The sequence below is a fragment of the Takifugu flavidus genome, chromosome 20 (genome assembly GCF_003711565.1).
Source record: "Takifugu flavidus isolate HTHZ2018 chromosome 20, ASM371156v2, whole genome shotgun sequence".
NCBI classification, from domain to species: domain Eukaryota; kingdom Metazoa; phylum Chordata; class Actinopteri; order Tetraodontiformes; family Tetraodontidae; genus Takifugu; species Takifugu flavidus.
Window position 1 is genome coordinate 517,507 of NC_079539.1, and position 264,165 is coordinate 781,671.

A 264,165-nucleotide genomic window follows, 5' to 3' on the forward strand; every position below is an offset into this window, starting at 1 on the left:
GTCAAGCTCGCTTTTGTTTTGTTTACAAAGGAAATACCAAGAGAGTGATGTGGAGTCCAGAAAAAAGAAACCATTATTCAGAAGAGATTAATCAGAGGAGCTGCAATGAAAGATATAAAAGGAGATGGTCGCAGTGCGTTCTATTGAGTACAGAAGTGCCTCCAGGGCATGTTTTCAACAAATGCCGATTTTTCCTCATCAAATCCTCCCTTTCTGAAAACAAAGTTGTTTTGGGGAAGATCGTGACAGATGGCTGCTGTTCAGACCAGCCTGGAGCAGAGCTCCTGCGTTGCCCTGTAGGATATCACTGATTAAAAGTCTTATTTACTCCTCGCCTCTTTTGTTCTGCACCCTTTTTCTTGAAGATGTGAAGATAGATTCGGTCATTTGTTCTGTCCTAGCTTGTGATTCTTGCAGCTTTAGCTGGTATAAAGTTCAATCAACAAGAAGATGGTGTGAATGTGCATTTATTGCCAGAGGTTCGGGGTGGACATAAGGACAAACATAAAATCCTCTCTTTACAGTATGATCCATGTCCACCGTCATCTCAGCTCAACCCCAGGTATGAAATGAAACAGCGTGTTGGAAGTGGTTCACATCACAAGCCTCGAAGATGCTGGGCGCTCATGCTTTATAGACTAAGGTGTGTTTTTGTAAACAAAGCAACAGTTGGAATAAGTAAGACCTGAAATGTTCTGCATGGACTTCCGTCACCAGATTAATTTGAAATGTGTCAAATTGTTTGCGTTACATGACCCCAATTCTCTCCCCCCACCCAAGGCTGATTGAAGTTATTTTTAAGCCCAGAACGTTCCAGACGAAGCAGCATCACAGACCCCCGTGGACTCTAGATGACGTGCTCAAAGAGCTGCATGGAAGACATTATATTTTCATCCTGTGCGGAGCATAAAATAGACACCAGGTCAGGTCTTGGCGAAGCCTGGCGGGTCGGGGCTGCTTTGTCGTGACTTTACCTTTTGGCAGGTTTCTATGAATTCCTCAACCGTCACCATTCCGTCCCGGTTCCGATCCATCTTCTGCAGAAAAACAAGCTAAATGATCTTCCATAGCAAGACAAAGGATCACGCAGAGGTTTCCGGGCTGCAGTAGACGTGATACCTGAAAGAATTTCTCCACGTGTTCAAAAGGGGAATCATCTCGAATGGTGGGTAAGGTGTACCTGCCCATCATGTCATAAATGGACGTCATTATTGCCATCATTTCCTGCAGGGAAACAGAGACATGCAGCAATCGCGTGTGTCCGGGTAGCATTTATCCTAGTGTGATGTAATATACCTCTTTGGTGATGTAACCGTCTTTATTGATGTCATACAGGTTAAAAGCCCATCGCAGTTTCTCTGGCACAGAACCTCTGAGCAAGACAGACAATCCAATCACGAAGTCCTGTGAGAGAAAAGAAGCCCGTCTCATTTAAAAGGATGAAGTCTGTGTGTTACACGAATAGTTTGGTGCCTTAAAATTTGTCAAAAGGAATGGGCCCACCTTACCTCAAACCGTATGGAACCACTTCTGTCCATGTCAAAAGCATTAAACAGGAAGTGAGCGTACATGGTTGCATCTGAGAACATATAAACAAAACAGGTCGTATAAACATCCCCACGACCTTTTTCATTTATTATCTATCTATCTATCTATCTATCTATCTATCTATCTATCTATCTATCTATGATGGAATCAGAAAATAAAATGCTTATATTTTGTATAACGGAAACTTGTGTCCGTTGAGCTGCACCTCCTTGTGGGAAGAACTGGGAGTAAATGTTCTTGAATGTCTCCTCATCCACGAGACCACTGGGACATTCCTGAGAAACAAACACAGAAATAATGACTCAATTAAAACCAGACAACAGTAAACCCGTTGTCCCATTTTCAGTTCATCTCCAACGGCAGTGAATAATTATAACCACTAGATGGCGCCATTTACACAGTATCGTAGGGTTGTTGTTTTTTAAATGAACCACAACAAAAATTGAAGCAACTCGTCAATAAGTTTTGAAATATTCCAATTACAAACTGACATGAGTTAAATCTTACTTTATGTTGAGGAAGAATTTGTAAGCACTTGAAAACACTCATACAAAAAATATCAAAAATTTCAACCTTGACATTGACATTTATGAAGGCGCAGGATTCTCTGCTCAGTCAGAACTATCTTCTGAGGATCAATAATAAATCAGTAGGCGTGTGTTGTAATTCCTTCTTGCATTCCAAATACCACTGTAACATTCTTGCAAAACTCTCACCCATCTGAGGAAATTATTCAATCACATTTAACCAAACCTGATTATCAATGAGCGACAGTGTTTCCAGCCGTTTTCGTACATTTTTGAAACCTCTGTAAAGCGACTGAAGCTCCTTCCTGGTGAACTGGGTCTGGGCCTGCAGCTGGTCGAGGCCCTCTGGTTGGTGCCGCACCATGGAGAGCTCCAGGTCGCCTTCACAAGTGTCTGTCCCGGAGAGACGGTGAAACGGGAGAGAGAGGAGAGGAAGACAGGAGGAAGCAGAGGTAAGACGGAAAAGGGCGAGAACAGGAGCGGGGAAAACTAAAAAAAGGCTGAAAAGCATGATTGTGGTAGCTAACTCAAAAGGCTCACCATCTTAACGAAAATGAATGGGAAATGGGGGGAGAATAAGAGGAGTGCAAGTTTTTGAAGAGACAAGCAGGAAAATTGTGAGTAAAGAGCAACTTGTTGCTGGAGGAATTTGCTGGGGGGAAAAGTTGAAAAATCATTTTACAGCTGTCATTTTTATCGTCTAGCAGCAAAATTTTAGATGTTTGACAAGAAAATTCATGGCTCATTACTGTAGGGTTAATTTTATTGTAGTTCTTATTTACACATGAAATATAAAAAAGTCTGAATTATGAGAAACTGCTTAAAAAAATTGCATTAATACCGAATTTTGCAACAATTCTGATGAACATTTCAATAACATTTGGTTAAAAAATGAGATCATGAACTTCTTTTCATGCTGAAGGGATGTTTAAATATTTAACTGCAGTTTTGACATATAAACAAGTTTGAGTGAATAACACATGCAAAAATATGCACTTTTTTACTGAAAAAGTATAAAGAATGATGGAATTTGGAAGTGTCTGAACTATAGAATACTGCACCAGGGGGTTTACTCACCATCTTTGCAAAACACAGGTGGACAGTTGGAAAAGAGAAACGAGAAGAAATTCACGTAATTGTAATAACATTATTTCCTGAATCTGGTTTCAAACATGCAGAGAGTAAAAGAGACTCTTTAAATATCACAAAAGCCAAATATAAGCACACAAACTTCTTCAGATGGGCTCTGGGCTCTTACCTTCCAGCGATAAGGGCTCCCAGATCCCAAACTGCTTCAGCACAACAATGAACAGTCCGATCACAACAATGATGGCGATTATTTCCATGCCTTCCATGTTTGCTTTGCATCAGATACAAGAGCGAAAACAAGGGCTCCCCAAATAAACCCTCCTTTAATGTGACCAGATTATGTTGTTAATAATATCGTCAGCTCTCCTCAGCCACATCCTTTTATTTATGTAGGAATCCACGTACGTTGCCGCTTATAATCGGGATTCAAAGCTTTTAGAAAGAGGAAGACAGCGAGGAATCAGCTTCAAAGTCCGTCACGTGCACTTGCCACCAAAGTCCCTGATTCTAAAGTTATCCAAAGTCACCGCCGCCTGCAGAAGATCCATTCCTGCTACTTCGCAGCAACATTTTTCATCCTGAGCTCGTTTGTTTGAAGTTCTCCCTCACAACAGCCTCCACTCAGGGGCTCCACCCCCTCTGCATCTCCTGCAGTCGGTGTGTGGGTGTGTGTGTGTGTGTGTGTGTGTGTGTTCTTGCTACATACTGAGCACCAAAATCTATATTCTACTAGCAAAGTGAGGACATTCTGTCTGGTTCTCACAACGTCATAGGTCTGTTTTGTGGTCAAGACTTGGTTTTGAGATTGACATTAGAGACGGGTTTAGGTCAGGGTCAGGGGTCAGTCGTGATGGTTGGGGCTAGTCAGGAGCTGGGGAATGCATTATGTCTATGAAAGTCCTCACAAAGACAGAAGTACAAGTACAAGTGTGTGTGTGTGTGTGTGTGTGTGTGTGTGTGTGTGTGTGTGTGTGTGTGTGAAGGAATTTGTCCCCGATTGTCCTCTTTCGTTGTTGCAGAGACGTGGAACCACTGAGCATTGATGCACTCGGGCCGGGTGGGGGGGGCACCAGCAGCACTTATGGACGCAGGAGCCGGCCCGGCCCGGCCCTGCCTCTATCTTCTGGGTCGATGGGCTATAAACAAGGTCAATAACTCAGGAGGATCTGATAAACACTACGGCTGTAAAGTCGTAGTAAAGAATAACAAAGTGCAGACGTGCACACGTTAACCCCGAACGCTCGGCAGGTTCCGACGGACCACATCGCCGGTTCTTCGCCATGAGGATGTTTGCAGATGGTTTCTCGCACGGTGGAAAATAACCAAGAATGTGGGTTCGGTTCACAAGTGATGACTCCGCAAAACATAATGGACTTAGTTTAAGAGGGGGGGCGGGAAAGGAAATCAATGGTTGAGAGCTTAAATACTGGTTTCAGGACGGGAGATAAAGTGGAGGAGAAAAGCTTCTGGATGCCCGAGGAGGGATCGTGTGAGTGGACTCATCTATAATGTCTGAGTTAAACCACTGCAGCAGCAAACTGGCGACAACACACACTTTTTCAAGCTGCAACTCTTTTTAGGCTGCTCATCTGTCTGAATGATGCATGTCGACGGGCGTTCTGGGCCTTCTGACGGCAATAAAGTAACGGCGGCGTGAAATGTTGTCCTCTGCTGCTATTTGAAGGTAAAAGTGATACAAATGAAGCGAGAATGACTCAGAAACGCAAGCAAACAAGTTCTTACATCCCCCTATTGACGCTTTTCTCACATTAACAGACTTCCATCACCTGACCTTTGACCCACGGGCGTCACCCACCTACCGACGGTGTAAAAAATGTGCCTCTACCCATCTAGAGGAGCACAATGAGGATTTTTGTGGATGGGTGAACAAATCCTGGCAGGGAGAAACACTCAGCTATTATCCAGACATGCAAGATGTATGAGCTGAGGAGCCTCACCTGCCATAAACACAACGTAGCCTCGTGCCGTTTAATGTGCCATAAGTGCTGAGCCATTGCAGTTATTCTATTAAATACAGACAGCAGAGGGGACCTAAGCCACAAACAAAGCTGCCCTCCGATTCAGCTCTTAATGAGCCCAGTAAGCAACATTACAGCCCGGGGGGGAGAGGGGGTCATCCATCAAATATGTCTCAAGAAAAGTTTGCGTCCCTTCATAACAACTCAACTTTGCTTTCAGTGATCAGGTGGTGGAGAGGCTCCATCGCCACAGACTGCATCGTCAGACCTTTGCTTTATTAATGGTTGTCGTTCTTTTTTTATTAGCGAGCTATATGGCAGGAACGCGTTTTCACTTCTAGTTTCCACCTGTACTTTGTAATGTGGTGGGGCGGCTCTGTTCCTGTGGGTCTGCTGCAAACTAACGCATCAAATTAGCCTTTAGATGCCTTCGGATAATAAATAAAATGTAAAAAAAAATGTCAGAAGTGAGAAATTTAGTCTTGAAATCTTGGGGGAATCTTTGTCGCGATGGCATCAATAAAGACGTCCACAGCAAAGACTACACACCTGGAGAAGGACATGCTTCATCAAGAGCCTGCATCTGAAAATTATTGATCCATTGTGTTCTGTACTGAACACACACACACACACACACACACACACACACACACACACACACACACACACACACACACACACACACACACACACACACACACCAGAAAACGATGATCTCCTACGGTGCTATGACCTCTACCAGCCGCTAGATGGCAGCATCTCCCACAAGATCCACTTCGGAGTGGAGGACCAGAGCAGCTGATTGGGAACCAGTCTGATGAACTCATAACCGAGAATTAAACCATCCAAGAGTTCAGAAACACCATTTTGCATGGCACATTTAAAGGAGGAAACCAATGTGTCATTACTGGCAGTCTGCTCAGTCTGCACACACAGAAGGGCAGCGTCAATAATTTAATAAAACCAGGCAGGATGGGGGCATGGTGGGGCATTCAGGGGAGACTCTTACTTAAACAACATATTTGACATCTGATTCCAAAATAACATGTTGAAGAGAATAAGAAGCCTTGTGAGCTACTTGGAAACATCATCATGAGACCCGGATGACGAGCTGCAGAAAGGAAAAGCTGTCGGTATGGCGTGCACGTCTACCTGGCCCTTGTTGCGTGGTGCTGGCAATGATCCACTTCACCAGGCAGCATTTCATCAGAGATTTGCGCGTGAGCCGAGGCCTCTGCCACTTGGAACCGTCCGTCTGTTCACCCTGATTTGGATCTTTTCCTTTGGCGTCGGGCACCATGCCGCCATCCACCGCCTTCTCATCCTCCTGAAGAAAATCAGAAACACACACCAAAAATGGCAGCATTAAACAAGTGTGAGGCTGATTTCCTGTCTTCCGACTGGCCTTTCCCAACATTTAGGTCCCTTGTTTGTGTAAATAATGTGCGGCTACATTTTATACCCGTCCTGGAATATTTTCAAGCACTTTTTAGGACACTGGAGCGTGGCTGATGTGTTCAGACAGTTGTGAGTCCTCTGCCAGTGAGGGACTGAGCTTCAGGGGGCTTAAAAACCAAAGTATACAAAGATCAATATTTGGAAAGACCGTCTTGAACTTGGCACTTAGCTGGACTTTCCTGGGACCTTGAGGCAGGAGCGCCCCTTTTGCTCCTTTTCAACCCTAACAACTCTTGACAAAGATCTCCCAGAGCCTCAAAGCTTCCGTTTGTCCCAAATTTATTCTCTCCCCGTTTCTCTTTTCTTCTGTTCTGAGATCGCAGCAGCACGACTCTAGCTTATCAGATCAACTCCAATTGTTCGCAGAGTGCCTTGGCAACCCCTGACATCCTCTTATTGAACAACCTGTAATTGTGTTGACTGTCTGTAGCTGAAGGGTTATTATTTCCATCCTGAACACGGCACCACACGAAGCTACAGCTTAACACATGCCGACATCTTCAAACACAGTTAATGCTTCCATCAATAACAAATTTAGTGTTGTGGTTGAGTTCATTCATGTATTATTGAGATTTTTATGAATAATTACTGAGAGGCGCTGGTTTAATTTAAAGTCGTCTCTCAGGGGGTCATGTTTGAACACATTAAAGATACCGACAGATACAATCCATCAAACTTGTTTCGTAAAGACAGACAAACCAATTGTGCCTTCACATGACCTCTCATCCGGCAGCATTTGGATGAATAATTCAGTGCTAAAGCTTTACGCACCCGAGCTGACGTAATGTTCCGCCTTAAGAGCGGCATTAAGGATTACTGGACGCATCTGTTGTGATAATTGTGTTTTCCCTCTGCTCGATGTGGCTCATCTGAGGTTTTCTTAATGCTGGTTTCCAGTCGTTTTGTCCCAGCTGAGTGTATTCCAGGGTTCGCTTAATGAATAAAACAGTTCTTCTTTAAGAGGTTGTTGCGTTTGCAATGTAAAGAGTTTGCAGAGGGAATATGCTGATGTCCTGACAGGGGACGACCCACCCTCCCGGAGCATCAAGCATGTCGCTCAATAATTTACACCTGGAAGTTGAATTAATAAAAGATCACATCTGGATGCAGCTGCACAGACGAGTCTGTGACGCCTGTTTGGAAGACACGAGTGACACGTGATGGCTCATCCGGAGGACTCAAACAAACACATGCAGTTAAGAGTCAAACATCTCGACCTTCTTATACAGTCACGAGCAACAATGTGGAGAAACGGGAAGATCTGACATTCAGAGTTCTGCATTATTGAAGGACATGAAGCCGCGTTTGCTGGGGAGGCACTCCCACCACTGTCATCACATCACGCATGTTACCTTTACACACACACACACACACACACACACACACACACACACACACACACACACCACACACACACCACACACACACACACACACACCACACACACACACACACACACACACACACACACACACACACACACACACACACACACACACCTGCAAGGCAGAAATACTGCTGAAGTGGAAAATAAAAAGAGCTGATGGAGACATTCTGCCTCAGGTTGTTTCAAACCTTCCAGCCCAACGTGACTCTTCATCATTCTCGACACTCCAAATCTTCTGTTTACGCTTCCCAAATTTGGAATAATCCACCAAACCCATCAGCTGCAGTCAGAAACAGTTCAGCACTTTCTCCCTCAGTTGATCAAGGGTTTCATAAATTAAATGGGAAAAAATTGTCTCCACACTACAAACATCATCTGATTGTGTTGCGTAAAGAAAAGCTTAAATAAAAAAAAGTTAAAAACTAAAAATTTGGATTCTGCACGCAACAATCGCAGCTTTTTGTGCAGCCTTCACTTTGCTCCATCAAGTCTAAAGACACGTTAATTAGAAAGTTGCAGCCTTCAGGACTCCAGACAGGCTGTGGAAACACTAAACTACATCCTGTCAAAACAGAAAAAATAAAAATCTTCATCCTACCTGCATCGCGTCTGGACTCTAGTTGCTGTTTTGCAGGGTGGAAAAAACGTTGCGATCCTCCTCAGCTGGGTCCTTCAGTGAAGTGTCGCAGCCAGAGCGGAGAGAGGAGAGATGTTCGAAGGAGGAGCTCTGAGCTCACCAGGAGAAACGCTGTCGCCGTCACATCTGCAACATCAGCCCTGAGGAGCCAGAGAGCAGGATCAAGATGAGCCGCTCCCCTCCATCACTGCCCTCCGTGGTGCCACCAGGATGCTCCTCTCAACAAGTGACAGAGGGGGAGAAGCATTTATAGAGCTGGGGGGGTGGTGAGGGGGGGGCGCGGGGCTCGCATCGTGACAAGTGGAAGCAGACGACACATTACAAGTTGCAGACAGGCACTAACTGTCGGAGCCTCGGGGGAAATAAAAGAGGATTCCTGTGTTTCATAGACAGCTCCGCTATGACCCTGCTAGGATGTAATAATGTTATTATTAATAACAGTACAGCGCAGGGTTATTAGTTTCACAGCCTGACTGACAACGCTTGAAAGTTATGCATCGTTTTTGTGCCCAATCTGCAGAACCAACACCGAGAAGATGCTTTTAAAGACCTCTCAGGTTCAAATATTGCACGATGAGTTCAGGTACGGGGTCAAACGTCCCCGTGCCAAAACCAAATGAAAGCCTGAGCAAACAGAGGCAGCAGAGATGAGCGTCCATGTCAGGGGGAGGAGGGCCCGTTTTTCCCTCCACGAACGCACCAAACACGATCCCTTCAAGGTAATCGCCTCTTCCTGAACGGGACATGAATGGGAGACATCGTCGCCACATCACCAAAACAGGAAATTGAATATTTTTATACCTTCTGTCCTTGTGCTTCTTATCTCCCTACAGGTCTGTCTCACTGCTGCAGACGCCAGGGCTATTTTTAGCCGCATGAGTTCCAGAGAACCTCCAGTTTCCCTGATGCTTCACATCAGCCCAGTTTAAATGAGGGTGTGTGTTTGGTGCCAGTGTGCCCGTTGAGTGTGTGTGCGGCTGCATGTGTGAAAAGGAGGGAGGGGGGGTCTTTTACTTCTCCCGTTCCTCATGAATGTTGCATTTTTATCTTTCAGAAGTTGCCACAGATGCATGCACGGCTGCACACACCTGGAGTTCATCTGCAATAAACATATTTTCATTTATGATGCTAAAATAACCTTTGTAATGCACATTTTCTTTAAGACAATACAATTTTTGAGGTGAGGCTGCCAGAACGTGTTTAACATGCTCTCTATTTATGTGTTGGATAAAATAAAAACATTAGCAATAGCAACTAAACCGCTATTAAAACAACATAATCCCTGTCTGCTGCTGTAATAGCTCACTATAGTTTCCACATCAAGGCGACACAGCTTTGCACAACATTGATGACCCCAAACAGCCAGAGGAATGTGAAGTTGTTCATGGTGGAGCAGCAGAATTAAGCACTTTTCACTCATTATCTGTGGCTCCAGATCTTTCCAAACATGTAGCTGCTGGTAAATTAGGAAATTCCCAGAGAGGAAGTGAAGAGCAGGAAATGTTGGAACATCTACAAGCAAACTCTTGCACCCCAGCAGAGATCCTCAGCCATTTCTGCCATTTCTCTGCTCTTGAAGTTTGAGTTATTTGACAAGTTCACCAATATTTGCAGTTTTCCAGATCACGGACACATTTGGCTCCTAAATGACAACCTTTCCTTGTGGAACCTAAACTTTAACACCGATTATAAACCGTAGAAACACACTTAAAAGTGGATTTACGTGCCACATTTAGTTCGTGCTGAGATTTTACATACAAACACTGAAAATTAGTTAAGTATTCATTTTATGAGTTTCCAAGTGAGAATTTGCAGTAGAGAACACAGAAGTTCTTCTAGAGCTCCCCTTTGTTTGATGGTGCAGAGCATGAGGAGCTGAATACCACCACTTCATTTACCCTCTGCTGCACCTCACTAATTTCTCCCAACCCAGGAGACATTCAGGAATCACAAAGCTGGGAAATGTCAACAGTTTAATTAACTCAACAAACTTAATCTGTCCTCCGTGTTAATTATGATTGTGCCGCTCTGAAGATGCAGACACGCTCTTTTAATCATGGACGCCCCAAAGGTTACAAGTTAATTACGCCATCTTCCACAGCCTAAATTAAATCCTCAACACACCTGGAATGTAACAGGAAAAAAAAGTTTCGTGTTATTTCCTTTCTCTGACATATTTTCCAGTACCTACATGTCATAACTGGTCACAGTGAGTGAGTGTGCATGAGCTCATGCCTTTAGCAGCTCAGGCTGCCTGAATTCACAGCATGGTCGCTGTTGTACACTGGGCCAATTAATCTCAAAATATCCCATGTAGCAAATACAGTCTGGCCAGCAGGTGTCACTGATGCTTTCACAGGACAGAGAGCCAAAACACAGAGGCAAGACTTCTGCCAGAAAGGCTAATAAATAAAATTCTCATCCAGAGCGATGGGAGAAACCCAACAAGCTTCCTGGACAGATGTTTGGGGCTATTAAGGAACAAGCTGTGATCTATTTTAGTAACTGGAGAAGCAGTGTGCAGGATGTTGGCTGTGTTTGTCTGCGAGGGTCGAGCTATTCCCTGCAGGGACCTTTTCCTTCTTTGTGAAACGCTCCAATGATCTTGTTTATGCTTCCTCAACAGTGATTACTTTAGCTGAAGGTGCTGCCAGGAAATGAGGTGCATGCACACAAATCCTCACACACGGACACTCAACATCCCATTGAGTGGATTTTACATTTTTCAGGAGTTAGTGCTGCAGCAGATTAAGAGTTTAGAGGATTGGGGGCTTTTCTCAGTCACAGGCCGGACTTCACAGCACACACATTCACACACTCTCTGAGCAGAGCACATCCAGGGCCCGCCCCCATTTCCTGATGTTTACATCAGTCTGGAGAGAAAAGTAGGCCCATCGAGATCCAAACTATCTGCTGAGGACGTGAGAGGCGGTGGCTGCCTCTTCTGCTCCACCCCCGCAGTTCCCCCACACACACACTGTATCAAACAGGGAGGCTGGAGGCGAACAGAGCGGCAACATTCTACAGGAAAGGAAGCACGCGCAGGTCCAGCTGTACCCCTCAGAGCAGACGGGAAGAACCAAGGCAAAGGAATGAGCAAGAGTCAGAAAGAGGTGAAGAAAATCCAGTCGGTTTATCTGCAGAACCTGGAAAAGCTCAATCAGGGGATAAAGCCAGACAGGAAGAGCTGGAACGCAAAAGAGGGAGACTTCACCAGGCAGGGTCCGATGGAGAAGCTGCGGCACCCTCCTGTACCTGGGAAAATGGCCAACAGCTCAGCGCACGCGCACAGGATCAGCAGAGACCTCACCTGCTCCATCTGCTTGGATCTGTTCAAGCAGCCCGTGTCTCTGCCCTGTGATCACACCTTCTGCAAGGGCTGCATCGAGGGCTACTGGACAGGACCCAGGGGTCCCAGCCAGGGAAGCATGGGCTCCTGCCCCCAGTGTCGGAAGGTCTACTCAGGACAAAGCTACAGACCCAACCGCATTGTGGCCAACATAGTGGAGAGCTACTGTAAGGGTCTGGGGGAGAGCAGCCCGGCAGCGCGCCCGCTTGAGGCCGAGGTGGCCGAGAAGGTTCCTGCTCAGGTTCCTCGCTGCAGCAGACACATAGAGGAGCTGAAGCTCTACTGTGAGGAGGACCAGGAGCTGGTCTGCCTGGTGTGCGGTCTCTCCCAGGATCACCGCACTCACACCATGATGTGCGTCCAGGAGGCCGAGAAGAAATACAGAGTGAGTTCTTCTGTGACACCTTCATCGCGGATCTGTCGCGATGAACGCTTTTGTTCTAAATATGTGGGTGCGGAAGCGGGAAGTTTGCAGCGTGTTATTTGTGCTCCTACAGGGTTCTCTGAACAGCACCATGGACTCCTTAAAAGTCGAGCTCAACACGGCGCTGCAGTGTGACAGGGAAGCAGAGGAGGAGGTGAAAAAGCTCAAGGTAGACGTCCTTCATTCACCTGCACACGTGGAGAACGTCGAGCAGTGGGAACACCTTCACCTTTCATTGGAGCTCCAATAATTCAGCCTGTATCTTCTTAGGAGCACACCGCTGACCTGAAGCAGCGCATCGAGGCCCAGTTCAGCGACCTGCACCAGTTCCTGTACCAGGAGGAGAAGCTGCTGCAGGTGAAGCTGAAGACCGAGGAGCGCAGAGAGCTGATCCGCCTGGACGAGCACAAGGCTCTGCTGTGCGTGGAGATATCCCGTCTGCAGAGGGCTGTCCAGGAGATAGAGGAGAAGCTGAGAGAGCAGGACTCCTTCACTCTGCTCCGGGTGAGTTCAGCAACTATGGATCTCCTGCACAGTAAACAAAACCCATCTGGAAGGCATTGAGAGCAAAGTGAGTCAGCTGGGGGTGACTAAGCCCAAAAAAGCTGAGCTTTCAAATACAAATCGGATTTATTTCCAGGATGTGTCATGAATTTCAAGGGAAAATGGACAGTTAGACGTGTTCCAAACGTGCCTCCAGAAGAAAATTGAGCACCAGCACTTAGAAGTTCTGACTAGGCAGGTTCTGCTGCCATTTTGTGTTTATAGTTAAAGTCAGCTTACTGATAAGAGTGTTAAATTATCCAAGTAGTATGTTTGGGGACAGGATATAGGCCAGTGAGCTCACCCGTTGATCTGGAGGATAAAGAGTTGAGTTCAGGCACGAGGCTGCGCTCAGGCCTCAGCTGTGGGACTTTCCCCAGCCACAGGGTGGGAGAGCGTGGTCTCAGACATTGATGTAACACCCGGGGAAATAATCCTCTGCTTCCAGACACAACTAACCATCAGTCTCTTTTCCTGTGTTTATCCTGGTGTCTGATTCCAGAGCATCAAAGGTCTCCTCCAGAGGTGAGCCTCAGCCCATTTCTATGGGATCATCTGGTCTCCGTTTTTCCCCTTTTCCCAAATTCCCGACTTTGCTTCTGTTGGCAGACCCTCTCCGAAGTTCGAGAAGCCTGTGTTGACACCACCGAGGCTGTGTGAGGGACGGTTCGCAGGGCCGCTGCAATACAGAGTGTGGAAATCCATGAAAGGGAGCCTCTATCCAGGTCATTGGATTTTGTGTTACTCCAAAAAGCCAAGATAAAATCACAAATGCTAATTTTCTTCCTAATTAAAAAAAAAAAAGATCTGATCATTTTCTGAACATTGGATAAGCTTAGCAAATTTACACCCCTCAGAAGGAATAAAATACTGAGAGCAGGAAACAATGAGGTACAGGTGTAACGGAAAGAAGGAGACACAGGTGAGACACATCAGGGCAATCAGGCAGGTGAGGAGACACATGGAGGGACGAGAGAAGAAGAAACCTGAATCAAATTAATTAACAAAATATTTCAGGTCAAGTTCACCAGACACCAAACAAGGAGCTTTATTCATGGTTCATTGGATAATTTGTTTGTTCTCCTCCCTAAAGTTCCTGCAGCCATCACCTTTAACTCCAGCACAGCCAACCCGTGGCTCAGCCTGACCTCCTCCCTTACCTGCGTTCGCTACCAGACTTTCAACCACACGGTGCAGGACAACCCCTACAGGTTCAACGCCGCCCTGTCCCTGCTGGGAAGCCAGGGCTTCACCCACGGGCGCCACTACTGGGAGATCGAAGTCTACAGCAGCACCGTCTGGACTGTTGGGGTGGCCCGGGAGACCGTGCCCCGAAAAGGGGTCATCAAAGCCCTCCCAGCCAACGGCTTCTGGACCCTCTCCCTCTCCTACGGCATACAGTACATGGCCGGCACTTCGCCACCAAAGGTCCTGTCTCTAGAAGAGCCCCTGGCCCGGATCGGAGTGTATCTGGACTACAAGAGGGGGCTGGTGTCCTTTTACAACGCAGAGAGCATGACCCACCTGTACACCTTCAGGGACACCTTCAGTGAAACTCTTTATCCTTACTTCAATTTAGGCTTTCTGGATAAAGTGCATGAAAACGAGCCCCTCAAGGTTTTCCTACCCAAGATTTAAACGTCTGCGGTCATGTTGCCTTAGGATTCGACACAGCAGCGGATTTTAACTGCCAAGTGGGGAAAAAACATATCTTTTTAACGCGACCTGCTGGGAGTGGATGGGGGAAAGCTGGAGTCCTGTTGGTCGCAGCTCTTCTGCTCACTGCCAAAGAAATCAGGGGACCAAAAACTGATCAAAACTGAACATTTGTTTATTATATAAATGCGTCTACAGGCTTATTTTCATCTAACGTGAAAGGTGCTTTTATTTTGATAACTCAATAAACCCTGTGCTGAATTCTTTGGCTTTCTCATTTACTACTGAGGAGAACTTAATGTGAGTGCACAATGGAAACACATCTGCAACAAAAGCAGGAAATTGTTTCGTTATACCTGGATGTCCTGGCAACAGTGGAAATATCGGATTGGCCGCTGGATACGGGACCCTGCTGATGGAGATAAAGAGGGCAGACAGGGAGGGAGGCTGTAATGAAGTCATTCTGATAAAACGAGCAACAAATTAAAGGAAATACAGAGGTTGTTAGACAGGGGAAAAAACGTCTGGGGTTTAGCTGCACTAAATTACAGAGCGCTCTGGTATCTTGCATCTTTACAGTCTGCTGAAATCATCATTTGCTTACACAACAGCCTAAAAATGAAACTAGAGCTGCTGAAATGAGGAATAGAAAAAAAGAAAACAGGTCATTTAATCACACAGAGACCATTTCAATGACACGAGCACTCCACGTCAGGTGTAATCGCACGTCTTTAATATAAGAAACACCAATAAATCTCCTTTGGCCAGGAACCACACACACTGGTAATATCACAAGTGCGGTAGCACCCTCGCACACACAGTTTTTTAGATATTGAGGTGATCGGTTATTGTAAAAAATGTGAAAAGGTCAGCAGAGGGATGAGAATATCCAATATTACGCTACGCTACTGCGCAACAACAGAACACTCATAGTAAGAGACAAAGGCAGAAAAATGTGGGAGTACTGAAAAAATCCCAAAAACTAAGTTATGGTATACTGTAAATGTAAAAATGTAAAGAATCGTTAAAATCCAACACATTTGAGTTCTTTTCAGTCAACAATAAAGTGCATCAGATTCATACAAGTGAACTTCTTCCAGTAAACAACAAAAACATGCAAAACACACAGCAATATTTGCAATTCACAGCTGCTCTAGACTAACAAGCCCCACATAGAAGATGCCGTTTGCGTTACATCCTATGGATCTACCCTACTGACGTCTCCGCCCGGCTCTTTCTAACCCAAGTGAATGCGAAGAATGTGCGTGTTTGTGGCGTGGGTCCAGTCACAGCGCTAGCAGCGATGGGGTGTGTCCCACCACATGTTTGGGGTGAAGTCTGCTTTTAGGTTTGGGTTGAACTTCTGAAGAGTCACTTGCTCGCGTGCAAAGTGTCCTGGAACTTGGTGCCGGTGTAGCGTACGTGGAAGCCTTTCCTGTTGATGCTGTCGTCCGAGTGGAACTTCAGAAGCAGGGCGTCCCCCGCTGAGTGGATCTCCTCGGGGGTCTGAGACAAAACCAAGCGACACACATATAAGAGCACGTTCATCCGGTTCAGCCCGACCTCGCTGCGTCGAGGCTCACCCCCGATCCACAGTAGCGGCCCAGCCTGGGCGACTTGGCGTCGGCGCCGTCGTACAGTTCCACGTAATCGTAGCTGCAGTCGGCTTCCTCCTCGATCTCAAACACTTGGAAGATGATCTCCACGCCGTAACCTTTCTCAGCAGAGACCACCCACAGACAGTCCGAGCCGCTGGGGTAGTTGTTATCTCCAAACTGGGCGTGAGAGTACAGATCCTTTGTCTTGACCTCGGCCTTAAGGCTTCCTCCGCATTCTGGGGAAAACGCAACCACAAAATTAAAGAGGTCAAAACGGAGAACTCGTAAAGAATGCCTGGCGGCTAAACACGGCGGGAGTGGACCAGCGGTTCAGACCCACTGATCTATTTTAACCCTGGAGTGCAATTTTATCAGTATTCAAAAGCCCTTCTTTGAGTGTGTGTGTGTGTGTGTGTGGTGTGTGTGTGTGTGTGTGTGTGTGTGTTGGCGTGGGGGGGAAGTCGTGGCTCGCCTGCATCATACGACGCCTCGAAGCCTCTCTTCTGCACAGAGTTGTCGGAGAAAAAGCGCAGGAACATTTTGTTGCCGCTGGAGACGACGGGAGGAGCCTTCTTGGTGCCACAGAAGCGGCCCAGGCTGGGGGAGCGCGTGTCCCGCCCGTCGTAGATTTCCACGTGATCATAGGCGCACTCCAGATGAGCTTCCATGTCGACCTCGTTGAACACCTGGAAGGCATTTGAAAATGTCGGAAAACCTGGAAAACGGTTGCTTTCACTGATGTGGAACGAGAGTTGGCAGACCAGTCTGACGCGGTGGCCCGGGGTGGTGGACAGAACCCAGGTGCAGGCCTTCTTACTGGGGTATCTATCCGGCCAGTTGGGGCTGCTTATTGTGCCTGACACACTGTTGACGACATGGTCACAACCCGCTGGGACACACAACAAACAACAATGTCAGAGGAAAACAATGATGGCTGCGTCACTGAGGAGGTCACATCATTTCCCCTGGTTCAACACAGGTGCCAAGGAGGGGGGGGGGGGGGGGGGGGGGCAGGTATAATGTGATCTACAGTTGGACCAGCAGCGCCAGGGACCGAGGCCACGCTCACCTTCCTTGCAGTCGTGCTTGTTGTCGTGCAGCATGAAGCCGCTGCGACACTGACAGCTGTAGCTGCCGAAGGTGTTGACGCACTCGTGCTGGCAGCCGCCGTTTTCTTTGGAACACTCGTCGATATCTGTCGCAACGCAGAGCAAACTTTGAATTTTTAAACAAATAACGATAAAAACCTCTGATAAAGACACTTTAATGGGCCCGAAGCCAGTGAGAAGGGATCTGGAACGTTGCCCTGATGCTGGTGTGAAAGGCTGCTGTGGGCATTATTCTTAGCCTGGGTTGTACATCCTGAACATTTCCTTCCTGGACTTCCCGCCGTCCCTGGACTTACCACAGAAGAAGTGAGCCTTGAACCCCTTCTTGGAGACAGTGTTGTCAGACTTGAACTCAATCCTCAAGTTGTTGTGCTGCGATGTGATGACCTCGGGTTTCTCTGCTCCACAGAACTTCCCGTGAAGCTTTGAGTCTGAAGACAAGCCGCTGCGCACCTCCACGTAATCATATTTACACACCTGACGGAAAGAACCATTCAGAACGGAAGGAAGGAACCTAACAAAGAAAAGTCTCTTTTAATGAACCCACGTCGTTTCCTTCCGTCTCAAACGCATCGAACACCAGAGTGATGCGGTACTGAATGGGCGCCAACAGCTGCCACACACAGTTCTTGTTTGGGGGGTAATCTTTTGGCCACCCTGGTGTAGTGAGGGAGCCATTGAGCTTGGTGACAAACCCCCCACAGGCAGCTGCTGATGGAAGAGAAGACTCATTTTAGTAGTGGACCTGCGAGACCTAAATGACATCATCCAGTCTGGGTTTCTGCAGAAACCGATGACCTTTCGAGCTCCAGTGCGTCTACAGCAGCAGTGGGGCGGTGCTGCCCTCTTGTGGTGGGAGATATATCGGTAGGTAAAATGATGGACATAGATAATCAACATTTATCTGAGGAGACAGTTTACGCATTTGGAGAAATATTGGAAAGGCTGGAAAGGGAAAGATCTACAAAAGAAGAATTTGAGTCGGCAGAAGCATAAATCCTACACACAGGATCGACTGGATCTCCCCTATTTCAGTGTAGTAGCGCTCTAATGATAGTGTTTGCGCCCCACTCACTCTCACAGCTGCGCCTGTCCGCTGCCAGCTCATAACCCGGGTCGCAGGCGCATCTGTAGCTGCCCAGCGTGTTCAGGCAGCGCTGCTGGCAGTGGCCGTTGTCTGGTCGGGAGCACTCGTCCGTCTCTAGGAAAGAACAAACCGCAGTTTACTGCGCTGCCATCGTTTAAACGGAGGATTTTTCCCACCTTTAAAGAAGTTGGCCGCGAAGCCTGCTTTGTTGACCGACCCATCGGACACGAACTTGAGCCACAGATGGTTCGAGCTGCTGTTGACATCACCCGGCTTCTCGTAACCGCAGTAACGGCCGAGCAGCGGGCCGCTCTCCGTGCCGCCATCCCTCACCTCCACGTAATCGTAGGCACAGCTGTCGTGGAGCTCGATCTGGGGTCAGAACGCCAACCAAAGTTATTTATTTGAGGTTTCTCTTCCGCACGTGAGCATCTCTGTTTAAAGAAACGTGTTTTTGCTGGGTAAAGATATTTAAAGTGCATTAAAAGGAGACAGTAAATGTTACCTCGAAGGACTGGAAGGACAGGCCAACGCTGAATCCCTCCTCCACTGCGATTTTCCACACGCAGACTTTGTTAGACTGGTAATCATCGGGATAGTTGGGCGACTGGATCTGGCCGGCGTCGCGCTTCACCTCGCCGCCACAGATGGCTACAGGAGAGAGACGCCAGATCGAATCAGCGTCATCAGCAAAAGCGCGCAGTCGGCAGTTCCCCATCGGCGTCGTACCCTCGTAAACGGCCGAAAAACCTTTTCCCACCCAGCTGCTGCTGCTCCGGAATTCGATCCACAGCTGACTGTCAATGGAGACGACTGGACCGGGCAGCGCGTCTCCGCAAAAACGTCCTGCGGGCGCAGACAGAAGCAGGAGGGGACAACGTGCAAGTGCTCAGCAGCCAGTTTATCACAGAGAGACGTTAAAGAGGAAAGAAACCTTTCAGGGGAGCTTTTCTCCAGAAGCCGTCTCGGACCTCCACGTGGTCGTACCAGCACAGGTGACTCCTGAAGACGTCCAAGGAGGTGAAATTCAGGACAATCTGAGAGCCAGAAGGTCCAGTTTAGAGGGGCTGAAATGGGCTGCCTGAATTCCCCGTTTTATTCATTTGATGTTGTGTGTATTTAACAAATAAAATCAACAGGGCGGCGTCTGAAATTCATTGTTTCGCAGCAGGAAATTGGCCGAAATGAACGACATTTACATGAATGTGTCCAGTTTTCCCACTGCAGGGGATAAAAACACAGAGAGTACTGGTCATACTGGTCAGCCACCTTCTCTCCAGGAGTGACAGAGATCCTCCAGACGCAGTGAGCGTACGCCGAGTAGCCGTTTGGGAATCCGGGAGAGGAGAAGTTTCCAGTGCTGTCCTGCAGGTTTTCCCCACACTCTGCAACAAGCCAGAACATTGATTATTAACATTGATTTAAGGAAGAAAAATGAACGCGCGTGTGTGTGGCTGCGTGTGGACAGACGTCTCCACCCGGCTGGTGGATGTTTCCTGTGGGAATATTATATTTTCCAATATATTTTCTCTTTGGTTTTGGCAACAGTGGCTCTTACTCGCACATTTGTAGAGCTTGCGGGCCTGTGCAATGTCCCCTCGGCTGAGTTTGGTCCTCTGTCCGATAGGTGGTCTTTCCCCGTTGACGTCATAACGGGGCAGGATGGTGTCCAAGAGGACGCCTCTGAAACAGGACGAATATGACGGTCAGCGTGTCCTGCTGTGACGGACACGTGTTGGTTATTTTATTTAAGCGCCCACCGTCACACACACGTGACACTTTATTGATAAGAGCTTTGGAGGTCTGCGGCTTGGTTCCTATGGCGATGCCCCCATGAATGACAGGCATGTGCAAACAAAATGCTCTGAATGGAGCCTTTGGCCGGTGCCAGGCGGCTCACTGGAGCCCGCTCTTGAATACCAGAGGGGGGGGGGGGGGCCACTACGGCCCAAATTGTCCAACAAATCCCCAACTGCCAGGCCTTTATTTAGCTTGGCCTGCCGCCATGACCCACACGGGCAAACTGATGATGGAGGTAAAACACCAAAACACGGAGAAAAGCAAAGGGCAGCGTGCACGGGGAAGGGGGGGGCAGGTTGTGTGACAATAAAGGTTTAACCCCCCCCCACCCCCCAAGGTTGCCAAGTCTGTTTAGAACAGAAGAAAAGCAGCAACAAGTTGCCGGACACATATTTGTTTTTCAGGCCCACCTGGAAAAGGTGTTCCTTGCGTAATGCATGATGCTCCCGAAGTCGTACCCCTCCCCGAGCGAGTCCACCTCGTCCGGCTCCATCTTCAGGAAGTTGTACTCCTGCCCTGCTCAGACAGCGGCCGTGAGCGCACGGCCTCCCACTCGAGACGGCCGGCACCGGCGACGTGGACGCTACCTTGCTGGATGTTGTCCCTGACGATGCTGACGTGCTCGTCGCGGTCGGGCCTGGTGTGCTCGTGCCAGAAGCCGATCACGTGACCCAGTTCATGCACCACAATCCCAAACTTATCGCAGTTCTTCCCAATGGAGATGGCCTGAGGGCCTCCCCCCCTCCTCCCTACGTAGGAGCAGCACCTGTGGACACACACACACAAACACACACGCACACACACTGTTTTCGGGGCCCCAGAGAGGTTTTCTTTTATTGATGTGGTGAGTAGAAGCCCCTCCTCCCCTCCCCCGGGGCAACACTCACCCACAAGGCCGGTAGGTGAACACGATGTAGCTCTCTTCGTCCGTCCTCTCCGTGAACGCCACGCAAGTGTGTTTCTCCCAGTGACGCATCGCCTGACGGAAAATGGCGCGCTGGCTCCCTGGGAGCCGTTCAAACGCGACAGCTTTTTTTTAAGAAGCGAAACTTCAGCTGAAAGCTCTGCTGAAAGCTCAAACCTCACCACTGAAGTTGCCACTGATCACGTAAGGGATGACGCCATCGGGCCACATTCGCTCGGGCCTGGAGGTGGCGGCTCTCCTCCGGCGAAGGAGCTTGGGCGCCCCGGCTGCTCGCCGCCTCCTGGCGCCTCCATTGGAGGAGGAACCGTTGACTGGAGGAGGAAGAATCTGGTCACATTCATCCCAGCCCACGGGGGCACATTTACGGGGTGGGTACCTGAGGCGGTGCGGTTGGCGTGGACGGAGTTCTGTCTATCGCCCCGGAACACTTTGAACATGCGGAGGTCTTCCTCATCCAGGGCGATGTCTCCCCAAAAGGCAGCTTGGGGGAGGGGGAGACAAACACGCTTGTGATCTGAATACGCATGTTTCTGTATTGAACTCTCTACTTCCTGAAGCGGAGGAGTTACGCAAGTTTAAAACCAAGGAGGACGAAGCCGAAGCTAACAGCCGTCCCGCTGTAGGTGGGCCCGTGTGGGGGCTCCGTGTGGGGGCCCCGTGTGGGGGCCCCGTGAGGGGGCTCCGTGTGTCTGTGTGATCAGCAAACATACCTCGGGAACACAGCGCGACGCGTCGCACGCTGCCAGAGCGCCGCCCCGTCACACCGTCATTTTCATAAACACGTGTTAACTTTACAGCAGCCTCCAGGAATGTGAGAATACAGGAACGGGGCCGTCTCAGGACGGGGGCCGCGAAAAGATTTACGTTTGTGTCCTTTTTAACACCTTTGCTGCTCCAACATCCAGGCTTAAGTCGAGATAAGAGCGTTATTACTGTTAAGGACTGTAGAAAGGTGATTTAATGAAGCCATTTGCAGTGAAATATGTCCATTATGTTCCTGCTCTGTAAGCTAACGTGCACGTCCCTCTAGATATCTGACAGCTCGGAGGTTAATCAAAGCGCCCTCATTAAAACTTAGACGTGATCTTACACACATCACATTCAGCCCGTGCTTCCGCTGCTGTTGCTCTGCGCGGGATTAATGTCATACTTCTACTCCTATGACTCCACTTCCTGCATAAATCAGCCAACCAGGCAGAAAGCCCCCCCCCCCCCCTTGATAGCTCATTTAGCCGCGTGATGTAACGACCTTTGAAAGTGCGAATGAAAAGAAGCGGACGGCCCTGCATCGCACTTTGAAGCAAATTCACTCATGCAGAGGGTGACTGTAAATGACTGTCACCCCTGCGGCGTGCACCCGCTCCCCTGCAGCCGGGGGGGGGGGGGGAGGGATTCCACCGGCATCCAGCCTGAAAACGGCGCTGGCACGGCCTCGGTGACCTCTAGTCGCCAGGCAACTGCCTCAGAGGAAAGGAGTGGTGTGTTTTGGAAGTTTTCAGAAGTCACAAATGAAACAGGGATCCCAACCAGCCCCCCAGGCACCCGAGTGATGAAGGGAGACTGGATCACTCATATCAGCCAATTAAACCGTATTTAATAATTAACCTGCCAAATATGGCAACAGCGGAAATGGAACTTCCAGGGAGGAGAGAGGATTTTAACCCAAAAGCGTCGCGTCACTCTGGATCTACATTACTGAACAAGCAACAAGTGATTCTCGGAAGATTTTTGAATTAAAAACAAAACAAAACATGCGACTTTGTTGTATTCTGATAGTGAACATTCTGAAGTTAACCCAAACAGGGTCTAATTTATGTCAAATAATCCAATGATGTCATACAGGCAAGGATTAATGACATTTAAAGTGCGCTGGTGAGATGTGCAGCAGTATTTGCACAGCACGTTATCAGGCTACAGTCTTCTGATTTTCCACGTTCCGTCACGAGATTTTAACAAGTAAAAGAAGCAGTTGAAGTTTCCCACCTAAACAATGAGATGAAAACAGGGCAAAGATTTAGATTTAGAGAATTCTAAATTGCTCGTAGCGTCACGGAGGCCTACATTTAAACCAACAGCCTGCGGATGCCTGCACATATTATATAAACAGCGGACGCTGCTGCTGGTCATCAGTAATTGCAACACACCCTACCTGCTTTACACGGATCTTTGTAGTCGATGGCGTCATCGAGGTGGGTAAAATTAGTGTCCACAAAGTCCCAATTAGCCGCCAGAGAAAGGCGCAGGGAGACGCACAGCAGGAGCGACGCCGCGGGGGCGACTTCCATGGCTTCTGATCAGATGAGCGACAGGATCCACTTCAGGCGGCAGAGGAGCGCAACAAAGTTCCTCCGCAGCGGCGGCCGCGCTGCTTCCTCACGTCTCCATTGTGCTGCGGCGATTCGCTGACAGCGAGAGCAGGGCTCACGCACACACGCGCGCACGCATGTTTCACCTGCAGCTGCACAGCCTGCGCACCACCAGGGTCAGCGGCAAGTGTCAAAACTCACTTTCATATTTAAATGCGCGCCTGACGACGTCGTTTTCCGCATGCGGAGCCGACAGCGGAATTCCGGCAAATGTGTTTTTCCATCACTTTTTTATGTGGTCACAGAGACGTTGCACGAGCTGGCAGGCTGGTTGCCATAGAGTCCGTGAGGTGAGACATATGGGTCCATATGATTGGCTGATAGGTCCGAGAGGAGCTGTCACCTTCATTGATTGATGTGTTCAACCCGATTCTGTAACTTTTAAATGAAATTCATTACTTTACACCAAGACATTTGCTCGGCTACCCCTGAAATGAGACACATAAATACATAATTAAACAAGAATGTTAAATATTTGATTGTGAAGTTGGCATGATTAAGCTATTAGATCTTTAACCCTTCTACCATTTTCAGAGGAAATAATTAACACGACGTGAAATCTTAACTTCAGTTGGAGTTATTCTGTCAGTCCAACTGCACAGTTACAAAACTAAGATGAGACACATTAGGCCTCTTGAGCTATTTTACACTGACACTGAGGACAAAGGTCAAGCCTGTCTCATTTGTGGGTGAAAGGTCCAACTGACACTTTGTTTGTTGTTCTTTTAAATGAAACAGAAGATCACAGGGGGCTGACAGGGCATGAAGCCAATGAGATGTGAGGAAAAAAGAGGCCAATCCATTGAAACCTTCGGTCGGTGAAGCGCCGGATGAAGGCGTTACTTACCGGATGGTGGGTATATGTCTCCCCCTGCCGGCCATAAAAGAAATTACACGGTGTCGCCACGCTTGTGAAGCCACATGTGCAAACATCTGTATCCCCCCCGCCCCGCCCCAATTTCAGGACCACTGAAAACTGAAAACACCAGGATTGCCTTCCATTTCGTCAGCATGTAGGAAAGAGACTCGCCAGCCCTGAATGGCCAGAATTAAACTGATTTTAACTGAGTCTCTGAGTCACTGAACAGAATAGGTTACAGTAGAAAATGAACAATGAAATATGAGTGCTCGCCGTGCACATTTGTTTAAATGCGTGGCACTGGAACTCAGGTATCTGGTGCATCTGAAAGATTTGTCTGACACAATCACCTTAATTAACACCAGTACAAACGCTTCATATTCTCTTGAAACCACGCTTATGGTGGGATTAATGAACTTTAACATCGTTAACACTGTGAAATAAAGTGGTGAATAATGCAAATGTCTTCTAATGCATGCAAGGGGAAAGCGCTTATTTATAGTGATGGAATTGATAAAAGAATCAAAAGGATCCTCTAACGTTCCAGCCAGTAATTTTATATAGTTACCACTGGGTGGCGCTAGCAGGCAAGAATATAAAACTGAAGATGACCCTCCAAGAAATTCGAGAAGAGGTAAAAAGTTTTTCAAAGAAAATTTTTTTTCTAAAACGTCATGAAGAAAAAGTCGATCTATACACACACACACACACACACACACACACACACACACACACACACACACACACACACACAAAGGCTTTTCTGTCCAGTTCTGCAGATTTGACACGGGGAACCAAGTGTGCTGGAGACTGAGGAAGACCCACCAGCTTCACTCCTCCTCAGTCCTCATGCATCTTCTGCTCTGAGATGTCTCACAAAGACCTTGGAGACCGCTCTGCACAGCATGGCTGACTCCAGCAGTCAGCTGTGAGAGGGGGGACGGGGACAAGCACCTCCGCCTGGAGACCATTTGACCTGACCCTTCGCTGTCGTTGAGCTGATGCTTCCACCTAAACCGGGAGTGATGTCCCGGTGCTGCTGCAGGCAGGTCCTGCTCGGCGTGGAAGTGAGCATTGTGGTGATGGCCCTGGTGGCCGGCGGTGCGGGACAGAACCAGGACAGCAGGGGCGCAGGCTCGTCCTGCTATGGAGGATTTGACCTGTACTTTGTTCTGGACAAGTAAGTGCTCAGATTTTTACTGGACTACAGTCAGTCAGTGCATGACTCTTCTTATTTGGGCTGTTTTTGAGCTCAGATAAACACGTGCACGCAGAGAAGAAAGCTTATTGTGCTGCATCTGCATGGGAAAAAATGAGCTGGACCTTTATAGGGACCAGATTTTTTTTTTTTTTGAGGTTTTTGCATGTTAAATATGTGCACGAGCACCAACATGAGTGTCTGAAAACCTGAACCTTTCACTCATTTACTTGTTTATTTTTTCACAACCACTGAATCAAACTGCTGACTCACAATAAAGGTTTATAATCATTCCTTGTAAGTGTGTCTGTAGCTCCTCCATAATTCAGTATTTTAGGACGAGAAGGTTAAAAGTATAAATGGCTGAATAACACAAGTTATGTAAAATGAGAGGCAAATAGTCTGTTCTGTTTTATTTATTTATTTTTATGTGTTTAGGCAGGGTGAATCCTCCAGTTCTGCCTATAAAGGAGCAGATTTACAGACGGTTAAATATCCCATGAGCGCAGCTGACCATGAACCTGTCATGGAGCGCAGATAAAAGCCCTGAGAAGACCACATGTTTATTTTATTGGGGGGGGGGGGGGGTAAGCCTGGTGCAGAACAGCCAGCCTGAGGTCAACGACAACGACGGCTGCCGTCAAATTGCGGCGGCGTTGACCTGACCCACATCCACAGTAGAGCGCTCGCGACTGCAGCCCCAGCAGAACCATTTCTCCATTAGAGCCAGATGTTCCAGATATCCAGAGGTTCTGGCAGCCTGCGCGGTGGGAGTCACATCACAGGATGAACGAAAACATAAGGGAGGAGAAGAAGAGAAGAGCGGAGGAGGCTGTTGTATATTTTACTGTCGATATCTTCACTTCCCGACACTTAACGGCGCTGAAATATCTGATGATCTTGTTATTATTGTTTTGTCGCGGCAGCAGTGGTTCTTCTAGAATAAGGACCTGATGTGGAGGGAACCCGGAAAAATAACGTGGCGGATCTGCGCGCAAGTGTGATCTGTGAAACCGCAGAAGAATGAGTGGAAAACTGAAGCTCTGAAGAGGAAGAGGAAGAAAAAAACTGGCTAAACTTCAGGCTGATTCATTAGAAACAGAGAATCTGTTTGATAACTGTTTACTACAAAACTGACTCATTTCTAAAGGTTCTAGAAATAAATCTTTTAGATTATGAATTGGATGTCTTCAAGAAAAGGTATTTCAGTGATAAGTTGATATTCACGGATGATTTCCCCAACTGGAGCAGGTTGCAGAGTCCTAAATCACCCGTTCACCCTCCCTGGTAACGCCAGGCTCCCATATGTCTGCCGTCAAGCCTTAAAGGGGAGGTTAAAATCAGATCCAAGAGCGTCTGGACTCCGCCCAAGTCCAGAGAAGCAGCCAAACGGGTGGATGCATCTCTAACAACTGGACCTGAGCCGGCAAAAGAGGCAGAAAATGGTGGTCGTGGAAAATCTGAGTCAGGATGAGCCCGGCCTGACAGCACAGAACCAAGAGGGAGGCCATCAAAAAAGATCAACTGGGAGGAATTATGGGAATTGGAGGGAAGAGAATTAACCTCTGGGGGGGATCATCGATCATTGTCAACAAGATATGCAAGGCTGCATAAAACTGCAGCTCCGGTCATGGTGCAAATATGTGGTTATGAAACAAAAGTATCCAGTCGTCACTGGGATGGTCACGCTGGACCGGGCCCAGAGCGCCTCGGAAGGTTCTGGCCCGGAGACTTTCCTTTAATTAAAAACGCGTCTCCTGTGAATCTGCTCCTCAGGTCTGGCAGCGTCCAACATTACTGGAATGAGATATTTTACTTTGTTCACCACCTGGCTCACAAGTTCATCAGGTAATTCCAAGTGGAAACATCTCATCTGAAGGTGAAAAGGTGTTTTTTTTTTTAACGCCTTCACCCTTTTGTGTCTCGTCTTCCATCTAGTCCTCAAATGCGGATGTCGTTTATCGTCTTCTCATCAGAGGGACGGACTCTGATGGCGCTGACAGAGGACAGGTACCGCCTCGCTCACCCGAGTCCTTCGCTGTTGTGTTTTGTCTGGTTGTGACGTTGGTTTGCACGCGCAGAGACAAGATCCGGGCGGGGCTGGAGGAGCTGCGGATGGTGCAGCCGGGAGGAGACACCAACATGGACCGAGGATTTCAGAGGGTAAGGAATCCGTCCGGGAACCCGCTCTCCTGGTCACTGTTAAAGATGCGGATCGTTGGGGTTTGACAGCCACTGATGTCTCTGAAACTCCCCCCCCCAGGCCAGTGAGCAGATCTACTACGCCACCGGAGACAGTGAGTGAACCCGTCACCTTGTGAAGCCGTAACACGGCGACGCCGGTGGCCAACGCCGCGTTCAACACGTGTGACTGTTCTGACCGGCAGGTTACCGGGCAGCGAGCGTCATCATCGCCCTGACCGACGGGGAGCTGAGGGAGAACCAGTTCGATATGGCCCAACGAGAGGTGACCAGAACCAGCGCCCGTAAAGATTCCCATGACCGTCCCTGAATACTAACCCAGGGTTCTTTGATTCCGCAGGCTGGCCGCGCTCGCCAGTTGGGCGCCACCGTTTACTGCGTGGGGTTGAAGGACTTCGACGAAACACAGGTGACCCGGTCGAAGGTTCATCGGGGATCCGAACGATTGAAGGTCCAAACCGTGACATCACTGTGTCTCTCTGCAGCTCTCGACCATAGCGGACAGCAAGGAGCACGTCTTTCCGGTCCACGACGGTTTCGAGGCCCTGCAGGGCGTCATCGACTCGGTACGGAACGCGTGCGGATGGATTTTCCCACTGACTCCTCAGGTTGCCATCTAACGTAGGTGGATATTTTCATCTGTTCGTGCTCAGATCCTGAAGAGATCCTGTATCGAGATCCTGGCGGTGGAGCCCTCCAGCATCTGTGAAGGAGGTAACAGACGTGACATGCAGAGCCGGTTCCCACCGTGCTTTACTCTGACAACCGACACGTGCTTCAGAATCCTTCCAGGTGGTGGTCAAAGGGAACGGGTTCCTCCATGCCAGAGATGTCCAGAAGGTTCTCTGCAGCTTTCGCGTTAACGACACGGTCACGTCGAGTAAGTACACGCTCAGCCGGGACGTCGTTTCCTCCGTTTTTATTCAGTTTATGCTGCACTTTCATGTAAATAATACTGTAAAATCACCCCGACGCAGGTCTTTAGCATCTCTCCGCTCACCAGAGTCTGAAAATACACAAAAGTCCGCTGTAAAAAATGGAACATGTGCAACTAAAGAAACCCAAACCGGCCGAGGTCGGAGCCGGATGAAGGATTAATGGTCTTTTATGGTCGGCTGGAGGTCGAAATGTTGAAACCAGTTCCCAACACTGACATAACTGAAGACGGATGATGCACGGCTTTTTCCACCCATCATACAAACTTTTTTAAAAAGGAGGGGGGGTATTCTGGGTAATGTAGTCTGGTGTTGTTGACTCAAGCATGAACAGATTAGCAGAATATGCAGAAAGGTTGTAAATTAAGGTGAAAGGAACAGGTCAGCATGATGGGGTGAAATTTATGTTCATACCAAAACTCAGACAGGAAGCCGAGTCGCTCGGGTCTTGAGGTTAAATATGATCCCGCCTGCTGTGACCTTCTCAAAAAAAGCACAGCTGTGTGAAGAAAACAAACCCCCAGACGCCCGAGAAGAGCTTAACGTCACATCACCTAAAATAAAGATCTATCCTCAGATGTGCACGTGTCGCAGGTATGCAGATCCCACAAAACACCCCGCCAGGCTAATCCAACTGGACAGGAATGAAGAATAGCAACTTTTTCGATTCCAGACCGTTTCAGAGCTCCGGCCAAGTTTGTTTTGGCGACTTGCAGATGTGGTTCTCGCTGACTTAGGTCCACGTCCTCCTCCGACAGCCATCGACGGCGTCTCTGCGTGCCTCCGATCAGCTGGTTTAACGCTCAGCGCTTCTCAGATGTCTGGAGAGGAATGTGGACCTCATCAGTGGCGTCTTTGCACGCAGAGTCCTTCTCACATTTGCTTCAATCCCACAGCAACAAAAAAACGAGCCCTGGAGCTCGGATAGTTCCAGGATGACGTCGATGTGAACGTTGTTTCAGGGCCGTTTCTGTTTGATTGGACTCGGTTCTGTCTCCACAGTGAAACGCCCCCTGGTGGTGAGAGACACGTACCTCCTGTGTCCAGCTCCGGTCCTGGAGAAGGAAGGAACGTGAGTATTTGGCTCCTCCCACACACGGGAGACGCTACCTGTCGTCTGACCCTTTCTCCTCGCAGGTCGGCCACACTGCACGTCAGCATGAATAACGGCCTGAGCTTCATATCGAGCTCCGTCACCATCAAAGCCGTCGCATGTGTGAGTATGGAAGTTCACACCGAGAGGCATCACGTGAGATACGGAGGTCTGCTCACGATGGCGCCGGAGGGCAGAGGAGAGGCGGGGCCTAAACACACCACCTGGTCAATGCTGTCTCTCTGTCCTTGTAGTCCGACGGGACGTTTGTGGCCATTGCTCTGCTCATCCTGATGCTCCTGCTCACGCTTGTCCTGCTGTGGTGGTTCTGGCCTCTCTGCTGCACCGTGGTACGGCAGCCATCTTGGATCAGAACCTGCTGTGGAGGTGGACTCGTCCCGCCTAACTGCTTGTTTACCCTCTTCTGTCTGCAGGTCATCCACGAGCCACCCCCTCCAGTGGTGGAGGACATCTCTGTAAGTGGCTTCCCTCTAAAACGTGACCTCATAAACCTCATTTCGCAGCTGTCCACACGTCTGCGGCCTCATTCCGGCTTCTTCTCCTCCTCCTCAGGACGACGAAGAGGGTCTCCCCAAGAAGAAGTGGCCCACGGTGGACGCCTCGTACTACGGGGGACGTGGAGTTGGAGGCATCAAGAGGATGGAGGTAGAGAGCACCTTCCTTTCCTCCCCCACCCCACCCACTCTTATCTCACCATGAACCGCTGAGCGTTGCAGATCAGACCGCCGCACGACAGACGATAACTCACATTCGGGGAAAATATCTCCAACGTGACTCACGGCAAGTTTTGGCGATCATCTCAAGATGATTGATGATCGGGGAAAAGCAACATATTGATAACGATAATCGTTTCTCTTATTAGTATTAATGGCAAACAAATGCATCAGCACTAAATCCCATGATAAGTGAGCAAAGCCAGACCTCTAAGGACCGGCAGCGCGTGCCAAATAGCAGGGAAACGTGCACAGTGCACGTGGAAGACCTCTTTCTTTAGAATGTTCATATTTCGAAGTTGAAGGATGGCAGTGGAAACAGGCCAGTGGCTGTCAGAGGGTCGAAGAAGAAGTATAACAGGATGTGAGCTGCTCTTTAAAAAAAAAAAAAAATGCTGAGCGGGCACTTCTCACACTGGAACACACATTTTGTGGTTGAGACTAGTTTTGGGGAGACTTTTGAAGGCTTTTTAGGTTGCATCCAGATGTTCGGCGAGAGCAAATCATTGAGAGCAACTGGAGATGACGTGCACGCTTTGCCCGGGCTTGAATGGGCCCTCTGGGGGACGTCTTTGGTTAATGTGTGAAAGGGGGAAAAAAAGGAGTCAGTGGACTCCTGTGAGGGTTTTCAAGTTCAGAGGCTGAAGTGAGGAAGAAAGGAGAGAATCCTTAATGAGATAAAGGTCAGCGACACCCGAGATCCAGGTCAGGACTTTAAAAAAAGCCCGCGTCACCTCTGACAGCGGGAAATCACACATGATCAGACGTCAAAGACGCCGACGTCAACACGTTTTTTTGATTTTCCAAAACATCTGCACCAGCGGCGTGTAACAGCAGATTGAGCCATCAAACCCAGATGTGGATGTGCTGTACATGTTGTGTCACAGATGTTGCAACATTGCAGCGATTAGCCACCCAAGGCTAACGGCTCCAGCGTAAATCATCACCTGTCCAGAGGGTTCCAGAGAGAGCCGGACGCTCCCCAGGCACCTCCGGGAGGCTGGACTGCTGAAACCTGCTTATAAACACAGACCGCTTCGGCCTGTTTACATCCTTTATTCTATTTCAGCCTCAACTGAGCGTATCTGTCTGTCCTGGATGCGTCCCTCTCTGTCCAGGTCCGGTGGGGAGATAAAGGCTCGACCGAAGAAGGAGCCAAACTAGAGAAAGCTAAAAACGCTCGAGTTGTGATGCCCACGGAGGAGGACGATCCGCCAAGGCTTTACCACACCATGCACAAATCTGCGCGCTCCCAGAAGTGGTACTCCCCCATCAAGGTGGGTCCATCGGCGTCTCCAAAAAAATAAATCATTTTTCCTGTCCGTGTGTCCAGGAAATGGTTAATAAAATTAGTTTAATGGTTTAGTCAGCAGAATGCGGCGTAATAAAAACCAGACATGAACTCGGCTGACCCACAGATGAGGAATTTGTTTGAGCGACTGCTTTTTCCTGACTAGTTGTGTTCTTTGTTTATCATCTGAAGCTTGGTATAAGGGATGCAAGCCCGACATCTGGAGCATAAAAAGCTGGGCTACTTCGTTAACTCCGTCGGTTTGAAGGAATGCTTTTGCTCTCCAGAGTGAGTTTCCAGAGATAACACACGTTTGTTTTTTTTTATTTGTCCCTCCCTCTCCGACCGTCTCCGTGCAGGGGAAGCTGGACGCTTTGTGCGTCTTCCTGAGAAAAGGGTACGACAGAGTGTCCGTCATGCGCCCCCTACCTGGAGATAAGGTGAGAAAGCATCAAAATCCACCCGGCGATTATTCAGGGATGCCTGGTCTAGGGTGCTTTAAGGAGGTTTGAGTTAGGACCTTTGGGAATTGAAGCCGCCCGGCTGCCGGTGAGCGGGAGGCTGTGAAACCTGCAGCCGAGCTGTCTGCAGAAGTCGTTAGGAGTAGATGCTGCCTGCGTCTTCCAGCTCCGCTCGGGCTGGCAGGAATGCTGTTTTTCTTCCATGACGCCACCAGAGGAATTTCCTCTTTCCATCCGTAAGGGGGGGGGGGGGGTCGTACGTCTCTCTCTCCTCCAGGGTGGAGGAGCAACTTTAGGGTTTGCTGAGCTATCGCTGACATTTTCTGCTTCTCGCTTCTCTTGATTGACGTTTCGTGCAGAAGCAGGAAGGCAACCGCCATCTCCAGCGTTCCGAAGGGGAAGAGTGGCGTTTATTTTCCCGTGACGCCGCTGCTTTGTTTAAAAATCAGCTTCCACTGTAATTATGTCACAACTACTGAGCGGACCTGAAAAAACAAACACTGGGCTTTAATCAACTTTCATTTTTCTGTGAAATTCAGGGGAAATCATTCTTTTCCTGCATTTCAGGGAAAGTGCATAAACTTCACCCGCAGCAGGTCCCACCCCGTCACCCACTACCCGGTCTACAGGCATCCCTCCACGCCCATCTACACCTTGCCCCACAGCTACCAGCGCCGCCCCTCAGACGACAACAACCTCTTCCAGTTGCCCCCTTCCCCGACTTCCAGGCTCCCTCCTCTTCCATCCCTGTCCCCCTCGTCCTCCTCCACCCTCCCGGCCTACACCCAGCATCCCGACGCCGACCCGTTTTTGGCGCCCCCATCTCCGAGCGGCTCTCTGCCCCCTCCACCTCAGGCCCCGCCCCCGTGCAGAGCGCCTCCTCCGTCCCGTCCACCTCCGCGCCCCAACAACTAGACCCCCTGATGACGACCGGCCAGTTGAGGGGCAGGATGGAAACGATTAAGGTACCTTCTTGGAAACGATTAAGGGACCTTCTTGGAAATGATGAAGGGACAAGCGGCCAAACACAATCTGCCCGCACCTCCGACCACAGAATCCAGCTTTGGCTATGAAATATTAATGGAGCTTTTTTTTTTTTATTATTATTTTAGCCTTTTGCCTGATATAAATAAATCAATGCAATCAAATTAAAACAGGAGTCGGGCAGAACAAATGCGTCCCTGTTTTAAATGTGTAAGTTGTAGATATTGTGAATAAACATTCAATCACCGAGCAAAATGTGTCAATGTGGAGTTTGGTCAGTTTTGACGGCATAGTGAGTGAAAAAGAGGCCAAAATTAGGCCATCAATGAGTGAACTAGTGAAGAAAGCCTCCAGCTCATGGATGGGTGACGGAAACAGAGGGAGGGTTGATGCTGGAGGCGTCCAACCAGCATATATGTCATTTATTTTCCACGCGTGTTTCCTGGAAACTGGCAGGCTGCTGCAGCCGTGCGTGGGCTCACAGGGGCGTGTCAGAGAAAGCCAACAATAAAGCCCAGACGCGCGCGATGCCACGCAGCCGCCGCGGGAGCATTTTTACAATCGAACACTCGGTGGGCAGCAGAGGCCGACGAAGCCAATGAAAGATTTTAACAAACCAACAACACAGATGTGAGGGATTCAGAGCTCATTTGGACTTCAGTCGTTTCACGGTCTGTCATAAATAAACGCTGGTGCGAGGGATTTTTGCAGCTCTGCCGTAATTTGGCCCCCAAATACTTGATTTTATTCCACGTGCATGTTAAAAAAAAAAAATCCAGCTTGTATATGATCACATATCACAGAAGGAAAAGACAGAGTGACTTTTCCTGGAGTTTAAAGTTGTAAAGTATGTTGAGCTGGATTACAGCCCGGGCCAAATTGTGCTTTTATTGCCTCCCCACCACCATTTTCTCCCGTAAGCTCCTAAATCTGCACAACCTTCAGTAAGTAAAACCAGTGCAATCGGAATCTTAGTGGAAAGTTGCTGCTGTAAATGTCTTCGCCTCCTCTGAACTGCTTTTTTTATTGGGATGAGACCGAGATCATCAAGCATAGCGGAAACACTCCAAAGAAAGGACCAAAATGTCACAATGTCTAGGTTCCTTTATTAAAAGTTTACATTTTTAATGCTTTACACGCCGTTAGCTGGATAATACAACATAACACCGATAGGAAAGGCAGCCAGGTTTACAAAATTCCAGTCTGTGCCAGAGTACGAAGCAAAATGAGATAAATACACTTTGAAATACTAAAAAGCTGCTTTTTCCCCTCTCCTCAGCACTGCTTTTGTGATAAGCATCATTTAAATTCAAGAAAACATAAAGCGATTTACAAATAAGAGTCAGCAACATTTGAATGAATGGAATTATCTGTAGTGGAGTTTGACGTGGAAAACAAACGATGCATGACTCTTTTCTGAAAGCATTTTTTCTGAAAGTATTTTGTAAAATACGTCACATTTTGCAATAATTTCTCAGAATCAAATGTGGGCGATGATGCAACAGATATTAAAGGCACGACCTGTGTGCGATTGGTACATTTAAAACAATACAGACATATTTAACTCAAACCATAATTTGCTTTTAAATAGGATGAATGGAATGCTTTCTATAATGCCTCTTTTTTAAAAAGCTGTCCCTTTTTTTGGATAAAATCCACAAAATAAAACCGTTATCGAACTTTATCGCCCCCTGTCGGTGGTTTACGCTATAGCTCAAAAGGAAAAATTGCTCTTCCAATAGAACACAAGCAGGACACAATCCTAAAAGTGTCCTTTTCAGTATTATCATACTAATGGTGGTCAGGTACACTCAACTTTAAGCAGTTTTTTTTGAGGAGAACAGAGTTGTTGCGTTCTCATAACTGAGGTAGAACTTTAAAGCTAAATAACGGTCATTTAACCATCTTAGTCCTGCAAGCATTCCCACCACAGAGGTGCAGTCAGGTCCCTTGTGACCTCAACAACATAGGATCTCTTTAAATTGAAGCTTAAAGTTTACATTTCAGTCAAATCTTGTTTGCTTTTCAAGCCCGTTGGTGGTTTTTTTGGAAGCAACGTATTAGAAAATGACCACGCCAGACTATTACTAAGCACCTGGCTAACACTGCACTTCATCATACTTTGGCTCTGGGCATAAAAACAAGTATTTTGTCAGACTGCATCAAGGTTTCTGGTGTGAGGACCTGGGCTGAAACGGCGCAGCAGTAAACGGGTCTTCCAGGGCTCTTCCCCCGACGGTCCAGGCATGCAGAGGCCCCACAGCCACGGAGCTAACCGCAGCCTGCTGACCGATCCTGGACACCACCCGGTGGACGGTCACGGCCTGCTGGGGCAGTGGCGTCTCTACCTGCCCCAAAGGGGGCCGGAGGTCACGAGACCGAGCCGTGGCAGGGGAGGGCGCCGGGACCAGTTGACAGGGTTCGATGGACTGGGTCTCCTTGAACATGTGAGTGATACCGGAGACAGTTTTGGTGGTTTCCTGCTTCTTTCCAAATGGTGCCTGCAGAAAAATATCAAACGTCTCGCTCGGTTTATGGGACGCAGAGAAGGCGGCGCCGCTGGACGCGTTGCCTTTTGTTGGCGTTTTAAAAGGGGCCAGCTGGAAGACATCAGAGGTGACTGGGCTGTCTGGAGCTTTGACAGGCAGAAAATCCAGACCGGTGGAAGCAGCTGGTTTTGTGTTAAGCTGTGTGCTGCGCTCCTCTGTTGGCAACATGTGTTTGTTACGTGCAGCGTTGCTCTGCGGACTGTCGCCAGTGAAATGCACCGAGGCCCCTGCAGCCCGCAGCACATTAGCGTTGAGCGCCCCCTGCAGGTCTGCATGTGGGAGAGACGGTGGAATGTCACACAAACATGAAATAACAGCATTCCAGTTTGAAAAAATACAACAAATTAGTTCAATTAAATGTAATGAACCCACAGCACACATTTGATATCCTGCCCATGTACTGATTTCAGTTAAATTATGAGGTGCACATCATCACATTATATCTCCAGTGTTCATCCTGAGTTATAGAGGTTGTATTGAGATATATTAAATAATATTTCTAAAGTGTAATCTATACTGAGTATAGGTTGTCTCAGAAATAGCCCAGGCTTTTATTCAAGCATAATAACTCTAATACAGAAAAGAGAGCGACGGTGCCCTCTGGCGGCGAGGGAAGGTAAAACAAGTCGAATGTATATGCAAGTAAGGTATGGAATCAACAGGCAGTTCAACAACCGTCTGTTGTTGATAAAAGATACAAAATCATGAAATCAATACTCAACACATTGACTTCACTTTTTGTTTTATTTCAGTAACGCTTTTAATTCTTGAATTATATCACAAAAATAGAAGGAGCACACAACAACACAGCGGACGCACGTTTGGGCCATGAAAACACCTAAACAGGATCAGGTAATCCACAACTTCCCTCCATGGTGAAAAGAAACGGGGGAAACTAATGAGGGGCTTCTCTGTCACGTTGAAGAATGCCTGCTCTGTTTTTCCAATTGCAACAGCACTCTGGAGGCCACAGGCAGGAGAAGCTCTGCAGTTGCATAGGTTCGAAGCATAAAAGACCCTAAACTTGTTCACATGCAGTACCTACTGTCATATCCAAACCGAAATCAGGAGCCTGAACTACCCTCCATTACAATTGCAGGACTTGGAATCAGCGACTCACATTTGATCCCAATGAGTTGTGATTTATAGTCTTCTGGTGCACTTCAACTACTGTGCAGCTGCTTTTCTATTGTTGGATCCTTAATTTATTGCTGTTGGTAGCGGCTGTCTTGAACCCTAAAGTCAAGAAGGCATTGTCACGCCCGTCCTGAGGGGCTGTCAACCTCTTCAGAATGATAGAACTCAAGGAGCCGTCGCTAACTTGTGCATCTGCTTAGGGAAAGAAAGATTTCCTTCTCAACGCTGATGCCGATTGCTGCAGTAGGATAAAAGTGCGACGCCTCTCACCCCCGCGCAGCACCAGTCTAGACCTCTATGGGCGTCAGCATTTGATGCTCGTGACAATAAAGACCGCCTTCATTTTCTGCTCATTTTCACATTTTAATCATTGACCCTGTCTTTGGGAGTGGATCTGTAGGCTAAAAGTGTTGAACAATGCCTCGCTTTATTTTGGTCCCTGGCAGCACTGCCTTGTATTTAGTCCACCAAAATTACACCCAAACTCCAACAATTCAAGCGTTCCCTTAATTTTCCTCCCATGTCGGTGGCTCTCGGGGCGTACTGGCCCTTTAAACGTCATCTAATCACAATTGTTCCGGCAGACAAACAGAGCCCCGACGCGCTGGCCACACTCGTGTCCCACGCTCACGTCGCCGCGACTTCCTGAGAGGATTCAAGAGAGGGGAGAAGGAGCGACTGTGCTTTCAGGAGAGATTTTAATGACAACGCTGCCCACGTCGCCATATTTGCAGCAAACAACAACACAAGTAGGCTACTGGAGGGGAAAGAAAAGTCCAACAATTCCAACTCCGCACGCACGCACGCACACGCACACTCATTTATCGATAACACTGTTCACCAACGCACAGAAACATGACATTCAACAACACTGCCATGCTTTTTTTTTTTAAAGATATGAACTGTGAGCACTACAACTGGCAGAACAGAGGAGGGAAAAGGTTCTAGTCAGGGATGAAACGCAACAGAAATGAGGGGAAACTGCTCGGAATGAAAACAGAATCCATCATCAGTCCATGTTAACATACACAACACAGGCTTTTTTTTAGTTTTCTTTCACAGACAGTGGATCCAGCCTAATCTCCAAGATGAACAAATACTGGGATTATCATCTATACATTGCAATGTACGACAATGACCGAGTAGATAGAACCAAGAAAAAAAAAAAACTCTCCACATACAGTTCCACGTACAGGAATGAAATATTGATATATTCTTCAATATTACTCAGCGATAATGGTGTTAGGAATCATATATATTTTTTATTATAGACTAATATTCATTTCTTACATTCATTCTCTATCACTCTATTAATATTAACATTTATTAACAGGAGAACAATGTCATTTTCCATTCATATATTTATCTATATTTATATATACATGTTGTATATAGATATATATATGAGACTTCACATATTAAGCAATAAGGTTTCCACAAGTAAAGCTTCATGGCAATGACTAGATATATACATGGGAAAAGAGGCCTCAGGGGTGTCGTATATTTATATAAAATAAGAGTAAACGCATGTCAGGAATGTAGGAAGGACTGCACGAATTAAAACAGCGGTGTGGATACATACTCGGATTTAAAATGGCGTGTTTGATCGTTTAAGTGCTAAAATGGTAAAACGAGTGGTGAAGAGCCTTTCGCCTGCTTTTGTGGTTCCAATACGTTGGTTTTTCCAAAGTATTTCCATGGTTTTATGCATTTTCTACAGATGTGACACGCTGCTATAAACGCTGCTCAACCACTGACGGTCATTTAATTCCAAAATATTCTACGTCTTTGCCTTAAAGTGTAGTTTATTTTAAAAAATAAGCTCAGAAATCAAAGGTCCTCATTTGACACCAAGTCAAGTTGCCTGTAAACGACCTGACATTTTATTTTGCCGTTAATCTGAGCGCTCAGGACGCTTCGCGGGTTATTGGACGGTGCTTTGCTCTTTTTCTTTGTCACAATAACCCACCTAAGTCACTCGGTCACAGCTGTTTGGCTCTCGGGCCGTTTCCCTTCTGATCACTTTGAAATAGTTCAGGACGTTCCGACTGAAAATAGGCAACGCTTCATGCTGCTGTGCAAATCAGGCTACGGGATGATGTTTCCCTTTATAGAAGGAACATGACCTCATTTGTAGGAATGCTTGTTTAAATTTCCAGTGTTTTTTTTTGTTTTTTTTAAATGTGCAAATAAATCTAGGGAGGACAATTTAAAATGCTAAAACGACAACAAATCCACTTGTGCACCATAATAACATAACTACAACCACTGATAACTATGCCTATTATACATTACAACAATGATATTCTATTGTTTGCTAGTAGACGAAATGCAATATGTTCTAACAAACAGGATATTAATATTATTTCCTGATTGACAGGCGACGTGGTTCTTCATGATATTAGTACACTGGTCACTCCTAACCAGGAAGTGACACGAGATGGACGGACGAGAAGGACAACAAGTGATGGACGGAGATGAGAGAGGTGAAGACAGGCCAGAGAATATGATATGTACGGAGGAGAAGGTGGCGATGATAGAGGACAGAAAGCTGAGAATGAGAGTGGGGGGGTGCGGGAAGCGAGCGGTGACAACAGAGCTTGATTGCCGTTTATGCTACGCCAGTCTATGATCCATGTTACTGCGTCTACTGAGGGGGTGAGGGGAGCCTACAAGTCGATGAGCTGGTCCACCAGCAGCAGGGAGCGCGCCAAGCTGGGCAGGCTGGATTCAGAGCCGCCACTGTTACTACGAGAGTGGCCTCCTGAAACTGGCCGGGAGAGACAAGGGGGGGCGAGACGAGACGAGGAGGCAAACAGAAGGGGAGAGGGGAGCAGAAGAGCAGGGGGGGTCACAACAAGCAAAGACAGCAGTAAGGAAAGGGGAGGGTGAGGCAGAGAGAGAAACAGGGAGAAGAATTTACCCATTTAATCGCTGAAACATATCTTTGAATGTTCACAGAAAAACTCAATTCAGTTATTAATGTCTCGTTTGCAGGCCAATGGGGGGGGGATGGGTGAAATCTTCAGCCCTCAAAATATTTGCGAGGCAGCAAAGCTTAGCGAAACTACTGGATGGAGAACATTATGGCTCAGTCCATTTGACTGGGGTGGACTTAGCCTTTAATTTTAGGCTTTCAAATGGAGCAGGGAGCCAATCCTGTCATTAGCCTGACCCTTCTGTCAACCATAGACAAGTTAGAGACTCACCTTGGGAGTTCTTCCGGCCCGTGACGGGGATGGGGTCGAACTCATCCTCTGTGCCCACCTCTGCACCGGCCTGCTGGGGCTCAAAGTCGGAGATCAGGAAAGATGAATCTGCAGGGGCAGAAAAAATGTGGGTAGAACCCAAACACCACAGCTCAAATACTGCAGATGGAAAAACTCCCTGTACAGGTGAACAGTTGGAGCCATCTTGGAAGGAGATGAGGGTTCACTTCCAGCTGAACAGGTGCTGCGGCACCTGTTTCTTTTAAAGCTGATCAGTTTTATCCTGCTCACCTGCTTTCTGCTGAGTGGAGTCTCCAGACAACAGGCTGAACTCATCCAGAACGGAGGCGGCTGAGGTGGGAGCGGAGGAGAGGGAGCAGGTGGCGCTGTTCTCAGCCAGCGGGCCGGACGGAGCAGAGACCAGGGAGCAGCCCAGCAGAGAGTCCTCTGCGGTGAGAGGGTCTGAGGCGGGTAGAAGGGAACCAGAACAGACACATGGATCTCAGATCGATCGCCATTCAACAATCCAACCTCCTCCCCTAAACATTTTCCATGTTACAGCGTCTCAATTACAGCATCTGTGTGCAGCCAAAGAAGACGCAGTTAATGTGTTTAAAGGCTCACACCTTGTACGGACTCTTCCACAGAACCGCTGAAGGGATCAGACAAAGACAAAAGGTCCGGAAGCATGAGAGAAGACGTGTCTGGGGACTTGAGCCCTTCGATCAGCTTCTCTAAAAAGGCATCGAGCAACAAGCGGTGAAGGAAAACCACTCGGAGGAACTGCAAATGAAAGCATTGAGAGTGTAAAGAATGAAACTTACCGTGTGCATCCGGCATGTCAAGAGTACCAAAAGGATCAGGCACGACTAACAAGGAGTTTCCAGAATCAACATCGACAATAGTGGATGGTCTTTCAACTAGAACACGGGAAACACCTTCGTTATATTTCAAACAAAATATATCATTTACGCATAAAACCAGCACAGATTTGTTGAAGCGGACTTGAATCTTTAAAGAGATAAATGTGGAGAGGAAAAAGTAAAAGAGTGTTCAGGATGAGGAGGAAGCACTTTACCATCTTCTTGAGGTGTACTGTCCACGCTCGAGGTCTGCAGGCCAGGTATCAACTCCTCGCAGGGAGTGTGCTGTAGTTCTGAGGGACGGTCTAGAAGGACAGTACAGACAGTACAGACAGTATGTTAACTCATCTGTACTCTGGAAGAAAGAGATGAGCACAAACAATCCTGACCAGCAGGTTTTCTGTCCTCTGCTGTGAATTCTTCTGCAGGGAGGTTTGCAAAGTCGTCGTCGTCGAACGGGTTCCACGCGGGCTGCGTGGCGGCACCGCCAGATGCTAGTAGAGCGGCTCCAGCTTTGCTTTGGTCCTGTCCAACATCACCGACATCAAGAAGAACAGGCTGGGAGGGGCGCGGTTCAGAGGGAAGAGATCTACATGTAGAAAAATCAAGAGGTCACGGGGCTGGATCTATATTTGAAGCATTTCTCGTGTGGACGGCTCTTACTGCTCGAGGGCGGCGTTTCCATTAGCTTCTTGTGGCTGCCTTGAACCATCGCTCACTACATTTCCAGCAACAGCGCTCGCCGCAGCATCACTCAGTTGGTGTTGATGGCCTTTGGTTGTCTTGGGAGACGCAGGAGGAGTCTGTTTAAAGGGGATGTTAAAGCTCCGACCTGCGGGGATGTTTGCAGATGGCTGCTGACCAAAGGGAAACTCACCATCTCAGCCTCTTTTTGACTGGCGTCAGCTAAGGTGGGCTGAGCGCTCTGCTGCTGCAGAGGTGCAGGAGGCTGCCCAGAGGGCGCCTTGCTGGGCGAAGGCTGAGCGGCGGGCTGCTGAGCTGGCCCCGGCTGCTTGCGTCGCGCAGGGCGCTGAGGCGGGGCGGGGCTCGATGGAGTCTGGGCCGCCTGCTGTGATGTGGTGCCGACCACAGACGGAGGTGTGGTCTGTTGCTGAGCTACTGACTGGGCCTGTGGTTGGACCTCAGCCTTGGTCGGAGGCGACGCGACTGTGGGTGCTGTCGGAGTCTCTGCCGGCTCCACTGGCTGTCAAACAGACATTAGGACTTGACCTTAAATAGCCTGTAATGCGGACAATAATTTAATGAGTGTGTTTTGGTCCGTACCTGTTTCTGTGGAGCTGCAGCAGCCTGAGTAGAGTTGTTCTGTGGCAGGAGCGGCACAGCTGCAGGTTGGACCTTCTGAGACTGCAAGGCTGCAGCCGGCTGAGAGAGGTCCAAGCTGGCGCCTGCGGGAATTAGATTAGGTATATATGATACATCAATTTTTATTTTTTTAAAAAGGCATAGAACAATTTGAATATCAGGGCAGAAATAAAGACATATCAGTTTTAAAACACTTTAATTTAATTTAGAAAAGAGGGTCGCAGAATCTGTTGGGTGCTGATAAGTGATATTAAAGTAATTAGTCAGAGGTCTGCAGGTCTGCGGTTCGCTGGCTTTAATTTGTCCCAGGCTTCACCTACGTACTTGATCTGCTCCTGTTGAGATTTGCAAGACTCAACGTGCAGATAAAGGTTCCCGTCTTTATTTGCATCTTCATTCAAAAGCCCGGTCTCATTATCCTGCAACATAAAGGGGAAGTGTGCACGTACCCACAGGCTGAGCTCCACCACCGGGGAGATTAGCTCGCTTGCGAGGGGTGAGAGCAGCAGGCTGGATGGGTAGGATGCCAGCAGCAGGCGGGGTATGGACCGCTTTGGGCCTCTGGCGAGGGGTGATGGAAGTTTCAGTAGTTGGAATTGGATCTGTCAATCTACTAAACAAAAAAAGAACATTTTGGTCTTTGTGTTAATGATGGCAAACACTACAAGAGTGTGAGTGAGCCCTTAAAATGCTTGCCTGGGCTTCGTCTGGCTCTTCTTTGCTGCTGCGGCTTCACTCGCTTTGACAGGCTCGGGAAGTTTCAGAGGAAGAGCAGAATTCTACATTATAGAGAAAAGGCAAAGAAGTGTAATTTTTACAACCCCCACAATGTCACAAATGCACGTCGCAGCACATTCATGATCAGACGCTTCTTGCTTCAACCAGCTGGTTGGTCGGTCAGAGAATGTGCGAATTCCTGACGAGAGAAAACCAAGCAAATGCACTTGTTTCAGCTGACTTGGGTGCTGAGAGTGACTGACCTTCACATTCTGAACCGGGCATGTCCGCTGAGCTAGTTTAAAAGCAAAATAGGACACCTGGTAGATGTCTGGCCTTTTGTCTGGATCTGGTTCCAACATGTATCCTAAAAAAAAAAGCATTAACAGGAACACATTAAGACTACAATCTAAAAAGTTTTTTTTTAAAAAAACAAAAACAAAACAAAAACACAAAGTGAAGTAGTTCAAACTCACGCATAAGGCAGTGCAGATCATAGGAGTAGCGGGAGTTGTCTGGTATGGTGAAACTGCCGTCACAGATGGCCACCTGGCTTTCACCAAACGGCAGCGTGAAGAAGCACAACTTGTACAGCAAACATCCCAGAGCCTGGGAGAGCAAAGCAGGCGTGAACCCGTCACACAGACAAACGTAAAGGACGGTAGAACAAACACCAGAGCACACCGAGTCACAGCAGATCCAGGTACTGCTGTATTTTCAACAGGAGGGTCTCACTCACCCAGATATCTGCTTTTGTGGTGATGATCTTGTTGTTGTAGAGATTCACCATCTCGGGGGCTCGATATGACAGAGTGGTGTACCTGCAGGAGACATTTGGAAGGACAGAACTAAATAAATTAGTTCAATTTAAACTAATATTTTCAACAGAATGGAACATCTATTCCGGAACATAAGGGAGCCGGGCGATGCGTTTATGGGCCGTGGTTTATTTCTGACACCGTCACCTCCTGCAGTTACAGTGCTGGTGAGCAGGAAGGCGAAAGGGGGGAAAAAAGGCAGCACCCACTTTTTGATCTCTTCCTCCACAGCCGTCACCCCCTCAGTCTGCGGGTTCTGAAACCTGTTGGTGGCGCTGCCGAAGTCGCACAGCACATAATGACCCTTGTCGTGCAGGAGGATGTTCTCCACCTGTGGATATGCCAGACATCAGTGCTTCAGCGCGGACCTCCATCCGCGAGGCGGTCAGACGCGTCACCTTAAGGTCTCTGTGCACGATGGGCGTCTTGCGCTGGTGAAGCTTGGAAACGGCCTCGCAGGTGTCACAGAAGATCTGCAGCACTTCGGCCTCCGTGAAGCCCGTCTGCAGCCTCTGATTCATCAAATTGACCACCTGACCTCCTGGAAAAGCAAGGTTATACAAAACGATGTTTAACTAGGCCATAATGAGATGCGGCCTTTCTTACTCACCTTTGCAGAAGTCCATAAGTATAAAAACCTCCCACACATCTCTTGATCCCATAGCCGTGATGCTGGAATCCAGGTAGCCCACGATGTTCTTGTGACCAACGAGGTCTTTCTGCAGGGGCACACAGATGTGAGCGTTAGCATGTGGCTGTGCGTTGAAAGGTGGGACACAAAGTCAAAGGTTTTCCTCGGAGGGAGCAAAGCAAAATTGCTGTGGGAGATCTGAGGTTATTACAGTATTCTGAGCCGATGATGCCATCTCAAAGCCAGTCGCTCCCTGAAAAGCATTTCAGATGGTAAACAGGACCAAACAGTGATCTTTTAAGCAAAGTAGAGCTCTCCAAGTGTTGCATTCAAAGAAGGAGCAGAGCTGTTTGTCTGCTCAATGTTTATATTCAGCTACTTTTCTGTAATTGGACCACCGCTTCCTTCCTTCCTGAATGTTTCCTAGGCATAAAAGAGCAAAATGTTTTAAAATAACCTAGGGTTCCTTCATGGTTTTGACAGATGAAAGGGTGGTTTTGATCAAGGAGATGTTAAAAACAAGAAGAACTCAGCGGTCCAGGTTTGGCAGCCCTCTATCAGCTTCTTCTAATACTAAGAATTCATTTAAAAGTCCTCCTCCACAACCATAACCATACTGCAGCTACATTGCTAGCTCGTTTGTCCGCTATTTGCCATTAGGAATGCTGGAATCAGCGGCTCCTGATTTATTGGATGTTCTCAGCAAAAGCTAAAAGAAAATCTGGGACAACTTTAGTCAGTTACATCCCAAAGCAACAGAACAGACCGTCCACTAAAATAGTTTTAAAAGATGGAAAAGGGGATTTCATTTATGGTGTTTATTGAACAAACAGCTTCCCATTTCACATTAGTGAATGTATTTTTTTTCATTTTTATTATAGTTATTCTGTAGTTTTTATTTGAACCAGATGCTATTTGCTTCTATTTGATGATGATGATGATAATATCAGAATGGCGGACAAAGACAACTTTCCAATGACAACAAAGTGCCCCTTTTAAGTACTGATGTTCATACAACATTCCACAAGATCTCTCAGGAGGAGAGCAGAACCTGTAAAACAATACTATCAAAACAGCCCCCCCCCCCCAGAACCAGATGAGTAAATAAAGTAGAACCCTCCCTGCACAACCAACGGCTTGTTTTGTCACAGCTCTTCACATGTGGTTTATAATAACAATAATCATCATCATCTTTATCATCACATTAGCTCATTTAGGGTAAAAAACTCACCATTATTTGAATCTCGTGTTTGCACACCTGCAGGTCGTGTTCGTTGTTGACATACATCCTCTTCAGGGCACAACGCACCCCTTGGTTTGTTCGGACAAGAAACACAATTGCAAAGCCACCTGCGGGATCGTAAAAGAGACCGAAACAATATTTACGGCGTCACCAGCGGGATTCCTTTTTTTTAAATTAACATGTATGAAGCCGGACGCAGCACGCCGCGTCGCTTTCAAACCATGGACAGTAAGTGCAGCCTTGCATCAACACGGACGTTCGCGACGGCCAAATGGCGCAGCCTTATAGCGTCATGTATTAGTCATGCCATTGCTGCAGGGTTTACATAGAGGCCAACATTGAGGACCAACCATCTGGTACGGCTCAGACCAAAGAGACGCACGGCTCTGGGATGAAATGGGATGAGGTCAAGTCATGGTGACAGGTGGTCATATTGCAGTCTTGGCAAGTATGACAAAGATATTACAGGAAATGAAATCTATATGAGCTGCTGGGGGATTGGTGGGTGTTTGGAAGCTGATGTACAGTAAGTGCAGCCTTAAAGCATCATCTCTCTTTTTCAAATTCATGGTTATTCAATTATAATACTGTACTTGCATTACTGAGATGACAATTACAAGGCGTCGAGGTTGCCGTGATGTTGAAATGGCTTTACTTTACTTAAGAATGTTCTGACAGTGTCTACAGAGAGGAAATATCCGTGCAGTGACAAAGAAAACAATCAAATGTGTTTTTACCACAGCCAAAGCCCAGAATGACCCGTTTTAAATCAAATAACCGCTTTCTCTTTGGTGGGTCCCCATTTCCATCAACGACCTCTGAATTTTCGAACATTCACAATTTAACTTTTGAAGTGAAGGGCAGAGAAAGAAGAGGCACTGCAGTTTGCGCCACACAAAGAAACGAAGCTCCATCCTTTTTAAACCAAGAGCTATTTCCACACTCTTTCACGTGACTAATGCATATGGATTAATGCATTAAGCGTGCAGGATGCATCACGAATGTATGGCGACCACAGCATGCGTGGAACTAATCAAAATGCCTCATCTGGCCTCTGCAGACCCTCCTCACCTTCAGCGATGATCTCCTCAACGGTGACCTGGTGCCGCCCGACGGTGAAGCCCCTGCCGACGAAATTGGCGCCTGCATGACTGGACCCGGAGCTGCTGCCGCCTCCTCCGCCAGAACCAGGCCCACTGCTCACCAACTCCCGACGAGAATCGAAGAACTTCCTCATGGTATCGGGGCGACGGCAGAGGACTGTTCGTGGCGTTAATGTGAGATGAACAGCTTGTTCCCTGTGCACGGAATTATTGCACTGACAATGATGCGGGACAGATTGGAATCCTAAACGACCCGTGCACCAACCATTTGGAGCACAGTACCATGCAGTAATGTCTTTCCCTGTTATGGGGAGGAGGAGGATAATGATGATGATGATGATGATGTTGAGACAACCCAAATTTTTAGGCAAATTCCCATTTACTTGCCAAGGCAAGCCAGTTGGTGAGAGCGGTCGCGGCTAGTTATGTAAGTGAATTACACCCCACGGGGGGCTAAAGCATCTCCGGAGAAAGTATTTCTTTAGCTATCCATCCAGCTGTTCATGATTAGCTGTTGCTGCTGATAACGGTGGACACTTCTGCATCTCGTCCAGCCATTGCCAAGCTAGCTAAATGCTAGCTACTTACGCGCTATGACATTTCGTGTAAGGTTATCCAGGTTATCCTCTGAAGATAATGCCTCCGAGTACGATGTGTCCGACGGGTAACTTCAGTGTCAGCGTTGGCAGAATGAATCTTCCCATCCTCGGTCAACTGAAGCGAGTCGTTCGATGACACATAGCTCCCAGTCAAGCTATTTAATTGCTCCCATTTGCGTTGAAGCTATTATTTTAGTAAGCTAACGCTTTAGCGCGATGCTGCCTTGATTCAGCACAAACAAGCGCAGACGCGACGGGGAAATTACAGCCTTCGTGTGTCGAGACTGTCGCCAGAATCGCTAAATTTCACATCTAGCATAACGCAAGGCAGCGGTTTCAACCCTGCCACCTAATCTCTGCAGCCACAGCGATCTTTGGCTGCCAGCGATATCGCAACATCCGAGCTGTTGCTGTTGATGCGCGGAATTGTGGGTAATGTAGTTCTCTTGGTCACGTCCCTTCCCCCCGAATATGAGGTCATTTGTGGCGTTCAAAGCATTTACTGTATACGCAGTGTTAATTGTCAGTCCATTCCGAGCAGTTTGGCATCATTATCTGCAAATAAGAGTTGAAAGAAACGTCACCCTACAACCAGGAGAAGATTGTTGGACTTTCTAGTTAGGAAATTTGTTAAATTTAAGTGAATCGTCATTCATTCTTGACAAAATAATCACAGTGTTCTGTACCTTGCGTAACTGTCAACTGTCATTTAACATTCAATCTGCAAAATGCGTTGGTATTTTCTTAAATACTATTGTCATTTTTGTTGTTACGATTATTAGTAATAATAGTGGGGCATACTACAGCAGCACGTCCTCTGGATGTCCACTAGGTGGGGCTGTTAAACCGAAGAGAAAGAGAACCTAACTTTCAGTAGTTTACGTTTTGTCAACTTTCGAAAATTTGCTTCGTAAGCTGTAAAACAAAAATAAAAAAAATGCATAAATATAACATACGTTTCAACGTTATATCAATTTCTTTTTCGTAATTTGTGCAGCAGTACGTCATGGGAGGACCCCGTCAACGTTTACATCCCGGTGGGAGGGACGAGAGCGCAGCTGTGAGTTATTAAGCTTCAGTTTCCTGGCAGAACGACGCTTTTTCTCGGTCGCCGGGCCTCAACTATACTAAATCCTATTTTCAGCACAGGTAAGGTTAAAGTCACACATCTCCTGCTGAGTTTCCGGCGGCTTTGCAACATTTAAGCGATTCGAGTTCAAATGGAGGCGGTGGGTCGTCTGTCTGCAGGGTGTGTCTGAAGGATTATCCATTTTTCTTCTTGAGTCGTATGAATTTCGATCGTTTTTTTGATAGATTTTAACTATATTATAGCGACGTCCATAGAAATCGTACATTTGCTTTCGTATCCACAACTTTAAAACCTGCTTATTAAGGCAAAACCGCTCTTGCTCAATGTCCTCAAACCGTTCACTTTTATTACATAATCGGTGACTCTCGTGCGTAAAGAAGCACAAAGTGTATGCAGCATGTGTATACACTCAATACAGATGACTTTTGGCCCCTCTAAGAGGCAAACTGTTTTTGCCTGGGGCTCTAAACAGCCAGGCTGCTGCAGTGTTGGTTTAGCAGATCTACATTTAGATCCACTGAGGCAACAGGATCTAGATTGTCTTTATTCACGCTCTTTGCTGCCTATTGTTGTGCTCATGTGTGCAGCCTGCTCAGTATTTGCATATCAACACGCAGACTGTTTCCCAAAAACATTGCTCATTTGACTTGGAAATGTCCCCTCTCACCTTGCCTGGCAGTGGTCGGCGGTGCGGGTGTCGTCCAGGGCTGCTCCAGGGCTTCCTCTGCTCTGACTAATCACCATTCGTTATTTACAGGGGTGGGTTTTGTCAGATCTGTGGTGTTGCCACCAGCACCTCTGTCTGTGGGGTATTTACAGGTGTGCTCAGACAAATCCACAGTAATGAGATGAACCCCAGGGACAATAGAGAGCCCGTCAACATTTGTGTGTGAGGCTGAACTGCGTGCACGATTGATGTCATCAAAGGTCACGCTCCAAACTGTGACTGGATACTGCATCTAATTGCTGTTATGGTTTATTTAATTCTCTTTTTTACCTCCTCTTTTTAGCTTTTCCTTCCACCTGTTTGGGAATCTCCACTTTTCCTACAATGGCAGCAGTAAGTTTATTCACTGTTGTCGATCATTATTATGCTTTGTCTTTGTTATATATTGTGTTTAGTATTATAGCTCTCTATTAAAGGGGTGTTCAAACCCAGTCCTTAAGGGTCGTACTCCACACGGGTTTTCTGTCCTACCGGCTAAAACAGAAAACCAGGCTGGACTACGGCTCTTTTGAGGAAATAAAATCATTTTATAAACCAAACCAACATTTTTTATCATTCTGCACATTATAGCTCAAATATTCAGGTAAGAAAAGTGGAAAAACTAAGCAAAACCCGTATTTGATGATTGGTTTATGTCCAGATTGGAACGCGAGGTACAGTGACCGAGGCGGCTGGTTTTAATCCCGAGGCCGACGTCCAGAAGCTCAGAGACGCCATGAAGGGAGCTGGTGAGTGTCACCACATCTGCACTTGGAAAGAAAATATAACTGGAATATCATTTTTAGCCATTTCCATCCTCAGTTGGAAAGTTTGAAAGTCAGTTTTGCTGCCTGTGTTGCCATGGCAGCTGACGTTGGCTCTGCTGACTGCGTCCTCTGTGCTCTGCTGTAAAATTTCCTCCTGCTGCTGAGGGAAATTTGTTCGTGCTTTCGTTGCTGATCAAACAAAAAGTGACCGCTGCCAATGTTGATTTGCATCACACGCAAACCATAACAGGAACCTCCTGACCACCTGAGTTCTGGCCATTCAGCACATTCATGGGGTGGAATGTCAATGTCGTTAAGTTGTAATAGAATAATCATCTTCCCCTGACTCAAGATTGTTTTCCTGTTTTGAATCATTTCTGTTTTTGGGGGCCTTGTGGTTCTTGTTGCTAATGACAAAAACCAGCACAAGTTCTAGACATGTTTCTTATATATCTGCAGAAAGGAAATAAGAGGCCCTATCACTCAAACCACATTTTAAAAATTACTCGGGGTTTTTTTTTGGCTACATGACTCCGGCAGGGGTGTCATCAGTTGCATGGAGGCATCGGTGATGCCGGGTCGACTTTAATTGGAAGAGATTGACTGAGTTTCTGTGGTGTTGCATCTCGCAGGCACCGACGAGACCTCTATCATGGCCATCGTCGCCCATCGCACCATCGCCCAGAGGCAGCGCATCAAAGAAGCCTACAAACAGTCACTGGGGAAGGTGGGAGCTTCACCCAACACGCCACCTCTTATCCACTCTCCCTTCCGTGCTCTCTGTGTCTTCATGTAAAGCAGGTTTTCCATCTTGTTGAGCATTAACTGACTAACACCCACGGCGACAGAGAGCAGCCTTTAAATCTGCTGTGGGAAGCTTCTGCAGAGATGTACTTCCCTCTTGCAGTTTCTGTTATTATATAGATAAATATTAACTGAGCAGGGAAGTTCAGCATGATGCAGCATGGATATTGATAGTTAGCTGAAGGATCCTGTTAGTAGAAACCTGACAGGCAGAAGGACTGAGTCACGGCAACGCCCTCGAGTTCTCACACGTGTCAGTTTGTGGGGAAACGGTGTCTTTTTCCAGAAGCCACACCCTCCCTGGAAGACGCCGGCTGAGGGAGAGCGGAATGGCTGAAGTCAGCTGCTCGGATAACGCCCCGATTGACCCAGTCCAAAGGCAGATTGTGCTTGTTTGTGTTTGTCTGTGTGTCGGCAGTGACTAAAGCGCCGTCTGTTCTCGTCCTCCCGCAGGACCTGGCTGATGATCTGTCCTCGGAGCTGAGCGGGAACTTCAGAAGTGTGGTTCTGGGTCTGCTCATGCTGCCGCCTGTGTACGATGCCCACGAGCTAAAGAACGCAATTAAGGTTCTCGTGAATTCTTCACACAAAATATCCAGTTTTGTTTTGTCATTTTCCCAATCTTGGACTGCACAACAGCACCACTGAGGTGCACTTTTCTAGTCCTGCGCATGTAAACTCGGAGTTTGTGTTACGTGCCTTTGGGAACCGCTGACTTGGACGGTTACAACCCAACTGTCTTTGCCACAGGGAGCCGGCACCGAGGAAGCCTGTCTCATCGATATTCTCGCCTCAAGGACGAATGATGAAATTAAAGCCATCAATGCGTTCTACAAGAAACGTGAGTGGAGTCCGGCGACGGATAGAATTCCTGACCACGGGTTATAATACGGTCTCCAGTCCGACGGTGCCTCCGGGCTTTGTATGATATCTGATATTGTCTATCTGTGACAAAGCCTCTGGTCACGGTGGGGGAATGCAATAACCTCCGTAATGAGGAAAAAGCAGGTTGGATAAATTATTGATGAAGGCCCGTTGCTGATGTCTGTTCGGCCCTTTACTGCCACTGTATTTATTCATCTTGTTGACACGCTGATAGGTTTCCCACCAACAGCATCTAAATATTAAAATCCTGAGTTTCAGATAAAACTTATCTAAATAATTAAACAGATTACAACTCAGAAGAAATCGGATTTCCTGATCAAGGACAGTTAATTAAGCCCAGAGTCTAAATCAAACACGATGATGCCTCTATTCACACAACTGGAGCCAACTATTGCTCCTTAAATTTGCCTAAAATAATATATCTTCAGTCTGAATACACTTTGAACCATTTCTAGTGTGTTTGTTCCTTGGTTTTTCTCTCGGATGCCCCTTTATCACGTGTACTTTTCCCAAGTTTGAATTTTAAATGGAATTGACTTGAATCTAACTGCACAGATTTTGTCCCGACTACATTTGACTTTGTAATTTGACATTTCTCAGTCAACATTAGAGTTTAAACAACGCTTCAGGTCACCAGAGACGGAGCGCAGATCATTTGATGGTGATAATCTGCTTAAACAATGAATGTTTTATGAATATTTATCACAATTTCTTGTGTGTTTGATTTTTTGTATTTTTTTTTTATGAAAGACTATGAAAAATCCTTGGAAGACGACGTGAGCGGGGACACATCTGGAATGTTCCGCAGAGTTTTGGTCTCTTTACTTACTGTAAGTCCTCACGTTTGTTCGGAACAAACATGCAGAACGTTTTCACTTCCTCATGTTCGATAGTTCATCACCTTTGCAAGTGGAACCACAAGAATTAGGAAATGCATCAAGCTGAAGATACATCAGAGTGAAACTTAAGTTAGCAAAAAATCAACTTCCTTTTTTCAGTTGTGCCAAAAACTTTCTGCCTGCTTCTCTTCAGGCTGGTCGCGATGAAAGCGACACGGTGGATGAGGCCCAGGCTGCTGTGGACGCCAAGGCAAGACTTTCCATACACCTCCCAGCATCTCGCATGGGACTCTCTTTTAGATTTATTGTGTGTGACTTCAGGAAATCTTCGAGGCTGGCGAAGCCAGATGGGGCACGGACGAGGTCAAATTCCTCACGGTTCTTTGTGTGAGGAACCGGAAACACCTTCTTCGAGGTATCTGCTTCATGTTCAAGCGGTTAAAATGGGAACGTTTAAGGGAACCTCATCACTAAGCAGCCCGCCTTCTCCCCTTAGTGTTTGATGAATATCGAAAGATCTCCGGAAGAGAGATTGAGGACAGCATCAAGAGGGAGATGTCCGGCTCTCTGGAGGACGTCTTTCTGGCCGTAGGTGCGTCTCCGCTCCTCCATAGAAACATCGCAAACATTTGTCCATTTGGTGACTCCCTTGTTGCCTTGCAGTGAAATGCATTCGGAACAAGCCGGCGTTCTTTGCAGAACGTTTGTACAAATCAATGAAGGTGAATATTCCATGATTGCTAATGGAACTGGAAGGGAAATCCAGCAGTGTGACCCAGTATGCTGACAGTCTGTGTGTGTGTGTGTGTGTGTGTGTGTGTGTGTGTGTGTGTGTGTGTGTGTGTGTGTGTGTGTGTGTGTGTGTGTGTGTGTTCAGGGGCTGGGCACCACAGATAGTGTTCTTATCAGAACAATGGTTGCCAGGGCAGAGATCGACATGTTGGACATTAAAGCAGAGTTCTTGAAGGCGTATGGAAAGACTCTGTACTCCTTCATCAAGGTGAGGCACTGAAAGATGCATGCTTTTAATATTCTTCAGTAAGGCTTTATCGTGCTGGTGGGTGTTTATTCCCTGCACTTCCTTTTGAAGCCTCATTGATCCCCCTCTCGTTTTATCAGGGAGACACGTCGGGAGACTACCGTAAAATCCTGCTGGAGCTGTGCGGAGGCGAGTGAACGCCGGGCCCAGCTCTGAGCACACCATCAGTCCTTTTACCTCAATGGGGCCGTCACATTTCACTGACCGCAGTGCCTTGTTTTACCATTTATACTAATTAAAACCAAAGCCCGGTGACCTTTTACACGCGTCTGTGTTTTTGTTATTGATCCGGCATTAAGGATTCATTAAGCCCGTCAGCGGGAGACAGCTCTGCACCTCTCGCATCTTGAAGGACGTTAAAGATGAATTTATTGGCTTCGAGCCCCAGCTCTTGTTACGGGGCAACATTTTCATCATTGTCCCTTCGGTGAAGCCCATTTGTTTAATTGGTAGCAATTCCTCAATTGTTGAGTCAGCCCTTCATCATTTCACGTAATTACATTAATAGCCTGCTAGCTTGGTTTCAGGGGCAGTAAAGCGTGCTCTAATCAAGTTAAAGAGGATCCATCTCAGCTCTGACAAAAGGCAATAAACGTTGGAATAAGGTATTGTTGCGCCAATCAGAGTGGCCACTAGGTAGAGCCAAAACAACCGACGCTTGCAGCTCCTGTTTTAATCATCCTCTTTCAAAAAATGCTTTATTTGTTAGCGATGCACAATTACAGAAAAGAACCATGAGTGCTTTTTACCTGAATCTTATATTTATACCTTTAAGGCTCCTCTGTCCTGTCTTTAGTGGGCACATGGCTGCGTCTCCCCCGCCTCCGTCAAGCTGAGATAAATTACATTTCTGGTACAGTCCAAACACAAGATAAGCCATGCAGGCCTTGATAAGAAGCCAGCTGAGCAAACCCTTCTGCACCCTGGCCGGTTGAAGGGCCTGATCAGAGCATCAGGGCAACACAGACCAAACGTCTCCATCCGTTCGTGTCTTCATCCCACAGGCTGCTTAGTTTGGAGGGTAGAACGGTCAAAGTTTTTAGGAGGAAATCAAAAGACTTGCGTGTGTAACCTGGAAAATAAAAATAAAAGGTGCATGTTAAGTAACATGTACTGTATAAAACAAGGATGTTATGTTTATTGTCACAGTTTTCATTCGTAAGCAATATCCAGGTGCCCCCTGGTGTCCAGGGTGTCAGGCTGTTCCTGCAACCTGCATGTTGCTGCGTCTCTGAGAGACAATTATTTATGCTTAAGTAGCTCCCAAAGCCTTGTCTTTGAGCGGTAAATGTGCATTAATGGTTTTTCCCCTCTCTCCTGAGAGAGTCACTGTCTGCACATCTGGAATGTAAAGCAAAACAAACCTATACGCAATTAAATATGACACAAATGCTCGGACAATTCTTGAGCATGTTTTCTGAATCATCGACGTACTCTTTCGTGTTCTTTTCTCCTGTGGCAAATCAGCACCATCGTAATGTCGGCCTGGAGATGCAGTGGGCTATTATCATGCTTTCAGGCAGCAATTTCACATTCGAAGGAGGAGACGTCATCTTAAGGCAGTGTGGCCATACAAGACAACTCGAATCACTGCATTTATCGGAAAGGACCTATGTTGAAGAGCAGAATCCTGCAGATGAGGCTGTTTTACAGCAGCAGGTTACACACATGTAACGATGGCAACTGCTGAGACATATCACACAGAATAGACCACAGACGAAGTTCCCAGGTTAGGAAATAAGTCAAACCCCAGAGAACCACTGAGGTCTTTGCTGTGCACAGAGAACACAGCAGAATAGCTGGAATAAGAAATACTGAAGGCCAAAGTTGTTTGTTGAGGCTGAATATAATAATCCAATTCCTCCAACCAAGGCTGCATTTGAATACAGATGCTACAAGGTCCAATAGTGGAGTGCATGACACACACACACACACACACACACACACAGTGACACCAAGTCAAAACAGCTAAAATGGAGCCTGATGATGCAGTGAAAACACTGCAGGATAATGTTAGCTGTACTAAAGAGACAAACAAATGTGTTTCTGGCAGCAAACTCAGGTGGTTTTTTTGTGTATTTAGTGAGTCAAAAGATTGAAAAGGTTTAATTTCACAGACTCACAGAGTGCTACATCAAAGAAACGATCATCTTATGTAGAAAGGTAATACATCAAATCTTTGCAGATGTTATTATTCCTCAGAGGTGAGGAACCATTGTGTTTATTGGTTAATCCAACAGCGCAAGATTCATTTCACCCAGATGCAATTAAAACCAAGGCTGAGATCGGTGTCAGCAGAGAACAACGACAAACGAGGGCAGGAGCTTTTTAATCACGGGATATTTTGAGACCGAATCAGAATTTGTTCATTAAACTGCACTTTTCTGACGTTTAATTCCCGCCATCTTTGCCGTCTCTGTTTCGTGGCCCCTGCAGCTCCAGCCCTGTTTAATGGAAAAGTGTTGGCAAACATGCCGATGCCTGTCGAGCTTCTCTGAACCTGTGATATTGTTCTGGTTGAAGCCGCATTTCAGGGGCCTCTTGGGCGTCTCGAATGTTCTCGGCTCATTGATTTCCAGCTTCTGTTGCTATGAAGATGTGGGTTCCATTAGTCAGACGCCATCAGCGTCCTTCCGTCCTGTTTAGTTTGCACACTGTCATCATTGTCCTTACAGTGATGGAAATCTGTCTCGAAGTCCTCCTTTGCTGACATTTGATGGGTTTTTTTGATAGAACAGATGCAACATTATGCGTAATTCTTACATATTAAAGGAAATTGAAGGAGGCGCAGTAGCTGTCTGGCACTGACAATTGATGCTCCGGCTAAAAATAAACATAATTCTCAACATGTTTTAGCAAAAAAGAAAAGCTTCAGTCTGACTTTTAGCGACTTTCATGGATTTCTGGTCAGCAACTGGTGCTAAATCTCCCCTCTGTGAGGTTTTTAATCAAACCCTGCAAATTTAGTTCTCTTTCAATTACTTGGATCTGTTCCTCAGCAATAGCAAAAGAAGCCTTAATTTGAATAATGCGGATTTAATGTGACATTTATACACTGAAATCTGGTTATGACTCGTCCCTTCTCTCCTTTATACATGAATTTGTAGCTTTATCTCCTTTGTCATATCAGTTTGCTTCTTTAGTTTGTCAGGGTTGGCTCAAAGAATAATAATTAATCTCAGCCAGCAGTAAGAAACAATTACTTTTATGACCAAATAAAAGAAGGCAAAAGAGATTAAATATGGTCAAATTATATTGTGTCTTATCATTTCTTTAAAAGCAACACATTAATTAAGACTGATGCGCTTCTGTTAGACTACACTTACCCTTCAAAGAAGACCTCGAAATGTCTGTTGCACGCACGCGCACACACACACACACACACACACACACATACACACAGATGCCATTTACATGCTTTTCAGAGGAGAAGATTTGAAGAGGCATGTCCTTGGGTGGAGAACCTCAGAGCCAGTAAATGGAACATTCCGGCCTGAGATTCTGCATGATGGACGGCTGTTTTTGAGAGCTGCGATAGAGGCAGAGCAACACGTGGCCGTACTGATAAGCAGCAGGTCTGGTTGTGGATCCAGGAGGGAAAATATCGATCGGGCAGTTTATAACACACTTCTCCCTGTGTTCAGACTGTGTTTCCAGGGTTTGTCCATTTCACCCAGCTGATGAGGGACAAAAATGTCTCTTTTAGCTCCATCCTCGTTCATTAGCTCCAGCATTACACTTTAAAAAGTTAATCAATAACAATCCCACCACTGTCATCGTCTGCCAGCACTGATCAATCAAGACCAAGTCCAGCATGAATTTTGTTGGGTCTTCAGCATCTTATTGGCTTCCTGTCGCCTCATCAGACATCCCTCTCCCTGCCCATCTTTCCTCTGGGTGCACGCTCTCTTTTTTCTGAAACAGCAGCGGCTTCAGCTCATTCGCTGTGCACAAGCGCACGGGGATCGTTGCTCTCCGCTCCAGACGTCCTCACAGAAAAACACCAACGCCGGTGAGTTGCTGCATGCTTTCTGTCTGCACGTTGGCTCATTTTCACAACATGTTTGTTGATTTACTGTGATTTGCAGACCTCAGCATTTGGCCAGTAATTCAAAAAAAAATGTTACACATACAAAATACACATAATGAGGGGTCAAATGATGCAGCTTTCATACTGTATGTCTCACCTTTTATGGCATAATTGTGTTTTTCTGTATTTTAACACTAATATATTGAGAAAAATGTTAATAACTGTTCAGTTTTTCGTCCTGTAAGACTTTTGAATCCTCAAAATCTATAACAGTTAATTCTTACACTAAAGACTCAAAGCTATAAGCTTAAAGTATGGAAAAAAATCTTTTCAATTAATAGCTCAAGATATTTTTGAAAAGGATTGTTACACTCTGCAATAACTGTATTAGATCTTTCTCCATTTTACAATTATTCTGGCCACAACTAAATTTGCTACGTTCACACCAAATACAGCTTTTCTCTTCTGATAGTCTTTCCACGATAAATAAGAGTCAATTGTGCACGAACGCTCTGCACATTTACACCTTAATCCCTGTAAAAGTCGACCAATGTTTTCACCTTTCAGTAGCAACGGCCGGGTGAGGGTGAGGATTCTAAAACATGATCAACACCTCTAGATTCCCATCACAAACTCAATTTAACCCATAAATGCTGAACTGTTTGCAGCAGCTGTTTTGCACCTCTGTTTTGGGGCCCCTGGGATCATCTGGGCAGCCGACGTGCAGTTTTGTGGGCAGGTGTTGTCAGCGTTCGTGTTTCTTCGACACAAATACAGATCTGAAAAGGTCTGCTGGTGACTGCAGGAGTCAAATTGGGAGTTAGCGGCTGCCTGACCAAGAGCGATCAATAACGAGTCCAAGCAGAAGTCGATCAAGAGGAGACACTTAAGCCAAAATTGGTGGTAAAGATTGTGCAGAGTTTTAAAAAGAAACAATAAAGAGTCAGAACCATATTTCTGAAGTGTTGGAAATGTGCAGCAATGAACAGGCAAAAAAACCTGCTGCTGTTTGACCTTCGATCACGATGATAATCGAATGCAGAAGACAGTTTTATTTCTGCCTGTTACGCTCAATAAATGTCCCAATGACGTGGAAAACTCTCCTGCTCTTTAATGGGATTAATGGAATGGATGGTGCGTTGTGACATTTTCAAGAAACACTTGTGTGGAAGGATGTTGATGTTCTTACCTGCGCTTGCTAATACACCTTTACAGCCAAAACCCATTTAACAATGTCTCTGACTCTTACAGTGAAATGCCTCGACAAAAACACCCACTAATGGCCTTCCATTAAACATTTCCTCTCCCCACTGTTAAAATGTAGCCTTCATTCTTGGACCGAAAACATTCATTTGATTAGCATGCGACCTTCTGGAACATTGATAAGCTCCAGCTGTAAATACATTGTGATTGTGTGTCCAGGTTGTTGCCATGGAAGGAAATCAGAGTAGCCTGGCTGGGAGCAGCCAGACCGACCAGCACATTAACCAGGTTGCCGGGCACAACAGCTCGGCCAACCGCAGCTCCCAGTTTGCAGATGTGGCGCTGCTGCAGACGTTCAAGCCTCTTATTATCCCCTCTTATGTGCTGGTGGTGGTGGTGGGGGTCTTTGGCAACTACCTGCTCCTCTACGTCATCTGCCGTAGCCGCAAGATGCACAACGTCACCAACTTCTTCATCGGGAACCTGGCCTTCTCTGACATGCTCATGTGTGTGACCTGCGTGCCGTTCACCCTCGCCTACGCCTTCAATCCCCGCGGGTGGGTTTTTGGCCGCTCGATGTGCTACGTGGTGTTCCTCATTCAGCCAGTCACAGTCTATGTTTCAGTCTTCACACTCACGGCTATTGCTGTGGACAGGTGGGTGGTAATCAAACAGCAAACACACACACACACACACGCACACACACATCTGCAGCCCGCTCAGATCTGTTGCAACCAGCCCACCTCTGGGTCATGTTCAAGACGAATAGAGAAATTTGTTTTAAAGGTTAAATAAATGGTTAGATGGAGCCTTGTTTGGTTCTGATACTGACGTGTGCGCCGCTGCTCTGTGTTGCAGATATTACGCGACCGTCCACCCGCTGAAGAAGCGCACCTCTGTGGCGACCTGCGCCTCTGTCCTAGTCGGCATTTGGCTGCTCTCCTGCGGCCTCGTGGGCCCCGCAATCCTGCACACCTACCACGTGGAGTTCAAGGGCGAAGGGTTCACCATCTGTGAGGAATTCTGGTTGGGTCAGGAGAAAGAAAGGCGCGCGTACGCGTACAGCACCCTGCTGGTAACATACGTCCTCCCGCTCTCGGCCGTCTTCGTGTCCTACCTCTGTATAACTGTCAAACTGAGGAAGTGTGTGGCACCTGGCCACAGGAGCCAGAAACAAACATGCGCCCAACAGGCTCGGAAGAGGAAGATCTTCCGCCTGGTGGCGCTCTTGGTCTCTGTCTTTGCATTGTGCTGGCTCCCCATTCACGTGTTCAACGTGCTGCGAGACATTGACATTCACCTGATCAACAAGCGCTACTTCTTGCTCATCCAGCTGCTCTGTCACCTGTGCGCCATGAGCTCGTCCTGCTGCAACCCTTTCCTTTACGCGTGGCTCCACGACCGCTTCCGCGCCGAGCTACGCAAAATGTTCAAGTGTCGCCACCGTATAGGAGTGCGCTCGGCCAACCACTGCCGGGGCAGCGTGGTCCTGTGACCACACAGAGGGTTCACAGGCTTGTTTATTGACCACAAACCCGCCAACGTCGATTCACAAATTTCGATCTGTAAAAATCAAAACGAGGCGTAAAACCAGACCTGACTATAGTTCCGATTATGTCAATATTTTGCACCTTCTCTAAGACAAATGTTATAATAAGGTTTTATAATATGCTGCGAAACAGCATCCTTTTAACCCTGAGCAGATGTGAATACACCGCCCAGTGTCACTGACCAGTAATTTCGGTGGAAAACCTGGAAAGAAGCTGTACAGTAGCACGACCCCCCTTTGTTGTTTCAATTGCTTTTCATATGTTCGGCAAACATGCAGGTCTTTGAAAAGCTTCAAGTATAGTGAGCTGAGACGTGGCGTCCTTTCAGCTTGTGCTCGTGCAGGTTTAGATTCGATTCTGCATTAATTGCATGGAACGGCAGCTTTATGTGCATCGTGTACAGTATCGCATTGTGGTAATTGTCTGTTGGATAAAATAATGAAGGGGAACAGTCTGTCATCTTTGCTTCACACCGGTGTAACCACACATTGACAGGAGGTGGAATTTAATCAAGCCCAACAAATTCACTAATTGGAACGGCTGGAGAGCACAAGGGCTCTGAATAACAAGGGCACTTTCGAGTGTTGAAACAATGAGGATTTATGGATAACTTTGGACGCAAAAGCGCACGTGCTGTTGTAAATAAGTGATAAATGTTTGTAAATGTAAATTTGTTCCCTGTTTCTGTTATATTGCTGTGCTCTGGATCTAAAAGTGCAGGCTTGAATCAGTATTAGCATTTTATCTGGAATAAATTATATTTAAAACATCTGGGTGGATCTAAAGAAAGTGATTCTCCAATTACCGGACCATACCAAGAAAAACATATATTCATTTATTTGTATATGGTTTTTTTATATATATATATAACAGCAAATATCTTAGATGTAGCCTTACATCTAAGAGACTTTTTTTTTTTACAGACATTCTATAAATTGAATTTAAAAAAACCAAACTCTGACATCTTATAACGAATCTCCGAGGGAAGCAGGTGTAATCACACGGAACAGCCGTCCTTGGATTCAGAGAGGAGCTCCTGAGCCAGAGCAAACTGTTGGACTTCAGAAGGAGAGCGGATGTACGAGCTGATTTCGCTGTCCGAAATCTCCTCATCGCCGGTCACGTCGGCGGCTACGTGCGCTTGAACTTTGCGTTTCTTGCCGTGGACGACACACGGTGGGGCGAAAAGAACCCTCTTCCCCCAGTTCTCAGCTGGATCTCGCCTGCCCTTGCTGCTGCCGGGCTGTTCAGGCTGTGTGGGCACGCTGTCCTCTCTGTTTCCAGGTCGCCCAAGCAGGTCAGAGTCGAGTTCATGCTGTTCCATGGACGAAGCATTCGGACTCTGTTGCTCAGCCTGAACGATGTGAGGGGGAGTGTTCTCCTCCCTGTCTGCCAGCAGAGCTTCCTCATGTGTCCTCAGAGCCCTTCTTAAGAGGGCAAACCTGTACTTGAGAATGTCCTCCACTTGCTGAAGAACATTATCAGGCTTCACCTTTTGCTGGAGCCAGGGAATCTCATTAGCCAGCTTACACAGCACCTCCTTCATCTCAGCGACTCTTTTCAGAGCAGGCTTCAGAGATTTCACTTTGGCAATCTGACAGAATTTGACAAGAGTTAAACTAAGGCGGTACTTGTTGGGCCTCAGCGACTGCCAGGCCAAATAAGTGGCTGCCATCATGATGGGGACGGGCCTCCTGCCAGTCACAATCCAACTGTCTGCAGCCAGCTCCACCAGCGCGACAGTACGTTTGGTCATGTCCTTGACGTTTTCCGCCAACTCTTCACGGACGTGAGGAGCGCTGATTTTATACCTGGCACAAAGGAAAATACTGCTAGTCAAGACATTTTCAATCCAATAAAAGCCAGAGCCATTAAAACACAGTTGAGCTTATGAAACAACCCTGTATCGCTTTAATTCTCTTTTTTAAATTTAAATTCACATTCTGAAAGCAAGAAGGATCATTTATAACGATGTTATTTACTTACTCCTGACAGTAACCCTCTATTTCATCCAGGAAGCTGACTGATGGGACCTCAATGTTGAGAATCTTGACCATCTCTTGATAAATTGAGCCCAAATGCAACACATCTGTGTCCAGCAAAGACCCAATGGTCCCCATGGTGATGGGCCAGTTGAAAATTCTGCAGCTTGCAATCACGCAGCAGCCAATCAGGATTTCTTTTTTCTGGAGACTCACTCTGATATAGTTCCTGTGTTGATAGGCTTGATTAAATATGTTCTGGGAGAGCTCCTCGATCTCGTTGTTCACCCTGAGAGTCCGACATATGGCCTTTACGCGCTGCAAACCTGTTAAAAAAAAAGCCAAGCCGGTGTTATTGTGACCATTATTAACTATGGTGTTTATTAGGGGATGTTCAACAAACACCAAAAACTTACATTCTTTTAGACTTCTACTGGGTTTTTTGTCCACGGCCGTGGACTGGCTGTAGCTCACCACTGGAAAAAAATAAAAATAAATAGAAAATATGAAGGAAATTATTGAGTGATACAACAAACTCTTTGGTAGTTTTTCGGAAGGAGTCTAAAAGGACCATATATATGTTGATTAATGTAATATTGATCTCATATAGGGGAAAGGAGTGAATTATTACGACCGAGCTGATAATAAATTGATAGTTTTACACAGTCTGTCCACCAGTGGGCACTAAGAGGTGTTTCCTCTGCACCCTATGAAAATGACAATAAACTAATTGGTTTTGTGCTGAAATATTAAGGTTAACCTGGCAAGTCAGTCTTGGTTTGTGCAAAAATTATAGTGAAATTGTGTGACTAGTCTAGCAAAATTGAATTTAAAAATTACTCAGGAAACACGTCAACAAAGACGTTGACGGCCCGTTTTAACCACATTCCCACCTGAACCTCCAAATGGTTCTTTTTCCAGGACTCCTTCGGACACCACAGAGCCACAGTCGACGCACACCAGATGGGTTTGAGCGTATAAATCATCCTCGATGATGTTGGTCGACCCGCAGGAACGACAGCGCAAACTCCCTGCAGACATTCTCAAAACAATCGCGCGGAAAAACGCGGTGCCAAAATAAATGTTACATGGAGCTGGAAAACGCAAATTAAACAAGTTATTTTGTGTTTAGAATCGGTCCTCTGACGTTGTTGCAGCGCAAACTAAGCGCAAGCAGAGGCGAAACTGAAACGTCGCCAAAATATGTCCGTGCGGAAACAAAAGCTCAATTATCAGTTCCGCTCTGCTAATCAATTTAAATGAGCCGTAAATAGCTTGATTTTCCAGGGATCATGGCAAAGACGCTTTGATCATAAAGAATCCACCTGTAATTTGTTACCTTGATTTACTTCCGCCCACTACTGTAGCTTTTACTTCTGGAACTAAGAACCTTAATCTTAACTACAAGACTACTGCACAACCTCGGTTGTGGAAAAAATACCTTAAAATCCATTCAGATTTTTTAATGAATTATTCAGATCCATCACAATCAAAGTCCATAATCTACTACGTTAATCAACAATTCTTTCATTATATGCTTTCTCACAATACTTTATTTTACATATTTTATAATACAGTAGCACAGTGCATCAGTTCAGTGTAAATGCAGTTAGTCGCGTAAGCAAAGGAGTAAAGTGCCTCTACTGAGTGAGCAGAATGATGTAAACGTTAACCTCACAAAGGAAGAGCAGGACTCTACAAAAGTAGTGCAAAATCTTTAACAGTAAAATTGGGATTTTTTTAAATCATGGAGGGGACAAGCAGCTCACAATCAAAAGACATTGTCATTAACATTAAATATGGTTATTTATGTTTATCTACAAGTTTTAACTTCTTAACAATCTTACATATGTAGAAAAATTGACATGATTCACCAAGCAAGAAATGGCAGGTGCTTTTGCACAACTGTGACCAAAATACAGTATTATCACAGCCTTTCAGCTGTCGGGTTTCAAACTGCTCGTCCTTGAAATAAAGCAAGCTCTATTCAGACAGATTTCTTTAAAGTGTTCATCGACATTAGAATACTTGGTTGTTCTTCCATGACACGGACGAGCAAGTTGTCGATGTACTGCTCCAGTTCGGAAACCTTCTTGTCTTTTTCCAAGAGCTGATTGTCCTGTTTGAGAACCAGAGAGATCAGCTCGGCCTTCGTCAGCTGTGAATAAGGTCCTTTCAGCTCCAAGTCACCCTGCAACAAAGGACCCCAACCACTTATTAGAAGAATACAAACATATCGAATTATCAAGGGCAAAAAAAGAAAACATACCTTTGTATTCTTCAGATCATCACTAAGGATTCCAAAGGCCTGGATATCTTTCCCCCCCTGATTAACTGCTTGTCTCAAAGGATTAAGGGGTTTTACAGGTAGCAGCCTGCAAAAAAAGGAAAGAAAATATTTATATGGCGATATTTGCATAATAGTTTCAAATCTCTGAAAAGAAATGTAGATTTACCTGCGTTTTGTTGTAGGAGGCTCCTCCCTCTTCCCTCCCGAGCCCTGTGGTGTCACAGGTTTGGCCTCAGAGATGCTGCCGGGGTCACATGGGAGGACTTGGTGGTTGTCGGGGACGACCACGGCTGGGTCGGGGTCTCCTCCAGGGTTTAGGCCGACTGAGGTGCTGGGTGTGTCGCATAGTTCGGGCAGAGGGGGAGCGCGGGCCTTCTTTGAGGACTTGAATTTTGAGCCGGAAGCAGCTGCTGGAGGCCACCGTGTGGGATCAAAGTTGGCTTCATCTTCGTCTTCATCATCCTCAAACGGGTTTAAACCATAAGAGATAGGCGCTTGTTTCACATCCAAGCTACTTGTGTGAGAAATGTTGCTGGTTGGTGGCGCTCTTGCTCCAGGACACGGTCTCGAAGGGGCGGGGCCTTTACCCTGCTTAGCTCCCGTCAAGGTGACTTTCACGGAGCTGCTGTGCATGGAGGTGTTCTGAGGATCTGACCGGCCGACGGGGCTGGTGGCTCGAAACGATTTCTGGGGAGCAGTTCCGATGTCTGTGCTCCGTCGGTCAGCTCGTGGTGGAGATCCCTGGGGCCCCCTGGGGGCCTGGTGCTTCCCCGGTGGTTGGGGAGCTGGCCTCTTCTCCCGCTGGGAGCCGCCCTGATCCTTGTCATCAGAGGAGGACGTCCTGGGTCTCAGCAGCGACGCAGCAGGCGGGCTGGTCCTGGATCCAGCAGGCGGGCTGGTCCTGGATCCAGCAGGCGGGCTGGTCCTGGATCCAGCAGTGGGCTGGTCCTGGATCCAGCAGGTGGACGGTAGTTTTCATCAAATGGGTTTAAGGAAGCGATCACGTCAGATTTAATCTGCGTTACGTTCTTCATCTGCTCTTCTGATGGGAAATTCTCAGCTTTCTTCTCCACTTCCTCCTTATTTTCTGCCAACGATCTCTCCTCTTCTTCACGTTCCTTTCTAGCCCTGTCCTCTTCTTCTTTCCAAATCCTTTGATCTTCTTTCTCTTTTCTTTGTTCTATGATCATCTGTTCTCTTTCTTCCTCCTCCTGTTTCTTCATTTCCTTCATCGTTCTTGCATATCCTTCCATGTCCCTTCTGGCTTTTTCCTCTTTCTCTTTATCTAAATCTTGTCGTCTCTTTTCCTGTTCATGTCTTTCCATCTCCTCTTTAAATCTCTCTTCAATGTTCCTCTTCTCTTCTTGTTTCCTTTTCTCTTCCTCCATTCTTCTTTCCTCTTTCCTCACCTCTTCCTCCACTCTTTCCATTTCTTTCCTTTTCTCTTCCTCCTTTCTTGCCTTCTGTTCAAGTCTCCTTTCTTCTTCTTCCTCCTCCTCCACTCTTCTCCTCTCCTCCTCCAGTCTTTTCTCCTCCTCCAGTCTCCTCTCCTCCTCCAGTCTTCTCCTCTCCTCCTTCTCCAGTCTTCTCCTCTCCTCCTCCTCTTCCTCCAGTCTTTTCTCATCCTCCTCCTCCAGTCTTCTCCTCTCTTCCTCCAGTCTTTTTTCCTCCTCTTCCTCCTCCAGTCTTCTCCTCTCCTCCAGTCTTCTCCTCTCCTCCTCCTCCAGTCTTCTCCTCTCCTCCTCCAGTCTTTTTTCCTCCTCCTCCTTCTCCAGTCTTCCCCTCTCCTCCAGCATTCTCCTCTCCACCTCCAGTGTTTTTTCCTCCTCCTCCTCCTTCTCCAGTCTTATCCTCTCCTCCTCCAGTCTTCTCCTCTCTTCCTCCAGTCTTTTTCCCTCCTCCTCCTCCAGCATTCTCCTCTCCTCCAGTCTTCTCCTCTCCTCTCCTCCAGTCTTTTCTCATCCTCCTCCTCCAGTCTCCTCTCCTCCTCCAGTCTTCTCCTCTCCTCCTTCTCCAGTCTTCTCCTCTCCTCCTCCTCTTCCTCCAGTCTTTTCTCATCCTCCTCCTCCAGTCTTCTCCTCTCTTCCTCCAGTCTTTTTTCCTCCTCCTCCTCCATTCTTCTCCTCTCCTCCTGTCTTCTCCTCTCCTCCTCCTCCAGTCTTTCTCCTCTCCTCCTCCATTCTTTTTTCCTCCTCCTCCTTCTCCAGTCTTCCCCTCTCCTCCAGCATTCTCCTCTCCACCTCCAGTGTTTTTTCCTCCTCCTCCTCCTTCTCCAGTCTTCTCCTCTCTCCTCCTCCAGTCTTCTCCTCTCTTCCTCCAGTCTTTTTCCCTCCTCCTCCTCCAGCATTCTCCTCTCCTCCAGTCTTCTCCTCTCCTCCTCCAGTCTTTTTTCCTCCTCCTTCTCCATCTTCTCTCTTCCTCCAGTCTTTTTTCCTCCTCCTCCTCCTCTTCCTCCAGTCTTTTCTCCTCCTCCAGTCATTCTCCTCTCCTCCTCCAGTCTTTTTCTTTCCATGTCCTTCCTTCTCTCTTCATTCTCTCTTGTTTTCTCTTCTTCCCATCTTTTCTCTTCCTCCAATCTCTGTTCTTTTTTTCTCTCCTCCTCCATCCTGATCATCTCTTCTTCCTTTCTCACCTTCTCTTCATGCCATCTTTGTTTTTCCTCTAGTCTTCTCTTTTCCTCTTCTTGCCTCATTTCTTCCTCTTTCAGAATCTTCTCTTCCTTCTTCCTGGCATTCTCTTTCTCCACTCCTTCCTCTACATAAACCTTTTCTTCCTCTATCTGAGTTTCTTCCTCTTCTTCACCTTCTTTTAAACTCTCTGAAATCTCTTCCTCTGTCCAAGGCGAGTACTGCCTAGTCGTCCTTAGGGAGTCCACGGATGGTGGGGAGCTGTCTGGGACGTCCTCCATGGAGCCGTGACCTGAACTGGCCAGGCTGAAGTTAGATCCGATGCGCGAGGTTCGATTCTGCGGCTCGTCGTAGTAAACGTGACTCCCGTTAATGCACAGGTTGCTCTGCTCGGCAGCTTTTTGCTGAGCAGAGGAGAAATCTTTGGCCCCTGAGCTGCCTGAACGCTTGTGTATCATGAACTTGAACTTCTTTTTACCTGAAGCAACATCAACACAGCAGACAAAAGCAATTAAGGGAGGAAACATTTGATCTGGTTTTCATCTGAACTGGTAATTCCAGACCTAACAGGGAAAGGAATTAGTAACTTGGGGTTTTGGTGAATTACCTTCAGAAGCGTCCACATTTAGACCGGACGACTGGCTGCCGCTCAGCGAGTTCTTCGCCGGGAGGACAGACATGGACTGAGACATGTTCTTCTGCAGATTAGTCTTGGGAGAAAATAGTGACTTGATCTTTTTCTTCTTCTTCTTCTCTTCTTTCCCTGCCGCCTCCTCACCATCCCCGTTTCCTTCCTCATCCTCGCTGTCCGTCAGAACCTGTGTGAAGGACGGCGCCGCGGTGAACGACGCACCCGAGTCCTTTTTCTTGCCACGGACTTTGTCTTTAAACTTCCCCAGGCGGGATTTGGACCTCCCCGTTGCAGAGAGGTCGAACATGCTGGCGGTCATGTTGTTTCTCAGGAACTGGATGTCCACCAGCACCTCCCCTCTGTCTTTATCAGCCTTGCCCGTCTTGTCCAGCAGCTTGAACCATCTGTTAAAGAGAAACATCCTGTTAAAATTGTGGCTGCTCACTGAAGAACTCTTCACAGGGTAACTGTTCAATGTCTAGTCTCTTCTGGGTTGTCAGGATAATCAAGTTAGGCTTGTTTAATATCAAAAAGGAGGAACGGGACAGTTTATCGCCACTGACTTTTGTTTATCTTTAGATTCTTGTTGGAAATTATGAGCCACCCAGAGGGCGAGTGCCTTAGCAACCACGTCAGTGTTTCTGGGAATAATTTACAACCAAACCAACCACAAAGGAAAGTCATGTTTCTCTCCTCAACATCCCGGCCCTCTGTATAAAACACATGAAGGTTTGTGTTCATCTTCCTTCCCCCTCCATTTTGTGCTCTTTAAGCAAGACTCATTAAGATTTCTTATATCTCAATGGCCTGGAAATGTGCTGAAGTGCACAGAGTTCCTTTATCTGAGACTGCAGACAGGTCAGAGACGATGAGGTTTGAATCTTGTGAGATTACCTCAAAGGAGCGCTCTGCCTTCAACCCCATCCTCACCTTTAAAAACAGGCTGCGGAAGAATCACCGTCAGCAACACTGAGCTGCAATCATTTCCTCATTCAGGCCACAGAGCGTTGTGTGGATGATATTTTTGCACCTGTGTCATGGTCCGGCACTGACAGGAGGATGTCAGCAGAAGCAGAAGTATTTCTCAGAACCACGACGAAAAGGAGGCGTCAGCAGAAAAACATGCCTAGCAGGCAGAAATCTGAGGTCAGCGCCACACTGAGCAAACAATTCCAACCAAAATCTGAATTCCTGGGGAAATGAGGAAGGGGCTCTTTGTGTGTGTGTGTTTTGCAGGCTCAGCTGAATAGCATGCCATCGTCCCATTGGTATCAGTTAGATCTTCTGATGTCCTAATTTCTCAGGAATTCCTCCATAAATCTGCAACAATCAGATTAAAGGAGGAAAAAGCCACTTCCTGCGATTTGCCCTGCTGACACTATTGACACAGCTTTTCTGCATCTCGGATGTTGACACATTTTCAGGGACAAAAAGACTCAGTAAGATCTTGTATCTCATGATAGGACCGAGATATGACAAATATACCAAATCAGGAGGCAGGGATCAGTTACTCCACAGGATCAGTTTCAGTTGCAGGTTAGCCACAGTCCAACAACCTGGTCAGTCAAAGGTTGAACAACACTGGCGTCACAAAGCTGATGCGGAAGTATTTCCATCTTGTGAGTCTTCTAAACACTGTGAGGGGTGTCAATCATTGGGCAAAAATAGAAGCAAAAAGGGCAACATCACTTCCTCCCATTGTACAAACATTAGGCCGGTCGGGCCGAACACAACTCTGACTATAGTGAAAGAACGGAAGGTACCAAAGTTTAGACCCTCCCATGTAAGTATGCTCTGTTACTAATAATGGCGTATTATCAAACACATCACATCACTTCTTTGTGTTGTAACATATATTTTACTGTATCTTACTACGTTACTATGTAGCAAATGATGAAAAAATGTCATAAAGTCAAATTTAATTCCAGATTCCAATCTCTTGCCATTAACACACCCAAATCATTAAAAAGGGAAGTTCCCCACTGTTTCAGTTAAAACAGTGGGGAAGTTGCAAGAGCTATGGTTGTTAGCAACGCCAGTAACAGGAAACACAAATCTACGGCACCAGTGGTGATGATGATGATGATGATGATGTAAGCATTGAAGCTTCAATATCTTAAGAATACAGTGTGCTGCTTAGATGGACGTACAATGAGTGCAAAAGTGTCTAAAGCATCATTTCTGTAGATTCTGTGTCTCACACCCACACACACACACACACACACACACACACTTCTCTGCCTGAACAGCTGATAAGACAATCCTCCGAGTGGCTCTGAAGCCACTCTTATCACGGAACACAGCTGTGCGCTTACAACAACGCATCAGCGACTCTGTTCAACTTTCCAGAACAGAGCGTATGACAGAACGCAGCACAAAGGGCGTCACAAAAGCGGCTAAAGCAAAGAAAAAAAAATGTTAATTCACACATGGAGAAAACACGCTGCTCAGAAGTGCACCACTAAACCGAGATCTGGAAAATGTGAAGTTTATTTTCCTCCATCTGTATTTAACTGCTTTTTATACTTCATTTTTTAAAAGGGTTAACGTGGAATCATGACCACTTTAATCGCACGATAACAATCCCCAGGTTGCTCCCGTGCTGCTGCCTGAAATCTTCTTGACACAGCTCCTTCACTAGAAACAACTGCCACAACATCTGGAGCAGATTTTACTCATTTTCCAAAGCCCACACTCACCATCCGGGGGGGCGTCTGAGGCCATTTTAAAACCTGCAGGCATTTCAAAAACATTCTTTTTGATTCACACACAAGTCCAGCTTTTAAAAGAGGCGTTTCGTTTCTTCCCTGCTGCTCAAACATTTGGGGGAATCGCAACATTCTCAGCTGACGGCTCAGAAAAACTGACCTTGTTGTGTCGTCATGGCTGCAATCTGTTGGTTTTTCACTGATAAACCCTCCAGGAATGCGAAACTACAAGAGCCAAGGTACATTCATCGGGATCAACAGCTTTCAGCTCAGTGCCAGTGCATGAATGATTCCCGATTTTACCTTGTGTAAAGGAAGTATTTGATATTCGGGTAAAAACAGAGGAGAGAAATGTGACTGCGCAGGATTAAACTACAGGGTGAAGTCTGTGTCAGCAGCCAGGGAGCTGAGCACAGGCCAAACCCCAAGAGGTAGAACCAGTATGGACTCAAAATACATTTTAATGACAGCTAAATTAGGCTTGCATGCCACATTAATGTCGTCACGCTGCTAAAGGTTCAGGACAACAGGTTGTTTTACGTAGAGGACAAGACAAACGGTATGAACCACTCCTTTAAATCCAGCCCATGGAAGACAATTCCTGCAGCGAGTCATTAGACTTCAACAAAACATCATCTCTGTGAGGGTGTGGGGGGGTGTGTGTGTGTGTGCATTCATACACTGATCGCGCCAGTCACAGGGCAGGGGCCTAAAATACTTGAATAGCTTAACTAAAGAAAATATGTATTGTTATTAAATCTGAAGCGACGGAGAGTCGAGTTTTTTTCAAACTTTTCTTGTCTTTCATGCAAATAGGAGGAGCAGGATTATTAATTTAAACTTTCAGGGTCGGTACAAAGCCCACAAGCAAATATGGATCAATTACAGAAGGTGTTTTCACCACTTCTGCAATTGTACTTGTTACGATTTGAAAGATATCAGCTCTGTTGTGAGGAAAGTCTGCATGGAGCTTGAGAGGAGGTGGAGGTGGGAATGGTTTTCTTGAGTACTACAGGTGCCATTTCAGAAAGAAACAGGAAAATCAGTCATTATAGCCAAGCTTCAGTTGTGTTTGTCCACATTTTTCTTTCGATGCAAATATTCTGCTGACTCTCTACCTTAAACATCACAGTCTGGGACTCCAAGGCTCCATCCACCAGTGGAGCCACCCCAGGATCCAGCAGATCCAGAAGTTTTTGGGGGGCAGATTTGTTGCCTCTACATCCCTGACCAAGTAGTAGAAACTAAGTTATTAATTGCAAAATTAAAAATATGTATCTAAAAAAAAACCCCACCCACACACAAAAAACAAAACCGCAGAAATATCAGGGATTTTTCATGTTTCAGAAAATAATCTTCATCCTCCCAGAAGGTCAGATTAGTTAGTTAGATGTGGAAGTGCTAACTGGAGTAATCAGGTCACGAATATTAGTCAAAACCAAACGTTTCACGTTACAGTAGCCCAAATCAATAAACTAGCAGTCGACATTGGCACATTTGATCAGAAAAATCGTATTCTGTAGATTAAGAACATCTGTGTTGATGCAGGTGATTCAACCGAGACTCTTGGCCGCCAAATCCCAATAATTGCTCGATTGAGTAGCTCATTTGAAGACTTGTTGGCTATTTGAGTCGCGATCATTTAAATGGTTTCAGCCGTTTCGACGTCTTTCTTGTTCGGTGGATAACTAAATAACCAAGTTAACCCACAGATGTCGGCACCGCCTGCGTGCACTTACTCGGTCTTGCTGCGGGTTTTGTCCTGGCTGAGCTGCAGCAGGTTGATGACAGCCTGTCCCAGCAGCTTGTCCGGACCCACCAGGGCTCGGTGGTGGACGTGGACGTGCAGCGTGGAGCGCTCGGCTCCTCCACCTCCTCCAGGCTGCTGCTGCAGCTGTGGCAGGTCAAAGGTGGCCTCCTCCTTCCAGACCGGCGCCACGCTTTTCTCCGCCACCGTGGTCTGGTACTTCTCCTTCCCCACTTGCATGACGGCGAACGCATCATTGGTGCCCCCTTTCCCTTTGATCTTCAGGCCTCGTGCTTGGAGCACCGTTACCTGGACGCTGGTGGGACACCACAGCTGATCCGCCAGGGACATGCTGACACAACACTGGACCGCTGGATTAACTGAGCATAATCCAAAAACACAAACCGTGGCTCTGTCCCGCTCCGACAGTGGCCAGAAACAGGGAAAACTTTTCCTCTGAGCTTCGGTGAACTTGAGGAAAGAGCAGAGTGGGCGTGGTCATACGCACAGGGGGTGTTCTTTGTTTTTTTAGATTATACAAGACACGCCCTCACGAGGTGACGACGTTTAACGTGTGTCGTCATGACGGTTAATGGAACAATTAATTGATCATGGGTGATCTGTAGAAAACCGTTTGGGTAAATAAAATGCATTGTTTGCTCTCTCTTTCTCATTGACCTTTGTGTAAAGTCCAAAGTTGAAGTTAAATATAGCCACTTGAGCCAATTAACTCATTAACATGCCTGATTCTGTAATGTAACCACTGAGGTGTGTTTCTGTTGTTGTTGTTGTTGATTTTTTAATTGTGCGTCTTTTTTTTCTGTTTTGACATCTGATTTTAAACTCTGGATTCTGGTAAAATGTGTTCTATTTTGCTATATTGTGACATACAGTACACATACCGGATATTCAGGACTTTGTCAACAAACGTAGTTGGTGCATAATGAAAACATAACTTGCAGAATACGACGCAAACATTTACGGTACAGTTCAATCCTAAAATCTGTGATTATTTTATTCCTCGGCCGTATAATCTCAATGTATAGATAATTAGCTCTATCTAGTGGTAGTCCGTAGAAACATCCCAAGGTCTGAATTACCTCATTTCCTCCGACGTGGAAATCTTAAAATGGAAATCCAGTGGTTCAGATGGAAAGTTTTCTATAAATGATTCGTGCCAATGAACAGTCAAACGGGGAAAAAAATGTATTTCTTATATCGAGTGTTTGTAGCCAGTTATTGCCACGAGTTAATTTTCTGTGAGGCTCCAATAATGTTTATCTTCGGGATTGCAAATATAACTGCTGAATTCCATATTTTCATTTTCACTGCTGGACGTTAAAGTTAAAGAGTTAACAAACGAAGAAAACCAGAAACTCGGAGGTGCACCTGCGAACCTTCGCCGGTAGGCGGCAGTAAGGCCCCGGCCCAAACGGCAGTGGATCAAACAGGAAATTCAAAGAAGACGTCCACCTTTTGTGGTATGTGCGTTTACAAGATGTCAGCTTATCTTTTCCAGTACTTTCGCGGAACATCTACATGGTGACGCCATAGACGATATCTGGAAACACCAACAAACACACATTTGTCTGACTCGCCTTCTGAGTTTGTGGTTTATTGGGTTTCGTATTGATCATAGAGCGCTTTGTAGCTAACGCTTAGCTGTTGGCTAACTGGATCCGCAATGGAAGGCAGCGCCAGTGTGAGGAAATCGCTGTCCGGGACTTTGGTTCCGTTGTCGGTCACAACAGTGGCGGTCCTCGAAAAACCCGAGGGACAGGAGAATGAGAAGCAGAAAAAAAAGGTTCTGGACGACGACGAGTATGTTGAGGTAAGTTCGACAGGCGGTCGTGACGTAATGTTGACCACATTTAATTTCGCAATGGCTGCGATTGTTACATTTGAGTTACCGTTTCCCTTTTAAAACGAAGAGCAGAAATGAATATAGCATAATTTTTGGGGTATGTGCTTCGCCATGAATCTAATGAATCTCCTCATTGTAACAGAATTTAGAGAAGATCATCCAGAGGGACTTTTTCCCAGATATTACTAAACTGCAAGCACAGATGGACTATATTGATGCTGAGGAAACTGGTGATCTACAGAAAATGAGGGAGATATCAATCCAATTTGGCTCAACGGCAAAGTCTACACCACGATCTTCTGCACCTTGTGAGTAATATTCAGAGATTAAATGTAACTGTATTTGTATAATACCAATCATAGTGTATTTGCTTGGTATGGGTTAAAATGTGTTCTAATTCTCTTCTGACATATTTGCATATTAGATGTGACTCCGGCCACTTTTGAGACCCCAGTGGGTCGCTCTGGTTCTCCTTCCTCTTCCTTTGGAGGTAAAGATGTAGATGCAGGTAAGTATCCCAGTTTTTAAGCATATGCTTATCCTTTAAAAGCTTCCAAAATTAACCCTTTTAATTTTGTATCCACAGAGACCCAGGGTGACAACAAGGAAGACAAAGAACTGCCCTGTCTGGACAAGTTCCTCGCTAAAAATACAAGTGAAGATAATGCATTATTTGAACATATCATGGATTTGGCAAAACAGAAGGAGAAAGTTAAGCATTCCTGGTTATATGAAGCTGAAGCTGAATTTAAGGAGGTATTGCTCAATGGGTGTCCATTCTCAGTCAGTGAATATTTTAGCAAGGAGGCATTTGCTGTATTTAAAACACTTAAAAACAATTGTTTATCATTTTCAGCGCCATGAACAGAATCTTGCCTTACAACCAATAGAAAAAGCAGCACTGGAATGTGTGAAAGCTGGGCTTGAGACCTGGGAATACAAAGCAAAAAATGCCTTGATGTATTATCCAGAGGGTAAGGCTTACTCACAGTGAACAGGTGTTTGCAAGAGTGGATTTAAATGTGCACAGGTTACAAAATTGCAATGTTTCTTTCTTAGGTGTTAAGGATGATACCCTGTTTAAGAAGCCGCGGGAGATAGTGCACAAAAATACACGTTTTAATGGAGACCCGTTCAGCAAAACTCTCAACAAAAGCCAAATTCAACAGGCTGCAGCCCTCAATGCACAGGTAACCAGTAAAAACATGTTCAATTAGAGATACTCAAATAAAGAATCATATTCAGGGCTGTGTTTTTTAATGCTAATTATCCAATGCTAATTCTATGACTTCTGTCCAGTTCAAGCAGGGAAAAGTTGGCCCGGATGGGAAGGAGCTCATCCCACATGATTCCCCTGCTGTGAACGGATATGGTTACGTAGCCCCACCCTCACCTGCACCCGGTAAGTAGATCTAAAAGAGGATACGCTCAGCTAAGCTCTTAATGGGTTCTGGAAAGATGACAAACAGGCAAACATTGATAATCACACAATGATTGGGAATTTTTGGTTAGGAAAGCAAGAATTGTGTGTCACTGTGAAACCCTCCATCTTGTGTTTGTGCCTGTCTTCTGAACGGAGCTTCTCTCCTCAGGTGTAGCTGAGTCTCCTCTGATGACGTGGGGTGAGATCGAGAGCACCCCATTTCGTCTGGACGGATCCGACACCCCTTATACGGAGAGGAACCTCGGCCCCTCATTCAAGGTAAATACATTTTACTGGTCCCTGCATCTGTATTAGAATTATTTTATCAGAAAAATGCTTCTTCTTTTTTTTTTTTTGCTGCACTAACATCATCGACATTGCTGGTAAAAGATTCCAGAACCGGGGAGACGAGAGAGGCTGGGTTTAAAGATGGCAAACGAAGCCGCTGCCAAGAACCGTGCAAAGAAAAAGGAGGCCTTACGAAAAGTCACGGAGAATCTCGCAAGGTAAAAAGCGTTAACCCCTTAACAATGACCTGGTTTTATAACGGTTGTCACTGTTAACCTGGACATGTTCATGTGATGTTGCAGCCTCACACCTAAAGGTCTCAGCCCGGGCCTCAGCCCCGCTTTACAAAGGCTCGTGAATCGGACGTCGAGCAAGTACACGGACAAAGCGTTGCGCGCAAGTTACACCCCATCGCCTGTGCACGGAGTCGGCAGCTCCAAGTCTCCCTTTGTTGGCCTGTCCACTCCCACGGGAACGCCAACGCCAGACAAGGCCAAAACGCCGAGCTCACAGGATCTCACATCGCTCACGGACAATCTGCTTCAGCTTCCAAACAGAAGGAAAGCAGCAGACTTTTTCTAACGTTGCGACGGTGTTCTCAAGAAATCCGGCTTTATTTCATTCTGAGAACCCAAGGGTGTATGTATAATACGCAGAATCCTACTTGTGATGTTATCTTTATGGTTTTATTTAATACGCCTTTTGTACATATGTGGAAATTACCGAAAGACATTTTGTTACACATTGCAACCAATATTAAAAAAGCGGTTACACTGACCAGCCAGTCCTCGGATGTACAGTATTAAATATTATCTGTGATCAATGTAATCATTTTCAAAGGTTAACTAGAGATTAAAGATAATCAGTTTATTCTGTCGCCGCCGTTGGCCGACAGGGGGCGACGGAGAGGCGCATCATTAATACAAATAGTGATTTTTATGCCAAACGGCTAAAATGTTACTGGGGATACAACAAAAATCCGTGTCACACCTAATAATAAAACTTTAGTTTAATTCTTGAATGACAGTTTAATTTTAAAAGTTACACTGATTGGAAATGAAAGTAAGTATAGAATTCCGAAAAGAACTTGGAAGTCAGTTTTTATTTTGTACTTTACAGAAACCAACAATCCAAAATAGGGTTGTTCGATTTACCATCTATTTAGTGGCGAGGAAATCTGTTTTGATGGTAATTATGTGCGTGTGTGTAAATTTTCCTTCCCCGGGGTCAGAGGAGCTCGTGCTATGCTAAGCTACCTGCTAAACTGCGTCATTCTCGCTGTACAAGTGTCAGAATCTGGGTTTTATGCCGGGCCGCACCGTGTTTTAGGGGGTCCTAATGCGGAGAGCCAAACGCTCGCCGTGGCGTGTCGGGCTGGGGAATCGGCTCAACTCCGCCCCGACAGCTCCTCCAGCTGGGGGCCGGTGTGATCCATGTTTGGGATTGTTGTGATGGGAGGCTGCGGCCATCTTGGATCAGCGCCGCTCCGCTCCCAGCAGCAGGAAAGAGCGGACGACGCGGACAGCGAGAGCCGCTCATTAGCCGACCATTAGCCGCCTGCTTCGAAGCGCCGCTCTCCGCGGGGCGACTGTGCTTCGTTCTTGCTATTTTCTGTCGTCGCCTCTCGCTTTGAGCGCACAAAATGCGTCTGAACGGCGAGTGTTGGGGGCTGTGAGCCGGAGAAGAAGGCGGCGCGGATCCTCGGTGTATGTACTTTAAATTCCTGAATAGCGGAGTTACTATGAATGGAGGATAAATGTTGCCAAAGGCTCGCAGCAGCAGTTTCGTCCTCTTCTCTCTTCTCTTCGTCCTCACCTTAACGGACCCGCCACGCACAGGTAAATAACCCGTCAGCTGTTTTTAACGTTCCCGTCGGGTCGGCGCGGAGGCGGAGGCTCCGGTGGAAGCGGCGGGTCGGGCGGGTAGGCCCGTCGGAGAGACCGGGGACTCCTGCGGCTTTTTTACCCCGCTGCTAAACTCGTTACTGTGGAGCGCCGACAGGAACAGCATTCCCCCAGGAAACTAAAATCCCAGACTCAGATTTGCGTAACTACACTTTCCAAATGTATCTGCGTACGTTGCTGCAGGCATTTTTTTAGCCTCACCTCAAGCTGCTGTTTATTTAGCGACAGCTGTGTCTTGGCCATATAAAATGCGTCTAAAGGCGTTCAAACGAGCGGCCTGGGCGTCTGACATGAAGTTGCGTGAAGTTGCGGGTTGACAGCGATGCAGCCGATGTCGCTTTCTGGCCGGAGTGTCACAGACACGATAAGAATTGAGTTAAGAGCTCCACAATCCTCACAGCTCCACAACCACCAGAGAGGAAATGCGAGATTTGCTGTGTTCTAATGGAGTTCGGCTTCTCTGATGAGCCACACAGGGATTCGTCTTGAAGTAAATGCTCTGAAAGATCTGTTTAATAAAGACAATCGGCCTGGGGACAGTAAGAGGAATGTGTCTTATGACTCTGAGATAGTTCAGGACATGGATAAACACATTTTTGTCCTGTTGTGAAACCCGTTTTGTGGCATTTGCTCCTGTTGGAGAAGGTTCTTTCGCTGTTATGATGTTGCCACCTTCTCCCCTGGCTTTGATTGTCCACTTTTATTAAGATTGTGTACGTTCTTCCCGAGTGGCCGTAAGGAAAACCCTCCCTTTGCTGTTCCTTTGGACATCCATGCCATCCACCAACCATTGTTGCATTTCAGCTTCTCTCAGTTCCTGTTCCACACTATTAATCTCCTACAGAACGCGGCGCGTCTCAGATCGGTTCCCTTTTCAGGTCTTCTGCCCCAGATGTTTCCAAACCTGCGATGCGACCGGTTTCCTGTGGGTGAAACTGAGGCCGTGCTGTTGCAGCACAGTGGTTGGGGCACGCGCCCGACCCGTGGCCCACGTCGGCTTGATTCGCCACAGCGCTCGTCTGGTATGCTAGCATGTGATTTGGGTCATAAACCCAACAGGAAGACGCTTCGTGCTCCGTAGGTTGGAGGCGAGTCGTTGCAGATGAGGCGCGCCCCCTCATTAGGACTGACTCGGGGGGGGGGGGCCCTCGCAGCTGTACTGTATCTTCCCCGATGTTACATAACAGATCCGGAGTTGTGTTTTTCTGAGGATGGCCGTGTCGGTTTGACCCCCGCGGACCTCCAGCCTCACATTTCTCTCACTCGCTGTGCAGCACATGAGGAGACTTCCTTAAAAATAGAAAAGGAAAAAAAAATTGCCGCCCCTGGTTATGAGGAGTGGCTGGAAGTCATTTGGTATTTTCCCAGTTTTGTGGGGACCGAGGTCTGACGTGACGTGCTTGGCGCTGTGCTTGCTGCGTGGTCTCTAACGGTAATCGGTGGGGTCAGGATCCCGGTCTCTGGAGAATCAGACGGACCTGTAATGTGTCTCAGTCCATTTAGCATTAATGAGGAAACACGGCCACGTTCGAGAGCTCTTAAAAGCACCTTTAACAAGTCAAATGTCTCCTAAATGTCCCCATTAATGGCTTTTAGTGCAGCCTAAACGTGGGTGTCAAGATTCTGTTAGCTTAACATGAAGCGGCGGGTGGAAATATTCACATCCTCCTTTTTATATGGGAGATGAGAATCATTCCAAAAATAACCTTTTCCGATGTTGATTCTGAACAGTGAGTGTAGAAGAATATTGATCCTTCCCTGGTGCCTGATTCTCATACGTCAATATTATTTTGTCGCTACCAATTTGAGCAGCGCTGAAGCCGTAGCGCACAGTTAATGACGGTCTTAAGTCCAGCGTAGGCGTGTGCCATCATAAAGGCTCAAAGTCGAGTGTGTGTGGGTTTGTCTCCGCCGGTGGGGGACGGTGGCAGCACGAGCAGTATCCAGATATGGATCATTTCCCCCCCCTCTTAATGACAACGTGATGCTAACGTCACCTAAAACGCACCAGGACAGTCACACTCTTCTCATGTGTTTCAGGTCCACGGCTTGCTATGGCAAGATTATTGTCAGGTAAGCATGAATTCTGCTTCAGCGTAGAACTGTTTCCAACAAATTGACCTTCTCAATCAGGCAGTAGCGAATGTGCTTCCCTCTAAAGGGGGGTGGAGGGTGCTGGTAAACGATGGTGGGTGGCCAGTTTGATTCTTGTTACGACTCCAGTGGCTGTCAGTGACATCGGTTGCTTTCATCTCCATCTGCCTCCACCCCCCCCACAGCATCTAAAATGTTTGCGTCCTTCACAAAAGGCCTTGGGCCCGTTTCCCGTCGTCAGGCAGCTTTGACGGCACCGTGGGGCTTTTTGTTGTGTTCCAGAGCAGCGCTGCAGCCCGGGGCAGTTCGCCTGCCGCAGTGGGAAGATGCAGTGCATCCCCATGTCCTGGCAGTGCGACGGCTGGACGGCGTGCGACGACAAGAGCGACGAGTTGGACTGTCCTCGTAAGTATAGCTGAACCCTTTTACGCCCTCGGCGATGCCCGACGGAAAATAGCAGAACACATCGGATCACGGTCGCGGAGAGAATTCTGAACGAGCTCGCGACGTTTGCATCCTTTCGTAGACGTGCCAGAATCCTTGTGCACCCCCCCCCAAAAAAATCTAAAGCGACTTATCCCCAGATCTCTGACCGCGTAACAGGAATTATTGAGAGGATTGAGAGCAGCATGTGACCTCCATTCAGCTGTATTAGTCCAGCCTTTAAGTTGACCGTCCACCCTCGGCGTGTAAAGGTCTCACAGCCTAAACCGCACGCATGAAACCCGCTTTGATCATTTTTTAAAAGGGTTTGTTTGTGTATTTAAAGGGTTTTTTTTAAGGAAATATTCAGAATATTGTGTTCTGCGGATTAGTATCAAGTGGAGGAAATCTTTTAAGCCGAAGATTATGTTTTCACTTGTTCTGTCGTATCGTGGATCCACGCGGGAGCAACGGAACGATGCTCCGACGTGTCGCTGAGGGCGTCTCGGTGGCTCCGTCAGCATGAACCCCAACGTGCAGGTTTCCCCCCTGGGTGCAGGCCACACTCCACCTCCCAGGAGAACCTTAAAATGACAGTAATTAACGAACATTAACATCCTGTAAGCTCCCGGTTTTGCCTCCGTTTGAGTGTTTTTACCGTCGTGATTGAGGATTAAATTCGAGGGGTCCGGTGAGGGTTTTGGTCGACCTAAAAATATCCCGTGATTAACGCTAAGCCGTTAATGCGTCAACCAAAATAATCAAAAAGTCGACATCGTTGGGTTTATTTCTAGCAGCGACGCCTCACGCTGACCCCTTCCTCCGAGCGCTACAAGGTCGTCGATTCCGCCCTTTATTTGCAACATCGCGGGTTCAAAGCGTGTGGCTAAAGCTCTCCTCCTCCCTCCTCCTCTCCTCCCTCTCTCTCCTCCTCTCCTCTCCTCTCCTCTCCTCTCTCAGCTCTCCGCGCTCCTCTCTCATCTCCTCCTCCTCCTCTCTCCGCCTCCGCTCTCGAAGCGGCGCCGCCTCGCTCCGCTCTCTCAGCTCTCCGCTCGCCGCGGCCTCTCGCCTCTCTCCGCCCTCCTCTCGCCTCTCTCCTCGCCCTGCCGCTCTCCTCTCTCCGCTCTCATCTCTCTCCGCTCTCAGCTCCTCGCTCTCTCCTCGCGCAGGCTCTCCTCTCAGGTCCTCTCGCGAGCTCACGCTCTCTCCTCCTCATCTCTCGGCGCGCCTCCCGCTCCCTCCTCGAGGGGTCCTCCTCCTCCACTCGCTCCTCCTCTCTCATCTCTCCTGCTCTCGTCAGACCTCAGCTCATCGCTCCTCTCTCCTCTCTCATCTCTCCGAGGCTCCTCTCTCATCTCGCCTCCCTCCTCGAAGCAGACCCCTCGCGTCCTCCCGACCTCTCGCTCCGCGCCGCCCTCAGCTCGAAGAGACCCACCGCTCGAGAACTCGCCGCACCCTCGCTCCATCTCCTCTCTCCTCGACAGCTCTCCTCGCGGACTCCCTCAGCGAGCAGAGCTCCGCGAGACTTCCGCTCTCTCCTCTCTCCTCCCTCCTCTCTCCTCTCGACTCAACTCTCCGACCCTCCTCTCAATCGATCAAGAGAGAAGCCGAGCAGAAAAGCCGCTCAGCCGATCGTCCTCCTCCCTCAATGCTCCTCTCTAAGCTCTCTCTAGCGACGGCTTCCTCGAACAGCCCTCCTACTCGAATCTCTCATCTCTCCTATGATCTCTCCTCCTATATCCTCCCTCTCCATCCTCTTCCTCCCTCTCTCTCCTCTCTCCTCTCTCTCTCTCCTCCAGCGATAAAGGAAGAGAGGTTCCGCTTCGGCAACGGCTACGACCAGGTGGAGGATGTCATCGGCGTGGCTCAGCCCGTGCGCTTCAACAGTAAGCAGCAGACTTTTGCTTGATTGTCCTCCCAGCAGAGGAGCACGCTAACGGCCTGTACCCCCCCCCCCCATAGAGAAATGCCCCAGCGGGTGGCACCACTATGAGAAGACCGCCAGCTGCTACAAGGTGTACATGAGGAGCGAGAACTACTGGCAGGCCGTGGAAACGTGTCAGAAGGTCAACGGCTCGCTGGCCACCTTCGTCACCAACGAGGAGCTGCAGTTCATCCTGAAGATCGAGGTGGACTTCGACGACAAAGTCTGCGACCGCAGGGACCAGTGCAAGTTAGTTCTGGGCGCAGTCAGCCGAACAATCCCCCCCCCCCCCCCCTCTGTTTGGTCGCGCTCCCGGTTAATCCTCACGTGTAATTTGCAGGTTTTGGGTGGGCTACCAGTACGTGATCACCAATCAGAACCATTCCCTGGAGGGTCGTTGGGAGGTCGCGTACCAGGGTAATTTAACACGACCCCCTTTTTGACGTTAGCTCCTGCTGTACTTGCTTCAGCGTCATGATATTTTTTTGTTTTGTCACAGGGTCAATGCAGGTTTTTCTGCCGCCTGAGGGCCTGACCAATTTCGGAGAGGCCTCCCCGACCCAGGACAGCGTCTTCTGCGCCCAGCTGCAGCGCTTTCAGATCAAAAGCATGAACGAGCGGGGTCTCCACAGCTGGCACGCCGAGAACTGCTACAAGAAGTTCCCCTTCCTCTGCAAGAGGAGTAGGCGCCCATTTTTTCCCCCACCTTCGCATGTTTTGTCGTTCCCGACCCGGGCGCTGACACCACCTTTCTCCCCCCTCCGACAGGACAAACCTGCGTGGACATAAAGGACAACGTGGTAAATGAGGGCTACTACTTCACGCCCAAGGGGGACGACCCGTGTCTGAGCTGCACCTGTCATGACGGCGAGCCGGAGATGTGCGTGGCGGCGCTGTGCGAGCGTCCGCAGGGGTGTCAGCACTTTCGTAAGGACCCCAAAGAGTGCTGCAAGTTCACCTGCTTGGACCCAGGTGAATGAGATTAGTGTCACGGGGGAACGTTGCAGGGCGGCTTCTTACCTTGTGCTCCGTTTGTCAGATGGAAACAGTCTTTTCGACTCCATGGCCAGCGGGATGAGACTCATCGTCAGCTGCATCTCGTCCTTCCTCATCCTCTCGCTGCTGCTCTTCATGGTGCACAGACTCCGCCAGCGCAGGCGCGAGCGCATCGAAACCCTGATCGGAGGAAACTGTGAGTAATCTCTGGCAGTTTGACGGGACAAGACCAAACTGAGGCGCTTAAGATGAGCCGGCACACGTTTAAATGCCACGAAAGGATAAAGTTCATTTATGATTCAGCCGGAAGAAAAACACATATCAGCATGAGGGGAAATAGCGACCCCCTGTGGTCAAACGTGGGATAGCAGGTATAGAAATTACATCAGACCCGCAGCTCAGCGGGGGTCACATTAAGCAGCTTTGAGATGCAGTTTCACGCTCCTGATAAGAATATCTTAACATTTCTGGGACATTCTGGCTGTTGAATATCCTCCCTCGAAGCAGCAGTGCGTGTGATCACAGCTCCCGTGTGTCTGCTTTGACCCCCGCAGTGCACCACTTTAACCTCGGGAGGCGCGTCCCAGGATTTGACTACGGCCCGGACGTGTTTGGCACCGGCCTCACTCCCTTGCACCTCTCAGACGACGGCGAGGGGGGCGCGTTCCACTTCCAGGAGCCTCCTCCGCCATACGCTGCCTACAAATACCCCGACATCCACCACCCGGACGACCCGCCCCCTCCGTACGAGGCCTCCATCAACCCAGACAGCCTCCTCTACGTAGACCTCGGTGGGTGCTCACATCTGTTTAAAATCCACACTTTTACACCTCCCGGTGTAAACTTGTCGTCTTTCTCCGTCTCCTTTCCTTCAGGACACCGAAGCATCTCCATGGCACCGACCCAGATGGACGGAGAGGACCTGCAGGCTGGTATTCCCACCTCCGGTCCCCTGTCAGAATCGGCACCGCCGCCCCAGGAGAGGGAGGACTCCATAGATAGCAGCACGCTGCTGGTGGGGCCGGACACCCCGGTTGAGGGCCAGGCCCCCGACTGTGCCTCCTCCCTCAGCACCGTGGTATAGGACTGTGACGGGGAGCCGCGTCTGGACGTCTGCGTCAGACTTTCGTTGATGAACTGCAGCGAGGAGAATTCGGGCCTGTGCAGACTTCAGGAGCGGTCTGGTCTTCAGGTTCTCCTGCGGTTCTGAGTGGGGTTTTTTTTTTTTTTTTTAATCCAAAAGAGCAGAAGAACTCTGCGTGTACAAATAAACACTACACGGAGGAGCTTTGAAACATCTCATGGTTGACCTGACTGGTGGAGAAGCTAATGTAAATACCCCCCCCACCACCAGCACAGGTGGACCATCAAACCAGCTGTTGTTTCCTGTCGATGTGGGGATCAGGTGTGGCTCCATCTCATCAGCAGTGTCCACGATCTCGATTTCTATTCCGAAAAGCCCCCCCCCCCTTTCTTATCGGCCCCGAACGAGAAGCTGTCTTCCAGGTTTATAGCACATTTGCAGCCTGCTTGGAGAAGTTTTGTAATTAAAAATGGGTCAAAGACGGTACAGTTAGCTTAGCCTTTGCTGTTTTTTTTTTTTTTGTGTGTATCCCGGAATGTTGTGGTACTGAAGTCTTTGTGGAAGGTGATTCCTGACTGAGGGCTGAGATCCTGATCCGTCTCCAGTAGGGTAGACCCGGTCCGGTCCGAACGGCCGAGCGAGAGCTGTGGGATTCTGGGTGCGTTCAGATCAGATTTCTTTAAAGTTCTGATCGTGCAGACGGTCCTTCTTATCCTCATCCACTGTAGAGAACCATTAGTGACTCTTTTATTTTTTTTTTGCACGTTAATGTTTTTTTGTTTTGGAAAAACTTTATTTGTGGCGTCTGGATGCTGCCCCGACACTCCCGACGGCTTCTGCCCGCGCGGTCCTTCGCACTCCGCGCTCGTTCATTAAGTTACTGACGAAGGCGACGCTATTAACTGGATTTTGAATCTCTTTTCTTGCTCTCCCGATGTTTCGGGTCTGTTTTCTCAACGGAAATGCGGTCAAAGATTATAGTTAAGGACGTTTAGTTTGGGTTCAAGTGACAATCATCCGAGTAACCATGGCGACCAGCATCTGTCCACATGTCGGGCTTCTCCTTTTTGAATGTACTACAGGTGGAAAATGTTAGTTTCTTTCTTTCTTACACCGACAATCCACCGCAGATGATCAAAGTCACAAAAATCCCCCGAGTTGTGGAGGAAGTTTCTATTTTTTTGTGGGAAGTTCTGAGATTTTCGTCGTCCTCAAACGCATCATTAAACTTTTGACTTTGGCGGTGTGAGAAAACGCTCGAGAAAGTGTATAAAATAAATGTTTAATTTCGCCGTCTTTTGTTTTATAGCTGTTAAATTCAGGGGTTAATTTACAGGAAGTTCTTTTTTTTTTTTTTAAGGTAGATGTACATCTAATCAAATGCCAAATAAATTGCACCGTGAAGGACGACTCATGCGTCAGTGGCTTTGACATTTATCCGCGTTTCTTCTCCTCTGGAGGGAATTCCTCAGAATGTTAAAGGGGATTAGGAAGAGGAATCCAGGGAAACTCCCCCGTCCCAGCAGCGAGGTGGAGGTGGATTCCGCCCAGATCCCAAGCGGATATCGCCGTGACTCGGGGATGGTGATACCCAGCTGGGGCACAAGAAGAGGGGCTTTGTTCTCCCGGTGACGCCATCACATGACCAGCGGAGCCGCCCGCTCTTCCGCCCGTCACTCTTTATTTGATTAGGAAAACTTTTGCGGCACTGATCGGTTTTGTCATCGATCACTTTAAACCTCCCTAATTCTGCACGTTCTCCCGCCTCGTGAATGGGTTTGGTTACTGGGAGTATCAGCTCCGGGAGGAGGGGGGGGGGGGGGGGGGGGGGGGGGGGGGGGGTGATGAAGCTGCCTGGCATCAATGAGCTCGTTGATGAGAAAAGACCACCAGACTGGTAATGACCCGGATCACTGGTCAGACCGGGAGAAACTGGACCTCGGTTCCCCTTTAAAGCGGGACGTTGCGCTCCCCGGTGCCGCTGTCGTCTCCAGCCATGATCCGGGCCGCAGCTCTCCTCACCGCCCTCGTGGTTCCGGGCGTGATTTCGGGTCAGTGCGACGATCGTGGATTTTTCAAACGCGTCCCGATAGAACCGCGGACGGTTCCGGTAACGGTCTGCCTCTCTTCCAGGTGACTACTGTTACAACGAGCCGCACTGTGGTGAGTAGATGCCGATTTCCCACGGGAAGGCGACCGCTTGGGATTTCAGAACCGGTTTGAGTCATTCGGAATGCTTGTTCCATCCACGTCCTCAGACCCGTACGCGTGGGGGGACCTGGTCCCCGCCTGTCACCCGTTACTGGAGGTGCGTCACTCGCCCATCAACCTGGGCGGGCAGGTGAGCAGGAACAGGTCTCTGGACTCCCTGCACCTCGAGGGCTTCGAGGACATCCAGGCAGGACACTGGACCCTCCAGAACGACGGACATTCCGGTAAACGCAGATCCGGGCCCCTGAACACCTGTGGATTCTGGGTAAGAAACGGGTCTTTTTGTGTCCCAGTCATCCTGCAGGTCGGGAGCGGCATGTCGGTGAGCGGCGGCGGCCTTCCAGATGTTTACCACACCATCCAGCTGCACTTCCACTGGGGCGGCCCGGCCACCAACGGCTCGGAGCACACGGTGGACCGGCGCAGATACCCGATGGAGGTAGGGTGGCCGTGGGCGGCGGGCGGTCCCGGGCCAGCGCCCTCACTTCCTGCCTCTTCCTGATGTTTCCAGATGCACATCGTCAACATGAAAGGCGTCTACCCCAATGTGACCGCTGCTCTGGGCGACCCCACGGGACTGGCCGTGCTCGGAGTCTTTATAGACGTCAGTGGACGACAACCCACGTTAAATGTTGCTTTAAAAATCGGATTTTTGCTGACGTCCATCTTCCCTGCAGGTCGTTTACGCAGACAATGTCCACTTTGGACACATATCCCGGAAGCTGTCCTCCGTGGCTTACAAAGGTTTGACCTTGACTCGGCGTCCGTTTGTTAGGCGCAGCTTAAATGTGCATTTTCACTCTGATTCCCAAGGCCAAACTACAAAAATCAAGCCGTTCGCCCTGCTGGACCTTCTGCCGAGGCACAACATGAGCCAGTATTACCGTTACTATGGCAGCCTCACCACTCCTCCGTGCTCCCAGGCAGTCGTTTGGACCCTGTATGAGGTCCCCGTCTACATCTCCTGGTCTCAGGTGGGTCTGTTGCGTCGCATCCGAGCGGCAGGAATCCTCGACGTTCCCTGATGGAGTGTCGCTTCCCTCAGCTGGCCCAGTTCACCTCGCAGATCTTCTCCACGGAGGAGGACGCCGAGCAGGTCACGCCTCTGCAGAACAACTTCCGACACGTCCACCCCACCTTCAGCCGCGTCGTGTCCATGTCCAAGGATGCCAGACGGCTCCCGGCGTCGTCCTCTCACCCGCTCAGGTCGGCAGGAGCAAGGCAGCTGCTTCACGTGGTTGTGCTCGGAGGGTTCGTCTCCAGGTTTTAACAGGAAGCATCATTTGTTTCTAATTCCGCTTTTAAAACGTTCACCTTTAGAGATGTACTGTAAAACAATCCTGCGGGATTAACTCTGATTTTTTTTTTTTTTAAGTGCGATTGAAAATGTGATAAAAGCATCAAAGTCGATTCGTGGTTATGAAACTGTCAGCTGCAGAATGAGTTTAAAGCTTTTTAATAGTCCAGCGTGGACGATGTGGCGGCCTCTAGCGGCGTGTGGTGGTATTTCACCTAAAACGATAAATCATTAAAGATGTGTTGGAAGGGGTTGATAGGCACTGAGCTGAGGAACAGAAGGTTGCTGGATCAAGCCCCAGCAAGGCTCCAGCATGGTCCAGGCACCCACAAACAACCCAGAGCCCCCCCCCCCAACCAAAACCAAACCAACTTGAGGGCAGACCAGATTGAAAATCAGCAAGTTTTGACTTTAGACATCATGAAAATGACAGACATGTCCCACCCAGAGGAGGCCTCATGGCCAGCCCAGGACTGGGTGGAGAGATCACATCTCACCCAGCTGGGGAGAAGATGACACAGCCCATCGGCCCCCCCAGGGGGAGAGATGGGCAGATGATCCAGATGAGCAGGAGAAAACTAAACCAAAATGACACCCTGGACCTCTAAGTAGAGTTAATTACCTTATTAAGTAAAAAGGACTGATATGCATTAAGTCACCTAATAAACCCACTGTAAGTCTCATTAGTGTTATTTCCTATTTCATTACAAAACACCTGTTCTGGATTTTATCCAAAACCACTTTATTTCCATTTATCCTTTTAATACATTTGTTGTATAATAAATAGACACAAGGCTAATGCTTCATTCCTCTTCCCAAACTCATCCTGCACCTTTTTTTCTCTTCTCTTTATTCACACTGCAACCAACATTTCATAGAATTTACAACCAAAAATAATAATTAAAAAAAAAAACCCAACAAAACAAAAACAAAGCTTGACACAAGCTGAATTTTCCTGCTACCAGCTCATCCCATAATTTACACATAACTGAGCTGTGGTCACGTAGCAAATCTCAGGGAGCAAAAAATATATATTTATATAATTATTCACAGTTATAGTATTTACATATTCTGGGATTATAAAGCAAAACGGGCAGAAAATGAAGACGTTTCTACAAGAAACAATCTTTCAGAAAGGGGAGGTGGAGACGTTCCCTGTACAGTGGACCTTTGTCTTTAAATAAACAACCTTTAAACCCTCAGATTCCTTTGACAGATCTCTGAAAATATTTTAAATACTCAGTCTTTTGTTAAAAAAAGAGATGCCTTTTAAAAGTGTTCCCCCTGTGGAGATATAGATTTTTTGTTTTTTAAAAAAAAAGGCTTTAGATCTTCTGTACAAGCAATCATACACAATATAAACATCACTGGTGGAAAAAAACCAACAAAGAATCGCAGTGAAACACTTGGTCTTGGCGGGGACGCGGTGAGTCGAGGGCATGAAGCGGACGCGCAGGACTCGAGTGCATTTTCTAAACGACCCCAGAACGAAAAGAACGACCTCGGTTCTCCGTCCGGGGCCGTGGAAACGCCGGTGGAAGAGTAATCGCTGCAGCTGAAGGAGGGACCCCACGCAAACACGAGACGGCCGCTCTGGGAACGCACGAGAGGCCGAGCCGCCCCCCAAAAAAATTAAGGAAAACGAAATCAAGCAGCATGTTTGCACCGCTACGCATGTTCCTGCCCGCTGAGATCATTAAAATTACACATTCATATGGCACTTAACACAAGAAAGATTTTCTTCCGACGCTTCAAAACTCGTCATTTCTGTTGGCTGTGCACCAGTGTCCTGCATTCTGCAGTCCGGCCGACAGGGGGCAGTCTGCTCGCAATATACGATTCATAAAAAAAAAAGACAATCACACACAAACATAGTGTCTTCAAAGAAAAAAAACAAACTACAAAACACTGGAATTTCGTCAATACAAAATTTGCCTTTTTTGCATAAACTAATAGGAAGCAGCAAGATCCATTATCAGCTGGTGAGGGCAGGTGAGTTATCCACGTATTCCAGGATTTGTGGCAGGAATATTATTTCGGTTTGATTTTCATTTAAAATGTTTTACACTGGTGCAGAGGAGGTAGGAGCTAGGATGCAGGGCTTCAGTCCGTCTGCCTGGGTGAGAGGTGTCTTTTCCTGGTGAGCTTGTGCGTCTCAACAGTTTTAGTAAGCAGCTGAACATGTGAGTCTGTGTTTTTCGTGTACCACGTGTGGTGGATGTAGAGCTTATGAGACAAAATGGGGTGGGTGGGGGGGTGGAAAGGTGTAAAACCCAAAACCAGGGCAGGCTGTGGAACTAACCATACTGGGAATACTGTCTGAGGAGGGGACGAAATTCTGCACCAGCAAGAACAGTTCAGTAAATTCTGCTTCACCGACAGGTATAAAAAATTAATTTGAAGAGCACCATAAATCGTAAACAATCTAGAGTTTAATTTGTGCCGTACGCGTCGTCCTGTACGAGCCTCCTCCTTCGGCTCCTCCTCGGCCGTGTGCACGTCTCCGGAAACTTGAACGAGGCCTCGGGCTGCGGAGGACTGACCTCAGACGGACGTTAATTCAGCGTTCCCCTGCAGTTCTCGGCCCCACACAAACAGGGGATCTTAACGTCCTCTATGGGGAACTTGTAGTCGTACGTGATCTCCTCGTTAACGTTGATGGGCTGCCTGGAGTAGATCACGATCTTCTTCTGCGACTCCACCGTGATGACTTTCGCATAACAGTTGGGCTGGAAAGATAAAAAAAACAACCCCGAAAACAGATAAATGGTCACGTTTTGCGCGGTGCTGGAGCACTTGGCAACAAGGCGTGTTCAAAATCTGGTCTCACGTTGCAGCTGTGGTTGATGAAACGGGCGAAGTTGCCACACTTCGTGGCGTCGATGATGGTGTCGTGGTCAACGCGGAACATGTAGCTGCTGCCGATGCCCTCTTCCTCGTAACGTTTCTCCCGCATGTCTGCGATGACCTGAGGATGGACGATTGTTACACCTTAGAGCATGGCTGCCCTCTAACCTTTCACGTTTTATCCCAAACCAAAGGATAAATAAGCTGCCGTTGCCCCTTATGTGGCGCGATTTGCAGTTCCACGCTTTGGCCGCTTGGGGGCAGCAAGTAGCTGTTTATTAAGGTTTCTTATGATGAGACGCAAAAGTATTGACCTGCATTTAATGACCAGTCTTCAGTGGTGGGCTCCAGTTAATAGTGGTGCATGTATGTCATCAATTACACAAAAAAAGAGGCACAAGAGAAATACACTCATATTTTACAAGTGTTGCCATAAAGCTATTCATTACTAGAGTCACACAGGAGTAAATACAGTGCGCTCTGTTTATAATTAACCAAAGCACAAAGGAGGATAGGAAATTTAAAAAGCAGAGGAAGGATCCATTTTAGTTGCCCCTTACCTGTCGGATGTTCTGCCCCACGTATTCAATCACCATTTCATCAGCAGCGATTGGCTCCAAAGCGAATAGACCCCAGTCGTGGATGTGCGACTTGCAGAATCTGATCTTTTTCTTACGGAACTGGACAGAGGGAATTCAAAGGAGCCGTTAGGCGAGGAGAAAGTTTCCGGCAAACAAAACGAGTCCTGCGTTTGCACTTTACCTTCAGCTGATTGAACTTCAGCAGGTCGCTGTCGCACGCGAAGGAGGAGAGCAAACGTCGCTGCTCCGACCGACGCTCGGAGCCAGCTCTGGTGGAGGCATGGACCTGTGCAGGGATGCTCATACCCTGTTGAGGGAAAATGGATATGGTTCCCAAAGGCAAGCTAACATATAGTATTCAGTAAAAAAAACTGTTGTTCTCTGCAGCTCACCTGTGTGTCGATCGGTGGCTCTTCAGACTGTAGCCTCGTGCTCTGTAGGTACTTGATCTTGTCCTTCTTGTCGATCTTGTAATATCCCTCACTTCTCGCACATCCCGTCATGTGGTCTCGCATGCCGTCATCTCTTCTTTTTCTCTTCACCCCAGGGATGTTGGTGGGTGCAACGGAGTCAGGGAAGAAACTGGAAATGCCTCGAATCACAGCTGGTCTATGCTTAAACGTGTAATTACTCACACTTACCACCAGATGGCGCTTCCCCTTGGAACGCAACAAAAACCCAATTCAAAAGCAAAATAACCAGGTTTTAACAACAACCTGTGGCTTGTGGAGTACATTATTAGAATGTACTTATAGCACTGTATTAAAGCCATAGATGTTAAGTAGTAAAGGATATAAGGATGGTTGACCCAGAGAGTGTCATTGAGCCAGTCGTTGCCGTTATCCTGCTGCAACATCTTTTCATAAGTGATCTGCAAGAGCCGCACGTCCTCCTCATCTATGCCTTCATTCCAGATGTCGTACAAAATGGTCATCTCCTCGAACTCCGACCGTGGCTTGAAGTATGACCGTTGCGGCGACGTGACGGAAGAGAGGCTGTCCAGCAGCAGCGCCTCCCAGCCGCGCCGTTGCCTCCGAGTTGGCTTAATGAGCACAGGTGCCTCATCTTCATAGGACAAGAAGCCGTCCTCGTCGGGCAAGACTGTCTGAGGCTCCACCTCTCTGTCCCGGAAGTCCAGGTTTGAACGATCCAGAGACGGGGCAGATATCCTCTGCGTGGGCAAATCAGCGAGACGTGCATCACGAAGCAGAGTGGGCTCTGACAAGAGTTCCAAAGAGTCGTCAGATGTAGAGAGAGCCGGGGCCTTTTTGCCTTTGGGTCGTCCAGTTTTCTTCTTTAATGAGCCAGTATCTGATGGCACAGGGACATCTACGTTAAGACCAGAAGGCAGATCCTCGGGAACCCTTGCTGAAAGCTCTGTTCCAGCTGATAGAGTCTGGTTAGGTAGAGCACTGAGAGTGGGCTCTTTAAACACCGGTCTGTCATCAAGACTTTCAGAGGAGATTTTCCTATTGATGGTTAGTGCTGCGGGGTCAGGGAAGACAGGGGTGAAGGTTAAGTCTCGTCCTGGAGTGCGTGGTACTCCAGCAGAAAGGACAGGGGACTGTGCAGGGTAGGAAAAGGGGCTACTGGGGATGTGAGGGGAGCTAAGCAACAAGCTGCTGCTGCCCGTCAGTGGGGCGTCACCGCCAGGAGTGATGGGCATCGTGTCCGTGCTCTGGGACTTACCCAGACTCCGGGTGCGCTCCATCAAGTCCCTGCCGGGAGTGCGAGGGATATCCTCATCTGTTGGGAGCCGGGTACGTTGGGGAAGGTCGGCCAGGGGGCCAGGGGGAGGATGAAGAAGGGAGCGGCCTTCTATTTCTGGGTGAGGAGGAAGAGGGAGGTGCATTCCAGATTTGGAATCCAGCTGGGATGAGGCTAATCGACCGGGGGCAAAGTGTGCTTCGTCGGGCTCTGTTTTACCTTTGGCTTTCTTCTCCAGGGTGCTGTTGGGCAGGGTGCCTGTTGGAGTGGGTGGCCGAAGGTTCGCTTCGTGCTCTGGAGGCTCAGACTTGACTACAGGAATATTACCCTCCACGCTAACATGTGGCTCTTTGGCTGAAAGACATTTTTAATGGAAAGGATGCTTAAAACACATAGGAAAATAAAAAGAAAGCACAAAATAAGGCTGGGAAGAGCCGGTTAACCCAGACTTCAAAGGTGCTCCTACCTGGACTCGGTTTGGGTGAAGGTGGCCTCCGTTCCTGGGTGAGCTCCTCCTCAGGACTGGGAGGTCTTCCCTTGATCTTGCTGCTCAGTTCCTCCTTACTCCTTTGGTCCTCCTCTTTTAGAACTGGTGCAACAGGAGAGGATGGAGCCTCGATCTTAATTTCCCTGTCCTCTTCATCAGAGGATGAAGATGACGATGAAGAAGACGACGTTGAGGACGACGAAGACGACGAGGACGAGGACGAGGAGCTCTGGAGCTTTTTGCTTCTGGACTCCTTGTCCTGTGTTGCCAAAACCTTAGCGTCTACTTCCTCCTCCTCCTCCTCCGAGCTCATCTCGTACTCCGAGGAGTCCGAACTTGCCGAAGAGGAGTCCGAGCTCGCCTTGGAGTAAGATGAACTTTCCGCTTCTGCGGGAGAAATAAGGCAAAGGAAAAATATAAGTACAGGAAAAGGGCAGAAAAACAACCAGGGACACTGCCTGACGTACCATCATCAGATGAATCGGAGGAGCTGCTCTCACTGGACGAGTCTCCCTCTGCTTCATCATCACCCTCCTCTTCTCCACTTTCCTAAAGAGAAGGTCAGATGTATAAATATCTATTTAAACTGTTCAGACTCTGAAGAAACAAAACAATGGCGGTATGTACTTTTCCAGAACGCAGCCTATCGGGGGCCTCTGTTTCTTCTGGTTCCTCCTCCCTGTCAGACAACAACTCCTCTTCTTTCCCCGAGGTGTCGTTCTCCTCTCCTTCGCTGTCCAGTTCTAGCGGTCGCGAATGCCGCCGCTTTGACGACGCGCTGTCGCCGTCCATTTTGGAGCCGTCTGAGGGGAGCTCGGCTGCGTCTCGATCGCGGTCTGAAAGCGAAAGGACCTCAAGATAAACGACCACGGGACGAAGCGGACGCGCACGTCAACGTTAGCTGAAATTTACCTTCATCCTCCAGCTCGTCGTCCACCGGTGTTGATGGTCGAGCCCGTTTGTTGTCACCTGCGGACGCAGCTTCAGGTGGGCCCTTCCTCTTCACCTGAACACAACATTCAGTCATTTAAACTGCCCAGCAGGGAAAAAAAGGCTTCTTTTTAAAGTCCAACACTACCTTGAAGGAGGGCAAGCGGATGGCTCCCCGTAAACCGATTCCCAGGCCCATTCCCTCGTATCCCAGGCCTTCGCCCTTGTTCCAGTTTTCCAACAGACTTGAGCCCATCGTCTCTTTGGGTTTGGGTCTTTCTTCTTCTTTACCCTCAGTACCTTTGACTGGTGTCAAAGATGCCTGCAGAGGAGATACATTTCAATGCTAGGCAGATCTGGCCTTCATTAATCACAACTGCTCTAGTCGCACACAAAAAACAGCATCAGACCTACAAACACAGTTAGGAAATAGAAATAAACATCGGATTAGGAGCTGCACTGCAAATTCCTGGACTTCAAAGAATTCAGTTAAATGTTTGGACCAAATTTGCAGCAGATTAATGACTTTAGTGACATACTGGGTCGATACACATATGCGATTAATCAGTTGTTATTCCGGCTCATTCAGTCACGCGGCTGATGCCATTAAAAGATGCATCAATAAACAACTCATGAGCTGAATTATTGGTTTTTTGTATGTGATAGTTTACTGATTTCTGTGTTCGTGTTCTTTACGACTGCAACAAATCGCATCTTTGTGTCATCGGGGATAAAATGAAAGGCTTACCTTTGCCGAGCGTTCCTTCTTATCCCACCAATCATCAAAGGCTCTAAAAGCCACCACCTCCACCATTTTTCGGTTGAGGTCCCTCTTCATGATGGCCTTTAGCTCTTTGACAATGACCAGCAGCACGCCGTCAACTGTTGCCTTGTGGGGGTCCTCCTTTTTAGTATCATACCCAGGAGGGGGGACGTTAGGGTTGAATGTTGGTATACTCGGATGCTGCCACTGTTGTCCAGGCATTCCTGCATTGCTTCCTGGTGCAGCACCCATAGACAGAGGCGCGTAAGGTGCCCCGAAAGGCCCCGAAGCACCGCCGTCCATAAAATGCGGGTACGGATATGGCCCTCGAGTCTGTGCCATGCGACTCAGCATCTGCTGCTGCATCTGAAAGGACATGGGGACGGTGCTCCACTGCTCCCACCGCAAGCAGTTCATCAGCTCCATCTGCATGAGAGGCATCATGCTGTGAACGTAAGGGTCCATGTGTGCCAGCATGTGATGGGACACCCCAGGGTGGCTGGCCAGGTGAGCAGGGTGACCCGGGACGGCGGTGTGAGGGGTCAGATGGTGGTGTGGGATCGGGAAGCCGGGCTGATGGGAGAGAGATGGGAAGCCAGGAGGGGGGAGGGACAAAGTCTGCATTGGGGACACTGCAGAATTTACAACAATCCCCTTGGCACAGTCTCCATCGGCGACGGGAGTACCTGGCATTTCATCATCGGAGATTTCCATGTCTTCTCCTGACGACTGTGGACCCTGCGTGGAAAGAGTAAGAGGCTGTCAAGACTGTTTACTTCCCACAGCTCACACCGGAGCACTCCTCTGCCCTCTTCACCTCAAAAGAGAGAGGGCTGAAGAGCTCAGAAATCAACATTTCCCACTGCAGCTCTATATCAAAGCTGATATCAAGAAAGAAGAAGCTTATTTGCGAGACAAGATTTAATGAGTGAACACGTGTGTTTTCTTAATAACAGGTTTGAATGTTCACAACACAACAGGCTGGTGGTGCTACAGAGCTGCAGACGGCACGTCCTTGCAAACAAACTCCATCTGAGTTCAGGGTTAAATGTTTTCCTGACAATAATAGAACCAAACCTATTTATTCAGAGCAAATAAATCAACGGCAAAAAATGTAATTGTTTGAGTCTGTTAAACATATGTAAAATGGTTAATTGAATATTAGTTTCAAACACTATTACAGCATAAAACATGAAGGACTGAGGTCAAAGTTTGGTATTGGCAGCAGCACGGTGACCTGTGTCACTGGACATCACCTTTCAAAACAACTGTTTGCTCAAGCCACCAACACCATGTTCACATGTTAGCGACGGATGCCGTTTATCAGCATAAACGAATTTCTGTGAAGGCTGCAGAAATGAAACCGAGTGTGTACAGCAGGGGAACGGCGTCTAAATGACCCGTTTGCAGTTCTTGCCAATCCTGACTGTCAGCCTCAGCAAAACCAGGAAGTGTAGTGCTGAATGGGGCCAACGGCCAGACCGCGCTTTCCTCTGCATGAGTGCGTGGTGAGGGTTGGAAAGAGGAAACAAGAGTGCTCACTCCCCCCTGTGAAGGAATGACTCCTGTTTCTCTTTAAGAGCAGGGTCCAACAAACGTACAACAAAATGATGCAGAAGGTGCTCAAGAAGAGAGTTCGCCAACACAGAACGGAGTGGAATTTGTAGGCTGCAACTTTTTCCTCCCCTGATATGCATGTAAAAAGATCCACACAACCGAGGCAAATCACAGGTAAAAACCCATTTTTAAAACTCAACGATTGAAATCCCTTCACTGGAACTTCCACATTCAAAGTGTTGTTAAACTATAGTAACGGAGGAAACTCTACTACGATCAAGCTGCACTTCCTGCACCCTACATGCCACAGCTGTTGTTTAAACACACGCGGTCGCACATGCGGCAGCCGCGTAATCACTATAAACATGAGCTCAGCTTTGCAGAATTCGAAAAATGAAGCTACGTTTCCTCCCACTTTAATGTTGTCAACTACAAAACACGTCGTAACTTCAGGACATTTTATGTTTCATTTAATAAAAAAAGATATATTGTTCTTACCGGGTCCGTTTTATCCGTAGGAGTGGTGCCTCTGTCACTGTTGCCCACCTTGTCCTGCACAGGTGAGCTGATCTTCTTGAGCAGTGAGGAAGTCCCAAGAATCGGCTCCTCGTCTTCCGAGTCGGGCAGTGGGGTCGGGCTGATATCCTCCAAGCCCGTACTTGAGGGACGGGAATTTTGCAGGCCACCTTGTGAGCCGCCCGTAAAGGGCGGAATGGGGGACAGCTGAGAGGACGAGGAGGAAATGGGACTTCCCTCCATCCGTACCTCTGTGTCCGAGTCTCGCTCCTCCAGGAATGGTGCAAATTTGGGCCTTTTCTCCTTGAGGAGCATCTCGATGCGGGAATCCAGGCTGTTGCGCTCCGGATCGTGTGTGGGCGAGCCAGGTGAGGGGCAGTGCTCTGGTGTCTGTGGAGGTGGGGTGTTGGGATGGGGCGCAGGCTCTGGCGGGGGTGGTTCTGGGGTCGGAGGGGTTTCTGGTCTCTCCTTGGTGGGCAAGTAGTCGGGGGCAGCTGCTTGGGGCGGCTGTGGTGGTCGGGGATAATCGTCCTCCCTTTGGGCAGGGTGATGGAAAACTGGTTCTGACGGGGGGAATGCAGGGGGCAGAGGAGCCTGATAGGGTGAGAACGTGGACTTGAAATTGGGCGTAGCTGGGGGAGGTGCTGTGTATGTGAAAGAGGGGGTGGACGGTGGGGGTTCAGGTGGGGTGAGCTGGTGTTGCTTAAAGGGGGCTTGTTCTGACGTCGAACTTCGGTACATGTTGCTGCGGTACTGCGGCCTCTCCGGCCTGCGGTTGTACGCGTCCTGGAACTTGCTCTCGTGCCTCCGTGACTTGTAACCTCCGGAGCTCTCGGGTCGGCTGGACTGGTATGCAGGTGTAGACTGACGACTGGAGTAATTGGAGTCCTGGGAGAAGGGCGTCCCTGCCTGACGTGGGGTATGAGGGGTTCCCTGGGACTGTGGTGTTTCCTGCCTCAGGCTGGAGTACCCAGTTTCCAGAGACACCGGCGTGGTGGAGCTACTGGGCGGCAGTCCTCTTTCAACGGCAGTCAGGTTTGACTCCGATAACCTGCGGATGGGCTCGCAGGCCTTAGAGACAAAAAAAAAAATTCGGATGAATTCATAGATCAATTAAATTTACATCTATTTGCCACCACACTTCTCTTCCCGCTCTCCCTTTCAAGAGGCTTGATAGAGAAAATTACAAATTCCCCACAAGGCTCCAATTTAAACGCCGCAAGTTATTTTATCCAATAACTATTAGTGGTTAACAAATCAAGGTGCAACGTCTGGGAGAGCCCAACAACCACATTTCAATGGCTTAGTGATTTCAATCTGCAGGCAATGATTTGGATAGCACTTCCTCTGCTCTACTCCACCACCTGCTGCACCGATGGATTAGTGATAAGGATCTTGGCTTAGAGTGGCAAGTTGGTTTATTTCTGCATAGTAACGCTATGATTCAGTAATCAACGCTGTGGCGTTCAAGGATTTTTCTAGCTGAAACAATCAACGCCAGCAGAGATTGCAGCAACGGCAACTATCGATTTTATGTAAACCCACAAAATCTGCATGCAGTTCAAAGAAGCATTTACCAGTAAGGCTTCTGCCAGACTGCGAGGGGAAACTTCTCTGGCTTCCTCTCCACCAACAGGTAGGGTCCGCGGGGTGTAGCTGCCATTCATCAGGAGCTGATAGTACCTCTGGCGATTCTCACCTGCAAAGAGTGGAACATTTACAAATCAGCCACCATATAACGAACATTTACCTGGTCACTTTGAAAACACAGCCTAATGAACACATTCTTAGATTTTATTTATGCAACTTAACACTGCCAATTTGGAAAATATGTCGCAAAAAACAAAATGAAACATTATGCAGCGGTGGACATAAATACAATAACATTGCAATGCATGTCTTAAAAGAGGTATAAGACCACCAAATATATATTAAAAAGCCCTAAAGAGAACTGAAATGATGCGCAGAGGGAGATAAGGGCACCCTCCTGTGCTCGTGGGAGAGTGATACATTCAGTGTAATTCAATTACACCCCGTTACCGGGCAACGCCTGTACATTGACACACGTGACCGTCGTGCTGCCCTTTATGGTGAATCAAAACAAAGTGCACGTCGCTTGGTTTTTGATTTGAATAAGGGGAAAGTAGCGGACCGGATCGCGCAGAGACGCAGAAATGCGAACATGCCGAACACGGAGGAGCCAGAACGTGTTTACCTTTCGGGTCCAGCTCCACGTGGATGATGTTTCCCATAACAGACGTCTCGTGCAGCGACTGCACCGCCACTTTGGCGGCCTTCACGCTCTCGAAAACAACTTTGGCAACTCCCAGGTGCTTTTTGTTCTTCGGATTATACAAAATCTCCACCTCCTCGATGTCGCCGAATTTCTTGCACATGTCGGTTAGGAACCCTTCCCTGATGTTGTCGTTGAGCCGCGCGAACGTCACCTCCTTCGGGGGGACGGGGCCGATGTAGCACTCGTCGATCTGGAGGAAGAGTGAGTTCGGGTGAGTGTTGCACCACGTGGACTTATTTCTGACAGCTGCGACAGAGACAACAATGCGGTGAACATGCAAATATAGCACCAATGCGAAGGTCCGGGGCTTTAACAGCCCTCCGGTTATCAGTTCTTAAGTCCAGTTGTCAAAGGTGGGGGGGGGGCTACAACTTTTGACAGCATCGACGTGCAACATCTTTATGTTCGACTAGGTACCTTAAACTTGGGCACCGGCAGATCCGTCTCTTTATACTTAGTCCAGAGACGACCGATCCTCGGGTCTCGAACCATCTCCACCGGCGGTATCCCGGGGTTCTGTAAGAGAGGAGGGGGGGGGGGGCAGAGTCAGCCGAACCGCAACTCCACATGGCGAGAACTTGTTGCAAAACAGTTTTACAGGAGAGGGAGGGAAAAAAATATGGCTGGACGGTTTGATTAAACCGTGCAGCTCCGGACACCGGGTCAAGATGCTGAACCACACCGCGGCAGCACGGCCACACTGGAGCCTCTAATGGAGGTCGGCTGCTCGCTCGCCCGCTCGCTACTGCAGCCGCGGCGCACTTACGGGCATGCTGAAAGTGTGTCCATCGTAGCGATACAGTTTGTGGGATCCCTTCTTCAGCGCCGGGTCGATGATCAACTTGTAACTTCTCCAGTGGTGGCTCCGCTTCTCCGCCGAGCCGCAGACGGGATGACTGTCCATGCCGTTCGCCAAACCTGAAACGACAGGCAGCGACAGGGAGAGCTATCGTGAGGCAGCGCCGAACACGGTCCGCTCCCCAAACAGTTTGAATCCGCCGAATTGTTACAGATGCATGACTTCGGTGGTTGGGGGGGTGGTGGTAGCCCCTGTGGAAGGTAACACGGGATCGTAGCGTATATCCCAGCCACGGAGCACAGACGTTAGGAGGGTTGGAGAAAGAGGAAAAAAGAACAAGCTTACTTGAACTCTGCTTTCTGCCATGGTCTTCGTTCAATCTATTCCTCTCGCCCGGCTTGGACATGGTTCGTCCGATCGAGTGTTTTTTTTTCTTTAATTGCCGTAAAAAATCGCTTTCCTTTCGTCGCTCACATTATAGGTTTTAGCTTGAAGAATACTGCCTCCTTTTCGGCGAGAGCCAACACATATTGTGTGTCTCTGGTCTGTAGCTTCTGTCTCTCCCACAATACACCGCTAGGCTTGCCCACCTCCGACACCACTCGCACTTTCGACACGAAGTTATTTCTATTTCAGCTCAACATTTCTCGACAAAATGTCTTCAAATAGCCCTATTTCATTTCGTGTGTGATTACAAGAACGTGAACGTGTTTTTTTCGACGTAGCGGCGGCAGCGCCGTGGCAACAACTTTGTCTCGTTGTACCTATGAGCGATATCTTTTGGTGAGGAATCTGTTGATTGCATTTACCTAGATGGCAAACACAAGATAGATTTAGTACCTTCCGAACTGCTGCTAAAGGTTAGAAATGCGACGGCGTCCGTATTTTGTGCACGGTCCTGAGGTCGTTTACATATTCAAACATTTCGGCCCATATTTGAAAATGGAAACCAACAAATGGGGGTAACTCCGCCGCTGGGAGAGCTAGTTGTTTACAGAAGCTGGTGATTTCAGTTGACAAATCGGTTTATAGGGAGCTGGATTTAACAGGTAAACAAGTTACATTCTCATACAAGCAGTCTAATTTAGACAACAGAAATCCGCTGGGGGAAAAAAATGGTTGGTTTTTTTTTCAACGTTAAAAAACGTAAAACGTTAAAACAACCTTTTAAAATCTCTGCAAACCGCCGTCGCGTTGTATTGCTCGACGGTGTAATTTATCAAATGCATAACGAACAAAATGTTTTTTTGTGTGTGTGTCTTTTTTGTTTGACATTGCCTGGTATTTTGCAGTGCTCGGGCAATTGGCTGGTTAACAGCAGCAGCTCGGCGGGCCAATCAGAGCGCAGCAGCAGAGGAGCCGTCCGCTATTAGAGGCACGGCTCAGGAGCCCTTCAACACAGAGCAGAGAGAGGGGGCCGAGCGCTCTTGGCAGCCATTTTCCTAAAAAAACAGGACTCAGTGGCCTATATGGGTTTCCTTTGTTCCAAAAGGGATCTTACACTTTCCTCACCTCTCACGGACTATGATAAAACTATGATTCCTCCTTTCAAAGGATTGAGAAGAAGGAAGAGAATGTACTGGATGTAACACCCTGTGACATTTTGAGCCTTTTTTCCTTCTGCCTGGAATCCATCTTTGTCCTAACTAGGTCACGGCACACCCATATAATAGTGTTTGATATTTCTTAAGTGAAAGTAACCAAATGTTCTGAATAAACAGCTTATGGTTCTGGAGATGGTGAATTAAAAATACACAGTTGAAGTGAAAGTGTGTGATGGCTGATTGTTGGCATTGCACTTGTGGCCTTGTAGGATAGCAGTAGCAATGAGTAAGTCCAATTCTTTTCATAATTATCAGTATTGGTGTAAAAATTGAGGCATGCAGTTATTGGTATTAGGCACCTTTTGTAATTTTTTTTGTTAAATGTCAGTTATTCATATAATTATGGATAAATAAACAGCCTAGACATTCCAGATTACATAGCAATGGTCCTGAAATGAGAGACGTGTCATGAATAACTGCTCTTTTGTAAGATTTTATTTTTGGCTGTTGATTGATAATCCAGCTGCTCTGGTCAATGACCTAAAACAATTTCCTCTCACAACAGCAACTTAACACCCTGACGGATTCTTATGTAGCCAACCTACAGCTGTGGACACAACTTCAAGCACAAATAAGGTTTGTGTTGCCCATTTGTCCAAAGTGTGAATGCTGGCATGACCTTGCTTCAAGGGCACATTTAAATCTCTAAAGATGATCAGTCATGAAGCCCCAAAGACGAGATTGTCAAACCTAGAAAAAAAAATATATAAACGGTGGGAAAGCTTATGGTTAAAATATTTACCTCAGCATTTTGGTGAAATGCCGTTAACAGGCCTAAATGCAGGGGCAGGAGGAATGTTTTCAGCTCCATCTTCGGATCCTCTAATATTGGTTTTAATAATGGGTGGGAAATGCGCCTCCTGAAAAGGAAGGAATCCATTAGGACGAAGGATAGACCTCTTTTGAAACTTTTGTTTTTGATCAGTGGTAGGCATTGCCTCTCCCAGCCAGCGAATATGCATCTTCTCAAGCATCATCTCTGTGGGCTTTATGCAGAGCAATCTCCCTTCTATCTCTCTCTCTCTGAAGACAGGAATGCAATCAAATAGGCTATAACCTCTTCTACCTCACCATTTCTAATTGTTCTGCTCACAGACCTCAGGTAATGTCCCTTTGTTTTACCTAATTTGCAAGTATAGATAGGGCAATTTTAGTACACAACATATATAAGCAATAATTATTATCAGGTGTATAAGAGCATTAGAGCTATGCACTGGAAATGTAGGATAACTGTAAAAATGTTTTTAATATTGTAAAACTTACATTTGTATTCAAAACATGTAATCCCAGTCATAAACGAAAGTGGATATTAAGAACGTATATTTCACTTCTTTCCTTTATCCATAAAAAAGCTTTGAGTGGTGAGCTACTCTCATGGTTTGTCTGCTGTGCTGATGTCTCAAAATGGCTTCTTTACAGACAAAGGAGGGCACTGTGTTGTAAAATGTTGCTGCGCCATAACTGGGTGAGGCTCGTTCTCTGGGGGAAGAGTGGAGCGTTTCGAGGGACGTTTCTTTCTCGACTCGGCGTCGATACTTTCACATCGAGGGTGGCTTTAATCGGAAAGGTGTTCTTTTAACCGCGAGCGTGTTTAAGAAAACAATCGGACCGAGCGCGAGGGAACATTTATTAGGTGTGTACCCTACAGGTCGCCAGTTGCCGAGTTAGCTCTTCCTGGCAACGACAGTAATCCGCGAGCTCTGGACGGTTGCCAAGCGAGCTCGAGCGCCTCGCTGCACCCTACATTGCCATATAAGGTCATCGGGATTCCTCCGCACACGCTATGTTATTCGGCTCTGTATCTAGGTTAAAACTTCGCTGGGGTGGATTCATGCTTCCGCGAATGCTCTATTTGTCGATGCAGTCGACAGAAACATAGTGTTTCAGGTACGCGTATGTCAGATAAAATGTAAGGGACAATCTATCATTTTTTCGCTCGACCGATGAGGAGGAAATAGAGAAGAGGGCGTCCCGTGACTCCGACTTTTTGTTGGCGTTTTAGCTCGTGCGTAGGAAAGGACCGAACAAACATGGTGGATGACACAGAGGCCCGTTTTTCTTGTTCACCCGGCTGTGTAACACTGCTTTTTAGCCTCTCCCCGACTACAATGGAGGCAGACGTTTGAGAGCAAACGTTAAGGCATGTTTTATGCCGACAAAGGTGAAAACTATGCGTTCTACTTCAACCATAGGTTATTTATAGGCCTTTGCTGGGGAAAGAGAAAACGCTGGGTGGGGGTTGCGCCACTCAGTCTCGCGCTGCTGACAGTCTGGAATATTCCACACTAGAGGATTGGCCCCTCGTCCACGGGACAGCTGTCTCTGCTATTTTTTGACAACTGTTTTTTCCTTCTTTCTTTTTTTTGTGGTAAATTGTTTAATGGGAAAGGGATCCACACCTATGGATATTTTGTAGACCAACAGGACAATTTAATATCCTTTAAACTAGGCTACGACATTCATATTAGACTGCCCGTTGTAAGTCAAATAAGCACTTTTTCTTAGAAAAAATAGGGAACCTGCCAAAAAAATTAGGCTTGTCTTTGTATAGTGTTCTCATTTGATTGAATTAACTGTAAACCAAAAACTGTATCCTCAGGTATTGGTGCATCATTTTAACTAGTTACATTTCTAAATGTTAATTTTCAAGGTGTTTGTGGTAATGCACTTGTTTTTCTAGACCAGGAGGATTTGCATGTGTATCATTAATAGCTCTGTAATACTCTACAGTGTATGTTTCTGTATTTTTGTACTTTTACAGGAATATCTATGTTTATCATACAGTTGAAATAAATAGATCCCATATCTAAAATGTTTTGTCATTGTGAAAACCAGCTGGAGGTTGCAGTGTCTAAGGCATGGCAAATTTTTTAGGATAGTGGCATTTATGTGTTCCTTCTGACACTGTAATCCTGGCAGGAATCAAAATTTTCCAAGCTGTAGGAGCATTTGTTTTTGATTAATGTTACATTGAAGTTATTTCTGAAAATTCCTCTATAAGCAAAATGTTCCACAATAGGCAAATGGCGGCGTGTCTTTTCTTCTTAAAGGCACAGCTTTCTCAGCAAATATTGACTTACATTAACCCATGTGATTGAATCAGCTGCCTTAAAAACAAACACACACACACACACACACATTAGGCTGGATAAATGTGACTAGTTTCAATTGTAATGCTGCAGATTGTGTCTTCTGAAGAGAAATATGTTCTCCGTTTGTCTCCAAATAAATAATTATCATATAAATGTCTGTGAAGCTATAATAAATACTCAATAAGCAACTCCCCACAAATTCCATCACTGGAAAACGCATCCTTAAATTTGATCGTCTTCCTTCACCCACCGTCATGTCCCACCTTAAAACCAGCGCATTTTCACACGCTGTGCCTTTGAATGTTATTCCCAAACCCAATCACGTCACTCAATCTCTCTTCATCACCAGATTGCTGGAGTGGACTCAACCCAGAATGAGAGAGAATGAATTGTTCCGATGCCCGTCGGTGATGTCACTGCTGTGTTCAGCCATACAGTCGGAAAGGGTTTAAAAAAATGTTTAAAAAAAAATCTTGGTTAGACTTCTGGGATTAAAAGTGGAAACTCACTTTTGGGTCTCACTCATTTAAAGGAAAATTCCATGTTTACAATGTCTGAGAATGTGGTAGCATAAGGTCTAATCGACCACACAAAGTATGTTTCAGGTTCACAAAAGGTCTCAATAGAGCTGAACCAGCACCAACGCATGATAAACCGATAAGATCGAGATAAATGTGAGTTCAGGGCTGTGGTGGAGCATTTTTAAGCACCAATTCACATGCAAACTATTGATGGAGGCCGTGCTTCGGATCCAAAACCCACCCAGAATACACTAGAGGAAGTAGGAGCACCCACAGAGCTGGTGATTCAGAAGCAGAGATGCCTACCCACTGAAAGCATCTCTGCTTTCACAGACTGCTTAAAAATGATGTTCGGAGGTGGGGGGGTCAACAGGAGACAACGTCACCGACGGTTACAGGAAGTGGTGAACGCAGCTCAGACTCCTGTTCCTGTCTGAACACCTTCTGTACGGCTCGGCCTTTTCAAATACAGCCTCACCACTTCGCGCAATGTTTTCCACTTGTACCCGGAGGACGTAAACTTGGGCATGTCTCACCGGGGACCTGTTTGACTGGTCCGGAGGAAAGATGGCAGAAAATGGTGGCGGGACTGGTAGTAGTGCCAGGAAAGACGGCGGAGAACTCAAAATTGTGATAGTAGGAGATGGAGGCTGTGGAAAGACATCACTTTTGATGGTTTATGCCAAAGGTGATTTTCCAGAGGTAAGAAGAGCTTCAGTAAAGCAGTTAAGAGGCTTGTCACTCATTAACTTGTTTAAAATATTAACTGGGGCCAATATTTGAAAATATACTCATCAAATAAGTTTCTCATGTGTCTCAAAAACAGAAATACGCCCCGTCAGTGTTTGAAAAATATGTTACCACTGTCTCAGTGGGAGGAAAAGAGATCAAGCTCAACCTGTACGACACAGCTGGTAAGATTCTTCGTCACATGCCACCACCACTCTGGAATGCCCTCAGCACCAGTTTAGAACACCATAGTTCCACCATAGAAACAGAAATGGACAAACAATACAGGCATTCTTTTACCGGGTTGTTTTTTTATGGGTAATTTGGCACTGATGGACACAGAGGAAGTGATAAGGGATGAAGATGTCAGAACACCGTCAGACCTTCACCCTGGAGGTCTCACATGATAATGACAGCAGCAGTTTTGCTACAAAGAATATCGTGAAAATTTGCTAACATGACAGAAGGCTGCGTGAAAACCTCTGCAGACCCTGCGGGGAAGTGTTTTCTGGCCCGTGTCGGCTGCTTATCTCCTGCAGAGTTGCAGCAGGGTGTCTTCCATCAGCAGAAAGGGAAGCTGTTGCCAGGATGTGGTTACATTCAACCACATCAACTCTTGAACATACATCTGGGTGTTGCATTGGTGACACTATAGTCTCTATTTAACTTTATGCTGTTGTGAGAAATGCTCATTTTAGTCTGGAAGTACTTCCACCATAATGCAAAATACTCTTTTTTTGTCATTCAATTTCAGTTCAAGATTCAAAATTCAAGATGTACGTTGTTCATCCCCGTAGGGAAATTGAATTGTAGTAGCAGCCTAACGTGGATTAATATAACTAGTGTAGGTTTTGTATTTACAAAGTATAGAAATAGAATAAATAAATACAAATATAATTAGAACGTTATAAGCATATATACAGCATATAAGAATATATATATATATATAATATATATATATATATATATAATATATACACAAGCATTATAAGCATATATACATAAATATAGAATAAAATCACAACATAAACATTAGACAATTATTGTTATTGACTGGGTTTGGATGAATTATAGAGTCTGATGGCGGACGGCAGGAATGACTTCCTGTCCCGTTCCTTCGAGCAGCGAGGCTGCAGGAGTCTGCTGCTGAAGCTGGGGGGGGCGGGTTCAGTAGCTTTGATCCATTTCCATAGTGATTATTCACATTCAAGACTAAACAAACAAACCTGGACTGATTTTTGATCTACCAAAGACCACCTCTGCAGAGAACTGTTCAAATCTAACGCTTTATATTTTCTGCCTGATCTCAATGAAATAACAAAGGACAAATGGTTGAATTTACATCCTTCCCACTTCCAGGTAACGTAAGCGCTTGTTGTTTCAGGACAAGAGGACTACGACAGGTTACGGCCGCTATCATACCAAGAAGCCAACTTGGTTCTAGTCTGTTTTGACGTAACCAACCCCACCAGCTTCGACAACGTCCTGATAAAGGTAATAAACCAACAGTGGACACAAACACATCAGTCATCATCTGGCCGTGCTTCAGTTAATGACTGACAGTGCGCTGTGTTGGTGTTGGCTGTGCACACTTGGCTCTGATTAACTCACCAAAGCCCGCGTGCGGACGTTGACCTCCTCAGTCATGCAGGCGGACTTCTGCAAATAGTTTAACCAAGAGTTATTTGTGAAACTTTAGCTTTAATATAAAAGAAATGCAATAAAATGGTGTAATCTATTTTTGAAAAGCGAAATACACATATGAATGCAACTTCATGCAAACTATAGTGTGCGTAAAGTTATATCCGATCATCCAGAACACCAAATACTGAGCTCTTTCCTTGCCAGTGGTTCCCAGAAGTGAGACACTTCTGTAGGGACACTCCGGTCATTCTGATTGGTTGCAAGACTGACCTCAGGACGGATAAAGAATGCATAAGGAAGCTCAAGGCTACACACCAGGCCCCCATCACCTACATTCAGGTATGACCTCGTGACCCCATGCAACAGATTCAACATTACAACCGTGCGGTGTCGCTAACGGCGACACGTTTGCAGGGCGAGGACACTCGGCAGCAGATGAACGCAGAGCTCTACCTGGAGTGTTCGGCAAAGTATCAGGAAAATGTGGAGGAAATATTCAGGGAGGCTACCAAAAAAACATTGGCTTTCATCCGTAAACAGAAGAATCACAAAAGGAAGAAGAGGTGTGCCATCTTGTGACAACAGCAGGAGGACTGAGGACCGGAGGGGGCTGGACAAGCTGATAAAAGGTCAAAGACCTTAGGTGCCATCTGAAGAACTATGCAAATCAAGATAAAGCTTGCTAGCTGAGCAAGGTCTAAGTTAAATGTATTTTGTTTTGTTTTTTAAAATGTTATACAAGTTCAGGGTATCTAGTTATTAAAATACATAACGATATTACAGCTTTAACAGGATGAGTTCATATACAGTAAAAAGAAAACTGGAATTTAGAAGCTGCTTATGTTTGCCAACAGCGCCCACTAGCGTCGAAATCTGCGAACATACGTGGCTTGACTTCGGTAACCGCAATAAAATTATATTAACGTGCAAAAAAACAGACACAAAAATGTCAGTAATGAATGAACGGTTTATTATCAATGTCCTTTTTTAATGACAATGTACACAGGTTGAACTGTGAACCGAAATGTACAAACAGCTACAACAAAAGGGGAAAAACAAATCTTGTGCATTTGGGAAGCTCGAGTGAGGTGTTCCGGTCTGTAACTTCCACCCCCCCCTTCAATTAAAAATAATACGATTAAAACAAAAATTTCACTGTTGATGCACCATGGGCAAAGTTTGAAAAAGTTGAATTTCTATCAGTGGCGCAACAGGCTGAAGCGAGGGAAGGTAAGGCATCAGTGGGCCGACAGGATCTGAACCTGTGAGGGCATCAAATGAGGGAACAAAGAGCCTGCCTCATACCTACCAACATAAGCCAGTAAAGGTCCGGGTATCATCAAAGTTATATAGAACTAGTCTAAAAATGTGGAAAGAATCATCTTTGAGTTTAAATTACATCAACGGACCGTCGCATTTGCTGGAAACTTTTGACCGGAAGTTAAATCGTAGCTTATGAAGAAATCGCCACGTGCAAGAACAGTTTCTTAGTGATGATCTTCACCATTTCCCATAAAAACAGTTCAAGTATGTAGTGTTTGTGCGTGCGTGTGTGTAGTCTCGTGACAAAATCCCTATTTTGTAAGCTGTCATTCCCATAGTTTGTAGTGAAACAGCACAAAAGGTGGACGAGAACAGAAATAACTACAATAGAACTGGAGAGGAAATGATGCACGGGAACACAGTAAATTATTTGACCTTTTAGCAACACATGTTAAGTCCTTAAAGGCCAAACTACGCTGCGCAACGCTACCTGCCGTCTTTTTAACTTGCATAATTTTAAACACGGTCCCTCTGCAGATTCATGCACATGTCACACGTCCAAATAAAATTCCCCATTCATTCCACTCTTATTTGCTCTATGTACAGAATAAAGTGACAAGACTGTTGGCTACCATCCTAACACTGCTCTGTGCGTCGGTAGCTCGACACGGCTGCCGTAAAAGCCGGAGAGGGAAACAGGGTTTTGTTGAGTTTGGTCTCTCCTGGCTCCCGTTAGACTGCGCTCAGTCACTCCAGCCAGTGTGTGCGTTCAGAATTACTGGCCTTTTTGCAGCAAGTCACTTTCCCTTCTCCTTCAGTCCTGCTTCTGCACCTTTTCCTGGTTTTTCTGAAACTTCTGGTGGACGACTTTTAAGGTAGTGAGGAAGTTTCCCAGGAACAGAACCAGAAATGTCAGTGCCAGCATGAAAACCTGCAAGGACACATTTATAAAAGGGGGCAACTCCGGCTTTCAAGAGATAAATTTGATTTCTTTATTCAGAAGAAGTCGGAGTATAAACTCACTTCAGGTGAAGGCGGGAGGGTTAAACCCATTTCCTACCTGCCATTCTTTACAGTCTTCGTGTCCTGCCAAACGAAACAGGGTAACCGAGTTGTACAGCTGCCAAAACTGTGGAAAAAAATAGGACATATTCTCTTTGACGTGTACAGTGAAGGTTAATGTGCACCTTTCCCCAAAGATCACATGCTCGTGCTTGTGCAATATCAAGAAAAACAATTTGCAGACTTACGTGACCAAAAAAGAGAAACGGCAGGAGAAATGTTAAACCTCTCCACATCCAGGATTGGAATCCCTCTGAAGAGACCGAAAACACCCACAGTGAGCTCGGGACCCATAGATCAGTGCGGCTTAAGCCACATATTAATGCGGACTACGGATGGCTTTCAATGACTGGATGGAGTTCCAGCAAACACAGCTGAGAGCTCACCCACTGTGAGGTCCAGCTGATTCCTCTCCCCCAGAGCTCGAAGTCTGTACAAGCAGCCGCTCTGGTAGTAATACTGCAGAAACTGGAGGAAGCCTGGCGCAAACGTTGATAACAAAATTGTAGATTACAAGGCCACCATTATGTCTCTTAAGAAAAGCTGCAGAGTTCCTATAAGGAGTCCTGACAATGACAAGATCAAAGAGTTATTACTTACTTTGATATATTGAGAACGCAAGAAACTGGCTTCTAAACATCTGGTACATGGGCCCCTCGGGCCTGTGGAGAAAAAGGAATGCAAGAAGTGACAGAAGCGGTAGTTGGTTGTACTCAAACTCCTACAAATGCCTGCCCAAAAGTGCTGGAACAAATGGCTGAAGCTCACCAGGTCAGCATAACCCCCGACAAAAACGTGGATACATAATGGTGAGACACCCACCAGCCTTTAATCCTGAAAAAACAGAGCACCGAGGAGGGATGAGGCCCGAGTGAGAGCAGACACGCTCTGTAAAAACTCTGTAAAAGTACAGCCAAGTGCCCACCTGGAGCCGTTGCTCATGAGGATACTTTCCCTGATGGTTAACGTGCAGTAGTACCACACCAGCAAAAAGTTGAAGATTTCATCAGTGACTCTAAACACATGCAGAGAAAGAGATTAGCATGGGGCTACAGCCACAGATTAAAAATGTAGATTCGCCTCTGCATCAGTGGTGGTGATAAACCTCACATTATAATTATGATGGTAACAGCGACTCCATGTAGGCAGCAGCATTAAATGGGTTCACATCAGTTCTCTTACCGATAGTTGAGAAAGAAGAGGCAGGTTATTGCTCCAAACATCAGGATTATCGTCATGTAAAGCTTAAACTTTTCATATTCGTCCTTGTAGGCAAATCTAAAGGAACAGAAAAGAGCTCGTCTTCACTCCAACTGCGGCTTCCCCTCAGTTCAAGGTGGAAACCTGGAACATACTTTGCCTGGTTGCTGAGGAGAGTGACGTTCACGTTGCCCAACACCAAATTCAAGTAAAGTCTGAGATGATAAAAGTACAAACACCCAAGTTAAATTTAGCGAGGTTAAACATCGAGGTGTGAAAAATCGCACCGACCCGTTTTTCTTTGGCAAATACGCTTCCATGTCGAAGAAGACGTTTTCTTTTTCTTTGATTTGTGTTTTGAGATCTCCCATTAGGGTCGATGCCACCTCGTCGCAGGTTTGCGCGGACCTGCGGACAGAAGATAAAACGGTAACCTTTATGTGAGAACAGATCTTCTCAAAACAGACCATAATCAGCATTGATGAGAGAAATCTTACTGGGTCAAGCTGTATCGTAGGTCTTTCAGACACTTTCTCTGTTTGCTGATGGCGCTGCTGCATGTCGTCTGAAGGTTGGTGAGCTCTTCAAGTTTTTGTCTGTATATTTTGTGGGTTTCCTGGCAACCAAAGGAACATATGATAGTCTACAAACCAGCCTCACCAGGAAGATATCCACGCATTAACAGAAAGATAAGCACAAACATTTCATGTGTAATATTTATTTAGGTTTGTCTGCTGCAGTGATAGTGAGTTTGTATGGAAAAATTTCAGATTGAGGCAATGAAACTATGGTTTAAAGATATCAGATGTGGTAGCAAATCATAACTTGCGGACACTTTTATATTCTTCTGCGGTCTCAAGTTTGTCGACTACGACCAATATGAACGCACCGTGTTGCCTTCACTGACTCCAATGTGAGTTATTTGGGTTAAAGGTACTGTAACATGTGGAGTTTGGCCACGAAATTTCGTGTAACCCGACAATAACGAGTTTAAAGGTATCGTAGGAAACTTGTCCTTTACGAACTTGGCTAAGTTAGTTACGATAGCTGCTCATTAGCCGCCGTATAACACGCCGAGCATTTAGCGACCTCCTGCTAGCGTTAGCAATCAGTGCTACAGTCAATTGAGAAGTGAAAAAGGTTTAGCAAACTGTTCTCAACCCCCAAATGTTGGCACCCAACGGCACAGTAAGTGCCTCGGTGCTGGGTTTATTCCTGGGGCGAGAATGAATGACGACTCGGAAGGAGCTATCCAAACTAGCCGCCAAGAGTAGCGCCTGTCAGTGGAGACAAGCTCCAGCCAAACACTCTACACATCACCTTGGGCAAATTACTCACCTGCAGCTGTTGATATTCCTGGTCAATTTCCTCCCATTCTGTTTGGAACTTCGGCTTGGACATTGTGCGGCACAATAGCTGATGTAGCAAAGAGGGCGGCTTCACAAGGTTCCTCCCCGCACCGCTCTCCTCACACCGACCGTCCACTCAGGCTCTTCTGGAGCCGGGCTGCACGGAGCATGCGCACAACGCTCAGCACCGTGGGCGGAAAACTTAACAATAATGTCTTTAAAAATCACAATAGTCAAAAAAATAAGGACCTGACGCATCACCTGGGACTCGCTCACACCTGCAGGTATAGTTTTTAAATCGACGGTCCTTTTGTCTCTATTGAACTACAGCATGGGTTTCTGTTGCTAGGATACCTGAAGTACACGGTAGTCACGGAACGCTTACTTTAGTTTACTATGAGTTGTCAAACATTGTCTCGTCTTTACGTGAACTGCAGGCAGACACAGAAGTAAAGTAGAAGTAGTTCTTTTAGGCTGCAGTTAACTCCTGGTATTACATAAATTAGCAACATTTCAGCTAACTTGACCCACTGAACCAGCAGCACATCATAGTATGTATTTATTAGTATTATTACACTATTTATTACTCTCTTTTAAGCACCACTCGTACTTAATTACACTGGAATTTGCTAATCTGCACACCTGGGATAAAACCAAAAAATCTTTGGACAAATTACTAATCTTTTGTAGGAAACTTCGCATGTTGCTATGGTTACATGGCCAGGGACGCCATTTCTGAAGAGTTCTAAAAAGCACCAGGCATCCACCACACGGATGGATATCAACTCACAGCAAAGTCTGCTGCAGCGCACAGTTTTCTTCCCCAGCGGAGACAAATACACTGGAGAGTGGCTGGACAACAAGAAGCACGGTGAGCACCATACACCCCCCCCTCCCCACACACACACACACACACACTGTCACACCTCACCTCCTCCATAAGTATTGTACTTTTTCAAGGGAGGGGGACTCAGGTGTGGAATAAATCTGGAGCCGTTTACAGTGGAGAGTGGAAACATGGGAGACCTGACGGACACGGGACCTACAGCGTGCTGCTCCAAGAAGCAAAGGTGTATGCAAAGAAGTACTGTGGTGAATGGAAAAATGGAAGAAAGCACGTATGTATGTTATCTGATATCGCGTACATGCATCAGAAGACGCATGTGTAACTTTATCTTGTTGTAGGGCTATGGGACGAATGTTTACGGTAACTCAGCTCTTTATGAGGGGGTTTGGAGTGAGGACCAGCGTGCTGGTTGGGGAAAGATGAACTATGAGAATGGAGACGTCTATGAGGGGGAGTGGATGAAGGATAAGCATCATGGACATGGAATTATTCGCTATGGTGAGAAAACATTCTTGTATTATGATCTGACTCTGGAATCGATTAGAATTTAATTTTAAATGTGTCTCTTACGGAAGCAAATGGAAATTGGTACGAAGGCGGCTGGAGAGAAGGGAAGAAGCACGGAAAGGGAAAGGTTTACTACCCGGACAAGGGCCAGCTCTATGAAGGGCTTTGGGTGGACGGAGACGCCAAATGTGGCACTTTTTGTGATTTTGGAAGGGAAAAAGCCGCGACACCGACCAAGTATCCAATTCCACAGGTGAAACATTTTAAACTGTGGTTCAAGAGAGTAATTTGTTCCCTAAAGCATCGCTGTGAATTAGAATATGTCTATTCTTTAAAGCTACAGTTGCTGGATGCTCAGTCGGTTTTACAAGAGGCCTCGTCAGCCATGAGGGTCGGCACTGGACAAGAGGAGCAGCAGCAGCATGTTTCCCCTCCTCATGTGTAGGTTAACTGATAATTTACACCTTTCATTACTCACTACTGCTTTGTTATTGTACACTTTCCCTTATGTCCTCATTCTGAAGATTAGCTCACACCAAGCCAAAAAACAGCATTTACATAATGACGATGATGATGCACAAAAGTGGCACTATGGGCTGAAATATGAGGAAGTCATACTAAAAACATATCTCACATTCAGTTCTCACGATTCAAATTCAACTTAGGGTGACACACTTTAGATGGACAGGACTCCTCCTATGAGCACACATAAAGTCATAATATCATGTGAAAAAGGTCATAGTTGTACAAGAATAAAGTCAAAATATTTTTACCTGTTGTTTTCGAGGAGGAAAGTTGTCCAAACGAGGACCTTGGAGCATTTCCTGAAGTAGTACTTCTATGTATTTGCTCAAATCCGATCCAGCTTTGATCAAGATTAACAATTAATGAAGCAATCATTCAAATCCAGTTTCTGGTGGCCCCCTTTTCAGCCCACCCATCACCGTGTACCTTCAAACCTGCATTGTCACAATTTAAAAAACAAACAAACATTTTACTGGTGTCGCCTGAACTGGTTTTTAGTTGCAAATTAAAGTATTTTATATTTAAGAACTTGGCAAAGTGTGTTTATTTTACAAAAGACATTGCATTACAGAAATGTTTGCAAATAATACTGTAATTTAGCAGCGAGTAGGTCAGTCTATCTGAACAAAGCCAATCACGGAGAAACCAAGTGAACAGGTCCCCAGAAGACAAAGTGGTCACACGGTTTGCAGTTAAACAGCAGGTGGTTCCTTCCAGGTTATTCAAGTATCCTACATAAACAAAAAATGACCATGAATGGTATTAAAAAAAAAATACAAATACTTCAAAAGTATCTTCACAACAGAGGGGAGGCGTCATTCCTGTAAAAACAGAAGTCAAAAAGTCCTGGAGAGTTCCAACATAGACATGCAACCTCTGTTTATGGGAAATGAGAGCTTGGAGAATGCAGAAGGGAGGGTTCTGCCCGGTTGTCCAGCTCGTTCTGCAGCCGAGTCAGGTTGGACAGCTCCTCCAGCTCCTGGAACTGGCGGTCAGTCTTGTGGCTGACCAAGGAGCGATAGAAATGCACCGCGAAGACGATGAAGATGAGACCGAAGGGCACCATGATGGAGGTGGAGGTGATGGCAGCGGCGACGCCAGACGACTGCGTGTTATTGCCGGGTTTGACCGGCAGAAACTTGACCCAGCACAGCAGCACCACCTCGGCTAAGAAGAGCAAAGTTCCGATGACCGTGGAGAAAGCCCAGGCCAGCTCGATGTGCCGGTGCATGCGCTCATGGGGGGACTCCTTCACAGAGTTGAGGTTGTGGACGTTGCTGACCGCCTCGATGTTGGGCAGAATGCAGGTGCTGACCATCAGAGCGAACAGGTGGACCGCCACCAGTACCGTGGTGCAGGCGCTGAAGGCGATCAGCAGAGCTGGTGGGTAAGGATACGTGTTGTCCAGCTGCACCTCCACCATCGCCACCTGGGAGGAACCGGAAATAACTTTACACTGATAACGGGCGTTAGACGAGTGAAACAGAAAGATCACGATACCATGGCAAACCCAGAAAGCAGCGCAGATGTGCGGCTGGAAGCCTTGAGTTTAGCCCGGCTCAGGTACAGCTTCCTCCAGGACAGCGCCTGCAGGGAGTGCTCGTTCAGACTCATGCCGCGCCTCGGAACCTGACCCAGCAGCGCTTCGATGCGTCGAGATTTGCCTCTTCTTTTTTTTTCTTCCTTATTAATTCGGACCAGGACGCAAACAGACCGTCCACATCCCAACAGTGCCCTGAATAAAAGCCCCACCAGCTGACGGAACTGCGGAAGAGCTTTTTCCCTCCCCAATGAGCGACGGCGGGTTGCGCAAGCTGCACCTTACATTACCCAGAAGTCTGCGCGCCGTAAAAGGAATATCCGCTATCTGTCGCGTGCGTTCGCATATTTAATGTTTAGCCAAGTTTTCGCCTGCGTCGCCTTCACTTAACGTTTCTAAGTAAAAACACCCGTCCAAAAGCCCTTCTTTTATTTTTAAATCGACTCCGAAGGTTACACGCCTAAGACGCACTTCGCCAAAGTGTTTTGATATTATTATGAATTAAAGTCACGAACAACTCCCGTTTGATATAATCATTGCAATCTTGTGGGTTTGTTGTGTTGTTGTTTTTTAAAAAGGTGCGTGTGACTGTTAAACAACAGCGCTTAAACTGTTTAATGCTGATGTGACAGATTCCTTAAACGCCTACTACTGCATATAAAAGCAGAACTATCGCCGTGACGTCGTCCAGCAATGTTTTGGTTCCAAGCGATGACGTAATACACAAAAACATGGTTGCCTTGTTTTGAGCGTGAAAAGGCGTGCTAAGTGTATCTTTAACTTCGGCGCGCACGAAGACGCCTTTTTGGACGTGAATGACCGCAGAACGTCGCTAGCAGGCGATGGCTCAGGCCGTGGAAGCGTGTGCTGGATCCAGGCGCAGGCTGGTGCGTAACGTCCCCATCTCTGCCGCGCTGATGTTAGCTTAAGCGAGATTGGCACGGAGCTAATTACTTAGCTAAGCTAACGATTGCAAACAGTGGAGGATAAAGTCACTTAAGCTGCTCAAGTTAAAGGCCACCAGGGGAAATGACAGCCGTCGTCATGCACACCTTCTAACTGGCAACTGCAACGATTTTTATGTGGGCTAGTTAAAGAAAATAAACTAAGATTAGGATTAGTAAATTAGTGCAAACATGGATATGTTTATGGGGCAATGCAAAAGCGATGCACGAATGCACTTGACGTTATAAAGATATAGTAAACCAGGAATGCACTGTCAGAAATCTGCAGGCGACCTTACCACAGCTGCAAAGTTAGGGATGCAATGCGTGCGTGATAAATGGCGCTTCGGGCATGCATTTGCTTGCATTTTAATGGTCGTTTTGCGACAGTTCCTTAGGGTTTGGGTTTGGCTTTCCTTGCACGCTGCGGGGTTGTCACGTCGATCACCTTGTTTTCACTGACAGCGCTCCATCTGCCGGAGGATGTACGACGAAAACGACGACTCGTCGGACGTCGAGGAGATTGTCAACATCAGAGGATTCAGTGTGGAGGAGAAGCTGGTCGGCGACGGCTACGGCGCAAAATATGTCCAGTTTTTGGAGGGGAGAGGTGAAAAATCGTCGCAAAGTGCAGGGTCTCCTGAAACATGATGAAATATCCTAAAGTGCAATATTTTGCAGACTTCTCATATGAATACGTGCAAAGAGAGGCGCTCAGGGTCCCGCTCATCTTTAAAGAGAAGGACGGACTCGGGATCAGGTAACAAGTCTGGGAGGAAGATCTCTGAGCTTGTTGCGTTTTTTTTTTGTTTTTTTTATCAACTAGAGTCCAACATTTACTAGATTATCGCACTGATTCCTGCCCCTTAATCTCCACAGAATGCCTGATCCAGAATTTTCAATTAGTGAAATCAAAGGCTTAGTTGGTGAGTATGAGCATTACAGAAATATACATTTAAAGCGCTTCATCAGTGCCGCAAATCTACAAAATGTGTCCTCTGCAATACAGGAAATAAGCCACAATAATAAGTTCAGAAATGTGCACTACAGCGTAAAAGCCGCGTGTGGTTAGGAATCGTATGCATTGTGGAATAAAGAGCGTGCATGTAAATAAAGTTTGAGAGTTCTCAATTGTTTGATCGTGGGTTTTCTGTGCAGTGGATGATTTCTACTTATGCACCTTGTAAAATGTTCTTATGAAAAAGTTTAATTTTTATCACTATGATTTGTCTATTTTTTATGTGTGAACATGTGTGTTCATGTGTGAACATTTCTCACAACTGTGCGAGTAAAGCAGGAAGTTAAATATCATTAAGAACTATAGACTCCACCTAGTGGGCAAAGCAATGAATTACAGGCGCTAACCTTTTAAATGGATTTACTTCTTTGATTTAAATATTACAGTGGGGATGTCAGTTATTCCATGTTAATTATAACGGAAGTGCTCTTAGGCTGATTTTAATATGTGCCATTGTTGTGGCTCACAGGCAGCCGCCGCTCTGTGGATGTTATGGAAGTGAGCACTCAGAAAGGCACTGAAATGAGCATGGCTCAGTTTGTCCGTTATTACGAGACTCCTGAGGAGGAGCGGGACAAACTCTTCAATGTCATCAGCTTAGAATTCAGCCACACTAAGCTGGAGAACCTCATCAAGCGTCCCACAGTGGTATTGTCACATGTCACGCTCTGAATGTGATGATTCTGCTCAAGACCGCATGAGAGAGGAGATTTGTTGTTGGCTAAAAGTTCCGTTTTTCTTTCCAGGTGGATCAAGTAGACTGGGTGGATAACATGTGGCCTCCTAATCTGAAACACAGCCAAACAGAAGCCACCAATCTAATCTCAGAGATGAAATATCCGAAAGTGCAAAGGTACAATCATCCTTAATTTCTTTCTCTTTTTCTAAGCCTTTTGCCTCATCAAATACGTCTTTAGAAAATAGCTGCATCGTCAGGGGTGAGCTCATTTTTGTCTCCTTCTGTCTGAATATCTGCTGTGTCCGTCCATCACTGCAGAGCACTGTATCCCATCAGTGCTCATCCATCTCCCCCGATTGTTGCTAGGCAGCAGACTTTTCCACAGTGGAGGATGGTTTTATGGCTGCTGTCTTCTGACTGTGCAGACATCTTGCAGCCAATAAGCTGTTGGCAGGTGTACGTAGTGCAAAACCAGACCAGTTGTGCCATAATGATTCCATTTGTTGGCCGTGTTTGTTTGCCTCAGTTCTATTTATTAAATTCAATCAAATGTAATCATCATGTCAACTCATAATAATAATAGCAACTCCATTGATTTCACTGACTTGTGCCGTCGGTTGATGCATGTCAGAGCCAGGGGGATGCAGAATTCCTTCCTCCCAGCATCATTTTTATGTCGATGACATCCAACACTTGAAAGGTCATTTGTTGTTGAGTGATTCATTGAATTGCTGTACGTGTAAGAAAACAAACCCTCTTTAGATACTCGTGCTATCTGAGTTGTAGTTGTCATCTCTTCTGCTTGAAGCTACAACAGACATGGAGTTTGGTGCGGGGTTTTTTGTATTATAATTTAATAATAAAGGTTTAATGAGTTGTATATTTTTGCTTTTGAATTTGAATTTGAATTTTGAATGAGCCATCCTGACACAATCGTTCGGTTTGGTTGCATTTGTCGCCTCCCTGACACGGACTTGTTGCTTCACATGTTCTCTGTGGAGCTCGTATGTGATTTTCCAGGAAAATGTAAAGGTTATTACATTGTCAGGTAGTAACAAGTAACCAAGAATTCACAGCATCAGACTAATCTTTGCTGGAGGGTTTAATGGTTTAATGTCCAGGATATTTTTAGACTGGCAGCATTGCTCCCACCGCTCTAATTTACTGAATCATTTATTTCCGCAGTGTTAATTACTTTGCAATTGCTTTCCAGAGGGAGATATGTCTGATTATGGACAATTTTCTGAGCCGAAGTGCTTGTGTGGGACATTTCTAGAGCCGCCGTTTGCGTTTTCACATCTTTTTCTGGTTGGAGACGGAGCTGAAAATACCTTCTGTTTCTCTGCCGCAGGTATTGTCTCATGAGCGTAAAAGGCTGCTACACAGACTTCCACATTGATTTTGGGGGAACATCTGTTTGGTATCATGTGTTTAAAGGATGCAAAGTAAGTTCAAGCAGGTGGTTAATAGCTGACTTTTTTTTAAAAAAAATTTCAAGGCCATGGCAAAAAATAATAAAGTAATAAATGAACAAACGTTGGCAGCCCTGAAACAGAAACTCGATTTAAAAAATGAATGGTAACACCCACATTGATATTGATGACACAATTCTGTAACCTTACATAGAGGTCTCTGGGTAACCTTCTCAGATTCAGTTATGGAGTGGTTTGGTTGCCATGGAGATAAACCTCTTGAATTTATATGTGATCGTGAGCTATGTTTGGACTTTGTAGCTCTCAAAGTCCTGAAATGCACGATCAAATGATGGTGTTGTTCCTCACTCCTCAGGTGTTTTGGCTGGTGCCTCCCACCCCTCATAACTTGGCCCTTTACGAGGACTGGGTCCTGTCAGGGAAGCAGAGTGACATCTTCCTTGGAGACCGAGCTGATGGATGCCAGAGAGTGGAGCTTAAGCAAGGATACACCTTCTTCATCCCATCTGGTGTGTTGGCAGGGTGGCTGTAAAACAGACAGCAGGAGCAGATTAGCTGCCACTTCACTGAACATCTCCCTGATTATGATAAAGTCGATTATTTGCATCAGTCTCCTCTTCATTACCGCGTATTTTGCTCCCAAGGCTGGATCCACGCCGTTTATACGCCTGAGGACACGCTGGTGTTTGGAGGCAACATTCTGCACAGCTTCAACATTCCTATGCAGCTGACCATCCACGAGATAGAGAACAGGACCAAGGTACGAGTCTGGAACACAAGACGCACAAATCACAATTACCAGCCGTAGATGAGGAGCTCAGGAGGGATGTTTGTGGTTGAGCGGTGTGGCGCAAATGGCCTGTGAATAACGATTAGGACGTCGTGATGAGAAATTGCTTGTTACCTCAGCAGATTAGGTACAAACGCGTTGTTCCTCTGTCCAGGTTCATTCCAAGTTCCGTTTCCCCTTCTACTATGAGATGTGCTGGTACGTCCTGGAGAGGTACCTGAACTGTCTGACCAGACGGTCCTACCTGTCTCAGGAGTTTCGTAAAGAGCCCGTAGTAGTGGCGGGTGAGTGGCGCTGTGGCGCGGCCCAGGATGCGGCTGCACCCACGTGGATATCCTGATCCCCATCTTCTCTCTTTTGCTTTAGATATTGAAACTAAAACGGGGAGTCCTTTCTCTGATTCCCGGAGTCAGGACACCAACGAGGACTCGTGTGAGACCGCTCAGGTCAGGGACGGCCTCTGCGACAAGCCAGACGGTTTCGCCCAAGACGGGCCCTGCTCTCCGGACAGCCGGAGGGTCCAGAACCTCAAAACTGCCTTATCAGTGGACTCGGAGGACAGCTGTAATCCCGGATCCACCTCTTTAGATTTCATCCAAACGCCCTTGGACTCTCCTGCCTCGGAGCCCACGAGCAGGTGGACTCACTTGACGGGATTTGAGCTGAGTGGCCTCAGGATGCTGGTGGAGAAGCTGGAGTCGCTTCCCGAAAACAAGAAATGCATCCCGGAAGGGATAGAAAATCCTCAGGCTCTGCTGGAAGACGTGAAGGTAGGAAACCACAAGGTGGGACACTCAGGAGACAGTGGTCTCAGTTCTGCTGCTCTTCCAGGCGGTTCTGAAGGAACACGCTGATGATGACCCCAGATCGGCCGTCACCGGAGTTCCTGTGGTTTACCGGCCCAAGAAGCTCTCAAAGGTAAGAATATTAAAAGACCTTTTCTATTTTAGTCGCTGTCACAATTTATCACAGAGCCACGGAACAGAAAAAACCCACTTTTTCAGCGCGCACGGAGCTTTGATCACCTCTTTCTTTGTGTTGCAAATGTTCCTTTCATGGACGTGTGTCTGAGCGAGTGACTTTTGAGTGCGCTCTTTTGTCCCCAGCCTGCTCATGATTAATTAAATCAAGCAGGAAACTCAAACCCACTCTGTCGACCGTTTTGCTATAAACCCTCTGCTGTATTTACATTCATTTAATATTCCAAAGCGCTTCTGTCTCTGCTGCTGTTTTTGTGTCGGAATATTTGTTGAGTCTTGACCGTTTGGGCCACTCGGAATTTATTTGTCGTTCTGTACGCGGAAGTGGATTTTCTGTCGATGATTAAGTGTCCAAACAACTTTACGACGCGAGAGAAGGGCTGATTTATGGTGCACAATCGCATTGAAGTGATTTGTGTCATGGAACCCTCAGAGACACACACACACGCACGCACACACACACACACACACACACGCACACTGAAATGCCAGCTGTTGGTTGTGCAGCCTCTTTGTGTTTGCCTTTTGTAATGAGATGCCATCTGGCGCTATTGGCTAAGCCATGCCTGCTCTCCACTCGCTGCCATCCGCATCATGAATATGACAACTCATTTTCTGCTTCCTCTCTCCTCATTGGCCAGCCACTGACTCCCCCCCCTCCCCCCCACTTCTTATCCTCGTGCAGCAGCCTCCCATTGGCCCGGTCCTGCCCGGGAGCCCTCCTCTTCTTGCGCAGAGTTAGTCCATATTAATGAGGCAGAGTGCTCTGTGTTTTCTACATCTTGTGGTATTGTGGAGCTTTGGAGTAGGAGGGGAGGGCTGTAGGCCAGACGGTGACAGCAAGAGTAGAAAGAGGAGGAGGAGGAGGAGGAGGAGACTGCAGCCATGTCAGTTTGTTGCGAGCTGGACGGTGTGTGAAACAACCAGTCATGGCCATGTCGCTGAGCGCTGAAGATGAGGACTACGACTCAGACCCTGAGCAGGTTAGCACAGCCGAGCCCTGCAGGCACCGACTGAATGCCCGCGTGAAATGTGGCGGCGTGCAGCATCACTGGACAGCCGGGAAATGGAGCTACCTGGAGAGGAATGCACTGATTGCTTCTGCTGTTCGCCTCTGAATTGAGCTCTGGTTTGACAGCGTTGCTGCGCTGGTGCATGTGCATGTGCGTGTGTGTGTGTGTGTGCTGCGCTTGAAGCGGTTTTGCCAGGTAGAATCAGCAGCAGGAGGAGGAGGAGGATGTGTTTATGTGTCCCAGCTCCTCGGATCTGCTGCCGGTCGTGGAGGAATGGGAATTCACAGATGCAGAAAATGTGAATTTCACTTTAGGTTGTAAATGCAACGGATGCATGTGGAGATAGATGCACGGCAGGAAGTGTTCCTGCGCGTGTTTGGGAACGGCTGGCTTGATAACGTAGCAACCTTAATTGCCGCGAGACCTCGGAAGAAACTTGCTTGCACAGCAAGAAATGCGTGTGGCTGGTTTGGATAGTTCCTCTACTTAACTCTGAGCCACACCCCCCTCGCATTAACGCCATGGGTGCATTTGGATTTAAATCACAGATAGGCAGACGCCCGAACTGCTTTTTGTTCATTTTGACAAACATCAAAAGACATTTTTTTCCTCCCAGTCATGCAAATGTTTCTGCCTTTGCTGTCACACTTCACCCACTCGAGGAGCACGTATGCAAATGTCAGAGCTAACGTGCAGGCTAAGGAAGTTTCTAGCCTTAAAGCAAGACGCTTTTTCCCTGCCAGCATTTTGTGCATGCACTGTAATAATGTAATAATCTCAATCTATTAAAAGCATGCAATGTACTCTACGCAGGTTTTTTTCTTCTTTCGCAAATCCCTTGAATCCTCCCGAGATTTGATATTCATCTCTCCTGTTTTGATTTTTAAAATATGGGGTAAACACTTTGAGCTATTGGTGCCAGAGCGATTGCAGGTTTTCAGCCTGACATGTGCCACCTCTAAAGCTTAACAGGAGTGTAATCCCTCCTCAACCTGTAAACACAATCCTTATATTTGCTCCTGTTATTGTTTTGGTTCCATCTTTCACATGTCATGTCAGACAAGGTGACTTCTGGTCAGCGATGGAGCATTTAAAGGGAAACCAGAGGTCCTGTTGCTCCTGCCGCATGTTTCCAGCGTATGTTTACAGCCGTTAGGCGTACATTTGTGCTTATTGATTTCCACCGTGGCCACGAATCTTCTCCTCACAGCATTTCCCAGCTGAATGCTCTTTGAAGAGGGAGGAAATAGCAGGTTAGAGGACGTGCGTTCGCCAAGGGCTGCGAATCGTTGGCAAAATAAGACTTGCATCGGGAGAAATGCAGCTACTGAGATTAGGAGGCAGCTGCTTTCTGCAGTAGTGTTGCTGTCAACCTCTGATGTTATCTAATTCTGAGCATCAGAGGGAGAGAGATCTGCTTTAGAGAGCGCTCACTTAGCAGACAGGGGGGTTTAGGAGAGGATTTAAAGGACAATATGGACAGTATTCTGGAGTGTCTGAGCTGCGGTTGGGGTTGCAGATGACAGTAATGTACAATGTTGCCGCCTTTTGTGTTTTAGTCTCTAGGATAGAAGCTGATTTACAGATGCCAGATCTGTGGTTTTTCTGGGGTTTTTAGGTCTCTTTTTATTTTTGCAGCACAGACCTCCTGCCTGTAATCCCCACAATAACCCCCCCCCCCCCCAGAAATGTCCAAGCCTACCTCCCCCAATATGTCACTCTAATCCTGGCTGGTTAGCACATCCAGGCTGCTGTGTCAGTCTGTTTGATTGCGTTCATTTGTATTGAATGTTGTAATAAGCCTTACATCAAGCCTGCTCTCTGTCAGAGAGTCTCATTACAGTTCTTATTGGTTACAAGTCTGTGTGTCATAGACTGTTCTGTTAGGGAATGGGATGTGGCTGTTGCTATGCTGACGCTAGGAAAAATCTGCACTGCCGATGTAACTAAAGAAATCCAATCTTCATTTGCAGGAGCTGCAGTCTTTTGCACTGATGGCTTTGTGCGTGCGTGCGTGTGTGCGCGTGTGTGTTGGCAGTATTTTAACATTTGCTTTTCATGTGGATGCGCTCTTCTGGAACGGATTTGTAAAGCTGAAAAGGGGCAGAATGTATAACACAAGAACAATAATGAGAGGGATCAAAGGCATCTCCTTGTGTACAGCTTTATGTGATAGAAAAAATTTTATGTGCGCTGTTAGGAATCAGTCTGTGCCCCCCTCCCCCGGTGGAATAATGGGCCCTACTGATCCATGTGTGAAATGGAGCCATAAGTGGAGCTTCTCTTTGAAGTAGAGACGTGCAAGAAAGTGAGATGCTAAATTTAGAAGACGACTCCAGGGACAATCATAATGTGTTTGTTTTCTCCCGGTTGCCATCCGGTAACAGCCATGAACAACGTGCATAACTGCACCTCATATTCGAAGTAATTTCTTTTGTGTGTTTTTATTGTGTATTTTGTTCCATAAAATGCAAAGAAATGGTTGTTTTCACGCCTTTGAACCAACACGGAGGTACATTAAGGCCATACGGAGTGTGGATAAATGCTTTTAAGTAATCATTCTTTTCTACTTGTTTTAAATTTTCCCAATTTAGTTATTGTCTCAAGTACTGCTCGTTCATTTTCAAATACATCACAGACTAAAACTGCTTGGTAGGAAGTTGATACAAATCTGCAAACGAGCCAGCGCTTCAAACATTGTCCGTAGCACTATTGTGCTCCAGTTGCCTTTGATTTTCCTGGTCATTCCTTGAAACCTTCCTCCCTTTCCTCCTCTTCAGCCCCGACCTCCCAACCGGCCCAAATCCAAGATGGCCGCCTCCCCTGCATCGGCGGTCAAGCTGTCCGCCAACCGGGGAACGTCCGGCGCCAGGAGGCGAAGAACCCGCTGTCGCAAGTGTGAAGCGTGCCTGCGGACGGAGTGCGGCGAGTGCCACTTCTGCAAGGACATGAAGAAGTTCGGCGGGCCGGGCCGCATGAAGCAGTCGTGCATCATGAGGCAGTGCATCGCAGTGAGTTCACCCTTCAGGAATGTTAGATGCCACCATTTAAACTCTCAGCGTCCAGCTGCGTTTGCTAACCGCGCAGGTGCGGTCCACGGCGTGCGTGCGTGCGCAGGGCCGGTGGCGTCTCAGCCTTCGGGTCCTTCAGTACCATGGACAGAGTTTGCATTTTTGACCGGCATCCTTCGCCCGCCCCAGCGCTTTATCCGCTTAGTCACTGCTTATAGCGAATAAGCATTATTTCTAAGCTTATTTATGCAGAATTACACGGTGTTTTCTGAACTGATCCGGTATTGGGGGAAATATTGTGATATCAAGCTCCCTCGGTGTCCAGTTTGGATCCATGACAAAGCACATATTTGTATGTTATGTAACAAGACCTTGTTGATTTCTGCTTTTCTGCTTTCTGAGTCATTTGAGGAGGCGGTTACAAAAGCCTGGCGTTAAAATGCCGTTAAATGATGATTTCAACATGTTGAGCACTGCCTCGGAGTTTCTACGCAGCGTCACGCGCAGCTCCTTGATGTGTGTGTGTGACTCTTGTTGCCTCTGTCGTCCCGCAGCCGGTCCTGCCTCACACAGCAGTGTGTCTCATCTGTGGGGAGGCCGGCAAAGAAGACACCATTGAGGATGAGGAGGAAAAGTTTCATCTCATGCTCATGGAGTGCTCCATCTGCAATGAGATCATTCATCCTAATTGTCTGAAGGTAAATCTCTTGTTGGGGCGGAGAATCGGGTCCATCCATCACCCCCCCCCAGGTTTTTATAGCCTTTCCTCAACAGCTGCTGAGGTCTTCTTGCCAGCATTTCTTTGTTTTTGTCCAAAATGCGTCTCAGAAACAGTTTTCTTTTCAGGTCAAAGATTCGAGCGGGGTCGTCAACGATGAGCTGCCCAACTGCTGGGAGTGCCCGAAGTGCAACCAAGCAGGGAAGACTGGCAAAGTATGTGTGCAGCTCCTCAAGTTTGACAAATAAAGCTTCGTTGTTCTGATCCTTTTGTCGTCCTCTTGCTAAAAGCAAAAACGGGGGCCAGGGTTCAAGTATGCGTCCAACCTGCCGGGCTCCCTACTGAAGGAACCGCGGCTCAACCGGGACACGAGAGAGGAGCCCGATGTTCCGATGGCGGCTCCAGCCACCGTCACTGCCTTGAACACCACATGTGCTGTGAAGAGAAAGGCCGAGCGGGACGATTGCCCCAAGAGGAAAGAAGAGGAACCCCCAAAGAAACGTCCCTTGCTGCCGTCTCTGGACGCAGGGCCCCGACCGCGGCTGGAGGACAACCCGCTGAGGAAAAAGAGGAACCTTTTTGACACCAATGAGGAGCCCATCATGAAAAAGAAGGTAAGATGATGATCTTCTGAGGAAGGTGGATGCAGTTTTGTCCCCACGTGTCTCTGAATGTTGTCCTGTTTGTGACACTGGTGTCTGCGGCTTCAGTGGTGGCGCTTTGACTGGGCAGACGTAAAGAAACGGTAAAACTGAACATTCGCCCACTAACAAAAATAATCATCTCTTGCAGAAGAAATTGTCAAAACTGGACGACTCCTTGGCTCAAAAGCTGTTGAGGCAAATCAAAACGGAAAACAGCTACAGCGACGAAGAGGACGAGCAGGAAGATCACGACGAAGACGGGTTTCCCTCAGAGGGGCCTCGCGTTAAAGAGAAGAGCGAGCGTGAAGACGAGAATGAAGATTACGAAGAGGGGAGAAGGGAGGCGACGGTAGAGGTCGAATCCAAGGTTCTGTTAAGTCCCCTGCTGAGAACATCTGCAGCCAGAGAGAAGGAACAGTCCTCCTCCAACTCCCCCAGAGCCGGGCCCAGCAGCGACTCAGGAGACCCTCAGGAGAGGAACTCTGCTCACCCAAAGGCTCGCCATCAGCGAAAACGCCTAACCGCCAAAGACCCGAGCAAAGAGTTCAACCAGGATGCTACCAGGACGGAAGACTGTCTGTCCAACCAGAACCACAGTCCAGTGAAGAAAGAGGACGGCTCGGTCAATCACAACAGACGGCCCCTCAAGGCCGAAGACTCTCTGACCAACCAGAACCGCAAGTCGCTAAAATCGGGGGATCCAAACGCCCATCCGAGCCGCAGGGCCGTCAAGATGGAAGAAAGCCTGACCAATAAAAACCGGCGTCCCTTGAAAACGGAGGACAGCCTCACCAATCAGAACCACCAGCCTGTCAAAACCGAGCCCGAGAACATCAGCGACCAGAAGGCGAAGTGGAACCTCAACAACGGCAGCAGCGACCTCGGCGACTGGCTGCGGCACAAAGGCCGCGACGTGACCGAGAAGCAGCACGGCTACTCGCCGCTCGGCTGGAACAGAAGCACGCCGATCGCCCCGATCTGTCCCCGCCCGCTCCCCTGCCGGTCGCCGCCCAAATGCATCCAAATGGAGCGCCACGTGATCCGGCCTCCGCCGATCAGCCCCCCGCCGGACAAACTGCCGCTGAACAGCGGCGAGGCCCACGTGATGCGGCGGGAGACGTGGATGGCGGTCTTCGGTCACCTGACCCACAGAGATCTGTGCGTGTGCATGCGTGTCTGCAGGACGTGGAACCGATGGCGAGTACATGCAGAATCAGAGAAGCGGCGTGGACGCCTGTATGTTTAATCATCGCGCACGTGCCCACAGGTGCTGTGACAAGAGGCTCTGGAAGCTCATCAATCTGAACCGCTGTAAGTCCATCACGCCCCTCATGCTGAGCGGTATCATCCGGAGGCAGCCGGCCGCTCTGGACCTCAGCTGGACCAACATCTCCAAGAAACAGCTGAGCTGGCTCATCAACAGACTTCCAGGTAGAACCAACGCGCGCGGAGCGCCCTCTACAGGCGGAACCCCGTCACTGCTCCCTTGTCTTCGACCGTAAACTTAACTTGAAACATCCATATTCTTTCTGTTGTCCAATGACGTGACCTCCAAAACAAATTATTATTTACACCAAAGCGGTCCAGAAGCAAATCTCAAAACTATCATCATTAAATCCCTATAGTCTAAAAAGTGAGTTTATACTTGATTACCTGTCTTAGGCCGAGATTAACCTCTCATCACTGCGCAGTAAACTAATTAATCATATATGCAAAATGAAAGTCTTATTTTCTGTGGGGCTGCATTATTAGTGTACATGCAGTGAAGGTTTTTACATGTATTTATCTATTATTTTGTGCTATTTTACTAAGCTCCGTCTGGATAAACATTTCCTGCCAGTGTTTGTTTAGTTGTCAAAGACTACATGGGCTCATTAATTGGATAAGATCTTAATTAAAAAAAGAGAATTGGGGCACACATTCCAGACAGATGTATGGGCTGTTTTGTGCTGCAGGTTTGCGGGTTCTGCTGCTGTCTGGATGCTCCTGGGCAGCTGTGTCCGCTCTCTGCACCTCCAGTTGTCCTCTCCTAAGAACCCTGGACGTCCAATGGGTGGAGGGTCTGAAAGACGCCCAGATGAGGGACCTGCTTTCGCCTCCTACAGACAACAGGCCAGGTACCAACCACAGGGACACTATCTGACTGTACAGCGTCTTGAGGGCTGTATACCGGTGCGTGTCAGGAGAAACGGGTTCACCTGTCAACACCGTGTGCCCGATTGTCTCAGGTCAGCTCGATAACAGAAGCAAACTGCGGAACGTGGAGGAGCTGCGGCTGGCCGGCCTGGACATCACGGACACGACTCTGCGCCTCATCATACGCTACATGCCCTCCTTGTCTAAACTGGACCTCAGCTACTGCAACCACGTCACCGACCAGTCGGTCAACATCCTGACCGCTGCGGGGACCACCACCAGGGACTCGCTCACCGACATCAACCTGTCAGGTAGGGAGCTTTTTAGCCGACTTGCTCCCCCTACTGGCCAAGTTCTACATTGCTCGTATTTGTCCTGGATGCGATAAAATCCATCAATGAGACATAAAGACGGGTGACATTTGGCATTGCTGTGCTGTGTGTACATCAGCGAGGTCACATGTTTTGTTTCCCCCCCCTGCAGTCTGTAACAGGGTCACAGACCAGTCGCTGACCTATTTCAAGCGCTGCGGAAGCATCTGTCACATCGACTTGCGATACTGCAAACAGGTGAGCAAGGAAGGCTGCGAGCAGTTCGTGGCCGAGATGTCTGTGAGCGTGCAGTTCGAACTGATCGAGGAGAAGCTGCTGCAGAAGATCAGTTAGGAGGAGGACAAGAGGCAAAACTACCGTCCACAGGGGGCAGCAGAGAGCTTCATGCCCCTCTGTGGAGATAAAGAATGTAAAAAAAAAAATCCATCTTGTCCTGTGAAGACAATATTGGAAAAATCTTTTTTGTTATTTGCACCTGTTCAATAGTTATTTATTTCCTTACTTTTTTGTTTGTTGGTTTTCGTGTATATTGCATCATGATTATATTTTGCCGTTTATAGATATTTTCTTTCCGTTCCTACGAAGAGTTTATGGCATTATAGAGTAATATTTTAATAATATATATTTTTGTATCAAAAAGTGTTTCATACATTTACGTGCAGCATTGATTGCACCACTTTACGGTATCACGCCACTGAAGTTGATAATCAGTTTATATCATTGTTACACTCTTTGTTACCGAGACGTCAGATATTTGTTGCCAAACTGTAGAATGGTAGTTTGTGCTTGTGAGGGTGTTTTCTTAATACATACATGTATATTTACATATATTTTATTATGTGTCTGTGCCCTGTTTGTGGAAAAGATACTTTATATTTTGTTTTTCATATTACGTCCTCTTTAGTTGAGATATATAAATGAAAGTTAATTGCACTGATTTACTGACGGTAAATTTGAATATGTGAATGTATCCCCCCCCCCCCCCACACACACACACTTGTGTTAAAGCATATTTTTCCAATAATTGAAGACATATCTGCACACAGACATTCTTTGTTAGTATTATTTTAGGTCTGCATGCAGCAACCGTCAGTTTAACCAATATTTTCCTTTATGTGGTTGGAAGATTCCAATCATATTGATCAGAGTATTATAGAAAAATCCCATATTAGTCCCACAACTGGGGCATATGCACCGTTATATCAGTATGTAGATGTCAATTTATAAATTATGAATAGAGGTAGTAAATATGGAATATATTTGCTGAAATATATGACCAAACTAGCATAGATTGTTGAATTATCATGACCTCAGAAGTATTGTTTTGGAGTGTATATTCTATTTTATAGCCCGGATACATCATTAAAAAATCTGACTGTGAATAAAAAACAAAAGACAGTCACTTTACAAAGCTGGGATGTTTTGGTTTACCTGCTCACTTTATCATTTTTTTTTGAGGGTTTTGCAAATTGTTTTTGAAATGTGCCAAGTCAGTATAAAACCATTTAAACCCGCCCGCAGACATAAAGACCAAATGTACAGCATGTCTGAGTTACGCGTCCAATCAACCAAGAAGCAAAAAAAGCATCTTTTGTGGAAGATCTGTGCAAATAAAAAGGGAGGAGCGTTGGTTATCTTTGATTTAATATATTTTTTATGACTTCTGAGATTCTAGCCTCAGTCAGTAGCATTTTTGTAACTTTTATGTTTCCGTTTGTAGGGTTTTTGTTTGTTTTTTTACATTTTGGTGTAAATTTATGTGGTTTATATTTCCTTTTATATAAATATATAAAAACAACCATATATCTTAATATTTTATCACTGTAAATGTTTAGTCTATACATAATGTACATGTAAAGCCTCTAGGAAAAAACTTTGAGATATTAAATTCATTTGAAATAAACAGAAAGTGCATTTGGATTTTCTTTCTTGTCTTTAAACAGGGTTTTATCTTCCTGACATACTCGAGTGATAAAAAGAGCAGCAGAATTTCAGGTTCTGGTCTGTATTACTGCATTTTATTGAATCTAATAAATCCTTTTCTCTTGTTTACCAAAATAAAAACATTCCAAAATATACAGATCCGGGATTATGAGTGCCAACGATGAACTCTGGTCAGACTGTAGCTGCCTGTGATTGACATCTTTGAGACACAGCAGCATCAACAGACGGAAGCGACACAGTTACAGTGTTACAGTGTTTCTCTGGAATCATGAACTCACACAAAGGCTGGTGAATGGCAGCTTCTGACTGTTAAAAACCAGCAAAGATACAATCTGGAAAAAACCACCTGTCTTTATTAAAACCTATGTAATAAAAGTTTGACATCTCCCAGAAAATGGAAAACATGTTACTTAATGACAAAATCGACAATAAAAACCATCTTCTGAGATTCCCCTCCTCTGATACACAGGAAAACGACACAAAACTCCCGGCGAGTTTCGGTTTAAGTGGATCTGGTCTGTCGTTTGCTCAAGAGGTTCAAAGTAAAGCAATAAACTGAGAAATCGATGTTTAAAATGAGCTTTAAATCATAAAGATGCAAATACACTCAGGAGGAAGTAGCACCTGTCACCGTAAAGTCAACACGAGGGGCAAAACACATGGACGTGAAATTAACGAGGAAACTTTGAAACGGGGACGAAAATTGCAGCAAAAGCGTCTCGGCCTAATTTAATCTTGCGAGCGGAGTTTTGGAACTCGATCGGTTCGACCTCTGGGTCAAAGTTCTGGCCTCGGGTTCAGGGTTGAGTGTGAATATTGACCATCAAATGACAGGAAAGGCGACGGCGTGCAGAGATGCAGCGACAGAAGACACCATGAACATTCTGATTTTAATATTGCCGCAATGTTTTCGTCATCTCTGTTGACATGTATGAGGTCTGTGAATCCCGTAATGCAGACAGTGAAAACACCGGCTCGGAGTAACCGACATGCGGTTTTCAGTGACACACGCACACACAATACAGTCACTTTTATAAATGAATATCTGTCCATTAAAGGTTTTAATGCTGCTCAAACAGCGTTCGGTACCTAACGTCTGGCTATGCTAATGCTACGTTGTTTGGTCAGTGAAGGCAACACGATGGCGGCGTTACACTGAATAATTAGCCAGCCGATCAGATCATCCTGGCCTTTTTTAAAGGATTTTTGATTTAAAAAAGAGCCTTTAGAGCCTATTTCCAAACTAATATGAATATTTTCCATTGTTAAACTTGCCCCCCCTTGGTGTTCCTTTTGCCAACACAGGCAACAATGCTACACCTGGTCGGTAGGGGGCGACAGTGTTCGTTCGCTCAGCGCTTCCGCCAGTCTGCGGAAGTGGTCTAAAACCAAATCCATTTATTATTTTATTTTCTGCAGTTATTTGAAGCCACAGCTGTTAACTGAAGACATTTCTGCCGTTTTAGTAGAAATGCTACATAGCATCATTGGGTAAACGCAGAGCCGGTCAAACACACAATGTTAAAAGCCTCCTGGCGCAGTTGTATTATGTAACCGGTGGCGCACAAACTGAGCTGTGACATAATCGTTCCTCAAAGGCTTTTCTACGCCTAAGTATATGCAATGGCATTAAAAAAAACCCAGCTTCACTACAGTAGAAAGGGTAGGGAAATATTTATGTGGATGAGTTAATTTAGCCACATCAGTGTGGACGGGGCCTTTGGGGACGCTGCAAAATTGTCTGCAAGGTTGTTTTTTTTTTTAAAAAACTCCTGTAAATGCATCTTTTATCTAAATACAAAATAAAATTTTTGAACTGAATTTAACTGCAAAATATGACCAGCTTAATTTCATAACCGATGTTCACGTCCTCCCAGATGTTTAATTTACATGCATCATATCATAAAGTTCATATTAGACAACTGTCACTGGTGATGTGATGATATGGGATGTTTATCCTAATCCAAGGCATGGAAACGCACACATTTTCTTCTGATATTGCACATCCTGGAGAACACAGAGAGACGGCTAACCCTGCGATCTTTTATTTTACATCCAGCTGCCTCCCCCCTGATCTATAGAAGCATCCGTGGGAAGTCCCTCTCTCCTCTCCACTGAGTAAATTCTAAACAGAACCAAGGGCGACCGTCCCAGTGAAGCCGATAACGCTCCCCCAGGGAGGAGACGCGAGGCTGGATCAGAAGTTAGTGAAGGATGAGCGGGAAGGGAAACAAACCGTGTGCACGAGGCAACAAACTGGCTTTACAGACCGTGAAAGTTGCTCCTGCCTGCTGCAGCGCGAGGCTGGACGAGGCGCCGTGCTCAGGGGGTCGCCCTCGCAGTCACGAGTTCTGCACACGGACAGTTAAGACCTGAAGACGTGCACGGCTCGCACTACATACTGCCGGCAGATGGGGCACTCGCTCATCCTCTTCCCGCATTTGGTGCAGGTCACCATGTGACCACACTCCAGCAGCACGCAGTCGATGATGGCGTCCATGCAGATTCGACACAGGTTCTCGTCGGCGGCCAGCTGAGCCTTGACACCATCTGCTGGGGAGACGAGCGACTCTTCAGTTCATTCACTTTCTAATGCAGCAAAGGTTTAGGCTTTACTGGGAACCATTTCTTTGTGGTGGGGGTGATATGCTGGGACCCGGCAGCAGAGGGGGACTGGCACTTTGTAGATTAGCATCAGCTCGCACATGCAAACATTTACGACGACGTCGACCTCCATCATGCAGCTTTAGAGGACGGAATCAAGACGGGCAAATCACAAATTAAATTTCCGCCCGTCCACCAACAAAGAGGCCTAATGTGATCCTCAAGCCTTCCTGTCAACAAGAGGGCCTCTAGAGAACGAGGCAAGCTAATCTACCTGATGGAGAATAGACGCTGCCACAGATGTGGCAGCTCTTCGAGAAATTAAAGCTCTTAACGAGCGCGCAGCTGACGGGGCGAGAGGACGTCGGATCGCCGCGAAACCGCACGAGGGGAGCGGGAGTGACAGAATGCAGAGACACCAAATGGAGCGGGAGGTAATTGACTGTAATATGATAACATGGATAATGATGATGGCAAAGATGGAGGGCTTAAAAGGCGGCAGCGTGCCTCAGCTGCGGTGGGTAATGCCTTTGTGGGGATGATGGAAACGGGGCCGTGATTTGGCTTTTTCTCAGACGTCTTACCTCCGCTGGTGCAGAGAGGTGGAGGATATGCAACCACTTGCACGGAGAAGAGCGCACAATGGTGGAGAATATCAGTTAATCAAGCAAAAAGGGCTGAAGCAGCACTGCACAAACATCCATTAGCACCATTTGTTGCCATTGTTACAGTTGTGGGATCAGATTTTCACAGCTGTAACGCCTTAAATGTGTGATGTCACAACATGAACTGTAGAACATGTGTAAAAAAAAAAGCTTAAAGATACTTTTTTAATGCGTAATTTAAGATTTTAATGTACTAGTATCATTTACGTGCACCTGCATCCAGGCTATTAAAATAAATAAACTATAAGTGTTTAAATATTTACCTGCAGTTATGCTCACATTCTCCACTGCAAGAGCAGAAGACAAAAATCAGTGTTGATGGCCGGCAACAAATGAACCCGAATCAACCAATCACAAGGCTGAACTCACTGGACTTCCGGTTCTGCTCGTACTCCCTGTAGAGTCGGTGCACTCGTTCCAGCAGCTCCCACTTCTCGCAGCAGCCGGAATAGTTGACGAAGTTCCTGGCGAGGATCTCCTTGAGCTGGCGGACGGAGAGGTTTTCTATCGCCTCCTCGTTGTCCAGATCAGACAGCGACGCTCGGATCCTCCTCTGGGTCGCAGGACTGACCTTCAACCCAAAGAACACACAGAATCTCACACCGATCCGGCACCAGAGTCGATCCCGTACACGTGCACATTGACCCGTCTTTATTTTTACCTCCAAGATATTTTCAGTTGGCTCCAGGTTCAGCAGAGAGGCGGTTGAAGCGTCCTCGTGCTCCTGTTTGGGAAGAAGTAGTGCAAAAGTTCACTCAAGTTCACTCCCACCGACAGCCCTTCACTCACTTTTTTTTTCGTTTGATCATGAAATATTCACACGTTCGCTTGCAGTCAAAATGATGAAATGGGACCTTGAATATTAAAAGGAGGTCCAGAGACGTCTCCGCTTGAAGCGAACCCGTCGCAAGATGCTCTCCAGCGATCTGCAAAGTTCCCCGAGATCCAATTCTTTAAACCGCGGCCATGTTTAATGTTTAAATGTCGACTCGCTGCAGTTTGCAGATAATTATTCCCTTTGAAGGCGGAGCTGAGGAACCCGCTGGATGAAAGTTGAGTAAATGGCGCGACAAGAGATAGCAGAGGCCGTTGGATACAAGCACGACTCGATAAATTCTCAGTCGTCTGAAGAGACGCCGACATCTTTCTGATGGACACGGGAGAATATCGGCGGGGCGGCGAAGACGCACGTTAGCGCTCCAGCAGAGCCGCTGGAGGCACGTTAATAATGCATCCGTCTGCGTCACGGAGGACAGATGCTTGCGCTCGACAGACATCCTGCTTCTGCTCCCATCAGGCTCCTCCGAGGCGAGAAACGGGGGCAGCCGCCGCCGCATCAAAGAGCCGAACCTTGCAATGTTTCCTTGACTTCGTCTCAGTCAAAGATGTGGAGGTACTAGAAAGCACTCAAAGAGCTCCTGAGAACGCCGGACGGGCCGTGGAATTTGTCACTTAAATAATGGAAAGTACTTCAGAGGGTACACGTGGTAGCGTTGCTACGATTCAACGCCGCATCACGTTGGGCGGACTGCGGGGAATGCTTCTGGAAGCCAGACAAAGAAAGGCTGGATTAAACGTGCACATCATTGCATTAAGAAGGTTTCCTTATGTTTTCAATGTGTAAATTTCCTCATCTGATGATTCTGAAATCCTAATCTTCATATTAAGGACCCCCGGGCAGCACCAAAGTCCTTTATATTCATTAAAAGTTTTAAAAGTGTCATTTTTATACATAGAAATCATCACATTAACCTAGGGAAAAAATGTTTGTGGGTCTTGAGGCACATTCCCGTCCAGTAGGCGGCAGTAATGAGCCTAAATGCTCTTGTCAAACTCAAGTCAGAGAAATAAAAAGCATATCGAGTCAAGAACTGGAACGTGCAGAGTGAATAATAATGTAGAAACTCAGCCCTAAGCACTTCCATTGCCCTCTGGTGGCAGGTTACAGTAAAGGAAAGAGCCCCACACTCACTTGTCGAGCACTGGTGGACTTTTGGTATCTGGCGAGCAATCGCAGATGGTCATCCATCAAATCTTGATCCCGGGGACTAAGATTTAGCACCCCCCCACCCCCAGCAGCTATTTGTGTTAGCACAGCAGCGAATTCTACCATCTAAAACTAACAGTGCTGAGTGAATAAATGATGGAGATGTTCGTGTTTTCTGAGACAAGAAATAAAAAGAGACTAGGATAGGGATGGGGGGGGGGGGATGTACTGTGGTGCTTTTGTCACGTCGCAGCTCTGACGCTGTCGGGAGTTCTCAACCTGGCTCTCTCTTATATAACCAACCCTGTGAAACAGATCTAAAAAAAGGCAAAGAGCTTAAGCTGCGTCGCTGGCTGGTCCTGGGACCACACACACACCTGCACACACACAGCTATGATGTAGTGTCAACAGACAAAAATAACAAAGAACACCCATTAAGATTATTACCATACACTTTAGTCCAGAAGCTTTGGTTTTTACTGTTATACCATGTTTTAAGGGCTTGCTTTACTAAAAGCCACCACCAGGGGGTGCTAAGGATGCTTTGGCTCAGACCCAGCAGCGCGACTCTCGTAAATAAGTTGATATCACCTTTGAAATTAATTATCTTGGCTAGAAGGAGGACAGATGTCAGAGATGGAACACGTGTGTTTTCACTCAAACCTGGCTATTGGTCCCTGAGCTGCCGCTGGGGCTGGGCGCGTCTCCCTGAGAGGCAGAGAGGACCGACTGTTCCGAGGTGGAGCTCGTGGAGGAGGGCGGCGACGTGGCATGCGAGTGGGGGAGGGAATGAAGACTGTCTGTGTCATCCCCTCCTTCATCCCTCTCGGCCACCTCCTCGTCCTCTCCTTCCTCCTCTTCGCTGTCCTCCTCGTCCTCCTCCTCGATCACCGGTCCAGGACTTTCCCTCATGCCTCGATGGCAGAGCACCAGGTCCACCAGGTCCTCCTTCTCCCTGCAGGTGTCGGTGGGGATGTTGCGCAGCAGCAGGTACTGGCGCAGGTCCTTCACCCTGAGCTGCATGAGCCGCGGCCTCTGGAAGGCCGTGCCGCGCAGCAGGTGGCAGGTGGCGCAGCAGCGCAGGTTCTCCTGCAGCACGGAGCACAGCGCGCAGAAACTCTTCTTACAATCGCAGCAGATGTGCTGTTGGAGGAAGATGAAACAGTCGTGGTGAGAGCGGAGCGATGGAGTCAGACACGTTGGCATTAGCATTTTCCTTTTTTTCCCCAATGTTTAATTCAGGCGTAGACGGCTGATTTAAGTTCCCATCCTGAACTATTTATCCTCAATGTCACTTTTGATGAATAAGTGAGGCTGAAGATGAAAAGGAATTGGAAACTTTTGGAAAATGGGCCAAAATCGGCATTTCGGCTTCATTTATGATGGAAGAGTCCCACAACACATTCGTTTACACTCCTTTAAAGTCTGATGAGTCTAAAGTAAAGACGAGGTTTTGGTACTTCGGGATGTTGATGGAGCCGACAGAAAACTGACGATGACACATTAGATCCGTGCATGCGAGTTCCAAAACTGAGCAATTGGGCTAATGCTAACGATAATTTGCTGCCCTTGTCGTTTTGGGTGATTTAAATGACCTTTAGATTTAGGTGGTTTGTCCAATTAATTCAAAACATACAGATCAAATGAACACGCAGCTTTTAGACCCTGAACGCCGGGTCCATGCGGTACTGGCTTAAATCCTGGAAGTCTCTCTGTCTCGGAGCGTGAGCAGATGCTGGTGGCGTCTGACATTTACAGGCTCCTGATATGGAGCCGCTGAGCCGCCCGACTCTTCAGAGGAGCAGGTCAGGTCGGCCGCGGCTGTAAACAGCTTCTTATCGCTCAGCTCCACCAGGAACACATTTCCTTCCCCCTTCAATCACTTTGTTTTAATCCCTCAGGAGGCCTTTAAAAAAAAAAAATTAAAAATACTGCAGGAATATCCTGCTGACATGTGTGAATGTGTGTGTCTAGAGGCAGAACCAGCTGCAGAAGTGTGTGTGTGTGTGTGTGTAACGATGATGGAAAGAACTGATCAGATCTGAAGAGCATTTTCATCAGGCGTTCATTTCCTGTCAGATACACTCTGTCATTCAGGGCTGACACACTCATCCCTGAACAGCCTGAAATGCCAGCGCGGATACGAATGCTGATCCTCCATAAAACAGCATTTCTGGGCTTCAACTCCAACATTTTATTCCCACCGACAAGCTCGAGTAGCTATTTCAACCAGGTTGAGGAGGTCCTGGACTGGAGTTCAAGCGTGCGGGGTTCAAACCTCTGCAGGCTCTGATCCACCCCCATCATAAGTTTCTGCATAAATGTCAGGTTTAAGCCCAAATCCTGCCCCAAAAGACTGAGGGAAGACTCCAACTGTGGAGAGCAACTAAACGGAACTTTATTTATTCTCATAAATCCCCTCGAACGGCTCTGTGACAGCACGTCTGACCCCCGTTTAAGCCTTCTGCGTAACAGTTTAAATTACACTACAATCAAATCCCTACATCTGCGCCTAATGTCACGCCGGGGTTGTTGTCCGGCGGAGTGACTCAGTCCGCGCCTCCTTGACTGAACCGAGGACTCGCTGCTCCCGACCGCACGCAACCGTTACATAATTCCAGCCTCATCAGAGAAACGACCGTTAACTGGACGACCTCTAATATTTACCGCACAGACGGGGCCTCGCCGCCTGGTTTACCTTGCGCCTGAAGACGGAGAACGCCAGTCCGCAGGCCTTGCACAGCTGGCCCGCGCTGCCCGCGCTGGTGGGGGGGTAGGTGGAGTACCCGGCGCTGGGGGCGAAGCGGAAGGGCCCCGCTCCTGCTCCGAAGCCCGGCGGCTGGGCCCGCACGGTGCCCGTGCCCATCACCTCGTTCAGCAGCCCGCAGCATGACGCCCACATGGACGACGCCCCCGCCTGCGCAGCAGAGACAGAAGATTTGGCCCTTTTTATTCACATGTGAAATCTGAAAACTTGGAGTTCTGCTCATCAACCACACGCAGATGTTTCCCCGTTCTCGGCAAACAAAACAATAGCAGGACGTGCGATGCTGCTGTGCTGCGGAAGGTTGAAAGACGCAGCAGCTTTAGTTAGAATTGATGCAACCTTTCTCAGAATAAAATCAAACTGAAGTTTGCTTAAAAAACCTGGTTTTCCATGCAATTCTACCGGAGTTGTCCTCATTTTCCCAGATATTGAATTTTTCCTTGTGGTGCAGCATCAACAAATAGTCATGCTGACAAACTGGAAATGGCAACGCCGAGTGACAGAGCAGCATCGATCTGACTGACAGGCGGAGCAGCATCGATCTGACCGACAGCCCTGCTGCTGCGCCCGGAAAATGAGGCGACGCCTCCTAATTTGCAGAGTAAATACGTGGACTTATTTCTTGTGCGTGTGCGTCCCGTCATTCCCGAGGAAGCGTCTCGGAGCGCTGGTTCCCGCCCCGGAAAAGTTAGCGAGACAGGAGTCGGAGAGCAGAGACGGCGTGCCGGGAGCCCCCCGCTCCTCGGAGCATACTGATGAGCTGAGGGGGGAGGAGGGACGGGGGAGGGCGGGCGAGCAGAAAACACGTCTTCCGTTGTCCTGAATCAATAGCGGCCTGAGCTTCATGTGAGCGCTCTGTGTTGAGAGGACAACGGACGCATCTCTGCAGAAGGCGGCGCCGATCTGGGGGTGGTCGCGGCGCTCTGACCCGCCCTTCTGCTAAGGCAGCAGCCATGCAGCACACCGTTGGGGGGTGGTGGTGGTGCACATGTGGTCAGGACCAGGAGCTGCAGGGCTCTGAAGAACTCTCCAACATGTATCTTTGAAGGGCAGAAAATCGAATGGTGCATGAAGCTTTAGACTTTAACCATCTTTATTTCGGGTGGAGCCTCACGATTCTGCCTCTCCTCACCACGATGGCGTCCGTTCTCAGTGCTCACAACAGCCGACCTTCAGCTGCTAAAGGTCTCCCTGGTTCGGCACCACCTCCCTCACATGGGAGCGAAGCTGCTAAAATGAATTTTTGCTCTTTTTTTTTTTTCCCTCTTCGCTGCCGTCTGGCCATGAAAAAAAAAAAAAGGCTTATCTGGCTTTGAGCCTGCAGCACAAGCTCCCTCTGTCACGTTCGTTAGCGCGCTGTAAGCCGCTCACGAGGGGAGTCCCCAATAAACAAAAGTGACACGAGCCAACGTCGCACGCCGCTCCGCTCGGCGTTTTCTTCATCACTTAGAGTGCGCCCCTGGAAATACTGTATTATTCTGACATTCCAGTCACCTTCAGAGAGCCAAACCGTTGCGAATGGGTTTCTCACGCTGGTGGAAGCGCATGTAAAGTAGAGAGTAATGCGTGCACGGGCGGGAAAGTGGAGGAAATAGGTGTTCGGAAACACAGAGGAGACAAAACCCCAGCTTCCTGTCAATCTGACGGAGATTTGACCCCATAAAATCACTCTTTGGATGCTCAAATCTCCAAAAAGCGCTTCCACACAAACAAGTGCAGCCGTATGGGAGCCACGACGGAGCTTAAATGGGTCATGTGGAGGGTTTAAATAGAACGTCGGGGAGGAATTTTCACCTTCCTGTGAAAAACATTCAACCAGTTTTAATAGTTTTACGTCTGCAGGTAGTCGGAGATGAATTATCGACCGTCTTTACGCACTTTAATTCAGCTCCATTTCACAGCGAGACCTGGATCCAGAGGAGCAGCAGATCCAAGTCCTTCGCTCTGCCCCTCACCTGCTGTTGGAGCTTTACCTCCTTGGTTGGGGTCTGATCTTTGTTTTTATCTGGCCTATTTCCCGCAGAAAGACGACTTTCCCCCCAAAATGCCTGAAATAAATATGCCTCTGGCATGATGCTGCTGGCCTGCGGGAAGATGTTAGAGGTCATTTTTGCAACTGTAAATCAGAGCATTTGACTAAACACAGAATCCACATTAGGATTAAAACCCAAACTGCATCCACGCGCAACAATGGAGTTGAAATCCGGCCTCCCCGCTGAAAGGAACCCTGGTGACAGAGAACACAAACAAAAGAGGGTTGTGTGTGGAAATCTGCCCCCCCTCCCCGACGAGGTGTGTTTTACTACAACGATTAGACGGAGCTCAGCACAGACGGAGCCTCCCTGCATATTTATACAGCTGTGCAGTCCGACTACAGCTCCTGGATCAATGTTACGCTAACATTTAGCATAACCACACATACGCCGAAAAAAGCATGGTTAAGTCGCCCTGTGAAGATGGAAGTCCAGGAACGCCGGGGCCTGGCGTCTCTCTGCGGACTGTGACGCCACGCAGAAACGATTTCTTGCTTAATTGATCGTCTTTAAAGAAAAAAAAAATCAGGTAATTCGTCGAGAAAATCCTCTGATGTTGCCCTGGAGCACATCGAGCTGCGTCCGCCGACCGGTTTCCATAACGATGGCGAGGAGGCGCGTACGACCGACCCCGCCGTCCTTCCAGCACCGTCTCGTCCTCGCTGACAGGCCTCAACATGTGAAAGAGCCTAAGCAAAGTCTGAGGGTTCCAAACAGAGACTTACACATAAAACTCCAGCTGCCGGTTCTGTTTGGACCCCCCCCCCCCCCCCCCCCGTATGTGAGACGGCAGCCTGACTCGGTTCTGGAGTCAGACGAGGACACGGGGGAGCCTGCGAGGAGGAGGAGGAGGATCAGCAGACTGCTGCAGACGTCACCAGAACCTTTCACGCACACCACGGCGCCGCCGCAGAGCGCTGCATTTTGCAGAGCTGGGACCGTCTTAGGTGCACGGCATGCTGGGAATATTGAAGCCCGAGGAGACGTTGGAGGGGACGAGTGTCAAAGTCCTCCATTAAAGTGGCATCGGTGACAAACTGCTCGTCCGTCTTTACCTCCATTCTTATGCAATTCAGCTCTCGCGGGGCAGAAAAGCTGCTTTTGGATACTAAACCAGATTAATCAATGAGGGACAGCAGGTCCTGACGAGGTTCAGTAGTTAACCATGACTGCATGGGGGGGGGGGGGGTATCATGACATCCACAATACCAAATCACGGGTTTGTGCCACCACCAAGTGTCACAATATTGGAATTCTGTGCATCAACTGAAGTTAAATGTTGGCGTCTGCAGTCCGTTCAGAGTCAGTCGTACCCGACTTTGACCCCCCCCGCCCCCCTCAGGCGGCTGCAGCCATCAGACGGACGGGACCGGTCCTGCAGCAGCTGCCTGGGGGAAGCCCTCCATCCTGTCAAGTCTGAAACTTCCAAAACCAGCAGCTTGGCCTCGCGCCCTGCCTGCCTGATCACCTCTCACCGCCACCGTCACCGCCAGGCAGCACCGATGACGTCATCGCCATCATCTTCATCGTTCGTCCAGAGCTGGAGACGCCGAGCAGCATCACCTCTCCACGTCCCCCCCGCACAGAGGGAGATTCCTGACGCAGCTCCGGAGCCGAGAGGTGACTCTCTCGGAGATTCACTGACTGACCGCAGCTTCTATCTCATTACAGCGGATTAGAGCCCGACTATGAATGGACGTCGCTCTGACGGCTTTAGTTGACTCAACTCTACCACAGGGGTCACAGCAGGCTGGTTAAAAGCAAACACGCTGTTTCTAAGAACGAATGCAGACGCGGGGGAAACATGTCCATGGTTGCAGGTAAATTACAGTGATGACAATGACGGAAATAGACAGAAAAACACACCGACAACCGGAAACGCCGACAGATGAACCAAAATCAAACGCGACCGCTGCGTGCGCGCCTGTTGATGCACATTTAGCTCCACACAGCACATTTAATTGTCATTAGCTGGAGGTATTTCCTTCCGCTCGGCGCGACTTCGTGCGCGATCCGGCACGAAATCGACAGGAATCAACAACGAATGACGCAGCGTCCCCGTCACGTACCTTCATTGCGCCTCCGGTTCGAGGAAATTGCCGAGTAATGTCAGCACGACGACCATCTCAAGCGCACGGGGAATCAAACCATTACGTCTTCCCTCTCCCGAGCTGCCCGTGAGTGTGCAGCGTGCATAACGTAATGGCCACGGGAGCCTCAGCCAACCAGAGCGCGCACACGGCCGCTGGTATCTATAGCAGCCAATCCGCTGGAACGCAGCGGCGAGGTGGGCGTTCGGTGCCCGTGCGTAAAGGCGCATGCCTGACGGACGCGTCGTGCCATTTTTTTCAGGAAAAACCAAATTCATAACCAGACTGAATAGACGTTTTTCGTCTACAGCCTCGCAGTTGTGTTTTAAACCAGCCGCGACGCAGCGCGGTCCACTGGCATTTCAGATTTATAGCATCAATGTGTTCGGGCGGGTTAAATGTGTCGATGCGTTGGAAGAAATCCTTCTTTTTCCGCGTTTCACACGATAATCCTCAGTGCCACCACACGCTGGGCTATTTCTGTTCGCGCGGTACCAGCACTGAATGCGTCTGTGCAATCTTATTTACAGCCTGTATGCGTGCGCGTGTCGGCGTGCACGCCGGTGACTGTTGTCTGCAGGAGAGGGATTAGCAGCGGCGCCAATGCCGCTGTGCGCCGGCAGGGGGCGGCAGAGAGGCGCTGCTCCATCCTGATTATCAGTCCGCCTAATCTGAGCCGCAGGGGAGACTGCTCACGCTGCTCACGCTGCTCATTCTGCTCTCGGTGGAAAATGCAGCTGAAATCGTATTAAAAGTTGGAATTTGTGCAGCTGCTGCAGCGGCAGCCTTGCGGAATAAAATAAAGTTGCTTCAGAATTACAATGATGCAAGAGACGCCTCACGCAAACGCGTGTTTAAACAGTTTCCCCCTCAGTTTCGGGACATCAAACAGCCCCTCTATCGATTTTATTCCGCACAGGCGGTTTTAAAAGCCGCGTGGAGGCCTCCGGGCTGTCGGTGGCACACATTTAAAGAGGTTTAAATTCAGCCGGAATATCCACTTTCCAAACATCAAAAGTCGGAGGAGAGTGTGAAAACGCTTTATCTCGTTTGAAGAATGGCCAGATTATCAACGGGGTTAATGCGGCCTGTGCGTCACAGCTGTGCGGTTCGGTTCGGTCCGCTGACATTCATGTGCCAGCTTCAGACGCTGAGTGGTTGGTGCTGAGATCTGGTCTGGAGATCCGAAACACTGACTCAAGCAACCAACCACAGCTGTTTAATGTTACGTAACAGTTTAGTTCAGTGAAATTTTGATTTTAGTATTTATATTAGACATAAATCTGCACGAATTTAAATTTATTTTAATATAGGATTTTACTTGAGCCCCTGCTCGGAAACAGTAGAATACTCGGAGCTGCGCTGCTATATTAGGCCACTAGGTGGCACAATAACACTTTTAAAAGAAAATAAAACATACTTTTAAAACACTCAAACTATAAAACGACAAAAAAGTTTGGTTTTATATTTTCAGACCATAGAAACACGATAGAATTTAAAGTCCAAACCTAACATTTAAAAAGCAGATAACATTTATAGAAAACGTGTGGATGACAACTATATTCTAACTGGTTTCCATTTTGTTCTTTTTCTCAATCCTATGATGCTCAAAACACTTAAAAAGTCAGATAGAAATCATATCTAAATGTTTGTATACCACATTTAATCCAACGCACTGACTCAGTTCTTTTCATTACAGAAATAAATAAAATGAAACAGACACTGAAACACACACACACACACACACACACACAAAACCAAATGCCCCCCACGTTGTATGTTTGGACCATGTAGGGGGTTTCCTGTATGCACCCAAGGTCAGAACAATTCCAACAGTCTCATTTTTCAGAAGTAGTTTACACAAGTGAAGACACAAATGGAAACACATTTGTGTCGCAGGATGTTGACATTCTGTCTTGTTTTCTTCATACATAAATCATCTGAAAAACCCTCAGAGAGACCCTTTGATGCTTCGGAGGGTCCTAACCTCCTGTGTTAGCAACTGAAATATATGGATTTTTGTTTTCCAACTCCACGAACGCCACGAAGCTGAAGGACGAAAACAAACCGAACAAACAGTGACGCCGCCTCTCTGCTGCCATCCCACTCAGAGGTCATTTATTTTTCAAGATCTTTAAGCAACGTCTCATAAAAGTCTCCTTCAGGGCCAGAACCTCTCAAAGATGTGGTTTGGGACGTAGCTCCTTTGAAACTGATGTCACTTTCAGTGCTTGAATGCATCATCATAGGATCCTCAGACCTTCATCTGACCTTTTGACCCCTCTGATGTAACGATGCACCGTCACATGAGCCCTCCAGGCCTCAAAGCCATCAGATCAGAGCGGAACTTCCGCCTTATAGGAATGATGTCATAGCAACTTTTGATGACACGGACCCACACGGACGAGCTCGGTGCCGTTTTTAGACTTTTTCTTTGCGTCTGCGTCGAGATCAAAATGGAGGGAAATGAAGACCTTTGACCCAACGAAGAGGATCCCTCCCTCCCTCAGACGGCGTGCAGGAACCTGTCATCCGGACTGCTGACATCCCAGCATTAAAAATCTTAAAAAATGATCTTTGAAATTCCAAAAACAGACGGGCAAACGCCGACAGCTTCGGGTGAATCCGTGCTCGACATCGCAACACGCCTCTCTCTCCGAGACCTGACGCTCCTCTCCTCCTCTCAGAGGTCAAGATGGACGACCTCGGGCTCTCCCCCTCGTCCACGGGAGGAAAAAAAAGTGTTCTGGTCAGCAGGTTATTGATGTTCACCCTTCCAACGGCGACGGGCCCAGAATTCAACACCACCATGGAAACAAGCGGCCGAGGAAAGAGAACTTCCAGGATCAGGTTAAAAAAAAGAATGTTTTCTGTTGCTCACAGCTTTTAAGAGTCAAGATCAGAAGCTGGGCAGGATGATAAAATAACGGCCACAAAGGTGAGTTTTTCCCTTCAAACGATGTTTATTATTGAAGCAACAGCGTGAAAACATCCCGATCATGACGCGAGCAGGCTGCTAAACGAGCCGGATGAAATTCTGATGGATCCAGACGTGATTTCAGGGCGACGGACTGCAGGCGGGACACGAATCAAAGGGAAATTGAGCTTTTAAACCCAAGAACAAACCACAAAAACAAGTGCAAATGAGCCATCAAAGGTAGCCATTTACCGTGCATGTGCATAACACGCTCTAATTACACCAGCGTGCACGCACACACGCACGCACACACTGCTCATGAATATTCCTGTACACACAAATAAACAGATTCTCCTGAATAATAAGCGGCAGAAAATAGAGCACATCAACATCAGTGAGCAGCTCAAACGTGCGCTGGAACACGTGCACGCAAACTGACAATGGTTCACCAAATCCTGCACCTATTCTGGGTTGGGATGAGCGAGTGCTGTGATTTCAGATTAAAAGGTGCAGAAAAGAGGTGAAAACATCCGATGAGGTGCAGCTTGTTCATGCGCTGACGTGCATGTCGAAGAAGGGACGATGGACTCTGAAAACACGGCTGCCGTCCTCCCGCCTGATTCTTAAAGGGAACCGGAGCAGCAGGTGAAATTATCCGGGGCTATTCCTATTTGTGGAGGGGGGGGGGGGGCAGCCATCTGTGCCTGAACGGAGCCTGATGGAGCCTGAAATCAGCTCACTGCCTCCTCCAGATCTGCTCATCCGCGCCGACGGAAGCGTTCGGATTCACCCTAACTGAACCCTCCTCTTCCCTACGGAAAGTTTATTAAATATTCTATCATAATCTACACTAATCCATCAATCCTGGAGCTCCGGGGGTGCAACGCTACCAAAAACACCTTTACTCCTCACGCTGTTGCGAATATTGAGCCCTGCTTTTTCCCTTGAAAATGACTAATTTGATTTATTTTTTTATGGTCCAGACATTTGAGCAGTTATCAAACAGTGGAAGACCAGGAAAGGAGGGAGGTTAATTCCTTTCCTTACTCAATAGTGGGATTCCTTCCGCCTTCGTCTTGCCCTCTAATTGCCTCCTGTTCAGAGAAATGACCGTCCACACGCACCATCTCACTAAGTGTAGCAACAAGGACGCGTCGGAGTCACCTTCGCCGGGCTCCCGAGCCAAAGAATTAAAGTTGGAGTGTGTTTCAGAGCTGCCTGCACCACAGAGGTCTCACCCACACAAACACACACAGCGTGGTTACTTTATGCTCATAAAGGTGGTGGTGGGGGGGGGTCGTCTGTCACAATCACACCTGAAAACAGGCTTCTAAAGTTCGGCCCAGCTGTTGTTAATTTGAAGAACCGGCTGGAAAACGAGGCCTGGGACCATCACCTCCCACAGAAGTGCACCGACACGCTTTTCGGCGTGTTGCGCTCTCCGAGGCGCCAGGCTTGGACCTCCAGCCTGTCCTCGTCCTCCTCCCGCTCTTCCTCCTCCACGTCTCCCTCCTCATACAGACTGGGCTCCTCCACCGACGTCTCCATGCTGGGGCTGTAACCGCCGAGCCCCTGCGACTCCCGGTACTCGTAGATGATCGGGAGGCTGCTGCGCAGGCCGAAGCGGCGCCGCAGGGCCACGAGCAGCGGCTGCGGCACGGTGAATATGTCCAGGTTGTTGCCCAGGTCCACCCAGGCCAGGCAGGGGAACTTGCGAGGGTCCTTCACCGTGTCCGTCAGGTCCTTGAGGATGGCCCGCGTCAGGCGGTTGCCGTTGACGGCGAGGATGGCGAGTTTCGGCAGGCGGCCCAGGTGAGGCAGCAGCAGCCGCAGGCCGTCGTCCTGCAGCTCGGTGAAGCTCAGGTCCACGGCCGACACCGCGTCGCCGCTGTTCTGCAGGTAGAAGGCCACGCGGTGGACGTCTCGGCCTGACAGCGGGATGCCGGACAGGTTGACCACGTCCCCGGAGAGCTTCTTCTTCAGGGCGGTCTTCAAACTGTCAGAGACAAGCGAGGCTGAGCGTTACTGCAGGTTTTGGGTTGCAAAGGTTACAATCGGTTGTGTCGGGCGGCGCCGACGGTGCGCTAAAGAGGCCGAGGTTATCGAGCGATCGGGCTTTTTAATGGAGCGCCGCCCCGTCCCGTCCCACGAGTAGCGAGCAAGTGCCGCGTGTGCAGAAATGAGGCCGCGCTCGCCGTCACGCCGCACGCCGGCAGAACGCAGCGATCAATAAGGTAACGAGGGGAATTTGCATTCAAATGCGTCTCCGCACGCAAATTCTCAACAACGTCGCCCTGGACAAGACGCCCGGCAGGTTCAGTCGGACGGACCGAACCAAACGGAAAAGGTCGGCCTTTGTTGTGACCTTTTGTGCTGCTGCTTCGACCAAGAGCCCGAAGAAATCGGGTCATTGAATGACACATGAAAACCTGCCGTGAGCAGATCAGCGCCCCCCCCACAGACACACACACACACACACACACACACACACACACTGAAAACAGTTGCTTTACAGTCATGAATACAGAATGAGTTGTTTCTTGTTGTTGCACTAAAATACAAGTTTTGATTTCTTTTAAAATTTGCTCTGTGTATTTCTCTGTTGTTGCTGAATCCATCCAATAAGCTCTGAACATGTTGCTTATGTACGTATCAATGATTTTATTGAGTTTTATGCTTTGGAATCCATCCTGGCAGTGACTGGAACTCAAACCTGGAATTTATTGCATAAAACAATGACTTAAAAACCAGGTTTATATAAAATAGATTGAGACTTTAGCTGGCTCACGACTGCGGAGCGTGAGTGCGATGGAGCGAGAGCTTAAATACTCTGGAGCCACCTGGCCCAGGTGATCTCTGCAGGCATTCAGCAGCTGACGGCAGGAGGCGCCATTTTGAACAGAAATAGCAAAAAAATGCACATTAATAATCCACCGCCCACTCAGAATAAATCTCATTTACTCCTCAACGTTCACTTTCTTTAAAATATGTGAGAATGTGAAGAAAACACCCTGAGAAATGGTCTGAAGGGAGGACAATTGCATCCACGGATGAGTTAGGACACCATTAAGGGAGAGTGAAGAAGAAGCGGGGTGAAAGGGGCAGCTGCTGCCAGCTGCATCAATTTTACAGAGAAATTGCACTGTAGCTCTCACACCTGTCAGGCCGGGTCACAGCATCCCTCACCGCCTCCCATCGCTCCCAAACAAATGGCTCCAGTGGAACGCGGTTAAATATGCACGGCGGAGCGACGGGGAACTCGGCTGCGCCGCGTTAACACCCTTTGTTTTCACTGGAGGGCAGAATTGGCGGGATGTCATCTGGCAAACAAACGATAATGGAGGCGAAAAACAGGGAGGCTGTTTTAAAACCCATCCACAGCCTGGCCGGAGGTTTCTCCCTCCTTGTTTGCTTGAGAGAGGCCTCCCCCCTCTCTCTCTGATCTCGGGAATGTTTGGAAAAGCAGCGGGCCGCTCTGTTTACATCTGTCACCCTCCCCGCGGCGCCGTAGCTGTGATTTGCACGATTATTGATTCCAGCGGTAACACATAATTCGTCATCCCCACCTTCATTTCCTCGCTCACTCCCCCGCTCCCTCCATCACGTGACCCCTGTGCTCGTAATCTCAGCCTTGCTTGTTGGTCCCTATTTCACCCACACCTGCGGCTCAGCAGGCGGAGACGCGTTAAATCTCTGATAATTATTTCGGCTTCGTGAGGTAAGAAGAATCGCTGCAGGTTCAGTTTCCCGGCGTGCGAGGCGTCGCGGTAATCGTGTCAAGATTAACAACCAGCGGTGGAAAGAGTCGCGCGTTGAGACGTGCGTTGCTTACACAAAGGTTCCACCCTCACCTTGCAATGGGCTCTTTTCCCCACAAACACCAGTTGCTGTTAATCGCTAGCATATGATTGGTCGGTGGTGGTTTGTGTTTCTGATTCCTGTTCTGTGTTTATAGAGGCAGCCGAGGGGCCCAGTGCAGACAGAGGCCTTGGAATAACAAGGCAGACAACAAAACGTCTCATTTGGGCCGCCCGCTGCAGGGCGCCGTCCTCTCCGACCAGCGTCGGGACTCATTTGGAAGCGAACAGCAGCAGAAAATGCATTTATCGACGTCCTCCAGAGCGACGAGGAAGCATCTAATAAGAGCTGACTCTCATGTGTCCAACTATCGGCAGCTTAAACGGGGGTGCGGACGGGCTGTCTAATTGCTTTTGTGGCATGAACCTTCCTGGGGGACGTTGTTAAGATTCACACGCATGAAAAAAAGAGTTTCCTCGCTGTTCCTTAGTGAAGCCCAGAGGTGGGAACTGGAAACATGGAAACGTTTCTGCTGCTTCCTGCTCTTCACTTTCTGCCTACATGCAACGACCCTTTTAACCCCGAACGGTCGGCGAGCTTCGGGATTAAAGCACAGACTTATTTATTCATTCCTAAAGAAGCTGTCCAGCCTTTAACTACTCTGCACCACGGTGAGCTTTGAAGCAAACGGCGGCGGAATCTTGTTATCGGTCCACCCACATGAATACATATTACACTTCATTTACTCCCATAAATCAGTAATGCATCGAGACGCAGAGGGGGGGTGAGAGGTCCTGTTTCTATTCCTCTTCTTCATTTACTGTTGTGTTCATCGTAGTGATGAAGGTTATTAAGACTGTCTGGTTTATATATTTTGCTGTTACCTCTTTTCATTTCCATTTAGCTTCTCTCGGCACTGCTGGTTTTATCTTTTCAGTGCCTCAAATGAGACTTTTTTTGAGTTTAGCAAAAGTCTATCAAGGCCCAAGGTTAAAGATTAAAAATGTTAATAATAAAAGTAGCTGTCTGACGGCAGAGCCTGGGGGGATTGGAGCCCCCGTGATGGGGGCGAACCCTGTGACTATTCTCACAGCTGTGATAAAACTCAAACACTTCATTTCTATTTCTTTGAGCATTTAATGAATATAATTAAATATATATACATCATTCTGTAAGCCCTGGAAATGCAGCCACTAACTCTAAACCTTGTGCTACGGGCCGCGTCTCCCTGAGGCCGGCTGCCAAATCAACGGCCCACATTTGCAAACAGCATCTACCCGACCGAATCTGCACCGGGAGGGAAAACAAATTCAAGTAGCCGACGCTACTTTCTGCTGAGCGTCCAGAGATCGGAGCTGCTTCGGTGGAATGAAAGAAAAGCTCTGGATGTGGGTGTTGTGCCTCGGCCCTGCGGGATGGCTGGATCAATGTCTGCTTCATCAAGGCTGCGGGCTCGACCTGTTTGTTCCTCGCATCGATCTAAGCTGTTTTGCCTCCGGGGTATCTGTATAATACATACGCGGGAGTCTGGCTGAGCCGTGGGAGTGCCGACAGCTTCTGCTGAACAAATCCCTGAAAACTGAACAGCCAGTAAAGACAGGCCTTTTATTTCAGAAATATTCTCTATCTGGACTCACTCGGTCCGATTTTAGAAGCAAATGTGAGCATATTGTGCCTCGGGACGGACCGGCTTGTTAATGAGAATCACTCCGAGAGGAGGAAAAATGTAAATTTAGATTTGCTTTAGTGGCGCTGTCAGATGGAAATGCGCTTGGAAACATAAAAGCCGTGGCGGCATTCAGTTTCTTGAAGATAATGCCACATTTTCCAGCCCCAGTCCTCATTTGGATTAAAATTCCCAGCAGAGTTCTGATGTCTCAGATCATTCTCCAAACATGTGATTAAGGGTTTGAGGTTAAGTAGTGACACTGAAGAGTAAAGAACAAGATCACATCAGAGTGAGACGTCCAAATTAGTGAGCAGAGAAAGGTGCAGCCAGTGGACCAGGTCCTTCACGCTCCATCAGCTCTTTGAACAGCACAACCTGGGGTCGCCTCTGTGCAAATGTGCAACAGAGATGCGAGAAAGGGAGGAGAAAACACCTCCAAACTTGATTTCTGTGTCCATTTACCCCCAAATACAGCTCAAATGGTGCGTGAGGAGTGAGATATGGATTATTACAAACGCTCCGCGACTTCCAGCCACAGATAAACCCTCATTTGTGCTCCACCGGTGATTACGAAACCTCTCGGTACACAATGTACCATAACGGCGCTGTGCAGAGCATTAAAACGCCCGCTCCACGGGCGAGCTATAAATTCACATCTGATTTGATTCGATGCGACAAAGTCGAAGCTTATGAGGAAAAGATAATGTGACGGAATGCATAGAAACAGTTGGCGTTGCGTAAGCGTGCACCATCGAACAGCAGACCCGGGTCTGTCCTGCCGCACAACAGCACAACAGCACAACAGCACAACAACAGCAGCCCTGCTTCAACGGTGGATGTGCAGCCAAAATCAGATCAGTGGAAGGTTCAACGTGCATCAGACCCTGGATCTGTGCTGGTATTCAGAGCAGCTCTGCTCTGAAAAATAGCAATTTCTCCCGACTCCAACCACGTGTCTGCCACATAACACGTTTAGCCTATCTAATTATTTCATCATGGCCCCGCGCCCTGAATATTGGTGCAGCGGATGCTCAGCATCTCCTCCTCCGCCCCCTCATCCTCTGGCATCGCAGTCTGTACTGCGGGAAGCCCTCAATTATTCATTTGCGAAGAATCAGGCTGAATCTTTAAGCCTTTATTAAAACTGGAGGTCAAGCTACAGCAGACCGAGACAGCCGGGCGCAGGAAGCAAAAGCTTCCGATGTCCAGACGTCTGATTCTGCTTCACAAATTGCTATTTTCATTGCTTGGTTAGGTCTTGGTTAGGCCTGCTGCCTCCAGTAAAGACCTGAGGGGGCGAGTTGGCTCCAGAAAAAGGTCATACACCAAGCTGCCGGTACGCGTGACATAAAGGACACCCTGCACAACGGGTCCACTCCTCCAGGAGGAACGTGTCCAAATGTGCTGAAGGTGAACTCCATTTGAGGAAACCTTGACAGCAACGGCCTGAGAGAAGGTGGAAAGAGTTTTCTGCCTCGGCAGCAGGAGAGGGGCTCAAAATGACAGCGAGGAGGAGAAGTCGAGGGGATTTCTTGGAGATTAGGGCAAATTAGTCCCTGCAGAACCAGGGAGAAACTGGGGAAAGTGTGAGAGCGGGAGCACTTCTCTGCTGATTAGCCAGCGTGAAGCCCGTCAGGGGATCCGGAGGGGACTCATGCAGTAGCTGTTGAATAAAGAGCACCCAGACTATTACGCAGACGTCTCAAAAACCTTCACGATCAACCAACAGCAGCTCGTGTGTCTGGCTTCTGACCAGCTAATGCTCTCCACACCAGGCGCCACACAGAAGCTGCTGGTGACACACGCACGTGCAGAACTTTTTATTTCTTTAAAAGGGTTCAGCTGTACGTCTGCTGTAGGTCCCTTTAATGGAAGAGCGTCTCGGTCGTGTTCGGTTCTGGAAGACTGGAATTACCGCCCTACAGCACAACATCAGCAACCAACTTGAGCCGCAACAATCGCAGCGAGCAGCTCTAATTAATTGATAACATTTCGCCATGTTCAGCTCGCAGGAGAAAAGGGCGCTTTCAATCAATTCCTCCGTCTGGGTCAAACATCAGCCCGGCTGAATCTAAGGACACCTTAACAAACGGCTGCCAGCGGCGCGACGCCGCTCGGCCCGTAAGCAGCAGAGCATGCAGATTTCTATTAGGCGTCTTTAGATGAAGGTTGAAATCTCAAATAAAGTGAAAGGTTTCCCCTTCACAGCGACGCCGAGGAGTCCTTCAGAACGCCGTGCGCTAATACGAGTGGAATAAATCCGGCCCGACTGGGTTGTTTTTAAATTAATCAGCAGTTACGGGAGCATCCTCGGGGACTCGGCTGTGCCGAGAGGATAGATGAAGCTGTCTGGATGTGGCGTCACGTGCGCCCCTGTTACCGTCTTAAAGGCTGCGGCGAAGACGTGCTGGAAAAGCTGCAACCAGTGGCGTTTATTTTTACTCCCCGTTCGGCCCAGGAACACGTGGCTCGGGCCGCGGCACGTTTCCAGTTTGATCGATGCCGACGCTCCCCGAGAGCGGAATACACACGAGTGCAATGAGCATTTCATTCCTAAATATGGAGAGATCAAAACCCACGATCGATTTGAAGCCAGGCGAGATGAGGTGGTGGGGGGGGGGCGCGGTTTCTAATCAGCAAGCCTGCAGTGATACCGCCGCCTCCTCCTTTCTCTCTGCCTGACAGAGCATTTCCCCAGAGGCTCGGCTCAAACTGCAGAACCGCTCTGTGTGGCAACTGTTGAGCAAAATAGACTCTAGCGAGGACCAGAGAAAAATCCGCGAAGAAGAAGAGAGGAGGAAGAAAAATCGATGCCCGGAAGGGAAATTTAAAATAGGAGAGAGGAGAGCGGAGGGGCCGACGGAGAAGCAGCGAGGAGGCCGAGAGGACAGACGAGGAGATCGATAACATGGAAGCGTTCGGAGCCGCTTTAACGGCGTCTTAATGCTTCCTCTGATACAACGACGTTCATTTCTGCGCGGCTGGAGGCCCCCTCGGAATGTGACGTGAGGAAGACTGCGAGTCCGACCGTGGGGCTGCTGCTGCTGCTGCTGAGGCCAGATCTCCATAATGAGCTCACGGGGGGAGGGGGGGGGGGGGGGCACGTTATTACACCAATACTGCATCCAGCCGGAATGAGACAGGATGGAACTCAGACCGTCAAAACAACAACAGCAACAATCGGTTTCTATCTGGGTTAATTGCTCTGGGAAAAGGGGCCTCCTGATCATCATCAGAGATCTTTTGGGGGGGGTTCATAATGTCTCCATTAATACCTGTTGCTCATTTTGAGGTTTTTGTTTTTACTGTTGCTGTTGCTGTAATCCGTCTTTCCTGATTTAAATCTGCCCCGGACACCTTCCTCCTCTAATTAGATTCATGTTCCCCCCTCAGGATGGTTCCTCTCAGGGATCAGACAACCCCCCCCCCCACACACACACACACACACACACACGCAACACATATTATTAGCGCCGTTTAAGTCGGCGTGAGACTGTTGTCGCAGTAACACTCGAGTCTTCGGTGTTCAGGAAGTGTGAAAATGGGGAAAAAAGGTGTTCTGAAACGACGTTTTACTACTGACTCCGTTGTAGCTGCTGTCAGAATCCCAGAGAACGCACAGGACAGCAGAACCTGGTGGTTCTGTTAAACTACCAGAGAGCGGGACTGGTTTTCTAATGACGCGCTGCACTTTCGGAGGTTTGGGGACCGCCAGCGGAGCCCTGAGCACCAGCGGAGCCCTGAGCACCAGCGTCTCCGTCTGCCGTCACCACCACCTCAGAAGGTCCAGACGCCCTCGCTAGGCACACTCACCAGGCCTGGGACTTCCTCCTGGGCACGCTCTGCTTGGTCCACTTGGAGTGGGGGGTGAGGTGGTAGATCAGCTGGCGGCAGGTCTTGTTGGTGGACTTGATGGAGTCCTTCTCCTGCAAGCACAAGATGGCGGTTACACACAAACACGCCTGTTCCAACAGAGGAGGAGGGAGTCCTGACTCTCCCTTTATTCTTCAAACAGTTCCAACATTCATTCATTTGCCCCCCCACCTCCCTTTTCCCTTTTTTTTCCTCCTCTTCCTCCGTCAAAGGCTTTAAATGGAACGGGTTGAGCTGCGTGGGGTAAATCTAATTAATGGTACAACACAACAACAAGAAAGAGGCAATGTGGCGAGGAGCGTGGGGGGGGGGGGGGGGGTGGAGGACAGGGACATTTTACCTTAAGGCGATTAACCATTCCCGCTGCTTCTTTTCCTGGGTGACAAACAAACACGCCGCAGCCGGCCCCTGCCTTTCCAGCTTCTCGGATGACTGACCGTGTTACCCACTAATGCGAGACTGTTCTCTGGAAGAATCGCTGTAATTCATCTGTAAATCAGCACGCATCCGAGCAGAGCGTGCACGACACCCACCGCACGAACCCCCCTTCAATAATTTAGCCTTCGCTGTGTTCTAGGAGTAAAAAAAAAACCCCAAACATCTCACAGCAGTGGTGGAAAATCCTAGAAGCCGCTGCCAGGCCTTGAATCCACCACGTTGCTTCTCAGCACCCTCATCACGTCTGACACAGAATCCTGCCACGGGTCGCCACACAGCCAGGAGAACCTCGCTGCCAGCTCCTCACTTTCCCTTCCTCCCTCCTGGGCTTTCCTCACCAAAGCAAACAGCGAAAAGATTAGAACATTCCTTTTTTTAATTTTTTTTTTCTCACAGGTGTCTGCTTATCAACTTGGCTCGGTAAGTAAAAACACGGTGACTTTATCTTAAGGCAGCCAATTGCTTCCTACGACAGATAAGCACAGACTAGATAAGTGCAAAGGTTGATGGGTCTGCGGTTTGCTGACACTCCCAGCAGCTCCTGCGGTGTCTCTGCCCTCGTACCCTGGTTTGAGGGCGTGTAATGACTCCGATAAATCATCTGAGGGTTAATTTTGTGTATGTTGTCAACGGCATTGGTGTCACGGTCGGGAAGATTTGTGAAGCGGTTGTGCTGGTTTGCCAAGAACTTGTGTTGGATGGAGGTGCGGATCACCTGTCGTTGCTCCTGTCGGTGCCATTACAGCCACTAGGGGGCTTTGAATGCTCGGTTTATTAGGCCTGGGCCCACTTGGGGGGCTCTCATAGTCTAATTCACACTGAGTTTTCAAGGGTTGTTCCATCACTTTAATGAAGCTTTAATGAAGAACTTCCTAAAGTTACCTCAGATACAGCAGCAGAAGGTGTTTTGACAGTGGTTGCGAGCTCAAAGACGACTATAGCAGCCGGTTCAGTGGTTTTAATCAAAGCACCCACAGAAATTGGGCCTGCGTGAAGCTCCGCGCCAGCATGTTTGATTAAAAACAGCTACATTGGTCTTGGCTGATTATAGTTGCTGAAAAAAATTACATTAGAATTCACCGCAAGCTGGATATTTAAAAATCTTAAACCAGCCACATTCCCAGTACTGCAATTCAGGTCTATGAAAACATTAAATCCAAACCACCACCTTAGCAGCATCCAAGATAAAAAACAACGCCACATTCTGGTGCCTGCTGACTATTTTAAATCACGGTTCTTTAACACAGCCTTGAAGACTCACTCAGGCGGAGTCAGAGCTGCTCCGGTTTAATCTCACCAGACAGCTGCTGCGGCTTTTCGGGACACTTTTATTGTTTAATGCCAAAAAGGCCCCCCAGATACCCGGTGGCGACGATCAAGGTCGGCGCTCCTAAAACCCAGCGTGATGACCGCTGAGCACCTGCTCGGGTCCTGGAGCACAGCCGACGCCCATTTATCAGCTGTCCTCCGTGCTGCAGGAGCAGCGGGACAGAAAGGACGCTGGGTACCAGCACGGACTCACAGCATAACCGTGAACTCATGAAGTTCAACCTGCAGCTAATTCATTCAAAACAAAGTGAAACAGCTTCAAACCTTAATTGCATTCCACGAATCAACAAGATTAAACTCATCTTCAGACAAATTATAATCTTTTTCTTTATTAGCATGCTGAGCTTATATTGGAAGCTAATGGGAGGTTTAATACATAATTTCTTACTAAACGCTAAAGTTGTTTGTTATGATACAGTAAATGTCAATACGTAACCTCCCAAATACCAGCAGATTGCAGAGAGAGATGCATTACCCTAATGGCTGTGCAATTATCCACGCTTCAAGGCTTTACTGTTTACAAAAAGACAGCATGACAGCGCGCTGTCACTGTAGCACGTCCACAACTCTGACACATGCACTTAGGCATGGCTAACACATGCCGACACGTCGCCTCTGCCGTCTCTGCTGCCTCCTGTTGATTCATGTCACTGGCACCTGAAGTGAATGGGAGCGTTCATGCTTCTCACCCTTTTCGGGCACTGAAGGTCCCGGGCGAGACTGAGCAGCAGCTCGTGAGAAATGGGGTCCACCAGGTTGAGAAAGGAAGCGTTCTTGTACAAGATGTCGTTCAGTGAGGTCCCCTGGAGTCCCAAATCCTGAGAAGATGGACAGATAAGGGAAAGAAATCATCATTTCACTCTTAGGAAACCTATTATCCTCTTCATTATCGACCTTTTTTTACAAACCAAAGGGCCCGAATTGTAAAAAAGTGACGATGCATTGTGGGATTTGTAGTATGTGTATGGGGATGAAACTGTAACTGGATCCAGGACTCATATATGAGTGACCCTAAAGGTTGTGGTGGCCCACTGCTGTCTGCACTGGCCACAGCAGAGTCCCCCCAGTGCTCACTGGTGAAGCTGGTTCAGGAGCACATGCATCTTCAAGTGGGAGCCTATAAAAAGAAAACACCTGAGGTTTGTATTTTAAGCATCTGTGCTGCTCAAAACGGCGTGCACGGCTGTTTCACAGGTTCATTAACAAATGTTGGAAGGAAAGTGTTGCTTTTCCCGACTGGCTTTCCACCCGTTCTCTGTCTGATGGATTAAACAACACAATACCAAAATCTTTCTGCCACCTTTGTGGCGACGCTGAAGCTTCGGGCAAAAAGGCAGAATAATAAGAGGAAAAGTAATAAAACAATAGACGGCAGGCAGGTGGTAGCAGATGTCCACCGGTGCAGCCGCTGGATGAAATCAACAGAACAAACTGGAACTTCCGGCGTTCCGGTTGTTATATTGTGGTAATCTGTGCTCCACCTGAAGTGAGAGGGATGTGAAACAGCAGCCGGGATGCAGAAGCTGTGCAGAAACACTTTATTAGCTCTGACAGCCTCAACACTCCGGGGCTCATCGCTAGGAAAGAGGAAAAACTTCCATCAGCAGTTTCTCTCCTCCTCCAGCTTTTGGGCTGATTTATTAGCACTGGCTAAGGTGGGATTCCCTGACACTGGACAATCCTCGGGGCCGGCCCCCACCACCCCTCTATAAATCTCCTGTTGTGCACACTAAGGGGTCCATAAATGGAAACACGGAGGCGAATTTATGATGTTGTTTTGAGCAGCTGCAGCATGTGAGAGGTGGGATTTTTAGAAAGTACACTCCGATCTGATCCTCTGGAATAATGTGACTGATCCCAGATCACACAGGCACGGAATGTCCTCCTGTCACCGGAGGTATTTGTTTGTCCGTGCCAGCCTGATCCTACAACGTCCTCACAAAAGCTGCAATCCAATCTGATGCGCACCTCATGTCAGTCTGAATGCGGCGACGAGCTCCAAATCCCAGAACATCATCCCACACACGCGGCTTCATTAGAATCCAATTAAATATACTGCTCAGCGTAACGAATCCGGCGCGGCGGCGGTTCCACTTCGCCGTGAGGAACGTGTCACAGAGGCGACAGACCTTTCACAGCTCCTCTACGCGCTTTCTCTCCCATTGGACTTGGGGATTGGATGTTCTTCAGACCAAGAATTCCGAGTCTAAATATGATTCAAGCAGAACTCACAGTGAGGAACAGCCTAAACTGACAGGATCCGTCTTTGGCAGGACTTTATTTAAACTGCACTTTCTAACGTTTTCCAGTTTCCCTGCTAAACTAACGGCTTTGGTTCAGATCTACTGAAGTGACACTGTTCAGATCTCTTATCCTCCTAAACCTCCACGTGACCAAAGTCTGGGCTGCAGAGTCCACATTAAGCAGTGCTTGTATCACCGGCGTGCACGTTGTCATGCATAATTGATATCTGCTGATTCTTTGTTGACTAATGTATGTCAACAACATCTTGGACTAATTAACTTAACAGCCTGGAGGGCAGAACAGAGGCAGCGGCGCAGCTCAGGGGTGAAAGAAACATGTTCCAGGGGTCATCACCTCGAGGTGATTACCTCCAAATCCAACCGCCTGAGAGGAGAGGCCATGGACCTGCTGTGGGCTGGAGGATTGTTAGCCAGGCGAGTGCAGGTTCTCTGCATCTCATAGCAACAACGGATGAAGAGGAGAATGTGTAGAAGAGTGAAATGGATCCGTATAATGACATTTAATGGGGATCAACCTGAGCTGATGGCGAGCAGGAGACTCTGGCGCCGGGGGGGGGATTGTCGGCAGATGGAGCGCCGTCGCACCCTCGATGAGGGCGAGCAGCGTCCTGCAGGGTCCTGTCCACGTTTGTCCACGGACCTCTGGCAGACCCAGTCCACCGTTTCCTGCTGGGAGCGCGCTAACTTTGTCATGCACGTCACCAAACCCTCGTGTCGTCGTCTGTCCACCAGCCTGTCATTTCAACCGAACGGAGGGACATTTTTTGGATCGAAGAACCTAATTATGCCAAACCATCAGTCGGAAGAAGAAAAAAACGGCCACTCGGAGCTTCTTTGGAGGCCTCGAGGAGGAAACGCTGTTGTTTTAATAGGTTTTAGCAGGCGATTAATGACACTTTGCAACACGATTGTCTCTTTTATTCCTTGGTGCTTCATCTGATGCCTGATCTCAGATGAAGGCACAGCCGTGATGTGGTACATCTCTGAAGGAGGCCGGAGAGTCTTGCTGGCTTTTGCATATAAATGAAAGCAGGGGTGCTTCTCTCCTGCATTCACCCAGCTTTACAATAAAGGATAAATTCACAGGCAGATTAGAATGGAGACCTAAATCTTTCTTCATTTCAGGCTCCCTGGGCTTCTCCTCAGCTACCCCCCCACCATCCGCCCCCATAATTTATTCAACCGCAGCATCCAGATGGGCAGAGAGTTTTCGTGATGGAGGTCCCGCGTGACGATTATCGTCTCTGTCTGTTCTTGAAATATGTTCTTCTTTGATCAATACACGCAGCAGCAGGTGGCGCCGAGCTCTTTCTGAGCCCCACCAACAACCCCCTCCCTCTTTAGTTGGAGGAGATAAAGTGAGGATTTATCCAAGGAAAAGTAATAGATAAGAAACCTTTTTGGTTCCAGCTCTCAGCTACAGACTGAGGACAAAGAAGTGTCTCCAGGAGGGAGCTGCACTGGAGCATCAGCTGATTACGGAAGCTGCTCCTGCACGTGTGGATTTGAATATTTAACGCTCCCACTTTATTTATAGCCCTTTATATAAAAATGCACAAAGAGCCCATAGTGCCAATTTGTCATTAAAAAAGAAAAAATCGAACCCTGCGTGAATTCATTCTAATCTCGACTGCTGCTGGGCTGATAAATGCAGGCAGACACTCACAGTTTAGTCTCATTTAGAACCGGTTGAATATTCAAAGCACAAACTGTGGCCGGCTTTCCCAAATCCAGACAAAGCGGCTGATTCTGGCCAGCCTCCTTCATCCAGCCAGGCGGCGGCCTCATTACAGATGCTCCTGGGCTGCTCATGCATAATATAAGTCGGCGTTCCGTCTTTTATAAATCAGACAGGTGTCCCTCCTGCTCCAGGCTTTACCAGAAGTTGTAGCAGTCAAAATAAGGGCATGACTTTGGCTTTAGGAATAGTTCAGTCCTGTGGTCTGCCAAAGAAAGGGGAAGTTGTCTAAAGATCAAAATCCATCCATCCATCCATGAATCCATCCATGAATCCATCCATCCATGAATCCATCCATCCATGAATCCATCCAGCCAGCCAGCTCCTTCACCAAATGCTTAATCTTTAGCCTAGTGCACAGTCATCCAACATATGGCAGCTTAAACTGAAAATGTTTGCTAAGGAAAGTGGGCAAATATGAGCTGCTGAAGGAGGAACGCCTTTGCTCGGGGCTGCACGACCTCCTCAGACAAACTGCAATGCCAAAAGAACCCAGTTTCTTTTAAAGGGACAGGTCACACAATGAAAATCTAATTTCATTCATTGCCTGCACTCTAAAGGTAAAATATGAATTATCTTCATTTTGCTGCTATAGTGTCCTCCTAAAGGGCTCCAAGGGTAGCCATTCATTACAAATACAGCATCAAGGTGCCGTTTCTGTAGGCTACATGTTGCTGTTTGTGCCACCAAATGAAGACATTATGGAAGATGACGCAGGAATGAAAAGATAAATGATTTTTCAGTCAAAATTCCTGCATGAAATGACATTTTCGAAGGCAAATTCCCAAAACCCTGAATAAAACGGACAGTATTGACACTAAACAAAACACTGTAATTGCACATTTATGGATAAAATTGTCCACAGTGTAATAAAAGACTTGAGATTTTTTTTCTTAATTCTACAAAAAAAACAAAAAACAAAACAGCATTTTTCCATCCATTAATGGGAGTAAAACTACAACCAGAGGGATCTGAAATTAGATTAAATTCTAATGAATGAAAACAACCGCCAGCCAGTCTCACCTTTCTCAGCAGTTTGAGCACTTCTCCCGCCTGGTCCGTCTTGTGCTCCCGCAGAAGCCTCTGGATCTCCCGGATCCACGCCACCCGCCTCACATACGGGCTGTGGTTGGATCTCCGCAGCATCCCAGGAAGCTTGTCTGACCTGAGCATCAGGGAGGTAAACAAGAACTCCCTGCCGCCCCCCTCGCTCTCTGCCGGGCTTTCTTTCCTCGGGCGTCTCCTCCTGGACAGTTTGCTTTCGAAATCGAGACTTCTCTGCCTGCTCAACTTGGACCCCATCATTCCCAGCGAGGACGCGTCTGTGGTGGCGGTGGCGGAAGCGGCGGCGGCGGCGGCGGCGGCGGCGTTTTCACAACATGCTTCCGGATCATCACACTCAACTTGCAGCGAGCTGAGAACGAAATTGTCGCCAGTGGAAATTGTTCCGAAGTAACTTCGGCTGCCCAGCGTCGTTGCGAGCCTGCGCGCCGGCGTCCTCCGCCCGCAGCCGTCCGCGCACTGCCTGACGCTCGCTGTTGCATCCTTCGCTTTACGCTGAGCCGCCGCGCACCTCAGCCAATCAGAGCGCGTCTCTCCGCAGGGGCAGAGAGTCACGGAGGAAACTCCAGACGCCACATAGATTTCTTGTTTAAGGAACAGGTTGTTCCACAGGAAAAGTGGTTACCAACGCGCGCCCTGGATGGATTCGTTTCATTAATTAAGAAAAGGGCAGCAGATTGTGTTCTGATGGATGTCATTCTGCACTCCCGCCGCTAGATGCCACCAAATTTCACACACTGGCCCCATTAAATGATCTATTCCTTTATAAATCAACATGTGAGTATAATGTTAAGGTAAAATGCAGAAAAATCTCCTTCGTTTAGACCCACATTTGGTTGAAAACAGGCACACACACACACACACACACACACACACACACACACACACGCGCGCGCAAACATTTTGTGAATAATGTTGGAAAATGTTTAAATGGTCTAAACCTTCACCCTGTAGATTATTGTCCCTTTAGCTGCCCTTTAGTTGTTAGTAACAGTTGAAGAGTTTTACCAAAGTGAGGAAGGTGACATAAAGTAACGGAAACCTAAAATGACAGTGTTGTTTTAAGCTGAGATGATTCCCGTTATTTGCTGAATAAAGCACACTTATGGATTTAAAATATTATGTATTTTTGTGGAACTTTGCAATCGCAATTATAAACCTTTTGACCTTTCGGGTCACCTTACCAGTTCCCACACATGATCCATTTTAATCCAAACGTTTGCACCTTTCGGCTTCTGAAAGAACGAAGGAGCGAGTGAACACGAGCTCACTTCCTCTGTGTCACTTCACGTTATTGATCAAGCAATCAGCCTGACACTGTGTGCTGGAAAGTGTTACCGAAATAGAACAAAACCTGAAAAGAAGCCTTTTTATTCTCGGTTGCAGAATGGAGATGCTGTCAAATCTGGTCTCTTTATCCATTTAAAAAGCCAACGTTTACAGCTTTCACTGAAATGTGGGGCTTTTATGGGCTTTTTTGTGGTTTCCCGGCGGTCTTAAGTCAACATGGAAACAATATTTTATCATTTGTAATGATGTCATTGCCGATCATCTGGAGTACGGGTCGCCCTCCTGGGGGTCATTGACTTGTGGGTGTTGGTCTTGGACGGGAATGTGTTTATTTCAGATCAGTCCTGCGTCTTTGTGCTGTGGTTTGGCAGCAGTTCGGCTCCAGATTCTCTAGATTCTGTGTGTGTGACCACACCCAGGCTCTTATTTGAGTTCCTTCTGATGGCCTTGATGTGGTCCTTGACATGTTTGTGGTTGCCTGAGGGGGTTCCGTGGAGTCTCTCTCAGCTGAAATCTGCTGTGTCAGTTCACTGTCCTGCAGAAGGCTGATGATCACACATCGGTCCTCTCAATCTTCAGAGATCTCTGGTGGTCCAGGACCCTCAGGTGACAGCTGAACAGTATGTAGTCCATGATTTCAGCATGACAGGAAGGATATCTACCCTGCAGATCAGGAGGTTCTCACCTTTATAGTCCAGATCAGCTCTTCTCTCAACCGTGAGCCTCAGTGGTGAGACAAGCAGGACATCTAGTCAAATAAAATTTCCTTTAGTGTACAGAGCACTAGATCTGAAGTCTCCGGTCTCTGTGTACTTTCTTTTATCATGCACGAAGCTCTGCAGAGCAGGTTTAACTAGACGGGGAGTTGAATAAATATTGATAAAGATGCTGACAGGCTGTTAAACCTGGCAGGAACCTGTCCCACACATGCAACAGCTCCAGCTGTGCAGCGCAGGAGGCTCTTATGCAACCAGAGTTGGACCTTAACAAAGGGAGGGCTGCCCCCAACAGGTGAGGGGGCGCAGCAGGGACAAACGTAATGACGCTTCAAGACTGCGAGGGAATGCCAAAATGAATAAATTCTTCTCGTTGATATCGGTCGGCACCTGTCCTGGTAGTGAGGAAAATCCTACAGGTTAAGTCCAACAGCACGACCTACTGGAGCGGCGACAGCTACAGGTAAAAAACCCCCCACCTGAACACGTCGGGACACGCCTGCCTCTCCTCGGTAATAGGATCCAGCAGCTGTGAAGCTTCTGAGGGACTTTGAGACATGATCTTACAAAGACGTAGGCCAGGAGGGGTTAACAAAGACTTCTCCTTCCAAGCTTCCAATCCTTCCACCCTCGAACACTGGTAATCATTAAGAATCGTGACTCGAAACCATTGAAATAAAATAAAGTGGCTTTGATGCGGTTGCCTCTCAGTTTATCGAGCATGAATGTTCCTGATGGGCTGCAGCTGTAAAAACACAAACACGAGGAGACTTTCTGATCTCGGGGCCAGAAAAGCTGGTGGGGGCTGCGGCGTTGTGGGAAAACAACGTTGCATGTGAAGATATTAGGCAGCTTTGTCCATTTAAACTCTTTATCCCTTAAATGTTAGCTGCACTGGTGCACCATTGAGACTCCTTCCCAGTGCAAGCAAAAGATGCCCAATATTGAGGGATAAGTCAATATTTACTCCATTGACACTGATGTGAATGTTTGAGGACCTTTAGGCCATAAACAGCTTATGGTAATGATTGTTTGTCATGATCATCCAGCTCTGTCACCCACTGTGACTCACTATTGGTGGTTGAATTGCATTTGTGCCAGTGTACTGAAATATTGACTCACTCTCTAGACTTCCTGGTCTTCACCTCATCCGGCTCCCTGTGGTTCACTGCCACTCTCAGCTCCCCTGGACACGGACGTGGTCGTCTACCTGAGGCCCCTTCTTCATCCTGGTGAGGAGGTACTTTCTTTCAAACTCTGAAATCAGGTCATTTTCCCACACAGTCTTGTGAACGTGTTGCTGTTGCTGTGGGCAGCAGCCACAGCAGAGCTCCTCATCCCGGCAGCCAGAAGTGTCTGTCGTCTTATCAATCATTTCCTCAGTCTGAAGTTTTTTTGTTTCAGAACATTGCATGACAGCTGAGGGCAGCTTAACTGTAAATAAAGTGACACCTTGATCCCTTTGTCTGGATGGGTTTTTTTCCTGACTGCCTTGAGCTGACAAGTGCCTGTTTTTATGAGGACTCGGGTTAAACTTTAATACTTTTGTCGTAGTTGTTGTTTAAGTGCCGCCTCTAACCTCTCGCCGCTCACCTTGCTGCAGATAATAGCAACAGTAGTGCTGACTCCAGGTAAGCGTCCGGGTGGCCCTTCTCAGGGAGACGACTGGCTTCTACTCTGTTTTTAATTGTTAGTGTTGCTTGCTGTGTTTAGGAGATTAGCAGGGTTTGCCTACACATGTTTCTGTTGCTTCATTTCTGAGACGTAGAGAAAACCTGTTTTCTTAAGTCCAGCAGGTGTTGGGAAACACCGACATGATTTAGCTAAAATGCTCTCCGAGGCTGGATTTGAGTTGGTGTAATCATCCATAGAGGCTTGAGGACAATCAGGTCAATTTAAGCATTTTTGGTGTGCAAAAGTGAGGTTATTTCCAACTTTACAACAGACATTTTTAATGGACTGGAGTCAGCGGTTGAGATTCTGAACTTTAACAGTGACACTCTGATCATTGTTGTCTTGTTGCAGAGATTTTTAATCCCACCGAATTAAAAAGAACGTCTTTCCCGACAGGATTCAAAGGATTTAATTGTTTCCCGTCCAACCCAAAAGAAAATGGCCAATAAGATGGCCATCGTGGCGGTGATGCTGCTGCTGCTGGTGGCGGCCGGCACGTTTCTCGGGGTTTTCTACGGCGTGGGGAGGCGCCAACACAACGAGGGCTTCTACAGGGCGGCCGTGGCGGCAGACGCAGGGCCGTGTTCAGATGTGGGCATGTGAGAGAATCCGCGCTGCAGTGTGCACGTGTTACACATCCAGGTCATATTCCCTCCCTTCCCCTGATGTTCTCGGGTTTTAATTTCCACAGAAGCATCCTGAAAAAACAGGGTTCTGCTGTAGACGCCTGCATCGCGTCTCTACTGTGCGTGGGACTGATGAACCCCCACAGCATGGGCATCGGCGGAGGGCTTTTCCTGACCATCTACGATGCAAACTCTGGTACGGCTTCATCTTTCCCCACTAGAACAGCCTCGGCTGCACCCTAAACGTGGGTCTCCGTTTGTTATTCAGGGAAGACCGTGACCATTGACGCCAGAGAGACGGCACCACGCAACGCAACACAGGACATGTTTGGGAGCAATCCCGATGCATCAACGACAGGTAATGTACAACCAGAGCTATCAGCTATGGAAATATGGAAATGAGTGTGCGGGGGTGCAGCTGCCGTCATAACAGCGGGTGATAAATCAAAATGCAGATAAGGCTTTTGTTTTTTTTCCCCCTCATTTCACTGGTAGGAGGGTTGTCTATCGCTGTGCCGGGGGAGCTTCGAGGGTATGAGATGGCACACCAAAAATACGGCAAGCTTCCCTGGAAAGACCTCTTCCAGCCCAGCATCGATTATGCAGAGAAAGGCTTCCCCGTGGGGAAGGCGCTCGCCAAGGCCTTGGCCGAGAAAAAGCGAACCATCGTCGAAGATAAAAACTTATGGTGAGAGACGTCAGAGCTCCTCAATAAGACGCAGCAGCTGTGAGCCGTCGGCTCGGGCTGCGTGTGAAGTAAACACCAGCAGGAAATCTGTGAATTTGGGCGACAGGCGGCTGCGCTCTGTTAAAACCAGCCAGGAGAGGATTCACTGGAGAATCCAGATATGGAAACGGGTTGCATTAGTGACGTAGCTTCATGATAAACGAATGTTTAAAGGTACTTTAAACAACTTTAGCCCAGTTTTCCACTGGTAGGTGCTTACCCTGTTGCCCCCCCCCCACCCCTTTTTTCCCACAGTGAGGTGTTTTGCAACCAAAATAAAAGCGACGTCCTGAAAGAAAAAGAAATTCTCCGATACCCCAAGCTTGCAGAAACCTACAGGACAATAGCAGCGGAGGGGGCTAAGGCTTTCTACGAGGGCCCGCTCGCTCAGAACCTCGTAGCGGACATTCAGGCAGCAGGTACGGCCCTGTTTTATCTGACTCCGTCGTCTTCCTGGTCTCAGGTGTGCTTTCATAGCCTGAATCCATGTTTAGAGGGCATCATCACAATGGAGGACCTGAGGGACTATAAGGCTGAACTGGACGAGACTCCTATAGAGGTGGAGACTGGGGAGTACAAGATGGTGGTTCCCAATGCCCCCGCCAGCGGCCCTGTGCTCTCGCTGATATTAAACATCTTGAATGGTAGGAATTAACCCTTTGCCGCCCCATTTACTGGTTCACCTGTCAACATTGCGAAACAGCCCCTCTCCAGCCGAAGACTTTCTCCTTAGTTCGCACTTTATTGTGTAACTTTTTAATGTTTAACGTCCTGCGGTGGTCCTGCTGCACGTCAGGCGGTGGCACAGTCACTCCAGCGACACAAAGGTTGCTGGTTTCAATCTCACGCCTCTGTGGCCTGGCCTCCCCAAAATGGCTTCTGAAGCTGCTGTTTGAGGAACGTGTTGTTCCGCAGCAACAAATGCGATAAAATATCAAACTCTGAAGGTTGATATGATGATGTAACCTTATTTAACCTGTTCAGAGCTACATTATTTTTAGGAACCGGCCTGTCCCGTCTGTCAGCGTTACTGTCCCTGTGTTTGATCCCACTCCGTCTCTGCTGTCTGGTCTTTGCAGACGTCACGTTACAGACACTGTTGCTTTACAGCATCTGCCTCCTAAAGTAATTAATCTCTCTGAACCTTTCCTTTCCCTGCAACCGGCCGCCCACTCGCCTGGTCCCCTGCCTCGCACACAACACTAATCTCTCCAATTGCCTCTAATTGGACACAGCTGAATGGTGGAGGCTCATTGCAGCAGATGGACAAAAAAAATTCCATCTTACTGATTCAATGTAGGTTCCCTCCGGCGCTCCTCCCTGTTCCCTCTGAGGGTATCGGTCCAGCCTGCGATTGGCCTGGGAACCGGCTGGGTCTGGTCAGGTTTAGGGTTCTGTCTCGGTGCAGACGGTGATGTAACGGTTCCCATTTACTCCAGGGTACAACTTTAGCTCCAGCAGCATGTCGAGTACGGAGGAGCAGATTTTAACCTACCATCGCATCGTGGAGGCTTTCCGTTTTGGTTATGCAAAGAGGACCTTACTGGGAGATCCGAAGTTTCTGAACATCATGGGTGTAAGTTACTCACCGAGGAGCATCTTCCTTTCCGGAATATTTGTTGAGTATCTTCCATCCCGGATTCTCTTCCATTCCAGGTGATCCAGAACATGACTTCAGCTTCCTACGCCAACGAGCTCCGTAAAAAGATCACGGACAACACCACGCACCCGATGGAGTACTACGAGCCACAGTTTTCCCTGCCCGAGAACCACGGGACCTCACACATCTCCGTGGTAGCAGAGGACGGCAGCGCTGTAGCCGCCACCAGCACCATCAACCACTAGTACGAGAACATCACATCCGTCATGGCGTCAGATCTCTGGCTCGACGGCCTCTCAGCGCTTCTGGTTTTTCTCGCAGTTTCGGCTCCAAAGTCATGTCGGCCTCAACGGGGATACTTCTCAACAACGAGATGGACGACTTCAGCTCACCGAACATCACCAACGGCTTTGGCGTGCCTCCTTCGCCCAACAACTTCATCAAGCCAGGTTCTTTAAACACACAAGCAAAACACAGTTGGTCAGCATGGTGACTGAAGTTCACCCAGGAAGTCAACTGTCCTCTGGAACCAGTCTGCCCTTTCCCCTCCGACCTCTCATTAAAAATGCATTTATGTCCACACAACTGCTGCCTCACTGGATATCTTCCCATTCCGGGACCATCTGCTGTAAACCCCAGAGATGGTTGTGGGTTAAAATCCCAGCACCAACAATCAGCCACATTCAAAGTCCCCTTTCCTTGTCCCCAGTGCAATGCTGGTTTGATCTTCAACAAGTTGTCTTGACCACACCCACAAGCCTAAATGAATTGTTTAGTTGCCACTCTGCCCATGCTCATGGAAAATTCCCATTCCTAACATACATTTTCTTTAAAGGAAAAAGGCCGTTGTCTTCCATGTGCCCCACCCTCATGTTTGACAAGAATAAAAAAGTCAAAATGGCGGTGGGAGGTTCGGGCGGAACAAAAATCACCACCTCCATCGCTCTGGTATGTGGTGACCTCTTCACCCCGCTCACGATGGGAACTACAGCAGGTTTTAAACCTAAATCTGTTGTGTTGTAGGTGATGCTAAAGGCTCTGTTCTTCAATTATGACCTCAAGACAGCAGTGTCAGAGCCAAGGCTCCACAACCAGCTGAGTCCCAACACAACCATGGTGGAACCCGGTTTTAACCAAGTGAGTTTTTGCAGAGGCGTGAGTGTTTTGTAGTTCAGGTTTTAAACACCGTCTCCTTCCGTCCAGACCATCGTGGACGGTTTGGCCCTGAAGAACCACCAGATGAGCTATCTGACTTCATCGGGAGCCGTGGTGCAGGCGGTGGTTCGCTATGACAAAGGACTCCACGCTCAGTCGGACCCTCGCAAGTCGGGCTACGCTTCCGGATACTGAGGTCACAAACAGTCCTCTGGTCACACTCCGAGACCGAGGCTGCACGAACCGTGACGGCCGTAACACCAACCGACAGATTAACGGCGCTCCACGTTGGCCGCCGAGTGGGTTCCAACATGCAGTAGGCGACTCGAAAAACACCTTTTTATTTATTTCTTATTGCGCCGTTGGAAGGACGGTCTGCTTGTTTTAAATTATTGCTGGAATTTGTCTTCCATGAATTTTATTGAATGCATTAGCCACCGTTTTATGTGTGTCAGAACTGTTAAATTATGTCCACAGTAACCAGCCTTCGCTCTGAGGTGACCTGACTTGGCACGTGCACTGCAGGTTTTATGAACATGTCTTTTAAAAGTGAGGGATTTGCCCATATTTAATTTTGATGTTAATCAAACAAGCTGCTTTTGAACAAAATGATAATTACACCTTGGGGACCAAGACTCCTTCATAATTTCCCTCCACCCGGAGAGCATCGGCCTGTAATGACCACAATTACAGCTGTAGCAGCTCACTGTCACCGCTGGGATTCAGGGCTCTCATTTTCTCAGCTGGAATGTAAACGTGCTCGGTAATTATTGAAAATGTTTAAATCATAACATCTCATGCGTCTGATTCTTAGACGGCTCAACATCATGGACGTCGTAAATGACTGTAATGTGTTTTGTTAAATAAATAGAGACAAGAAACAATCTTGACATGAATGCGTTATTTATTTGACGCGTTTGTGCTTTAAAATGGAAGTTGAAAATTTTGCAATGAGCAGCAGAAAGAAATCATCTAAGATGCCAACAAAGACTGTTTAGCTTTAGCGGGTCGATACACAAGAAGAAAAAGGTAAGTGTCGATGGTAAACACACACCAGACACTCGTTCACAGCATCACTTCATCAGTAAACAGCTGCCATTTCTGAGTTACAACTGAATCTTTGCAAAGCTGCAGGACAAACACGTGAGAGAGAGTCCTTCCGGGGTCCCAAATCAGAGGAAACAGACAACAGACGCTAGCTCAAGGCTGCGTACGGCCGTTAGTGTTAGTAGCAACGACTAGATGATCACAGTCCACATTTGGGCTCCAAGGCTGAACATTTTCAAATATAACATTGTTAAAAGAAGTCGCTGGTGGGACGCTGAGCGAGTGAAAATGGGAGATCTCTCTAAGCCTGAAATAAGCACATTGTTATAATGAACATTTGAATTATGCAACTGTGACATTCCAATTAGCAGGAAAAGAGGGAAAGAACCCCTCTGAATTTCAGTGTCCCCGCAGTTTTAAACTGATCCCCTCATTTGCATGCAATTACAACTGTAATAATAAAAATGTGCACGCAGACGCGCCCCGACCGCACGTCCTCCTCTTTGCACGACGCTCATGTGGAATGATGGCTGACATCACGACACCACTGCTGTGAGCTCACAGATCACCCAGATTAGCCCTTTTGTCGCGGCGCCAAACCAAAATTTGCGCTTCCTCATAACTGGCGTTGGAACTCCCCGAAGGAGAGAACCACAACCCAGTAAAGAGGTGATTACTTATTCATGAGTCAATCTGCTGAAATGAATCCGGCTACTGACGCGAAGGAGAAAAACACGGAGCGGATTATTGCTGCTCACGGACAGCAGAGAACAAATGTTTCAAGAACGGCACCGGAGGGAAAAAAAATGCATTAAGCTCAGATATTAAGATGGCGTCAGGGCGTCTGGAGGTGAGAGATTAAACTTTAATCATCCCTAATTGTTCACAGCATTCGGATATACGAGACTGTCCAGAAGGATAAGGGAAATTCCAGACGTGTTGTGGAATTATGTTGTGGATTTCACAACTTTGGCTGGCATGAATGTGCTGACAGAAGCGTAAAGGATCGAACAGAAGCTTTCCGTCACTGGGGGCTCCTCTGATGATTGACAGGACAACAAAAAGGTTGCACTTTGCTCAGGACTGGAACAGATTACAGATAAGCCCGTAAAGATACAACGATTACATAATTATGTACAACTCGTTTATGCTGGAACATTCAGGGACTGTTGGTCCTTGAAGGTTTTTTAAAAAAAAAGGTTCAAAGGTGTGGGTATATAAAAATTAGCATCAAATGTTTGTCAAAAAAAAGTCTGGATTTTACTGAGGGTTTCTTTGGGGGGTATCTATGTTGGTCCCGTCTGCCTCTTACCCAAATTTGGAGCATAACTTCCTTTCACAGGATTGTTTTTCCTGTGAATTCTATGAGACCAGGATGATTCAGCAAATTGGAAACCTCAGAATGTCTGTTTCAGCTCCACAGCTTCGTCACTCCCCCCCCCCCCCCCCCCACACCACATTAGGGCTGAAAGTTCAGTCTCCCTGACAGTGTTTCTTCTCAGAGATAACGGTCAGTATCCAGCCGCTTGGCCCATCTTCCGCTTGTCTGAGACGGCTTCGATGCACCCATCCTCCTTCTCCAAACCATTAACCACGTTGAAAAAATACTTCCAATCTCTCACTTTGTGTCCGAGAGCTTTGAGACCATCCACGACAGACTGCCGGCACAGGAAACACACATGAATCTCACTTCAAAACCGGATTTCGGGTGGGTGAAGGATTATCTCCCGATCTCCGGCAGAGGCCGTCAAAACGAGCACAATTATCACAGATTGAGGCTTTCTCACCTGGTCAAACCCACGCTCCAACTTCACGTTGTTCTCGGAGTCGACGTAGACGATGGGCGCCGCGATGGCGTCCTTCAGGCTCATCTTGAGCCAGAGACGGTTCATTATTGCCTGCCGGAGCATAGACGCGCCGTAAGGAGACGACAAATCGAGAGACGCGCAACGACGGACGTGAGAGGACTTACCAAGGCCACGGCGGAGGTGATCATGCTCCCCCCCGAGCCCCCGATCACCAGCAGCCCTCCAGACTCTGACTCCAGTATCACCGGAGCCATGGATGATGGAGGCTGTTCACCTACAGCGACAATTACGCCGCGCATCAGCCCGAGAGGAGGCTAAATGGCCACATTATGTAATCTCACTGGATTTATGTGGGTGACTTTACCCGCACTGATGGCGTCCGCTCGCTTGCAGAAATCCGACAGCTCGTTGTTCATGATGACGCCCGTCCGCGGAGAATAAACGGCCCCTCCAAATCTGACAAAACACAGTTGGGTGAATGGCTCACAGGCGGCACCAGCACATCAGTACGGTGCCGTGCTGCTCACATCTGGTTGATGGTGCTGGTGGCGGAGACCGCCAGCCCGTCTTCGTCCACGACGGACACGTGCGTCGTCCCGAAGCGGTCCAACGGGGGGGCGACGTTGCTGTAGTAGTCGTTTTCGTGGGTGCAGTTCATGGAAATCTTCCTCCTGATGCGATCGATGAAGGAGGGGTCGATCAAATGAGCGGCGCTCTGTGGGGAGAAGGTCAAGTGAGGGCGGGGACGTGACACCACCGGGTCGGGTGCTTTTGTGGTTTTGAGTTCTCAAACTGGGGTGAGCCAGAAACGATGTTGATCATGTCATGAACCTGCTCCCAGGCCCCTGAATGCAGCACGATTCTGCTGAATTTGACTCAGTCCTCAACCCCCAAAAGTTCATTCTACTGACATGTTAATGCAAAAGAGCCAAACCTTTTTGGTGCTGAAGTGGGGATCGGAAATGCTCCTCCTCTGTCCATTAGCAAATTTAGCAGCCTCTATGAAGTAATGGTACATCTGAGTCTTCTGCTGACCCTCCATGGATGTGGCGTTGATGGGGAACTCTGCAGAACAACAGTCTCGTTCGACTCTCAAGCGATTCGCAGGCAAAAATATCGACATGTTGTAATTTCAGTGCAGAAACCTTTCATTAATTTAAGAATAAAGGCGAGCAGAGCGCCCCCAGCAGGTGGTGGAGGGATGTACATGTGAGTGTTTCCAAGGGAAACCTTCCAAGCGTTCTCTTCGCGCACTCGGAAGCTCCTCAAATCATCCATTTCCAAAGTTCCACCTGCAAAAACATGCAGGAAACAGAAACCTCTGAGCTTTTGGTTTCTAACCATCCAAGTATGTGGCGATTGCTCCAACCTGCTTCTTTTATATCTTTGATTAAATCTTGTCCAATCTTGCCGGTGTAGAATGCGTCGGCTCCTTTCTGAGCAACTATTTCCAAGGTTTCTGCAAGCTGGGAGAATTTCAGGGTGTCTCCTTTTCCCAAAGCTGTTTTGTTTGCGTTGCATAAGAGTTTGCTGACAATGTAAAGCAACACAAAGGAGCATTAAAGGTGACACCAGCATAATCAAGGTGCTACTTCACAAGACCAGCGTTTCCCCAAAACCTCGGCTTTCTCCCAGTTAATTGTTAATCCGAAGTTACATAAGTGTGTTCCAGAACTTTTTCCAGAAAAAAAAACTGGAAAAAACTTTTTCCCATACCATAGAGAAGAATGTTCCACTTGGGTTTTTATGAGGGGTTCCTTCAAGAGTTCTGTCAGGAATGGCGGCATCTTGATGCCATCCCGGGCCAGTTTAATTGTCGGCTCAAAGAGCTTGGCCCAGGACAGTTTTCCATAACGTCTGTGAAGGGCCTCGTAGCCTCGCAGCTCTCCAGGAACGCCGATCCACTGGCTGCCTGCCGCAGACAGACAGGAGGTTTATTTCCTACATTCACATTTGATCAAGTCCGCCAACGTGCGCTGGAGAGCGAGAAGCACATCACCTGTGCTCAGAGTGAATGTCGAGGGGCAGTCGCTCAACAGGTCGACTTTAAACCTCTGCGGGACCGTCTCTCTGAAGTTGTACACTTTGATGTGACCTGGAAGCAGACCAGCGTTACAGGTGAGGGGGGGGGCGGGGGGAGAGAAGAAAATTAGCCACAGGCTACCTGTTTTATCCCTGACAGTGACTATGGAGCCTCCCCCAATCCCCATGCTCTGGGGGTTGACCACGGAGGTGCACAGAAGAGCTGCAATGGCGCCATCTACCGCCGACCCTCCCTGCAGCAGAATGCTCCTGAAAAGTAAAAGAAAAGACGGGATTTATGCGAAATCGGACACCCCCCCTCAATCTCTCTTTCCATTTTCGGCAGCTCGTTGCATGTTTGGCCTCCCCCGCGCACTGAGAATGTTTAAATGATTGGAGAGGGGCCACGGGGCAAGTTAAAACCGTGTCCTTGAGCAACTCTGGAAACTAATTGGTGCAACAAGTTTGGCAACTTGCCCCGTTGCTGTTTATTAAATCGATTTGTAAAATTGCTTTGTCAGACTAAAGAGATGCAGACGTGAAGCCTCTTATGTGCGCATAAAAAAAACAAAAACAAAACAGCTGCGTACCGCCCGTTCACCCCACACACGCACATTTCGTTGGGTAAAACCGAGTATGCTCTGCAAGCATTTTCTGAGCCAGGACTCGAACTCCAAGTTGCTCAGGGGAGCGAATTCTGCATGTTCTGTGTTGCCTGGGTGCATCGCCCGTGCAGGTCAAGTCCTTTGTCCCTGAATTCTGAGGGGAAAGAAATCTTGGCATGGGACTAAACAACAGCCATCTGGCCCCCGGACCCCCCCCCGCGCCGCCGCCGCCGCCCATCAATCAAATCCAACATATATGAAATTTGTGGAGTTTCACCACTGAAAAAAAGAAAGAAAAAAAAAAGCGTTTTGTCCAAGGGGGGAGGAAAAACTTCAGGGACGTTGTTTGAACGTGTTCCCACATCCAGCAAGTTGAATGCACACACCGTGCGGGTATTATTTCTGTTTACACAGGGCGATCAAATCTCTTAAACTGATTATCTCACCGCCCCATTTTTTTTCCCTACCTGTTGAGAGAGCCCACTTGATTTAAGACGCGAATCTCCCTTGTGAATAAAGAAAAATCTCATCTTGATTCACCATCAACTCACTTCTTAAACGGCTCAGAATCATATCTGTGAGTTAAAATAAAACCAAAACCAACTACCTGCCGATGTCGGAGCACAGGCGCGAGTCCGCAGCCACAGCCGCGCGCGTGAAGCTCGCGCATCGTCCGACCACGAGCAAAGAGACGCACAGGTAGATGAGCGCGAGGCAGGTCAGGGCGCCCAGGACGCAGCAGCAGACCAGCCAGGGTTTGGAGTTCGCCATGAGAGTCGCGCGGATGCTGCAGCGGCCAGTGCGCAGGATGGATTAATGATCACCGCCCTCCGAGGAAGTGGAGAGATGAAGAAAGTGCGCGAGTTTAAGACCTCCCTCTCTCCTTCCCTCGTTCCCGTAAATGAACCCTAATTCTGATTCAGCAGCACGGAGTCATTCTACAACTGAAAACAGCCCCCCCCAAAAACGTCTAGAGTAATAAAGTTGTCATGTTAGATGGGGTTTCACTCGGGTTTTTCTCAGCCACATCTAAAAGTCCCTCCTAGAACTTCGAAAAAGGGAATCCAGAATGTAGCTGTGCCGTTTTCGGTCAATAGGAGGGAATGAGTCCAGAAAACATGTTTGGACAGGACGAGTGAATCAACCAGGCCCCGACCTCGAAACAAAAGCATGTTAAAGACGGCCCCTTATTTTGGGCCCTCGGGATCCAGGCCAGCTCATTTTCTACTCGCTCCCACGTTTCCTGGAAACTTTAAAGTTGTGAAACTGCACAGAAGCCTTGATGTTCCTGAGGGAGCCGGTGCCCCGGACTCAGCACTAACCTCTGTTCTCAGGCTCAGGCTGCATCGGGGCTGTGGCGAGGCTGCAGGTACGATTCCTGTGTTAAGGTGGGTGCTGAGGGTGCTGCTTGTTGCTGCCTGCGCCAACTTTTTTTATTTATTTTTTAATCTAGTATCTTTTCGTCACCTTTACGCTCACCTACAGCGGGGAAGATATCAACTGTGTTTTAGTGAAATAAGCGGCGAAAATATGTGTTGAGGTAAAAAAAAAAAAAAAAGTTCGTTTCGACTCAACAAAGGAGATTATTTTATGCAACAGTCCGATCCGCCTCGCCTGATGTCGGGAAACTGACAGATTTTAACTGTCTGGACCTGCAGCTCCATCTTAAGCATTCATGTTCCCTCGTAGATAAAGATTTCAGGAGATAATGCAACGCAACAGATAAGGAAAGAGTTAAAATAGGCAGGATGGCAATCAAGTTCAAGCTCTTCCCAAATTCCAGGGTCCTAGACTTAAAAACCCATAGAAGGCTCTGCGATATACTCTGAAGCCGAGAGTGTGCGAACGGTGGGGACATCCCAGATGTGCAGAAGCAGCTGCATCGGTAACAGCAGGAAGTAAACATTAAGAAGCAGCCCGACTGAAGGGCAAAATAAACAGGATCAGATTTATTTTTTTAAACTTTGACCGGTTTTTTTTAAACTATGCATGAGAGAAACAAGGCAGGGAGTGTGTAAAACCTCATTTTCACTTTAGAACTTCCTCACCTCAGTGTAATCCTCATCATCTCATCATTCTTCTGGCTGTCTGCACATAAAAAATAGTTTTGTGCTGTTGGATCGTCAAAAACTCCTCAGGTTCTTTTTCTGAACCTGTTGGATCAGGCCTGGAAGAAAACGCTCACGTCCGTTCTGCCCGTTCATCACAGTCCTGCGACCTGCAGCTGTGGCGTCACCTGGTGGTAAGAACGGAGAGGAGCACCCGGCTCAATGTTGAGGCAAAAAACACATCAAAATTCAGTTTCATCATCAGGACTTCTTACACCACCTGAATTAATCACACCAGCGTACGGATAATTGAAATTGTTCTCCCCCTGTGAAATGAATTCAGCTGCAGCAATGACCTTTAGATGACCTTTAGAGAAGAGAAAACATGGCCAGAAAACATAAATGTTAATTATTGCTGCATTAATGTCACAGCCACAGGATGCAGAAGCTTGTTTTAGTGGAAGTCTCTCTGCAGGAGTGATGTTGAAGGATAGCATAGTTCACACTTCTTCCATTCATATCCACCACCCTGCAGGATGGGGAGTGTGTGTGTGTGTGTGTGTGTGTGTGTGTGTGCTCTCTCCCCCTTAACAACTTTCCCTCATATTTCCTCACTGACCTTCAACATCCAGATTAGTCATGCTTTCAACAGTCACCCATCTTTGTTTAAAGGGGGCCAACATGTCACGTGACCACGAACATGCCTCTAGAAGCATCCAAGAGGCCAACAAACACGGATGAGCAAAATGTTTCCTGCTTTTTAATCATTCATTTTTTCTCTCAGGCTAAAATAGTTCCAAAACTAAATTTGGAACACCCAGTTGAGTCACATCTGCAGAGCAAAAATGGGGGATAATGTTCAGGGTAACATGGATTACAGATAGATTTATGGAATCCAGCAAAAGCAAAACAGATTTTGGCAGATTTCCCTGTGTGTTCTTGACATTGCAGCTCCACACTTCAGACTTCCGGAGTCTCCCAGCAGCCAATAAACCGAGCTGACAGCAGAGGTTAGGAGAGGCCGAGCGACTGTTCAATGACTTTCGCTGTTGTTTACTTGAACAAGGCTCATCGAGGTTGCACAAGATTACCTGATCCATCCTCGTTCTACCTCTGAGTGCTGCTGCCGTTACGTGAAGTGGGGCCAGAAACAGGACCCAAAAACGCAGACACAGACGAACCTCATCGTGAGGAGGTTTGATCTCAAAAAGGTAAAGGTGCATTAGCTGGGTAGGGTGCAGGCGGGTGAGGCAGTGAACTGGGAGCTGCAGGACTCACAGAGAAGCAGACCAGCAAAAGTCCACCCTCAAAACACAAAGGTAAAGGAGCCGAGTGTTACCACAGATCTACAATCATCTAGCAATGAGAAGAGAAACGAGTTGCTCTTTAAAGCTGCCGAGCCAATCACCCCAGATGAGCTGCAGGTGAGGATGGGGGGGGGGGGGGGGGGGTGTTTCAGCCCTGCCTGCTCCAGAAAGGGGAAAGAACCAGGAAACACTGAATCCTAACAGCTGCGCTTTAGCATTTCTGCTTTGAGCTACTTGAAAACACGTTTCATCGTGGCCAAGGCCTCGGAATCAATCAGTCGTCGTCCAGGTTTGCTGCCCACACACCAGCCAATCAGACTGCTGCTGCACGTTCCTTCCGCTGGGTTGGCTGAGGGGTGCAGAGGTCGGTCCTCTGCTGTGTGGCGCCGCGCGGCGCCGTGGGATGACTATAAATATAAAAACCTACATCTGGACATTTTGAACCTGTGTGTCATTTTTGTAAAATAATCCCTGCGGTTTCTTTGAGTTTAATTAAGGTTGTTTCTGCCCTCTCAGCCATTAAGTGGGCCATATTGCACCCCCAGGCTTTGCACACCCCCTGCTGCTGCAGCAGCAACCTTCTGAACTAACTAAGAAGAAGAGATTAATTCTTTTTAGCAGCAAAGACTTAAAAATGTTGGGAGGTATGAGTGTGAGGGTGGGCTCAGCATCGGTGCGCTCGGCCTGCGCTTAAGGAGTTCCACTGAGCCTCTGTTGGGGGGGTCGGAGCGGCGCTTTGCCTCCCCCTGGGGCAAAAGAAGCAGAGACACAGATGTCAGAACAAACATTCCCCTGAGAAAAGAGCAAATTCTGCGTGTTTCTCGTCTTTTCACCATGAAACGCGTGCGTGCAAGCCCGGAGTTTTAATTGGCCCCGTTCTCCAACATCGTTATACACGTTTTTGGCCCGAATCCCTGAACATCTGCTGAGGGAATCGTGACCCCGGCGTGTGCAGATGGGCTGAGACTGCATTTTTCCAGTTTCAGTTTCATGTGATAAATCAGAAAGTGTCTCTTCAACCCACATATTTGACTCGGTCCTCGTGTCATCATAGTCCAGCTTTACTGGGACCTTGAAGCGATCTTGTTCTGCTGCTCATGGAATCCGCAAATAAAAGTTGTCATGCAGCCACTTGTTGCATTCTGTCTACCCCCCCCCCCCCCCCCACACACACACACACACACACACACCACACACACACACACACACACGAATCAAAGAGCTGCAGTGACGTCGTCCTGCCGAACTTTGAGCGCGTGCACCGTGTGACAAGCGCGGCAGTCAAGCGTCGATATTAAAGGAACTCCGCGTCTCTTCACGCATTCAGTCAAGTGGCCGCTTGCGTGATAGCAGCGTGCGTGGATGCGAATGAAGAGGAGCGCCTGGCTGCACGTGGAGGTGGGACTGCCCTACTTCCTCTGCTCGACCTCCATCCTTCCTCCTGGAGCTCCATCACTTCGCCCGTCGCGCGTCAGGCAACAATGAGCTCCGCTCTGCCCAAAAGCGACTCCACCACGTCGCTGCTCAGATCATCGGGGCTCAAAAGCAGGTCCGAGCCCTCGAGCGGCGCCCCGCGCGACCACCGGAGCCACCGCGCACACCATCACCCCTCCAGAGCCGGAGGCAGGGACGATCCGCGCCGGACGGAGGAGTGTGAGACCAGTGCGCGGAGACCCCTGTGCCAGCCGAGACACGCCGGCTCCCGAGGTGAACCCCGCGTGCAGAGGAGTCACTCCCACGAGCAGGAGAGCCTCGCGGATGACGGTTATGCTCCGGAGGAGGCGAGACACAGAACAAGCCGGCACCAAAAGGAGCGGAGCAGGTCCATGAAGTCCAAACATGCCCCCCATCATCACCAGGACTCATCCCGAGCTGAGCCGCCTCCTGCGGCGCATCAGCACGGCGGCGCCCGGCAGGACAGGAGAGCCTCTCCAACCCCATCACACTCGAAACAGACGGACGACGCGGCTTTCTTCTTCGAAACCGGAAAGAGAGTCATCACCGGGTCTTTCTCCAGTTTGTCCAGCTCAGACCCAACTGGGACCAGCGGGCCGGTCCGGACCGCAGCGGCCGGCCGAGCATCCAAAAGACTGAGCGTGACCTCATCCGAGTACGACTCCAGTCTGCATCCCATAGTGAAATCAGTCTTTGGGCAGGTGAGAGAAGTTTTAAAAAGTTTGCAATTCTTTTCCACCCCCCCAAACTAACATTTGAGCTCCTTTAACGCAACAACCAAACTTTAAAATTGTGTAAGGTGAAAAGGGCACGGCGGGGGCTCGGGGTTGAGATGCAGGTGAACCTATTAAAACCACCCAGAGCAGATTAAAAATGGATGCAGCCATTCAGCCCAAATCTGGTATCTGTCGGTTCCTGGACGGGTGGCTGCTCGCAGCCTGTCATGCATCCCGCGTTGGCTCTCATGGTGACGGTCACCTGAGCCTGGGGGGGGGGGCGGCCGCGGGGAAGGGATCAGCTTTCCAGGCAGGGAGGACGGGGTGCACATCTGTGCATCACCTCAGCCAGTCTCCATTTTTCCATCTTTCTTTCTCTCCTTGATAAAAAGCTCTAAAGGAGACAATTACTTCCCCAGAGTGCTCTGAAAATAACCTGCAAATCTAGGACGGAGCTTGGGTCCGTTTTAGGGGTTTCCATCGAGATAAAGTCTACTTATGCTGTAAAACCTGCCGCTGCTGCAGCATGGGGGGGGGGGGTTAATCACATTTAAACTCTCCGTCAAAGAGTTTGAAGATTACTGAGTGTTTAAAGACGTTTATTTGCACCTGCTCAGCATCTCAGCCTGGTTGTGATGACCAGAGCGTCTTCCCAGGATGCCCTTAATGCCGCAAGGGCAAGACGAGAAATTCACGCTCCACAGAAATTCCTTCATCTCGCAGTTTCTTATATAACATCGAGATCTGCATACAATTCCAACAGGACTCGTTGGCTGCCAGTGGAAGAGGCTAAAAATAACCCAGCCCATCAAGACCTGATTATGAGAGACTGGAGGAGGGCAGAATGGTCGGTCCTGGTGAAAAAGAAAGAGTCTTTTGGCAGATGTGTTATCTAACAGAGACAAAAATGTCAAGTGAATAAAAGAGCCGGTTTGGTGCTGACGTGTTTCATCCTGCCAGTCTGACAAGATGATTTCCAAAAAGGCTAAAAAAAACCCCCAAAAACTACAGACCAAAATATGTTCCAGGCTGCGTCACTCGGGTCTAAGAATATAATATTTGCACAGATTTATTGAGCGATTTGTCAAATTTGGAAGCAAAAAAAAAAAGCTTTTTTCTTTTCTTTTTTTTAGAATTTACTAAATTGAGATGAAAGGAGGTGAGTGTTAACCAGCAGAGGGAGCACATGGTGTGTGCACAAACAAGTCTGAAGAGTGTGTGTGTGTGTGTGTGAGAGAGTTTATCACAGACAGGAAAGGAATCCACTCTGTGTGTGTGTGTGTGTCACATCACTGAGACAGGAGAGGCAAAGAAATGGTGGAAGAAAGCGAAGGGAGCCGATCGGAGGGCGAGAGATGAAACAGGAAGTGTCTGATCTTACATAAGCCCGGCGATGGGCTCATGGCAGCTCTGAAGCCAGGAACGTGTCCTAAAACACACATTAGCCCACCGCGCCGCCGCCCACCTCCTTTTCCCGTTACTCTCCTCACGTCGACGCTTCTAACCTGCCGTCGTTCCCTCCATCCCTGCTCGGGGTCATTCTGACCTTCAAAACACCAACCAGAGAAATAAGGAGGACCAAAAGCAGGAGAAGAGTCCGAGGGCGCGCTGCAGCATATGCCTCCAGCGGGTTATTTATAGAGGCAGGGGGTTATTTTTGTATCTGTGCTGGTGGGGAAGGAAGGTAGGAAATTCACTGTATGGTTAAATCCCTTTATTGAGATGGGGATTAGGCGGTGAAATGTAAGAGCCCATACGCTTAATATTCATGGAGACCTGAGGCTGCAGGAGGGGGGGGGGGGTGATGAGGAATCTTAAACAAAAGATGGAACGCGTCACCATTAAGCTCCAAGAGCTTGTATGAGTCAGGAATTATACTACAGATACCAGAATAAGCTCCACGAACTTCCCTGGCTAATCTGGTGGAACTGTATTAATGACGTCTCGGCTGACGCAAGTGCGCCTTGTATTTCTGTTTCAGCACCGACGGTGACGACAAAAAATAATTCACTAACCTCCCCCCCCCAGGATATTCAAGAAATGATCATTAAAATGCAAAAACCTACCCCCCCCCCCTCGAAACTTCTGGACTTTTCCCCCACGTTCGTGCAGATTCGGTCGTCGTTTTGGGCGATTTCGTCCTCCCGGGCGATGCCTCGTCCTGGCTATTGTGTAAACGTGTGAGCGGGAAATGGATCCCATGCCTGCGCGCTCTTCCACGGCCTGACATTATGAGAGCTGACGGTTCTTGCGTCTGACGTCTGATGCGTTCTGAAGCTCACAATGAGCCTCTGGTGAGAGGGCGGCTGAATCATCCGTGGCGCCGCAGAGACGCTGAACGGGAGCGCCACGAGAGGCGGCGGTGGCGTGAACGCGGCCATTAGAGCGGCCGGGGATGTGCAAGGTCAAGTGGCAGGGACGCAACGGTGGTTATTAGTGTGAAGTTGGCGCGGGATTGGGCGCCGCCGTTGCGCTCGTTCCGTCGACCTTCTTCTTCAAGAGAAGGTCAAAATACAGCAAATGTCAACGCAAAAACAACGACGTTCTAGCGGAGAAAACGTCTCAAGTGTTTGGGAGGTTTCACAGCGTTAACGGCTCCACACGACCACAAAACACACGGAAATGTGGTCACAATGGGAGCAGTGGGATCTTGATCTCTGACCTTCAGGCTCTCCATGGCTGTGGATGAAAGGAGGAAAGGATGGATGGATGGATGGATGGATGGATGGATGGATGGATGGATGGATGGATGGATGGATGGATGGATGGATGGATGCAGGGCTGGATGGATGGAAGGATGGAAGGATGGGTGGATGGATGGATGGAAGGATGGATGGATGGATGGATGGATGGATGGATGGATGCAGGGCTGGATGGATGGATGGATGGATGGATGGATGGATGGATGGATGGATGGATGCAGGATGGATGGATGGATGGATGGATGGATGGATGGATGGATGGATGGATGCAGGGCTGGATGGATGGATGGATGGATGGATGCAGGCTGGATGGATGGATGGATGGATGGATGGATGCAGGGCTGGATGGATGGATGGATGGGTGGATGAAAGGAGGAAAGGATGGATGGATGGATGGATGGATGGATGGATGCAGGGCTGGATGGATGGATGGATGGATGGATGCAGGGATGGATGGATGGATGGATGGATGGATGGATGGATGCAGGGCTGGATGGATGGATGGATGGATGGATACAGGGATGGATGGATGGATGGATGCAGGGCTGGATGATGGATGGATGGATGGATGGATGGATGGATGCAGGGCTGGATGGATGGATGGATGCAGGGCTGGATGGATGGATGGATGAAGGATGGATGGATGCAGGATGGATGGATGGATGGAAGGAGGATGGATGGATGGATGGATGGATGGATGGATGGAAGGAAGGATGGATGGATGGATGGATGGATGGATGGATGGATGGATGGATGGAAGGATGGATGGATGGATGGATGGATGGATGGAAGATGGATGGAAGGATGGATGGATGGATGGATGGATGGATGCTGCAAAACTGGGTAGCAATGTAATAAAGCAAGCAATGTATTTTTAGCAACAGCCCTGCATCTGTGTGTGTTCAATCAAGTGTGTGTGTGTGTGTGTGTGTGTGCGTGTGTGTGTGCGCGTGCGCGTGCTGCACTAGTGTCTGCGGCGTCTTCCTCAGGGGAAGGTAAAATGTTTGTCCGATGGAGCTTCTGCTGTCACATTGGCATGGAAGGTTTAAACCCGCGGTGGAGAAAAGAGAGGGAGGGAGAGAGAGAGAGAGAGAGAGTTGGGGGATAGAGTGAGGCAAAAAAAAAGAGCGAGGAGGAAGAGAGGGAGCGAGAGGGAGGAGGAGAGAGGGCGCAATGAACGAGCGATCTTGCTTCCTCTACTCCCGGCGCTCGCATCTCGCTGCCATCACACGCATGCTTCACCTCCCTCACTGGCTCTGCGCTCCTCCGATCCCTCCTTTGTTCTTGTCTACTTATCCTCTTTTTGTCTCGCCGTCCCTCCCCTCGTACCTCTCGCCGTCCCCTTCCCCTCGCTCCTGCTCCCTGTACGATATTGCTGCTCATCTCTCTGCCCCCCCCCCCAATGTCTCCTTCTGTTAGCCTATGACCCAGTGAACCTCCCTCTCCCTTTCTAATCACTCCTGTTCCTCTTCCTCTTCCTCTTCCTGTTCCTGCCTGGAAACACATGCACACACACATGCATACACGTAGGAACGGCCACGTTGATGCACTCATAGAGAACACGTAAGGCAACAGGATATATCTTTATTTTTTTTTGACATATGCAATGGGCAACTCTGTAAAGTCGCTTAAAATTTTCACCAAGAAGGTAAGGACCCTTGATGTTTTCTACTCCCCCCCCCACCCCCACCCCCCCGACTGTTGGTGCATGTGCCCCCCAGCTGCAGGACTCAAGCCTGCCTGACTGGACCAGCGTTGGCTGATCCCGTTGGGCTGTTTGTCGTTTGTTCACCCTGGTTTTTCTTGGATCGCTGCAACGTCTCGCTTAGCTTAGATTTGATGGGCGATAAAGAGACGATAGATCGTGACTTCCTGTCCTGACTCTGCTCGTTAGTCCGTCCCAGAGAGACCTGCGGTGGGGGGGTTAGGATTAGCCTGACCCCAACCCTCCGGGCTGGACGCCGTCCCCCTCCTCAGCCGCTACCCCCCCCGTCAAAGCAGCACCTGATGCCGCGGACAGGTGTTCAGTCTCAGGATGTGGCGGCATCCTCGAACACTCGTCTTTTCGGCTCCGCGAGTGCACGTCTCTCGCGCCCCGCGTGACCAGATCCTCAGCCTCGCCGACAGGCATCCCCGCAAATAGATGTTTTATTTGGCATTCCTCGGACAAAAGAGCAGCTGCACGTCCTGGAGGAAGCCCAAAAGGACAGGGGACTGTTGAGGCCATCTGTGCCCGACGGGTCGCAGCCTTGGAGAACTTCTCGCTTCACTTTTCTCTGACGCCTTCTTTTGGGGTTACGCAACAGCGTTGACCGCGTGGCGTCGTAGTACGTTTTTTTTGGGCACGTTCTACCCACAGACATCCATGCCACATGCATCAGTGGGTCAGATTACCCAGCGGGCTTTTGTTCCCGTGGAGGAGAACGCGGGGACGCATGAACGAGCATTCGGACTGGCACGGCAACAGATGGAGCGTGAAGGTCATTTGGAGAGCGGCGAGTTCTGCGGCCGTTTATTAAAGTCATTCGGGAGGCGTGCGTGCGGAGGTTTGGTGTGTTCCGTAAGAGCGGGAACGAGCTCACGTCTCAGAGATTTACGGCAGCGGGGGAACGCGGCTCCTTGGGTAATTCGCTGTGACGGCCACTCCGCTCTTCTCCCCTTTAGCCCTTTAGCGCAGCGGTGGATGCTGAGCTACCAACAGGACATGTTAGCGCTTTAAACTCGGCTCATCTCCGCTTGGCTGAACGGAGTCCGTTTTCCATTTCACCCTCAGATGGTTGGTTCAGCTGTTAGTTCGCTAACCTAAAACAACACTTGCCCTGAGCTAATTGGGGATTTTGATTTTGAACCGCCCCCCCGAAGAGCCCCATCAGCAGCCTCAACTGATACAGAATGTTCCAAAATCTGCGGCTTGAAAAGAGAGCTGATGATGTAACTCGCCCGCGAGCGTCTTGACCCGATCTCGTGACAACCCTCAAAGTTCTGCTCAGAATGGGGAACGGGGGCAGATGCCCGCATGGGCGGCTTCGGTCGCTGTTGTCATGGTAAATTAAAGGCGGTGCCCCTCCCGACTGACCCGACTCCACACCTCTGTGACTGATGGGCATATGTCTGTCCCCCCTCCCGCCTCCCCGCTGGTGACTCCATGTTGCTACATTCTGAGTCATGGTCTCTGCCCCCTGTCTCTGCTCCCATGTCTGGCCCCGTCCCTCCGTTGCCCTCCCTGGATGCTGCATCAGGACCAGAAGAAGAACTACAAAGCAGTGCAGTCCTGTGAGGAGGGGGGCTCTGGGGGGGCCTATCTTGAGCCGCTAGTGGCCCTGGCCCAGAACGGAGCCAACATGCACAACGTGCTGGGGCCTGCATGCATCTTTCTACGCAAGGGCTTCGCTGAGAGCCGGCAGGCTGTACGTAAGTCCAGAAAATTCATGCGCATGCTTTCAAGAGATTAGCACGTGCACAATAGCACTGCATGAAGTAGCTAAAAAAAATCTTGCCACGTTTGTAGAAATCGATGGGCAGTAGATGGATTTATGGCGCGTTTGCTGTTCATGTGTGCTCAGGCTGTAACATAGATCATTAATCTGAGACCCAATGACACAAAAATAGATTTTTTTTAAATCACTTATTTAGTTTGTGTCGCACATCTGACTGTAAATGTGAAACCTAAAGCAATAAAATTGCCGTATCTACCCTGAAGGAACACGGAGAAGTGAAAAAAGGAGAAATTCAACATCAAAAACGACCACGATTACATAGTATAATCCTGTTTTTCACCTCAAAAGTGCATCCATGCATGTGAGCGTGTGTGTGAGTGTGTGTATGTGTGAGGCTGCAGCAAGCATGATGGACATTCAAGCTAGCAGTTAGCAGGATTATGGAAATGGGGCTACAGCGACGGCGGAAACGCTCCGTCTCCTCTGCGTCTGTTTCCAGCAGCGACGACACGAGTCGAGAGAAATGCAGAGGTGTTAACGCTTGTTGTCGAGCGCCGGTCGAGCACGGAGGGTGCGTCGTTCCGATTCGCTGGGCTGTAGAGAAGAGAGCGTCTGCATGCTTCTGTGTGTCTGACAACACAAATCTAACCCACAAAGACGCCCCGCAGGAGTCTGTTGGTTACCCGGCGGCGCCCGATGTCCTGCTGCCCGGTTCCCCACCAAGCGCCAAAAGAGTGCATGAGTTCCTCAGCTCTTGATAGAACCCAGCTGAGTTCTGGCACCGAGCTCCACCTGCTGGCAGCTATTTTTACCATGTTACTGAGGGGTGTTCGGGTTGGGGGTGTTTAGAACCTCACCGTGCGCTGTGACTCTCCACAGGACCGAGAGCTGAGGCCTGAAGAAATGGACGGTACGTTGCCTTTCATTTAAAGGCTCTTGTTGTGTCCCGCGTCGCACTCACGCGCTTTCGTCCGGCTTGTCTCAGAGCTGAGGGAGGCCTTCAGGGAGTTCGACAAAGACAAAGACGGTTTCATCGGCTGCAAAGACCTGGGCAACTGCATGAGGACGATGGGATACATGCCCACGGAGATGGAGCTGATAGAGCTGAGCCAGCAGATCAACATGAACCGTGAGTACCGGCCGTCACGGCCTCGGCCTCTAGCGCTCGCCACAGGCCGCCGTCACCCCTGCTTCTCCTCTGTCCGCCAGTGGGGGGACACGTGGACTTTGAGGACTTTGTGGAGCTGATGGGGCCCAAACTGCTGGCTGAGACCGCCGACATGATCGGGGTGAAGGAGCTGAGGGACGCGTTCAGGGAGGTGAGGACAGAGCGGAGATCGTGGTAGCGAGAAAATCTGCTTCATGAGACAGAATCTGTCATGAAGACGGATTCTTTTGACATTCGTGGCGAATGGATCAGGTATCGTCTCCTTTTCCTCCCGTTTTCAGTTCGACACCAACGGCGACGGGATGATCAGCACGGCGGAGCTCAGAGAAGCCATGAAGAAGCTGCTCGGGCAGCAGGTAAAGACGTCCCAGGAGAACCTTCTGTCCTCCCAGTCAGTGCTGGTGTCCTTTTACTGATGCATTCACACCTCCTGACCCCTCTCAGGTGGGACACAGGGATCTGGAGGACATCCTGCGGGACATTGACTTGAACGGCGATGGACAAGTGGACTTTGAAGGTGAAAACAGAGGCTGTGTATGTATGTATGTTTGTTTGAGCTAAACCGCCAACGACCCGGGCCAATGTTCCAATATTACGCTGATATTCAAGGGAGGGGGGCGCCTGTCAGATTATCTCCATAGCCAGAGATTATAGCACCTCACAGATTATCCACAGGAGACGCGCAGCAACAGGGAGCCGTCTCAGAGTGCAGATGCTCTGTTGCCGTTTCTATTTTTAAAAGCTCCTGGGCTCTGGGAGCGAGGCCAATGCATGTTTGTCATGTAACATTCATGGCGGCTTCACAACTGTGCATGTCTCCCCCCATGCTTCGGAGCTGCAGTGTGTGTGTGTGTGGGGGGGTTTGGCCATTCGCATCACGCCCGTTTGTTCTCTCTCTCCCAGAATTTGTGCGGATGATGTCTCGATGAGCCGACGCGTCCCAACCTCCTTGTTTTTATTTTTTAACCTCTTGGAGGACGAGCGCTGGACGACCGACCTCCAGCCTGGTCCGAGCCGCGCCGAGCTTGAGGGAAGTAATCAAACACACACATATCAGCCCTGAGAGCGGCGCCGCTGCGCACAGGCCCGGCGGCTGCACCGCCGACGCTCCGCTGCTGCTGTTTCCAAGAGCACAAACTAAACCAACAGATGCATTTGAGACCTTTTTAAGTGTATATTTAAACGGTAATAAGACGGGAGGAGGAGAGGCGTGTCATGAATTAGTAGCAGTAGAAATACGCCAGCAGACGCCCCAAACCGACCCAGCGGGGTTCCGTTTCAACGCTGACGACAAGCACAAATTCAGTTGGCGTGACCCCGACAAAGCTGTGCTTTTCTGTGTCGTGCGTGCTGTCGTCCCTCCACTCCAGCCCCGATATTTTAAGGTTCGTGCCCGAGGAGCCGCGTGAGCCCTCTGGAGTTTAATACCCATGTGCGCGTCCCGCTGTGGCGTTTATGTGATCCTCAGTGTGATTCTCCTCCTGAACCGAAGCTTTACATCAGCGAGGCTGGTTATTGTTTCTCCCATCCAGCAGGTTTTAATGTGTGACCTTTGACCTTCACTTTGGTGCAACATTTCTAACTGTAATACCTCAAAATGAACTCATCGGTCGTGCTCCTGTAGCCTAACCTCTGCAACGTCTTGACCTTCAGTATCTCTATTTCTAAAGAAGCCAGAGCTTCAATGCAAAAATAAAAAATAAAGATTGCCAAAGAACGTTTACAAGCTAATTACTCCGTGTTGTACGTGAACGCAGTGTGTTTTAGAAATGCTGAACTCTTGGTAAAAAGTGTGAGAAGTGACCAGGCAGCCCCGTCAACGGTGGACTGTTCTGACAGTAAATGGACGCGGGGACACGATGTGGACGTTGTTCTAAACAAGGGAACTCTTAACTCTGTGGTTTTACTGTCTATGCATGCGGAAACAAGACATTTGTAGCAGAATATATCATATGCTGTATTATATATCTAATATATTACAATAAAGGTTTTTACTGCTCATGGCTTCCATTTTTTTAATTTAAATGTAGCTCTTGCAGTCAAAGTAGGGAAATAAATAATAAGAAAAAAATTCTTAAAACTATGATGACTTAGACTAAGAATGAGTTGTTTTAAATATTTGCTTATACTTGCAAGTGAATTGGAGGCATTTTTCCTCTTGTGTGGTTTGCAGAGCAAACGGCCTGTGGCAGTGCTGAGGCAGCACGCAGGTTTTGAACCACAGTATTTTGTCGGGATTTGTTACAGAAACAAAGCGAGAGGGCTTTAGCTTTGGGGACTGAGAGCATCTCCAGAGTGTTCGGGCCTGTCAGGGGAGCCGCCAGATGGTCCAAATCAGTGTCAGGGGAGCAGTCAGCCCAGGGAGGATGATGATTGTGGCGGCCTGATTACAGACCTCAAAAAGTCTCAGCTCTGACCAGTTCAAATTCAATTTAAAATCATGATTCTTTTCTGTGAAAAATCATTCTTGATGTTAACTGCTTGTTTTTACAAAAAATGTCTGCAAGGGTTTGTTGGATTGCATCACGTGCATGAACATGGATCAAACTCAGAGAACCGAATCATAAAACACACATATTTGACCTTGTAACAATGAGTATTAATTAATGAGTAACAACGATCAAGAAAGGCTGCATCGCTGTTCCCTTCCAAGTCTTAATAAGAAAACGTGTCTGCAAGAAATACAAATCTTGGGAAATGTCGCCCTCTACCGGCCACATTGAATCAGTGACACTCCAAAACAGGGCTGACCGGTCCTCGGGCCAGCCGGGGTTTTTGTCCTACCGGGCAGAAAACCCTTTCTCCAAGGAGAGTGGATCCGAGGGGAAAGCTTTGTCTACCTGGTAGGAGAGATTGGTGAAAAGAGATGAACAAACAGACAAACAAAGAAGGATAGGAAGAAATAAAAGAGAGGAACAGAAACCAAAGATCAAGGGGGATTATTGCAGACGCAGTAAAAGAGGTGCAGAGGGAAGTTGGCGAGCAAAGAGACAGAGAAAAAACCTGAAGAAGCTGGAGTAAAAAGTTTTTTTTCCTTGTAAATCACTCCTTTGTTAAGCACATTGATGAATTTAAAGACACAGACAACATACAAACAGTTTAATGAGAGGAAAAATGATTTTCTGCTTTAAAGTCCGGGTTCTGTGCTCCAATTAATCCCACATATACATTTCATGTCAACTTCACGGCTGTTTCCTGACACAAACACAGTCAGCTAATATGGCGCGCCGGCATATGGACCAATACAGCCCGACTCCACGCGTGAGCGACGCCCCTAACGTGCCATTTCTGGTGGCGCTACATCCATCAGTCGCACACGGGCTCTCCTCAGAACGAGCTCTCTTCATTTTCCACTGCTGAGGAAGATCTTTTCTGGCGCCTCCACTTGGCTCTGCGGTTTTTGAACCAGACCTGTGGACAGAACCAGAAGGCCAGGCTTCATCGTTCCGGCTGTAAATGATGAAAAACTGCCGATATAAAACCTGAATGACCTGTCATGCGTCTCACCTCCACTCTCTCCTCTCTCAAGTGTGTCTGCTGCGCTAGTTTCTCCCTGGTGTTCACATCTGGATACTGATTCTGCAGGAAGAGCTCCTCCAGAGCATCCAGCTGCTCCTCGGTAAAAATGGTGCGGTGGCGCCTGGTTCTCCTCTGCACCGGGCCGGGGTCCTCCTCCTCCTCCTCCTCCTCTTCCTCCTCCTCCTCCTGTCTGAGCGGGTATCCTGGTCTGCGGGGGTCTGCGAGGTTCGCCGTGGTCCAGCCGTACTTGAGCTCTCCCTCGTGGCTAAAGTCAGCCTGGAGCAGGTCTCCACAGTGGGAGCAGCAGCAGCAGCACAGGCAGGCGGGATGAAAGACCTCCGCCTGGACCACCACCCGACCCGCCGCCCTCTCGTTCAATCCCGCTGACCTTCCACCTCCATTGCTGTCAGGATATCTGCTCAGAATGTTCTCAATAGTAAAAGGAAACTTCTGCCGTTGCCTCCTGGTCGCTCCATCCATCTCAAACTCTGAACATAAGCAGAGAAGTTTAGAAGAACTCCTGACTGCTCCGGCTCAGCTGCTGCTCTGCGTCTGCAGCACATCTTGTCTGGCCCTTATAGCAAAAGGGTATAAAAAAAAAGAAAGAAAGGAAATCTATAATCCCTCCCCGATGCACCAGACACATAAAACGTTTGAAACTTAAGTCCTCGCTAATCTGGGCAGTTTTGTGAAGAGGTTAGGGTGGCCGCCAGATTCAGTTAATCTTGAGTCATTCCTTTCTCCAAAAGAAATCAGATTTCAGTGCATAAAATGAGAAGTCGGCGCTCCTGAGATCCTCTTTGTTCAGGTTTTAGAGAAAAGGGGATTGCTCTGTATTAAACACCTGGATTTAAAGATGGATGTTTGTGGCGCGGCCCCGCACTCACACGTGTGGAATTTGAGGATTAGTTGCTATTATTTCCCTATAATAACCTTTTTTTTATCATCTATAAATGATCTTTTGCAAATAGATGGGCTGATGTTGACCAAAATCCAGAATATGTCCCGTTTCTGCCCCGCGCATCATGTGTCTTATCTGTGCGCTGCAGTCTTTGTGCCTCACGTCTGACAATGTGCACAGCTCAGGTAAAGCTATTACAGGGTAAATTCACCTCCCCTCAACAAATCCTGTGATTTCATACAAAGTAATACACCTTTTCCCCCTCTACGGGGAATTAATGGATTTCAAGAATCTGTCCTAAGCTCCTCTGATAACAGCTTTTGAAAACAGATAACAATAAACACTATCCCGTCCTTTTCACTTGGCTTTAATAGCACACACACTGTTGATGCATCTCACGCACACACACACACACACTCAACATGAGTGTGTGTTTGAGATGGTTATCTGCACTTATTGTTGTTCTCCACAACAGTTTTCATCACAGGGGATTAGAATAATAAAGGTTAGTTTTGCTGTTGTAAGAGCAATATTTGAACCAAGAAGTGGAGACACAGAAAGCCGTTTCTTCAAGGTGTTTAGGGTGGAAAAATAAAAACTATAGCTTCCGCGAAATTAATAAATACATTGAAATGGCCGCATCATTTAAGCCAGATAAAGTGCAAACTATTATTATTGTCCATTTAAGCAATGTGAAGCAGACAGAGTGACGTAAACACGCATTCAAACAAACCCATTTACCATTTTGTAACCCATGTAAAAATGTAGGTATTGAATGGTGGAGGGGAAGCCCGGGTCCGGCGCCCCCTAGTGGACAAATGGAACTACAGCACTCACCCCTGGAGATCCGAGCGGCAGCGCGCGGCAGGCCGCCCGCTACTCGCGATATCTCGCGGAGGCAGCGCTGAGCGGAAAAGGCGGGAGAGGGCTGCCGCTTCCGCGTACGCGCAGCACTGCAACAACAGTAGGGCAAAATGGACGAAAAGTTAATATCGGCCGTTTTTAATTATCCCGAGCTGTACAACGTGACCATACCGGACTACCGCTGCACTGATAGTCGCGCGAGCGCCTGGCGAAACATCAGCATTGCGCTGGGTCTGCCGTGTGAGTATTTTACTGTTAATATTTCTTTTTCGCTTGCTTATCACAACTTTAATGATAGTTATTGCTTACTTGGCAGGCGCTGTCCCACTCCGGCGGTCAAAGACGGGGAAAAATAGTTAAAAATACTTGTTTCTAAACGGTACTTGACACGTCTCACGCGGATAATTTGTGGATGTTTTGTTTTGTTTTTTTAAACTTTTTTCATTAGTGCGAGGACGTGACGGTGTGGCGGCGGCCGCGTGGTCGCAGCCGGCGCGCGCAGGGATAGCGGCAGCGGGCGCAGCACGCGCTTCACGACACGGTTCTCCAGCTGCACCGCGTGTGTAACACGGCGGAGAGCGAGACCCGAGCCTGGCTCGCGCTAGCTAGCGCCCTGAAGCCTCGCGTGCTGATCAAGTACGTCAGAGGCGGAATGTTGAGGGCCGGAAATGTGGTCAGGTGCGCGAGGTCAAGTTTAATGATGGAAACTTATCACACACGTTTAAAACCTAAAACGCGCCCACGTCGAGACCCAAAATGAACCTTAGCTTGACTGCACATCATTTTCCCGCGATTAATTAAGAGACAAATTAATAAAGACGCCAGACTGCGTTTAAAATTTTATATGGGGGCCGTTTGATGTTTCTCTATACAATTTATGAGGCCGCAAAATTATTGAAACGTCCACGCCTCTTGTTTGTGTGTTCCATATACTATATATATATAAACTTCGAACCGAGGTGATGGTCATTGTTAATCCACGGATACCGAGAAGCCACAGTAAGAAGTGTGTTTTTAAGCCATCCTGCTGCAGAATATCACAGTAGAAGCAGCGATCTGTGACCTGTCCAGGGTGTATTCCTGGCTCTTGCCTCATGACTGCTGGGATACGGTCCAGTAACCCCCCATGATCCAGATAAGGAATGAGCTATGGTTAACAGGAAATGGAGGGCTGCCAGATCATGACGTTTCTAACATACAGGTCCTAAATTGTGTCCTGAAATTGCAACGGTGCAGATTAATTCTCAGCATTTTTCCCACATTCTAATTCCCCACCGATACAAAAACACTGTGGCTGACTTGAGTTTTGTTTTACAGCTGATGAATGTAAAAGAAAATGGAAAAACATGAGGGACCGGTACTTGAAGGAAGTCCGAATGGAGATCAAAAGCAAGAAACAGGGCGAGATCGTCCCCAGCAAGTGGAAGTACAGACAGCTGATGGATTTCATCGCACCTTTCGCCGGAACGAGGAGCTGCGTGGCGGACATCTGCGGCAACGACGACCACGACAATCCCGACGAGTCCGGCAGCACGGAGGGAGAGAACGGGCCGTCCGAGTTGGTCAAGACGCCGCAGCCCCTCAGCAAGGTGGCGGTGAGCCAACCTGACCTCAAGCCTCACGTGGCGTTCGTCCCCCAGCTCCCGTCCTTGTCCCAGGACGTGCAGATCGGCCCGCAGTCGGGTTCGGCCAAGCTGCAGTCGGGCGCGTCGTTCACGCCGGGCAGCAAAACCGGACGCAAGCGCCAGCTGGCGCCCGATGAGCCGCCCTCGCTGCCAGCCGCCCAGAGCCTGCAGTCGCCCTCAAAATGGCCGAAAGACAATGGCGGCGCGCTGCCGAACAGACCCCGAGACGAGGACGAACTGTTCATGCTGAGCTTCGTGCCGGCTCTGAAGAGACTGGCGCCGCAGAAAAGGTGCGAGACCAAAATAAAGATCCAGCAGATCATGTACGAGGCGGAGTTCAACGTGTCGCGGCCGGAGAAACGCGCGGATTCCCAGCGGGACTAGATCGCACTGACGTTTTTGTATTTCGTTTTCTAAACATCCACATTTGCTGAATATCTCCTTTTATAGCTGAAAATTAAACTCCCACATGAGGACACGTTCGGCTCCGAGCAAACCTGAGTTAAACTCTCGACAGTTTATTTATTAGATGGGAAAAGGAAACGATCCGACATCCAGCGACGAGACAGACGGATTATCTTTATTTACAGTTTACCGTCCGTACAGTAAATTTACATTTTAAAAGTGGTTTCTGTCTTATTTACTTTGTAATTACAGTATATTACATTTAAATAGTGGCAGAAAGGTAAAAAAGGGAACTAAACTTAGGCAAATTAACTTTAAACTGCCTAGACACAATTAAGCATTTCGTTCTAGTCTTATTTAAAACCTTTACATGATATTAACCATACGCTGTATGAATTGTGGTACATTTTAATGACAAAATGCACAAATAAAGACCGAATGATAACTTTCTGAAAGGCTCAATCTGAACAGATTCACGCCAACATAAAAGCATGTCGGAATATTTCTCATTGACAAAGTCCTAGAAATATCTTTGATTTTTTTGTGGCCCAGTGGGGGGGGCAACAGTTTGAATTACAATCATTTAATTATCTAAAACCTTAACTCTTATTTTGATTCTTATTTTGCAGATTTACAGACAAAACAAAGAAAGGTTGAGATTCCCAAAGCACTCTGAACATGTCAGATGGTGTCGGGTGGAACAGAACATAACAAACCCAAAACCGTTCAGAAGCCAAATAACGGGGAAATCGTGATGTGTCCATCGGTCCTTTTTGGACACTGGAAGGTGTTGGTCGGCTTTCTGCTGGTTTATGCAATCAGCAACCAAAACATAATCATCAGGGCGACAAACAGGAAGAGACGAGACAGGAACTGCTCGTCCATGTGCTGGGGTGTCCCCGGGGGGGCTGTTTAGAGGATTTGACAGCAATTATTAAACGTTGCACTTCTGAGAGGCTGTAAAACTGTACAAGCACTGACTGACTGACTGCAAAATGTTAAGAAAATACCTGGGGGGGGTCTTCCATCATTGATGTTGAAAGCTGTAGCAAATATTCCAAAGGGAAAGGCGCCGATCCCAAAAGACATCTGGAAACCTCCATCTCCAAACCCAAACCCTTGAAAGCCCTGGGAACCATATATCAGTACACTATTAATGCCAATCTGCTGAGGTTTCCGGAGCATTTCGCACAAATGAGTGAGACTGTGACGCAACAGCCCAGGAAATTAGTTGTCACACCCCAGAGACGTGCCGAGTCTGCAGCACTTATTGTATAATAGACCCCAGTGGGAAAGGCACTGGATAGGCACCTACACAATCCTACGTAATGGTTTCATCATGTATGCCTCATAGTCATGTGACGAATGTCGTCATTATTGTGTGATACTTACACCACGGTTTTCTGGCTCAGGCCTCTGTCCTTGAGGTCGAGGGGGAGTTTTCTCTCTGTGGATTAAAAGCAGAACCTCATTTTTTCCAAAGTGCTTCTTTTAGTTCTATCAGTTATTCAAAAATGAAAACAGAAGTCCGTGGTACGGTGATTACATAATCAGGCTTACAGTCAGTCTGACCTGTTGCAAACATTCTCACCTGGGGTCCTGTTGACCTGTGCTTCCCCGCCCGTATAAAGGGATGACCTTGTCTCTGCTGATGCCAGCTTTACAAACCGGACACACTTGTCTGTTGGGCCTGGTCTCCAACCACTGCATAAAATAAAGAACTTTAAAGACCCGAATGACAGCATCAAGGAAACATCAGCGTTAGCATTTGAAAAAACAAAAACCAAACAGGTTTGGCTGTCTTACCTGATGCAAGCATGGCCAACTGAGCCGGAGACAATGGAAAACAGGTGGAGATAAACATGAAGAATGTGGTTAGTGATACAGGAAATATGACCGCCTGAAACTAAAGCAGCATTTTCTTTCTAGACGATGACCATATCAATTCTTAAAACTGAGATTAGAGACAAACTCCGACCTAGAGATTAGAGACAAATATCCGACCTTATCTATAATCAACAAATGTTGGCAATAATTCTGTAAAGAAATGAACATCTCTACTCTCTCCAAAAACTACATTGTTCCAGTAACTTGTGTCTTGGATAAATCAAGTTAGATTAATTAAGACCTATGCATCATTTCTGCACAGTTTGATATAACAGATAATATAATAATATAATAGAAAGCTCTAAAACAAACTCATACCAGAAGAGGTGTCCACACAGGCTGATTACCGCATCCTTAGCCGTGTCCAGGCAAATATTACACTCGAAAGTACTGTCCTGGTTGCTGTTGTCGGACGTAGTCGAGCCGCTGGATCCCGGACAGGGGTTTTCGGTGGCCGCGGTCGAGGCGGAAGCTTGAGGGGCGGCTGCGGTGGCCATTTCAAGATAGATCCGCTTAATAACAAGCTACAAGTGGGGTGACTCTGCTGGCACCCAGCTCTTCAAATTAAGCACATAAGGAGATCCAGTTGCCAAGTGCGAGGTTTCAGCTAGCGAAGAGCAGAAAATGGTTGAAATAAGCAGGGTTACTTTTAGATTAAATGAATCGAATAAAATAGTTTTCGTGCTAGCTAGCTTCCACGTTGAAACCGTAACCAATATTCGCTACCAGCTATTATTAGCAAGCTAAAAGTGATTCACCTTTGACGTTTTAAGACCCGGGTGACAGGTTGAGCAGAACAGTTTAAAGCGCTAAACAAAACTAAGCCAGAATGTAACTCAAACTACAGTCCTATAAATCTACAGTAAACCTTATTCGAAATTTGAGGAAATATCCACACAGCTGATCGCTTCACGGATCTGTGGTACGCCTTCCGGCTTGTGGCATATAGGGGGCGTGGTTATGGATATAACGGAAATGACGTTCACCACGACCAATCAAGCAATTATTATCTTGAAACGTATAAACAAAGGGTCAAATCAGTACGGACATTTATCTTTGAAAGTTTACTTGCTAAGGACAAAATACATACAAGATACATCATAAACGACCTTTAAACAACATATCAATGGTACACAATTTACACTGACACAATTGTTAGACAAATTTATTTTCACAAAGTGGTTGGTCATTTGACCTTGGTTATTATCTAATCTAATACAGGAATATTAGCACATCTTGTGTTTATGTCGTGTAAAAAATTGGAAAAGCAAAATGCACATTTTGTAATTTTTTCCTCATGGCTGATAAACAAGCTGATTTAACTTCAATTGACTCATAGACCTTGAATTACTCTGACCTATGCGAAAATCCTCTCTTGCTGCCTCCTCCATCCTCGATGTCCAAGAGCGTTTAAGTATTTGTTTAAAGTTATTTCCAATAAGGACATAAAGAAATGGGGATATGAAACTGTTCGCTGCTGCCAGTGTGCCTCCCACCTTTAGGCCAATTTGGATTAATTCAAGGCTATTGTTCTTTAAATCTAACTCTAAAACAACAAAGCTATGATAAGGGACCCAGCACAAAAAAAATGACAAAATGAGAGCAGCGATAACTTTGTAAGGCTTTGATGACTTGATGGTCAAACTCCTCAGTTTCACAGCAAACAATGAGCAACAACATAAAATTATCAGGAAAGGAATTATAAATCCGCAGGTAAGTCGAACCAGTACCACTGCCTCGTGCATAGAATGGCTGGTGTAACTAGTGTGGCACTGAGTGATGGATCCGTGGGCTGTGATTTGTCTGAAAATCATTGTGGGAAATGTCAGAAGTGCAGAAAGGACCCAAACAAGGACCACAAATCCAAAAGCTTTGGGAACCGTCCGGTGGTTGTGTGACCAGACCGGGAAGAAAACCATTACACAGCGGTCCGTGCTGATCAGAACCAACAGAAAAACACTGCTGTACATGTTCAGGAACAGGGCAGAGGAAGTGAGCTTGCACAAGGCCAGCCCAAACGGCCAATGTGAGGTGATCTTATAGTAAACCTCCAGTGGCAACAATGCGCAGAACAGAAAATCTGAAACAGCCAGGCTGATGTACCAGACGGTGACGACAGTTCTTTTCATTTTCCATCCACAAATCCATATCACCAGTGAATTTCCTCCAAGGCCAATCACCGATATAGCGATATTGATCGCCACCAGTAGATGATTAAAAGGGATATAAGATTGGCTGAAATTCAGCGTGTCATCGACAGAGGATTTGTTTTCAGTTTCATTGCCTGGATTGTAATCATCATATTCAATGTAATCCAAATCCATGTTGATCCTGAGTTATAGGACTCTTTCTAAAAATAGACACAGAAAATAGAAATTAGATTTTTAACCACTTTTACACTCTATTAGGCAGTTAAAAGTACTTACACTGTCTCTTGACGGCAGCCTGGCTCTCTACCTCTTTTGCAACTGGAAACCAACTTCTCATTTTGGTTTCCTGGGGGTGTTTTCATGAAACGGCCAGGAACTATGCGAAGTGATTTGAAATTGAGTCACTTTTGGGTTTTTAGGTTGGGTGGTCGATTTATTATGGCATGTCGAAGTATTTAAAGTATTTGATCTGTTACAACAACAATAACTAGAAACAAAGCACTCAGAGCGCAGACCTCCAACAAAACTAAAAAAAATTAATTGTAATGCCTTCAGAGAGAGAGAGAGAGAGAGAGAGAGAGAGAGAAGAGAGAGAGAGAGAGAGAGAGAGAGAGAGAGATCATCATACATCGATTGCGTTATAATCAATGATGAAAACCCTTGGCTTTGATCAACACCTATAATCTTTGGCAGATCAAAGCTCACCATCCCTCCGAAGGACCCCCGTTATTTAGAACTTCCTTGGCCCGTTGTCAACATTTCATGCATATTTTAGAATCTGTTCATAACTTCTTGACTTGTTTTTCTAACAGTAAGAAAAACAGTATACTGTAATTAGAGAACCTTGGCGGAGATGAGAAAGAAATACCCTTATAAAACCGCGTCAAACGCGTTTTATGTGAACGTTCGTGAAACTCTGCCGACAAGCGAGTCCTCGCGACCTTCCGGACAGCCAATAGCGACCTCGCTTATTGAGGGGTGGCCACCCGGGTCACGTGACCCACTGTTTTGAAACTGCGCCATCCTCCGACTTGCTTAGTGCGAACATGGCTGTGACCGTAGCGAACAAGTGTCGCGGCTCTCTTGCGTTTCTGACCCGGACGATCTCGGTTCCGGAGTTCTTCACCCAGTGTTGCTACCACAAGAAGGTAAATGACGAATTAAACTCTTAATGCCGGTCTTCCCGAGCTTTACATTACTGCGTCACGGTGTGCAAACAGCAGCTGGCACGATGCTGGGAGCTTGGATTTTATTCATAGTATTCTGAGCCATCGAAAGTGTGATTAAATGTTTTAGTAAATATATCTCGGGTAATAAAAAATGGAAGCTAGATATTTACAAAAAATTAGAGCTGTCGGCAAATATACAGAAAGTTACATCACTCTTTACAGGGCTTGTTTATATAAAGCGTAAAAAAGTGGCAATAAATAATTAAATGGGGTCATTAGACTACTCCATCTACACTATTATTCGTTTTAAATGTTTACCAGTAGCCAGATAGAAGTAAGATTAAGATAACGTCACTAATCCCCAAAAAGGTCAGCGTCTGTGCTTTAAATTGGCTGATAAGCTCCGATTAATGAGGTTTAAGGGTGTTTGGAGGAATCTATTGGGGCATTTAACCTATAACATATATAAATTATAAAGTATGGGGATGCTCATTGTTGAATTTTCTAACCACGCAGTTCAATTCTTGTGGTTTTTTTTATCAATAAAGAATTCGATGCTTAGATTTGAAAAAAGAAATCTCGTATAATGTCAAACTTCTTTCCACTATTGGAACTGCAAAATGATTTTGGTGAGAATATTCTGGTCACAGTGACTCAGCAGGGTTGGGGGAGGGGACGGGGGACCGGGGACAGGGGACAGGATGCTGGAGTTGACACAGGCCACAGTGAAATCCAGCCCTAATCAGTTTATTCTAACATGGCTGAACAATAGCCAGAACCTTCCCTTGTGATAAACAAGGCTTCCAGACATTCCAAATGTAACCGTTGTTCCTCCGTTGCATCGAACCATGGGGGGAAACAAATCAAAGAAAAGGAGGATTAATAATAATTGTCTGTGGTGCACGTAGGTGGTGGACCACTACGAGAATCCAAGGAATGTGGGCACCTTGGACAAACACTCCAAGAATGTGGGGACAGGACTGGTGGGCGCTCCGGCCTGTGGAGATGTCATGAAACTCCAGGTATGTTTGTCACACTTATAAAAAGGTGGAATTTTGGGTTGAGGAAAAAATGCAGGGGTCAGCGCTCAAGGTTTAAAATGTTTGGACAGATTCAGGTGGACGACCAGGGGAAGATTGTGGACGCGAGGTTCAAAACCTTTGGCTGTGGCTCTGCTATCGCCTCCAGCTCCCTGGCTACCGAGTGGATCAAGGGCAAATCTGTGAGTGCGGCCTTTTACCACCGTTTAATCCGGCCTGCATTCGTGTCACCGTTCGCCAGAAAGGTCCAGTCTAAGGTTTTTAGTTCCCTTCCTGTGTTCTTTTCCTTTCAGGTGGACGAAGCTTCGACAATAAGGAACACTGACATTGCTAAAGAGCTCTGTCTCCCCCCCGTTAAGCTTCACTGCTCCAGTAAGTTTTTCTCTTCATTTCATTTAAACTCCTGCTTTTTTTTTTTCTTCTCCAACATGTGTGTATTTAATCTTTCGTTAAAAACATTTTTTCGACAGTGCTGGCGGAGGACGCTATCAAGGCTGCTGTGGCCGACTATCAGCTGAAGCAAGAGGATGTCCAGCAGGAGGCAGTGCAATCCAGCAACTAACCAGCGCCACCACTTCCTCCTCCTGCATTCTGGATGATGCACCTTGTAGTGGGCACACCAGTGTTATTCCAGTATGTTACTCCTTTTAACCTGTCACGTACACGCACAACTTGAGTCCAGTTTGGCTTGACCAGAGTGTTTTATGATTTTTCTGAGTGTTCTGAACGGTTTGACCCTGTCAGCTCCTCATCACCTCTGTTCCGTGATATGCAAGATCCCACATGGAGACCTCCAAGGGTTCACAATGTGATTTAAGTCTAAATGTACTTTGTTTCCCCTCCTCGTTCAATCTGCAATAAAGTCGTCTCAGTGATGTTTTGTTTTGATTTATTCAGCTGAAATACACCCGCGGCTGTTGAATACAGAAGAGTCTGGGCTATAACGTGATGCAGAAATGGGCTTTACGTGACAAAAATCCGCCATTGAACGTCCACATTTTACCGAATATTCTGCCAGATACGATGAGAACGTGTGACGATGAGGCTCTGTGGATCAGACATAAACACGAGACGCTCGAGTGAACATGTAGCTTTTTACCCTGTCAGACGTCCCCTGGGGATGTTTGATGGAGGGGCCCCTGGGGTGTTCGGCTCAGAACCTCAGAAGGCCGTTTTCTCTCCTGCGATCAGCTGCAGTGTTGCAGCATCGCCGTGAAGGTGAAGAGAGGGAGGCCGCAGAGTCCGGTCGGACGCGCACGTCTGGGAGTCGTCATCATCGTCCTCATCCTGTGGGTGAGGAAGCTGTGGAGGGGGGAGCTCAGCTGCAGCTGCCTCAGTGGGCCCATCTGGTCTCTGCTGTTCCAGGAAGCTCTGCTCTGGCTGGGAATCGTCCTCTGGCCTGCGGTCGGCTGCATTCTTCCTGCTTCCAGCCGCCTCCGCAGCATCAGCGGGTTTGCTCGGCGTGCGCAGGCTTCTGGCCGCCCTCATGATGTCGGCCTGGAGCTGCCTGTGAAAGTCGACCGGCTCGGGCTGCTGCTCCGGTGCTGGTTTCTCCGGGACTTCGTTAAAGGGTTTGGCCCCTCCGGTTTTGTCCCTGTGGTCCACATACATTTTAGAGGGGAACGCGGAGGGGTAGTAAGCGTTAACTTTGTGCCTGCGACTCATGAAAACGGCCCCGCATACGATGAGGAAGAGCAGGAGGATGAGGACACTTGAGACGATGATGAGCAGCATGTTCTCCTGCAGAAAGCTTACGGTGTCGCTCAGGAAGTCCGTCTCCACGGGTGCGGGGCCGGTCGGCGCGGTCCGGAACTCCGAGCTGAAGTTGCCGCTGCGCAGAAGATCGGTGAAGTTGCCGAGTTCTTCCCCGCCTGAACTTCCTTCCAGAAAGGTGTAAAAAGGTAACGGCGTGGCCGAGATGCCGCTGCAAAGCAGAGCGCACAGGCCGAACACACGGCGGGCTGGAGGAGGCATCTTATCCTCTCAGATCTGTAAAAAAAACCCAGCAAAAGCCACTAAAATGTCTGCATATTAAAGGAAATCTGCATATAAAGGAACTCTTGAATCTTATAGGACTGTTTGTTCGTATTAGTAAAGTCAGCTGGGATCTGTGCGCGCAAGGCCACATTAAAACCTTATTCTAATCAAGAAAAAAGGGGGGAAGGGTCACGGAGAACCCCTCAGACCGAGGGTCACGCATGCCCGTGCACGGTGTTAGTAACAGAAAGACAGCAGCCCAAAGTGATGGTTACGGAGCCACAGGATATTTAACATTTTTTAGACATTAGTTCTCTGTTTTTCGATAGCGGACCGCGATCATTTAACCCGAACACTGCCAGAACCCCGCTCTCACCCTCAACTTTGGGATGAACCGCACACGTGCTCCGCAGTGACGCAAAACCCGGCGCAAAACCTTTTACTCACCATCCACGGTGGCGTCTGCTGCCCGGATGGCCTCGGAAGGAGGCTGAGCGGATGCAGTCTCGAAGAAGTGAAGTGAAGGCGGGGGGGGGGTCCAGCAAAGAGTGGCGAGAGCCCGCTGAGCCACGCCACCTCTGTCGGCTCCGATTTCAAGCCCGAGGTTTGTCTGAACGGTGCAGGAAAAAAAAGGGGAGGAAAGGAGAATTTTTTTTCCGCCTCTCCTGGATCTCCTCCCCCTCCAGCTGCAGAGGGGTCTGGGATCTCTCCGGTCTGCACACAGATTGTTCTGGTTAGGTAGGAGTTTATAATGGTGGCGTGGGGGCAGGGACCTCCCCCCGCCTCTCCTGTGTGGATAAAGCTCCAAATAAATATGGGGGGAAAAAACACTTTAGGAGCGTACAAGAGTTCAATTCGACCAAGATGCACAGAAGATGTGTGTTACTGATTGTTTTCTGAAGTAGGAGCCTTTGATTGACGGCCCAGCTCCTCCTGGAGCCTCAGGCTCTGACAGTAACAGCAGGCCGGAGGGTCAGAGCTCAGCCTGCGCAGGAAGAGCTTCACACAGATGGTTGTGACTGCGTTTGAGACGGGAGCGCAGCTTTATATGGTCATCAGGAGCAGGAGAGGAGGACAGGTTTACGTGGACACGACGCCGATGAGAGTGGCAGGGTTCTTAATGTGGGGGGGGGGGGGGGGGTCTGGCAAGTGTGCGGGGCTCTGTTTTCTTTCCTCAGAAAGGGAAGTGAATATGAACTCAAGCCCAGAGACAGAAGAAAAGCCCTTTGTAAAATTGCTCCCATTAACTGTTTTGCTCCCGGGGCTCTTTTAGCTGAATAATTCGGGGGTTTGAAGTCGCAGAATGAAACAAAATAACAGAAAACTTTGCTGTAAAGGTCAGAAGGATGAAATAAATCAGACAAACCAGAGGGTGAAATGACTAATCTAACCCAACGACGATGATATAACCCAGAGTTTTTTATTGTTACCAAGACAAACAAGCCCCCCCCCCACATCACTAGACATGGAAAACAAGCCTCATAACACAAATGATGCCTCAATCCTAGCTAATTTTACACCATTAGATCTTGTTAATGACATAAAATGAAAGACGTCACTGGTTGAAAGAGTTAAATAAAGATTAGATTATTCACACAACCACAAAGAAGCCAAAACTGAGCAGAACATTTATCTCTTCCTGGATCAGTACTTCCTGCTGCCCCGGTGTAAGACTCAAAATTTCAGTATTTCAGGAAACAACAACTGTTTTCGATCTCTCTGGGGGAGGTAAAATGGACCAGACAGCAGCCTGCGACAGCCTTGTTTCCAGTGTGGGCCTTCGCTGTTTCTCCCGTCACACAGATTGTGCTGCAAAGCCAAACCGCAACCAGTGAAGAGGAAGTTTAGTCAAACAGCAACTGTTTCCAACATCAGCCGTGTCCACACACCGGTCTAAACAAAGCGATCGTTTTCTGGGAGGAAGCTGCTCAGGGTGAGGTTGTCTCCTCCCTCCTCATCGCTGTCTGTAACATTGTGGATCACCAGGACCCCGTTGGGCACCGGGTTGCGCTGCCTGGTGTAGGTGTAATTCTTTTCAGGCAGCAGAGAGGAGATGCACATCATCTCTGTGGCCGGCTGCTGTTTCCTGCCTTTGGATGGACGCGTGGATAACTTGGCGCAGAGGACAACTGTGGACACCATGAAGATGGCGGCTAGCCCAGCCAATGAGGCGATGGCGATGAGACACTGGGACATGTGTCCCCGCATGGAGCAGGGTTGGCCCGCGGTTGCTGGTGGGCTTTTGGGTGGAGAAGCTGGAGTCTGTCTGTTTGTTGGGTTTGGAGCCATCTTGGTTTCACATGGTATAAATACTCCTGTTGGCCTGATGGACCTGGATCCAGAGGTGGATCCAGAGGTGGATCCAGAGGTGGATTCAGAGGCAGAGTCAGAGGTGGATGTAGAGGTGGATCCAGGGGTGGATTCAGAGGCAGAGCCAGAGGTGAATCCAGAGATGGATCCAGGGGTGGATCCAGAGGCAGAGCCAGAGGTGGATGTAGAGGTGGATCCAGGGGTGGATTCAGAGGCAGAGCCAGAGGTGAATCCAGAGATGGATCCAGGGGTGGATCCAGAGGCAGAGCCAGAGGTGGATGTAGGGGTGGATCCAGGGGTGGATCCAGAGGTTAATCCAGAGGCAGAGCCAGAGGTGGATGTAGAGGTGGGTCCAGGGGTGGATCCAGAGGTGAATCCAGAAGCAGAGCCAGAGGTGGATGTAGAGGTGGATCCAGGGGTGGATCCAGAAGTGGATTCAGAGGCAGAGCCAGAGGTGAATCCAGAGATGGATCCAGGGGTGGATCCAGAGGCAGAGCCAGAGGTGGATGTAGAGGTGGATCCAGGGGTGGATTCAGAGGCAGAGCCAGAGGTGAATCCAGAGATGGATCCAGGGGTGGATCCAGAGGCAGAGCCAGAGGTGGATGTAGGGGTGGATCCAGGGGTGGATCCAGAGGTTAATCCAGAGGCAGAGCCAGAGGTGGATGTAGAGGTGGGTCCAGGGGTGGATCCAGAGGTGAATCCAGAAGCAGAGCCAGAGGTGGATGTAGAGGTGGATCCAGGGGTGGATCCAGAAGTGGATTCAGAGGCAGAGCCAGAGGTGAATCCAGAGATGGATCCAGGGGTGGATCCAGAGGTGGATCTAGAGGCAGAGCCAGAGGTGAATCCAGAGGCAGAGCCAGAGGTGGATGTAGAGGTGGATCCAGAAGTGGCTGCAGAACCTGAGGGAGAACCATCCGTGTAGGTCAGCTCTGACGAAGAGTTAGAGGTCACAAACAGGTTGAGGTTCTTGGTGACAGGTGACGGAGTGGGGTCAGACCCCAGTGCCCCCCCAGAGCTGGAGTTGCTTCCCATTGTGGATGTATCAGAGGTGGGGGACCTGCTGAAGGTGAAGACGGGAGACGGAGTGGAAGCAGCAGCTTCAGGCCTCAGGGTGGAGAGGGAAGGTGCTCCAGGTGTCCTGTCTCCTGACTGCTTGTGCCACAGACCTTCTGCAGTTGTTGGGGTCCTCAGGGCTGTACTGCTGTGTGAATCACCTGTGTCCCCTGCTGTGAAGGCCTGCCGCTGCTCCGGGGTGGAGCTGCTTGTAGCCACGGAAACAGAAGCGTCGTTTGAGTTCAACTCTGTGGTTTCCTCCTCTGCTGCTGCAGAGACGCTCCAGGCGTCAGGCTCCGTGCTCAAGTGCTCGCTTGTCGCGTTGGGGTCAGAGGTCGAGGTCGGGTTGCTGGTTACTGGGACGGAAACACTCAAGGACTTGGGAGAAAACAATCCGGATGTCCCCCACAGCAAAAGCAGGCAAACCTTCACGCTGCGCGGTAACATTGTCCCAAAATACCTGAAAGCACAGAAACGGTCCACAGTTACAGTTTTTCTGTATGAAAACCAACGAGTTGCTCTTGATTCTTGGGCTAAATTGTCTTATATTGAGGCCGAAGCTAACAGGGTGGTAAATGAACGTGTCGTGTGTGGGGTGTGTTGGTCGTCTTATGATGAAACAGTCGGTGTTTCACCACAGCCGTTGAAAATACAAGCAAAAGCAGAACAAGGATGTCTGCACATATTCAGCATTTTGTCTAAACGGCGCAGGAATGAATAACTTATGTTATGTTGAGGATATGTTGAGGATTAAGAGGGCGCAGACAACACCCAAAGTTCCTGGAAAAACAGCATGAAGCCTCTAAAGAGGATTTAGACGCGTCCTACCTTTGCTGCTGGGGGCTGACGGAGGGTGAAAATATGATCAAATGTTGAGTTCAGTTCATTTCTGCCTCTCTGAGGAAACGTCCAACACCACCATGATACTGTTTAAGTTAAAAAAAAAAAAAAAAAACCCACATCAGATTTATGGTATAGAGACACGCACATCCTGCTTTGGGTTCCATCGTCACCTCAATCTGTCAGGTTTGGTGGTGACCTTTCCGATTTTTATCCATTCACTGCCAGATGAGCTTTACCTCATTGCTGGAGAGCTGAGGAGGGTCCAGGAGGTGCTGAACATGCTGGCTCTTCATGTCCTGATGTTGAAGAAGCAGGAAGTGCTCAGTTCTGTAAAACGTGTCGTACATCACGCTGAAGACTGAAACCTGTGTGTCATGCAGGGCGAGAGCAGGAAGAGCAGTATGACAGAGGAAATAAGATGAATAATTACTAATTTGGGCTCAGAACTAGACTGTTTAATTTTTTATTGTGCTGTTGATTCCAGCGTGTAGTTCCGGCTGCTTCCGCCACCTGTAGGTGAAAGAAGGAACAGCATCAACTTAAATTTAAAATAAATAAATAACCCAACCACCTTTATTTCTACAGGGTGTCCCAAAGATCATCAGCCATGTCCGTCATTTAATAAGAGAAAAATCTATGTAATGAAATAAAGGATGAGGAAGAATTCCATGTGTAAAATCTTTATTATGTGTACAGAACTGTTTGTCAGGGGTTTGGTGAAATAAGCTGGGTGAGTGGTCCCTTCCCAACACCAATTATGCACTGGAGAGGGCGACTGTAGTTTGACCCTTAAATGGTGACAAGAGGCAACACTACATCTGCACAACATTTACACCAGAGAGATGCCAGGCCCCCCTCCCCCTCCCACAGTGGAGCCCAATGTTATGTTTCTATCCCAGAACAGGAAAAAGAAGAATCCAGCAATTCTTCCACATTCATAAATTTGTTGGTTATCAATGAACAACTGGTGAGAGAAAAGAGAAAATCAGCGATTGTTTTTTTCCTTAAAAAAAAAGAGAAAGAAATCCAGCTGGACTACATGGATCTATCCGGAATGTACAACAGGGGGGAAACTCAATGTAAAAGCAGTGCATGAAACCGCACACAATTCATATTTGGCAACACATAAAAACAATGGAAATACTGCTGCTACATACAGTCGTTGGACATGAGAATGTTAACCACAAGATTGAAAAACAAGTTTAAAAAAAGTTAAGACTTCAACAAAAATGTCTTTTCTTCAATGAGCTTCGGGACCTTTTTTTTTTGTTTTTGCCTTTTTGTGTCAGGACAAAGTGAAATTTGATGCGGAACTAAAAATAAAAAGTTTCTTTTGGAATGTTGGCCTGGTCTCACAGCCAGCACGACACCGAGCGAGATGAAGCCGACGTTTTGATTCTTTTGATTTTTCGGAGAATTTGGCCCCGGCCTTTGGGTTCGCTCCGCCCTTCACAGGGCCACCTTGGCCACCTGCTCTTCCAGTCTGGCGATTCGGCGGTCTTGGAGGATGACGCGGTCCCTGAGTGACTTGAACTCTCGGAGCACCTCTTCCAGTTTGTCCTCCATTTTCTGGTCAGACAGAGCAAGAGCAGGTTAGCAACAGTCGCTAACTGTCATGTTTGGGAAAAACCGTTCGAGTCTTTCCTGGAAAAACTGGGAAACACTCGAAAACAAGTCGAGACTCGTAATAGTTTCCCTAAATGTCCCACCGAGTTGTGACCCAAACGGCAAACTATGTGCTGATCTATAACTTTGCTAACTTGTTCCAGTCAGAACACCACAGTCATAATAATCAGCAGAATCTTCCGTGGGGCAGCAGTTTTCCTGTCAGCAGATGTGAGGAAAGCGTCTACTCACCGCCGAGGGCACCGGGGAAACGTGTTTCTGGACCGTCGGGACGCTTTCTGCTTTTGTGGCCAGCTTGGTCTCCAGAACGTTCGTCTTGACCACCTTCAGGTCCCGATTCTTGGTGGAGACGTAGCCGTCTTTGAGCGAGATCAGTATGGGCCCCCCGTTTTTCCCGGCGAACCACTCCTCCGCCTCCAGAGCGGGATCTGGGCCAGCCGTGTCGGGATACAGGTCGTCCTGGAACAGGTCGGACTGGGGACAACAGGCGGGACACGGTGAGCGGGAGCGCTGGATGGGATCAGCGGGATTCAGCGGCGTGCCAACGTACCTTCCGTGGGACCGTCATGATGATCGGCTCGCACTTCCTCTCGTGGAGTTTGTAAAACCTGAACGGGAGACGTTTGGGCAGATTTTTTACAAACGTCCATGAAAAATAAGAGGGAATTCAGCGAGCGGCTGTACCTCGCGATTTCACATTTGTTGACGTCCAGGCCTCGTTTAGGCATGTATCCCATGCCTCTCTGGGGCTCCTTGGTGGAGAAGGTGTTGAGGTAGTGAACAAAGGGCGCCTCGTCCGTGATCTCAAAGTACCGGATGCTGCTGTCGCCCTGGAGACGCACGCGTACACGTCAAAGACGACGAATCGAATGAATGCGGAGGTGAAGAAAACCGGCGAGGAGGCTGCTCACCTTTCCGCACAGGTACACTATGTTGGTGTCGGGGTCATAGAAGGGCAGCAGGACTCCGTTACTGGAGTCCATCTCTTGGACGCATATCGGTTCGTCCATGCTGTCCTGGAGACACAGAACACAACATTAGCTGGGAAGCTAATTGCGTCTAAAGCCAACAGGGACATCATCGTGATTGAGACTAAAGCTAAAGCGCGACGTACGGTTTTCCACAAGGCTAGCTGGCGCTCGCTCATGCGGCTAAATCCAGTGGTGAAAATGTTTCCGTCCGCTAGAAAGATGGCTCTCATTGGCCGCGCTCCCTCGTGAGCTTTGTCCTTCTCCTGAAAACAGAAACGCACTTGTCAGGCAGCCCATTTGGCTGGCGGATTCAGGGAAAGGTTTCACCACGTGTGAAGCATCGCAGCTCCAAATCCCCAGCTATGCCCCCACGTACCGCAACGATCTTCTGTTTACGGGGGTCGATGACACGGACCTTCTTGTCCTTGCAGGCGGTGCAGAGGAGGCTGCCATTGCGGCTCCAGCTGACACTAAAGATAACATCGGGGTGCATGTCCTCCAGGTTGATCACGGCCTCCCCCGTGCCCACGTTCCAAATGATGATCTGGTTGTCGCAGCCTAAAATGGACACGCGCAGCAGTGTCCAAGTTTATTTTAAGCAGCACACAATGCAGCAGGACAGACGTCCCCCCCTCCCGTTAGAGGGGGGGGGGACAACTGTGGACAAACGGGCGGAGGTCAGGGAGCAGAGCCGGGCGGCCGCAGGCATCGGTCAAAGGTTACCTGCGCTGAGGAGGACGTTGCGAGCGGTGGGGTGCCAGGACACGATGCCGACCCTCTTGGAGTGTCCCTCTAACACCACCACGGGCTCCGACAGGGGGGTCTCCAGTCCATTCTCGGGGATCTGCCAAACCTGAATCAGAGAGAACAAACTTATAATCGAGGTGAAGAAAGGCCCCCGTCGGTGCAGGTGGGAACCGTGAGCCCCTCACCATGACAGTGCAGTCCTCTGAGCCGCTGGCGATGACTTGGTCATTGTGAGGACACCAGTCGATGTCCAGCACCGGGCCAGTGTGACCACATACTGTTGGGTAGGCCTTGTCTATACGGCCGGTCTGAGGGACAGAAGGAAGCGGCAGAGCAATAAACCTCCCGAGATATGAAAATGAAAGCGGAACATGCTAATGGAACCCCCACGTGCTCCGCTTTATTTGGTTATCACCAACTCGAGACAGATTTAAATATCAGTTATCGGCGTTTTCCACCTCAGACACCAGTCCCACGCCACCGCGCGCCCGAGACCCGTCTGAAGGTTCGCCAGGAGGTCGCTCACCTTCTGCAAGGGAAGGACGATGAAGGCTCCTCCGCCGCTGGCGTCGATGATGATGGCAACGAATTTGGGGTTGACGGCGCAGAAGGAGCTGTCCCACGTGACCCTGGAGACGCGGATGTCATCGTAGCACTGGTCGTTTCTCACCGCCTGGCCGAAGACGTGACGGAACTTGCTCTGTCGCACAACTCGCCGCATCATATCTGTGGGAAAAGCGACGACACGGCGCGTTTATTCCATTAACGGGCTCAATGACCTGCTAGATTCAGGGTAAATAAGCCCTTCCTGCGTCTGCCCGTCTCAGTTCACGCTGTTGTTTTATTTCTACCACATCATCTCGGCGCCTGCAGCAGGATTCTGGAAATGATCTCAACTCTTGAGCCACACCGAATAATCATGTGGCGACTACACAGCTCCAAGCACGTTCACGATGCCCCCCCCTCCCCCTCTTCCACATTGTGTTTCAGTGGTAAAATTCCACCGTAAGTGCTCGGGCTATTTGGAAAACAGCTATTCCCCACCAGCAGCCAAAATTTTAAAACACGGTGAAAATTCCACAGACGCTTTCTGAGAGATCTTCCGCCCAGCGATGGAGTTTAGAAGCTGCTTGTGCAGAAAATCTATACATTTAAGGTGTGATTAGGGAGGCAATAGTCTAAGAAGAGAGTGAGAATTTACATGGGAAGCGGGATTTTCTTGTTATCCAAAGATCTGGTCTTCACACCTGCTTCATCCCAAAGCCTGCAGTAACCTTAAAAATGATCTAATGCTGATTATATCCAAAAGTGGCTTTTTGTTTGAGACATTAATGTGAATGAGAATTTAAAAAAAAAAAAAAAAAAATCAATAAACTCAGATCACCTATTTGTCACCCATCAGTTTGACCAAAATAGGTCTCAGGACCGTGTGGGTGGGTTTGGACAGACTGTGATTATTCTCATTAGCCTATAATGAACACGGTCGCTGGACCTGTACTGTGAACGGGCGTTCCGAAACTCGCCCTGCGTGGCTGATCCGGTCCATTGCACATTCCATTGCTGCAGGACCGAGCAGAACAGCGTGTTCCCTCGGTCTGCAGAGCCGCTCTGGACAAGCAGCCACCCTAAATCCAAGCATGCATGTGAGAAAACAAGCTTCTTCATCGCCTGCGGGCTTTGAACGCAAGGCCACTGTGCACCACGATCACGCCACGATCCCCCACTCAACACCGAGCAGCAGGGTCGTGATTCATGATGGTGGCCGGTCATTTCTCGGCCTTGTTGCAGCACAGATGGGACGGTGCGAATGAACAAGACTCGAAGCGACTATTTTGGTCAAAACGCACCATGCAATAGCAGCATCCCTCTCTGGAAAACACAGTGCAAAATGGTGCCACCGAAAGTGCCAGCTCTGCCCCCCCTCGGCTCATCAGCACGACACGTTGGTGTTTATGCATAATATGAAAGAAGGAAAACAGCTGCACAATACGGAGCATGAACAATGGCTAACGTTAGCCGCCGCTAGCTCGGACTGGTCACCGTTTACTTCATCCGGTGGAGCCTCAGACTCATTTTAAACCGGGAGAAATAAACGCCGACTCTTTCGACCCAGCAACGCGACTATTTTCAGACTCTAAAAACGTCGACAGCGGAAGATTTAGCTAGTTAGCGGCGTTAGCTAACCAAGGGGATGGGCGACACATTCAGCCTTTTATTTCCTTTAAAACACACACCCAGATGTTGGATATCGCTGAGGAATCGAGATTACGGTGGAATAAATTCATAATGCGCCTTAAGAGTTAAAAGGGGGACGGAGAGCGGTCTGCTCGGGCAGCTGCCCGGTGGCTGCGCCGGGGCTGGTCCCGTTAAACGGCGGCAGACATACCGAAGATGTGACGGTACACCGAAAATAAGGAGGGTGCGGGGGGCGTTTATCCACGTTTGTTCTAAAATACCAGCGGGGCAGCTGGACCTTGTACATGATGACAAAGCAAAAAGCCACCCAGGGTTAAAAAGATGTTTAGTTTGTACACAACAGCCCTGGTTGGCTTCCCTCTATTTGTTTCGCCCCCCCAAAACTATTGATGAATCAAGTTAGCATCTTAGCCTAGCGGCTAACGCTTAGCTGCGGTGGACCGCCGCCAGCTGACGCAAGTGCAGATATTTCCACCCATGGGTTTAAGCTGCTCCCATTCTCAGACCCATCCAGCGAGCTAAATGGATGCTGCGCAGGCAAATTGCATGCAAAACACCCGATGCAAAGGCGCACCCAAAGGGTCCTTACCTCCTAAACCTATGCAAGATTTTCTTAAGCGCGGGGGTTAATCAATCACAACACATGAATGTGGTGGTTCAGGCGCGCCCTGATCCTGCCGGATGGTGCTCTGTGCGGTCCCTTGTCTCCACAAAAGAACGGATGAGACGCCGAGGTTTTTAATGTCCGATCCCGGGTGCAGAGATGTGCCCTGGAGCCAGTTTTTCGGGAATTAGTGCAATCTAAGGATGCCGGCAGACGTGCAGAGCATCCCCTGTCCGCTTTCACCTGCGGGAGACTAGTAATAGTCTGCTCTCATCGTTATTAAATACGATGGCGAGCGGCTACGGCACATGCGCAGAAGGGACGCCGGATCTCATGGAGGCCGTGTCTGTGAATGGGGATGGGGTCTGCGGGGGAAAATGGGTGTCTACATCCCACTCGGGTCTTGTGAAGCAGACACGCCGGTGTTGTTTTTGTTGTGTAAAAAAATGTGTTTGCTTTGCAAGGCAGCATCTTTTGTACCACAGCACCCCCCCCCTCCCCCCCCCCACACACACACACCCACCCCAGCCCCTGTTATGAACACAAGTCTGTAGAATTCAGTTAAATCCTCAGAGTGTCGTTCTGAGAGATGCAGAAAGCTTTTTTTTTATGGCTCTAAGTCTATTTAGATCCTCTTCTGCACTCTGAAAATAACTACTTCATCTTATTTGGCTTTCTCATACAGAAAACTACATCATCTGGTCTTTATCACCGGTAAAACCTCAACTTTCAAAGAAGTCTATAAACCAACAAACTGCTGCAGTAGGATGGTGACGTAAGAAGCAGGACGTCCCTTCAGAGCCCCGCGGTCCCTTCTCACCTTTCTTTGGAGACGACTGGACCTCTGGCGGCCTCTCTTTCGTCTTCTTTGGGGCGTCAAACGTGTTCTTCATCTGGGAGACCTTCACGCTGGCGCTCTGCTCCAGCTGAACCTGCAGCTTGGGCCCGTCGGCTTTGGCCCGGCTCGGATGTCTCTGCAGTTGGTTCACGGCTTTGACGATTTCCGCCACGGGTTTGTAAGAATCCCCCTCGCTGCCCCCTCCATCGCCTCTGCAGCCCTCGCTACCGGTCGCGCGTCTCGTCCTCCTGTCCTCGCCGATGTGGTTGCTGACCTCTGACCTGACCTCCAGGTGGTGCGTAGGGCTGAGTTCATTGTCGGGTGCACGCTCAGGCTCTCTGGTTGCACGAGGAGGGATTTTGGCGACGGACGGGGGCGCGCTCCTGAATCTGGATCGCCGCTCCAGAAATACTCTCCTCTGCAACATGTCCAGGTTTTGCAGGTCTTCGTCCGGGGACATCTGCTCTATGCGGTCGCAGTAGTCGAAGTCGATCATGTTGCCGTAGCGATCGTCAAGGGCGCCGTGTTCCCAGGGGCTGAGGTCAACCGACAGCGGCCGCCTGGCGGCGGGGGCCACATAAGGGCCCCTGTCGTCCCACAGCGGGCACATGTCCTGGTTCTTGGCGGAGATCCAAGGGGCGTCCTTGTTAAAATGGAAGGTGTGTCTCCTCTTGATCCTCTCCTCGGGCCGCAGGTCTTTGCATCTTCGCTGCGCTTCGCTCAGCTGGGCAGTTTTGAGCTTTATAAAAGGGTTTTTGGGCTTTTTGGGGACGGGCGGAGGCGGACCCTTGGCTCTGGGGGCAGACGTGTCCCCCGAGTCGCTCTGGGCGGGCGAGCTGTCCGCCGCGGACCCCTCCCTCTCAGGCAGCCGACAGGTGAGTGGTGGAGGGGAAAGGTCGGCGGCGAAGCACGCCAGCTCGCTCTCCGTCTTTAAACTGGCGCACTGTGTCCTCCCGCTCCCACCTTCACCCCTGGTCAGGGGGCGGCAGGGGAGAAAGTCAGTTTCTTCTACTGGAATTGATAGGATTTCAGATCCGGGGTGCGTTTGTGGGTCAGTGGTTCTCCTGAACCCCTGGTTCTCCTCTGGCTTGGTTGCCATACCTGCATTAGCTCTCCTGGACACTGCTCCAGCAAACCTGCTCTGGTGGACGTGGTCGCCGTCTCCACCGGACCCCTCCCCCGCCGCCTCTCCGCCGCTCTTTTTCTGCCTTCTCACAGATCCTGGAGCTATTGGAACTTGTTTCTTGCTGAGGTCTTTGGTGCTTCGCTCCTCCGCTTCCCCAGTTGTCTCTGCGTGGGCAGCTCCAGCATGACTGACTGCTTTTAGCCGACACCTGCCGCCTGTCACTTCAGCCAAATGTTGACCCATTTCCCTTTCAAAACAGGCTGCGGCTAAACTCTTATCATCTGCCTCCGCGCCGTCTGCAGCCGGGGAAACGGCATCAGCTGTTCTTCTGCCAGTCGTCCCGAGTCTCTTCTCTTGAGGGGCGTCGGGTTCTGCCACTGTGTCTCGTGTCCCGTTGCCAAGCGTGGTGTTATTTGCCCCCTCGGCCTCGGCCTCGTCCTCGTGGAGCACAATGAAGCCTCCCTCATTAGCGAGTTCACAGGAGGCCGTCGGACTCCTGGTCTGAGCATCGGCGCCAAACTTTCCTCCACCGCTTTCGGAATTCCTCCCGTTGCTCTGCTGTTCCATAGCTGCAGTCCCAGGACAGGCCACAGCCTCGCTCTCGAAGTTTTCACTAGGATTTGAATTTTGCCTTCTTTCTCTAAAGCTCAGGAAAGTTTTGAACTCCTCCACCGTCCGTGCAAAACTCCAGCTCTCCCTGACTCCGCCCCCTTGCTCTCCTCTGGCGTTTGGAGAGTGATCCCGCTGACCTCGAGGCCTGATTGGCTGCCCAATTTGGGTGTCCTCTTTGTGCCCGGTGACTCCCGCTCCGACATCAAGCCCACCCTGGGTGCTGCTGCGATGGTCCCAGCTCTCCTCCTGTCCCGCCCCCTCCATCTGGTCTGGGTCCGCAGGTGGTGGGTGCGAGCTCTCAGACGGTCCTCCATCCCTGTCCGGCAGCTTCTCCAGCTTCTGGCCCATGTCTCCGCATCAGGGAAAGAGACAAACTGATGTCAGCACAGTCAAAACATCCTTACGGAAAACCACCTGCTCCCCCCACCCCCCTGAAATAACAGCAGCCATTGTGGGCAGTTTTTATCACACAGATTTCTCTCTTTTTGTATTTTCTCCTATACAACTCACACCTCCTCTTCCCCCCCCCCCCCTCCCTCCCCTCCCAACCACGGCCTGTCTATCTCTCCCATTCTGCCAGAAAGGAATGCAGTAGGGGGCTATAATTATATTTGGTATGAGGGTCATCGGTGAGTCAGAAGGCCAAAAAAGAAACAAGATAAGTGAGATAAGAGGTCAGCCGCCGGGCGCCAAGGTCACATAATACACATCCATCAAAGCTGCCGCACATAAACCCTGAAAGGATCTGCTGACAGTAAAGATGGCCGTTCAGCGGGACATCACGCACTGTTAATTACCAGCTCACAGGGCTAGCTTACGCGGAGGTGGCCCCCGCTGTCTGACTGTTGATGGTTGTTTTGGTTACGGCCCGGTCCAGGAGGAAGAGCCGTATTGTTCGCCTGGGCACAGTTTAACCACTGACATGACGGATGGAGGAACAGAGATTATTACAGATCAACGTCGGCACGCTGCGCTGTATTTTTAGCTTCCGGACAGATAAAAGGCGCCGTTACACTGTTGGTCCCACCAGGTTAATAACATTTGCAGACAGAAAGGTGACAGAAAGTCAGGTCCCCCTCACCCTCCAGCCATGTGATGCCTTCGCTATTTCAAGCCTGAGGGGGGTGTTTTCACGTCATTCCTGTCATTGGGCCATTGTCTTGAGGATTTTGCTGCACAGGTTTGGGGAGGGCAGTCCAACCAAACCCCAAAAGGCCTGACGTGCTCGGAGGGAGGCTCAGCTGAAACCACTTAGCAAAGGAGTCTCGTTAGCCGCTACCAGCTAACGCTCACGTGCTGTTTAATTCGGTATTCTCAGACGCCGTCTGTCCCTCTCCTGGTCTCTGCAGCCGAAGGTGTTATTTTGGGATGGATGTGCTATGACCGCAGCGGCGGGAGGCATCTGTGACATTAGCTGGTGAAAGTCCCTCGCTCACACGTCTCGCCCCTGTTTTTATCCGCCGTCTTAAGTCGCTCATGCGTCCGGCGCACAGTTTATCAGAGACTTGTGACTTTTAGTGGACAAACCATTAGCTGGCGCTCGACGTGCAGCTGGACAATGGCGAGAGTACAACCGAGTGACAGCTCGTCATCAGAACGTGGAGGGTAATAAATGCAGAGTTATGCAGGTTTTACAGAAGATTTAGCCTCGGACTCAGTCTTAACATGTCAACTTTAATAATGCACCATTTCACACGACAATGCTGATGATCCCATTTGAATTATGACCTTGAACAACTTAACTGATGGTCCGAATGGGAACTGTATCAAAAAAGTGACATAAAACCTTGAAAAAAAGGTTACTTACTCAGCCTGACGTTGATGTCCGTCGTCCTGTTGGACTTTGAGCTTCTCTGGCGGCGCGTCCTTCAGCCGTCACCATGAGATCAGACTGACTTCATTTGGCTAATTTAATTAGACCCCTCCGTCCGCTCGGCTCGGAGGCCCCGAGCTGAGAGACACGACTCATAAGATCTCGACAAACCCCGCAGAGCGCTTCGTAGACGGGGCTCAGTGTTTGGATATCGTCCGTCTTCAGACCAAAAACGGCGCGACAGTACGTGGTGAGCCATTCAAATTGTTTATTTCCAAGATAAACAGTGGACTGGACGTCATCTTAACAAAAATGTAAAAAAGAATTATAAATGAACAATGGCCATGTGGTACAGCAGATAAAGGTAGAGATATAAATGCTTTAACATTTCCTTTCCCACTTGTCTCTCGTCCCCGTGCTTTGGGACACATTTGTGCTGTATAAATGAACCTGGATGACCCCCAAATACCTCTAATAAATGATTCAGCCTCCCTCTGGGAATAATGAGGAAAAACAAACATGTTGTTATAGATCCAGAGGATATAGGCCTACCTGGTGGTACAAGATCACATGCACAATAGCCTTTTTGGTGCTTTGGCCACACCTGCAAGCTTGTTTTTGATAGTATATACAGAATTTCAAAAGACTTGAGTAGCATTCTGCAAACTAAAGTGCTCAGGCAGTTCATAATCGGAAGCCTGCTAAGCGTGTGTGAACTGGGAGGAAGAGGCTGTCGTGCATGTGTGTGTGCTTGCATACAAGTGCGATATGTGTTACAGTTTTTGAGGAAGGTGGTTATTATTCAGAGCGAGGGCTAAATGAGAAGAAGCTGAAGCGCTGACACACTCTCACAGAGGACGGCGGCAGAGCGAAGGCCGAGCTTAAGGCACTTGGATACAAAAAACAAGCAGAACGCATGACAAAAGTGTCGGCATGAGGTCAGGAACGGGTGGATTTCTGACCCAGCATTGCAGACGGATCGGGTTTACAGCGGAGTATGTTAGCTTAGCTTAGCAACCAGCATCTAAGCAACAATGACATTGACATGAAATGACAAATACAACAGTTCACTAAGCTAATTGCTAACGTATGGCAGGGGACGCTAGAAGCAAACTAATGGAGCAAACCAGCAGCTCTCATGGATCAGCTATGGGAGGTGATGGAACAGATGACACTGGTGTTTGGCAAATATTTTGGAGAACGAAAAAAAAAAAGCAGAATATGTTAAAACAATAAGCACAGCTTTTAATCTCTGATCTTTTTGAACAGATTAATACGATCTTTTCCCACACAGTCATCATTCGGTCCTGATGGGGCACATCCAGCGTGCCCAAAACAGCATGAGCGTCAGAAAAAAACCCCAGTGGCACAGCAATTTTAGATAAACGAGGGGAAAATATCATCGCAGATTGCATTTAAATAAATCACAAATTCACATTTTCACACTCAATGTTATGCACCGTTTAAAGTTGGAAGAAAAATAAGCCTAAATCTGTGGACTACGATCAAATTTAAGAGCATCCTCTGCTGTTTGTCGACAAGATTTGACAGCAGATGTTAAATATGATTGTTTTTAATACATTATGAATTCACGTGACTGCAATCGCCCGTTCCAGTCGTGCTTCTTATCGTGACAGGAACAAAATTCCACATCAAATTCTGCCTATAAAAAGCCGCGAAACATTTCAGGCGATTGCACTCCGTGCCGAGGCGGGACGAGGATATGTGTCGAAGGTCAAATATGGCGTACGTTTAAAAACCAGAGTGATCCAGCCACTGAGCAGAGCCAACACAACCGTCTTCCAAAAACCTGCGACGCTTTTCCGCACAATTCCAGGCGATATTGATCCAGCAGTCACACGACAACCGAGCTGTTGATGAGCCGCACCGAGAGGAGCAGAAGTGTTCGGACACGCGGTCTGGGAATGGGCCAAACCTGCCAGTCCGATGATGTCGCGCGTGGCCAGGAGGAGGGCGCCGCGGTCAAGTCTGAGCGAGGGCAACCGGACCGGCTCCTCCTCTGACCCGAAGCTTTCAAGCGTTTAGCATCGAAACGTGTGGATTTTTAATGGCGGCAGACGGGGACAGAACGCTGCAGGGAAGCCGTCTGCAGCGATGCGGAGAGGACAACAGTATCGGTCAAAGCAGAGCTTCGTTTCTGGTGCGACACCCAGTCAGCAGAGGGCCGAGGGTGCTTACGGGGGAGCCGGGGGAGCCTCCTCCTGCGTCAGGCTCCTGGATGCTGTTTTAAGGCAGGGCCCCGACAGGAAGCTAGCCCTCCACGCTCAAATTCTGCAGCTTCTCGCTGCGCTTTGCCCTCTTTTGCATCAGTTCCAGACCGAATTCCATCCCCAGTCCCGATATTTGCATCTGCAGCTCCGCCGAACCCACCGGTTGCAAATTTATCCCTTCCACCGTGGAGGCGAGGGCGCCCTGCGCCGCCATTTCGCCCCTCTGTGGGTCCAGAGGCGCCTCCTCGCAGCTCATGGGCGAGACCGCTTTCTGGGAGTCGGGAAGTGGGAGTAGTGGGACGAGGGGGGTGCAGGTGGTGCAGTGGTAGAGAGGGCTGCAGGCCTGGATGAAGTTCTGCGGGATGGCCGCGGTGGCCTGCAGCGACTGCAGGACGGGCGTGGAGGCGAAATTGGTCCCCGGCGGGTCGATGCATATGGTCGGGATGGTGCAGTGTCGCGTCGGATTAAGGCGATGGGAGCGGCCTCCGGCCGGCCGGTCACAGCGCCGCCCTTGTGGCAGACGCAGGCAGTCTTTGCAGGACTGGTAGGAGGGCTTGACTTTTAACGGGTTCCCGGTGGTGGCGCTGTCCTGCACGGAGACAAAAGACAGAGCAGCTCATCAGGGCACGAAACATGAATGTTTCTGCCATCACAAAATAATTCCGAGATGTAAAAAAGAGCATTTTATCAGGACATTGACTCACGTCAAAAGCCGCAGGACAGCTGCGCTTGGCTGCCAGGCGGTTACTGTTGTTGGTGTTCAGGTTGGCCAGGCCCAACCTGCTCTCCTCCATCCTCTCGCACCCCTCTACGCCTTTCTTCCCTTCCGCATTGGCGGGGGTTTGGGCCAAGGCCGCCATCTCCGCTTCCTCTTTCTTGGCTTCCTCTTCGTCCTCTTCCTCCAGGGTGCTGAATTCAAGTCTCAGTCTCATGTCCTCGAGGGGGTCCAGGCGCCCGCAGGTCTGAGCCGCCGTCCCCTCTCCCGGCAGGGCCAGATGAGCCATGGGAAAGCCCTCGTCCTCCAGCAAGGCGTCCCGCTCCACGTCCTCGATCTCGATGAAAACCCTTTCCATGCCCAGCAGAGGGGGGCCCCGCACAGGGGTGGAGGGCTCGCTGTCCAGGGCCGAGTCCGACAGGCGTCTGAAGTAGTAATTGTAGTTGAGACAGTCGAGGGGCTCCATCTCCAGTCCTCTGCAGGGCGACGCCCCGCAGCCCCCCCAGGCCTCGTCCTCTCTGAGCCCCGGAGTCTCCTCCCCACCGGTGCTGTGGCCAGAGGCCTGCAGGTCGTCTGAGCTCTCCTCATCGGTTCCAGGCCTCCATAGCTTGTTGTGGCGCTGTTTGCTGTGGAGGTAGGGTCATTGGTGAGACACCGCGGCTCTTTATTCTTATATTTGTGCTTGACCTTCCCACCTGGCGTCCAGGATCCCCTCGTATTCAGCCAGCTGTCTCATGAAGGCGGCGTTTGGCTGAGCGATACCCCGTTTCTGCCTGACAAAGTTGTAGGCTTTCTCCAGAGACCAACCGTACTCCTTCATTGCATAGGCGATCACGGTCGAGGCAGACCGGCTCACCCCCATCTTACAGTGTACCAGGCACTTGGAGTTGTTCTTCCTAGACCACGTTTAAAGGGGCTTTTATTAACTTCAGCTTATCACCGGGTTAAAAAGTGTATATTTATGCCTCTTACTTGGCCTTAACAATAAAGTTGTAGGTGTCGTTCCAGTGGGCCAGCAGGTCAGTGGCCTCCTCGTCATACACGCGCACGTTGAGATAGGAGAACATGCCAGGGAAGAAGTTGTCGATCTCTCTGGTGACATTCAGGATGTAACCCACCCTGCAACCAGAACAACACGTCCTCATTTTTCTCTGTGTCTTCCTGTACCTATTCTTCACCCATTATATGCAATAACAAAGACTTTAAAGTCAGTGTTAGAGTGTTCTCATATCAGAGTTGTCCCTAAAATGTGTGCAGGAAATTCTGTGACTTTGAAATTAGGGGTTAAGCGTCGGGGTTAAAGCTCATTTCTTATACTAATGCACTGCAATCAGTAGGAGTTCATTGCTAATATTTTAATCTGGAGTCATATTTAGAAGAAGTTGCGTAACGCTGATTCGTGAGGAGAAATACTGCCCCCACCCCCTGCGGCTGCTGCTGGTAACTACACGCTTATGTCCCCCTTTAGACTTAAATATAGTGAAAATGCAGCTTTTGAATTTCAAGCTCACCCGCATTCACGAAGCTCTTCCAGGTTGGAAGCGTTCCATTCTGAGCCCTGCAGAGGAAATACAGAGCGATGGATGAGAGCAGGAAAAACCTGCCCTGGTGATATAAGAGCCAGACAGAAGCCAGCTGTCCTCACCAAGTAGACATGGTCAAAAATATGCGTGGCCTTGTCCATCTGACCCAGGATGAGGAGCATCTCGTTGTCGATGAACTCTTTGTACTCTTTGAGGTTGCAGCTCATGTGCTGCTCCAGCTCATTACGGATCTGTGGAAACACGGAGCTATTTTGTTTTTCCCAGCCTCAATATTAAAACATTGGAATAATAGGGTAAAGAACATGTTTGTAAACAATAAGACAGGAAATGGGGCGCTGATGCGTACGTACTTCCTTCGACGTGATGTTCTCCAGGTCTTGGAAGGTCATGATGTTGCGTAGCTTGGCCTTAATCAGGCACTCTGTTCTTTCCCGCTCGGTTGGCCTGCAACCGCAGACTGAAAGTTAGCTAGGCAAAAGTAAGAGCCCTTGACCTTTGACCCCTAAACATCTAAAGTTCATCCACGAGTTGGTGTCACCATCTATAATTTGTGTGGGATGATGCGTTCGCTGCCAGCGTCTCGTCCTGACCTGTCGACGAACATGGTGGGCGAGTCGGGCCGGGTGGTCTCCAGGTCGGTCATGGCGTTCCACTCGTTGACGCAGCTCTGCTCCGAGTTGACGCAGCTCTCGTAGAAGGCCATCCAGGTGAGAGCGATGCCCCCGGGGAAGTAGTTGAACCTGCGCGACACCTCACATGCCTTGTGGAGGACCTGCAGCGCAGACCTGGAATAAAAGGCGAGCTCTTGCTGATCTGTGCTTTAATTAATTCATCACGATGGTTCGGTGCTGAAAGGTCACACAGCAGGTATTTTAACCACAGCGTGGGCTGTTGATGGTGCTACAGAATCACTTAAAACTCACTGATATTCAATATATAAATGAATAAAACACCAAGACATAAATGCTATTTGAATAATAATTATTATTGGACGGAATAATGTTTTTACGGTGGCTCTTTTTGCTGTATGTGGAGCTGATTGTAGAGTAAATTTAAAATACCGGCGCTGAGATCAGATACTAAGAACACAATCATGAAATTTACAAATGTGACTGTGTTTAAAGAAGGAAAATATGATTTACTCACCACATGGCCTGCACTGAAACAGGCTTGAAGACATGCGAGCGCCCTGCTGTGTTGACGCTGAAGCCTCTGATGGGGAAGGAGAGGAGGAGGAAGGAGAGGAAGGAGGAGAGGAGTCAGAGAGGGTGGCGGATTGCGATGGAGAGCGATGGTGCGGGACGTAAACAATGACTGGACACAGCTCGTGCAGGGGACAATTCAGAACAGCCACCAGTGGAACATTCCTCAGGCATAAAGGGAGAATGTTCACACGTCAGCAGGAATAGCTGACGCCAAACAAAAAAAGGCCATTCACCGTTTCACCGCTAGGTGGCAGCAAAGGCCAAGAAGCGGATAAAACCAGCGGAGGGAACTAAAGTTAAACTCCTGACGTTGTAACTGTTTAATCTGTTCACGCAGGACAATTATCGATTCAGTATTGATTGTTATGATACACTACGACACACTTACCCATCTCCATCTAAATGTATGTTGGTATCGCTCCACAGTGGCAGCACCATCCCGATGGAACAAACCTTACTGCCAACCACAGAGGACATTTAGGAGGATATAACGTTAAATAAAATGTGCCAAACAAAAAGCTCTGGCAGATCAATTCACCAGTCTTTGTCAGTGAAGTCCATCCCCAGGACGATGTTCTCCTCTGTGTCCTGATGGCCGCTGGTGTAGACGACCACCATGTAGCGAACCCGTTCGGACCATCCGCTCTCTAAGCGCACGGCCTGAGGGAACCAATACACATCGATTCTGGAAACTGGAGCACAACAGACTGTGGAGGAAGACAATTTGATGGCGTCTGTGGGTTCCACTGACCAGCTTGATGCGATCTTCCGAGCGGAGGACCTTGAACATGATCTGCAGATGCTGAGGTAAATCACCTGAAACGTGACGAGAGACTGGTCAGATCGGCAACAAGAAGAGGAGGAGGAGCGATGAAGGAGGTTGATTCTTGTGCAGAGCCAGGCGCGTGGTCACCTGCGTGTTTGTGGTGGGTGGGGGTCTTGGGCTCCTGCGTGGTGCTGCCCTGCTGGAGGAAGAGGGCGGCTCCTTTGACCATGAAGAAGCTCTCGCTGAGGCTGGAAACGACAAGAAACGTTACTCTGTGATGCACTTTTAAAATGAGTGGGATCAGTGAGGTAGATCATCAGCGTCTGCATCATCCAACATTCAAACAGTACCTGGAAAACGTCAAATAACACAAATCTGATCATTTCATTGCTTAAACAGTCCCTATTTGTGATCAACATGAGCGTCCTTTCATAATCAGTTATCCTTTAACCACAAATAATCATTTTCCCTCTTGTGACTTGGCAAAAACAACTGCAAGACTGAAAGAACATCATATTAAATGAATAAAAAATGCTAAAGTCACTGTACGGTTGTAGAGAAACCGATTGATCAACCTGAGACATAAAGAATGAAGGAGGGTCAAACGACGGTCAGATCTGAACGTCTTTGTTTGAGAGTTGATGTGAACAGAGTGAAGCTTTGTTGACAGTTTCACGCACACACACACACACACACACCTCCGTGTGTGTCGGTATTACAGAGTGGGAGCGTCACAAAGGCTTTTGTTTCATCTGAATGGATGAAAAAAGAACTCAAATAACCTTCAAGGACTAAAAACTGGAAGTACGACTTGTGAGAAAATGTACAAGTTGGATAAAAATAGTTTCTCCTAAAAACAGAAAAGTGAGAAAGAGGAAACTTGGACTTTAAAGTGAGGAGAGGATTAAAAGTGTGTAGAGAAGCAGCAGAAGATGGAAACCCAGGTAAAAGAGACAGCACTTCAACACCAGAAACATCATTTCCAAGGTCAACTTGCTGTGGAATAAATATCCTCTGTTTGTTTCTGTCTGGATTTGAAGTCTAAACCCCGGCAGAGTTTTCTGAACAATCCTGCAGAGTTTCTTCTTTTCTCTTTCTGCTTACATGCGACAGACCTCCCTCTGGGTCAGAGCGGCTCTCTCCACGAAGTGAGGCAGCACGGCCAGCACGACGCTTTCGGACGGCCTCAGATGCATCCTGGGATGTTTAAAGTCCCCCCAGCGTCCTTTAGAACAACCCTGTCAGTCCGTTTCTACACCTGTGAGCTCCACAAGTCTTCTCCCTGCAGTCCTGAGGGGTCCTTGCCTGCTCTGTCCTCTCTGTTTCTGGTCCCCGTCTCCACCATCGTCCCCACGCAGCTTCCACAATGACATCATTCATGTGAGGGGCCGGCGGGTGGGGGGGTGCGCTTCTGGCAAAATCTCAAATTCAGACAGATTTAATTTGGGAGTGGCAGAAACATGTGGCTGGTTCCGACAAAGGCCGGCTGTGTGCTGACACCGGCCACGATCAAAGAGACGCTTTGTGACCCGGCAGAAACCAGAGTTCACCGAATCTCTGTTACATAATGGAGGAAACATCTGAAGACTTTTCCTGCATGATGCACAAAAAAACACCCCCAAAACTGCCAGTTTGGACAAATATCCACATCTGCAGCGTTGTCAACGCTCAGCACATCCCGGCTCAACCATCACACAAGAAAAGAATCTGCCAAATCTACAATAACGTGGCTGCAGGCTTACAAACATATATGTTTTTTAAAAATTAAAAAACAAAGAAAACAGGAAGTCCATTACCTTTGATTATTTTTGCGGTCATCATCGCTCCCAAAGTCCTGAGAGACAGAAACAGAGCAGAAGACGTGAGTAAACCTGCAACATCGCACAAGGCAACGTCTACAGAGATTTCATCCAGTGATGAAGAGCGTTGGTGAGAGAACTGTGAGTGAGCGCTCTCCTCCTTCAAAAGCGTCTTTTATATTACAGCATCATCTTCTTCCTCAGGGGAGGGAACAGGGTAAATATATTTAAATGAACTCTCACATTTTTGATAAACATGTGTAGTTGCCTTATTAAAGATGATAAATTCTCAGATATTATCTGCCCTCACGCATTTATATGTAAATGTGCGCATCATCCTTCAGAGGGAGTGAAACACCGCCCCCTAGTGTTCCGGGCGCGCATGTGCTAATGACAGGCTGCGCCTTTAAAAAGCAGAAACCTGAAATCTGTGCACTAAAACGCAGAGGAAAAGAGAGAATGTTTTGTGCAACCACCGACTAAATGTGGCAACAGTAATCTCATCATCACATCATCCATTTCCTCTCCCTTTGAGAGGAAAGCCTTGTCACTCTGAAGACAAAAAAGGCGCCATGACCCTGATGGCATAACATCACAGAGTTCTAATCAGGCATATTGGAAAAGTTTTGCCTTTTTTTTCGAACAGCTGCATTTAAAAACGATGTTTTCTCTGAACAAAACACATACAGGGTTGTCCTCACACAAGATCAACAAAGGGATGTTGCATTTCTGCAGGGAAGACTTAAGTACAAACTCTGAAATCCTGCCAGAAAACGCTAAAAAAGCTCAGGTCAGCTAAAAAAAGAGCACTTTGTTCTGTCACTAAAACCCAACCCCCCACACCCTTCCGGGATTTTGTTTACAAATCCGATGCAACGACGGCGACAGCAACTCTGGGCTGACGACAAACAACAACAACACACACACACATCAGTCAGAAACGGAGCCATGTCGGAAGCGGACAGTCTGCACCGGCGTCTCTACAGAAAATGCAAAGATGACCCCCAGCTTTCCCACCTACCTCCCCGGCGCTGCTGTTGGTCGTGCTGGCCGAGGATGCTGCGCTCGGTGTGGGGGAGCGCTGCAGAGTGACCAGGGCCATGGTCGGCGGGCTGCAGCAGATGGGAGGCAGAAGAGGAGGAAGAGGAGGGGGAGGAGGGGGAGAATGAGGGAAGATGCGCGGCTGAGTCGGTCTCTGTCACCGGGGAGAAAATGCCTAGTCAGACTCCCATCCAGCAGCACCTGACTCCGCAGCCCTGCTCCTTCGCGGCGCCGCTCCGAGCGTCCCCTCCCTGGCCCGGAGCCCTCATGAGCGGGTGTCCGCTGCGGATATCCGACCTTCGCGTCGAGTCTTCGGAGGCAGAAGATCCCGAGGTTTCATCCCTGGCGCTCCAGACAAACAAAACACGGTGCAGGTTGCGAGCGGGGCAGAAATGACGCGCAGCTTTCAGCGGCGCCTCTGATTGGTTGGCCTAGTTCGCGTGCGCGCTGTCATTGGGCCAATGTTGTCAAGGTAACTGGTCAGACTAGGAACTCCCTAATGCAAATAAAAGTGATATAATAACACAATAATTGTGCCGACATATTTGCATTTTTACAAAATATTAATTTTAGATCATGGCAACATGATATGTATGCAACCATATTTTATTCATTTTAACAATGTAGACTTGTTCTTTATATCCCAAAAGTCATGTTTTACATATTTTTGGGTCTTTTTTTCTGTGATTTTTTACATTTATCACCCTTATCCAAGCATGTTCAATTCATTGACACAGCATAAAACGAAGCTTCTTTAAAAGGTCAAACAACACACTCAAACCAAAAGTAATTATTCCTAAAATACATGGAATATGTAGATTTATGCAGTGGAATTTCCAGAGTGCTCCCCTGAGGCTAGACAAACCAGCTTCTGCTCTCATTATACACCAGGAACTGATGTCACTCTCTTTCACCAGAGAAGAACGTGTAATCCCCCGTGGTCGTCGTCACTTTGGCATCCTGGTTCTGGTTGGTTTCCCCCAAGCGCTTTCCCCGTGTCTCGATGGGCAGCATCAGACTGGCGATGGCAGCCAGCAGGCTGATTCCGCAGTACACCGACAGGGTCAAATACAGAGAGAAGCTGCGCATCACCTGGAACCCAAACACGATGTACATGTAGAAAAGTTCTGCGCTGATTTCAATGAACCGCCATTTGCTGTGTGCTGCAAATGTATTCATTTTGGGGCCTTTTTCCATCACAGTCTCCTCCTACATGTAGTTTCAACCAAAACACTGGGATATCTGCATACCTCGGACACAAAGGGACTAATCAGGGAGCCGATTTTGCCGAACCCAGCACAAAACCCAAACCCCAAGGCTCTGGTTTGCGTTGGAAAAACCTGATGGGTGAGAGCAGAAAGCATGTTTATCAGCTCCGCTGCACAAAAAACTTGCATCAAAGTTAAATCTTCGGCTGAACCTCTGGTGTGTAGACGTAGCAGACTTGCAATAGTGTAGTACTAACGGCTCTGGTGACGAGGATCAGGCTTGTGACAGTTGTGCTGTGTCACCCCAAAAAACACAGACGGAAATCAGCCGTTTGACTATGAAGACTCGTTCGAAAGCGACGAGCGCAGACGTACCTCCCGAGACAAGCATACATGGGCAACACAAACAAAGAAAACATCAAGAAACAAATCGCAAAGCTCTTCTTCCGACCGATGCGGTCCACTAGGAAAACAAGCAGGATCGGACCTGGAAAACAGAACTTAAAAATGTAAAAGCGTGATGCAACTAAATATTGGTGCTGGCAGCAACATGTCTTGGCTGGGAGGGACGAGCTCACCTGGAACGTCAGCAAATGATGTCCATAAAATATGTCGGTAGTCATCCGACGTCAAATATTTGCACTGTAATCCACAGGCGGGTCCTGCCATGGCTTCAACATCTGCTGCAGAGGTGAAGGTCAGGAGGACATTCTGCCAATTCACCACTAAAAATGGGTGGAACCCACGTGGAGCATCTGTGTGCAGACTTACCCATGCAGGAATCTCTAGACTGCAACAGGCTGGGGGTCAACATGACGATACCGTAATAGCAGAAAATACTTGAAAACCTTTGGTTGGATAGAGAGATTAGGGCATGTGCAGATGAGAATAAAATGAGAAGACTGAGAGAAAAACCAGGTCCAACCAAATGAAACTCAGCAGAAGGGTGGTGCGCCTGATCTCGGGAGTGAAGAGGTCTTTAATCTGTCCACGGTTATCCTGCACAGAAGCAACAACAGCGATTGGACGCGTTAGCGCCAACGAAGCGCAGAGGTGGAGCAACATCTCACCTCTTTAAAAGTCACAATCTTAGCTTCGGGCATGGGCTTCCTGTTCTGTTTGGCGACGTATCTGAGAGTTTCCAGGGCCTTGGCGGTGCGTCCTGACAGCATGTCGAAGCGAGGACTCTCAGGAAGCCACTGTGTGACACGGACAGGCTTGGGGTCACCGCTAGTTTTGGAAATTTTATTTCAATTGCCAATCTACTCACATTGTTGACAATAAGATAAATGCCAGTTGGAATGGCGGAGAGCCCCAGGAGCCACCTCCAGCCCAGAGTGGGCATAATGAACAACGCCAACAGGACCTCTAACATGGAACCAAATGCCCAGAACAGCTGAGGTGCACAAAAACATGATGCAGGAGGGGTCAGCAACCTTTGTAGGTCAATAAATCAAAGACTCCCAAATGGCGACAGTGTAACATTACCCCCATTAGGGTGAGGCAGCGTCCCCTTAAGTTCATGGGCAGGAATTCTGAGTACACCGTCAACCTGTAACCAGTGTGGATGTTTGTTATAGATCCTATATGGCCACTCAAATACACCTGTGAAGATGGGAACCTACGCCTGAGGGGTGCCCCCGATCCCGAAGCCTACGAGGAACCGTAGGAACACGAACCAGCTGTACCTGGGAGCAAAGGCGCTCAGGAGGCCAAAATACAGTATGCTGCAGGCGCAAATGGCCAGCCCCTGTTTTAAACGGAGAGGTACCAGTCAAAACAATAAAGCGCGCAGAAAAATCACAAGATAAAACATATGTGAGACTCACATTTCTTCTGCCATACTTGTCGCAGAAAATCCCCCAGATGGGGGCGCCGATCCCCATCGCGAGAAACACGACCTGCGGCCAGAACGAAAACATCCTGACATTCTCCAACTTTCACAAACACTCCTGAGGAGTCGGTTTTCTTACCGAGGACATGAGAGCCACCTGATAGCTCTCCAGCCTCCACTCGCAGCGCAGCTGCGGGGACAAGATGGTCATGATAATAATCTCCATGGCGTCTGCAACCTGCTCCCGCAGCACAAGGCAGCACAAGGTGTGAAACACTGTCTGGGAACAACAGTCCGCAAAGTTCTGCTTCTCTTTTTTAAATCTCAAGTTTCATACCCATGCAAGGCCGTTGATGAAGGATATTCTCCAGTGGAACTTCCCAAAGCCGATATATTCCAGCACGTCATCTACTGTTAAGGTTCCTTAAAAAGTGGCAAGACATTTACAATATAGAAACACAAGTGTGTATATGGGTACGACCCAGAACCAAAGTGTGGGACCACGTACTTGGTGCTACAGGAACAGAACCCCCTCCCAGAGAGTGAGATTAATTCAATTCAGTTCAATTCAATCTTTATTTATATGGCACTTTTCATACACTGGGTAGCACCAAGTGCCTCACAAAGGATAAAAACAACAAAGAGAAACAAGAGAATCAAGAAAAAGGACACAGATACACACACACACATGCATACACACACTCAAACACACCCACCCACACACACAAACAAGATTACCTAAAATTCCCAACTTTATTCTGATTCTAAAGAAGAATCTTCACTCAATATTCATGACAAATTCATTTGGAATCAATCCTTTTGATTGTTAGAGCAAAAAAAACAACTTTTTAAAGGTTTAACTAAAACTTAACTAAATAATGTGAAAATTGCACTTTTTATGAGGCTATTTGGATGCCCAAACATTCCCCGTTTGAATGCTGTTTGAGAGGAAGTTAATTTTAACCCAGGTAAAATGACTTCAGAAGTGTTTATACGACCATGAATAAGGTTCCACGCACCTGTTATAGGTGCAGCTGCAGGTACATGGTCTTCAGGATTCTCACCTCTCTCAAGTCTAAAGCCACTCAAGCATTAGTACGAACAAAATGAAGAATTTCCTTTTAAATTCCCAGGCACAACATGTCACTATTGCAGTTTTACCTCATCTCAGGCTTCCCTCTCTTCTTGGTCATTTCCATGTTTTTGTGAAGCTGTGAGAATGCGTCTTTCCCAAAACCTGCTGGAACACTTTAGGTTTTTACTATCTGACAAGCAGATCCCAGCTCAGTCTGCACGTACTGGTTCTACAGCTTTTTAAAGCAATTTTAGGCAAATTAAATAATAATTATGGGCTGTGTTTTGTGCATGGAACAGGCTGCACAAGTTAAATCTTATTAATATGATTTGACTGAATTACTATTAAACAGTGGTTATTATGAAAATCCTCTCCACCACACACACACACGCGCGCGCTCCCACTGAACTTTGAACCTTCTCTGCATGATTATTGTCTTCATCTCACTTCCAGTTGTGAGCTGCTGCTGTATAAATAAAGTTTGAATTGAATGGAACTATATTATCACGGTGCAATGGAACCCATTACTTGATACAGGTGATCTAAACAACTGCTGTCACAGAAACGTAGGTAATTTAATCACAAACTGATAATTATGGCTCTCATGAGAAGGTTGTAATTAGTTGGAAATGCAGCTGCCTAATCAAAGATCAGTAACTGAATACCGTCACTGTAATTTTGTAGGGAGGAGGGGCCGGGTTGGGGTAAAGTTACTACATCCTTGTATGTATTACATACGTACACACACCCGCACACACAAACACACACACACAAGCTTCTGAAACATTGCTGTTCAGCGCTGAAGTTAATTGACCCGCGTTCTATGAATGTTTAAGCGGCTCCGTTCTTACCGAGCGACCTGGAATGGCTCATGAGGACCTCATTACCCATGATTCAAGAGGCCAGCAGGAAGCAGAGGGATGCAGCTTCGCCTCGCCCCTCCTCTTTCTCCTCCTCTGCCACAGGTCGTGGTACCTGACCTCCTACTATGCCGGCCACTATTTCACACCTAGATGGAGGAGGAGACAGATCCGATGGTCTAAAGAGGTTCCGGGATGGAGGAACTCGCCCGTTGCTGAAACCTCCCGACTCTGAACTGGACTGTTGTGGACTTCACGGTTAAAGTTGTTTGGATTCACCAGACTGATTCAGTCATGACACACGCAGCTTTGGAAGTAAAGCAGGTAATAACAGCAACACCTGTTTTTTCTTTTCTGTGGTTGTCGTGGTTTCCAGTAAAGGATGACAGCCATTAGACCGGCTCTGTAAAATCTAGGTGAAAAAAATGTGTTGACCTCATGGTTGGAAAATGATATCTTTTTAAATTAACATGAAGAATTTTGGAAAAAAGAGGAAAAAGTGCACGAGGGTTTCGCCTTCTTACATTGTCTTCTAAGTAAGGAAGAGCTGACAAATACAAGAATACTACTGTCGTGTGCTGTTTCGCTGATTCTTAGTGGAGGAAAATTCAAGAAAAGCTGATTAAAAAGTGAAATGCTGATTCGAGTGTGACAAAAGGTCACAGGATACTTCTCTGGGATCTGGGTTACCGGTTGGCCCTCCACGATGACCCCTCACCAACCTAAAAAAGTATGCTGACTAAGTATTTCCGACTTTATTGGGCAGAGTCCAGTATTGTGTGTCCATGTGAAACTGTGCTGTACTTCACGGGTGTTGACTGTCAGGTTTCCAGACACCTAGAGCTCTCCGAACGTGTGTTGCCCCGGGTGATACGTGGTGTCGGTCAAGGGCCCACGAGGAGCGCTATCCGTTTCAGGAGGCTAACTGCCACTTTGTGGTTGGGTAACAGGATCCGGCACTGTACCGTATAGACAGGCACAATGGAACACCCTCTCAGGTGATGGGCTGTGGGTCAGATATACTTTCCTCTTCTGCTGTCACCTGTCATCAAAATTTTATGTTTTGTGGTAATTGCTCATGCCAGACTGGGCCAGTCCTCATTGGTCAGCATCATAGGTTCAGCCAAATCCTGAAGTCATTCAAATTTGGGGACGGGGACCCACAATTGACCACTTCCCAAGGTACCGAGAGCAGTGTTTGCTGAGTCGTTGTATGCAAGATGGAGATAAACAACAATGGTGATGCTCTCAGAGCTTCTGTTACTGCCGCTGGGTTCTTCCGGCCCCGACGCCGCCCTGAATCTCTGTGGAAAAGCAATTAGGGATAATATTACAAGCGGTCAAGGACGCTGGACACAAATGAAGTACGTCCTCAGAAACTGATTTGTTTCCTTTAACAGAAGAACACATTATTAATTGTTTCCTTCTGAGGGAAGCAGAGGCGGTAATCTGTCAGCGCTTCCTGTTTTCTCCATTGCTCCATATAAAACCCGATGCCCACTTTGGGAAAGTTACAGAGCAGCAGCCTGACACCGGCGACCACGCAGGGGGTAGGTTGACTTTTATTCCTTTTCTCTTCCTTTGACCGACGCTGTTGACATGTCACGAACGTTGGCCGGATCAGGAGAGCGGCGGCTTGTGATCCACGAGTGTCAGTTACACCGACTTCATGACAGCTCATCCTGACGCCAGTGAGGCCAAACTACTGAAGCATACGAGGTTCTCTTATAGCACCATAATTAAAGTGCACTGAGTTTGGGGATTGTCTTATCAGGAATCTCCTGGATGCTTAAACACATATCCAACTGGGTTTAATTACTTCTGGTTTTAATATCGAGGTTAGAACACTGTTATAAAGCATCTAGTCTTTCATGCTCAGTTATTTTTGTTTTAAACACACCTGATGGAGATTAGATCGAACCGGCTGGATTTAGATTTGAGGATGTAGCCAAGGACATTTCTGGGCTAGAAATCACTGATAAAGAGACAACCGAGTGGGAAGCAGGAAACATAAATCCCACCTTGTCGATGTTTGACAGCGTGTGTGACTTCCACAAAAACTGATAATTTCTGAGAAAAACAGGACGCAGGAGTGATGCAAACTTGTTGCTGCTCCTGTTTGAATGCAGAGCCTGGAGGAAAGGTGCAACCAGATCCTGAGGAACATGGAGTCCTCCCTGAATGCCCGGGATCGAGTGGGCATCCAAGACTTTGTCCTCCTGGACGCCCACACGAGCGAGAGCGCCTTCCTGGACAACCTGAGGAAACGCTTCCACGAGAATCTCATATACGTGAGTGGCCCTGGGTTCAGCAGGAGACCCTTGTGCTGCTGAGACAGCAGCTCTGGCTCTCCTCTTCTGCAGGTCACCATAAGGGATTACCGGGATGTGACTCCCTTTTTTCACTGCAGACCTACATCGGGACTCTGTTGGTGTCAGTGAATCCATACAAGGAGTTGGATATCTACAGCAAGAAGCAAATGGATACCTACATGGGTGTAAACTTTTTTGAGCTGCCTCCACATATGTGAGTGTCTTCTTGTCTTGCAATTATTTGGTAATTTTATAATAAACCAGCTGTGATTCTGAGGCTCGAGCCTCAAAACCGGATTTTGCTTTTTTTCAATTTCCCGCAGTTACGCCCTGGCGGACAACGTCTTCCGCACCATGCAGTCTGAATACAACAACCACTTCATCCTGATCTCAGGGGAAAGCGGAGCTGGCAAGACCGAGGCCTCCAAGAAGATCCTGCAGTTCTACGCAGTCAGTTGTCCAAGCACCAGACTTCTGAACAACATCCGGGACAGGCTTCTGCTCTCCAATCCAGTGCTTGAGGTCAGAGATGATGATATTCGGTGATCGAACGATCGGTTGTAACTTCTGTCCTTATCTCTTCCAGGCCTTTGGAAATGCCAAAACCCTGAGGAATGACAACTCGAGCCGCTTCGGAAAATACATGGACATCCAGTTTGACCATCAGGTGGCCTTACATTAACTCCTGCATGTTTATGTGATGATGAGTATGTCAGGACACTTGCCTTTGTCCCCCAGGGTGGTGCAGTTGGTGGTCACATCCTGAGTTATCTGCTGGAGAAATCCCGTGTGGTGCACCAGAACCACGGAGAGAGGAACTTTCACATCTTCTATCAGCTGGTGGAGGGAGGAGAGGAAGATCTGCTCCGCTGGCTCGGCCTGGAGAGAAACTGCAAGCATTACAGTTATCTAGTGCAGGTCAGTGGAAACAAGACACTCAACTCGCTAAAAATAAAATAAAATAAAATCATATCCTTCTGTCCTCTGCAGGGTGATTGTGCCAAAGTGAGCTCCATCAATGATAAAAGCGACTGGAAAATAGTGCGTAAAGCACTTTCTGTAATAGAGTTCAGTGAGAGTGACATTGAGGTTAGATTAAATTCCACTTTGAGCGTGTATTTAACTCATTTTTTTACCTCATTAAAAAGAGTATTTTAATCTTTTCTCCCTTGTGCTCTCTTCCTATGCATCGTTAGGACTTGTTTGGAATCATTGCTAGCGTACTCCATCTGGGAAACATCAAGTTTGATGTCGACAGTGAAGGATACGCGTCTCTCAACAACAGCAGCAACAACGAGATGCACTGGGTGTCAAAGGTGAGGACAAGACGTCCAGTTCCCCACACATTCTGAAGGAAAACAGGAAAAGATCTGTTCTCTGTGTTTCCCCTCTGCTGCTCCAGTTGCTTGGTATTCCTACTGAGGTGCTCCATCGGGGTTTAACACACAGGAAGATTGAAGCCAAAACAGAAGAGGTGGCTTCCCTTCTTTGGTCTTTTGAATGTCTTCAACGTCTGCCAGTGTTTGTTACTCATCTGGGTTCATCTGATGTCGAAGGTGTTTAGTCCCTTTTCGGTGGACCATGCGGTTTACGCCAGGGATGCTCTTGCCAAAGCCGTCTATGGCCGCACCTTCAACTGGCTGGTCAACAAGATCAATGAATCTCTGGCAAACAAGGTGAGGACCAATAATCTCCTGTTAAAACTGTCTAAATGTGTCCGTAAGATGCGATTCATGTGCCATTGATCTGTAGGACTCCTCAAGGAAAACAGTGATTGGTCTGTTGGACATCTATGGGTTTGAGGTTTTCAACGTAAACAGGTAACATCTTGTGCAATTATGCTGATGGAAGGATGTGCCACAAGGAGTCTCGCAGTGACTTTTCCTCGGCTTTAGCTTCGAGCAGTTCTGCATCAACTACTGCAACGAGAAGCTGCAGCAGCTCTTCATCCAGCTGACGCTGAAGTCGGAGCAGGAGGAGTACGAGATGGAGGGAATCGAAGTAATGACGCAAACATCTGGTGTCTGTGTTGGTGACTCGGCGTGATGGCTTCCTCATTTGGTTTTCGTGTTTGCTGTGCACAGTGGGAGCCAGTGCCATATTTCAACAACAAAATCATCTGTGAGCTCGTGGAGGCGAAACACAGAGGAATCATCTCTCTGCTGGTGAGGAAATGTGACAGTGACAGTCTGACAGACAGCTGAATGAATTATTAATAGTGGCCCTCTTCTATAGGACGAGGAATGTTTGCTCCCCGGAGAGGCCTCGGATCTCACCTTCCTGGCGAAGATGGAGGAAAAGATCGGCAGTCACCCTCATTTTGTCACGTAGGCACGAGTCGTGGGATCATTACAGATCGCAGATATCAAATTTAGAAAATAAAAGCCTCTTTTAACTCCTTAAAGGCATAAACTCGCAGACCAAAAGACACGGAAGACACTGGAAAGGGGGGAATTCCGCCTGTTGCACTATGCTGGAGAGGTTTCATACTCTGTTGTTGGTGAGCTGAGATGAAATCTGAATAATTCATTTCTATATAATATTTATACACATAAATATTAGCATCCTTTTACACTGTATTTTTTATAAAATGTGTCAGTTTTTTAAAATCCTAAATCTGACAGAATTGATTTATGTTACATTAAATATGTTTTTCTTTGTTCTATTTTTAGGTTTTCTGGATAAAAACAATGATCTCTTGTACCGCAGCGGAAAAGAGGTGATTTTAATTTATTATGAAAGCAATTATTGATCTTTTATCAATTATTAATCTGAATACCTGGAAACATTTAGTGCATTGGTGCTGCAAATTTACGTCTGACGTGTTTGATTCTCCCTGGAAGGTCATGCGACAGTCCAAGAACGCTATCATCAAACTCTGCTTTCCTTCTACTGAATCAGACAGCAAGAAGAGACCTGAAACTGTAAGAAACGTCTCAGCTGGAAGATGGAACCACGCACTCATTTGCAAACTGACTCTCCTGTTTGTTTCACCGCTCAGGTGGTGACTCAGTTCAAGAACAGTCTGACGGGCCTGACGGAGATCCTCCTGTCTAAAGAACCCTGGTATGTCCGCTGCATTAAACCGAATGAAGCCAAGCAGCCAGGTGAGTCCTTGTGCTCCAAAAAATCAGGTTTTTCCCCATGACCTTTTAGATGACCTCTAGTGGTCCGCAGGACGCTTTGACGATGTGCTGGTGCGCCACCAGGTGAAGTACCTCGGTCTGATGGAGCATTTAAGAGTCCGGCGTGCTGGATTTGCATACCGCCGCAAATATGAAGTCTTTCTCCAGAGGTACTTGACTGCACCTTTGCAGTAGTGTGGCTTTACTAGTTTTGCTGGCAGCAGAGATGCGGCAACTGTGTGGTCTGTGCTGGGCAGGTACAAGCCTCTGTGTCCTGACACTTGGCCCAACTGGAAAGGCACCGCGGCGGAAGGCGTGAAGCGTTTGATTGTTCACCTGGGGTACAAACGTGATGAGTACAAGATGGGCAGGTAAACACGTATTCATGGAAAGATGATGCAATTATGACCTCTAACAGGAGCCACATAGAATCCATAAGAGGACAACTGCTGCCCCCAGGCCTTCATATATAGAGGTCCTATAATGGCGTCTATTTGTCCCTCTCAAGGACAAAAATCTTCATCCGGCACCCGAGAACTTTGTTTGCAACAGAAGACGCCTTTCAAGTCTGCAAGCATAAGTTAGGTGAGGTCCTCTTCGGTTGTCATGGCAACGCCACCTTGAGGAGCTGCGACTGAGTTTGAATGTGTCGCTGTTGCAGCAACAAGGATCCAGGCTAAGTACAAAGGCTACAGAATGAAGGGAGACTACCAGAGACAGAGGGAGGCTGGTGAGTGGGTGAAACGCGCCACGGATTTAAGATGGTTCCTTCTAACGTTCCTCGTCTGAAATAGCCACGAGGATTGAAAACTGCTGGAGAGGTCTGATGGCCCGAAAGGAGCGAGAAAAGAGGGCATGGGCCGTCAAGGTCATCAAGCGGTGAGTCAGGATGGAGTCCTGGGTCTGACCAGTGGAGTGAAATAGCCGAGCTCTAGTTATTGGTGGTTGTTCTAGGTTCATTAAAGGCTTCATAACGAGGAATCAGCCCTTGTGCACCGACAACAGCGAGTATCTGGCGTACGTGAGGTACAGCTACCTCACCAGGCTGAGAGAAAACCTTCCCAAAACAGTCCTGGAGAAGGACTCCTGGCTCACTCCTCCACCTATAATGCAGGAGGTCCGTCACTCTTATCAAGACCCTTATTCATGAGGAGGAGAAGGTTGGCGATTTCTTTTGTGATGCTAAACTCGTTCTTTTAAAGGCCTCCCAGCTTTTGAAGAAGCTCTACATTCGCCACATGGTGAGAAAGTACGTCGGCGAAGTCACACCTCAGAGGAAAGCACAGGTCCTCCCGCAGGCACCAGAGCAGTTTACTATCCGTTTCAGTTCAAGATGATCATAATTAACTCCTGGATGTGTTCTCCGCCCTTCTAGCTCCAGCTGAAATTACAGACGAGCTCCATGTTCAAAGGGAAAAAGGAAAACTATCCGTTCAGCGTGTGCAGACCCTTTGTGGACACCAGGATTGGTAAGAAAATACAAATTAATACAGACTCTGATTGGAAAAATAACTTAATTTAATGATATTTATTATTTACAAAGGAGTGGAAGACATAAACATTAAAGTGCTGCAGATGATCCAGCATGAGCACATAAAGGTACGCTGCTGTTCTCTTTCTGTGGTTATGATTTCAAGTCTTCACACTGTGCTTCTCCATCACAGTACAGTGTCCCAGTGGTGAAATACGACAGGAACAGGTTCAGGCCTCGTCTTCGGCAGCTCGTCTTCACTCAGGAGGCCGCCTACCTGGTGGAAGAGGCCAAGATTAAGCAGAGGATCAGTCACAGTTCTCTGAAAGGTCAGCAGAGAGCATCCAACGCTTCCTAATGACATGGAGAATGGTGACAGTGACTTTATTTATGTGGGCGGATTTATGCATTCAGGTGTTTCCGTCAGCAACCTGAGCGACAACTTCCTGATCCTGCACGTTACTTGTGATGACATCAAACAAAAGGTGGCACTTCTGACATTTTTTCCCCCTTAAAAACTAAACTTACAATAATGCAACCTCCTCATTTATTTATCAGAAAGTCTGTTTGCAGCCTTTTCAGAATCCTTTGCATCCGAGGGCCACTGGGTTTACTGATGTTAACACACTAACATTTGGATTTTCTTTTTAGGGTGACCTGGTTCTGCAGTGTGACTACCTGTTTGAGGCCCTGACGAAGCTGTCTGTTATTGCCAACAAGCAGAAGTCCATACATGTGGTGCAGGGCAGGTACACAGGCTGGACATTTGTCACGAGTCTGAAAGGCAGATTAAAATAATACACAAAACGGTAACTGTTTCTGTGGCGTTGCAGCGCTCGATTCGACATCCACCCTGGCAGAGAGGGCTTTGTGGACTTCAAGAGTGGGCAGGAGTCCACTGTCTACAGAGCAAAGAACGGCCATTTGATGGTGGTGAGTGCAGACTTAATGAGTAGTTTTAGTTACCGGCATGTCTTACTACAAAGACCTGACCCTTGTTTAAACTTTCATCTGTAGGAATCCACAAAATCCAAGACCAGATGATGACACTACAATCATTTCTCTGCGTAATCCTGCACAAATGTTGCCAATTTCATATCAGCTGTTCTTTTTTTAAAACCCAATTTATTCCACTATTCAATTGTATTCCATTATGCAGCTACTGCCAATACCTGCAAGTCATTAAAATTCATCCTGACCAATTTACGTTAAAAAATGTGTTCTTTTGCAATTCAAAGACTGTGACCTTTTTGGAATTAAACATAATTTTTGGTTATTCCTTTGATCCCTGTGAGGACTGTGGTTATATGGAGGTTATTGCTGATCAAATGAAACGTCCAGATCATTTTACTCGCGCAAACCGACACAAACGACAGCTCAAATGAACACACACGCACACAAAAACGATCTTTGCAAGCCACACGGTGGAGCGCAGATCGCATAAATGTGGGCGCTACAGCGAGTCCAACGTTTTATTACAGATTCGGAAGCGACGACGCGAGTTGTTACGTCATCAGAATGCGTCGTTTCTCCACGCCACGATAAAAACACACAATAAGCATTGGTGGTGGCGAAATAAGGTTTCTGCTGCCAGAGTTATATTATATTTGTATACTATAGTGGATAAATGCGTCTATTAATGAATTAATGTTCATATGTCTTACATTTCTTGTACTCAACACTTTTTCCAAGTAGAATAGATCTCTTCCATTTTGAATGAAACATTGTTTATAATGGTTTATTTGACGCGAGGTTTGTGATTTAAAAAAAAAATTAAATTAATTTCCTTTATAGATTAAATTACAGCGACTCGTTTACGCGGATTCTTGATAAGCACTAATAAAAAGATAAGCAGCATCTCGGTGCATCTCCAAAAAGAATCCGATATATTTTTGCCATTTTCTAACTACAGTGTCGGAACTTTGTTCCCATTTGTCTACTATTTCTTGTCATTTGTGTTATTTGTCGTCAGATGAACATGGATTTTTTTTTTGGTATTGTCTCCTTGTAAATATATTTGTTATTTTTCGTTATGGGTTTTATGTTATTATGTGCAAGTGTATTAAACTTGATATTTAACAATGTATTTGCTATTGTTAAATTTAATTATTTAATTTCTACAAATCTTTATTTCAGGACCCCATGCCCCCCTCCCCAAGCAGATTTTAGAATTGAAATAAATACTGTAATGAATTTTCTCTCATTCTATATGAAAAACATCTGGGTGATTATTATTATTACTCTTAGGCAATTTTATTAGCACATAAAGCCATTTGTGTCTTAATGTTGATCAAGCCATTAGTAAATCTGCCAAACTGTTTGTTGAAGGCATTAAAAACGTTCAAAGATCAGCCATGTTTGACCAATGAGGCTTGAATCACCCTCAGGTTGATGATTAAATTCGTGCTTGTAAATGCAAACGAGGGTCAAAGTTTAAAGAAAAGCAGACTATATATAGACTATATGTATCAGACACAAGCTTTCTGCAGGAGCAGAAACCGGTACTATGGAGAGGTTTTCCATGCTCATCTTTGTCCTGCTGGTTGCATGTATCTGTAGGACTTTAGGTGAGTAACCATTACAATATTAATACTGCATAAAAAATAAATGCCTTTCCAGATGTGACAATTACAATTTTAAAAATATTTATCATTTAACTGGGGGATAATTTAGCTTTAACAAACAAACATATGTTATATGTCAGCTGTTATAAATTCTATTTTATTCTTCATATATAGTCTCAGTACAGGGATTTTCTGTACATTTACATCACTTGTACATGTACAAGTGATGTAAATGAACAAAGATACTGAAGCTGTAGTTTTTACAGTTTTTTCCTGTTTACCCAGGTGGCTTTGGGCAAATAAATCATAAATGAAGCAGTGTTGACCCTTTTGCTCATGACTTACAGGGAACACATGTGAAAGACAATGTGGAAAAAAGCTGTTTACATGCTCGTGTGAACCAACATGCAAGTCCCTGAAAACCTGCTGTGCGGACTATTCAGAGTTCTGTGTGGAAATATCCCCATACTCTGGATCCATCATGGGTGGCACTGAATTTGTTATCCTCAATGCCACCTTCAACAATACTTCCAATCTCGTGTGCAGGTAACACTCCGTACGTCTGCATATTTGATTCTAAAGTGAGGGCTGTTTATGATTATCCTTTCATAATGGCAGGTTCCATGGTAACACCGTCACCGAGGGCTACGTGGATGGAGACAGAAGAGGCCATTGTGTCTCCCCTCTTCTGTACAGGACCGGTTTGGTTTCTGTGGAGATCTCTTCTGATAACGGCACCACCTTCAGTAGAACTGGAACCTGGCTCTCAGGTATGACATCCACAAAACCCCTGGCCTAAACTTCCCGGCTGAAGCGCCGCTAACGCCTCCTTTATTTCTGTTCACCGTGTCACTGCAGTACACACCGGCAAGTTGGATTCTAAATTCAAGGCGGCGATGGTGAACTCAACACAGTGGCAATATTATGGGACGCCCGACGTTGGAGGCACCCTTAATATGACGTGGAATCCCTCTTTGGTCAGAGCTGACAAAGTCAATATAGAACTGTGGGGATACAGAGAGACAGGTGAGAGTTATACAGACCCTGTGAAGATCTGCTGATCAACCGACTCAAATCAAACTTTTTTTAATGAAGCCCTTTAAAACAGCTGGAGCTGGACCGACGTGCTGTACAGGAGGGTAAAATAAAATCAAAAATAAAATCAGGGAAAAGTAATTAAATATCAGGCATTAAAAAACATAAAATACATAAATAGAACAAATCACGTTTGAGATGTAAAATAATGAAGCAATCTGGAGATCGGTGTAAAATCAGACGGGTGCAGATTTTTCTTTTTCATTAAGGCTGCGCAGCAGCATGATTGAGAGCAGCTGGGAGAGTTTCTGTGCTCAGGCAGGTATTAATCACCAGAGTCACCGAGAGAGGCCGAGTCGTGGTACGACAGGAACATTTACGCAAAGATTTACGAGGGTTTTAAGAATGTTAAACATTACTTGGGACTTAAGGCTGTTGGTGAAGATATTAGAAAAGTCCTCCAGTTGAACAGCACCCTGATACTCTGCATTAAAGGGAGCAATAGAGGCCAGGATACCTGTTCAGGCACATTTATTTAAAAGTTCCTCAGTGCAAAGAACACCGTTGACATCCATGGTCCTCTCTGTATTTCAGCTAATGCCTCCACAACTTGGAGTCATAAACAGGATTAAATGGTGGAAAATGTCTTTTTTTTCCCAGGAGAACCTTATGAAACTGACTGGCGGGCCGAGTGGAAGTATCTCTACACGCTTGCAAAAGACCACCCCAATACAGGTTCCTTTAGTTTTGTGCCTAAACCAGGGCAGAACGGCTCATCTAGCTGGGAGCTGGGCTCCGTTCGCGTCAGCTCCAACGTCCACCAGGAGGGGAAGAGGTGATTAAACACAGGCGTCGTCGCAAACTTACTTTTATCAGGCACAGTCATAAAACACTGAGGGTTGAAGTGAAGTTCATTGATTCTTATTACAGTTCGGGACGTCGAAGGTCACACTCAGAATCCTGGAACGCATCAAAGGGATTCTGCCTTTTTCTCTGGCATAAACACCTTTATTGCTGCATAATCTACCTGTATCTGATTGTTCTCCAGCACTGGACCAGCTCTTACACTGACAAGACTGTAAATCTAAGGGTGTGTTTTCATCTAGTCACGTGCAGGCTGTTTGGACTGAGGACCACGCGCTGGCCTGGCAGCTGGAGGAAAAGTTTAGGCAGAATTCATCAGCGTGGGCTCTGGACAAATGTCTAGCATGGGACAAGCTGGAAGAGAAGATTCTGTCTTTCATCAGGGAGCTCATTGACTGCCCCTGCACGCTGGCCCAAGCAAGGGCGGACACGGGGAGGTTCCACGTAAGTGTGGCTGAGGAGCAAGTGCACCTGGGGTGATAAAGGCTAAAGCTGGCCACCATCCTTATCATTTTACAGGAAGATTTATGTTTATATCAGCCTGATGGGGGATCAGGGTTCAGCCCAGATGTTCTCTAACAGAGCCAAAACGGTGACTAATTTAACAGGATGAGATTGTGATGTGGTAATAATATAAGTCATTTTATTACGCTGCCCAGGCGACTGTAACAAGCTTTGTTTTGATTTCTTTCCCCCAGACTGACTATGGCTGTGATATAGAGAAAGGGAGTGTGTGCACTTACCATCCCGGCGCTGTTCACTGTGTGAGGGCCATACAAGCCAGGTGAGCGGCTCATAAATCCATCCGTATTTCTCAGTTATTAGCCACAAAAATGTGACTTGAACCTCACTAATTACGACCAAATGACTGCTAATCTGTGACGTGGGTGAACCTGACTCACAGTACATCTGAGTGAAGGTCAGTTATTTTCGTGCTTGATCCCAGATTACACACACACACTGAGGACTATGATGCTGACACACACCCTTAGATTGCTCTGTTCATCTAGACAGGTGACAAATAACCCTCAGCTGCAATCAGAAGGCTGAAAAGATTATTAGTAATCATCATTGATGATAAGATAATAAAGAATATTTCTACAATCTCTGGAAGTCCTTTGTACGGAGCGGGGCAGCAGTGTTGCTATGACAGCAACGGTACTCAGGTCCTGACCGGAGACTCCATCGGGGGCAGCACTCCGGACCGAGCGCACGACTGGGGCTCCCCTCCATACGACATCCCCCCCCATGTTCCCGGACAGTCCCACTGGGTCTACGACGTCCTCAGCTTCTACTACTGCTGCCTGTGGTCCGACAACTGTCAGTACTACTTCAAACACCGACCGTCCAGCGACTGCAGGCAGTACAAGACCCCCAGCACAGGTCAGTTCGCCCAGCGGTGCCGATCGCTGCCGTTTGTCGGCCTTTAATCTTCATCTCCTCGTGTTTTTTTCGCAGCTGTGGTGTTTGGAGATCCCCACTTTGTGACATTTGATGGCGTCAGCTACTCCTTCAACGGCAGAGGGGAATACAATCTGGTGACCTCGGAGAGCATGCGGCTGAGAGTCCAAGGCAGGACAGAGCCTGTGAGCGGTGAGGGAGCAGCATAAGCTGCATCTACACAAAACGTCTGAGCTCATTCTCAAACGCTGAAGCCAACGAGCACCTTCTCTCTGCTAGGAACAATCAATGCAACAAAGCTGACGGCGGTGGCTATGAAAGAATCCTATTTCGATATTGTCGAGGTGCGTCTGGCCAGCGATCAGAACAGCCTGGAAGTGCTTCGGGACGGAAAATCTCTGTCTTTTTCTGAGCAGAGCTGGATCGACCTCAACGGTGACTTTCCTCCTTTTCTGACGTTTGCGCTTTGTTCTTGAAGACGCGCTAACTAACGCCGACCCCCGGCCTCCCAGGCGTGTCCGTGTTTTCTCCCTCTCCCACAAATGTGACGGCGATGTTCCGCAGCGGAGCCGGGGTGGAAGTGCGCCTGAGAGAGGGAATCATGACGACCACCGTGCTCCTGCCGGAGTCGTTCAAAAACACCACCCTCGGACTGCTGGGAAGGATGAACGGCGACCCCGCCGACGACCTCACGCTCAACAACGGTCAAGTGGTGCAGAACCAAAGCAACCCAGAGGAGGTGTTCAGCTTCGGCGTCAGCTGTAAGAAATCAGTGGAGACTGTTTATAGAGCCAGTGTGAATCACCTGACTGGTCTGTGCATTTAATATAAATCCTTCTCTCCTTCAGGTGCCATCACTCAACTGTCCTCTTTGTTCACGTATGATACAAAGTACCTCTTGGACACGTACGCCTCTGGCCCCAAACACCACGTTGGCTTCATTCCAGTGTTCTCTATCCCTGAGAATCCAAATGACCCATTAGCCAAGGAGACATCTAAGATATGCAGTGGAGAAGGATCACAGTTCTGTCGGTATGATGAGAAAACGCTGTTGTGATTGGGGGGATTTATCGATTCAATGGGTGGAAGCTAACGGGTTCCTCTGTTGGCTAGGTATGACATCCTGGTGGGTCGTAGCCCATCGATGGGAAACGCTTCCAGAGCTTCTTTCCAGAGTCACATTTCTCTCATGAAGGCTTTGGCGCCAGGTGAGTGAAGCTGATGCATCTCCTGAGCGCTGTGACCGTTCTGGTTCTGAGTGTTGTGCTGTGTCTTGTCCTGCGCAGTGGCGGCGTGTGGGTACGTTGCAGCGCCAGCAAACGGGGAGAAACTGGGAGTCTCATATGTGCAGGGAGCTAAACTGACATTCTCCTGCAACGACGGATACACGCTCCAAGGGTCCCAAGACCGCGTGTGCCAGGAGAACGGCCAGTGGAGTGGAGAAATGGCCCAGTGCGTGGGCCCCAGTAACAATACTGGTAAATGAAACCTCTGTTGCATTTATGAATGTCTCCTTTTGATTGTTCATCTGCTTCCCTGCGTCCATTGAAATGCTGTAATCAGCTGAATAACATTAATCAAAAGGTGAGTGAGTGAGACATCGCTCTTTTTTCCCCCAAACAGAAAATCTTTGTCAGCTGTCAGTTTTTGAAGGTTTTCAGCCCCGCGAGTCTGTCACCGTCAGGGAAAAGTGCACAAAAGGCCTTTAAAAAACACGCCGATTTCCTCACGCGCCTGTTGTTTTCTCTCACGTATCTAGCAGGCATCATAGCTGGTTCGGTCATCGGAGGCATCGTTCTCATCCTGATTATTACAATGGCTGTACTTTACTGCAAAAGACAGAGCAGGTACGATAACGTTACGCTGTCCTCCAGTACACAGAGGACCGGTGACACGGCCTTGCAGCAGCGGCTTTGATAACATTTCATAATTTTCTACTGCAGAAAGTCCAAAGTAAAGGAAGCTGGAGGATCCTTCTGACCTGCTCATCGTCTGAACGTCGATGTCACAGACGGTGGTAAATGATATGAATCCCACGACTGAAATGCAGGATCGGTTTATATTGTTAACTTATTGGAAATGCACACGCAAATACTTGAAAACACTCCATTATTAATGTTTGTAACTAACTCTGGCAGGTGAACAATAAAGGATTTGTCATCTCATCTTTCTCATGCCTCATGTGTGTTTGACAATAAAGAGTTGGTTCTATAGCATTGACTCAATCCTGCAGCTGTTTTGTCCTCAGTCTTTTGCGGGGGGAACCCTTTTTTAACCGTCTGCCTCTGAGTGAACTGGCTGCTCCTCACATTTGACCCCAGGCTGGGACAGATGAGCCAGAGACTTCAGCCACAGACACCCAAGCGATACGTATATAACTGCTCAGCACCTGGTCCCAGGACAGGATGGTGCACTCCAGTTTGAGTTGGGAGCTGTAGCTTCCCGGTGTTTCCAGTGTTGTTTTTACACCATTTTGAGCTGTTTTAGAACAATGAATGAACATAAAAAACTACCACAGCTTCCTATTTACCAACGAGAGGGTAGCTGGGATCCTTTCCTAAACTGGATGCTACAGTTTCGGCCTCCAGCCTTTCTTGGAGCCCGGTGACCTGGACTGGACAGGCTGGGCCAGAAGGAGATGGGGTCAGACAGACAGTTTTCGCCTCCATTCAGCAGCCAAAAGGGTCCGAGTAAACCAACGAGCGGAGTCTCTGAGGCACAAGCGGGTCAGAAGATGGGGAGGATCAGCCTGGACGTAAATCTCAGCCACGGTCAGGGAGTGATATCAGGTCCAAAAGACACGTCCTGACCAGTAACTTCGTGTTCTACTGCGGTTCATTTTCACCAATACAAGTAAGATAAGGGGAAGGATAATGTGCAGTTCAACCTAACCTAAACTCCGATGGAGTGTTGTCTGTGGAGGTCACGACCCCTGGCACCCTTAAATGAGCTGCTCCGATCAGAGAGATTCAAATTGAAAAACCCTTATTTGCTGTTGGTTATCACTTTACAATACAATTTAAAACGAAGAATGTAAAGAATGGGAATATTCATGTTGCTTGTTTACAGTGCAGATTTGTTTAAATAAGGGTTTTTAACCGCAGTTACAGCAGCAGCGAAGAAACGCGCTCAGTCACCCAGTTTAGACTTTGTCGACATCTAGTGGCCATTTGTAAACAGAGAAATTCCAAGTTTTTCCTCTCATCATCGGACCGAAAATCCCAGAATGAATACAAATAAATACTAGAATTAAAAATGTGTTTTCACCCCGACACACACACGCACGCACATCATTGTAGCTACTTTTGTTGAGTACCAATGGTGGAAGACTGCGAGTTAACCTGGGATTTCAACGACAAGGTTGCGCTTAATAGGCTGTCTAGTTAGATTTCTCAGTTGATTCATTTTCAAATTGAATCTCGCGTGTAGCTTGACGCTCTCTGAGACGCGCCTGTAGTAATGCGGTGTCTCTTTAAAGGAAGGGGGAGTGTAGACGAGGGACGGAGGAACGAGATGAATAGAAGGCACCAGAACCACCTACCATGACCAAGTGCGCTGTAAATGTAGGGCAGAAATTCAAGTGGAATACAAACGGATCATCAAGCGACAGATTCGAGGGAAAACCATGTTCGGATGTGCCTTATCTGATAGACACCACCACCGAAATGGCACCAAGCGCGATCACTGGAACACCGGGAACGTATTTTTCCTTCCAAACATTTCTTGCATTCTGAAACGGAAAAGGAGAATGGCACCGAAACACGTCCCTCAGCTTTCTTTTTATCACTGGTAGGCATTGCATAATTTACCCTCATCTGCCGGAGCTTTTTGGTTCATCCTGGGACGCCATAAAAAAGGCTCCATCCAGCAGCTGCCTCCGCGGTGGTGTTTGGCAATGCCCTTTTCTCTGTCAGGAAGAACTTGCAGACAGTAGCGGGGGAAGGATGCGTTTGAGGCTGGACGTGTGCTGCATTCAGGGAGATTCGGCAAACAGAGCAGAAAGAGCGAGTGCTTCGGGCCTGGGAAGCACCCAGCCCCACTATCTCCTCCATTTACTCCCCTCCTGCAGGACCATGCTTGCATGAGGGATGAGGCTGTGCACAGGGACACCAGGCCAGAGCTGCGGCCTACTTCTCACCAGAGCCGGTCTCTCGACTGCAAGATCCGCGAACACATTGGCACCATCACATCAGCATCTTTGGTACGCGGCTCTCATCCGGTTTGCATAGAAAAGAGCGCGCGCGCGCGCGCCCGTGCGTGTCACAGCAAGCGTGTGTGTGTGAGTGCGTGTGCGCGCTGACGGGGTGATGGTGGCGATGGGGAGGGGGGTGGGGTGTATGAAGAGGGTGAGGGAAGGGGTGTCTGTGTTCTCAGCTGTACATCTGTAGTCATGGCAACCAGATCCTGTTAATGGATGTCATCTTTTCCATCCTCGGCTCCCCTCTCTGCCTCTGCTGTTTAATGCCCGCGTTTCATTGATACCTTCTCCTCGCAGACCTCGGCCGGGTCCATCCCGGACGGTCGCATCGTGCAGATTCTGCCCTGTTGTGCGTTTTTTTTTCACCCCGTTGTTCACTCATTTTTTGAAAAAGCGCCGCCATGTCTCCGTCAACAGATGGATTCTGGCTCTTTTGTGTGACAGTGTGGCACAAACACGCGGTTAGCGCGCAAACCCAAACCACTTCTGTGTTATTCATCGTCTTCTCGGGTTCCTAATGATCCCACAGCTGTAGCGTTTCTCCCTGCCTTCCTTTTCTACTTCCTGCTTCCTGTGTCGTGCCGTCCAGGTCATCAGGTAGATCCAGGAGCATGAGCAGGACTTTGAGCTGCGGGAGCAGATGTCTGGGTACAAGCGCATGCGGCGGCAGCACCAGAAGCAGCTGATCGCCCTGGAGAACAGGCTTAAGGCCGAGATGGATGAGCACAGGCTCCGGCTGCAGAAGGAACTGGAGACGCACGCCAACAACACTTATATAGAGCTGGAACGTCTGGCTAAACGGCACACGGCTCAGACGGACAAAGAAGTACGTGGCTGGCTTCAGTACGAGCTGGATTCGCCCGGTCAGGGTTTGAGTGTTTGATTGTCTCCCCACAGATGAAGTCAGCTGTAGCCGAGGAGAGGAGGATCCAGCAACAGATTGTGGCTCAGCAGAAGAAAGAGCTGACGGCCTTTTTAGAGAGCCAGAAAAAGGAGTACAGGCTTTGTAAAGACAAGATCAAAGAGGTAAATATCAAAAGGAAGCTCACCACCATTAAAAAAAGGTTTCTTTTCAAAAATATATGTCTTATAGGAGATGAGCGAAGACCCTTGTACACCCAAGGAAGAGAAGCAGGAGCGCCTGTCGAGGCACAAAGAGACGATACAGCGCTCCCAGGCCGAGGACGAGGCTCACCTGCTGGCCCAGCAGAGGCTGGTGTACGACCGCAGCTGCAGGGCGCTCAAACGCCGGAGCCTCATCAAGAGGCACGAAATGGAGCAGGAGCAGCTGCGAGAGGTGACACCAGTGCTCCTCACACACGTTTGGATGGGTTTCCCCTTTACTAGGCGACCTCTGACCTCCCAGACAAAATTAAGTCGTGAATTTTTGCTTCAAAATCAGGATGTTTGTAAGCGACCTCAACAGCTCGTTCCTCCTTCCCCCGTTTTTCCTCCGCAGGAGCTGAACAAGAAAAGGACCCAGAAGGAGATGGAGCACGCCCTGATGATCCGGCAGGACGAGTCCACGCAGGACATGGAGCGGAGGCAGCTGCAGATGCTGCAGAAGCTGCGCACCGAACTCATGCGCCTGCAGCATCAGACGGAGCTGGAGAACCAGGAGGAGTACAACAGCCGGCGGCAGCAGGAGCTTCACAGGAAACACACCCTGGAGCAGCGTCAGCAGCCCAGGAACCTCAAGGTGCCCCAAAAGCCTCTCCTAAGCCGCGATTTAGTCCGCTCACATCCAGTCAGCTTCAAAACATGTGTAATCATGCAGCTGTGCGGCATCACAGTCACTAAAACCACCTCTTGAACCGATTTCACCTCGGCAGACACTCGAGATGCAGATCAAGAAGCAGTTCCAGGACACTTGCAAAGTCCAGAACAAGCAGTACAAGGCTCTCCGGAACCATCAGCTGGAGGTCTCCCCCAAAGGCGACCATAAGAGCATCCTGAAGGGCCTCAAAGAGGAGCAGACCCGCAAACTGGCCATCCTGGCCGAGCAGTACGAGCAGAGCATCAACGAGATGATGGCCTCACAGGCGGTACGAGGCCACGCTGCTCTTGTAAGGCATCTTTGGAAATGGGCCTCTGATCTGTCTGCCTCTCTGCCACACCAGATGCGTTTAGAGGCCAAGCAGGAGTCCGAGCGCCAGGCGCTGATGCAGCAGCTGAAGCAGGAGATGGAGCTCCTGGACGCCTACCAGAGCAAAACCAAGGCGCAGATGGAGGCCCAACACGAGCGAGAGCTGCAAAAACTTGAGCAGAAGGTCTCCATACGCAGAGCGCACCTAGAACAGAAGGTAAGAGCGACGCTGTTAGAAGACTGTGGCCTAAAATGCGATGAAAGGCGCGAGGGAGCAGACGTCACCTCTGTGGCGACGTCACCCTGACAGCCGCGGGATCGATGGGAGAATTGTTGCACCGCTGCTGACCCCTAGAGGCGTCAGCGTTCATTACACCAGACTGACGGGACTGTCGATGCTGGAGCTCTGCAGCCTGCGCGGGTCAACAATCAGGCAGAAGGTCATCAGACAAGAGCTCTCAGATTGTGCACAACTTTTTTAGCTGGACAATAGGAGGAAAGATGAGCGATCTCCATAGTAACTCTCCAGAAAGAACAAAGTAAAGCAGTGGTTCTCAACTGGTGGGTCACGGGCCTGTTCTAGCTGGGTCGCTCAGCTGGTCAAAAAAAGGAAATGAATTTTAATCCGCATTTCATGCCTTTTATTTTGAAAAATATAACTTCTTTTCAAAGGCACACATCAGACCCGTGCAGCCACCCAGGTGTCAGCCATGCAAATTACCATTTGTGTCTCCCAGAGGGAGACCAGTTGAGGATCTGATGTAAAGTGTTCAGAAACAGCTAGCATTAGCCAAAGCTAACCGAATAAAGGGCGTTAAAATGAAGGTGTGACGACCCACTCGCGTTTGTTTGTTTTCCCCCGACAGATCGAAGAGGAGCTGGCGGCGCTGCAGAAGGAGCGCACGGAGAGGATCAAGCACTTGTTTGAGCGTCAGGACAGAGAAATGAACAGCTTTGACACGGAGAGCAGCGGCCTCGGTTTCGGAAGCCTGGGATCTCTGGACTTCCCCAAAGAAGACAACAGATGAAAGTGGATTTTTTCCCCCCCGGTAGAGGACGACATATCCGCCCTTTCCGCATCCACTTTCTCCGTCGCTTTCCTCCTCCCCGATACCGCGTCCTCGAGTGGAGGCGTCGCCGGACTTCTCCTCGGAAGCGAAGGAACCTGCGGCGGCACAAGTCCAGCTTCTCTCTGTCGGGAACTCTCCCGCGCCCCCGCGGCATCTCCTCCTTTTTTTTGTACGAATCGAATAAATCAGGAAATTTTAGTAGAACTGGCACTTTGATATGCTGGAGTCGAAGCCCGTCGCGTTTGTACGATGCTCAGCGGGCGCGTTTTCGTGAAGGGACATTGTGGAATGTGAGCTGCGGGGATCCCGCGCGTTGCTAAGCTGCTTTGGCTCTTTGATTTTCGCCGTTCTCCTCATTTTCTGCTCTGAATGTGAATATCGCCGTTTGGGGTGGGGTTCGTTCATCCAGAGGCTTTCCGTTGTACCTCCATGTTGTGCTTCTGCATCCAGTATTCCCGCGCTCCCTCTCTCCTCCTCCTCCTCCTCCTCCTCCTCCTCCTCCTCCTCCTCCTCTCCGCTGCGTTAGGGTCAGTTGGCGTCGGCTCGATCGAACCTTCTGGAGATCCTGCCGGGTACAGCCGCTTATTATTGCATGCACTTTAAAAAGACAAATTCAGGTTGTGAAGTGACGCATGAATCTGTCAAGAGTTTTTAGCTGTTTGTAAATAAAAGCTCTTTTTTTTTTTTTTTCCTCCTGTCGGTTTGTTTTAAGGCTATGGAAACTGAACATAAGCGCCATATTTGATAATTTCACAAATGCCTTTATTTAAGTTGTGCCTGAAGCAGATTTTAGCTCCGTGTTTGTTATTTCTGTGTTTAATTTGATGAAGCGGCACTTTTTTTTTTCTCGTCCATCCAAGCGCGTGAATCATTTAATATTCACTAATCAAAGTTCTTGTAAAGGAAAATGTTGAGAATTGTGCTGTATAACTTTTGATATGAATATTTGTACATGAGAATATAGTTAGATCCTGGTCTATCAGAGCTTAACGATACAATTTCTGCCTGTTTTGTTGGGTTTTTTTTTGCTTTTCTGATGCAGTTGGACTCTCAGATTGTACAAAAACTGGAAAACGGAACCACAAATGTCTCCTAACAAGGAAAGCAAACACAAAGATGGGTCCAGACCACACTCTGAGCAGTTTCTAATCATCTAAATTTCTTTTTTTATCCTTTATTATTTGCCAGGTTCATGGTCTTTGAACGGGCTGCACAATGTTCCATTTGTCGTAAATGGAAAAGTAATAGTTTGGTGCTTGATTTCTAATATCACCTTTAGCCTTGTGGTGTTTGTCTCGGAGAAACGATTGATTTTTACAAACATTTTGGAAGCTCCTCTGAGTCAGACCCCCCCCCCCCCCAGATATATTTAGAGTTCCCCGTCCAGTGAATTCCTCTAAAAAAAAAAAGAAAAAGAGGCCTGTATATTAAATATAAATGCTATTTTATCACAGGTGGGGTTTTGGAAACCTTGTTTGATATGGTGGACTTACGCAGGTTTTTTCTCTTTTTGTTCCGCGCCAGAGCCACAGTGTGTATTAATGATGTTCCTCACAGGGTTGACCTTTGACCCCCCGGCCTGACCTTGAACAGAGGAATACATCAACATTCCATTTCCGATGGCAATACAGCCTGAAGGCTCTGATGCTGCCGTGCGCTCGGAAGCATTTTTGGGGCTTTTACACTCTCTGAAAACGAGCGCGAGCTCAGTGGGGTCACACGTGACAACACAGCAGAAACAAAGGCGGTGGGAGCGAGGTCTGCCGGAGAGTTTCACAATGAGATGAAGTTGTGTCCATTTTTTTTTGTTCATTCAAAGGTGTGTTTAGTTAGAATACAGGGGATTTTCCTCTTCACACGCGTGTTCACCATTTCCTGTGCAGCAAAGACAAAATAAAAGAGATTCTGTTGAAAGAAAACCTGAGTGAGTCGACATCCTGCGTCATGTGAGAGTCGGTCCTGGTCGTCTCTGTTTCCCTGCAACTCTCTCATGTGGTACCAGACTTAACTGAAATCTGCTTTGGTGTGAACGCTGACCTACAAACGATATTATTGTGACTTACTGTAAACTCTCTCTCTCACACACTCTCTCTCTCACACACTCACACACCCTAACGTGAAAACCAGAACCTTGAAAAAGGAACAGAAGGTGAGAAGGAAGTGGCGCTACACCAGTTTATGCTTCTGTTAAAATTGTTTGAATGATGCAGTTTTATTCACACACCTGCTGCACACACACACACACACACACACACACAGACACACACACATCTATCTGTTGTTTCCCTGACTATTGATGTCTGCAGAACTGGAAAGCCCCCACTGTGTCTGAGGCTACAGTGGTTCACCACCTTTTAACCTGGAGAATGATGCTGGTGTGGCTGGTTTTCCCCTCCCAGCAGGTTCAGCTCAGGTTTGGATGTTTAAGGCAGGAATGATCCATCCATCCATCCATCCCTCCATCCATCCATCCATCCCTCATCCACCCATCCATCCATCCAATCCACCCATCCATCCACCAGCATCCACCAAGCCACATCCACCATCCATCCATCCATCCCTCCACCCACCCACACCACCCATCCATCAGCCACCATCATCCATCCATCCATCACCATCCAGCATCCATCCATCCATCCACCCACTCACATCCACCCATCCATCCATCCATCCATCCATCCACCATCCATCATCCATCCATCCATCCACCCATCCACCCATCCATCCACCCTCCACCCATCCATCCACCCACCCACCACCCCGCCCCTCCACCCACCCTCCATCCATCCATCCATCCATCCATCCATCCATCCATCCATCCATCCATCCATCCAACCCATAATACTAATAATCAATAAAAGAGGAGCTGCAGGAGGTCAAAGGGCACCATGTGCAGAAGTGGATGCTACAGAGTTGAAAAAACTCCGCGATGTTGTTGTCACACTTGGGCCATTGCTCAGTTCCTCTAACCACCCAGGAATGCGACATGATCGCCGCCGCCACCGTCATCAGCACCATCGATTGAGGATGAGCTCATCATCTGACAGGCCGCCGCGCTGACCTCCCAGTGTGGCGACAGCGACTTATTACCGTCTTTAGCGACGCCCCCCCGCTCCCATTTACGCACTTGTGAGAGTTTCTGATTGAGAAATGCACTTCCTGTGAGCTTCCTGCACTCAAACATGGCGCACGTTGTGGGAGGGGGAGTAAAGTTCAGTTGAAATGTTTGAATGCTGCAGCTGGGCTGACAAACTATTTCAGGAGTTGTACTTTTTTAGCTGTGATGACCCATCTCCTGATCTGGGCCGCAGGGAGGCGGGCGTCACCTGTGCACGTCTCGCTGCTGCATAAAAACGACGTCCTCACATGTCTCCTCTGTGAAAGGACGTGTCTGAACGTTGTCCACTTGAAGAAAAAAAAAGGTCTCTCTTGAAATAAAAGGAGGAAATTCTGGGAAATTTGGTTGCCTCACAAACACCACGTCATTTCCTCCTGCGTGCGGTTTCTGTCTTTTAAAAAACTTTGAAAGCAGCGTGATTATGACGAGTCGGTGCGATTTGCAAGTGACAGAGCGGAGAATGAATGGTCATGTGAAGAGCGTGCATCTCCGACTGTGGATGGAAGCGGCGGCAGGTTAGTGTCGACGCCTTCTTTGATCCCTCTTTCACGTTCTGCTCTGAACAGCTTTGAGTTTGTTTTTTCTGAGTTCTGTCCTAAAACATCTGTCATGAGACCACAACCCTTCAGACTCCTGCTGCACTTTTTCCACCTGCTTGCAAAGTTAAGGCTGAGGTTCCTGCTGCCTCCCGAGGTTCACCACTTCCTTTCTCCTCAGCTCTGCTCTGCCTCCGGCTGGCTGTGGCTGTCGATTCCACCGGAGGCGTGATGGCGAGCGGCGCCCAGGACTGCGCTCTGGTGCAGCAGACGTTGAAGATCACGCGGCTCGCTCATAAGGAATCTGCAGACCTCATCAAAACATACGTGAGTGCACAAAACTTTTTAACTGCAGCTCTGCAGCGTGAAACGTGTCGCAATTGATGTGTGTTAAATTGAGACCGAGGTACATTGATGAACTCAAATTTGCGGATTATGCTTCAATAAAAGGGTTGTTTTTCCTGGAATTTCAAAGATCTGCTCACGTTCCTGTCGCTCTTAGACCTCAAGGTTAACAGAACGACCTTTGCTGTTCTCATCTTTATTTTACCTTCTCCTGCGTTGCAGAAAGCGTCTCAGGGAGAAATGTCCGAGTTCTTCTGCAAGGTGTCGTCGAGCGACATTCCTGTGCCCAACATCTCCGGCTTGGAGCAGTCAGACAGGATAGCGAGCATCTCCACCCGACTACGAGCCTTCTTCCCACATTTCAGACGCGTGTACGAGCAGCAGAGCGACTTGCAGCCGCCCACCAGCGCGCTGCTGTCCCTGCTCCGTGACGTCCGCGGTCGCAACAGGGACCTGGCCAGCGTGGTCAACAGCCTGTACCAGAGCCTCTACCCCAACCTGCCGGGGCCGGGGCCTAAGGGGGCCCCGACGAAGCCGCCCCCGCGTCAGAACATCTTCCAGCAGAAGGTCTACGGCTGCGTGGTCCTGAAGACCTACAAAGAGTTCCTGTCAAACGTTATGAGAGAAATGCGGATGCTGAAGAGCAACGTGTGTGCAGGGAGGATGAAGAGGAATGTGCAGCTTTTCTGAGGATGACCTTTCGACCTTTTACCTCAGGGGACTGAAAAAGACTGAAAATCAGCTCCAAGGCTGATGCCAGCAGCATGATGAAGCCTATTTATGTTATTTAATATTTATTTTCATATCAGTAGAACAATAACTGCTGTCAACTGGGTTAAAACTATGTAACTTATGTATATTTAATTTCATTTGTAATATTCTCCTTGTATTAAAACATACTTTGTAGCCAAACTTCACCCTGACCTTTTACCTTTATTTCTTTTACCTTTCATTGTTTCCTTACCAGTGGAAAAAACACGTGTGTTTTCAGTTTAAACGCCTTTGGCAGGACAGAAATGTGACTGTTACTCAATATAGGAGCGGCGTTGTGCACGGACTCGCTCCATCGGGGGCAAAAGAAAATCAGGAAGCTGCTGAGACGCTGACGGTGTGATATCAACTCCGGGTGACGCATGTGTCCAGCGGATCAGATAGGAAAGATTTCATGAAACTGGGCTGTCTGGTCGGTCACAAGGTGCGAACAAGCGTTGGCTCACGAAAGCGTTCCGGTGACGGAGGGTGGCGAAGGGGCGAAGGGCAGGATGCAGCGCGAGAAGGGGGAATGCAACCTTTCCGCCCCCCCCACACAGACACCAGAACCTCGGTATTGTCAGAATAAAGCAGCGCTGGAGTGAACTTTCCTCAGCTCGTGGCTTCTCAGGAAACTGGACCTCGACGGGGAATTCACTTCAAGTCACAAAGCAAGTTCCCTGTTATGCTCTATTTAGAGGAAGACAGAGGGTACCTTAGGACAGCATCACACTGGAGCTGAATAAGACGACTGTGTCACAGAGCTGCACATTACTGGCAAAACAACTGCACCTACACACACGCTTAGATGCTAATTACAGAAGCATTTAGAGCAAAAAGAAAAAAGACACTTCCACAAACTCATTATCCACCTTGTAGATAGTTGAGATTTTCTTCACTAAAACACGATGTGGCTATCAGACTCTGAGCACAAGCACGGACAAGATGAAAAGTGAACCACAAATTGCATTTTATTGCAACTGGTAAACTGGTTTTTGGGCCTTATCCTTAGACGTTCTTTGCTTTTCCCGAACACTAGGGGGCAGCACACGCCTAGGGCGCTGAACGATGACAACTATGTATTTATAAATCCCCGCTTTTGCTGTGGTTATTTTAGAAAACCTGCGACAGAAAAAAATGTGGATATAATAAGCATGACATCATTTTCTCAAGAAGACTTTTGCAGAAGCATTCGAGCTTCGGAAATCAGACACTGACCTCATTCCTGCTTCACAGGGTGTTTTTATTGTGCAAATGCAGCGCATGGTCCATGCACCAAAAGTCATATTAGGTCACAACACAAAAAAAAGGAAAAAAAGATGATTTAATTCCTGTCTCTACACACATCTGTATGTATCCCTGAATATCATTATTCGTCTATGGCATAAAGCTTACATGCATAGGGTCCAACTAGACGTTTCAATATTGCATTTTGAAGTACTAACACGTCAAGAGTTGGTTAACTTATAGGACTTAAGTAAACTCTGGTTAGTACAGCCACAGTGTACACATTTCCTGTGTGTGTGCATAGTTAGTGAAAAGTGTTTAAGGCTTTTATTTCACGCTGCGTCAGCACGGCGCTCACTTGCACAGGGTGGACGTGTCCATGTTCAGAAAGTGAATGCTCATTTTTGATTCAATTTCGAAGCTTCCCAGCAGCTGAAGAGGGAGACGGATCCACGTCAGACATGAAGACACGTGTAACAAAAAAAGTGTCCTGCATATACCGACCTTGAGGAAATGCTCGAAGGTTATTCCCTCATAGAACTCATCAGGCTCCTGTGGAGGGGGGGAGGGACGTTAGGCAGGCTGGGTTAGAGGCGACTGACGACACACTGATTTCCTGACGTACCATGTGACCCATCGAAATGCTGGCCACCTCCAACATGGCGGCGTCGGCGATGCTTTTGGCGGTCTCCTTCCCCAGGGCGCCGCTGCGAGACAGCAGCTCCTCCACCACCTGGACAGAAAGTAAAGTTTCCCACACTCTCCTGCGCGCTAGCGGTACAATATAGAAGTGATTATTGTTTCCAGGGTTGATAATTACTGTTTAACTTTGTGTTTTCTGTGCCTCCGACCACACCGAAGGCTTCCAGTGTTTAAGTGTGAGATCACATCTACATTTTAGGGTAAACCCCGTTTTACTCCCAGCAGAGACTCACGTGTCTGTATTCTTCCAGCGTTATCATCCCGTCGTTGTCAGTGTCGTGCATGTTGAATAAAACTGCAGACAAACACGCTGCTGTCAACGCCGACGGACGCTAGTTAAGGTAACGGCAGACACGCGCTCGGCCTGACAGACACACACATCTCAGTTTGTCCCTCCTGACGCTCTCGCGCTGCTCCTCGGTCATGTGCGGCGACGGGGGCCTGAAGTGGGACATGACCACCAGGAACTGCTCGAAGCTGATCTCCTCCACCGTTCCGTCGTCCTTCTGGTGGAAGTTCCTGCGGAAACAGGGGGGGATTTGTCGCAGGTTCGCGCAGCACCGGAGGGGAAAGGCTCGACCTCACCTTCTGTCAAAGAACGCCTGGATGATCTGGGAGCGGATGGGGTTGCAGGCGAGATCGGGGATCGCCATGAAGTGTTCCCTCCTGAGGGCAAAAAAGGCAATTTTTTAAGGAGTGGCACACGGTTGTTAGACAATGATTGCAGGTTGCACATTGTATATACAGTCGAAAAGCTCGTCAGACAGGTTCCACATCAGGCGGAGGGCTCGTTTCTGAGGAAAAGCACTTCACTGGAATAAAAGATCATGAGGAAATTCGGCGGAATCAAACTCACCGCAGCTTTTCATCATTGTGGCTCAGCTGCCTGAATCGTTTATGCAGCACTGCAATCTGTTCAATTGAAACTGAAAACACAGAGGAACAGTAGAATAAGCCCATTTCCTGAGACACACATGGTTCATGTTGGCTGTTTATTTGAAATCTGAGCTCTGAGCAGATTTCGCCAGCTTTCAGAGCAGAATTTGCATGAAAATCACTTGTTGCCACCATCTCCTTTTACTTCTTTCACAGTCTGATCTATTATTAAGTCCACCTTTGTACAGGAAGTGGTTAAAGTTTCACCCCCCCAAGAACTTGCAGGCTAAATTATTAATGTGGTTGACAAAAGGCCAAAATTGATCTTTGACGTCATCTGACCTGATCTAAACGTTGACGGAATTCCCCTTTAAGACCAGTATGAGTTTAAAAAAAACAAAAAAAACCAAAAAAAACCAACACATTTCCGGTTCTCACACCAGAAATGCCAGGAAAAATTAACGAATTATGAGCAATTCAAGGGCCGTGCGCGCACTCGTGAGAGGTACTCACAGCCCGTCTTCTCCGCCAGATCCACATATTCCCTCTGACCAGGTGAGGACTGCAGCGCGCCCATGTTTCCAATGAAGAACCAGTATTCAAACAGGGGTTCTGCAGCAGCGAACGGAGCCAAACTCCTGGAGCTGGCCCGGGGCGATCACGTCCTGCTGCCACCCATCTACACCTGCAGGTTCGGATGACAGTTCTGTCCGCGTCCCCCTGCGCGGTCTCCGGGCAGAACTCCCATCCTCTGCAAAGTGCGCTGCGACTTCCGCACCCGCCGTCGCGATGACGACACGCTTTTAGGAACAACAGGCTGCCTTCACTTATTGATCGGCCCGCCAGTTGCTCATGCGGTTAAAATCTAAATTAAATTAGGGGGATGGGGGAACTATTTTAAAAAAATCCGCGCTAGGGAGACAAAACCCTCCTGCGGAAAAGGTTCTGCAGGGGAGGAAAGTTTTAAGAAGTGGTTACGTTTGGGAAACCATGAAAGAAACCACGCAGGCATTTGGTGCGTTTAGTTGTTAGTTTGAGGTCGTTCTGCTGCTGCAGATACAGGAAAGAAACACGGGGCCAGTCGGAGGCCTCTCCGGTGGTTTTACCTGGTGACAAACCGTGCATTTACGTGGTTAATCTTATCTATCGTCCACATTTCTATTTTCTATCTTTAAAAAAAAAAAAAAAAGAATAAAAGAGCGGTTGAACAGCTCATGCTGACATAACTATGACATGCCATATTTGGTGTCGAAATACTTGTGGTTGGACGTTATTATCACTGACAATAACGCAGAACAGGAAACATTTGCTCTCTGATTCACGAATGAGTCAAATTTTCCTAAGAAGACAGCTTGTTTATGACAGGCCGCCTATTTAAAATTATTAGGCTGTGACAAACTCCTACGGCCGGCTCCTCGTTTATTTATATGCTGTTGATTCATCAAAGTATAGGTTTCAAAATTATTTCCTGTCATTTAACAAAGATATGTGAATTGGTGTGAATAGCGTAATGCCGATGAATGACCACTGGGTGGCAGAAATCAGCCGCGATACAGCGTTAATCTCGTTTCCAAACTGATCTTTACATTAATTAAATTAATTTGTCATCAATCCCGGCTCAGTATTGCAGTAACAGCTCGTCACCATCAATTGCACAGTTTCATTGTTTGTGGTTTAAATTTTTAACCTGCAAAAGTCACCAGTTAGTGCTGTTTCACAACCACTTCCACAGCTGCAATCCCAGTGGTTTTCCCTGATCAATATCTGGAAGTGACATCTGTGGCAGCAATAAATAATGACATAAACAACATTTAATACATTGCAAGTCTTCTGTTGTCACCCAAGGTCATATTATGTTTCTGTCTAAGGTCCACGCCATCCCCGGGAGGGATACCCAGCAGGGTGAAGAACGTGGAGGACGTCCCAGGAGAGCAGATGGTACAGAGGGAGTCCTGGACAGCATCAATGCAGCGACAGGACTGCTCACTGCCATGCAGAGGCTTATAAACTGACCCCGGGCTGCTTGTTGTTGGCTTGTTTCTCACCAGCATGAAATGGGGAAAGGATTTATGGGGTGACTCAGATATATGGGACATATATGAGGGCCTGGCGCCCTGCAGATTGATTGGATTAGGACGACACCAGAACTTTAGAGAACACCAGACCTGCCCTGACCCTGATGCCATTCTATAAATTACACGAACAAATTGTCTTCATGTTTCATCATGTTTCTGTCCACCTTTATGTACCATCAATCCCACACAAATACCCTGTTTAGTGATAATAACGCACTTGTGTAAAAGCTTTAGCTAGGTCACAATTTACGAGCGCTCACTCTGTCCTCGCTCACGCCGGCTGGGCAGATTTTGGTATTCCCCACTGCCTCTCCTCCACCTCTACCACCATCCCCGGCAAATGCTTCAATTTAAAAGTCGAAGCCGGCAAACTCAATTTAACCAACTCCACCTTCTAGTCATCAGATTCCTTTCACGCTTAAGAGTGAGACATCGTCCCGCGCCCTCAGCTATTTGTTTCAATCTATTTTGGGCAATATCATCAATGACCTTCAATATGAGACCATGTCTGATAGCAGATGAGGTGATGAGGGAAGCGGCTTTTATTGGTTTTGTACCTCCAGGAGTCATGATATCAGGACTCAGTGGTGGCTAATTCTTTCAAAATGCAAAGCATGTCATCATTTACATCTCCCTCCCATCTCAAACCGCGAGAGCGGAAGGTAATCAAATCA

General features: G+C 48.0%; 38 protein-coding genes and 1 long non-coding RNA gene across 81 annotated transcripts; 19 read left to right on the forward strand and 20 right to left on the reverse strand.

Moving 5' to 3' along the window:
- Positions 1–451: 451 nt before the first annotated feature.
- On the reverse strand, positions 452–12,718 carry LOC130517439 (calsenilin-like). Of its 4 annotated transcripts, XM_057019321.1 has the most exons (10): positions 12,587–12,718; positions 8,587–8,765; positions 6,290–6,470; positions 2,344–2,468; positions 1,754–1,823; positions 1,509–1,579; positions 1,297–1,404; positions 1,120–1,224; positions 975–1,037; positions 452–895 (listed from the first exon to the last, which is right to left on the reverse strand). In XM_057019321.1, the coding sequence occupies exons 2-10, from the start codon at positions 8,590–8,592 to the stop codon at positions 848–850; spliced, it is 777 nt and encodes a 258-aa protein (XP_056875301.1). In that variant the 5' UTR covers positions 8,593–8,765; positions 12,587–12,718; the 3' UTR covers positions 452–847. The 4 variants fall into 4 exon arrangements, with proteins under 4 accessions (XP_056875301.1, XP_056875302.1, XP_056875299.1 ...); XM_057019322.1 differs by lacking the exon at positions 12,587–12,718 and having other exon boundaries at positions 6,296–6,470; positions 8,587–8,853; XM_057019319.1 differs by lacking the exon at positions 12,587–12,718 and having other exon boundaries at positions 8,587–8,853.
- trim69 (tripartite motif containing 69) lies at positions 11,537–14,858 on the forward strand. The gene is made up of 6 exons (XM_057019314.1): positions 11,537–12,359; positions 12,472–12,567; positions 12,669–12,902; positions 13,444–13,466; positions 13,551–13,666; positions 14,035–14,858. The coding sequence occupies exons 1-6, from the start codon at positions 11,718–11,720 to the stop codon at positions 14,577–14,579; spliced, it is 1,656 nt and encodes a 551-aa protein (XP_056875294.1). The 5' UTR covers positions 11,537–11,717; the 3' UTR covers positions 14,580–14,858.
- Positions 14,859–15,308: 450 nt separating this feature from the next.
- LOC130517431 (bone morphogenetic protein 1-like) lies at positions 15,309–23,717 on the reverse strand. Of its 5 annotated transcripts, none has more exons than XM_057019309.1 (20): positions 23,266–23,715; positions 21,493–21,597; positions 21,278–21,427; positions 21,079–21,196; positions 20,779–20,957; positions 20,602–20,707; positions 19,950–20,074; positions 19,661–19,776; positions 19,326–19,428; positions 19,121–19,237; positions 18,897–19,042; positions 18,568–18,763; positions 18,380–18,505; positions 17,852–18,012; positions 17,601–17,781; positions 17,265–17,390; positions 16,957–17,084; positions 16,668–16,881; positions 16,181–16,431; positions 15,309–16,103 (listed from the first exon to the last, which is right to left on the reverse strand). In XM_057019309.1, exons 1-20 carry the CDS (start codon positions 23,399–23,401, stop codon positions 15,969–15,971), a joined length of 2,919 nt encoding a protein of 972 aa, XP_056875289.1. In that variant the 5' UTR covers positions 23,402–23,715; the 3' UTR covers positions 15,309–15,968. The 5 variants fall into 5 exon arrangements, with proteins under 5 accessions (XP_056875289.1, XP_056875288.1, XP_056875287.1 ...); XM_057019308.1 differs by having other exon boundaries at positions 17,852–18,015; XM_057019307.1 differs by having other exon boundaries at positions 16,668–17,084; positions 23,266–23,717.
- A 1,384-nt stretch (positions 23,718–25,101) lies between these two features.
- Positions 25,102–33,494, forward strand: LOC130517434 (anthrax toxin receptor 1-like). Its single transcript, XM_057019313.1, has 18 exons — positions 25,102–25,521; positions 27,316–27,387; positions 27,478–27,549; positions 27,621–27,702; positions 27,803–27,836; positions 27,927–28,006; positions 28,082–28,150; positions 28,227–28,307; positions 28,395–28,455; positions 28,523–28,621; positions 29,679–29,748; positions 29,814–29,892; positions 30,024–30,119; positions 30,204–30,245; positions 30,343–30,435; positions 31,622–31,780; positions 32,154–32,234; positions 32,823–33,494. Exons 1-18 carry the CDS (start codon positions 25,343–25,345, stop codon positions 33,168–33,170), a joined length of 1,797 nt encoding a protein of 598 aa, XP_056875293.1. The 5' UTR covers positions 25,102–25,342; the 3' UTR covers positions 33,171–33,494.
- An 831-nt stretch (positions 33,495–34,325) lies between these two features.
- On the reverse strand, positions 34,326–47,871 carry LOC130517430 (AP2-associated protein kinase 1-like). 7 transcript variants are annotated; one of them, XM_057019300.1, is made up of 21 exons: positions 47,421–47,871; positions 46,801–47,027; positions 45,718–45,836; positions 44,466–44,574; positions 44,254–44,396; positions 44,065–44,186; positions 43,777–43,858; positions 43,514–43,646; positions 43,301–43,404; positions 43,017–43,099; positions 42,770–42,933; positions 42,282–42,403; positions 41,875–42,201; positions 41,661–41,800; positions 41,387–41,586; positions 41,213–41,302; positions 40,959–41,054; positions 40,761–40,868; positions 40,426–40,596; positions 40,135–40,242; positions 34,326–36,057 (listed from the first exon to the last, which is right to left on the reverse strand). In XM_057019300.1, the coding sequence occupies exons 2-21, from the start codon at positions 46,964–46,966 to the stop codon at positions 35,402–35,404; spliced, it is 3,243 nt and encodes a 1,080-aa protein (XP_056875280.1). In that variant the 5' UTR covers positions 46,967–47,027; positions 47,421–47,871; the 3' UTR covers positions 34,326–35,401. The 7 variants fall into 7 exon arrangements, with proteins under 7 accessions (XP_056875280.1, XP_056875281.1, XP_056875282.1 ...); XM_057019301.1 differs by having other exon boundaries at positions 42,770–42,930; positions 46,801–47,871; XM_057019302.1 differs by having other exon boundaries at positions 41,661–41,779; positions 46,801–47,871.
- A 571-nt stretch (positions 47,872–48,442) lies between these two features.
- Positions 48,443–53,821, forward strand: anxa4 (annexin A4). The gene is made up of 13 exons (XM_057019317.1): positions 48,443–48,580; positions 49,532–49,581; positions 49,889–49,976; positions 50,627–50,721; positions 51,252–51,365; positions 51,549–51,639; positions 52,434–52,513; positions 52,716–52,772; positions 52,844–52,937; positions 53,019–53,114; positions 53,186–53,244; positions 53,400–53,522; positions 53,642–53,821. The coding sequence occupies exons 2-13, from the start codon at positions 49,573–49,575 to the stop codon at positions 53,696–53,698; spliced, it is 963 nt and encodes a 320-aa protein (XP_056875297.1). The 5' UTR covers positions 48,443–48,580; positions 49,532–49,572; the 3' UTR covers positions 53,699–53,821.
- A 3,428-nt stretch (positions 53,822–57,249) lies between these two features.
- prlhr2b (prolactin releasing hormone receptor 2b) lies at positions 57,250–61,115 on the forward strand. Of its 2 annotated transcripts, none has more exons than XM_057018618.1 (3): positions 57,250–57,573; positions 59,014–59,351; positions 59,653–61,115. In XM_057018618.1, exons 2-3 carry the CDS (start codon positions 59,023–59,025, stop codon positions 60,287–60,289), a joined length of 966 nt encoding a protein of 321 aa, XP_056874598.1. In that variant the 5' UTR covers positions 57,250–57,573; positions 59,014–59,022; the 3' UTR covers positions 60,290–61,115. The 2 variants fall into 2 exon arrangements, with proteins under 2 accessions (XP_056874598.1, XP_056874597.1); XM_057018617.1 differs by having other exon boundaries at positions 57,253–57,573; positions 59,014–59,450.
- Positions 61,116–61,166: 51 nt separating this feature from the next.
- Positions 61,167–63,532, reverse strand: brf2 (BRF2 RNA polymerase III transcription initiation factor subunit). Its single transcript, XM_057018609.1, has 4 exons — positions 63,220–63,532; positions 62,743–62,802; positions 62,331–62,652; positions 61,167–62,155 (listed from the first exon to the last, which is right to left on the reverse strand). The coding sequence occupies exons 1-4, from the start codon at positions 63,365–63,367 to the stop codon at positions 61,342–61,344; spliced, it is 1,344 nt and encodes a 447-aa protein (XP_056874589.1). The 5' UTR covers positions 63,368–63,532; the 3' UTR covers positions 61,167–61,341.
- Positions 63,533–63,848: 316 nt separating this feature from the next.
- On the reverse strand, positions 63,849–72,824 carry LOC130517035 (golgin subfamily A member 6-like protein 6). Its single transcript, XM_057018605.1, is given in 10 exon segments — positions 63,849–64,517; positions 64,596–64,701; positions 64,783–66,104; positions 66,147–66,558; positions 66,561–66,624; positions 66,857–66,905; positions 66,950–66,977; positions 67,092–67,721; positions 67,851–68,278; positions 72,322–72,824. Coding segments are annotated over 8 exon segments (2,610 nt in total). The 5' UTR covers positions 72,681–72,824; the 3' UTR covers positions 63,849–64,517; positions 64,596–64,701; positions 64,783–65,464.
- Positions 72,825–73,781: 957 nt separating this feature from the next.
- On the forward strand, positions 73,782–76,681 carry ess2 (ess-2 splicing factor homolog). The gene is made up of 10 exons (XM_057018608.1): positions 73,782–74,160; positions 74,336–74,501; positions 74,618–74,701; positions 74,780–74,949; positions 75,050–75,167; positions 75,253–75,383; positions 75,493–75,595; positions 75,786–75,895; positions 76,007–76,122; positions 76,207–76,681. The coding sequence occupies exons 1-10, from the start codon at positions 74,014–74,016 to the stop codon at positions 76,484–76,486; spliced, it is 1,425 nt and encodes a 474-aa protein (XP_056874588.1). The 5' UTR covers positions 73,782–74,013; the 3' UTR covers positions 76,487–76,681.
- Positions 76,682–77,068: 387 nt separating this feature from the next.
- dgcr2 (DiGeorge syndrome critical region gene 2) lies at positions 77,069–85,739 on the forward strand. Of its 2 annotated transcripts, XM_057018606.1 has the most exons (11): positions 77,069–77,742; positions 79,849–79,881; positions 80,185–80,307; positions 82,125–82,211; positions 82,288–82,498; positions 82,590–82,666; positions 82,749–82,931; positions 83,018–83,221; positions 83,289–83,441; positions 83,800–84,036; positions 84,121–85,739. In XM_057018606.1, exons 1-11 carry the CDS (start codon positions 77,661–77,663, stop codon positions 84,327–84,329), a joined length of 1,599 nt encoding a protein of 532 aa, XP_056874586.1. In that variant the 5' UTR covers positions 77,069–77,660; the 3' UTR covers positions 84,330–85,739. The 2 variants fall into 2 exon arrangements, with proteins under 2 accessions (XP_056874586.1, XP_056874587.1); XM_057018607.1 differs by lacking the exon at positions 79,849–79,881.
- Positions 85,740–86,162: 423 nt separating this feature from the next.
- Positions 86,163–88,091, forward strand: car15 (carbonic anhydrase 15). Of its 2 annotated transcripts, XM_057018622.1 has the most exons (8): positions 86,165–86,380; positions 86,463–86,492; positions 86,588–86,764; positions 86,834–86,979; positions 87,052–87,144; positions 87,218–87,284; positions 87,354–87,514; positions 87,586–88,091. In XM_057018622.1, exons 1-8 carry the CDS (start codon positions 86,326–86,328, stop codon positions 87,808–87,810), a joined length of 954 nt encoding a protein of 317 aa, XP_056874602.1. In that variant the 5' UTR covers positions 86,165–86,325; the 3' UTR covers positions 87,811–88,091. The 2 variants fall into 2 exon arrangements, with proteins under 2 accessions (XP_056874599.1, XP_056874602.1); XM_057018619.1 differs by having other exon boundaries at positions 86,163–86,380; positions 87,218–87,514.
- A 464-nt stretch (positions 88,092–88,555) lies between these two features.
- On the reverse strand, positions 88,556–102,784 carry setd1ba (SET domain containing 1B, histone lysine methyltransferase a). 6 transcript variants are annotated; one of them, XM_057018600.1, is made up of 20 exons: positions 100,666–101,110; positions 100,288–100,439; positions 99,939–100,037; positions 99,441–99,711; positions 98,803–98,924; positions 97,208–98,296; positions 95,138–95,890; positions 94,538–94,711; positions 94,372–94,465; positions 94,087–94,295; positions 93,927–94,008; positions 93,439–93,846; positions 93,192–93,326; positions 92,955–93,089; positions 92,061–92,576; positions 91,658–91,824; positions 91,447–91,572; positions 91,245–91,364; positions 90,668–90,805; positions 88,556–90,566 (listed from the first exon to the last, which is right to left on the reverse strand). In XM_057018600.1, exons 1-20 carry the CDS (start codon positions 100,724–100,726, stop codon positions 90,393–90,395), a joined length of 5,025 nt encoding a protein of 1,674 aa, XP_056874580.1. In that variant the 5' UTR covers positions 100,727–101,110; the 3' UTR covers positions 88,556–90,392. The 6 variants fall into 6 exon arrangements, with proteins under 6 accessions (XP_056874580.1, XP_056874581.1, XP_056874578.1 ...); XM_057018601.1 differs by lacking the exon at positions 92,955–93,089; XM_057018598.1 differs by having other exon boundaries at positions 92,061–93,089.
- LOC130517047 (uncharacterized) lies at positions 101,143–104,736 on the forward strand. Of its 2 annotated transcripts, none has more exons than XR_008947628.1 (3): positions 101,143–101,369; positions 101,613–103,026; positions 103,344–104,736. It is a non-coding gene; the product is annotated as an uncharacterized LOC130517047 (long non-coding RNA). The 2 variants fall into 2 exon arrangements; XR_008947629.1 differs by having other exon boundaries at positions 101,613–102,150; positions 102,430–104,736.
- Positions 104,737–105,613: 877 nt separating this feature from the next.
- rhof (ras homolog family member F) lies at positions 105,614–109,060 on the forward strand. The gene is made up of 5 exons (XM_057018629.1): positions 105,614–106,239; positions 106,364–106,451; positions 107,651–107,760; positions 108,115–108,249; positions 108,325–109,060. The coding sequence occupies exons 1-5, from the start codon at positions 106,105–106,107 to the stop codon at positions 108,487–108,489; spliced, it is 633 nt and encodes a 210-aa protein (XP_056874609.1). The 5' UTR covers positions 105,614–106,104; the 3' UTR covers positions 108,490–109,060.
- tmem120b (transmembrane protein 120B) lies at positions 108,860–112,958 on the reverse strand. The gene is made up of 12 exons (XM_057018623.1): positions 112,774–112,958; positions 111,933–112,051; positions 111,727–111,843; positions 111,591–111,650; positions 111,418–111,513; positions 111,161–111,250; positions 111,004–111,069; positions 110,836–110,897; positions 110,622–110,714; positions 110,424–110,488; positions 110,234–110,302; positions 108,860–110,104 (listed from the first exon to the last, which is right to left on the reverse strand). The coding sequence occupies exons 1-12, from the start codon at positions 112,834–112,836 to the stop codon at positions 109,988–109,990; spliced, it is 1,017 nt and encodes a 338-aa protein (XP_056874603.1). The 5' UTR covers positions 112,837–112,958; the 3' UTR covers positions 108,860–109,987.
- On the forward strand, positions 112,045–114,910 carry morn3 (MORN repeat containing 3). 4 transcript variants are annotated; one of them, XM_057018624.1, is made up of 6 exons: positions 112,045–113,068; positions 113,475–113,655; positions 113,728–113,906; positions 113,970–114,129; positions 114,207–114,391; positions 114,476–114,910. In XM_057018624.1, the coding sequence occupies exons 2-6, from the start codon at positions 113,493–113,495 to the stop codon at positions 114,581–114,583; spliced, it is 795 nt and encodes a 264-aa protein (XP_056874604.1). In that variant the 5' UTR covers positions 112,045–113,068; positions 113,475–113,492; the 3' UTR covers positions 114,584–114,910. The 4 variants fall into 4 exon arrangements, with proteins under 4 accessions (XP_056874604.1, XP_056874606.1, XP_056874607.1 ...); XM_057018626.1 differs by having other exon boundaries at positions 114,482–114,910; XM_057018627.1 differs by having other exon boundaries at positions 113,745–113,902.
- A 279-nt stretch (positions 114,911–115,189) lies between these two features.
- Positions 115,190–116,433, reverse strand: orai1b (ORAI calcium release-activated calcium modulator 1b). The gene is made up of 2 exons (XM_057018628.1): positions 116,164–116,433; positions 115,190–116,092 (listed from the first exon to the last, which is right to left on the reverse strand). Exons 1-2 carry the CDS (start codon positions 116,275–116,277, stop codon positions 115,544–115,546), a joined length of 663 nt encoding a protein of 220 aa, XP_056874608.1. The 5' UTR covers positions 116,278–116,433; the 3' UTR covers positions 115,190–115,543.
- A 464-nt stretch (positions 116,434–116,897) lies between these two features.
- LOC130517034 (lysine-specific demethylase 2B) lies at positions 116,898–131,821 on the forward strand. Of its 2 annotated transcripts, XM_057018603.1 has the most exons (21): positions 116,898–117,090; positions 117,613–117,757; positions 117,829–117,907; positions 118,027–118,073; positions 118,635–118,813; positions 118,912–119,018; positions 120,196–120,289; positions 120,633–120,786; positions 120,922–121,037; positions 121,222–121,351; positions 121,434–121,837; positions 121,899–121,985; positions 125,841–126,071; positions 126,626–126,769; positions 126,918–127,004; positions 127,080–127,403; positions 127,582–128,630; positions 128,701–128,864; positions 129,389–129,550; positions 129,662–129,880; positions 130,053–131,821. In XM_057018603.1, exons 1-21 carry the CDS (start codon positions 117,046–117,048, stop codon positions 130,232–130,234), a joined length of 4,149 nt encoding a protein of 1,382 aa, XP_056874583.1. In that variant the 5' UTR covers positions 116,898–117,045; the 3' UTR covers positions 130,235–131,821. The 2 variants fall into 2 exon arrangements, with proteins under 2 accessions (XP_056874583.1, XP_056874584.1); XM_057018604.1 differs by lacking the exons at positions 116,898–117,090; positions 117,613–117,757; positions 118,635–118,813.
- Positions 131,822–131,897: 76 nt separating this feature from the next.
- On the reverse strand, positions 131,898–144,225 carry rnf34b (ring finger protein 34b). Of its 6 annotated transcripts, none has more exons than XM_057018612.1 (8): positions 143,971–144,130; positions 139,800–140,018; positions 137,765–138,244; positions 135,776–135,838; positions 135,484–135,685; positions 135,378–135,401; positions 135,034–135,069; positions 131,898–134,395 (listed from the first exon to the last, which is right to left on the reverse strand). In XM_057018612.1, exons 1-8 carry the CDS (start codon positions 143,974–143,976, stop codon positions 134,211–134,213), a joined length of 1,215 nt encoding a protein of 404 aa, XP_056874592.1. In that variant the 5' UTR covers positions 143,977–144,130; the 3' UTR covers positions 131,898–134,210. The 6 variants fall into 6 exon arrangements, with proteins under 6 accessions (XP_056874592.1, XP_056874591.1, XP_056874596.1 ...); XM_057018611.1 differs by having other exon boundaries at positions 131,898–134,398; XM_057018616.1 differs by lacking the exon at positions 139,800–140,018 and having other exon boundaries at positions 131,898–134,398; positions 143,971–144,225.
- A 2,709-nt stretch (positions 144,226–146,934) lies between these two features.
- Positions 146,935–163,593, reverse strand: lrrc75bb (leucine rich repeat containing 75Bb). The gene is made up of 4 exons (XM_057018349.1): positions 163,041–163,593; positions 158,705–158,833; positions 156,189–156,301; positions 146,935–148,904 (listed from the first exon to the last, which is right to left on the reverse strand). Exons 1-4 carry the CDS (start codon positions 163,320–163,322, stop codon positions 148,301–148,303), a joined length of 1,128 nt encoding a protein of 375 aa, XP_056874329.1. The 5' UTR covers positions 163,323–163,593; the 3' UTR covers positions 146,935–148,300.
- On the forward strand, positions 156,637–171,751 carry LOC130516931 (glutathione hydrolase 1 proenzyme-like). Its single transcript, XM_057018341.1, has 14 exons — positions 156,637–157,106; positions 166,215–166,325; positions 167,156–167,358; positions 167,451–167,581; positions 167,654–167,743; positions 167,881–168,073; positions 168,368–168,531; positions 168,607–168,756; positions 169,552–169,688; positions 169,769–169,956; positions 170,034–170,161; positions 170,548–170,660; positions 170,736–170,849; positions 170,916–171,751. Exons 3-14 carry the CDS (start codon positions 167,198–167,200, stop codon positions 171,060–171,062), a joined length of 1,716 nt encoding a protein of 571 aa, XP_056874321.1. The 5' UTR covers positions 156,637–157,106; positions 166,215–166,325; positions 167,156–167,197; the 3' UTR covers positions 171,063–171,751.
- Positions 171,752–171,753: 2 nt separating this feature from the next.
- ggt5b (gamma-glutamyltransferase 5b) lies at positions 171,754–177,210 on the reverse strand. The gene is made up of 12 exons (XM_057018342.1): positions 176,957–177,210; positions 175,887–176,014; positions 175,722–175,817; positions 175,439–175,634; positions 175,092–175,252; positions 174,868–175,014; positions 174,657–174,787; positions 174,250–174,437; positions 174,087–174,178; positions 173,887–173,996; positions 173,702–173,812; positions 171,754–173,572 (listed from the first exon to the last, which is right to left on the reverse strand). The coding sequence occupies exons 1-12, from the start codon at positions 177,118–177,120 to the stop codon at positions 173,426–173,428; spliced, it is 1,671 nt and encodes a 556-aa protein (XP_056874322.1). The 5' UTR covers positions 177,121–177,210; the 3' UTR covers positions 171,754–173,425.
- A 3,762-nt stretch (positions 177,211–180,972) lies between these two features.
- LOC130516934 (calcium-binding protein 1-like) lies at positions 180,973–191,181 on the forward strand. Of its 3 annotated transcripts, none has more exons than XM_057018344.1 (8): positions 180,974–181,860; positions 187,817–187,984; positions 188,894–188,924; positions 189,000–189,143; positions 189,224–189,333; positions 189,464–189,538; positions 189,627–189,699; positions 190,086–191,181. In XM_057018344.1, exons 1-8 carry the CDS (start codon positions 181,186–181,188, stop codon positions 190,109–190,111), a joined length of 1,302 nt encoding a protein of 433 aa, XP_056874324.1. In that variant the 5' UTR covers positions 180,974–181,185; the 3' UTR covers positions 190,112–191,181. The 3 variants fall into 3 exon arrangements, with proteins under 3 accessions (XP_056874325.1, XP_056874324.1, XP_056874326.1); XM_057018346.1 differs by lacking the exon at positions 180,974–181,860 and adding an exon at positions 185,411–186,225; XM_057018345.1 differs by lacking the exon at positions 187,817–187,984 and having other exon boundaries at positions 180,973–181,860.
- Positions 191,182–192,266: 1,085 nt separating this feature from the next.
- Positions 192,267–194,921, reverse strand: LOC130516947 (homeobox protein goosecoid-2). 3 transcript variants are annotated; one of them, XM_057018373.1, is made up of 4 exons: positions 194,776–194,921; positions 194,440–194,555; positions 192,690–193,189; positions 192,267–192,593 (listed from the first exon to the last, which is right to left on the reverse strand). In XM_057018373.1, exons 3-4 carry the CDS (start codon positions 193,179–193,181, stop codon positions 192,510–192,512), a joined length of 576 nt encoding a protein of 191 aa, XP_056874353.1. In that variant the 5' UTR covers positions 193,182–193,189; positions 194,440–194,555; positions 194,776–194,921; the 3' UTR covers positions 192,267–192,509. The 3 variants fall into 3 exon arrangements, with proteins under 3 accessions (XP_056874353.1, XP_056874352.1, XP_056874354.1); XM_057018372.1 differs by having other exon boundaries at positions 192,690–193,275; XM_057018374.1 differs by lacking the exon at positions 194,440–194,555 and having other exon boundaries at positions 192,690–193,275.
- Positions 194,512–196,587, forward strand: LOC130516940 (transcription factor Adf-1-like). Of its 3 annotated transcripts, none has more exons than XM_057018353.1 (2): positions 194,512–194,706; positions 195,784–196,587. In XM_057018353.1, the coding sequence occupies exons 1-2, from the start codon at positions 194,577–194,579 to the stop codon at positions 196,473–196,475; spliced, it is 822 nt and encodes a 273-aa protein (XP_056874333.1). In that variant the 5' UTR covers positions 194,512–194,576; the 3' UTR covers positions 196,476–196,587. The 3 variants fall into 3 exon arrangements, with proteins under 3 accessions (XP_056874333.1, XP_056874335.1, XP_056874334.1); XM_057018355.1 differs by lacking the exon at positions 194,512–194,706 and adding an exon at positions 194,959–195,102; XM_057018354.1 differs by lacking the exon at positions 194,512–194,706 and adding an exon at positions 195,004–195,144.
- A 63-nt stretch (positions 196,588–196,650) lies between these two features.
- rnf185 (ring finger protein 185) lies at positions 196,651–199,314 on the reverse strand. Of its 2 annotated transcripts, XM_057018371.1 has the most exons (7): positions 199,142–199,314; positions 198,702–198,990; positions 198,303–198,321; positions 198,088–198,200; positions 197,889–197,943; positions 197,507–197,624; positions 196,651–197,404 (listed from the first exon to the last, which is right to left on the reverse strand). In XM_057018371.1, exons 2-7 carry the CDS (start codon positions 198,878–198,880, stop codon positions 197,307–197,309), a joined length of 582 nt encoding a protein of 193 aa, XP_056874351.1. In that variant the 5' UTR covers positions 198,881–198,990; positions 199,142–199,314; the 3' UTR covers positions 196,651–197,306. The 2 variants fall into 2 exon arrangements, with proteins under 2 accessions (XP_056874351.1, XP_056874350.1); XM_057018370.1 differs by having other exon boundaries at positions 198,702–199,314.
- A 114-nt stretch (positions 199,315–199,428) lies between these two features.
- Positions 199,429–201,364, reverse strand: LOC130516938 (chemerin-like receptor 1). Its single transcript, XM_057018351.1, has 2 exons — positions 200,810–201,364; positions 199,429–200,733 (listed from the first exon to the last, which is right to left on the reverse strand). Exon 2 carries the CDS (start codon positions 200,705–200,707, stop codon positions 199,679–199,681), a length of 1,029 nt encoding a protein of 342 aa, XP_056874331.1. The 5' UTR covers positions 200,708–200,733; positions 200,810–201,364; the 3' UTR covers positions 199,429–199,678.
- A 139-nt stretch (positions 201,365–201,503) lies between these two features.
- Positions 201,504–203,619, forward strand: LOC130516949 (iron-sulfur cluster assembly enzyme ISCU-like). The gene is made up of 5 exons (XM_057018376.1): positions 201,504–201,681; positions 202,611–202,724; positions 202,814–202,924; positions 203,036–203,114; positions 203,213–203,619. Exons 1-5 carry the CDS (start codon positions 201,580–201,582, stop codon positions 203,302–203,304), a joined length of 498 nt encoding a protein of 165 aa, XP_056874356.1. The 5' UTR covers positions 201,504–201,579; the 3' UTR covers positions 203,305–203,619.
- tmem119b (transmembrane protein 119b) lies at positions 203,615–205,445 on the reverse strand. Its single transcript, XM_057018356.1, has 2 exons — positions 205,167–205,445; positions 203,615–204,731 (listed from the first exon to the last, which is right to left on the reverse strand). The coding sequence occupies exon 2, from the start codon at positions 204,714–204,716 to the stop codon at positions 203,904–203,906; it is 813 nt and encodes a 270-aa protein (XP_056874336.1). The 5' UTR covers positions 204,717–204,731; positions 205,167–205,445; the 3' UTR covers positions 203,615–203,903.
- A 675-nt stretch (positions 205,446–206,120) lies between these two features.
- LOC130516929 (uncharacterized protein DDB_G0271670-like) lies at positions 206,121–209,473 on the reverse strand. 2 transcript variants are annotated; one of them, XM_057018339.1, is made up of 3 exons: positions 209,162–209,473; positions 208,911–209,008; positions 206,121–208,542 (listed from the first exon to the last, which is right to left on the reverse strand). In XM_057018339.1, the coding sequence occupies exon 3, from the start codon at positions 208,527–208,529 to the stop codon at positions 206,613–206,615; it is 1,917 nt and encodes a 638-aa protein (XP_056874319.1). In that variant the 5' UTR covers positions 208,530–208,542; positions 208,911–209,008; positions 209,162–209,473; the 3' UTR covers positions 206,121–206,612. The 2 variants fall into 2 exon arrangements, with proteins under 2 accessions (XP_056874319.1, XP_056874318.1); XM_057018338.1 differs by having other exon boundaries at positions 209,096–209,473.
- Positions 209,474–209,589: 116 nt separating this feature from the next.
- On the reverse strand, positions 209,590–218,011 carry coro1cb (coronin, actin binding protein, 1Cb). Its single transcript, XM_057018330.1, has 11 exons — positions 215,890–218,011; positions 212,796–212,995; positions 212,455–212,577; positions 212,246–212,375; positions 211,899–212,080; positions 211,666–211,785; positions 211,463–211,567; positions 211,236–211,381; positions 211,102–211,159; positions 210,783–211,025; positions 209,590–210,494 (listed from the first exon to the last, which is right to left on the reverse strand). Exons 1-11 carry the CDS (start codon positions 217,991–217,993, stop codon positions 210,375–210,377), a joined length of 3,531 nt encoding a protein of 1,176 aa, XP_056874310.1. The 5' UTR covers positions 217,994–218,011; the 3' UTR covers positions 209,590–210,374.
- Positions 218,012–219,712: 1,701 nt separating this feature from the next.
- Positions 219,713–229,148, reverse strand: ssh1b (slingshot protein phosphatase 1b). Of its 2 annotated transcripts, XM_057018333.1 has the most exons (16): positions 228,961–229,148; positions 228,740–228,830; positions 227,716–227,753; positions 226,067–226,167; positions 225,905–225,969; positions 225,692–225,813; positions 225,542–225,610; positions 225,095–225,160; positions 224,539–224,733; positions 224,299–224,392; positions 224,050–224,178; positions 223,916–223,962; positions 223,377–223,523; positions 223,100–223,300; positions 222,394–223,030; positions 219,713–222,278 (listed from the first exon to the last, which is right to left on the reverse strand). In XM_057018333.1, the coding sequence occupies exons 1-16, from the start codon at positions 229,026–229,028 to the stop codon at positions 221,730–221,732; spliced, it is 2,619 nt and encodes an 872-aa protein (XP_056874313.1). In that variant the 5' UTR covers positions 229,029–229,148; the 3' UTR covers positions 219,713–221,729. The 2 variants fall into 2 exon arrangements, with proteins under 2 accessions (XP_056874313.1, XP_056874314.1); XM_057018334.1 differs by lacking the exons at positions 227,716–227,753; positions 228,740–228,830; positions 228,961–229,148 and adding an exon at positions 227,024–227,660.
- A 174-nt stretch (positions 229,149–229,322) lies between these two features.
- svopb (SV2 related protein b) lies at positions 229,323–232,200 on the reverse strand. Its single transcript, XM_057018352.1, has 11 exons — positions 231,593–232,200; positions 231,456–231,519; positions 231,238–231,363; positions 231,038–231,166; positions 230,893–230,966; positions 230,739–230,815; positions 230,546–230,650; positions 230,343–230,454; positions 230,180–230,261; positions 230,010–230,099; positions 229,323–229,851 (listed from the first exon to the last, which is right to left on the reverse strand). Exons 2-11 carry the CDS (start codon positions 231,489–231,491, stop codon positions 229,660–229,662), a joined length of 1,023 nt encoding a protein of 340 aa, XP_056874332.1. The 5' UTR covers positions 231,492–231,519; positions 231,593–232,200; the 3' UTR covers positions 229,323–229,659.
- Positions 232,201–235,127: 2,927 nt separating this feature from the next.
- On the forward strand, positions 235,128–241,929 carry myo1hb (myosin IHb). Of its 2 annotated transcripts, none has more exons than XM_057018331.1 (32): positions 235,128–235,286; positions 235,866–236,027; positions 236,147–236,262; positions 236,372–236,570; positions 236,635–236,715; positions 236,787–236,966; positions 237,039–237,137; positions 237,245–237,364; positions 237,451–237,522; positions 237,605–237,724; positions 237,801–237,868; positions 237,944–238,049; positions 238,133–238,213; positions 238,284–238,375; positions 238,454–238,548; positions 238,721–238,767; positions 238,892–238,972; positions 239,050–239,155; positions 239,226–239,343; positions 239,431–239,544; positions 239,682–239,758; positions 239,835–239,903; positions 239,968–240,052; positions 240,128–240,290; positions 240,376–240,459; positions 240,549–240,642; positions 240,717–240,772; positions 240,838–240,973; positions 241,059–241,129; positions 241,296–241,393; positions 241,478–241,577; positions 241,662–241,929. In XM_057018331.1, exons 1-32 carry the CDS (start codon positions 235,230–235,232, stop codon positions 241,686–241,688), a joined length of 3,174 nt encoding a protein of 1,057 aa, XP_056874311.1. In that variant the 5' UTR covers positions 235,128–235,229; the 3' UTR covers positions 241,689–241,929. The 2 variants fall into 2 exon arrangements, with proteins under 2 accessions (XP_056874311.1, XP_056874312.1); XM_057018332.1 differs by lacking the exon at positions 235,128–235,286 and adding an exon at positions 235,311–235,427.
- Positions 241,930–243,053: 1,124 nt separating this feature from the next.
- On the forward strand, positions 243,054–248,673 carry susd2 (sushi domain containing 2). Of its 2 annotated transcripts, none has more exons than XM_057018336.1 (16): positions 243,054–243,211; positions 243,556–243,754; positions 243,827–243,978; positions 244,067–244,234; positions 244,904–245,078; positions 245,350–245,551; positions 245,806–245,891; positions 246,222–246,490; positions 246,566–246,700; positions 246,788–246,943; positions 247,021–247,269; positions 247,357–247,540; positions 247,622–247,716; positions 247,795–247,986; positions 248,271–248,355; positions 248,452–248,673. In XM_057018336.1, the coding sequence occupies exons 1-16, from the start codon at positions 243,151–243,153 to the stop codon at positions 248,486–248,488; spliced, it is 2,445 nt and encodes an 814-aa protein (XP_056874316.1). In that variant the 5' UTR covers positions 243,054–243,150; the 3' UTR covers positions 248,489–248,673. The 2 variants fall into 2 exon arrangements, with proteins under 2 accessions (XP_056874316.1, XP_056874315.1); XM_057018335.1 differs by having other exon boundaries at positions 243,055–243,211; positions 248,268–248,355.
- Positions 248,674–249,988: 1,315 nt separating this feature from the next.
- taok3b (TAO kinase 3b) lies at positions 249,989–255,781 on the forward strand. The gene is made up of 8 exons (XM_057018343.1): positions 249,989–250,709; positions 251,296–251,532; positions 251,604–251,732; positions 251,800–252,003; positions 252,166–252,405; positions 252,539–252,751; positions 252,827–253,009; positions 253,659–255,781. The coding sequence occupies exons 2-8, from the start codon at positions 251,347–251,349 to the stop codon at positions 253,818–253,820; spliced, it is 1,317 nt and encodes a 438-aa protein (XP_056874323.1). The 5' UTR covers positions 249,989–250,709; positions 251,296–251,346; the 3' UTR covers positions 253,821–255,781.
- A 1,491-nt stretch (positions 255,782–257,272) lies between these two features.
- On the forward strand, positions 257,273–258,773 carry m17 (IL-6 subfamily cytokine M17). Its single transcript, XM_057018366.1, has 3 exons — positions 257,273–257,495; positions 257,698–257,843; positions 258,084–258,773. Exons 1-3 carry the CDS (start codon positions 257,402–257,404, stop codon positions 258,549–258,551), a joined length of 708 nt encoding a protein of 235 aa, XP_056874346.1. The 5' UTR covers positions 257,273–257,401; the 3' UTR covers positions 258,552–258,773.
- Positions 258,774–259,833: 1,060 nt separating this feature from the next.
- Positions 259,834–262,207, reverse strand: tescb (tescalcin b). Its single transcript, XM_057018367.1, has 8 exons — positions 261,930–262,207; positions 261,397–261,466; positions 261,126–261,206; positions 260,920–261,059; positions 260,774–260,835; positions 260,464–260,571; positions 260,343–260,390; positions 259,834–260,270 (listed from the first exon to the last, which is right to left on the reverse strand). The coding sequence occupies exons 1-8, from the start codon at positions 261,991–261,993 to the stop codon at positions 260,193–260,195; spliced, it is 651 nt and encodes a 216-aa protein (XP_056874347.1). The 5' UTR covers positions 261,994–262,207; the 3' UTR covers positions 259,834–260,192.
- Positions 262,208–264,165: the final 1,958 nt, after the last annotated feature.

What these genes read in the sequence shown, in the direction of transcription:
- LOC130517430 (XM_057019300.1), bottom strand. Translation starts at nt 46,966, where the DNA reads ATGAGGAAGTTCTTCGATTCTCGTCGGGAGTTGGTGAGCAGTGGGCCT. An exon ending in GTCAAAAAGAGGCTGAGATG is followed by an intron (nt 41,801 to 41,874) that starts GTGAGTTTCCCT and finishes CCCTTTAAACAG; the next exon opens with ACTCCTCCTGCGTCTCCCAA. An exon ending in GGGCCGGAAGAACTCCCAAG is followed by an intron (nt 36,058 to 40,134) that starts GTGAGTCTCTAA and finishes TCCCACATGCAG; the next exon opens with ACCTGCAGGGGGCGCTCAAC.
- svopb (XM_057018352.1), bottom strand. Translation starts at nt 231,491, where the DNA reads ATGAACTTAAGGGGACGCTGCCTCACCCTAATGGGG. An exon ending in CTTCTGCTGAGTTTCATTTG is followed by an intron (nt 230,816 to 230,892) that starts GTTGGACCTGGT and finishes ATCCAACCAAAG; the next exon opens with GTTTTCAAGTATTTTCTGCT. An exon ending in ATCATTTGCTGACGTTCCAG is followed by an intron (nt 230,455 to 230,545) that starts GTGAGCTCGTCC and finishes TCTGTTTTCCAG; the next exon opens with GTCCGATCCTGCTTGTTTTC.
- rnf34b (XM_057018611.1), bottom strand. An exon ending in TCTCCGTCTTCAGGCGCAAG is followed by an intron (nt 138,245 to 139,799) that starts GTAAACCAGGCG and finishes TTCCTCCAACAG; the next exon opens with CACATCTGCTGCGATTGTAA. An exon ending in GCTCAGGGACCAATAGCCAG is followed by an intron (nt 135,839 to 137,764) that starts GTTTGAGTGAAA and finishes CTTCCCAAACAG; the next exon opens with GAGCACGAGGACGCTTCAAC.
- LOC130517439 (XM_057019321.1), bottom strand. An exon ending in GCAACAAGGGCCAGGTAGAC is followed by an intron (nt 2,469 to 6,289) that starts GTGCACGCCATA and finishes TCTCCGGGACAG; the next exon opens with ACACTTGTGAAGGCGACCTG. An exon ending in CCAGTTCTTCCCACAAGGAG is followed by an intron (nt 1,580 to 1,753) that starts GTGCAGCTCAAC and finishes ATATGTTCTCAG; the next exon opens with ATGCAACCATGTACGCTCAC.
- brf2 (XM_057018609.1), bottom strand. Translation starts at nt 63,367, where the DNA reads ATGTCTGCAGGGAGTTTGCGCTGTCGTTCCTGCGGGTCGACCAACATC. An exon ending in CAGTAGAAGTCTAAAAGAAT is followed by an intron (nt 62,653 to 62,742) that starts GTAAGTTTTTGG and finishes TTTTTTTAACAG; the next exon opens with GTTTGCAGCGCGTAAAGGCC. An exon ending in ATAGAGGGTTACTGTCAGGA is followed by an intron (nt 62,156 to 62,330) that starts GTAAGTAAATAA and finishes CCTTTGTGCCAG; the next exon opens with GTATAAAATCAGCGCTCCTC.
- LOC130516934 (XM_057018344.1), top strand. Translation starts at nt 181,186, where the DNA reads ATGAGCTCCGCTCTGCCCAAAAGCGACTCCACCACGTCGCTGCTCAGA. An exon ending in TGAAATCAGTCTTTGGGCAG is followed by an intron (nt 181,861 to 187,816) that starts GTGAGAGAAGTT and finishes ATGCTGCATCAG; the next exon opens with GACCAGAAGAAGAACTACAA. An exon ending in TCGCTGAGAGCCGGCAGGCT is followed by an intron (nt 187,985 to 188,893) that starts GTACGTAAGTCC and finishes GACTCTCCACAG; the next exon opens with GACCGAGAGCTGAGGCCTGA.
- anxa4 (XM_057019317.1), top strand. An exon ending in ACAAACAGTCACTGGGGAAG is followed by an intron (nt 50,722 to 51,251) that starts GTGGGAGCTTCA and finishes GTCCTCCCGCAG; the next exon opens with GACCTGGCTGATGATCTGTC. An exon ending in GGACGTCTTTCTGGCCGTAG is followed by an intron (nt 53,115 to 53,185) that starts GTGCGTCTCCGC and finishes GTTGCCTTGCAG; the next exon opens with TGAAATGCATTCGGAACAAG.
- LOC130516929 (XM_057018339.1), bottom strand. Translation starts at nt 208,529, where the DNA reads ATGTTACCGCGCAGCGTGAAGGTTTGCCTGCTTTTGCTGTGGGGGACA.
- taok3b (XM_057018343.1), top strand. Translation starts at nt 251,347, where the DNA reads ATGTCTGGGTACAAGCGCATGCGGCGGCAGCACCAGAAGCAGCTGATC. An exon ending in AGCAGCCCAGGAACCTCAAG is followed by an intron (nt 252,406 to 252,538) that starts GTGCCCCAAAAG and finishes TCACCTCGGCAG; the next exon opens with ACACTCGAGATGCAGATCAA. An exon ending in AGATGATGGCCTCACAGGCG is followed by an intron (nt 252,752 to 252,826) that starts GTACGAGGCCAC and finishes CTGCCACACCAG; the next exon opens with ATGCGTTTAGAGGCCAAGCA.
- m17 (XM_057018366.1), top strand. Translation starts at nt 257,402, where the DNA reads ATGACGAGTCGGTGCGATTTGCAAGTGACAGAGCGGAGAATGAATGGT. An exon ending in GTGGATGGAAGCGGCGGCAG is followed by an intron (nt 257,496 to 257,697) that starts GTTAGTGTCGAC and finishes CTTTCTCCTCAG; the next exon opens with CTCTGCTCTGCCTCCGGCTG. An exon ending in CAGACCTCATCAAAACATAC is followed by an intron (nt 257,844 to 258,083) that starts GTGAGTGCACAA and finishes CCTGCGTTGCAG; the next exon opens with AAAGCGTCTCAGGGAGAAAT.
- rhof (XM_057018629.1), top strand. Translation starts at nt 106,105, where the DNA reads ATGGCAGAAAATGGTGGCGGGACTGGTAGTAGTGCCAGGAAAGACGGC. An exon ending in CAACCTGTACGACACAGCTG is followed by an intron (nt 106,452 to 107,650) that starts GTAAGATTCTTC and finishes TTGTTGTTTCAG; the next exon opens with GACAAGAGGACTACGACAGG. An exon ending in TCGACAACGTCCTGATAAAG is followed by an intron (nt 107,761 to 108,114) that starts GTAATAAACCAA and finishes TTTCCTTGCCAG; the next exon opens with TGGTTCCCAGAAGTGAGACA.
- LOC130516938 (XM_057018351.1), bottom strand. Translation starts at nt 200,707, where the DNA reads ATGGATTTGGATTACATTGAATATGATGATTACAATCCAGGCAATGAA.
- ess2 (XM_057018608.1), top strand. Translation starts at nt 74,014, where the DNA reads ATGGAAGGCAGCGCCAGTGTGAGGAAATCGCTGTCCGGGACTTTGGTT. An exon ending in CTGCAGCCCTCAATGCACAG is followed by an intron (nt 75,384 to 75,492) that starts GTAACCAGTAAA and finishes ACTTCTGTCCAG; the next exon opens with TTCAAGCAGGGAAAAGTTGG. An exon ending in CCCACCCTCACCTGCACCCG is followed by an intron (nt 75,596 to 75,785) that starts GTAAGTAGATCT and finishes TTCTCTCCTCAG; the next exon opens with GTGTAGCTGAGTCTCCTCTG.
- ssh1b (XM_057018333.1), bottom strand. Translation starts at nt 229,028, where the DNA reads ATGAGGGCTCCGGGCCAGGGAGGGGACGCTCGGAGCGGCGCCGCGAAG. An exon ending in CCAACAGCAGCGCCGGGGAG is followed by an intron (nt 227,754 to 228,739) that starts GTAGGTGGGAAA and finishes TCTGTCTCTCAG; the next exon opens with GACTTTGGGAGCGATGATGA. An exon ending in CCCACCATGTTCGTCGACAG is followed by an intron (nt 224,393 to 224,538) that starts GTCAGGACGAGA and finishes CTGCGGTTGCAG; the next exon opens with GCCAACCGAGCGGGAAAGAA.
- susd2 (XM_057018335.1), top strand. Translation starts at nt 243,151, where the DNA reads ATGGAGAGGTTTTCCATGCTCATCTTTGTCCTGCTGGTTGCATGTATC. An exon ending in ATGTATCTGTAGGACTTTAG is followed by an intron (nt 243,212 to 243,555) that starts GTGAGTAACCAT and finishes CATGACTTACAG; the next exon opens with GGAACACATGTGAAAGACAA. An exon ending in GAGCTGGATCGACCTCAACG is followed by an intron (nt 246,944 to 247,020) that starts GTGACTTTCCTC and finishes CCGGCCTCCCAG; the next exon opens with GCGTGTCCGTGTTTTCTCCC.
- trim69 (XM_057019314.1), top strand. Translation starts at nt 11,718, where the DNA reads ATGAGCAAGAGTCAGAAAGAGGTGAAGAAAATCCAGTCGGTTTATCTG. An exon ending in ATCAAAGGTCTCCTCCAGAG is followed by an intron (nt 13,467 to 13,550) that starts GTGAGCCTCAGC and finishes TTCTGTTGGCAG; the next exon opens with ACCCTCTCCGAAGTTCGAGA. An exon ending in GAAAGGGAGCCTCTATCCAG is followed by an intron (nt 13,667 to 14,034) that starts GTCATTGGATTT and finishes TCCTCCCTAAAG; the next exon opens with TTCCTGCAGCCATCACCTTT.
- rnf185 (XM_057018371.1), bottom strand. Translation starts at nt 198,880, where the DNA reads ATGGCCACCGCAGCCGCCCCTCAAGCTTCCGCCTCGACCGCGGCCACC. An exon ending in ACAGGTCAACAGGACCCCAG is followed by an intron (nt 197,944 to 198,087) that starts GTGAGAATGTTT and finishes TTTAATCCACAG; the next exon opens with AGAGAAAACTCCCCCTCGAC. An exon ending in CTGAGCCAGAAAACCGTGGT is followed by an intron (nt 197,625 to 197,888) that starts GTAAGTATCACA and finishes TATGGTTCCCAG; the next exon opens with GGCTTTCAAGGGTTTGGGTT.
- car15 (XM_057018619.1), top strand. Translation starts at nt 86,326, where the DNA reads ATGATCCGGGCCGCAGCTCTCCTCACCGCCCTCGTGGTTCCGGGCGTG. An exon ending in GGTTCCGGGCGTGATTTCGG is followed by an intron (nt 86,381 to 86,462) that starts GTCAGTGCGACG and finishes CCTCTCTTCCAG; the next exon opens with GTGACTACTGTTACAACGAG. An exon ending in TCTACATCTCCTGGTCTCAG is followed by an intron (nt 87,515 to 87,585) that starts GTGGGTCTGTTG and finishes CGCTTCCCTCAG; the next exon opens with CTGGCCCAGTTCACCTCGCA.
- prlhr2b (XM_057018617.1), top strand. Translation starts at nt 59,023, where the DNA reads ATGGAAGGAAATCAGAGTAGCCTGGCTGGGAGCAGCCAGACCGACCAG. An exon ending in ACGGCTATTGCTGTGGACAG is followed by an intron (nt 59,451 to 59,652) that starts GTGGGTGGTAAT and finishes TCTGTGTTGCAG; the next exon opens with ATATTACGCGACCGTCCACC.
- tmem119b (XM_057018356.1), bottom strand. Translation starts at nt 204,716, where the DNA reads ATGCCTCCTCCAGCCCGCCGTGTGTTCGGCCTGTGCGCTCTGCTTTGC.
- morn3 (XM_057018624.1), top strand. Translation starts at nt 113,493, where the DNA reads ATGGTTACATGGCCAGGGACGCCATTTCTGAAGAGTTCTAAAAAGCAC. An exon ending in GCTGGACAACAAGAAGCACG is followed by an intron (nt 113,656 to 113,727) that starts GTGAGCACCATA and finishes CTCCTCCATAAG; the next exon opens with TATTGTACTTTTTCAAGGGA. An exon ending in AAATGGAAGAAAGCACGTAT is followed by an intron (nt 113,907 to 113,969) that starts GTATGTTATCTG and finishes ATCTTGTTGTAG; the next exon opens with GGCTATGGGACGAATGTTTA.
- LOC130517434 (XM_057019313.1), top strand. Translation starts at nt 25,343, where the DNA reads ATGCTTCCACCTAAACCGGGAGTGATGTCCCGGTGCTGCTGCAGGCAG. An exon ending in CCATCAAAGCCGTCGCATGT is followed by an intron (nt 29,893 to 30,023) that starts GTGAGTATGGAA and finishes CTGTCCTTGTAG; the next exon opens with TCCGACGGGACGTTTGTGGC. An exon ending in GCCCCCTACCTGGAGATAAG is followed by an intron (nt 32,235 to 32,822) that starts GTGAGAAAGCAT and finishes CCTGCATTTCAG; the next exon opens with GGAAAGTGCATAAACTTCAC.
- orai1b (XM_057018628.1), bottom strand. Translation starts at nt 116,277, where the DNA reads ATGAGTCTGAACGAGCACTCCCTGCAGGCGCTGTCCTGGAGGAAGCTG. An exon ending in TGCTTTCTGGGTTTGCCATG is followed by an intron (nt 116,093 to 116,163) that starts GTATCGTGATCT and finishes GGTTCCTCCCAG; the next exon opens with GTGGCGATGGTGGAGGTGCA.
- myo1hb (XM_057018331.1), top strand. Translation starts at nt 235,230, where the DNA reads ATGCCCACTTTGGGAAAGTTACAGAGCAGCAGCCTGACACCGGCGACC. An exon ending in TTTGAGCTGCCTCCACATAT is followed by an intron (nt 236,263 to 236,371) that starts GTGAGTGTCTTC and finishes AATTTCCCGCAG; the next exon opens with TTACGCCCTGGCGGACAACG. An exon ending in GATGAGTACAAGATGGGCAG is followed by an intron (nt 239,545 to 239,681) that starts GTAAACACGTAT and finishes GTCCCTCTCAAG; the next exon opens with GACAAAAATCTTCATCCGGC.
- LOC130517431 (XM_057019306.1), bottom strand. Translation starts at nt 23,401, where the DNA reads ATGGAAGTCGCCCCCGCGGCGTCGCTCCTGCTGTGCGTCTCCCTGCGC. An exon ending in GCAAGGAACACCTTTTCCAG is followed by an intron (nt 20,075 to 20,601) that starts GTGGGCCTGAAA and finishes GTCCTGTTTCAG; the next exon opens with AGGCGTCCTCTTGGACACCA. An exon ending in CTGTCACTCCTGGAGAGAAG is followed by an intron (nt 19,429 to 19,660) that starts GTGGCTGACCAG and finishes TCTGGCTCTCAG; the next exon opens with ATTGTCCTGAATTTCACCTC.
- LOC130516947 (XM_057018374.1), bottom strand. Translation starts at nt 193,181, where the DNA reads ATGGATGGAGCGACCAGGAGGCAACGGCAGAAGTTTCCTTTTACTATT. An exon ending in TGAGAGAGGAGAGAGTGGAG is followed by an intron (nt 192,594 to 192,689) that starts GTGAGACGCATG and finishes TTCTGTCCACAG; the next exon opens with GTCTGGTTCAAAAACCGCAG.
- dgcr2 (XM_057018606.1), top strand. Translation starts at nt 77,661, where the DNA reads ATGTTGCCAAAGGCTCGCAGCAGCAGTTTCGTCCTCTTCTCTCTTCTC. An exon ending in CGACGAGTTGGACTGTCCTC is followed by an intron (nt 80,308 to 82,124) that starts GTAAGTATAGCT and finishes TCTCTCCTCCAG; the next exon opens with CGATAAAGGAAGAGAGGTTC. An exon ending in AACCCTGATCGGAGGAAACT is followed by an intron (nt 83,442 to 83,799) that starts GTGAGTAATCTC and finishes TGACCCCCGCAG; the next exon opens with TGCACCACTTTAACCTCGGG.
- LOC130517034 (XM_057018603.1), top strand. Translation starts at nt 117,046, where the DNA reads ATGGCTCAGGCCGTGGAAGCGTGTGCTGGATCCAGGCGCAGGCTG. An exon ending in CCAGTTTTTGGAGGGGAGAG is followed by an intron (nt 117,758 to 117,828) that starts GTGAAAAATCGT and finishes AATATTTTGCAG; the next exon opens with ACTTCTCATATGAATACGTG. An exon ending in AGATAGAGAACAGGACCAAG is followed by an intron (nt 121,038 to 121,221) that starts GTACGAGTCTGG and finishes TCCTCTGTCCAG; the next exon opens with GTTCATTCCAAGTTCCGTTT.
- LOC130516931 (XM_057018341.1), top strand. Translation starts at nt 167,198, where the DNA reads ATGGCCAATAAGATGGCCATCGTGGCGGTGATGCTGCTGCTGCTGGTG. An exon ending in GTCGAAGATAAAAACTTATG is followed by an intron (nt 168,074 to 168,367) that starts GTGAGAGACGTC and finishes TTTTTCCCACAG; the next exon opens with TGAGGTGTTTTGCAACCAAA. An exon ending in CAACAACTTCATCAAGCCAG is followed by an intron (nt 170,162 to 170,547) that starts GTTCTTTAAACA and finishes TTTTCTTTAAAG; the next exon opens with GAAAAAGGCCGTTGTCTTCC.
- coro1cb (XM_057018330.1), bottom strand. Translation starts at nt 217,993, where the DNA reads ATGGGCCAGAAGCTGGAGAAGCTGCCGGACAGGGATGGAGGACCGTCT. An exon ending in TCGTCCTTCCCTTGCAGAAG is followed by an intron (nt 212,578 to 212,795) that starts GTGAGCGACCTC and finishes TCTGTCCCTCAG; the next exon opens with ACCGGCCGTATAGACAAGGC. An exon ending in CAACGTCCTCCTCAGCGCAG is followed by an intron (nt 212,081 to 212,245) that starts GTAACCTTTGAC and finishes TGTCCATTTTAG; the next exon opens with GCTGCGACAACCAGATCATC.
- tmem120b (XM_057018623.1), bottom strand. Translation starts at nt 112,836, where the DNA reads ATGTCCAAGCCGAAGTTCCAAACAGAATGGGAGGAAATTGACCAGGAA. An exon ending in TCGGGGGTTATGCTGACCTG is followed by an intron (nt 110,898 to 111,003) that starts GTGAGCTTCAGC and finishes TTTTCTCCACAG; the next exon opens with GCCCGAGGGGCCCATGTACC. An exon ending in CGTTTCTCTTTTTTGGTCAC is followed by an intron (nt 110,303 to 110,423) that starts GTAAGTCTGCAA and finishes TTTTTTCCACAG; the next exon opens with TTTTGGCAGCTGTACAACTC.
- lrrc75bb (XM_057018349.1), bottom strand. Translation starts at nt 163,322, where the DNA reads ATGATGGGGTCCAAGTTGAGCAGGCAGAGAAGTCTCGATTTCGAAAGC. An exon ending in ACCTTCAGTGCCCGAAAAGG is followed by an intron (nt 156,302 to 158,704) that starts GTGAGAAGCATG and finishes TTGTGCTTGCAG; the next exon opens with GAGAAGGACTCCATCAAGTC. An exon ending in AGGAGGAAGTCCCAGGCCTG is followed by an intron (nt 148,905 to 156,188) that starts GTGAGTGTGCCT and finishes TGTCTCTGACAG; the next exon opens with TTTGAAGACCGCCCTGAAGA.
- setd1ba (XM_057018596.1), bottom strand. Translation starts at nt 100,726, where the DNA reads ATGTCCAAGCCGGGCGAGAGGAATAGATTGAACGAAGACCATGGCAGA. An exon ending in AGAAGGAACGCTCGGCAAAG is followed by an intron (nt 94,712 to 95,137) that starts GTAAGCCTTTCA and finishes TCTCCTCTGCAG; the next exon opens with GCATCTTTGACACCAGTCAA. An exon ending in TGAAGTTCAATCAGCTGAAG is followed by an intron (nt 91,365 to 91,446) that starts GTAAAGTGCAAA and finishes CCCTCTGTCCAG; the next exon opens with TTCCGTAAGAAAAAGATCAG.
- ggt5b (XM_057018342.1), bottom strand. Translation starts at nt 177,120, where the DNA reads ATGGCGAACTCCAAACCCTGGCTGGTCTGCTGCTGCGTCCTGGGCGCC. An exon ending in GTGGAACATTCTTCTCTATG is followed by an intron (nt 175,253 to 175,438) that starts GTATGGGAAAAA and finishes TTACATTGTCAG; the next exon opens with CAAACTCTTATGCAACGCAA. An exon ending in CAAAGATATAAAAGAAGCAG is followed by an intron (nt 175,015 to 175,091) that starts GTTGGAGCAATC and finishes ATGTTTTTGCAG; the next exon opens with GTGGAACTTTGGAAATGGAT.
- LOC130516940 (XM_057018353.1), top strand. Translation starts at nt 194,577, where the DNA reads ATGGACGAAAAGTTAATATCGGCCGTTTTTAATTATCCCGAGCTGTAC. An exon ending in CATTGCGCTGGGTCTGCCGT is followed by an intron (nt 194,707 to 195,783) that starts GTGAGTATTTTA and finishes TTTGTTTTACAG; the next exon opens with CTGATGAATGTAAAAGAAAA.
- tescb (XM_057018367.1), bottom strand. Translation starts at nt 261,993, where the DNA reads ATGGGCGCGCTGCAGTCCTCACCTGGTCAGAGGGAATATGTGGATCTG. An exon ending in CACAATGATGAAAAGCTGCG is followed by an intron (nt 261,207 to 261,396) that starts GTGAGTTTGATT and finishes TTTTGCCCTCAG; the next exon opens with GAGGGAACACTTCATGGCGA. An exon ending in CAGGCGTTCTTTGACAGAAG is followed by an intron (nt 261,060 to 261,125) that starts GTGAGGTCGAGC and finishes CTGTTTCCGCAG; the next exon opens with GAACTTCCACCAGAAGGACG.
- LOC130516949 (XM_057018376.1), top strand. Translation starts at nt 201,580, where the DNA reads ATGGCTGTGACCGTAGCGAACAAGTGTCGCGGCTCTCTTGCGTTTCTG. An exon ending in GAGATGTCATGAAACTCCAG is followed by an intron (nt 202,725 to 202,813) that starts GTATGTTTGTCA and finishes ATGTTTGGACAG; the next exon opens with ATTCAGGTGGACGACCAGGG. An exon ending in AGTGGATCAAGGGCAAATCT is followed by an intron (nt 202,925 to 203,035) that starts GTGAGTGCGGCC and finishes TTTTCCTTTCAG; the next exon opens with GTGGACGAAGCTTCGACAAT.